This window comes from Pelobates fuscus, chromosome 12 (genome assembly GCF_036172605.1).
Source record: "Pelobates fuscus isolate aPelFus1 chromosome 12, aPelFus1.pri, whole genome shotgun sequence".
Lineage (NCBI taxonomy): Eukaryota > Metazoa > Chordata > Amphibia > Anura > Pelobatidae > Pelobates > Pelobates fuscus.
In genome coordinates, this window is record NC_086328.1 from 45,885,443 (window position 1) to 46,171,540 (window position 286,098).

At 42.4% G+C, this 286,098-nt stretch overlaps 2 protein-coding genes across 2 annotated transcripts; one reads left to right on the top strand and one right to left on the bottom strand.

Moving 5' to 3' along the window:
- Positions 1 to 1,578: 1,578 nt before the first annotated feature.
- On the top strand, positions 1,579 to 30,558 carry BRD7 (bromodomain containing 7). Its single transcript, XM_063437628.1, has 16 exons — positions 1,579 to 1,828; positions 3,806 to 4,011; positions 5,025 to 5,151; positions 10,059 to 10,113; positions 11,053 to 11,197; positions 11,653 to 11,763; positions 12,744 to 12,925; positions 13,214 to 13,343; positions 15,449 to 15,524; positions 19,845 to 19,946; positions 21,266 to 21,401; positions 26,405 to 26,516; positions 26,766 to 26,886; positions 27,769 to 27,912; positions 28,823 to 28,963; positions 30,417 to 30,558. Exons 1-16 carry the CDS (start codon positions 1,654 to 1,656, stop codon positions 30,476 to 30,478), a joined length of 2,025 nt encoding a protein of 674 aa, XP_063293698.1. The 5' UTR covers positions 1,579 to 1,653; the 3' UTR covers positions 30,479 to 30,558.
- A 3,121-nt stretch (positions 30,559 to 33,679) lies between these two features.
- On the bottom strand, positions 33,680 to 169,259 carry ADCY7 (adenylate cyclase 7). The gene is made up of 25 exons (XM_063437271.1): positions 168,765 to 169,259; positions 137,512 to 137,706; positions 117,342 to 117,497; positions 101,795 to 101,944; positions 100,542 to 100,687; positions 99,948 to 100,059; positions 92,246 to 92,373; positions 90,277 to 90,435; positions 86,058 to 86,190; positions 78,270 to 78,458; positions 66,936 to 66,979; positions 65,859 to 65,939; positions 65,262 to 65,334; positions 61,614 to 61,711; positions 59,433 to 59,517; positions 55,773 to 55,904; positions 55,580 to 55,651; positions 55,233 to 55,399; positions 54,048 to 54,135; positions 52,342 to 52,500; positions 45,184 to 45,330; positions 44,989 to 45,096; positions 41,440 to 41,554; positions 38,003 to 38,127; positions 33,680 to 34,067 (listed from the first exon to the last, which is right to left on the bottom strand). The coding sequence occupies exons 1-25, from the start codon at positions 168,990 to 168,992 to the stop codon at positions 33,921 to 33,923; spliced, it is 3,237 nt and encodes a 1,078-aa protein (XP_063293341.1). The 5' UTR covers positions 168,993 to 169,259; the 3' UTR covers positions 33,680 to 33,920.
- Between the last annotated feature and the right edge of the window lie 116,839 nt (positions 169,260 to 286,098).

The window sequence follows — 286,098 nt, forward strand, 5'->3', positions numbered from 1 at the left end:
TCCAACAAAGGGTGTACCCCACCTCCACAATGTATATTACCTCCATAGGAGTAACTGTCATGTTTCCTCCAAAGCACCTACTTTAACTCCACAAATATTACTAACATGTCCCCCCAATGTGTTCATATCAACCCCACTCGAGTCGCTCACATGTCCGATAGGCAGTATCCTTTTAACTCCACATGAGTTGCCCACCTGTGCTATCAGATTGCCAAAGTTAACATTGCAAGTGTACCTGACATGCTTCACTACTACTTTACGGTTAAGTTACACTTAACCTTCCACGAGCAGCCAAGTTATGCCCCCACGCAGGTGGCCAGTGTGCCATACCACATAGACCCTCATAGGTCCACTTCAGCCACGGTTGTGTCGGACCGACTAGAGACCCATGGGCCCCCACGTGCTATTGGCGCGCTGTATTACTAAGCCCACTAGAGCAACCAGCACGGCTATCCTATCGTGATAATCCCAAACCCTTGAGAGCCATTGGTATGATACACTGCACGATATACCCCACACCCGAGGGAACCGACGAGATAATGTACCAACCCGCTAATTGTGAGTTCCCATAGATTCCCAGGTGACTATAGCAGGTTTTATACCCCAAACGCAGCTGAGCGGCTAACATATCGTGCACTCACTGGAGCTTAAGGCTCTTCCCCTTATCTCACCGTGGCCCACACGGGTGATGCTAGAGCGATGAAATAAGACTGACCTATGTATATAGTTGACCTAAGCTAGGTTACATTTTTATCTCCCTGTATTGATTGATTATACGTTACCACAAAACCAGTGGAGATTCCCTCCACAACAAAAATGAAGACTTTTAAAAAGAAAAAATAAACTGACGGTAACTAAATATAGGGAAAAACCGCGAAAAGTAACTTGTAACTAACTGTCTGCTTAGCCAGGTACAGGGCTTATTTCTAGCCAAGACGACTTGCAATAACCTCCTTAACGCTAGAAGTACCCCTCTTAAATTGCAAAATTTCAGCAAGTCGGCTATGCCAGCAAACTCAAAGGTGTACACCCCTGCTACAGACTCATAGACATGTCATTATCCTTAGAATTGTGGGGCTGATGTTATATGTTTGTATTATCATTTTGTTTTCTTCATTTATCTTTTCTCTCTCAATAACGTTTTTACTCAAAGTTAGGCCTACTTAATATAAAAATGTGCAGTTTCACTTAATACCATCTCTCTGTTAACCAAGAATGGCTGGTAATTGCTGTTGTGGCATTACTGGCGTGTATGTACCAATCTACCTGCACTCAAAAATAAAGAATAAAAAAAATAAAAAATCCAGGCACGCCAAAATGGCCTATAAAAAAAAAAAGGTATATTAGGGGAGAAAAGGGGGACAGAGGAATCTAAGGCCAAAATACGGGCTGACCCTCCTTAATAGGGAGACATGCCATCTGTCTAAGCTGCAAAACAATCGGATTTTAGAGAATCCCCCCCCCCCCCCGAAATGCCAAAATAAATACATTACTACTTTACATGAACCACAAGAGGCACTGCAGAGACTGCGCTGCAATGTGCTCCTCCGACCACCAGGGGGCTCTGCAGCGCTGGCTTCACTGAACATACAAACACACACACACACATAAACAGCCCGGCCTGGACGTTGCATCCTAAAAGAAAGCCCACACATGTCCGCCGCCGGGTTACCGCACCAGCAGAGGAAGGCACCGGCGCGGAAACGTGACGTCAGCACCGGGGCAGCGAGCAAACGACAGCTGAAAGGCCAGAGCGCCGACATGGGGAAAAAACACAAGAAGCACAAAGGGGACAAACACGGATATGAGGGGAAGGGGGAGGTACGAGGTGAGCGGGCTGCATGCTTTATATATCACCATTTAAACTACATCGGGATTAGAGAGCCTCCTCCGCCAGGCCCATTAACCCATTCATGGCCAGTGCCATTCCTGCCACATTGACACACTGGACGTTAATGTGTTAATGAATTGAAGTAACAATGGCTTATTGTTTAAAGGGACACTATGATCACCAGAACAACTACAGCTTAATGCAGTTGTTATGGTGCTTACTGCCTGTCCCTGCAGTTTATTTATTTATTATTATTATGTAAACACTGCATTGGGTGCACTTCATTGTCTTTTGAGGAACTCAGTTTTAGATTTCAGGGATAGACAACCTTCGGCACGACAGATGTTGTGGACTACATCCTCTATAATGCTCCTACACCCGTAATGCTCCTACACCCGTAATGCTGGCAAAGCATCATGGGAGTTGTCGTTTGAAACAACTGGAGTGCTGAAGGTTGCCTATGCCTGTATAAATTTCATCCATGTGATTTAAAGCGGTCATGGTGTTTGGAGTTTGTATGTTTTGCATTACACCAAGAAAATCCTTGAGAGTACTGGCTAATGTTGAATCTGTACATATTTGGCATTGGTTGTCAGCACTCATTGCATGCTGGCAACGACGACTAATGGCTACACTGCCCCATCCCTCTCTGAGCTGGTCAATCCTCCCCTGATAGATCTCTAAATATAAATACTCGGGACAGTCAACCGGTGATATGCTGTGTGGCACCTGGGGATGCATTGTAAGTCTTAGGCCATTTGCATACTGTTTAACATTTAAAGGGACCCTCCACTACCCAAATATTGAAGATATTTGCCATACAAACAGAAACCCGAGACCACTAGCAAGTGGGCCAGGCAGCACAAAATGATCGGTAATGTACTAGACACAACGTTAGACTGCAAGATGTCACAGACCTGCAACCTACTTGAAGTTGAAATACCAACTGTGTACTGTCACGTGATGTGTCTTCTTTTTTCCTTTCTGTAAACCAAAAATCCTTTTAAAATAAAGAATACAAATTTGTATTCCTAACACTTTAGTGTTAACCTACCTATTTAAGTGTCCGTGAGGGTTTAGATGGTAATTTATACTTAACTTTATTCCCTCACTACACTAGTTTGTTGGCTGCATGCCCCACCTCCCTGGCTAAGATCATCAAGATTGATGACCTCAGCCAATCCAATGCTTTCCCATAGGCAAGCGTTGTGAGACTAGTGCAGATGTGCAAGAAAACGTAGTACTGGGCCAATCAAACAGACTGATTCGCTTATTCAGTGTTGGCACCTTTATTTTAGTGGCTGTGAGTAAGACCGCAACTAGTGATGTGTTTAACACTGCAATCAAAACATTGATACAACTAAACGGCAGCTTTATAAAACTAAATTGTCACTGCACCCAGACCACATAATTGAGATGAAGTTGTCTGGTTGCCTCTAGTGGTCCACTAAAAATGCCAATTTCTGTTGAAACATTTTTGTAAAATGGTGGGAAAAAATGAATACCGTCTTCACACTTAAAGTACTTAAGCAATCTGAAGTGTTTTGTGTGTGTGTGTGTGTGTGTGCGCTCTTGATGCTACAGCAATCTTTAGTCACTGTAGTTATAAGCCAGTCAGAGTGGAGTCAACGCCCAGGAACTTGTTGCATCATAACAGAGGAAGGGTATATGTTATGGTGTTTGGAGTGTCCCTTTTACAATTTTGTTGTTTTTTTTTTTTACGTAATTTACAGCCTGTAAATATTAAAATAGATAAAATATTATCATGATTTTATGAATAAAATGGTTGTGTGTGTGTGTGTGAGGCTTGGTCAGCAACTTAACTATAATTATTTACATTTCAAAAAAGAAACCTCACATAGCTTTCTTTCCCATTTCTTAGCCCTATGTACATTTTCTTTCTTCTTCATTCATAGTTTTATGTCTGAGACTATATGTCGATCTAACCAAAAATGATAAATTCAATGCTTTCAGACTATGTGGAAAAACCCTTAAAACTGGTTCTAAAAGTGGGCACTGGAGAGGTAAAGGAACTATCCACAGCTTGTGCTACTACTCTGCCTCAAAGTTTCCATGATGAGAAATCTGATCATGATAAACACAAGCATAAAGACAAGAAAAAGAAAAAAAAGAAAGGAGAGAAAGTTGAATCTCAAAATGAGGAAAAGAAGAAGAAAAAGGTACTGTTGATGTATTATGTTATTGAAAAGTATGGTTTACCTTGGGTGGAATACATCAATATATTTCTGCATATTTTTAAAGGGACACTTTAAGCACCTTAACCAATAATCTGTCAGCCTGTTCAAAGGAACGCTATAACGTTAGCAATACAGGTTTGTATTCCTAACGCACTAGTCCCTATTTAGATAAGAGTCCCAACCAACTGAAACAAAAAAGTAACACACATACATTGTACAGGACAATAGCCATCACCATATGAAAAAACATGTAAATAGTTAGCTACTGCATTTCGAGGTATTCGTTTTCTTGATCATAAAATATTTTTAACATTCTCATCAAAGCCACCAATAGTTTTTTAAAGTGCTTTCCTTGCACAATAGTTTGGTGACTTATTCAAATTAAACTATTAATGTAAACCTATCATAACAGCTTTACTTTAAGTGATCACATCCTTATGTAGTACATTTTGCCTTAGTGAGAAATTGAGAAATTGTGTACTTGATTTTGTCTAAACATTTACCTCCTCTTCTGCAGTGACAGTGCCGCCACCATAGAGGGTCTGTGAATGTTAAACTAATGTAACACACCCCTTGCTCCTGGCTACTTCCTTTTTACGTGATTGGGGAATGTTCTAAGCAGAGCCAATCAGGCTGCACCAACCCCTGATGCTAACATGTTGGCTTTAGTGCCTCCCCTCTTCTACCATACAGCTGTCATGCAAGATCTGTGTGTATTATATTGTAGCACTCACTCTCTGCTCCTGTCTACCTAACACCCCCTTCTTACACAATAAGCTCTGCTGGGGAACTACTCAAAACTGGCTCTCCCCCCCCCTCCTCCATGATACTGACCTCAGTTATTAGCACATTAGTGTCGTAACTTTAGACATAGATGGCTATTGATTTATAGGGACAAGACTAAATCCTCAGTGATTTTATTACAGATTGTGTATATATATATATTATGATACTGCTAACGCAGTGTTTAATATTTTTATATTTTTTGTCTCTAGGATGAGAAGAAGAAAAAAGATAAAAAGCATGGAAGTGCTGCTGATAAAGATCATAAGAACCACTCTCCCCTGACACCAGATCTACCAGCAGTATGTGTTCCAGAAAACTCTCTGTTAAAACCAGAAGGTAAAGCTATGCCAGAAGGAAAGATATTTGAATGGCTTTGCCAGCCTAGAGCTTCCCATTTTGGTCTGTGAAGTCTGAATTTTTAGGTCAGGCCCTAGCCGCAGTTCCAATAATTAAAACATTTGAGTGGAATTGCTAAGTACGTTAACAGCCTTAGAGCTCTCTCACAGGGAAGGTGAAGACTCAAACAGCATGTGCCTATGCAGTATAGATTTGTACACGCACAGGGGGAAATTACGTTTCCTTCTCTGACATCTGGGGCAAAATCAGTCACATGATTATGTAGATAGACCGTACCAGCATACACTAGGCAAGCAGTTTCCACCTCCGATTACCTTAATTATGCAAACATAATAAACAGCCTTTTCTATAATTATTTTAATTATTATTATTATTGTAGTCCCAACAAATAATCTGCAATGTTTTGACTCCTTCAAGTGTCCTTCAGGCTTTGGTGAGACCACACTAGCCAAATGTTAAATTATACAGTTTACATGTTTACTTGAGAAATAGTGGTATCAGAAACCCATAGTGTATTTAGAGCTAATCAACTTCATGGAGCATACAAGGCATTAACACCTTCACCAGAAAAAAAAGAAATTGTAAAGAAAGTTAACACAATCCAATAAATAACCCATGTCTATTTGTGTGATTAAGTGCAGTAAGTTAAGATGATGTATTGCATCCCTACCCCTTTAATAGGATTGTATAATTACAACCATCATTGCGACACTACCTAGTTGGTCTCATTCAAAATTCAAGTTTGTTTTTTTTGTGGGGTGGGAGGAGTTTGCATAATTTTTTTTTTAATGTATTTAGGGGTGTGTTTGTGTGTTTTTTTTTTTTTGTTTTTTTTTTGTTTGTTTTTTATACACAATTTATCCTTAACCATTATTGCTTAGTATATTTTTTGCTGGTTATACAATCTTTAGTTTAAAATGATGGTTATACTGGATATTGTTTAGTCCTATTAGGATGCAATTATGTAATGATTCCCCTGCACTCACTGCACTTCATCATAGTTACATAGCTGAAAAGAGACTTGCGTCAATCAAGTTAAGCCTTCCTCACATTTGGTTTTTGCTGTTGATCCAAAAGATCATACATATAGTGCCTTTGCTTTGAACTCGATAACGGAAATATTCTAGTTGTCCTTCCCTTAATGACCTATGACAGAATATTTGTTTCCCTGCTGGTAACTGGATACCTCAGATATCATTAGATAACTGGGACTTCCCTTTATCAGCCGGGCCCCAGATGCTTTGTTTGCTGCATTCATAGTGAGCTCTGCAAACTGTCATTTGTATGGGGTTTTAAATTTCTATTGCTACAATGGACACACCAGGGAGTCCAAGGTATCAATAGACTCTTGGGGCTCTGCTCTGTATTTTTTAGTAAGCCCCAGAATTTTAATGAGCTATATGCTGTTCTGAGAACACTGCAGCTGAGAAATCAAGTTTAACCTCTGTGGTTCTTTGAGTGTAACTGGTGTTTTGGGAGACCCCCTGGATTGTCTCACTCCATGCCCCAATACTATTTTGATCAGTGCCAGGCTTTTCTAGTTGCCCAGCACCGATCACAATACATTGAAATTGCTATTTTGAGTATAACACATTTGCTTGTAATACTGAAAATAGCCAGTAGATGGCAGCAATATGTCACTCTGTTTTATCTTAGAATTTGCTAATAAAAGTGTGATATTATCAGAGGACACCCCTTTGGTTTAATATTGGATTATGCTTAGGATTAGGCTTGGGCTTCAGAATAGGGTTCTGGTTAGGAGCCAACATCAGCAGATTGACCACTACATATTTTACTGCTCTATTCACTGAGAAGATTTCCACGATCAGGTAAGAGATCTCTAATCTCTCTCCTACCCCGGCCAATACTTCCCCCAACCCCACTCCCTCCTTTTTGTCTATGCTCACTCGCAACTGCTACACCAGAAGAGGTTTCTGCCACGGTCCTCCCACCTCAACACCTGTTCCTTCGATCCTATTCCCTCATATCTTTTTCACACTCTTCCTTCTCCTGTTCTGCTTTTTACTAAAATATGTCAGAGGACAGGGAGAGATTGAATGAGCTCAAACATACAACCATAATCCCGGTTGTTAAAAAAAAAAAAAATTGACCCGAAATCCCATCCAACTACCACTCTATCTCACTACCACCATCCAAGATCCTTGAGAGAGTTGTGTATGCAAGATTGAATGACTGCCGATGATTTATTGCTGCTAAATCCAGTTTCTTCTCCAAAATCCTATTATTTTCTCCTAATAAACCTTGAGTTTTCTGCTGCTTCCCACACTGTTAATCACCAACCACTTTCCTTATCCTTCATAATCTCGGTCGGAGACCCTACTTTCTCTGCAAATCAGTGTTTTGTCAGTGTTCCCCATTGTTCTGTCCTTGGTCCCTTACTGTTTTAAATCTACACTGCCTCCCTTAGTAAACTCATCCGCTTCTTTGGCTTCTAATATCACTTCTATCTATGCAGGCAACACACAAATCTTTTCTGTCTTTATCTCACCGTCTCTCTTGATTTGTGTCTCTGACAACCTTTCTGCTATTTCTAACTGGATGGCTGCTAACTTCCTTAATGTAGTGGTTCTTCCATCTATAGCAAGCCTTAACGCTGTAAAAGCTGAGTTTTCAGAGAAAAGTCTGTTTCCATTTCTGCCTAGTAACAACTCTAGTGGCAGTCACTCTGACGGCCACCAGAGGTGCTTCCAAATTCAGTGCTGCACTGTGTGCACCACCTATTTTCAACCTCCCCATTCTTTGCATGGGGATGTGAACACTCCCCATAGTGATGCACTGGGTAAGGATCATGAGGATGGTATTGGATAAGGAAATGCTGATTGTATGCGCAATACCCTCCCAATGCTTTCCTATGAGAAAGCATTGTATTCGCTGATCATCAAGATGGATGATCTCAGCCATGGAGGCAGGGTGTTCTTTGATGCAAACCTCTCCTTCACCTTTCATGCCCAGTCATTTTCCAAATCCTGCTATTTCCATTACAAAACATCCAATTAGTACATGGACAACCAGGGACTGTATAATCTGAGTAATTAAACCTATTTTATGCTAGTTTCTCTGTTACATGCACCACTATTTAACGCCAAATGCGGCTAAGGTGCTGGTCCATGCCATTATCCTCTCTCACATTGACTACTGCAATCTGCTTCTCAGTGGTCTTATACTTTCCCAGCTTGCCCTGTTAGTCTATATTGAATGTGGCGAGGCTCACTATCCTGTCCACCCATGCCTCCCCCTCTGTCAGTCCCAGCACTGGCTTCCTATAAGATATAGGGCTTAATTTCAAATTCTGGTACTTGTTTACACATCTCTACATATCTTGGCTCCTACCTACCTATCCCACCCACGGCCCCTAAGCTCTGCTGAAGATCTGTGTCAATCCTTTGTTCATACTCACACCTGACACCCACTTTCAAGACTTCTCTAGGGCTGAACCGTGCCTATTGAACTCCCTTCCCTGCTCTCACCAAATCTCTGTTCCTTTGAAAAATAATTGAAAATTCACTTCTTTAGAAAAGCATATCAATTAGACTGGTAATAATAATAGCATTCCCTACCTACCCTTTGGTAACCCACCTTGCTTCCTCTCCTGCATTTGTGTCATCCCAAAAAAACTGCCTTCATTCTAAACTATTCTATCAATATCCTCTTCCCGCACATGAAATATATCTTACCCTTTGTTTAACTTTCCCCCACTCCCTCTAGAATATAAGCTTATTTCAGCAGGGCCTTCTGTTCCTGTGCATCCAACTCATCTTGCTACAGATACTTGTCTGTTAGTCCACCCATTGTACAGAACTGCAGAATTTGTTGGCACTTTGTAAATACTAATGATTGTGCTTACAATTGGGATTTGAATTTGGTTTAGAATTAGGGTTTGGTTTAGGGATACAATTAAAAGGACACTATAGTCACCAAGGTGCTTCCAAGTTCAGTGCCACACTATGTGCAGCATATACGTTTAACGTCTCCACGCTTTGCATGAAGACGCTGAACGCTCCCCATAGAGATTCATTGGATGTAGCCGAGCACAGTTTAGTGATTTCTTCTTTTTTATTAAAGTATTGCATATCAAGTTTACAAAATAAACTGCTAAATTGCATCTTGCATGCAAAAATAAAATAATACCATAAACGTTGCTGCTAAAAAGACTGTGTATAATAATGCTTAAAATGTACCATATTACATACCCCTTTTCACAAATGATATGAATTTATGGGGTGATTTGAACTGTAAAACTGCTACAATACGGGTCCATCAAATAGATCTATAAAAATTGTATTTCTAAAAACTAAAATAATCAGATCTCTTACATGGCACTGTAACTATGTAGTCTATCAATTTACTGAAATGTTGCTAAGCAGTTAATTTCCAGTGTATCTTTATGAGCCATAATAAAATCAATAAGCGATACCTCCCAATCAGTAAATATGTAAAGGAGATTTAACAATGACAGAAAAGGAAGCATTTTTTTTTATAATCGGAGACAAAATGGTGGAGGCTTATAGTTGCACAGATTTTTAAATCTTTGCAAACTAATCTGTTTAAAGGAAGTATGTACTAAAGGAGACAAGGGAATTACTTGCACCATAACTTATTACACAATGAGCATAAGTTGTTATGGTGCATGTTCATTTCATCATGGTACGTTTCTCATATTTGCAAATGTTTAGCCTTCACATATAGCAGAAGTCTGTTTTTCGCAAAATTATGCCTTACTGAGCCGCCATTCTTTTGTGGGTGCTGTGATTTAAACAAAATATTTTTTTTGTTTAGATGGGACCTAATTAGCCTGTCAAACCAATGCTACAAAGTAGATGTTATAGTATTTGTAACTAGGCATTTATGTTCTTATATTTTCATAGAAGAACAGACTCCACTTCAAGAAGCATTGAATCAGTTAGTGAGGCAGCTCCAGAGGTAAGTGCAACAAAATTAAAGAGCATTGCTTGTCAGTGGTGTGCAGGAATCACTGTTATTTAGGAGTTGCTAAACAAAGGATTAGACAGAAGTTGTAAATATAATGATGCCCATGAGCTGTTGTTGTCCATTAGAAGTCAGGACATATTCTCGTGACAGTTATTACTGCAATTTTCGGTTGGTTTTTTTTTGGTTTTTTTTTTATTCTACTCCTAAATGGCAGATAATTGAACAATGAGACTGCAAGGGCATGATCTACACACCAAGACCACTTCATTAAGCTAAAGTTGTGTTGGTGCTCAGTGTCCCTGTAATTAATTACATGTATTTAACAAAAAAAAAGTACAAAAGACATGGTACCATTATTAGCAATTTGTAACAGTGAAACTTGCATAAAAGAGGTTTGTTTTCTCAAAGTGCATGGTCCCAGCTTGTCCTTGTTCTAGTGCAGTGTTCTCCAAACTCTTGCCCTCTAGATGCTACTGGATTACAAGTCCCATGATTCTTTGAAATGAAATACCCAGAGAATTGTGGGCGTTGTAGTTCAGCAACATCTGTCGGGCACGAGTTTGGAGAACGCTGCTTTAGTGGGATGTAATGACAGCAGTATACTCTACCCAGCTTGCCTCTGACATTTGAGAGCACATATTTTATAATTTTTGCTAAAGATTTATTTTTCATAAATGCTGTAAGGATGAGTTTAGATTAGTGATCTATCATTCATTGCCTGTTAATAATGTGAAGCCCTGTTTCAGTTTGCGTAGTTTTCAGTACTATCTCACATATTACATTGAACCCAATATCTCTTTTCTGGATAACCACCACACCTGCAGGAACTCTACTTTACACTACTGTGTAAATGCTGCACTATAGGTCTGCAGATGAGGTAAAGCCAGCATTTTACTAGTGATTTTGTTGTTTGTTGTTTTATATTTACAGAAAGGATTCCAGTGCCTTCTTTTCCTTCCCTGTCACAGACTTTATTGCTCCTGGTTATTCCATGATTATTAAAAATCCAATGGATTTCAGCACGATGAAAGAGAAGATAAGGAATAATGAATATGAATCAATAGAAGAACTAAAGGTAATAAGAGCATCCTCCCACACTCTTCATGGTACTAGATGATGTTGGGAAGACTAAAGCAGAGTGATGCCTTCACATCTAGAGGTGACATTGTATTTAGGCTTGCACACTTTAAATCTTTCACTAATCAAATGGTTTATTTAAAACAAATGCTTGGAAATAAACAGATAAATCAGGCTGATGAAAGGTTATACTGATAAAGATAGGAGCTACCATCTGCCACATTGAACTGTTCGTTTATAAAGGAAACTCTTGCACCATGCAACCCTTACTTCTATCTGATTCACAATCGGAACTAAACATACTTAGCCACTATAAAACAAGACCTTGTGCACACAAACCTAACTGCCCAATGTTGAGTTTAGTGGTGCAAATCTATTATTAACCATTGCAACTTTATTTATAGTGCTCAGAATTCTAACTCACTGTGATTTTTTTTTTATCCCCTAATGTAGGAGAACTTCAAGCTAATATGTCACAATGCTATGATTTATAACAAGCCTGGTACAATTTATCACAAGGCTGCCAAGAAGCTTCTAAACTCCGGCATGAAAATTCTCAGCCAGGTAAAATAACTTAAATCCTTCTGTTTTCAGTAGCTAGCCATGTAAAAGCACAAATGCAGGCACTATTTCAAGAGTATAAATCAGGATAGAGTTGTATGAATGAAACATAAATGTAGATTGCTGTGTAAAGTGCTCTAGGTGGAAGTCTTACAATACGAAAAAAAAAATTGATATGCATACTCAGTTTATTTTCACCATGCACAATAAAATATTTTCCATGCATTCTCTTACACTCGGGAGATGTACAGCAAGGAAATGCATTCTATAAGAGCAAATAACTAAAATGTTCTCATATAACTTGTAGGGAGATTTATCGAAAGGTTGCAGAATAATGTGTCTGTGTTTTTTTGTTTTTTTTAAACTCCATGTTGAATTTTCAATTCTGAAAATATATATATTTTTTTTTTTAACCTTGTGTCTTTTATACACATGGTTATTCACCAAAGTGAGAATTTCATGAACTCAAGGTAAATTAAAGGTGACTAAAAGGTCAAATTATAGCTGAGAATGTTTTCTGCGTGGCCTTTCATTTTGAAATTCACTTTGAATCTCCAACAATTCTCACTTTTATTTTGCATTGCTTTTAAAAAAAAAAATAGATATATATATATATATATATATATATATATATATATCTTTCTCTACCTATCAGGGTTATTTACTATACATGTATTAATCTTTACTTTTCTGGTGTACTTACACCATTTTTATTTTGGCATAGAAAGCCCGGCAGGTAATGTGCACTTTTTTGCACAGTATTCTCAGTGGTATATAATTGTGGAATTGAAAATGACAGGATAGACAAATGGAAGGGCTTTTTCAGATCCTGTTTATAGCACTTTGATATAGGGTTTAACATCCCAAAAGTGCACTTTTCAGAACACTTTGATAAATCTCCCTAATTTTTTCACTATGTGTTTCACCCAGCTGGACCAATATTGTGTTTTTTTTCAGTAGTGTTTACTTTGTGTTCACTTCAGGAAAGAATTCAGAGTCTTAAACAGAGCATTGAATTCATGGCTGATCTTCACTGCGATGGCAAGGATAAAGAAAAAGGTGATGCACAAGGTAATGGGGATAGGACAGAAGATCAAATGAAAGACGAATCGATGGATACATCTGATGTTACAGCTTTCAAAAGCCCAATCAAGGACTTAAAACGGTACCTACACACTAAAATTTCAATTCCAAGCTTCAAGTACGGAGATATTTTACAGCAAAGTATCTATATTTAGAATACATTTTTTTGGGAAGTCCATAATTAAAGTTATGGGAATGCTTAAACATCAAAAGCAGAATAACAATTTATTTTCCCCTATTAATCCTTGTAATCCAGAGTTTATGTGAGTTAGTAACTCAAACAATCTAGGCATTTCTGTGTTTTTGGGTTGTTTCCTCCCCCCCCTCCGTAATCTACATTACTATGTAACTATGTACCTACTATTTACAGAAAAGATAAAGACCAGCTGGATGATAAACAAAAACTTACAGAAGCTGCAGCAGAAAAGGAACAGGAACTGATTGAGCAGATAATTAAGGAATCACTGGGCAAGTTAACAAAGAGAGTCATAAACAGCCAGGTAATACCCAGACACTTGTATGTAAATATCTATTTTAATTTCAGAAAGAAAAAGTTCCAGATTTAAAGGGACACTCCACTGCCCAAATACAAATTAAAAAAAAATCAGTTTAGTCGATATACCCCAAATGGAAACTTGCATGCATTTAATTATGCTTTTTTTTTTTATTATATATATTTTTTTTTTTTTTTTTACTGGAGGCATATCTAAAAATAGTTTGCAAACGCTACAGTTCTTTTGTATGCTGCATGTGCAAGCTCTTCCCTTCTAACCCCGCCCAGACTTTCTGTGGCTGTCCAATCACAGACATCCCAATGCAGCTCAATGAGAAGTCTTGCAAGGCAGGTGCTCTTAGCAATTGCTGCCTTTTGAGTTCAGTGCAAATAAGCTAACCAAACCTGGAAGTAACAGGACTTGTCGTCTGCTTCAAATCCAGGTGGGATGTAACCAAGTAAATTTATAAATGTCTATTTCTCTGTACTTTTTGCAAAATGAAAAAAAGACGACACACTCTTCACTCAAAGCTTTTCAGCAATCTAAAGTGTTTAAGGGGTCTAGAGTTATATATATGATATTTATGGTGACAGCATAAAATAATTTTCAATTAGAAACTCACAAATACAGTAGTACAGCAACTACACAAAGATATTGAAAATCAATACATGTACTAGACATTAAAAATGAGATTTGGGGACTCAATTCCATTGATTGAGGACCTATTCCTCAATAGTTGGGCTTGGAAATTTCAAAAGCTATCAATAAATGTTTGTTTGCTTGTTCAACTGTTTAACCGCTGGCGACCCTAGCATTAGCCAGCGGGCATATAGCTAAACCTCAAAGTACTCTGTGCAATTAAAAGCGCTTATAATATAATCAATGGAACGATCTATTATATAGCAGCTACATGCTAGTACCCTAACACTTAGCACACTTACATGCAAAAAACAAAAAGGAGGTAAATGGTGATATAAACAGTGGAGCACTGAATTTATATGACTTTCCCTTAAACAATAATGGAGCAACTAGCTCTTAACAGGGTATACTAGAGAAGAGAAAGATCTGTACAATAGGATAAGGATAAAGTGTAATGTATGCAATGACTTGGAGCAGAGCTGTATACCAGCATGTTCTGTATACACACCAATTACTCTGCTTTGTGTTAGCAAAGTATATGTGGCAAAACCCCTAAAGGTGACATTCCAGCTTGGCATATGGAGGCTGAACAGTAAGCAGACCTTGCATTGAATACAGTAGAAGCCCTGGTATTGCCATAATTTACCAATGCTGATGTGATTTAAGTCTATCCTCGTTGGGCTCTGCTTCATGTCAGTGCATTCATTACCCATCACACTTTATCCTTTTATTTTGGACTATGTACACTATTGTACATATCTTTCTCTTATCTAGTATACCCTGTTAAGATCTGTATTGCTCACTTATTGTTTAAGGTTAAGTCATTTAAATTTAGCGCTCCACTGGGTTTGTACAAATATGGGGCAAATTTTGACCCCCATAGGATTTATTAGCATCTCCATGCCACACTCGTCATGGCACAAGTGTAGGCATCTCGATTCACTGCTTGAACAATATTTCATATAAAGCATATATTTTAATAAAATACTGAAGTGACAAATCCAATTAAAGGTTGGAATTGGTATAACTATTACAAAATTATGAAAAATATCTTACATTGATTCACAATAAAATAAGATAATCTCACAGCCTTCTTCCTGATACCCAATATATACTAATGTTGTTTGTTTGTTTGTTTTTTCCTCTCAAATAGGAAACAGACATTTTGAAATTGGTCACAATATATCTGCCTACCACATCTGTTGTTAGATGTTTTTTGTTTTAATTGCTTAACATTAACATTTCCCTAATCTTACTTCTACCCTAAGCCTATTGCGTTATTCTTTCCTGTGCAGATGTCCGGCCATGATGAATTCAGTGGAAATTATATCTGACATTTGCTTGGTTAGTTTGCCAAAGATAAGTCCCCACTGACTTTAATAATATAATGAAATATCAAATGATAGAAAACCACAGTGAATAGATTCTCGTGTGTAAGATGTGCCTTTAAAAAAAACCTTTATTTCTTGCAGGTAGAATTTGATAGAAGGAAGCCTGATGGGACTACAACACTTGCTTTGCTTAATCCTGTGGATGCATTTATTGGAGGTATGCAATATCTGTACTGCATATAAAGCTTTCCTTATGTTAATGGGTTTAAATATGTGAATGATAAGAAAGATGTAATATAAACATCTTTAGAAATGCATAGATTAACCCCTTAAGGACCGGACTTTTTTTGCGATGTTGTACATTTGCGACCAGGCATCTTTTTGACACTTTTGTGGTGTTTGTGTTTAGCTGTAATTTTCCGCTCTCTCATTTACTGTTCCCATACAAATTATATATTGTTTTTTTTCAGGACAAAAGGGGCTTTCTTTACATACCATTATTTATATAATCTCATGTAATTTAATTTTTAAAAAATGAAAAAATATGATGAAAAATTGCAAAAAATACATGTTTTTTGACTTTTATGTAAAAAATCTTTTACTCCTCTACAAAAGCGAATGAAAAAAACTGCTAAATAGATTCAAAATGTTGTCCTGAGTTTAAAAATACCCAGTGTTTACATGCTTTTTGCAAATTTTTTTGCATGTTATAGGGCTATAGGTACAAGTAGGATATTGCGGTTTCAAAACCTATATTTTTAAAATGTATCAATAGTGACCTTGTAACACTATTATCTGTCATAAATCGCTAAATAACACCCCACATGTACATATTTTTTTTTAAAGTAGACAACCCAGGGTATTCAATATGGGGTATGTCCAGACTTTTTTAGTAGCCACTTAGTCGCAAACACTGGCCAAAGTTAGCGTTCATATTTGTTTGTGTGTGAAAAAAGTAAAAAACTAAATTGAACGCTAATTTTGGCCAGTGTTTGTGACTAAGTGGTTATTAAAAAAGACTGGACATACCCCATTTGCAATACCTTGGGTTGTCTACTTTTGCAAATGGTATGCCATCATGGGGGTAATTCTCATTCCTGGGCTACCATACGCTCTCAAAGGCAACGTAACCAACCTGGCCATTTTCAATGTAAAAATATGACCCATATATTTGACCCTGTAACTTTCAAAAACGCTATAAAACCTGTACATGGGGGGTACTGTTATACTCGGGAGACTTTGCTGAACACAAATATTAGTGTTTCAAAACTGGAAAATGTATCACAACAATTATATCATCAGTAAAAGTGCTGTTTGTGTGTGAAAAATGCAAAAAAAAGTCACTTTCACTGACAATATCATCGCTGTGATATGTTTTACTGTTTTGAATCACTAATATTTGTGTTCAGCGAAGTCTCCCGAGTAAAACAATACCCCCCATGTACAGGTTTTAGGGTGTCGTAGAACTTACAGGGTAAAATACAGTGATAGCAAATTAAATTCTCTGGACTTTCGGCCTGGGTTGGCAGGCAGGTCCCTTAAATTACAATCAATAAAATAACTTAATTATGTAAAAATATTACATAAATACGCACGTAGAATTTAAATATATATGCATATTTATATATTTGAAGTCTACGTGTATATTTATATAATTATTTATGTAATTTTGTATATGGACATATGAATAGTTCGTATTCTTTTTATTTATTTATATATACATAGATATATATATACAATTTCATTCTAAGTGTATTTTGATATAAATATATATATTAATATCAAAATACAGTTAGAATAAAATTTCGTATAGGTATATAATTTTTTTTTAAATTTTTATTATTTTTAATTTTTTTAGTTTAATTTAAATTACTTATTTGTAGTTTATAATAATATATATACAATATATATAGTTATTATATATATTATATATATACACGTGTGTAATTTAATTATAAGTGTATTTTTATATTAATATATGTACATATTAATATAAATACACTTAGTATGACATTATATATATATATGATATTTAGACGTATATTTTATATATATATATATATATATATATATATAATACGTCTATATATCACATATATATTTATTAACTTTAAACTTTATTTTTTTTATGATTTTACACTAAGCAGGGAGACTGCCTCTCAGCACAGACAGTCCCCCTGCAGGCAGAGACTAGGACACCTATTGTGACCATGTGGTCGCCCTGTTGGGCGATCACATGGCCACAGGGGTCCTAATCCGCCATGGGGAGACTGTCTGGGCTGCAGGCAGTCTCCCCACACCGGGAGCACCGCCGGGGGAACGACGGCGATCGGGTAAGTACATTGAACCGTCCTCGGTCCTTAAGGGGTTAAATATATCTTCTTGTGCATTTTGTAAATTTTTAAATGTAAATATAAGTCTAAAACTTTGGGTGTATGTCTCAGTGGACAGGATTTCCCGTTCTCAGAAGTGAAAATGAAAACACTATTCTAACCAAGGGCTAACAACCATTCTAAAAAAAAAAATCATATTAAAAGAATGGGCCATTTAAAGTTTGACAATATAAATAATTTCATCATACTTACCCTGTATTGATGCTGGTATGGATATATCCAGGAAAATAAAATTACGGTAATACCAGCAATAGAGTAAGGGAGGGAATTAAACACAAAATAAATCCACAGAGACTCTGAAATGAAAATGCCAATATAATAATTTAATATAGAATTAAGAGGCTCATGACCAAATATTTCTCCCATATTAAGAATTTTGGGTACAGACATCCAAGGTACAATGTCTAATGAACATTTGCTGATGACCATGTAGCGTCTCTGAGGTGCTTTCTATAAGAGGGTTAGTTGCAGCTGCAAGGATAAAGACAAGGATCTCATGGAATGGGCTCTTAGATCAGAAGGAACTTGAATGTCTTGAGGATAAGCTTTGAATATAGCCAAGATAATTCACTGACTCAAAGTAGGTTTAGATGCATGGAGGCCCTTGTTTTGTCCTGAAAAATTAAAGAAAAGCTTTAATGACTGCCTCCATTTACCTGTCTTGGATAAATAGCAAGGCACGTGGTGACTGATTTTCACAGGAGTAGATAGTGATAAAAGGCTGGTAAGACAATCTCTTAATTTAGATGAAAGTTAAAGATGACCTTAGGCCTAAACTCTGGAACTGTGGGAAGAACAGTTTTATCAGGATATAAAACAGTAAAACATTCTTCTGCGGATAAGGCTTGAATCTCTAAAATTCACCAGGTAATAGCAACCAAAAAAAAAGACACTTGAGGGTCAGAAGAAGGTCATCCTGCAAGGGTTCAAAAGTGTTCATAAACCATGGGATCCACAGCCTACCTAAATCCAGTAGGGTTGATAAAGCAGAGACCTGAACATGAAGGGATCTTAAGCGGAGTCATCTGTCCACACCTCCTTGAAGAAATTCCATCTTGAACTCTGTAATAGAGACTTCTTTATTGGTTAGTCCAGTCTACAAAAGACATAGATATCCCTCTTGATTGCATCAGTGTATGTCTATTACTGCTTCTGAAAATCCCTTGGAAATCGGGGTCCTCTGCTCAGTCTCCATGCCATCATATGTAGTTTGGAAGATGACGGATGAGATTGTGGTCCTTGTGTTGGCAATTTCGGCATCCAGGGAATCTCCCGTGGAGTTTCCGTTACTAGAGACCTGAGGAGGGGGCAACAGGGTTTGCGAGTCCAATGCAGGATGACTAAGCTGTTTCAGCTTGAGCTTTTTCAGTGTATTCCAGATTAGCTGGAATGGAGGAAGCAAATAGGCCAGGTTGGAGGACCAAGGGTTGTACATAAATGGCCTAAGCGATGAAAAACAGCACTCAAAAAAGTGAACAGCACTAAACCATTATTTTACAATGTGCAGCAAATAATTATAAAAGTGATAAATTCAGCAGCAACAAATGGAGATTGTACAAACCAGCAGCAATCAACCCTGGCTTTGGGTGTGAAAGGCTGGAGCCTTTCACACCCAGAGCCAGGGTTGATTAGGCTCTGTGAAATGTGAGTGTAAACTCTCAATATTTTAAAATAAGTGTGCACAACTATAAACTTGATATCAGGCAATGTTCTGTGTTTACAAAAATACCTCTACCTCTACCCATAGGATACATGTTGATTTTTGTAGGTATCCTGCAACTAAGGATAAACATATCTCCCAGGGGCTTTTCCTAAATGGGGCTACATACAGGGAGCTCTATGGAAATGCTATATAAAAATTTAGCCAAGGCAATATAAAATAAATAGTAATTACCTCAAAAACATGTCCGTAGCCAAGAGGATAATAAAGACTGGAGCTATAGGAAAGGTTATGACCTATTTATAATTAATTTCCTGTCCTAAGTGGGCAGAGCTAACCCTGTAGTGATGCCATGGTTTAGCCAGTAATATATTTTTAATGCATTGAAAATCTATTGTAAAAAACAAAGTTAAAGAAGTTAACTTTCAAAGTGTGGTGCACCGCACAGTATATTTAATATCTAAAACTCTCTTTTTTTCATTAGATTCTGGACAAGGCTCTCTTGCATCCACAGCAGGTCGTCTGCAATCAGGAGTTAATTCACTGCAAGGATTCAAAGAAGATAAGCGTAACAAGGTAACTCCAGGTAAATTAGATATTCCGAAATGGTGCAAAATAATGAATATGTCTTCTCTATTTCAGGTAAAATGGTGTAATGATTGTTTTGAATTTTTATTTTTTACAAATGTCTGTTATGAATTAAATGTATATGTTGTAATCATACTATACTCAAAGTTAAAAGCTATTAAAGGGACACTCCAGACCCATAGAGCACTTCCTTACGGATGTGCGTTATGTGTGAAGAGTCCTCTTTTTTTTTTTTTTTTTACAAAAAGTACAGATTTTAGTAAAAAATGGCATTTATCATATAGCATTTTTACCCCCACTGAGTGTAAATCAATCAGTCCTGATACTTCCTGGTTGTTTAGCTCAGTAGAGCTAAAATCAAGAGACAAGCAATTACTCAGAGCACCTGGCTTGCAAAGACTTCTTATTAAGCTGCATTGGGAAGTCTTTGATTGGACAGCCACAGAAAGTCTGGGAAGGTTTATCTATTAAAACGTTCGTTTAACCATTGTTTAGTCCACTGTCCAAAAAAAAACCAGGATTAAACAATGGTTTCTTTGGCTAGTTCTTAATGCAATAGCCGGCTTGGTCATCTGGCACCATCAGGTTGGAAATAATAATTTTTACTAGTTGCCACATAAGTGATTAGCCTGTTTGTAACATTATGTGAACAACTCATTTCAGCAGAAATGGAAGGTGTGTGCAAGGTAGTTTTTACTGCAGTTTGTGCATTGTATTATAGAATGACATTGTGATCCTCAGGCCTATATGTTCTGTAATTATAGTGCTGGCTCTCGGTAGCCCATCATAAGCCACCGGAGTCTGGCGTAGATCTTTAAATACTTGTACATTTCATGGAACCTACTTAACTGCAGCTTGGGATAGGATTTAGAGGGAGAACAAAAACATGTTGCCTCTGATGCCTATTTAATTAGTCATCCATGTGAAAGTTATACTCGCTGTCAGTTTAAAAGTCTCATATGTAGGCCTAAACAATGAGCACTAGTTGAATTTGTATTGCATTTAGTGTAACAATACAGGAGGGTTTTCCACTCTATATTTCCTGTTTGTCTGAATATGCTTCAGCTGCAAGTACTTTGTAACCTTGGGGTTGATACTAAATCCTGCATCTTCTAAACTAGCTAGAATTGACAAAATTAGTGTCCAGAAAGTCAGTTCGGGCAGAGTCTGGTAGCATAAGTAACCCACCTCAAGGTATCTCTAAAGACCAATGCATTTATATACTATATTTAAGTAAATATGTACAGACTTTTGTAGACTGCTTCATTTTTTTTGTCACAGTTATGATTTTACTGAGAAAGATGTTTTCTTCCTTAGTCTTATACTTGAATTATGGACCATTTTCCTCCTATGCACCATGTTATGATTCAACGTTTGCAAACATAAGCAAGGACGATTCGGATTTAATCTACTCTACATACGGAGAAGAGTCGAGTCTTCAAGGTTCTTGCAGGTAGAGTGATAACACCTTATTGTGGATGATTAAATAAAATAAACCTTCTAAACCATGTAACCTTTTGATAGAAAATTTACTATCCAGAGTAAAGGGCAGTGTATGAAATTGCTATTAAAGGACCACTATAGGCACCCAGACCACTTCAGCTTAATTAAGTGGTCTGGGTGCCAGGTCCAGCTAGGATTAACCCTTTCTTCTCTTAACATAGCAGTTTCAGAGAAACTGCTATGTTTACCTTTGGGTTAATCCAGCCTCTAGTGGCTGTCTCATTGACAGGCGCTTCCACGCTTCTCATTGTGATTTTCACAGTGAGAAGACACCAACGTCCATAGGAAAGCATTGAGAATGAACCCCAAGGTTCATAAGACTGGCTGAATGCGCGCGCGGCTCCTGCCGCGCATGCACATTCAGCCGATGACGGCGAGGAGGAGGAGAGTTCCCCGCCCGGCGCTGGAAAAAGAGGTAAATTGAACCCCTTTCCTCCCCCTGGAGCCTGGCGGGAGGGGGGCCCTGAGGTTGGGGGCACCCTCAGGGCACTATAGTGCCAGGAAAACAAGTGTTTTCCTGGCACTATAGTGGTCCTTTAATTTATTTAGACTTCTTATGTGAATATAGATGTTGTTGCTAATTACTGTTGGGCCAAAGCTGGTATTACTGAGATTACAGAAGGACTGTGACTCAACAATTCAATAAGCGTTTTAACTGAAGCATCGATCATATCAAGTAAACTGCTTATGGGTGGCACTGTTCTGAATTATCCTAGTATTCTAGCAATGTAAGAGATTAAAAAAAAAAAAAGTGTCAACTAATTCTTTCACAAATAATAAGAGTAGCAATCAGTATCTTTTTATGGCGTATGATGCAGACATACAAATATAGTCTGAATCTGCCATGGGAAAGGTGTGCCGTTCCACCTTTGTGCTATTGTTAAAAGGTCATCTTGACCCAGTGAAAGGAAACCGCATGGCGTTGCCCAAAGAATTATGTAGTGCAGGGAGTTTACTTTGTATTGTTTACTTATCAAAAAAGCTGTCTGATTTGTTTAGTTTTAAAAGTTATTGTATTTTGACTGAGCTGGTGGCGTGTCATGTGTACTCTCTATTTAGATATTCTATTTTCAATAAGTTAATCATTTTTAACACAGTAAGTGTATAATTACAGGGTTATTCACTTGTCCAGATGGACAGAATCCAATGAAATTAGAGTATTCTGACTGGAATGTCAATTCTCATATCTACCAAATGTGCCACATAGAAATGTAAAAAGAAAAAAAAGCCCAGTAGGTGCTCATAGTAAGAAGAAAATAAACATGTTTCTGATTTCTCCTACTACGCCTGGGCAGTAGCAATGACCATGATACATCAGTCCCAATACATACAATAAAAACCAAAGAAAAGAGTTAACTGCACACTATGCTAAATAAACATAGAAACATAAACATAGAATGTGACGGCAGATGAGAACCATTCGGCCCATCTAGTCTGCCCAGTTTTCTAAATACTTTCATTAGTCCCTGGCCTTATCTTATAGTTAGGATAGCCTTATGCCTATCCCACGCATGCTTAAACTCCTTCACTGTGTTAACCTCTACCACTTCAGCTGGAAGGCTATTCCATGCATCCACTTCCCTCTCAGTAAAGTAATACTTCCTGATATTATTTTTAAACCTTTGTCCCTCTAATTTAAGACTGTCCTCTTGTTGTGGTAGTTTTTCTTCTTTTAACCCCTTAAGGACACATGACGTGTGAGACATGTCATGATTCCCTTTTATTCCAGAAGTTTGGTCCTTAAGGGGTTAAATATAGTCTCCTCCTTTACTGTGTTGATTCCCTTTATGTATTTAAATGTTTCTATCATATCCCCCCCATCTCGTCTTTCCTCCAAGCTATACATGTTAAGATCCTTTACCTTTCCTGGTAAGTTTTATCCTGCAATCCATGAACCAGTTTAGTAGCCCTTCATTGAACTCTCTCTAAGGTATCAATATCCTTCTGAAGATACGGTCTCCAGTACTGTGTACAATACTCCAAGTGAGGTCTCACCAGTGTTCTGTACAATGGCATGAGCACTTCCCTCTTTCTACTGCTAATACCTCTCCCTATACAACCAAGCATTCTGCTAGCATTTCCTGCTGCTCTATTACATTGTCTGCCTACCTTTAAGTCATCAGAAATAATCACCCCTAAATCCCTTTCCTCAGATGTTGAGGTTAGGATTCTATCAAATATTCTGTACTCTGCCCTTGGGTTTTTTAAATCCCTTATTTACATTTAAATAACTGGAGTTTTTTTGTTTTGTTTTAATTCTCTATTTTTGGTGCACAGGTAAATACACAAGTATATGCCTTGCCTTGACAGCAAAGGCAAGAGCAGTCATATCAACGTAATATAACAAGAGCATTGTATTTGGAAAGCGGTACGTTTACGTGAATATATCCATGAACAAGATATCTTAACTAGCAATACGCATATTACGCATTTATGTATATCAAGGGTGCAGCCCCAGAGGAAGAAGGGAGACTGTACAAATCAGCTTTTCTAACAGAGTACAACTAACATCTTCTAGGTCTAGTATTGACACTATATGTGAGGCCAGTAGAGAGTGTATATAGGCAGGGTATTATATACTAGGTGTCTATTATTGAACCAGCTATGTAGGAGGTAGCAGCGTATGAGCGAGTTGCTCTGTGATTCATGAGCGTAAAACCTACGAGTAATACTTGAGTAGCCAACACAATAAATCTACAAAATTGTATGTAGCAAGGATTGTGAATGTGTGGGTATCTTTGGCTCTCCGAGGGAGTAAGCACCCCTGACCAAGGGGGTTTCTGGGGTGGGGGGGAGGTTGCGCACCACATGGTGGCGTGCCTAGTGTGTATGTGAGACTAGACCTAGACTGCACCCAAAGCCAAGACCTTAAAATTGGTGGTAAAAACAACAAATAATATTGGATGTATAATTCAGAAACAGAACAAAAACACAAGATAGGGGATTCTGTGTGACAGCTTTGTCTTCTCCAGTGTCAGTCAGGTGACCGGTGGAGTCTGTGGTGAGAGCAGGTCCTGGATCCCATACATGTAGGTTATGTGGAGGTGGCAGGTATTGGGTCACGAGGCAAAGAGTGGAGAGTAGTGTAGGTGCCTTGGTTCCATACGTGAGTTTGTGGACAGTTCCATTGTGCGTGATGAGGAGGGTTCTCGGTGTTGCCGATCTATAGGCCACCTCTGCAAAACATAGTCGATTAGTAAGTGTATTTTGTGATTTTCGCCACTGAAGTGTGGCCTTGGTCAAATATTGGTAGAAGGACAGTTGCATGTTTTCAAATGACAGTGGGGGTCTTACTCATCACCGCTGCCATGATGTGGCCCTTGTCTTAATATGTGAAGCATCAGGTGATGATATCTTCAGTAATTGGGACGGGTTATTGTTGGGAGGTGAAATAGTTCAGCAATAGTGAACTTTTTGGCCAAAGCCAGTAGTAAAAGAGTAGTCTTCTTATGTAGTGTTTGTAATTCCTCCATAGTGATCGCGGGTGGTACCCCACAGATTTTAAGATGACTGCGGCGGTACCGGTCTTCCTGTGCGTCCATTTGCAGTGATATAGTCTGCTGGATAGCCTGCTGTCAGAGCTTTGTTTTTTTCATATTGGCCATTTCATCACGTATTTTCCCTATATCCGCCTGTGTGGCCTTCGCCCTCTGTGATTTGCTGCATGTCTGTTTTTAGGGAAGCCACATCTGCAGTTAGGAGCCTGGGGATTTCCAATAAAGTGTTCTGCATGTTTTGTAAGTTCACTTTGTAGCAGTGGCTGTACCCTCAGAGGTGTCTCTGGACAGGGTCTGCGTGCTTTCCTGTGGTGCTTGATTGTGAGTAAGGGCCTGGCTTGGTAAGCTTTGGGTGGCTGGCACTTTCCTCTGAAGCAAAGTTCCAGTGTCCCGTTGGTAAGCTGTTGTAATGGGCTGTGGTCTCTGAGAACGGCACCCCATTGTTTTTTTTGGTTTCGGAGGACTGCAGTGCGGCTATTTGGAGCATCGGGGGATCCGTTCAGGCCTGTCCTGCCAAAAAGTTCCTCGAGGTTACGGGGTGCCGATTAGGTAGTAGGCCCCAGTTCTTCGTTTCGGCTTCTGGGTGTATAAAAATGTCCTCTAGTGATGCAGTGGGAGTTCCCTAGACTGTGCCCAGTGTTTAGGGGGCTGGATGGTGCAGGTGAGTTGCAGGATTACAACCGATTCCACTGAGCTTTGGAGCAACCAGAAATGGTGTCAAGACCGTCTCGCTGTCAGGGTCCATCTGCTCATAACTGGAGATTTTTAGTATCACTCCAATGGCCATTAAAGTATAAGCTCATCTGCCATGTTAAGGCAAAACCTCTTAGTTGAGTCTGGATTGCCATGGGAAAAAAAGTTAATCTCTAGTTTAAGGCAGAATGGAGCATATTTATGTGAATTGCAGTGGGGAGTGGATTGGCCAGATCCTGTGACATTGTGATAGCTTGAAGCTAGGTAATCTGTGCTGTTTTTTTTTTTTTTTGTTTGTTTAATGTTCTTTATATAAACACTTACATCTGCTCTCCTGTGCATCTCAGTAAACAACTGTTGTGGGGGAACAAAGAAATTACCCTTCCAGAGAAGTGAAAGTGCTGCTTTTACATTTTTTCTTTTCTGTTAAGGTGGCTGTAACTTTGCTAGTCCACAAGGCATTGTAGCTATTATATGCACATCCCTGCTAGTCAACTCTTGCACGTACTCTTCACCCAGTTCTCTTAGATTGAAGGATTATCTTTCAATTAATTATCCAATGTTCATATTTCTAGGCAACAGTGATCTTTTTATACAGCTCTAACAGTGTTGTGGCTTACAAAGTGCAACAAGGGAAATTGGTTCTACTTTTTTCAAATCTCTACTGGTCAAAATGTAATTTTCATCTGTAATCTCCATATTCTTACAGTATTTGATTTTTCATTATCATATATGATGTATAATCTGTTTTTTATGTTTATAGCATCCAGGCGTTCTTGGAGAATACACTGGATCGACCATATGGGATGGCCGAGTCTATCCTTGACGCCTTTACAAATGGAGAATATTCAAGAGTGCAGAGAGATCAGGACATGGTAAGTAAAGCTCACTGCTTTAATCACCTCTAAATGCAGGTTGGAATGGATTTACTTGTAAGAATAGGAGAGTATGTGTAACATTGTACCCAATATGTTATTTACTGAACTGGGAATCAGTAATACACTGAGAATGAAATAGCAAATTGTGGGACAAAATATACCAATTGAAATTGTATCCAACTTTAGGTTGCAGATTTCAGGTTAAAATAGGTTACTGAATAATTAACTATTTATTTATCATCCTAGGTGACAGCAGCCACCAGGGATTGTCCAGCTGTGACGGATTGTAGCAGTGCCTCTGACCAGTTTGCCTATTTAAAATCTGTATTTGGACCAGGTTTTTTTGAGGACCACTTTGATTCAGTGGGTAAGGAAGCTGCTTTTTTGCGAAGGGGGCGGAATATGTTGGCACTGTATTAAGGATTGTAAGTGTAAGGGCATCTTTGTTCCACAGATATTGATTATTGGGATAGACAATATTAAATGTGTGCAGGGGGGGTTCTTGCCTTTTCTTGCACACTCTTTTTTGGGTCTATTCACAACCTAGTTTAAATTTTCAAACAAAGATAGCTGAACTGAACTTTTGTCCAATTCAGAACAAATCACTATATTATAATCAGTTATTTTCCAAAGTTAGAATTCAGACTGAATTTCAAATTGAAGGTCATAGTCGCTGATATGAAAGCATAGCTGACTTGGAGAATTTTTCCATTTTGGCTATTTTGACCTTGAATGTAAAGTTTACATTGACTACCAATTTAGAAATATTTACAAAAAAATGAAAATTTACACAATGTGGTCTCAATAGGGTTGTCAAATTACAGAATGCAGTTCAACCACAGGGTGTGAGGGATCTGGAGTTTAAACAACCCAGAACTACATTGTGCTTTTCCTTTTTTTTTTTTTTCTTACTAATTTGCTTTTTAGAAAGATTTGGTGCATTACAGATCATGGTGAAGTATTTAGTAGATGCTGGTCCAACCACCTTATAGTATACTTTTAACCAATTAATGTAGGTCATAGATCTTACCAGATATCACAGTGATTATTCTAACAATCATTGCATTACAATTTTATTCTGTACACCTGGATTTATTTTCAATGTAGTATTCAGTTTTATATTTTTATTCTTTAAGCTAATTCTATTATTTAGTTGTTGTTTTTTGTAACTTAATTTCTATGTCAATATGTCAGTCTGTAATTGTACTGTCCTGTGTTTTCATGACTGACTTTACATATTCCTTTGTAGAAGCAAAATCTTTCCAGAAGAAGCTTGATGAAACCACTAAGCTCATTTGGGAGCTGCAGGAAGTTCAGAATGAACGATTGAGCAGTAAACCTCCCCAGAACATGATCTGTCTTCTTGCCCCATCTTCCAAGGAAACACAGCTAGGTATGTTGCCCAGTGTTTTAACAAGGCTTGTGCACAAATGTGTTGTTTTTTTTTCTAAAGCTGTCAAATTCAGTCCATCTGGGATTTACCTGTGGAGTCTTAAGATTTCACAGGTATATTCCAGACCAAACAATTTAATGCCTCAAGCCTGTCAAATCATTATCTATACTGATATCTAAGTGTTTGTGTATCACAATATTAAGCTGAGCAAAAAGACAGGATACCGCCGCTCCTCCATATAATACATTGCCCAGGGTAAAAAAAAAATTATTAATTGCCCCTGGAGCAGCAATGTTCCTCCTCAAGGTGTCTTTTACACGAATATATGTCAGTGGTTTATTTACCTCTGAGCAAGCAAATGAAAATGTGTCTTAAGTTTAGTACCACTGCTGTAAAATCTACAAATATCTGAAATATAACGTAGACCAGGTGTCCGAATTTTCACTCTCCTTTGGTCAGTAGAAATTAATCACTGGGAGAGTATGCCATGGACTCTCCAGGCTTGCACTGGCAAGTAACTAATAAGGCCTGGCTAGGAACGTAGGATTTGAAATGTCATGGCATGATGTAGACATGTATCCTGTGCTTATTACATATAGATTATAATATAGGGTAAAATCAAAGCGGCTGTCATAGTATTTTCCTTTTCCTCTTTGTATCTTAATGAATACACTTTGCCACTTGCCTTTGTTTACAATATTTTTCTTGCTTGTGCCGGATCTCATTACATTGACGTCTCCATTTTCTTCTCCTCTGCCTGTGAAATGTGCAGTTTGTCTTTCTGCTGTATTATTTTGACTGATGGATTGATAAACCCTACATTTTCCTATGTATTGTTAAAAAGTAAAGTGAATTTTAAAACTGAAATAGAGCAGCTTTAAGACTTACTTACCTTTTCTTTCTGTTAAAGCTGAAAGTGTAAATGAGAATTTGAGACAACTAGCACGGCAAGTGCAACCTGGAGATATTGTCAGTATTGCAGGTATCCGGAAAGCTATGGGTATTTCTGACATTTTGCTGAGAACAGAAGAGGCAGTGGTGGATTTAACAGGTATGTTTCTCCTTCCCAATATTCTCAGACATCTATGGTTTAAAATAGAGCTGTCCTCAAAATGTTTACAGCTTATTTCATTGAATTTATGCAAATACATATTTTTTTATTTCCTTTGCAATACAGAACAGTTTTCTGAATCCACACACATTTGATCTTTCTCCTACAACGCTCTTGTTTTACACACCCATACAAGCTACAATGGTGCACAATATTGTTTTGAGAAGGCTAAAGTTTGTCTCAGGAGAAAGGACACATCAAGCACATATGTTAGAAAACCAATGTCCTTTAAAAAAATCACAATAAAGATGCTTATTGGGACACTTTAGTCATCAAAACAACTTTAGCTTAATGAAGCAGTTTTGGTGTATAGATCGTGTGGCTACAGTCTCACTGCTTAGGTCTCTGCCATTTAGGTGTTAAATCACTTTGTTTATTCAGGTTTAGTCACACATTCCTGCATGCATCCCTGTGACTTACATAGCCTTCCTAAACACTTCATATTAAGAGTCATCTAATGCTTACACTTCTTTTATTGCAAATATGTTTAAATTTCAAGTTTTGTTTTTTATCTCCTGCTCTGTTAATAACTTGCTAGACCCTACATGAGCCTCCTGTGTATAATTAAAGCTCAATTTACAGAACAGGAGATGAAAACTTTTAAAGTAAGTTACATCATATTGAAAATTAAACATGTTCATTTTCATGCAGGCTGTCACACTCAGGGGAGGTGTGGCTAGGGCTACATAAACCGAAATTAAAATGATTTAAGGGAATAATAAATAGCACTAAATTAAGCAGTGATACTTCAGATCAGAGGCGTGACTAGAAACCACAGGGCCCTGGTTTAAAAATTGCCCTGGGGCACTCTTCCCCCCCCCCCCCCCTCCGACACACACCTATACAGACAGACAGATATATACAGATACATATACAAAATTAGTCACCTTCCTGTTTCCTACCTTTTAGGAAGTGTGACTTCCCTGTGGTGGCTCAGGCTGATGGGAGTCAGAATTCCCACTCTGACTCCCTCCTCTCCTTGATCCCAGTGGTTGCTGGGAGGAGTGACCAGTCACTTCCTCCCAGCGTCTGATGTCACCACAGGGGTCGCAGCTGCGACTGGGCCCGTCATTCCAGGGGACCCAGCCACCCTCGGACCCCTGCGACCGAATGTCCGCCGCCATGCGTTGTGGCCGCACTGAATAAGCCCATGCTGTTGGGGCCACCAGATGGCAATGAATTTCCAGGGGGCCAGGTCAGCGCAGCGGCCCTAGCGACCGTGGTAGTTTCACCACTGCTTCAGATTAATGGTCTATACACAAAAGCAGCTTTATTAAGCTAAAGTTTTGGTGACTATAGTGTCCCTTTAATTGATCCTTACATTGCAAGTTTCCCTATATATAAAAGCTAATATTACCACAATATATTCATATTTAATAATTCTCTTCTCTAGACAAACCTACCACTGAAGCCTTTACCGAAAATGGAACAGAATGTCAGCCAGTTGGAACGTAAATCCACTTAATGTTTTGTAAATTAATGTAAACCAAATGTTTTAATGCTATTAAACCTGAATCTTGTGTTTTTTCACAAAACTGACGTGTGGGGATGTTTTTTTTTTATTTTACTCTTACAACCCCACTGGTAATTTTTCAGGTATTGAGAATAGGTCTCATGTATAGTTTTGCACATTTCCTTATATTACAACAAGTGGTTTTATTTCGGTCACATTAAAGAACACTCCATGAGCACATTAATTAGAAACCAATATGAAAGCAATCTTTGGATATATAAGAATTTATTAGTAAAAATTAAAGTAGGAGGGAAGGAAAAGTAACTCCTAAAATGTGTGAAGGGGATGCATTTACACAAACATTTGCAATTAACTTCCTTTGCAATACAGAACAGTGGGGACAAATACATGAGTGTTTCAACTACAGTACACCACAAAGAAATGAAGGAACACTGCAGGCACCATAAGCTGTGCCCAAACCATACTACCACCAGTTTGTCATATTATGGGATGGCATTCCTGGCACTATAGCAGTGCACTCACTGCTTGCAGTATTCTTTTGAAGACTTGACTATCCCTTCAACATGATTTAGAATGTTCTTAGTTCACATAGATGCATTTGCACAATGCATTGCATGTCATTTTCCTGGGGTGTGTTTGAAAGGCAACTAGCGAGGGTAAATATATCCTCATTTCTTTTCAGCAGTTTAGTTGCAAATAAGTCCTACACTTTGTATACATTTCTAAAAGATGAACGGATCTCTTAACATAAAATGCGAGCATACAAAAGCAGGGTCTCTCCTTTGCTCGAATATAATTTTACAGGTAAATCGCAGAAAATTGAATGCTGTCTACCATAACAAATTCTCCATGGAATGCACACATTGAAAGCTAGTTACAACTTAAAAAAAAAAAAAAGGATATTTATCGCTTGTAACCTCAATGTAGCTTTTAAGCACTGAGTAGAAAGCATCTGCCTTGAGGTCACATGATAAAGTTGCAACATTGTAATTCCAGTTAAACACTTCCAGTGCAGCCAAATACATATTAAACACAATTAAGTCTGACAGGGCAATTTAAGCATCAACACTAGAAAAAAAAAAGTGCTGTTACATAATGTAAACACTCCTGCAGCTTTGCAGAGAATTGGCTGCTAAATTGTTGTGAACATGCAGATGAGGTATTGTGAAGCTGTTGGTGCTCGCACATAGCTAAAAGAAAAGGTAGAAGAAAATAAAGAGCTTAACAAACTTACACATTACGTTTTGCTATAAGCAAAAACTTACATTTGAAGTACTGGGCAGTGCAAACATATGGCAGTAAATCATTGCATAGCAATGCATTGCCCCTAATTGTGAGAGTAAATTGAAGTTCACACTACACTTTAAGACCACATGTTGGCTCTACCTGAATCTGTTAATTATATATTTCAATCCAAGGCAAAATAAATATTATTAAAAGTGATGGTTGACTTTTGGTACTGCAAGCTATTGTGGATATTTCCCACAATGCCCTGCTGCAATTCTTCAGTAGAACTACCAAAGTTGACCCACCACATGTTACAGATGTTTTAATGAATTTGTGACAACCCATCTTACAGGAAAAAAGCTTTAACCCACAGTTAACTAAATAAGAGTCCCTCTATAAAAACAATGCCATTTCAATTAAATTACACAGTAATTATTGGTAAAATCACAGCATAGTTTGTGAATGAGGAACATTTAAAGAGATTAAGCACTTCCATATTCTGATATTATATAAATATTTCTCAAACATCTCTAAAATTAAAAGATACAAAAAATATTTTGTGATCCAGAACATTTCCTACAATCAAAGCAGACTCTCTGTGGGGAAGATGCACTGAAACAAGTGCATTAAAAGCTTTTTAAAAATACATAAAGTTAAACAAATATTTCCCTTTACATTTTTACACGTTGCAGACTTTATACAAGCTACATTCTGTATTATAGTTCTACAAAAAGTGGCCCAGTACCCAGAAACCTAAAGGACAGGGCATAATTATTTAAACATGGATTGATTGACCACAGGCTAAAGTCGGTTCTGTTCAGAACAGTTTGAAATAAACGTGTATACAAAAAACACTGTAAAGCAAAGTACACTGTAACACTGCAGGAAAAGCAGTTTGTTTACCCACTGTCACACTCCTTGGATTCATCTAATTTCAGTGCATTGATGTTTCACAACCATACCATCAATACAGCAGAATGTACCTTTCCTGGTTAAATAATTTATTATTAAACATAAAAACACAATCCTGTACATGTTCTACAGCAGCAAATTCCTTTACATTTGTCACAATTCAAATGGCAGGTAAAGCTACACAGCCCATAAATGATGGTTTTCATATGCTGCAAGTAATTAAGGAAAACTTAATTAAATCGTTAAAATGTGTTATATTTATGAATGTGAAAGCAATACATTTATAATGTTGCAGTGGCCAATAGTGGACCTGACAAAGCAGCATTGTCACAGTCTGGGGACTTTGCATTATTTGCAAAGACCCCCACAAATGACAGCTGCTGGGGGCGCAGGCAAACGTGAGTTTAAGTTACCTGAAGCGGCCCATCACGGGCACCATCTTCTTCCAGCCGGTCCTCTTCTGCTCCTGGAACGTCAGTGCCATGAGCCAACTTAATTGCTGTACTCATGCATGTGAGAAAGTTCAGGTCTATGGAGGTTACCGCAGGATCCTCCATAGAGAGGGCCAATTCCCTGCAGCCACCACTGGTGACGTCTGGGATTGACACTCCAACACTGGACAAAGCTACCGCCATCTAGAATTGGCAGGCATAGGAAATATACTGAGGCAAAGCAGTCCCTACTTTGTCTCAGTATATCTCGACTGGGTTGGATTGTCAGTGAAATTCAAACACAGTCCATGTGAGTATTTCATAAAGACTATCTTTATGAAATACTAATTTTTCAGGGGAGGGCGACAGTGCTTCTTTAATTGGAATGTGGGAATGTAGTCTACAGACATTAGCCATGACAAAAAAAGGATCACAGTACTAGACAATAACTCAGTATATCTTGGTGTCCATTGGCTGCTTCAAAAGTCACACTTTTGCTAAGCAAGGCACATTTTTAACAAGTATAAATGATCGCATTCTTTCACTTGTGGTTATGGAACGGTGGATGTGGCCATGAAGGTGCAATCCTGAATAATTTCTTTCTTTCAAAAGTTTGTTTTTGTTTTTTAAATGTAGAGCTTGAAACACTGCCTGGTATTTACTTCTTCACAACTAAACTTAATTTCTTTCAGAAATACTGTCTTCTTGGCGTAAGACAGAGAGGTCACCTTTGTAAACCAGTCCTATGTATCCTGTACAGGATTCTCCACCAAATAAATACTATTTGCCAGTGGCATCGGAAATGGTCCAATTCGATTTCTTCATGTAAAATTAGGCAGCAGATAAAACCAGGTTAATTCATGCCAGTGGTCTGGGATTTGGCCATGTCTGTACATACAAAATATGTCCTGAGTTCTCCCTTTCCTTTGACATTGATAAGTCCTCTGCATTCACAGGCATACCCCAAGCCTTCTAAGATGCGGCATGTTTCTTCTGTTGTCTGCAAAAAAAAAAAAGTTTTGATTAATCATGGTCTGAATACACACAAGTTAAATAACTTTTTTCCTCAGTAAGAAGGAACCTATTAACAAGAGATATGCAAATGAGTGCTGCAGTGACATTGTTATTGGAGGACTCAAGACAAGGTGCTACAGCAAGTAAAGAAGCACCAGTGCTATCTTAACAACATTATGGGCCCCCGGGCAAAGCAGTGCATTGGGGCCCTGCCTATACACAACTCACAGGAATAAAATGTTTAATTAAAATTACGGTAAGCTTATATTTATTAATATCCCCAACAAATGCAATACATACATACAGACTGCTAAATACACGCACACAGACAAACTGCTAATTACACACTGTGACAATCCACTTCGCCACTGGTTTTTGGAGGGGCCTGTTTTCCAGCCTCCTACCCCGGAACCATGGGCCCTGTGTTAACCCATGTTCAAAAGTAATGTTTCTGCCCCTTGGACTTTTAACTGGAACAGATTCAAACATTAAATTGTCCAGCTGTGTTTTGTGGTCGAGTGTATGGAACTGTTTTGGGCATGAGACCATGTGAACGGTGGGGCAAAAATAAGACCTCCAGGAAATTCCTGAACCGATCTGGGTGATTTTTGGATATGTTGTTCACCCAGATCTGGGCTATCGTGGGGATATGTTGTATTTTGGGGGTTTGTAAAAATGTATGTTTTTTTCTGTTTAGAGTTAATTAAGTTAGCCCATTGTCTTTGTTAATTGTATCACAGGCAGAGGGAAGGGAGTATCGGACATTGTTGTATTGTTCTGATTGGTTTGTGTGCTTTGTGTCATCAGGTCCAGGGGCTGTGCCTCTGGCCTGAGGAATTGTGTATATAAGCAAACCTGTACCAATAAAGCCTCCGACTTTTTCTACCCTTCATGAAGTTTCAGGTCATGTTTGGGGGTTGGAGAACGACCTACACTCTGGGGATTGCTATAATCACTATACTCCCCAGAGTATAATCACTAAGCCTCTTGTAAGAGCTTGTTCCTGTTTCTGCTCTCTGGATTAAGAGAGGTCTACGTACTGGAAGCTGGATCCTGGTCTTGGTCCAGAGTGGGGGGGATGACGGCGAGACCCCAACCAAGCTGCAGCGGTTGTGGTGTCTAGTGGAGTGCTTCGTGCCTCGGAAAGTACTAGGAGCATCCGTCAACGGAGGTACCCAGTCGGGGTGCCAGGCGATCCGTTACACATGCAGTCCGCTGGATACACACACATACTGTATTGAGGAGTGCTGTGTGTGTATGTTGCAGAGTTTGAGGAGTGGAGGTAGCAAATGTATTTTTTTTAAAAAATAATTTTATACATTAATAAAGTCTTCAACCCCCCTCACTCCCCTATCTTTGGTGAAGGAGGGGGGACACACTGACAACCCTGGTGGTCCAGTGGTGGCAAGTTCTATGTAGCCTGCAGCTTGTCTGGCTATAGGCTCCCCTGTCCTCCTGCGTGCAGAATGCTGTGTGGAGCATTGCCATGGTAACACGCGGCAACGCTCCATGGAGCCTGCTCGTGGGAGGAGCGATCTGCTTCCCAGATCCCTCCCCCTGCCTCCGGGTCCTCCCACCCTCTTTCCCCGATCCAAGGGCTTCTGGCCGGTGAGGGAGATATCTGATCTCCTCATCGGCCCAAAAGGGCCCACGGCCATAAAACAGGGCCGGCAAAGAATCTCCCCTGTTGGCCGGGCCCGTTGGGCAGTACAGTGGGGCCTCCGTTCAACTGCCCAGTGTGCCCATGGGGAAAGATTGCCCTAATTCACCCATGAGTAAGGAGCTATGACTGGTCCATGCTTTATGGATATAGTAATGAACTCAAGGCACACCAAGGTTTGCACATAAAAGTTTATTCATTCAGTGAAGAAATACATCAAGTAACTTTGCCAGAAAAAAAGTGCATAGAGTAGTGCATACCAAATCAATAGTACCACACTAGTAATAAACTGCTAATTACATACACCCATAAAAAAGGTATACTGACCAAGGAGAAAGCAGGAGAAAGGAAAACCCAGACGTTTCAGCTCTTAGGCCTTCCTTTGGGGGAGAAGTGTATGTAATTAGCACTTTATTACTATTGTGGTACTGGTACTATTGATTTGGTATGCACTTTTTTCTGTCAAAGTTACTTGATGTATTTCTTCAATGCATGAATAAACGTTTTTTTTTTATGTGCAAACCTTGGTGTGCCTTGGGTTCATTACTAGATCTGTTGTATATGCATATCCGGTATGGGAACAGATTTTTTCCTTAAAGAGCACCCAGTATTTTTGTTGTATCACATTATTTCTCGCCCACTTTCAGTTGAGCTTTTCTTATAATTATATATTCGAATATGGTCCATGGTTTATGCCTAAATAAAATTTTACGGTATAAATATCTTTCAATGTAATCTTACAGCAATTTCTCTCAAATGGTTTTTGTAAACATTCTCACAGGAATTATTAAATCTTGGGAGGCAGTCAGTCTTGGTATACTAATCATCTCTTTATTAAAATATTTGTGCTTGAGGCTGCTGATGATGATGATTCCTATTTCTAATTGCTAATTGAAATGTTATATACTGTTGTTATTATGGGATACTCCTCACCCATAAAGCACTACAGCTGAAGAACGTTATGGGTGTGTCGTGGTCCTTTAAGCATCCTTTTCTCTTGGATTGTAAACTTCTAAGCTCCTAATCAAGTGATATGTTTAAACTATTTTCTTATTAACTCCATTAGGACTTTCCATGCCTCCCTACACAGATTGGGCTTTAAGTACTTTGGGACGACAAACGCCCTGCAGCTTTGGTATGAGCCGGGTTAAATCCCTGCTCACACCAGGAAGCTCCAGGTACCAATTAATACTTAGGGCTCTACTCTGTCAACCAGAGCCATTGTTAATGGCCCTAGACTTTTTGATGACCTGCTTGCCGTGCTGAAAGTCAGTTCTGCAAGCAACTGTTTAAATAGGCATTAAAATGCCTATAAAGAGAGTATGGTTAAACGCCTGCTTGCACCAGGAGACCCAGGTATGGAATGGATACACGGGGTTCCACTCTGTCTGCTGGGGAACCATTTTTAGAGGCCCCAAACTGACTAATGAGCTCTAAGACGTGCTGGAAGTCTGGTTCTGTGCTGCAGACTGCTTAAAAGAGATAAGCCCCCCACCACCAGGATCTAAAGCAGTCTCTTTTATTATTTTAAATTAAATATTTAACATTTATTCCATGTTATCTTATGTTAGGTATACAAATAGAATATAAAATTAAAGCCCTCACTGTCCTTTATGTGCACCATACATATATATTGTTGTGTTTTTTCCATTAAAATACAGTGAAAAAACTCTAGGATTTGTTTTGCTTCCGAAGTTGGAGAATTACCTCCACCCATAAGGGGTTAAACTACTCAATTTTATTACACTGTAATAGTATAGAAGAATGAAGTTGAAATGTGTTTATTCTGAACTCTGCAGGACCAATCGAAAAATTATTTAAAAGATACTTTGAATGAAGACTTACATCTAGTTCCTTTCCATTTGAAGCACATTATAGTACAGAAGAAAAACACTTATCGTTCCTGTATGTTTTCTTGTAATTGTCCTATTTATAGTTAAATCCCCCCTCTCATAATATTGTAAAGCGCTGCGGAATCTGTTGGCGCTATATAAATGGCGATAATAATAAGAGGATGTAATGGTACCATTGCCACACAAGTAGCAGGTCCTTTGTCTGAATATGATCAAATAAACTATCAGGTTAGGGCCACTACACGCTAGAATGGTTTGACATTACAGAGAGCAAAAACGGTGTACAAGTCTTTCACTACTGGAGATATGGGTCTGACAAGAGAGAACAACCAACTTAAATGTTATTTAAAAAAGCACCACCACCCAGTTCCAGCAGGAATGGAATACATATTTTGGTTGTCAAGTTACCTGAATCTTTCCAAGCTCCCCGGTGGTTTCCATGCGGCTAGCAACATTCACTGTATTTCCCCATATATCATATTGAGGCTTCTTTGCTCCAATTACTCCAGCTATGACTGGTCCATGGTTTATGCCTAAACAATATTTGGAGGTATAAATATCTTCCAGTGTAATATTACAGCAGTTTCTCAATTAAACATTGTCAGAGTTAATACATGCAAATAGAGAACAGACTGGCACAATGATGCTAAGAAAATAAACACCTCCTCTCCAAGACCACGCTCCTAAGAATACATAAATATTATGCAATAATAGATATAAATATAATAGCATGCATACAGTCATGTGGAAAATCCTAGTAAACACACATTGCCCAAAAGAAGCAGCTGTTGCTGCTTCGGAGAACAAATGTCCTTGATGTATTCTTATATCACTGCTTAGTTGAAATGCCTAAAAAGCGCAAAACAGAAACAAAGAGGGCTTCTATGGTGAAGTAAGTTTATTTGGCGTTAAAAGCAAAATACAAATGTAATACATAGAGAGTAAATAATAAAGTAAAAATAAAAGCTTGGGGAAATATAAAAATACAAACTACAAATAATGGGTTAAGTGCAAGAAAATCCCCTCTGGTCCAATACCTCCCTCCCCATGTAGTATATTCACAAGATAATGTGAGTCAAGCACGGAGATCCTGTGTACTGCAAAGATAAACACTGAATGCTTGCGGTCTCGTGCGGATCCTAGATGGCAAAAAAAGGATCACCGGGGAAGTGATGTTTAAAAGTAAGTTCCGGTGGGGCGTGGCTTGGAGGTCGGAGAAGATGGCAGCCTAATCCGTGAGCTCCCCGCAGGCTCAGCAAAACACCTCACCGACGGCACAGCCTAAAGCTTAAAATGGGGAAAACTCACCGCACATCATGTGCCCAGCGGCCACCCCGAAAGGCAACCCAAACCCCTCCGTGAAGCACTTTCTGGTGCCACAGGCGGACCTGGATCAAAAGGCCTCGAGTGACTCCACGGCCTCAGGCCTTTCCCGCCCGCGATCACCGCAGGGGGAACTGACACATGAGATCTCCCCCACATTCACACCAGAGCTGATCTCACTGCTACAGCAACTACCCGCAAAGGCAGACCTGAAAACGGCGAACGCCGAACTCCGCAATTCCATAACCTCTGAACTACATGCACTGCGTGAAGAGATCCAAGGCCTCAGCCAGAAAGTGGCCCAGCTAGAAGCAGACAGCGACCACATGGCTGCAGCTCAGACGGCGAACACAGACAGACTGCAAACACACAACAAGGTACTGCAGCAAATTGCATTACACATAGAGGATTTAGACAACAGGGGAAGGAGACAAAATATACGCTTAAGAGGGGTGCCTGAGGAGCTGGACAAGAGAACACCAATACAGGGAGTGCAGAATTATTAGGCAAGTTGTATTTTTGAGGATTAATTTTATTATTGAACAACAACCATGTTCTCAATGAACCCAAAAAACTCATTAATATCAAAGCTGAATATTTTTGGAAGTAGTTTTTAGTTTGTTTTTAGTTTTAGCTATTTTAGGGGGATATGTGTGTGTTTAGGTGACTACAGGGAGTGCAGAATTATTAGGCAAATGAGTATTTTGACCACATCATCCTCTTTATGCATGTTGTCTTACTCCAAGCTGTATAGGCTCGAAAGCCTACTACCAATTAAGCATATTAGGTGATGTGCATCTCTGTAATGAGAAGGGGTGTGGTCTAATGACATCAACACCCTATATCAGGTGTGCATAATTATTAGGCAACTTCCTTTCCTTTGGCAAAATGGGTCAAAAGAAGGACTTGACAGGCTCAGAAAAGTCAAAAATAGTGAAATATCTTGCAGAGGGATGCAGCACTCTTAAAATTGCAAAGCTTCTGAAGCGTGATCATCGAACAATCAAGCGTTTCATTCAAAATAGTCAACAGGGTCGCAAGAAGCGTGTGGAAAAACCAAGGCGCAAAATAACTGCCCATGAACTGAGAAAAGTCAAGCGTGCAGCTGCCAAGATGCCACTTGCCACCAGTTTGGCCATATTTCAGAGCTGCAACATCACTGGAGTGCCCAAAAGCACAAGGTGTGCAATACTCGGAGACATGGCCAAGGTAAGAGAGGCTGAAAGACGACCACCACTGAACAAGACACACAAGCTGAAACGTCAAGACTGGGCCAAGAAATATCTCAAGACTGATTTTTCTAAGGTTTTATGGACTGATGAAATGAGAGTGAGTCTTGATGGGCCAGATGGATGGGCCTGTGGCTGGATTGGTAAAGGGCAGAGAGCTCCAGTCCGACTCAGACGCCAGCAAGGTGGAGGTGGAGTACTGGTTTGGGCTGGTATCATCAAAGATGAGCTTGTGGGGCCTTTTCGGGTTGAGGATGGAGTCAAGCTCAACTCCCAGTCCTACTGCCAGTTTCTGGAAGACACCTTCTTCAAGCAGTGGTACAGGAAGAAGTCTGCATCCTTCAAGAAAAACATGATTTTCATGCAGGACAATGCTCCATCACACGCGTCCAAGTACTCCACAGCGTGGCTGGCAAGAAAGGGTATAAAAGAAGAAAATCTAATGACATGGCCTCCTTGTTCACCTGATCTGAACCCCATTGAGAACCTGTGGTCCATCATCAAATGTGAGATTTACAAGGAGGGAAAACAGTACACCTCTCTGAACAGTGTCTGGGAGGCTGTGGTTGCTTCTGCACGCAATGTTGATGGTGAACAGATCAAAACACTGACAGAATCCATGGATGGCAGGCTTTTGAGTGTCCTTGCAAAGAAAGGTGGCTATATTGGTCACTGATTTGTTTTTGTTTTGTTTTTGAATGTCAGAAATGTATATTTGTGAATGTTGAGATGTTTTTGAGGATTAATTTTATTATTGAACAACAACCATGTTCTCAATGAACCCAAAAAACTCATTAATATCAAAGCTGAATATTTTTGGAAGTAGTTTTTAGTTTGTTTTTAGTTTTAGCTATTTTAGGGGGATATCTCTCCATATCTCAATGCCAAAGATTTGCTCTGAATAAGCCTAGTAGTGAGATCTGCTTGTTTACTAATCTACCATGGAAGAAATCCTTACTTTCATCTGTCCAGAAGAGAGTAATTTATTTGTTACAAGTATCACTTTAGGATTTTTGATATGGGAGGTTAAGAGAGTTAAAAAAAAAAAATGTGAAAAAAAAGGCTTTAGTAAACTGATTACTGGAAGGGGGTTGGGAAACAGATAAAAGTTGTAGAAATCTTATCGTGAAATATACAACATAAAGAATAGGGAAGGTTAATTATTAGAAGTAAGCAGTAAGCCTAGCTTTGGGTTCAAAAACAAAGGGAACACAAACAGTGTGACTTCAAAAAGTCTATAAAAACTTTGGGTTCTCCCTATCACAGAAAATAAATAAATATTTGACTACTTACCAACACGCAGTCGAAAGTTATTAAAGGAATGTCTGTTTATGCCATCAAGTTTCAACATTAAGGCCATGGCATATTCTACAATTATTCCTATCTGAGCATTTTGCCTTTCCTGGTCCTACAAGGGGAAAAAAAGTAAAAGTAAGGTGATTCATAAATCTGTAAAATCTAATATGTCTGTCCAACCGTAATTCACCTCTTTCATATTAAATGCACCCACACTTATTATATATCATTTTATTCAGGGGAAACAGGGCTTTCGTTTAACATCAAATATTTAGCTATGAAACATAATTTAATATGAAAAAAATAAAAAAATGGGAGAAGATAAGAATTTTTTTAATTGTTTTAGTTCTACGTGACATTCTAACTGTGAATGTCAAAATACTGTTTGCTTTTACTGCAATACAATACACATATTTGTATTCAGCGATGTCTCACGTATAAAACAGTACCCCCTATGTACAGGTTTTATGGTGTTTTGGGAAGTTACAGGGTCAAATATAGCGTTACATATTTCAGTTTTTTCACATTGAAATTCGCCAGATTGGTTACGTTGCCTTTGAGACCATATGGTAGCCCAGGAATAAGAATTAACCCCATGATGGCATACCATTTGCAAAAAGTAGACAACCCAAGGTATTGCAAATGGAGTATGTCCAGTCTTTTTTAGTAGCCACTTGGTCACAAACACTGGCCAAAGTTAGTGTTAATATTTGAAAATGCAAAAAACTAATATTAGTGTTTCAAAACAGTAAAACGTATCACAACAATTATATCGTCAGTGTAAGTGCCATTTGTGTGTGAAAAATGCAAAATATGTCACTGTCACTGACGATATCGTCGTTGTAATATATTTTACTGTTTTGAAACACTAATATTCGTGTTCAGCGAAGTCTTCCGAGTAAAACAGTACCCCCCATTTACAGGTTTTATGGTGTCTTGGAAAGTTACAGGGTTAAATATAGTGCTAGAAAATTTAATTCCCTGAACTTTCGGCCTGGGTTGTCAGGCAGGTCCTGCAAATTGTAATTAATAAAATTACCTAATTATGTAAAATTATTACATAAATATATACGTCGAATTATTGTGTGTATATATATATATATATATATATATATATATATGTGTGTGTATATATATGTATATATTTTTTTTTATTATTTTTATTTATATATAGGTATATATATAGTGATATATACGTATATACTTATGTATATAGATATATTATTTCGTTCTACATGTATTTTGATATCAATATATATATTAATTTTAAAATCCAGTTAGAACGAAATTACGCATGTTTATATATTTTTTATCTATTTTTTATTATTTTTTTAATTTTATTTTTTAACATATTTATATATTTATTTTTTATTATATATATATATATATATATATAATGAAAATTATATATATATATTTAATCAATATCATTGTACATGTATTTTGATATTAATATATATATATATATATATATAATTATGTATATATTAATATTAAAATACACGTAGACAGTGTATGTATATTTATGTGTATATGTGTATATGTGTATATGTGTATATATATATACTTAGATCATATATATAATAAATATATATATGATCTAAGTATATATAATCTTATTTTTACACTGTTTTAACTTATTTTATTTTATTTACAGGCAGCAGGGGGAGTACCTGTCATTACAGGCACTCCCCCTGCTGGCATTCCCCCTATGCCGTCCATGTGATCGCGGGGTCCTCGCAAGGACCTCACGATCACATGGCCCTGGGGGGCCGAAGAGGACAGAGGGGGACTCCCTGGGCTCCCAGGTAAGTCCCCCATACCGCGATCGCCGGCGTGGGATCGCCGGCGACCGGGTAAGTACAAAAGATTGCAGGATGTTCTATGCCGTCCTGTGGCGTTTAGAGCCACCAAAATAAGGACGGCATAGAACGTCCTGCGGTCTTAAGGGGTTAAACTAATAACACACAAAGAATGAAATGTTGCCATGTTTTTATTGAACACACCATGTAAACATTCACAGTGCAGGTGGAAAAAGTATGTGAACCCCTAGACTAATGAGATCTCCAAGAGCTAATTGGAGTGAGATGTCAGCCAACTGGAGTCCAATCAATGAGATGAGATTGGAGGTGTTGGTTACAGCTGCCCTGCCCTATAAAAAACACACACCAGTTCTGGGTTTCCTTTTCACAAGAAGCACTGCCTGATGTGAATGATGCCTCGCACAAAAGAGCTCTCAGAAGACCTACGATTAAGAATTGTTGACTTGCATAAAGCTGGAAAGGGTTATAAAAGTATCTCCAAAAGCCTTGCTGTTCATCAGTCCACGTTAAGACAAATTGTCTATACATGGAGAAAGTTCAGCACTGCTGCTACTCTCCCTAGGAGTGGCCGTCCTGTAAAGATGACTGCAAGAGCACAGCGCAGACTGCTCAATGAGGTGAAGAAGAATCCTAGAGTGTCACCTAAAGACTTACAAAAGTCACTGGCAAATGCTAACATCCCTGTTAGCGAATCTACAATACGTAAAACACTAAACAAGAATGGATTTCATGGGAGGATACCACAGAGGAAGCCACTGCTGTCCAAACAAAACATTGCTGCACGTTTAAAGTTTGCACAAGAGCACCTGGATATTCCACAGTAGTACTGGCAAAATATTCTGTGGACAGATGAAACCAAAGTTGAGTTGTTTGGAAGAAACATACAACACTATGTGTGGCGAAAAAGAGGCACAGCACAGCACACCAACATCAAAACCTCATCCCAACTGTGAAGTATGGTGGTGGGGGCATCATGGTTTGGGGCTGCTTTGCTGCGTCAGGGCCTGGACAGATTGCTATCATCGAAGGAAAAATGAATTCCCAAGTTTATCAAGACATTTTGCAGGAGAACTTAAGGTCATCTGTCTACCAGCTGAAGCTCAACAGAAGACGGGTGTTGCAACAGGAAAATGACCCAAAGCATAGAAGTAAATCAACAGCAGAATGGCTTAAAAAAAGAAAATACGCCTTCTGAAGTGGCCTAGTCAGAGTCCTGACCTCAACCCGATTGAGATGCTGTGGCATGACCTCAAGAAAGCGATTCACACCAGACATCCCAATAATATTGCTGAACTGAAACAGTTCTGTAAAGAGGAATGGTCAAGAATTACTCCTGACCATTGTGCACGTGTGATCTGCAACTACAGGAAACGTTTGGTTCACATACTTTTTCCACCTGCACTGTGAATGTTTACATGGTGTGTTCAATAAAAACATGGCAACATTTCATTCTTTGTGTGTTATTAGTTTAAGCAGACTGTGATTGTCTATTGTTGTGACTTAGATGATGATCAGATCACATTTTATGACCAATTTGGGCAGAAATCCATATCATTCCAAAGGGTTCACATACTTTTTCTTGCAACTGTATATCAATATATGGGGTTAACTGATAGAATGATAGTAAAAGTGGTTTTAGCTCCCTGCTAGTAACATGAATATTTGCAATAAACATAATAGATCATACCAGCCCTGAAAGAGGGATACGAAATTAAACAAGTACCTGATTATTTTCTTGTTCTGGGGTCGCGGTGAGGCCAGCTGCTGCCATGTAAGTGCTTCCTATGGTCTTAATCTTCTCAACGCCGCTAAATTTGGGTTTCATTAATAGCTGTTACAAAGAAGATTGATAAAATGAGTCCTTATATGAAATGATGTGCGGTGAAACATGGTATATCTAGGGCAGCGCAAGAGATACCTCGTCAAAATCGGCTATTATCTCATTCAGGAGTCGCAGACACTCAAGGCCTTCCTTGTTGACATCACATTCTGTGTAAAAAACTTTAAACTCCGGCACTGAGGCAAACATGACACAGACACAGTTATATGACTGATGGTATAAGTCCTGGCAAAAAGATGAGACATACAATTATGAAAAATTGGTCATGTTTGTAATAAGCTGGTGGCGAATGACAACAGAAATAATAACTGATGAGAATAGATGTGAATGCCATGTCACTGGACACATTGACAAGTTATGAACGTGGCTTTTATTCTAGTAAGCCTGCCATCTATTGTCCGCAGTGTTATAATTTATATTCTAACCATATATTTAAACGATTAAACTTGGAAATTATATATTTAAAATATATCTGGAACATACCCCTTTTTTTTCTGAAATTGTTATGCAAAACTAATGTTAAAAGTACTCCTATCATGCCTAACACTAATCTGCTATAAACAAATACACTGCTCAAAAAAATAAAGGGAACACTAAAATAACACATCCTAGATCTGAATTAATAAAATATTCTTATGAAATGCTTTGTTCTTTATATAGTTGAATGTGCTGACAACAAACTCACACAAAAAAAAATTGAAATAAAATTTTTCAACCCATGGAGGTCCCACTCAAAATTAAAGTGGAAAAACACACTACAGGTTAATCCAACTTTGATGTAATGTCCTTAAAACAAGTCAAAATGAGGCTCAGTAGTGTGTGTGGCCTCCACATGCCTGTATGACCTCCCTACAACGCCTATGCATGCTCCTGATGAGGTGGTAGATGGTCTCCTGAGGGATCTCCTCCCAGACCTGGACTAAAGCATCTGCCAACTCCTGGACAGTCTGTAGTGCAACGTGACGTTGGTTGGATTCAGGTCTGGGGAATGGGTGGGCCAGTCCATATATCAATGCCTTCGTCTTGCAGGAACTGCTGACACACTCCAGCCACATGAGGTCTAGCATTGTCTTGCATTAGGAGTAACACAGTGCCAACCGCACCAGCATATGGTCTCACAAGGGGTCTGAGAATCTCATCTCGGTACCTAATGGCAGTCAGGCTACCTCTGGCGAGCACATGGAGGGCTGTGCGGCCCCCCAAAGAAATGCCACCCCACACCATTACTGACCCACTGCCAAACCGGTCATGCTGGAGGATGTTGCAGGCAGCAGAACGTTCTCCACGGCGTCTCCAGACTCTGTCACGTCTGTCACATGTGCTCAGTGTGAACCTGCTTTCATCTGTGAAGAGCACAGGGAGCCAGTGGCGAATTTGCCAATCTTGGTGTTCTCTGGCAAATGCCAAACGTCCTGCACGGTGTTGGGCTGTAAGCCCGAATACCACCCTCATGGAGTCTGTTTCTGACCGTTTGAGCAGACACATGCAAATTTGTGGTCTGCTGGAGGTCATTTTGCAGGGCTCTGGCAGTGCTCCTCCTGTTCCTCCTTTCACAAAGGCGGAGATAGCGGTCCTGCTGCGTGGTTGTTGCCCTCCTTCACGTCTCCTCATGTACTGGCCTGTCTCCTGGTAGCGCCTCCATGCTCTGGACACTACGCTGACAGACACAGCAAACCTTCTTGCCACAGCTCGCATTGATGTGCCATCCTGGATGAGCTGCACTACCTGAGCCACTTGTGTGGGTTGTAGACTCCGTTTAATGCTACCACTAGAGTGAAAGCACCGCCAGCATTCAAAAGTGACCCAGTGGCGGATCCAGAGCCTGATCTCGGGAGGGGCACTTGTAGATTATTTAAAAAAAATAATCCTAGCACAATAACCACTACAGCTCAGTGTAGTAGTTATGGTGCCAGTAGTGCCAGGATCCCACCCCAGAGTAAGTAGTCATACCGTTTAAGAACAGTTTGACAACTTACCTGGGGTCTGCTGGGATATAGGGCATAGGAGAAGTGGTGTGTGTTAGGGGTGAAGTGTGTGTGAAAGGTGCAGTGTGTGTGAGCGGTGAAGTGAGTGTGAGTGCGTAAGGGTGGCAGTGTGTGTGTTAGGGGGCAGTGTGTGTATGGGGGCACTGTATGTCTGTGTGGGGCAGTGTGTGTATGGGGGGCACTGTGTGTATGTGTTTGGGGCAATGTGTGTATGGGGGGGCAGCAGTGTGTGTAGGGCACTGTGTGTGTATAGGTGTGCAGTGTGTGCGGGGCAGTGTGTGTATGGGGACAGTGTAGTATGGGGACAGTGTTGTATGGGGACAGTGTTGTATGGGGACAGTGTTGTATGGGGACAGTGTTGTATGGGGACAGTGTTGTATGGGGACAGTGTTGTATGGGGACAGTGTTGTATGGGGACAGTGTTGTATGGGGACAGTGTTGTATGGGGACAGTGTTGTATGGGGACAGTGTTTGGGGGCAGTGTGTGTATGGGGGGCAGTGTGTGTATGGGGGGCAGTGTGTGTATGGGGGGCAGTGTTTGTATGGGGGGCAGTGTTTGTATGTGGGGGCAGTGTTTGTATGTGGGGGCAGTGTTTGTATGTGGGGGCAGTGTTTGTATGTGGGGGCAGTGTGTGTAGTGTTTGTATGTGGGGCAGTGTTTGTGGGTCAGTGTGTGTATGGGGTCAGTGTGTGTATGGGGACAGTGTTTATATGGGGACAGTGTTTATATGGGGACAGTGTTTATATGGGGACAGTGTTTATATGGGGACAGTGTTTATATGGGGACAGTGTGTACATGGGGACAGTGTGTACATGGGGACAGTGTGTACATGGGGACAGTGTTTATATGGGGACAGTGTTTATATGGGGACAGTGTGTACATGGGGACAGTGTGTACATGGGGACAGTGTGTACATGGGGACAGTGTGTACATGGGGACAGTGTGTATATGGGGACAGTGTGTGTATGGGGGCAGTGTTTGTGTGTACGGGGGCAGTGTTTGTGTGTACGGGGGCAGTGTTTGTGTGTACGGGGGCAGTGTTTGTGTGTACGGGGTCAGTGTTTGTGTGTATGGGGCAGTGTTTGTGTGTGTGGGGTCAGTGTGTGTAAGGGGTCAGTGTGTGTGTGGGGTCAGTGTGTGTATGGGGTCAGTGTGTGTGTGGGGTCAGTGTGTGTATGGGGTCAGTGTGTGTAGTGTGTGTGTGTATGGGGTCAGTGTGTGTAGTGTGTGTGTGTATGGGGTCAGTGTGTGTAGTGTGTGTGTGTATGGGGTCAGTGTGTGTAGTGTGTGTGTGTATGGGGTCAGTGTGTGTAGTGTGTGTGTGTATGGGGTCAGTGTGTGTAGTGTGTGTGTGTATGGGGTCAGTGTGTGTAGTGTGTGTATGGGGTCAGTGTGTGTATGGGGTCAGTGTGTGTATGGGGTCAGTGTGTGTAGTGTGTGTATGGGGTCAGTGTGTGTAGTGTGTGTATGGGGTCAGTGTGTGTAGTGTGTGTATGGGGTCAGTGTGTGTAGTGTGTGTATGGGGTCAGTGTGTGTAGTGTGTGTATGGGGTCAGTGTGTGTAGTGTGTGTATGGGGTCAGTGTGTGTAGTGTGTGTATGGGGTCAGTGTGTGTATGGGATCAGTGTGTGTAGTGTGTGTATGGGGTCAGTGTGTGTAGTGTGTGTATGGGGTCAGTGTGTGTATGGGGTCAGTGTGTGTATGGGGTCAGTGTGTGTAGTGTGTGTATGGGGTCAGTGTGTGTAGTGTGTGTATGGGGTCAGTGTGTGTAGTGTGTGTATGGGGTCAGTGTGTGTATGGGGTCAGTGTGTGTATGGGGTCAGTGTGTGTATGGGGTCAGTGTGTGTATGGGGTCAGTGTGTGTAGTGTGTGTATGGGGTCAGTGTGTGTAGTGTGTGTATGGGGTCAGTGTGTGTAGTGTGTGTATGGGGTCAGTGTGTGTAGTGTGTGTATGGGGTCAGTGTGTGTAGTGTGTGTATGGGGTCAGTGTGTGTAGTGTGTGTATGGGGTCAGTGTGTGTATGGGGTCAGTGTGTGTATGGGGTCAGTGTGTGTATGGGGTCAGTGTGTGTATGGGGTCAGTGTGTGTATGGGGTCAGTGTGTGTATGGGGTCAGTGTGTGTATGGGGTCAGTGTGTGTATGGGGTCAGTGTGTGTATGGGGTCAGTGTGTATGGGGTCAGTGTGTGTAGTGTGCGTATGGGGTCAGTGTGTGTATGGGGTCAGTGTGTGTATGGGGTCAGTGTGTGCAGTGTGTGTATGGGGTCAGTGTGTGTATGGGGTCAGTGTGTGTAGTGTGTGTATGGGGTCAGTGTGTGCAGTGTGTGTATGGGGTCAGTGTGTGCAGTGTGTGTATGGGGTCAGTGTGTGTAGTGTGTGTATGGGGTCAGTGTGTGTATGGGGGCAGTGTGTGTAGTGTGTGTATGGGGTCAGTGTGTGTATGGGGGCAGTGTGTGTATGGGGGGAAGGGGAGGAGGGAAGGGAGGCTTTTTCATAAAAAAAAAAAAAAAAAATGTATTTAATAAAATATATTTATGTCCCCCCTCCCTTCTTACCTTTATTGAGGAGGAGGGGGGATATTTATGGATCCCTGGTGGTCCCAGTGGGGAATCCCTGGTGGTCCAGTGGTTCCAGTGAACTCTAGCCCGCGCTCCATGGCTAGAGTTCACTCTCGCGAGATTTGGAGCGTTGCCGTGGTAACCGCGGCAACGCTCCAAATCTCGCGAGAGGAGGACCCGGAGGAGCTGCTGGTAACAGCTCCCGGGTCCTCTCTCCCTCCCCTGCCGGTCGGCTGTCAGTAATGTGCCTGCGGACCGGGGAGGGAGATCACTGATCTCCCTCCCCGGTCCGCAGGCACATTGCAGGGCTGGCGCTTGGGCAATGCCAGCCCTGCACTAGCCGGCAGGGGAGAATCTCGGGGGGGGGCAATTGCCCCGTTGCCGCCGCCAGGCCGGTGTTTGGTCCAGCCCCCGTCCAGCCTTCTTGACGATCTCAGCCAATCCACTGCTTTTCCTATAGGAATGCATTGGATTGGCTGAGATCATCAATTCTGATGAGGTCATGTCAAGGAGGCAGATCGGGGTGGGCCAGCGCTGACAGAACCACGTGGCGCTGAAAATAAGGTGGTTTTAACACTTCAAGGTCAGGAATACAAGTTAGTATTCCCGACCCTATAATGTTCCTTTAATGTACATGCATACAATATCTGGATCCAGCACTGTCTGTTTCTGTGCAATAATGGAGTCCACACACTCATCCCAGAGTCTAACCATCACAGAATGCTTTCTAAGTTCTTATGAAGATAATGAGCAACTTGCAAAATGTATCGATGGATAATGCAGCTCTTATTTGTGTGTAGCACTTAGGTATCTAAGTTGGAAAAATCCCTGAGTTCATCAAGCACAATCACTTGCAGACATACTTCTGTCTTCAAGTACTATGTGTTCTATACTAATCCCCATATAACTAGATGTAAAACATATTAGTCATGTAAGCCATCTGTTTAAGATGAGTGAGACTTTATTGTAAATTAAGGTGGGGCAGACTTGTGAAGTTCTGTTGCTGGAGATGAGCCATAAAGGAAGGCACAAATATTGGCAATCATTTATATAGAAAATGAAGGTAAAAAAAAATATATATATATATATATACACACACACACAAACACACTGTATATATAGAGAGAGAAACACACATAAACACACAGAAAAAAAAATACATTCCACATTAAATGTGAAAAGCTGCATTATATTTTATTTGGCCAATCTAGGATATTTACAATCATTTCTGTCTTTTTATCAGTTTGTGGCAGACTAAAATAAGAATATCTTGTATCTGTTGTTCTTTCTCTGATGTTTATTGTGCTGCTATAAGCCCATGGTATGGATCCCAATGCATTGCATGGTGTCTATGTACATTTTCCTTTAAAGGGACACTATAGTCACCAGAACAACAGCTTATTGAATTTGTTCTGGTGAGTAGAATCACTATCTTTAGGCTTTTTGCTGTAAACACTGTCTTTTCACTGGCCATTCCTCAGATGGCTGTTAGAGATCCTTCCTGGGTCATGGCTGCCTAAAATGCATCCAGACATTCAGTATCTCCTCCCTCTGCATGCAGACACTGAACTTTCCTCATAGAGATTCATTGATTCAATGCATCTCTATGAGGAGATGCTGATTGGCCAGGGCGGTGTTTGAATCATGCTGGCTCTGCCCCTGATCTGCCTCCTTGTCAGTCTCAGCCAATCCTATGGGGAAGCATTGTGATTGGATCAAGCTACCACTTCTGATGATGTCAGCAGACTGCTTGTTTTTCTGAAACAAACATCATGCAGAGTTACAGCTTCAGGATTGAATACAGTAAGATTTTGCTATATTTATGAAGGCATGAGGGGCCCAGGTGACTGAGAAAACCAGACTCTAAAAGAAATGGTGGAGCAAGAGAAGATTGGAAATCTAAATGAGGGATAGAGTCTAAAAGTAAAAAGGAACACAAAAGCAGAGGGAGTTTTAAAGCGAGAACGTGAAAGAACCAAATAAAGTAAAGGGAGGTCAAACACAAAAGGTGAGGACTATTAAAAACAAATAAGGTCAAGATTGTAATAAAAATAGAGGGTTGCAGGGTAAATGCTAGAAAGATGGTCTTTAGTTTGCACTAGTCTTCACAGTTTCTGATGCGGGCCCTGCTTTTGTCTATTATTATTCTAAATATAACCTTATGGCCAGGTGCAAGTTGTCTGACATCACCACACTGATGAAGTCACACTCATACAACTCTCTGGAATACATTTCACAGAACCAGACAGTGAATAATGACTCCAGGTGTATCTCTCTAAAAGTGTGGACAATGTGTAGACAGAGGGCAAACATATGTGAGATTTCACACAAACGCCATAATGAAAGAGAAACATTCTAAAAAAAAAAAAAAAAAAAAGAACAAATTACAGTAACTAATGCTTGTAACACAAGTTGGATTATAATGGTTATTTTGACAAATCTTAATGCAATCACACAAAATAACAACCTTTTTTCATTTCGTAAAAACACAACTCATTGAATAATTTGAACCTTTCGTATGATGTGATAGAAGGTAAAAAAAAAAAAAGTAAAGATACAGAAATGGAAATTTAGAGAGATGACATTCTTGAGGACAGAGAAGGACCCTACTGATCATGTTAACAATACTCTGCAGGTAAATTAAATTATAGATATTAGAGAGCTGGGGAAGCAACATCCTATTCAGATACCACACCTCATTCATCTTGTTGTCACCAATGAAATATGCAGCCACGTGGGCCGGGAGAACATTCTCTAGAAGAAGACGATTCAGATTTTCCATTGTTTCAATTTCCTCGTCTTCTTCCCTGAATTTCTTCTTCCACAAACAGTCCAACCTGGAGTAATAGTCTACCTGGAATCGGTGGAGAACATAAACCAGATTAGCCTATTATATGTCACTACATCTAATTAACTTATTTTATAGAATTATCCTTGATTACTGTAACACAGAATTTGAAATACAATATTTAAAGGATAAATATAGATAGATAGACAGACAGACAGATAAGCATATTATTTCTTTTATAGTTCTGCAATGTCCTTTCTTAAAAATGATGCCCAAAATTGCACTGAATATTAGAAATTATATTTGCATTACACAAACAATACCACATTCAGAGTATAACAGCACCATACTGGCAGGCCTACATTGCACACTCTTGTCTAGTGTGCTCTCTCCTCTCTAGTCCTTTTCTTTTAATGTAACTCCTAACTCAACTCCATTTAATGTACGCAAGATGCTATTTGTTCATTGTAAATGTGAAGGGTTTCTAAAGAATAGCTTGTTACATACCCTCATGGTCCTTAGCAGGCTTATAAAATTCACACATCTTTCAAGACTAAAGTAACCATATGAAATTTAATAAAAATGACAACCACACCATAGATAAACAGTTTTCATAACAACAAACAAACTGATCTTTTGTCAGTTTAAGAAAATTAAGACAAATAAAGGGAAAAAATAAGCATCAAAACAACTTAAGCTTAATGAAGCAGTTGTGGTGTATAGATCATGCTCCTGCAGTCTAGCTGCTCAATTCTGTGCCATTTAGTTGTTGAATTACTTTTGGTTCTGTTCATGCAGCCCTAGCCACACATCCCCTAACTGTAACTTATACAGCCTCCAAAATAGTTTCTGATCATCTGATCATACAGAACAGTGAGTTTATTTTAGAAGTTCCTATTTCTTGTCCAGTTAAGTGACCTTTTATCACACACCAGGCTCCTGTAGGCTTCAGTCGTCAATTAAAGCAGGAGATTTTTTTGAACGTTAAATTTAAAGTTGTTCGCTTTTGGCCAATATCATATATTTTTAACACCATATGTTCATAAAGAGACCATCAAGGCAGCTTACAATACAAAGAGATAAATAGAAAGGCAGAAAATGCATACTTTGTAAATGAGAGCATCATATTCCAGACTATGGAAAATGAATATATATATGTATATATATAGGATATGTTATGAGTAATTGAGTTAGTAAGAAATTGTGATCTAGTGTTGCATGGGAAAATTACTTTCTTCTGAGCTAATAGAAAACGGTTCTAGCGTGACATTTAAATATTCCACAAAAAAAAAATCTTAAAATTATGGTATCCCCAGGGAGGAACCATTCAAATCCATTATAGAGACATAAGAAGGCTTCAGACTAGTAAAAAAAAAATCATTTGATTAGAAAGTAATATTCATGTTTTCAAGATTCTAGAGTTGACAAATAAATGATTCACTTTCCAAAACACAGATTTGTCAAAGGAGACATATACAATTGGATAGATCTTGATTTCCATATTCCTCATCTATGTACAAATCCTAGCTTTTCCACCACAGAGAAGCAGAGGTAAGGTAAAATCAAGAACACAAAAATCTGTTCCAGTTTAAAAAGGGGTCTGTTTCACTTACCTGCCTTGCCAGTAAAACCAATGTTAAAAAGAAGAGGGACAAATAAAAACAGGACATTGTCTGTAGATCTTTCAAGATTCCAGGTAAACTGAAATTAGACAAATTACATTTAATTAAATTATAGGAATTATTTACTGGAAACCAGTGTATTGATGAAATGTCAAAATGTAAATATAATATACAAATATGTTTAAAGCCTATTAAACTGGACTGATTCTGCTCATATCACATTACATAAAGTAGCCAGATTGTAACTGGGACACAAATAGTTGTAAATATTATAGTAGTATGGACAGCGGACATATCTCACAATTTCCACTCAGTTTGCAGGTTCTCTTTGGTGAGTCTGTTGTGGTCATATCTGTAGTACCTAATTTCATCTTGATGTGTTTAAGCATGCAAGGTAAGATTATACTTGAGAAATACCAATTTAAACAATCGATTCAGCTCTAAATGAACACTCCGCTGGGGAATTTAAATTGTTTAATAAATCACTATTTAGTAGATATATACCCTGAATGAAAACATGCATACATTAATGCATGTTGGCATCAGGGTTATATCTAAAGAAAGCTTGTTAAAGCTGCAGTTTTTCTAACTGGTGCATTTGCAAGCCCTCCCCTTTATTCCCCAGCACAGACTTTCAGTAATTTGTTAGCTTCCATTATTTCACGCTGTTTTTAATTCAGGATTTGTTGTCTCCTGCTCTGTTAATTGCCTGCTGGAGCCTACAACAGTCTCCTGTGTGTGTGATTAAAGTTCAATGAGCAGAGCAGGAGATAAGAACTTCTAAAAGCAACACAATGTGCTTTAAAAATTACACCTTTCTTTCATACAGGCTGCGTGAGTCACAATCAGGCGAGGTGTGGCTAGAGCTGTATAAACAGAGCGACAGAAAAGCAGAGAATTTAGCAGTCAGACTGCACAGCCATCAGGTATATGCACCAAAACCACTTCATTAAGCTAAATAGGTTTTGGTGCTTAGAGAATTCCTTTAACTTCAAAGGAAATTATAGTCAAAACGTTAACCCAAGGAAAACTTCCCCAGCACTAGATCAAATGCTGCCGAAGCTGGGAAGCTAACAATGCATTTAGTAATCAGTGAATGAACACTACTCCACAGTTTTAAAAGACTCCGGGGACATTATCTGATAAATGGTTGAACATAGTCTATGTGCATCATACCTGCCGTTTACATTTAAATTGCTCTTGAACAGGCTGGGATGTGTGTGAAAGATGATGATGTTGTAGACGATGAAAGCAACCGACAGGAGGATTATCTTTAGCTCAAAGCTCATCCGCAGGAACACAGAGCAAGCGATGAATGCCAAGATACAGCAGTAAATGTAATACTACAATGGAGGAAAAAGGAAACAACCAAAGTTTGAAACTAAATCTCATGTTCACACGCAGCAGAACCAACACCTTTTAAAATACTAAAATATAAAAAACATCTATAACTACAAGTAGTTAGTGACTGCTAATCTCCATAGCAAACCCCGGTTTACAGAATATTTGACCGTGATACTTACTGGGATACTCTGACACCCAGAGTCTGTATTCAGAAGGGTGTCATTACAGTTTAGGATTGTCTGATCAAGAGGCTGTAAAAAAAAGAATAAAAAACGAGAAGGGTAAATTAGGGCAAAAGTGACTGGTCACACAGGCTCCATGTAGCGAGAGAGGACTTTAGAATTAATTTAGATTAATAAATATATTACTCACCAGATTGATTATGGCAATTACCAACAGGACTCCTATAGTTAGCGTAGCGAGTGGGACTCTCAGCAAAGGATATGTCTCAACTTTCTCCATCACTGAACACAGAGCGCGTGAGATGGATGTATCACACAAATGCTGTCAGAAAAAAACATCATGCATTAGCCTGTATTCAGCAAACAGAAAAATGTTCTACATATATGAACAGTGGAGTTGTACACAAAGCTACTGGAGTGGACCATATATATATTTTTATTATATTATATTATAAATGAGAAAATATGGAATCCACTAGGATCCATCAGGGATACAGATCACCTAGCAGTATCCACTAGATCCTCTTTCAGAGAGTGAATTAGAATTATTGTGTGTTGTGAAATGTGAATTATAGAAGTTAGGAAAGGTGCAGTTATTGCCCCCATTTTAACATGAGCTAGCAACAGAGACCGTTCTTATGATTTTTGGATTTCTTTATTGCAAACGTGATGACACATACAGCATCCTAAAGCCTATATAGTTAAAAAAAAATTTTTTTTTTAAATAGCCCCTCCGAGATGTCAATTGGCAGCCAGAATGCTTATCCCCAGCTGCCTGACCTCTGTTATGTCTTGGTTCTCTGCTCCCCAATCTGTGGCTCTACCAGTTGGTGCACATTGCCAGTTCACTAAATAATGAGCCAGGCTAGGGGTAAACCCAGTATGGGATAAGAGTATTTTCCTGGTTTGGAGCGTTTCCTTGCAGATACAATAAACAGTTTAACAACTGAAACTTTAAAAGGTGAATAACAATTTTCATATTTTTTTCACTGACAGATAATGATGCAACAGTGGTTTGAGAAAATCCAGCAGTTACCAATACATATGTGAGTTTAAACAATGACTAATCTAGGTACTTAGTCATACAAGATAAATTGTTGGGTGAAAGGAACACTGCAAATTCTCTGTCATAAACGAACAGTTTTGCTGTGCAGGCTGCAGCCATAGGTTCTAAAAGAAGCTGGCACTTTGTGACCACTGATCTTTCAACATGATGTTGTGACAGAGCTCCTGTACTACAACCGAGTACTTCCGCCCAATCCACTTACTAGCCATTCGGGATGGGAGCCTGGGACGCATCAACCCCAGTAGCCATGACTTGACCGAGGTCTCTCTGGAGCTTTTCAACTGGACTAGGCTGTAGTTTTCCTTCCAGGCAGGTATCGTCCCCTGTGCCCATTCCGAGTCTTCGGACCTGTTGGCTGGCTGCAAGATCCCTCTAGCCCACGGATAAATCAAGAGAGCTAGGTCTGCAAGGCGCAAGTCTCTTTGTAAAGGCAATAAATATTGCATTGCAGGCAGAGGGGACAATACCCGCCTGGAAGAAGGACTGTAGCGGAATAGGCAGAGGGGACGATACCTGCCTGGAAGGAGAGCTGCAGTCCGGTTGGGTGGAAAAGCTCCACAGAGACACCAGTTAAGTCATGGCTAGGAAGGGGATTGGGATAGAATCTCTGCCAAAGTACAGTTGCTGCGTCATATTGATTATCCCAGAATAGGTTCCAGTCTTCAAATGGGGACAGGATAATTATCACCAGTCAAAAGTCCTTCTCATAAACTCCACTGATGGTTGAACTGGCCCTGGAACAAAGAATCAACCCTCCTACCCTGCTGCAACAATGTCTAGGACCCAACTGCAAAAGTCGGTCACTATATTCTAGATTTCTCCCCCAATCAATAAGCACAGAAAGGGTGCTAAATTAGCTTAAAATATGCAAAAATCCTGCTAATGTTAAGAAGCTCACTAGCTCTGCATGTGGCCTGCATTAAGCTCAAGCCTCATTCCCCAGTAACTTAGTATTCGCACTGAAGGCTTAGACCTTTAAGTGTTGTTGAAATAAAATTTACCACTTTGCTTATATACCACATTTCTTGCTCTTCTCACCATTTCCAAGTCGCTGGCTTTTTTTTTTTTTATCATGTTAATGTGTCTATGCATCTCATGGGAAGCACAAACAATGACACAATTACACAGTTACATATTCAGAAAGTATAGTAAACATTAGTTGTAGTTTATTACTATGGCCAAGAACAGATGCACATATTTTCATACAGTGTGATAAATTGATTTTTGGACAGTTATTTTCACTTTGACCTAACGTTTTATCGTACCTCTGAACTGTCCTGTACTCCTGCTATGCTAAGCTAACACGACCGCTCTGCACATCAATTTTAGATATACATAAATATCTCTGCAAAACTCACCAACCCAGCTGCTTTCACAGAAAAAAAAAACATTTGTTATATAATAATTATTGCCTTTGCTACAAATGAGCACTGATATGACTGCGTGTGTAAAAAAAATACAATTTAGAAGCATTTCTTTAGTTTCACAGAAATCGAAAAAAATAACAAAGCATTAGTCATTTTATTTGTTATAACTGCCTATTTCAAAACGTGTGGTCCTCTTATTTAGGAACGCTTAGATTACTAAAGGTATTAAAACAAAACCAGAAATTGTTTTACCAGACATTTTTAAAAGCTATCCAGATGCAGTAACACTGTGTCCTTGTATGACCTGCCTTTGGTGCGTTACACCTTCCTGCTTAACAATCATTTATTTCATCCTGTGGAATCATTTCACATTTTTCACTTGAAAAAGCTCCAAAAGTAGGAGCAAAATGCAGTTGCATGTGAGGTCAGCACAACAAAGTAAAAGCGGACATTATCACAGTCTAAGGGCACCAGATTCCAAGGGGGCATTCTCATTGTGCAAGATGAATGGTAAAAAGGGACTGTGCTGTGCATGTTTTGGTATTTTAGTTCGTAGAAGCACAATGACTATTTCAGTAATTTGAAGTGGTTATTGTGCTTGGAGTCTGTATGTACAGTGTTTTACTATAGAAAGCTGCACATACACAAATATTTCCCTTCTCTGCAAGAGGTGTAACTCCAGAGAATGACTAGATCTCTGTGTTCTGGTTGAAGTGACACTAAGTTAGTTCTGGGTTTAAAATATCTACTTCGTAAATACATTGCCTTATTTTTGAGGCAAAAAGGTGGTTACTTGTTGACATTATTTGTATATGTCGACCCAGAATCCCTTGCAGTAGTAATAACACTGCAAATGTGAAATTTGTGTGGTAAAAAAAAAAACCTAGCTCAACAAGCAGGAAGTACATCTAGTGGCTGTCTGACATGCCACTAGAGCTAGTCTTAGTCCTGCAATGTAATTATTGCAGTTTCGTAAAAATTAGCTGAAGTGGTCTGGATGCCTATAGTGTCCCTTTAATTCAAAGTGAGTTTCAAACTAAAGGTCAAAATAGTCATACTGGAAAAATGTCAGCTATGCTTCCAGTCTGTTTTTATTTCAATTCACCCTGAATTCTCACTATAATCCTGTGTATATATATATATATATATATATATATATATATATATATATATATATATATATATATATATATATATATATATATATATATAAAAATATAAATATATATACACACACTCTGTGTTGTGGCGTAAATACATACAGTCTTGCGTTAACCATAATGATGTGGCCCCGACCACTAATGGTCTGGTGTTCTGCATGCCCCCCCCACAATCTTCACATACATGCTTGGTGTGCCACTATATGGTATTGTGTTTTGTTTTTTTAGATTTATATATTTTTCCGCTCTGTACTTACCACACACTTATCTGCATAGCACATGAGAACAATAAAGAACATCAGCAATGAAACCACTCCAAAAGAGACGCCCAATTTTAAGCTCCTGAAAACGGGATTAAAGGAAAATGCCTGGATGAGACAGGATTAAACAATAAATGCCAGAGTGTGTTAAAGGGACACTACCACCAAAAAGTTAAAATATATTTTTTATTTTAACATTAAAACAATTCTAATCTGTAAAACATTTTATCACTTTATATTTACTTTTTTTGGAATATTTGTATGTAGTATGTTTCCATCTCTTCACTACAGTACATGTTTGCACCACCCTTGATAGTGTTGTTCAACTTCGAGTCAACTAAAAGAGGTGTGGCCAATTTCCAATTAGCATAGAGCAGAGGTGCTTAAAAGGTAGCTCCCCAGATGTTGTAGAACTAAAACTTCCATGATGCTTTGCATGTCTTTAGAATGACAAAGCATCATGGAAGCTGTTGTTTTTACAACATCTTTGGATCTACATTTTGGGCATCCCTGGCGTAGAGGTTGAGTAGGGCCACTCTTCAGTAATATTCATTACAGCTATATTAGCTACAATGGGTAGCTTTTCATATCTCGTATTGATGCTGCAAAATCTGCCTGTTGCTTTAACTCTAGACAACAGAAAACAGAGCTTCACAACAGAAATTCACAGATTGCTTGCATATCACGGTTAATGGTCTATAAAGTTCAAAATGAAAATGCTGGTAGTGTCACTTTAACCCCTTAAGGACCAAACTTCTGGAATAAAAGGGAATCATGACGTGTCAGACACGTCATGTGTCCTTAAGGGGTTAAAGTGACAATAACAACCAAATATTCAAAAATGTCCTATTCTATATATACCAAGTTATCTTTTTATGCAAAAAGTATGCCATGATAGAGTTTAAGAGCAATTAGTTGCTTCTATCTTGTCCCAAAAGGCAACATGAGCCCTGTAAATCAATCTGTAAAACTTGGAAATTTAAAATCTTATTTGTTCCAAAAATGACTCAAAAATCTGGTAAAGTTCTACATGGGGCATATTGCTGGACTGAGGGGCAGCATATTAAAGGACCACTATAGGCACCGAGACCACTTCAGCTCAATGAAGTGGTCTGGGTGCCAGGTCCATCTAGGGTTAACCCTTTCTTCTATAAACATAGAAGTTTCAGAGAAACTGCTATGTTTACCTATGGGTTAATCCAGCCTCTAGTGGCTGTCTCATTGACAGCCACTAGAGGCGCTTCCGCGCTTCTCACTGTGATTTTCACAGCAAGAAGACGCCGGAATCTATAGGAAAGCATTGAGAATGCTTTCCTATGGACTGGCTGAATGCGCGCGCGAATCTTGCCGCGCATGCGCATTCAGCCGATGACGGAAGAAGAGGGAGGGAGCCCGGTGGGGGGAAAAAGGTAAGGGATTAACCCCTTCCTCCCCCCTCAGCACCACGGGTGTGGGACCCTGAGGGTGAGGGCACCCTCAGGGCACTATAGTGCTAGGAAAACGAGTATGTTTTCCTGGCACTATAGTGGTCCTTTAATGTGAGTTTTTAACAGTAGTGGGACACACAATCTGTAATTTCCCATAAAGCTATATTTGGCAGAGGTTGGTGATAAGATTGGCAAATGACAAGTCAGTGAAGAGCCTACTATCTACAAATATATACTTTCGTTTTAGAAACTGCTATTAAAATGATAGTCTCAACAGACCGAATTTAGTTTTAATATCATATTTCACTCCATGCAATATGTATCCTATAAAATCATATAAATATTGTTAAAATGCTAAATATTTTTAGAATTTCAATTATCAGGACTAATAAGGGAATCCATTTTGAGTTGTTATTTTTAGTTGCACATGTTGTGCACAAATTATATGCAAACCTATGAAAAAAATGTGTTACAGTTTTAACATTTTTAAAATATTTTAATGATGCTTAATGTTGTGCTATGCATAAGTATGTGGTATCAAATGACAGCCCTATCTGTCCCATAAACCCTAAACAATTCTATATTGTATGTATAAATTCACTTTTAGCGAAAGTGTTAAATCAAAAATGAACACAAACCAAAAGTGCCAAACAAAAAGCCTCGGTCCTAAGCACATGGAACAACAGAAAAGCTTCAGTCACAAGGGTATAATAACCATTTGTGGTGTGTACAGTGGAGTCCAGCAACTGACCTGGGCATCACCAGAATTTGGATCAGAAATATACAAAGGAAGACCAGAGCTGCACACAGGAAGTAGTTGCGGATCTTTGGAATTCTGATCGTGCGGTACTGTAAAACAAAGTTTTGATTATAAAAATACAGCTTCATAGTGGGAAAAGAGGAGAATAGGATCCAAGAAAATTGGACACAATAATTATAAATGTGATATATTACTGACCCATACACATACAGCGTTCCTGAACTGTATTATTCCGGGTTCCAATGTAATTTGCTTTCATAGCACTATTGGCATTTGATATTGTAACAGTTATTACGACACCAAAACATTCACAGATATCCCAGATACACATTGTACAGCAATGGCTATGCTTCAAAATAATTCAAAAGGAAAATACAATATGTTATCATACAATTCTTACTGTATAATTATTTTTTCAAAGCCTCACGGAAAACTTACAGGATTAAAATATTACCTTTAGATTGATAAACTACCATTTGTAGATTTTATTTGTACCATATCTTATTTGGTCTGTTTTTGGCTAATTAAGACATTTCTTTCATCTCCCCCAGACATTAATAGTACTTATCTGTTTTTAACCTGCTTTCTTTAACCATTGTCTCCATCAATTCCAGCATTCTCAGCCCACAGCCTATTTCCAATCTTTCATATTATCATTTCCATTTTACCCCAATTCTACCACGTTTTCTCCTCCTCCACCTGTATCATCATCTCCTTTCTACCTCTCCTCTAGCTATGTCTTCTTACTTTTTTCTCCACTTTATTTCAGTCCACCTTTTTCCCCATAGGAGCCCTGTCACATGGGGCCCAGGAGGTGGCCATCTGGCCACCTTAGGGCACCCCCCGATGCTGTCCTTCAATTTGGCAAAGCAAGCACTTACTTACCTTGATGGTGCTGGGAATATGTCTTAATTCTGGCCCGGGCATACTAAACTGCGCAGTGGTGGTGTGTGAAGCTACCCCACACTGGACCCCAGGGAGGTAAGGAGGCTGAATTTGCCTCAAAAAAATAAAATTGTGTGAGTCTGTGAGTGTGTCTGTCAGTGAGTGAGTATGTGTGTCACTGAGTGTGTGTGTGTGTCTGTCAGTGACGGAGTATGTGTCTGACAGTGAGTGTGTGTGTGTGCTTGTCTGTCAGTGTGTGTGCTCGTCTGTGCTAGTCTTATAAATTAATTTCACCAAATGCATTAAATACATAATTTATCACAGCGATAAATTATGTATTCAATGTACAATGTATGTATTGGGCAGGATATGGATATAGATGCATGTCTTAGGCAGTATGTGTGTATGGATGCATGTATTAGACAGTATGTGTGTTTATGGATGCATGCTTATGGATGTATGTGTGTATGGATGTACACATGAAGTAGTATGTGTGTATTAGGCAGACCTAGCTGAAAACTATATGGCAAAACTTCGGCCAAAATAGCTGATCTGAAGAATTCAGTTTGGCTATTTTTGCTTAAACTTTGCAATTTGGTTTTCAACGCACTGCAATTCAGAGTTTAGTGAATAAACCTCTGTGAGATTGTAGTTGCATTCATGAGAGGGCGGCAAAATTGATCTTTGCCTAGGGCAGCAGAAATCCTTGCACCGGCCCTGCTGACAGCCAGGAAGGTGTAACACGTTTTTGTTTTTTTATATATAACAAGTGACAATTTTTATTGGAATTTATTATAAATTGAGAACTATTGTAAAATGAAAACAGCTGAAGTGCTGGAGTGACTGTTTGGAGTCTTTATAGTGACCCTTTAACGAAAATTCACAAGGAACCAGGGCTGGCGCGTCCATAAGGCGGCACAGGCGGCCGCCTTAGGGCGCACCGGCTCTGGGGGCGCAAAATTCCAGGGACCGGCAGGAGGGAAGTGCTCCCTCCTGCCTGGTCACCTCCTGGATCCCCGGAGCGGCGCTGAAGTTCATTAGGAGGCGGCGAGGGAGCTCTATGATCTCTCTGACCGGCTCCCTTGCGCGCCTTTTGCTGATGCCGCGGGAGCCGGAATATGACGTCATATTCCGGCTCCCGCGGCATCAGAAAACAGCCTGTGAGGGAGCCGGTCAGAGAGATCAGAGAGCTCCCTCGCCGCCTCCTAATGAACTTCAGCCGCACGCCTCCCAGCAGCCCCACTGGACCACCAATGAAAGACCCACGCCAGCACTCCAGGTAGGGAGGCTGGGTGGGAAATTTAAATTTAATTTAGATAATTAATTACTGTGTGTGTATGTGTGTGTGTGTATGTGAGTGTGAGTGTGTATGTCAGTGTGTGTGTGTCTGTCAGTGTGTGTGTGTTCGAGTATGTGTCTGTGAGTTTGTGTGTGTATGTCAGTGTGTGTGAGTGAGTGTGTCTGTCAGTGAGTGTGTGAGTGAGTGTGTCTGTCAGTGAGTGTGTGTGTGTGTGTGTCTGTCAGTGAGTGTGTGTGTGTCTGTCAGTGAGTGTGTGTGTGTGTGTCTGTCAGTGAGTGTGTGTGTGTCTGTCAGTGAGTGTGTGTGTGTCTGTCAGTGAGTGTGTGTGTGTCTGTCAGTGAGTGTGTGTGTGTCTGTCAGTGAGTGTGTGTGTGTCTGTCAGTGAGTGTGTGTGTGTGTCTGTCAGTGTGTGTGTGTGTGTGTCTGTCAGTGTGTGTGTGCATGTGAGTATGTGTGTCTGTCAGTGTGTGTGTGTTCGAGTATGTGTCTGTGAGTTTGTGTGTGTGTGTGTGTGTGTGTGTGAGTATGTATTTTTCTGTAAGCCTGTCTGTATGTATGTATCTGTATGACGGTATGCCTCTGTATGTATGTATGTGTCTGTATGTCTTGTACGTATGTTTCTGTATGTCTCTGTATGCATGTATGTAACTGGATGTATGTTTGTCTCTGAATGTCTGTATATATGTCTCTGTATGCATGTATGTAACTGTATGCCTTTATGTCTCTGTATGTACGTATGTGTGTGTCTCTGTATGCCTGTATGTCTTTGTATGCATGTTTCTGTATGACGGTATGCCTCTGTATATGTCTGTATGACGGTATGCCTCTGTATGTATGTATGTGTCTGCATGCCTGTATGTCTCTGTATGTATGTTTCTTTATGCCTGTATGTCTGTATGTATGTGCCTGAATGTCTTTGTATGTATGTTTCTGTATGCCTGTCTGTATGTATGTGTCTGTATGACGGTATGCCTCTGTATGCATGTATGTCTTTATATGCCTGCATGTCTCTGTATGCATGTATATCTCTGCTTGTATGTCTCTGACTGTATGTGTCTGTATGTCTCTGTATGATTATTTCTGTCTTTGTATGACAGTGTACCTGTATGACTTTGACTGTGTGACTGAAAAATGATGCCTGTGTGCCTGTGGCTTGGGAGGAAAGACACACAGGTGAAGATGCATTTTTTTTTTTTTAATGAGGGTTGGGGGCGCCAAAATGCATCTTCGCCTGTGTAACTAAAAATCCTAGCACCGGCCCTGCAAGGAACAAAGGGATTCTAGAAGTATTCTTGGGAGTCACATAAACAGATGCATGTGCATGACCGATTGGAACTGGCCCTGAGATGTATAAGAATATTTTGAAGTTAGTTTGTGGAAATATACAAAATTAGTAATGAGCATTGCTTTCATGTTAGGTCTTTTGTCATGAGATAGTTTGGTGTATTTTCTACCTCTTTTTCCAATCCATCAGCAGTAAAAAAGAGCAGGAACACATAAAAGTCATCAGATTTCCCAAACCACGGTCTAAACAGTGAAAAAAAGGAAAAGATAATGTTACTACAAAACCTCACTATACCCAGTAACATTAAAATACTATAATATATATTAAACCATAACTCAAAAAATTATAAATTGAAATGTGGAGAGGTGTTTAAGCTTTTATTTTATTATTGAGAAAGCATATCTGGGGTTTTGCTGACCTTTCCTCACCGTTACATAAAACACAGTTAATGTAATTTCAGTCATTCAGAACAACATCCATGTTGTATATGCACAAATAATATTGTATGCATGATTGCTGCACTATCATCAAACTGTAATGTGACTTTAAGAGTCATTGCACTAACAGTCATTAAACACAATGTGGTTTGAGCTTGAGAGAGAGAGAGAGGATCTGGGCACCAACCAAGTTTTTCTATGTAAATTAACCCTTTTTTTTTTTTTTTTTTTTTTTTTTAAAGGCAAACAAGTGGATAGGACTCTACAGTCAACACTCAGGGAAACAAAGTTGCATTGAATTGGCAAATGATGAAGTTACTCAAACTCACTTGGCAGAACTGAGCCCATCAATGGTGTCCATCATTCGCTCATGAAGTTCTTCTTCTTGATTCTTTTTCTGAGAGCTATTCCTGTTGACAGAATGTTGGCATGTTACTAAAGATACCAGACAGTCAAAATTAATCATATAAAAGCAGGGGGGGGAGGGGAATCTGTCTTCTGCAACTAAACATGCATGCCTTTCTAAAATGCGCTTTATTGTATATCTATGTAGATATACATATAGTTTTATATCTCATTTTAAAGTAGCACCATTGTCTAGTCAGATTACGACTTATAGTATTATCTAGAGATGTAATTGCCAACCCAGTTCTCCAAGCACACCGACAGGCCAGAATGTCGCCATTTCTCCAATACTCTTCCAATCAGGGTACTGACAAATCCTGGCCTGTTTCCCTTGAGGAGAGTTCCCTTGACAAGAATTGGTCTAGAGCGGTGGTTCCCAAAGCAGTTCTCATGTCCCCTCTACCAGTCCAGGATTTATGGATTACCAAAGCCTCTTATTTTTGACAAGCTCTCTCATAGTTCTTTGTGAGAGACTCTGTTCATTGGCTGTATACTTTTGCATTGTGAGTGCATACACAATGTGCCCGTGATGTACAGATCCCCACTACCTTTTATTGATAACACTATGAAAGAACTTGTGCTCCAGCTGAACATATTTGCAGCCACAACTAGTTTCCATAAAAAGTGATTAATTGCACCTTTTATTGAGAATTAATCAAACTACTGCGGAGTTCTGATTGAGGAATTTTGCATAGGTTTGTGGAATGTGTCAAATATACTCAGCTCTCCATCTGAGAATAATAAGAGGTCCAGAATTGACTGCAAAGTACCAGGTCTCTTCATTTTTGGGATTGGCATAAATTACAGGAGCCTCAAAGGTCTTGTTTGCTTTAAAAATGTGTGTCAAGCCTGAATTGTCCCTTTAATAGACGTTACCATTACCCAGCTCAATAGTTTACATTTTAATCAACCTAAGATGGACTAAAGCTTACTCTGCAAAGAGACGTATAAATAGCGCAAGCTATAAATCAAAATGTTTTGATGATCGGTTTCCCACTTACCGGTCTGTGTTAGCTAGACGTCCGACACCCTGGAGTGGTATTTCCTGGAAAACACAGAGAATATTAAAAGTATAGATTTAATTTTATGATGTGTAAAAATGTAAAATGCAATTATTTCCAAAAATGGCCATCTATGTGTACGTTACTGTAATACCTTTGAATGTAAATTAAATGTAACAAGCTTTTCAGATTAGTTCATTAGAATGACACAGTACACAGAAATATGTTTTTTGAAACAAGCATTCCTCTTCTTACGCTACTGTTCACAGAAGACTTGTTTGCACGGTCTCATTAACGACGAAAAATGACACTTTAGTTTTAGGGGTGTGAGTGGGGACGTGGTCAGGAGTTCTGAGAATTTTTTCTGTGGCTCCCTAATAATAATTCATGCACCTAAAATGTAATTTGGTACAAAAGCAATTTATCTTATTTACAGAGATATCTTATAACTGTAAGCCTGAATATAATGTTGGGGGTATGAGACTGTGGATGGGATCAGTATATGTAAATAGTACGAGTTCCCTCTGTAAAGACACAACTGAGCAAAGATTTGGGTGTGATAACCGACCATAGGGCCAGCTATGTCTATCCAGAATTACTTTACATTCTTTTTGGCTTCTATTTGTATCGTTTAACAGAGAAAAAGAAAGTAATCCACCAATAATATTCTGTAAAAAAACTTTGTGCATTTTTGCAAATATTTTCCATAAGAATGAGAGAGGGTTTTGTACACTTTCTGCTAGGGAAAATAGAAATCTAATCCAAAACTACAAGGCTGCCAAACACAAGCCGTCGGTCCTCAGCGCTTTATGAAATCCCACAAGAAGGAAGAAATCTGTACAAGTTGCAGAAAAGAGAACATATAATTCTGTTACCTCTCAAGATATAGCTGCTGGCAAGCCAGGTGACTTCTTATTCCAAAGCAAGTGCCAGCGCTACCTAATGACAAATCCAGTCTGCTGCTAACACTCATCCCAGGAGGAAAGACCACACAAATCATTTAGACCTAGTCTACATTCTTCCTATAGCTGCTTAAACAGGTTGTGTAAAAAAAAGTTAATAGGAGAAAAGAGATATACACTCTATGGCAGGGACCCAAATATCCACTATGCACTGAGTGCGCCATGGATCCCACGGCACTTGGTGTTATACGAAAGCATCAGATTATTGCAACAGGAGCTGCATAGAGATCACATAAAGGTTCCTCTCTACATTGAGTAAAAAAGTCAAGTAGTTACAGCAAAATTAAAGGGACACCGCAGACCCCTAAATCACTTTAGCTTGTTGAAATGCTTTATCTGTGAATAGTGTGCCCTATATTCTCATTTTACAAAAAGTGCAGATTTCAATAGAAATTGGCACTTGTATAAATTAATCTTGTAACACACCATGGATTTCAAGGAAGCAACAAGTCCTGCTGTTCCTGGTTGTTTAGCTTAGTGGAGCTAAACTCAAGAGATCGTCAGCTGCCCACAGCACCTGCCTTGCAATGACTCCTTCTCCGGCCCAGGCTTCCTGTGGCTGTCTAATCACGGACTTCCCAATGCAGCTCATTAAGAAAAGGGAGGGCTTGAAAAAGCAGGAGACAAGAGAACTGTAGCTTTTGCAAACTGTTTTTAGATATTCCCCCAAATGAAAAGGAATAGCCGGCTTATGCAGTGCCTGACTGAACTATCAAGCATTCCCCCTCATGCCTGTATAAAAGTTAGTAGAAGTTATTAAATAAAAAATACTTAGATCATATATGAATGTATATATATATGATCTAAATACTTTTATATACACATACATTATCATTAATAAAAGTGTATTTTAATATTATTATATATATATATATATTAATATTACAATACACTTAGAATGATGTTAATATCTATATCTAAAAGCAAATCTACAAATAAACTGAAAAAATGAAAAAAATTAATAAAAAAATAAAAATAAATTTATAAAAAATTATATACCAGTTTTAATTTGTTCTAACTGTATTTGATATTAATATACATATATATTAAATTTGAAATTTAACAATCTAAGGGTCCTGCCCAACAACCCAGGCAGAAAGTCCAGAGAATTTGGCTCGCAAGACCTATATTTAACCCTGTAACTTTCCAGGACACCATAAAACCTGTACATGGGGGGTACTGTTATACTCGGGAGACTTCGCTGAACACAAATATTAGTGTTTAAAAACAGTAAAACATTTTTAAATCAATTTTTTTTTTTTTTTTTTACACACTACTCTTAGGGTTTTCACCTGGGTGGTATTTTAGGCTGCCTGGAAGGGGCCGATATTGCAGTCATACTGGCAATACAAATGCTGGTATTTTTCTCAGTATAAAGAGAAATTACAATGCAATACCAGCACTGGTCAGTGTGTTGAGAGAGGCAGGGATAGGAAGTTTCAGCATATCCCTCTCTATTCACTGATCCACAGGGGAGCAGCTACAGAGAGTCCATACAGCAACTCGCAGCCTGCAGAGACAGCCTACCGATCAGGGAAGTGAGGGATGGAGGGAAAAGGCTGCAAGGAGATATATGAGGGACACTGAGACACTAAGGGACATTCAGAGGCATTAGAACACAGACACTTGAGAACACTGGGAGATATGGGGACACTGAGACACTAAGTGACATTGAGTGACATTGGGAGACATTATGACACAGACACTTGGGACACTGAGACATGAGGGACACAGTGTCTCCATGTCTCCCAGCCAGTGTCCCTAGTGTCTCAGTGTCCCCATGTCTTCAAGCGTCCCCTAGTCTCCCAGTGTCCCTAGTGTCTCACTGTCCTCATGTGTTCCTGGTGTCTCAGTGTCCCCATGTCTCCTAGTGTCTCTATGTCCCCATGTCTCTCAGTTCCCTCAAGTGTCTCAATGTCCCCAAGCCAGTGTCCCTAGTGTCTGCCTCCCTGGTGTCTGTGTCCTCATGTCTTCAAGGGTCCCATATTTTCTTAGTGTCCCCTAGTGTCCCCTAGTCTCAATGTCCCCATTTATCTGTGTCCCCAGGACTCTCAATGTCCCCTGTCTCAGTGTCCCAATGCCTCACAGTGTACCAATCTCTCTCAGTGTTCCTAGTGTCCTAGTGTCATTGGGACCCTGGGAGACATGGGGACATAGACACTAGGGGACACAGAGACATGGGAATACTGGGGGACACTGGGAGACATGTGGACATAGGTGACATGGAGACACAAGAGCACACTGGGAGACATGGGGTATTGAGACATTGTCATACATAGGGTCCCTGCGAGACCTGGGGCACGACACTGGGACATGGGGACACTGGGAGATAGGGGACACTTGGAGACATGGGGCACTGTGATACATAGAGTCACTGTGAGACTAGGAGAAACTGGGCAACATGGGGACACTGGGAGACTAGGGGACACTGATACATATGGACACTGAGACAGTGGGAGACTTGAGACACTGGGGGCAATCCATCTATACAGCAGAATCAAACTAAGTAGTTTTTTTTGGTGATTTTACAGCATTTTCTCTTATGTCACTCCTTGTGATTTACATCAATAGATTATGCACATTAGTAAGGCCGGTATGTTTTTCCAAGAAAGGTGGCAACCCTAACTACTTTTCACATACGCTTGTTGAAGTATTGAAACTTAAGAGGGATGTATGGGAACAAAACTTGTGTGGACTGGCTGACAATGAAATTAGTTAAGGTATTGCTGACTTTGGTCTCTCTTACACTGTGGCATGTTCCCATCCTTCTAAACTCACTACATACACCTTTCTCTGTCCCAGACTATATATCAGGAGCTTCTGCCTGCTAGTAAGAAGGTAAGAAGACAAGTGGACCAGCGAGTGCTAGGGGACAGCCCTTAGAAAGCGTTGAGCGAGTGCATCATTAGACTCATTTATGCCAATTTTAGGGTGCTGTCTGCATAGTATGCCCTTAGTTGGCTAGCTTGCATGATTGGCAGGCAGCCTGACATGCATTCATGCCAGGCTGGCCTTTCAATTCTTTGGGCAGACATTCCCCCTTTTTGGGCATGTTCGCCCCTTTTGGCAGGTCACGTGATTCGCATCAGTGGCACACCATTTTACCCCGCCCATTGACTTGCTGCTTCACTGGACACTGCTGCTAGGGGTTATGGATTTACTTGAAAGATGAAAACATAAATTCGAGTGAGATTAGCCTAGGGCAGTGATGGCGAACCTTTTTGAGCCCGAGTGCCCAAACCGCAATACATGCCAACTTTTTTTTCCTTAAAGTGCCAACACGGCAATTGCTTGTGTGTGTGGGGGGGTGCGTGTGTGTGTGTGTGGGGGGGGGGTGCGTGCGTGTGTGTGTGTGGGGGGGGGGTGCGTGTGTGGGGGGGGGTGCGTGTGTGGGGGGTGTGCTTGTGTGTGGGGGGGTGTGCTTGTGTGTGGGTGTGCGTGCGTGTGGGGGGGTGCGTGTGGGGGGGTGCGTGTGGGGGGGTGCGTGTTGTATGTGTAAATGAGGGGTGCTGTGTGTGTGTATGAGGGGTGCTGTGTGTGTGTGTGTGGGGGGGGGGCTACTGTGTGTGTGGGGGGGTGCTGTGTGTGTGGTGGGTGCTGTGTGTGTGAGGGGGTAGCTGTGTGTGTGGGGGGGTGCAGTGTGTGTGTGGGGGGGTGCAGTGTGTGTGTGGGGGGGTGCAGTGTGTGTGTGGGGGGTGCAGTGTGTGTGTGGGGGGGTGCAGTGTGTGTGTGGGGGGGTGCAGTGTGTGTGTGTGTGGGGGGTGGTGCTGTGTGTGTGTGGGGTGATGCTGTGTGTGTGTGTGGGGGTGCTGTGCGTGTGTGGGGGGGTGCTGGGTGTGTGTGTGGGGGGGTGCTGGGTGTGTGTGTGGGGGGGTGCTGGGTGTGAGTGGGGGGGTGCTGGGTGTGTGTTTGGGGGGGTGCTGTGTGTGTGTGTGTGTCTTTGTGTGGGACGGGTGCTGTGCTGTGTGTGAGAGGGGTGCTGTGCTGTGGGGGGTACTGTGTGGGGGATAGGGATACTGTGTGTGGGGGGTAGGGGTGCTTTGGGGGGTAGGGGTGCTGTGTGGGGGGGTAGGGATGCTGTGTGTGGGTAGGGGTATTGTGTGTGGGGGTAGGGGTGCTGTGTGTGGGGGGGTAGGGGTGCTGTGTGTGGGGGGGTAGGGGTACTGTGTGGGGGGGTAGGGGTACTGTGTGTGGGGGGGTAGGGGTACTGCTGGGGGGTAGGGGTGCTTCAGGGGGGTAGGAGTGCTGCTGGGGGGGTAGGGTGCTGCTGGGGGGTGGGGTGGTGCTGTGTAGGGGTGGTGCTGTGGTGGGTAGGGGTGGTGCTGGGGGGGTAGGGTGCTGCTGGGGGGTGGGGTGGTGGTGGGTAGGGGTGGTGCTGGGGGGGTAGGGTGCTGTGGTGGGTAGGGGTGGTGCTGTGGTGGGTAGGGGTGGTGCTGGGGGGGTAGGGTGCTGTGGTGGGTATGGGTGGTGCTGTGGTGGGTAGGGGTGGTGCTGGGGGGGTGGGGTGGTGCTGTGGTGGGTAGGGTGCTGTGGTGGGTAGGGGTGGTGCTGGGGGGGTAGGGTGCTGCTGGGGGGGTGGGGTGGTGCTGTGGGGGGTAGGGGTGGTGCTGTGAGGGGTAGGGTGCTGTGGTGGGTAGGGGTGGTGCTGGGTGGGTGGGGTGCTGCTGGGGGGGTAAGGGTACTTCTGGGGGGGTAGGGGTGGTGTGTTAGTATCCCACCCCCCTCTTACCTTCAATGAAGTGTTGGGGGGGGGACACAGCCATCCCTGGTGGTCCGGTGGTGGTAAGTACTGCAGGGGGGAGGGATCTGTGTAACAGCTCCCCCTGTCCTCCCACGCGATGCTGTGTGGAGCGTTGCCATGGTAACGCTCGGCAACGCTCCACACAGCATCGCGCGGGAGGACAGGGGAGCTGCTACACAGATCCCTCCTCCTGCCTCCCGACCCGGAAGCAGAATAGGCGCCTGCCGTTTCGGGCAGGCAGGCGCCTATTCTGCAGTGATGGCGGACCTGTGGCCGCGTGCCCACAGAGAGGGCTCGGCGTGCCACCTGTGGCACGCGTGCCATAGGTTCGCCATCACTGGCCTAGGGTATGTGTTTTCTTATAGCTGCTGTTTTCTTTCCTTCCAGCTCCATCTCCATCAGATACATGACGCTTGTGAATGTTTTAGTGTTTTTGGTCAATAAGATTCTGTAATTAGGCCCATCATAATTGTCAGCACCAGGCCCACTAAGCTCTTAATCTGGCCCTGGGTACGTCCAGTCTTTTTTAGTAGCCACTTAGTCAAACACTGGCCAAAAGCATGATGATGCTTTCTCTCATAGAAAAGGAGTGGATTCAAACGCCACATATGCGCCTTATGGCCCCGTTCTAGGAGAAGTCAAATGATGACTTCACCAAAGACAGAGTAGTTGCAGCAAGGAATCTGTCTCAGTGCTGATTTACAGGTAAGTTTAACTGCAATTTTTAACCTTTTATAGCAAGGGAGGGATGAATACAGTAATCTAACTGATAAAAGGAGAACATTAAAATGTTCCATTAAGCAGCGTTCTCGAGGGGCGGAGCTTGTCTGCCAAGCAAAGCAGACGTGCCTGCTAAGAGCTCCTGAGCCTGAAGCCAAGATTTGGGTGTTAATGCCCGACCACCCAAGCGTACCAGCTGTGGACAGCGATAGTCCCAACCAGAAGGCGATGCTGCATCGGGGGATACCCGATATGAGACCCTCCGTGGCTGAATCGACCACATCGCGGCCTGCGGCCTACACGGGTGGGAGCCGAGGAGAGGCGGCCGCTCTCCCGGTTCTCTGGCTGAAGAGGGAGCACTCTCACATTGCCCCCCCCCCCCCTCTGGACCGGTGGGGGATATCCCGGTCCCTGCCGAGCTGGACGACCGCAGCCCTGGACAAAGCAAAGGTAGCGGTGACACCCTCGTGCAGAAGTGGAGCGGCGACACCCAAGATGGCGGATGCGCCTAACTCCACAACACGCGGCATACAAACACTTGAAGCTAACCTAGATGAGCTGTTCACCAGGTTCTGGGCGAAGCTGGCGTCCAGAGAGCAACTGGCCGGCACAAACGTTCCTGCAAGGCGGCTGACACTCACCCGCACAGAGCCGGCGCCACCGCGAGCTCCAGCGACACACGAGGTGAGCCACAACCGGCAGACACGTGGAGCATACAGGCCGAAGCGACAGCAACCGCAGACAGCAGCGGCGAACCACAAACCCAACCCGGCGAACTCTAATCATCGTCCAAAGCACCCACAGACGACGCTGAGGAAGATAACAGAGAGAAAGCTGCACGCCGCTTCAACTCTGCAGATCACTCCTGCAAATATGCCCACAGTAATATCCAGCCATAATAGCGGACGCAGAGTGGTTACTATCGGCGGCTCCCCTAAGAGGCACCGACGGCGGGGCCGGCCACACAAGCGGCGACGGAGTGCCCGCTCCCCACCCAGCATTCACCCCCACTTCCAGCCACTACAACACCGGACGGGAGCTGGAGCAATCTACCCATCAGGGAAGGGCCGTTCCCCCCACTACGCAAACCTCTACCACCAAATGCCGGACGCCTGGCTCCTATACGCATGCATGGCATTGATACCACAGGAGATAGCGGTGCACCGGGGCTACAGTGTGAACCCAGAAGGGATCGGATGAGAATGGCCATGGGACTTGAGCATGACAGGCATATCACTGGACTTTCTCCATTATGCCTCCAAACGCACAAACTGTTCCCTGACTGCCGGCTAAGCATACAAGCACCATACCGGGACGTTAGTGTTGCCCCGCAAGGCATCGGCTGACGCAGCACCACTTGGGTCCCTGAGGACTCTCTTTGTTGTTTAGCCTGATAAATCTAGTAATTTGCATTCCCGCTACATTTTTTACGGTTCCCCTGTTCTGCTTTAGTTTAGTTTATTTTCTAAGCTATTTCACCTAGAGCACTATACAGATATAGCATTAGACAACCGTATCACATAACGAGCAGCCAAACTGCAGGTGACCTATATTTTTACAAGTTGATATCTTCTTTAGCCTGACCATAATCACTTAAGAATGTGCAGCAACTACACTTTTAAGCCGTCAGTTTTCTCATTAAGCATGTTTAATTTTTTATGAAAGCCCTCACTGTATAGCCAAGATGAAGATTACTTATGTTTTTTTCTGCTGTGGCCTTACACACTACTTATTTACTATGTGCCTAAGTTTTGCATAGCCTAAATGTTACTCTTCTATAGCCTATTAGCCTTGAATTTATGACATGTTATCGTTTTAACCTATGTGATGGTTTTGCTTATGGTTTTTCACACTAATATCCTTACAGCTTAGGCCTCACCTATTGTTCACTAACTATGTGCATAAGCCTTGTATACCCTCTTACAGTCTAACAGAATAACACACATACTAAAGCAAGAGATAACCCGTCACACACATACTAAAGCGAGAGATAACCTGTCACACACATACTAAAGCGAGAGATAACCTGTCACACACATACTAAAGCGAGAGATAACCTGTCACACACATACTAAAGCGAGAGATAACCTGTCACACACATACTAAAGCGAGAGATAACCTGTCACACACATACTAAAGCGAGAGATAACCTGTCACACACATACTAAAGCGAGAGATCACCTGTCACACACATACTAAAGCGAGAGATCACCTGTCACACACATACTAAAGCGAGAGATCACCTGTCACACACATGCTAAAGCGAGAGATCACCTGTCACACACATGCTAAAGCGAGAGATCACCTGTCACACACATACTAAAGCGAGAGATCACCTGTCACACACATACTAAAGCGAGAGATCACCTGTCACACACATACTAAAGCGAGAGATCACCTGTCACACATATACTAAAGCGAGAGATCACCTGTCACACACATACTAAAGCGAGAGATCACCTGTCACACACATACTAAAGCGAGAGATCACCTGTCACACATATACTAAAGCGAGAGATCACCTGTCACACACATACTAAAGCGAGAGATAACCTATTACTACACTGATAAGATGACTTATAGCATGTTTATTGCAACGATCTAACCTAACTATACTCACAAGCTATGTTTATAGTCAATTGTTTAAGCCTGATAAAAACATAAAAATTGTGCTTATTACTCGTGTGCCCCACATGTTTTACGTGGGATAAGCCAGAGGACTGCTTTTGGGGCACCTCTAGCCAGCCTGTATTACATATATGCACGTCAAAAATAAAGATTTACAAAAAAAAATGTTCCATTAAGTAAAGTTACTATGAAATTCCTGCAGTAAGAGGTAATTTAATAGTGGGAAGTTCGTGCCCTGATTGTAGCGCACGCACATCTAATGATTCCCTCGGGCTACTTTTTTTGAGGACAGTTCCCTTGTGTCCCCAAAAACATGAAACCATGTAACAAAGTCAGCGACAGACCCTAAAATCAGGACTGTCCTGCTTAAAATGGAAATGTTGGTAATAAAGTATTTACTTATTCTTAGATAGCTCACATTGGACTTGCTTTATTGCTAGAATGTGCAGACAAAATATCCCTTTTTGTAATAGTGGAAAATTAAAATAATTAAAACATTTTTACTGGAAAGTATATCATGTTAACTAACTGAAAATTTCACTACATGATTTGGGCTCTCGGGATATCCCTTTCCTTTTTTGTTTTTTCACATACTCCACTTAGTACTTTTCTTTATGAAAGTTAATTTTATTTGTGGCCGTTGTCCTAATCATGTAAGTATCATAATTTGGCTACCTAATTTAGCCATGTGGTCTGTGGTGTGCCCTGACCACCGTATAGGTAAGCCTAAAGAGGGCCACCCAAAATAATTAATTGTAAGAAAGTAAAAAAAGAAAAGTTAGCAGCATGAAAATGTAACAAACGTATAGATGTTATCCTTTATGGTTTTTATGAATAAAGGTGGATATGGTAGGAACAAATTAAAAGCATTGTGTTGATGGGGGATATATAGACCCTGACCACTCCAAGAATACAGGATAACGAATGTTAGTCTTCTCACTTCTATTGTTCATACTGTTATACATACCTACTGCTTTAAGATATGTACAATTTTGCCTCCCATATAATGTTTTCCTTTCTTCTTTTGTTTTATGCATTACCTGAATGTTTCAGACCGAGGATGGGGAGCCTCTCTTTCAGGTTTATTGATTTTGCCTGGGACATTTAAATTTGATGCATTGATACTGTTGACTATCCTGATGAAAGTCCAGATTTGTGGACTGAAACGTCGATGGTTTAATAAAGTATTTGAGGATTTAAGAGCAAAACTTGTGAGTGCACTCCCTTGTGAATTATAAGGTACTCAAAATATGATCCCATCAGCATTTATTACATTTGACATGTTTATGGATTTTGAAATACAAGAAGAGTAAAGGATAATGACAGACAATGATATTCACAAATATATCAAATGCCAAGCATAGCCACTCTCTGTATATTATTCCTAGAAGACTATATCCCTTGACAGTACCAAGAATAAGCCATGGTATGATTTATAACAGATAATTAATTGTGCATTCATAACAACCACTTCTTTATTTTGCCTCTCCCTTACAAAAGGTCTATACAATATTTAGCTGATAACTATGTTTCTGTTCTATTTTCTATTAATAATTATTCATTTGGCAATATACAAAACAATCTGTTAATTAAAAAATAAGTTGACTGCCAGAGAAAGCAGTAATACAATATAATAGAACTGTTATAATTTATTTTATTGGAGGGGGAAACTATTATGTAAAAGAGAAAAGAAAAGTGATGTGACAATAATAATTGGTTAAAGAAGTGGTCATATAAAATAACCTGGCTATGGTAGATACAAAAAGGCCAAAATTGGGTCGCAAACCATATGAAAGTATGTCGGCAAAATCATATAGTTTTTACACAAATTAAAGTCACATCATATTAAACTTTTTTAAACTATTGTCATATTTGAGCAACAGTGAGTGTTGCTGCTGACACCTTACATTTTTTTAAACTACAATTTCCATGATGCTTTCCATTCTAAAGCATTCTAAAGGCATGCAAAGCATCGTGGGAGTTGTAGTTCTACAACTTCTGAGGATCTACCTTCTGGGCACCCCTGTTATAGATTGTATTCAAGAGTGGTGTTAATGGGAATCTGCACTCCAAGTCTTTAAAAAAATTTTTTTAGACAGCTATTTAACAGAACATCAAGTAAAGCAAGAATGCACAAGGGTAGTTATCCCTTGGATTCTGTACATCTATATCTATTTGTATATTGGGTTTCATAACTTTCAATACTGTGTAACAAAAAGTAGACATTGTGCATTTCAGCAGACAAATTAACGAATACACAAATCCATTATACTGCACTCTTACCGGCTTTGGTTTTCCGTTTGGGACCAACATCTCAGAACTTGTGTTCTCGCTATGGTCAAAGTGGGAGAAGGGTCTAGCTGCACCCCAAGACTCAAGATAGCGAGTCATCCTTACAGATGGTCTGACCTTTAGACCATCGTTCACTCTCGGTCTGGAGATGTGATTGTTTTGACTGCGACGTTCCATGGACTAAAAAAAAAAATACAGAAGCAAAGAAAGAAAAATTTAAGTTACGGTGAACTGTGCAATGCTTGGCAAAGACTGAGATAACATCTTACTCAATGCTATTAACATCCAATATATATGGCGTCCTGTCCGTGTAACTTCAAACCCATCTGTTGATGACCTACAACTCCAAGAGTTCCTTAAACGCAACAGCTGGCCAGGAGCAGTGCTTGAGATGCCTACTCAACAATGTGAAAATGTGTCAAAACAGCAATTACTACATTTACAATAATATTTGTAAAATGCTAAGCTATCATAATGCTCACTGTGATACAAAGTATATAACAGGATACAAAAGGAAATTATAGACACAAGAATCTAACAAACAAGTATAGAAGACAAGGATGTTGGACCTCAGAGTGACTAGGTTTAACTAAATATCTCCAAGACAAATGGAATACTCGCCAAAGGCAGAACGTAGATTAAATGAAAGATAAGAACAGAATGACAAACTGGACGATCAGAGTAAATAGAAACAAATTGGGTTACACATAAATAACAGAAAATGACAAATTATTTCACTACAAGGACACAGCTGAAATGACGAGTACCCATGTGCGTCATAATCGCGCTTTTCTGTAGGATATTCGTTTGCATGCATAGACCTTAAATTCACACTAAACAGGTTCAGAGAGGCAGTATCTAGTGGCAGGTGGCATTTTACGGCCATGGGAAAACAACACAAGAAACTACAATGATTGCTTGGAGCATAGCAATGACAGCTTCAGCTGACACAGGTGGAGCAGATAGCATGACAATATTGCATATATAATACACCTGTGACATCTCCAACTATATCAAATATCTACACCTAAGACAACAGGAAATATCAGGCGTGGCTCCATAGTGCAGTGTTCAACTGTGTTAGAATGCAGCAGTATGGTCCAGATTAAATTTTAGTTTTGAAATTGTGTTAAAGGACCACTCTAGGCACCCAGACCACTTCAGCTTAATGAAGTGGTCTGGGTGCCAGGTCCTTCTAGGGTTAACCCATTTTTTCAGAAACATAGCAGTTTCAGAGAAACTGCTATGTTTATGAATGGGTTAAGCCTTCCCCCTATGTCCTCTAGTGGCTGTCTCATTGACAGCCGCTAGAGGCGCTTGCGTGCTTCTCACTGTGATTTTCACAGTGAGAGCACGCCAGCGTCCATAGGAAAGCATTGTGAATGCTTTCCTATGTGACCGGCTGAATGCGCGCGCAGCTCTTGCCGCGCATGCGCATTCAGCCGACGGGGAGGAGAAGAGGAGGATCGGAGGAGGAGAGCAGGAGGAGATCTCTCCGCCCAGCGCTGGAAAAAGGTAAGTTTTTACCCCTTTCCCCTTTCCAGAGCCGGGCTGGAGGGGGTCCCTGAGGGTGGGGGCACCCTCAGGGCACTCTAGTGCCAGGAAAACGAGTATGCTTTCCTGGCACTAGAGTGGTCCTTTAAATATGGAATGGGTAGCATATGTGAAATAACTTTTTTACATCAGAAAGAAGTTTTTTTTTTTTTTTTTTTACAAAGTTCAAGGGTTAATGGCTTTTAACAAAGTAGAAAAATGTAATATAAATTTGACAGCAAAAATGGGAAACGCTAAAAATGAAATATATGCTGAAAAATTGGAATTTAACTATGGGAACTTGGTAACTATACATCAGTGAACACAACTCCAATCTCAAACACGGACCATAAATAGAGGAATTTCAGAAGAATACACCAGAGAAATTGTTTTGTTTATTATTTGACATATTATCTGTGGAAATAATCTGGTTATCACATGTGCTAAGCAACATAGGAGTTCAGTTGATCTATAGCAGGGATTCCCAAGTTCAACCCAGTCCTCAAGTATCTCCTACCAGTCCTGGATTCAGGAATTATCTTGTTGTGTTTCATGTGGTTTTTTTTTTCTTTCTAAAAACACCTAAGACACAACTGGGTAATCCCTAAATCCTGGATTGGTAGGGGGTACTTGAGGACTGGGTTGGGAACCACCGATCTATAGGAATGAAGGAACTTTATTTGACTTTGCAATGTAGCATGTGTAGCGTTTTTAAACAAAGTGGGTAATTATGTTGAAGATTTCTGATATGGTAAGGGAAAAAGTGTTGGACTTTTGTATTTACATGGTTTAACTTTTTTCTGCATTTAAGGTGATTTTGCTTTAGGCTAGTTCTTCACAATTTAAGGGCCTATTTTATGTGTCTCTGGAAAAACTGATGCAGCTCCAACTTCCAACATCTTTGTGGGTTTTTAATGGCTGAAATGGAATAGACTGTATTTCATTTTAAATGTCTCCAGAAGCCTGAGATCCCAACATTTTTCATTAATACATATTTCAGTTATATTTATTCGTTATGTCGTAAAAAAATATATTTTATTGTTTTAAAAAAAAAAAAAAAAAATAGGGTTAAGTTTAGGATTTCTTTACTATTAGGACCGCACTGGAACATACATACAAGTCTGCTCAAGATTGATGGGAATAATATATCCTACTACAAAAATAATGTCTCAAAAACCCAAGCAATATCTATTGATCTACCCCTACCACTACAAAAAGCACTGTAAACTACACATAAATTCAAGTGGCGCACTACATCCATCTCTTATCTGGGGATAAAATTCACAAAACCATCTCATCTCCTGCCAAAAGGGAACCACCTCCCCTTGATACATAAACTTAACCAAATGATGGACAGGTGGAGTTGAATGGAAGTGTTGTGGTTAGGGCATATAAACTCCATTAAAATGATTATCCTCCCTCACATACTCTATCTCTTCAGAACACTATGCATACTGTTAACGAAAAAAGTAATAAAACAACTACAAACAACAATAAATGCTCACATCTGGAAAAGGAAGCCACCACGAATCGTGCACCGCCTATTATGGCTACCCAGCAACAAGAGAGACCTGGGCATCCCAGATGTGTGTAGTTATTATTTTGCAACAATATTATTCCAGGTTTTGCGTCTCATAACCAGACATGACAGTCCTACATGGCTACCACTTGGAAATGCCTGCATAGGGTCGCAGCATATCGCACACCTTCTTTGGTCCAGCACAACACCTACAATAACACAAATGAACAAGGTGCTCCTCAACACTATGTTTATGCAGACATCATGGAAAAGATGGGTACATAAACTCATCGCACCTACTTCATTACTAGCGTTAGCGTCAATTCTCACATTGATGTCCTTGTCTCGAGACCTCCCAATACACACATGGAAAGAAAGAAGCATAGACAGAGTTAATGACATATGCGATAGTCTCGGCATCAAAGCATTTCCAACCTTAGCGACAGAATTCCAACTAGAACCCAAAGAGTTGTTTACGTATTTAAGGACTAAAAATATAATTCAGTCTAAACACATAGCACACATAAAACAAACTTAACTTCCTTTCTTTGCCATGGTACTGCATAAAACCATTCGGCCAGGTGAGACCATTGTCCTTATGCTAGAATTCCATTGCTGGACACAAAGACATGAACATGCTAGCATGGAAAAGACGGTTGGAAACAACATTTCCCATGGAGCTGTGGCAGATGGCAATGGCACAAACCATCATCTAAAAGCTTGTCACATTGGGAGGCATACACAAAAGTACTAATGAGATGCGGATTGAAGTTGGTACTATGAAACATATCTTTTGGGAGTGTACAACATGAACACGGTTCTGGAAAATTATAGACGAGATTGTGAAAGAGGTATGCAATACAACTATTGCGTTCTGCCCAACATATGATCCCTAAGATACACGAAAACCCCAATAAAACAGTAATTCTAAACCTACTCACAGTAACCAAATCCTGCATAGCATTCCACTGGAAAAGTGTACGAGTTCCCTCTAAGAGTGAAGTTTTAAATAAACTGGAACTTGCATATCAATATGAAAAAATGGCTTGCAAAGTGATCGGCACCAAGGGCAAACACACAAAACTCTGGAGTAGTTAAAAAGCTATCAGGGAAACTCTACTGAACTCTTTGTGATGCAGATACACAAACAAAAAAAATGGTTGATGCAGAATGCATAGGTGAACAAAAAGGCATTCGATGATGGTAGTTATGCATTGGGAACAGTGAAGTGGGTGCATGCAGGCCCTGCCCAGATACGCACATTAATTACTGAAACCCAATTCCTGGAACAAGCCTCATAAAATGGAATAACGTTTATCCCTCCAAACGTAAACATTTTCCTTTGTCATAGTCTTTATAATTTTCCTTCCCCTCCTGAGCTTTGCTCAGCTCTTCTCATCTATCTCCCCTTATAAGGATACATGCATGACAAATTAATGGTTCGTATAGGTAGCTCCAAGTTGATTTCTATAGTGGTACCCAGAATCAGTTGATACCTGTGAACTCTGCCTACGTTGCTTATGTTGCAGTGAGGCGTGATGTTATAAACCTCGCAGAGTGACGTAATTTTAAACCAAGGTTGTGCAGGATAGCCAGTCATTAGCGGGATACATGTATGTGTGTTAAATGTTACATTTGTTACTATTGTTAACATTGTTAAAATACCGGTTATACAGTACGAGCCATGCCACTAAACTGTGAAATGTCATGTATCCATGTAAAACCTTTCAATAAAAACGATATATTGAAAATAAAAATAAATAAATAAAAAGATTGATGGGAATTGCATTCCCTAGTGGCTGTGTTATTTTCAGCATTTGTCCTGAATGGTATCCTGAGAGAGAAGCAGAAGATAGAGAGTCATTATTCTTCTAGCATATTATTAATGGGAAATTGGCCAAATTAATGGCAGAAGCTGTAAACAGCAGCTTATGCCCAGGGATAAAACTCACACTAATCTCTGGCAGGTCTGGGCATGTTGAAATAATGAAGAGATTTCACCTACTGCAGAGGAAATCATAATTTACAGTAGAAACAATAAAAAAAGGTTAAATTATCTGTCTAAATAAATACAAATTTTAAATAACTTTTGGATGTTTTGTTTCTAGAAAAGAAAAGAAAAAATAATAATATTCATGGATATTATGCTAATATGTAGGGTAATCTCTTGTTGATCCAAGAAGATATCTGGCTGCTAATTTGGAGTCAAGAAGGATTTTTTCCCCAATTTGGGGCAACATTGGAGTTTTTCGCCTTCTTTTTGATCAATCAACATGTGAAAGGCTGAATTGATAGACCAGCGTCTTTTTTGCCTAGCTTACTATGTAACTAATGGGAAAATATATATTAGGAATTTGCACAGTTTGGCTGGTGGTGAGTCCTTCCATATAACGTAATTCGAATACAAGTGTTCATGAGAGGCTTATCCTCACTGGGCCAGAGAGTTGGCAATAGTACTCTATCCACTCGGTCTTTGTGCGGGAAAGTCCATTTACATCTTATTTTATTTATTTATGAACGTGTTTTACATTGTTGCACAAGTCTGTCCTCCTTTTTTTAATTCATGTGTGTTTAAGAATTGAGTTTCTATGTATATTAGCAATGGTTTAAATCAATCATGTCAAACTCAAAGGCTAGCAAGGGCCAAATAAACAAGGTTTAAGTTAAAGTGGGCCACAAAAAACAAACAAATGTAAATTTTCACCCGCCCTACCAAACTCCAGCCCCCCCTCGTCTACTAAATCCCAGCCCCCCTCATCTACTAAATACCAGCCCCCCATCTAATAAATGCTAGCCCCCCTCATCTACTATATCCCAGTCCCCCGTTTACTAAACCCCTGCCCCTGTTAAAAAATATTTTCAAAAACAGCCAACAAGCAGTGTCCGGAGTCCGGCTTCTGGCATACCCCCAATGGCCCCATCCGCACCTTAAAAAAGCGGATCCTCCGGTTACTCCTTGAAACCCTCACACACACTCACTGAGACACACTCACTGACAGACATACACACACACACTGACAGACACACAGAATCACTCCGACACACACATACACTCACAGACACACACACACACACAAACACACAAACACACACACTCACTGACAGACACACAGGCTCCCTCACAGACACACACACACAGCCATACACCTATACACACAGACAGCCATACACACACACAGCCGTACACACACACACAGCCAGACACATACACCGCCATACACCTATATACACACAGCCATACATACAGACAGCCTTATACATACACAGCCATACACCTATACACACAGACAGCCATACCACACAGCCATACACCTATACACACAGACAGACATACACAGCCATATACCTATACACACAGCAGGGAGAACTTACACTCAGCGCTCCCTTGCTGGGCCACAGAAATATTAGTTGTGGGCTGCATGCGGCCCATGGGCCGCGAGTTTGACATGGCTGGTTTAAATGCATGTTTTTTTTTAACACTGTATGTGGACATTTTATAGGTTTTTAAAACTCTTTAGCATTTTACGTGCTATACACTTTGAACAGATTGTTTTCACACATCAATGCTTTTTTTATTATAAAAATGTAATATAAAAATTCCTTATTGATCCATATTTTGCACAGATTGCTGTTGCGCTGCATTATAAGAGGGGTGGAGAGACTGTGGCCAGCAGCAGGGAGTCTGGCAGTCTTGGCAACATGACAGTCTGTCGAATTGGGGAGTCACGTCATCGCCGTGTGAGCGGTGCGTCATAAGAGGGGTGGAGAGACAGTCGCCAGCGTAAGGGAGTCTGGCAGTCTTGGCAAGATGGCAGTCTGTCGAACTGGGGAGTCATGTCATTGGTGGACTGCCAAAGTAAGCATAGAGCTGCTTACATCACCAGATCCACTATACATTTCAATAATTTTGCACATGTGCGAGAGTACAGTACTGATGAGGGCTCCTGAAAAATGAAGCACCAGGAGCTGAAGAACAAAGATGGTGGCGCCCATGTGGGACAGCTTCAGATAAGTATAGTTAATTAAGCTTAGTTCACTGCACTCTGGGCCCTCGCATACCAAGCAGCCATGTCACCATCGGCAGACTTTGCAAAACATGCAGTGTAGAATTATTAATTTGTGATTGAATAAAGATCATTTTATATGAAGTGATATTTCTGGCATGCATCTTCATAGTAGTGACCACTAGATGGATTAGATTATATTCCCCACTAGAATAATTTATATGTTTTAGTATCAATATATGTTAACGGAGAGAGTTCGTATTGACAATGAATAAAGTAGATCAATAATCAAGTACATCAAGAAGAATAACAATATTGAAGAAACCATGACGTAAAATGTACCTGTAACAATAACAGAGCACTGAAGAAAGTCACAGATCATGTATATTATCAAACATCCCTGCAATGAGAAGTACGTAGAATTTATGCAAATTATACAATGTCCCCTAAAATGCCAAATCAACCTCTGTAAAACCACTCTGATCATGCTATTGGTCCGTGCACATGACCAAGGTGATGCTGAGCTGAGAAACGTGAGACCTGCATGCCAAACTATTCAAACTACCACCACAACTACCATAAACTGCCAATCATAGGAACCCCCAACATCAAAAGGAGTGACCATAGAGTAAGAGCCCTAATGATCATTTGGAGCAGAGGACCACTTTGCATGGTTTTGGAACTAGACTTGCAAGATACATGTCTACTGTAAATACCACTCACCTTTGGATCAATGATCAGGTAAGTCTTGATGTTCATTTCTTTAAGATAGGGATCTCTTTCCTCACCATGTCCTTCTTCTACTTTATATGCTCCATTCAGATGTTTTAATGTTGCTTCTGTGATGTGTACACGACTAAAGAGGGAAAGGGGTATTCGTTATACAACACAATTTTACAAAGGACGTTATGTAGATACACAGAGGGTATTTATAAGAAGTTTTGTGTTCTAAAACGTGGTATTAAGATGTAAATTATGAAGTCACCAATGCAATGTGTCTGCTGTTTTCCATTATGATTGCCCCCCTTTTAGTATTTTAGAACATTTTACAGAGCACAATATTTTTATATATAAACCCCACAATTCTAAAGCATATACAAGCGTAAAATAATTGCAAATAGGGGTTCTGGAGAAATCAATGTTTGTTTATAGCATAATTCTGCCTCTGCTGGCCTACCTTCTTCCCACAGTGCATCCTGCGGTCATCTCTTCTACAGGTAAAAACTCTTCCACCTAATCTACAAGAAAATATGACTTTGCAGGCCAGGAAACCTTCTTCCATTGTTCCATGGTCCAGTTATGATGCTTATGTCCCTATTGAATGCACTTTCAGTGGTGGACACTGAACGTTCAGTGGCTACGCATCCCCATACGCAGCAAACTGTGAAGCACTCTGTACTGTGACACCTTACGATCATGGCCAGCATTATGTTTTTCAGCAATCTGAGCTACTGTAGTTCTTTTGTGGCACTCACAATGCATATCAATGAGCCTTGGGCGCCCATGACCCTGAGTTCATCGGTTGTCCTTCTTTACCCAATTTTTTGTTAATTACTAGCCAGGGCATACCAGGAACATCCCAGAAGACTTGCCATTTTGGAGATGCACGGACCCAGTCATTTAGCCATCACTATTTGTACCTTGTCAAAGTCATTCAGAACCCTTGACAATTTTCCTGCTTCTTACACATGAAATTTAAGAATGGACTGTTCACTTGCTGCCTAATGTATCCCACCCCTTGACAGTTGCCATTGTACCAAAAAAAAAAAAAAACCTTTCAGTGATTTTAATGTTATGGCTCATCAGTGTATGGTAAATAGCATCATGCAGCCCCTGCTAATTTTTCATCTACACATTCACAATGTGACCATGTTCATATCAATTTCAAAGATGTTTTAATAAGTGGATATTCACGTAAACTAAAGTCAATGTCATGTCAAAGGGATAATGCTGGGGTCCTCAAACTCTGGCCCCCCAGATGTTGCTGAACTACAACTCCCATGATTCTCTGGCTATCTATGTAATTCAAAGAATAATGGCAGTTGTAGTTCAGCAACATCTGGGGGGCCAGAGTTTGAGGACCCCTGGGATAATGTTTTAACTTAAATTTACAAATATAACAGCACAAAGACCTTAAATAATAATAAAATATAATTTTATAGGAAAGGTCATTAAAATTCCAAGGATGTGGGTCATAATAGTGTCTCATCATGGATACATAGGTCCTAAGAATGATGACAGAAATGTGTAATAAAGGTATTAAATAATGTTAGAAAGTAAGAAAAATTTAAGAGAAATATACATCTGGCATACATATAATTTCATAGTTCCAATCAAGAACAATGGATAGAAGACAACTGCAAATAGACTATAAAAGGCAACAATCATTGAATCAGCATGCACAAAACACATAGGTTAGGAGGTATGTAAACAGAACAAATCACTGTCTAGCATGACTAATCAGCAACTCAGAACCTAGTTTGTTGGTTCTAAACATGCATTGTTTTTTTATAGCAATCCAAACAAAGATTAGTATGTTAACCATTCTTCAATTGAAATGTAATTTCATCTGTATAAAAAAAAAAATAATAATTTACATTTAAATAAATGTAGCTAAGCTTGGCGGGGGCTGACTGCCATGGAGGGAAGACGTGCCTAACTGAAGCTCCTGACTAAGCTGCGAAAAAAAAGCTAAAAAGGCACCTCCAAACCTCATGAAACGGCACACACTGACCTTTAGCGACGACCTGGTATTTAGTCCACACGGTGAACCAGTGATGCGGACCGTGAATGGACAACAGGCAACAGGCTTTACCCGCGGAGGCATGCGGCCGGGAGCACAATGGCGGGGAGCGGCGGCCGAGTTCCCAGTCAGAGCGGCCCGAGAGCTGAGCGCCACACGCGAGTACCCCGCAACCCCCCTATGGACCGGTGGGGGTGATGCCGGTCCACTACTGGGAGTCCTCCCAGCCATGGCAGGCACAAAGAAACCCATCGGAGGGCCAAGAGACTCGCCAAAGATGGCGGCGACCACGCGGCTTGTCAGCAGCCAGGTGGAACAACAAGCCCCTGTGTCCAGCTTGGAGCAAATATTCATACATTTCTGGCGGAAGCTGGAATGCAGACTGCAACAGGGAATCCAGCAGCCATCAAACTTAAGCTCCCCACCATGCCATTCACCGCCCGACCCACAGCGAAAATTAGCACACCCGAAGAGACCCAAAACGGCAAGAAGGCGGCAGAGAAACAGGCAGGCCATGCAGGGTAAAGAAGAGAAGAACACCGCAGAACCTAAACACCCTAAAGCCAGCAACGCTATCAGGAGAAGAAGCTCTACTTAGGTTGCGGACCATACACAGTGCCCCTCCCAAGCCTAGGAATAAGCAGCAGCAAGAACCCGCAATGAAGGACCCAGCTTGGAGGGCACGCAAACAGCAAAGGCCTCTGAAACCTTCTGCAGCACGGAGGTGGGCACCAACCAAGAGCAAATCGCAGCCCTGCATCGAGCCCAACAAAACAAGGAGAGCCTTGATTCGGGACACTGAAACGCATGGCCCCTTACTGGTCCCTCAAAACCTGGCACACACCGGCAGCAACAGGGAAAATGCTATGCTGAAGCGAGGCATAGGGTAAATAGTGGCTATGGAACGGCAGCAACAGAGAGCCCTGCTGACTATACTTCACCTGCAAACTGACTCTCTTAATAAACTAACACAACCAGCAGTTAACATGTCTCAAACAACTCACCCACGAACTCACTGCAATGTTTTGCCTGCAGCTAAGTCTGACCCACAAAGTTGGTAACCTAATGCTATTGTATACCCCTCATTCTGTGTCTCTCCTCTGACTTGTCTCACCTGTCAGGCTCACCTTGATTTTTCTTTTCTTATAGCGAGAATCTAAGCAGATATAAATATAGCATAAGCATAAATGTTGGAACCTCACAGAAAAGCAATGCCATGTATTTAAATTAAAAATGTGAGACGAGTATCATATACACAGTAAGCGCTCCGCGGTTTTGTTTCTTGCCTCTCCAGTAACCTGGTGCCTGCGCCATGATCTGACCCTCTTTGTTACCACTCGTATGCCAAAGTACACAGCCGGGCTCCCACCATGTCTCTCATACAGACGCGAAAGTTTAAGCATTCACCACACAGCAATACCCTGCAGCATCGTAACTATAAACCTTACCTTTTATAGATTAGCCTCATAGTAGCACCTCATAAGTTATGTTCAGCCTGTTATTATTGAAAGTGTTAATATTGAAATTGTGCCTGTACCTCAAGCAATGCAAAACTAGCATGTTACATTAGCACTATCAGCACAACCTTTCCATACTGCATCACTCTAATTGCATGTTACACCTGTAACTTAGTCATAATGTGTATGGCTGCCTCAAATGGATATTAATCTTACTATAAAATGTGCCAACTCAGCGAAATGAAACACGGCAATTGCTTTAAATGTTCAAACTTTCATGTAACATGTTTCATTGTGGATTATGCAAGTTCCTGCTTATGTTATTGTGACAAAGCAGGACGATCTATTAAATTGTGGACAATAAAAATAAAGAATTTAAAAAAAAATGTAGCTGAATGTAATTGTAATTGGATTTTTTCATACTAGAGTAGCTCAAGAGAGGATCTCCACATTGCAAGCCCTAATCTTATTCTGAAAGTGGTTTTCCTGCATTTTAATATTTCATGTCCAACAACTTAAGTTCCTTAAATGGCGTTCATGGGATTTTGTATACTAGCTTGCCCTGCACATTAGCATGTCCTTTCATGATTTTCCAAAGAAGCAAAAATGTGAAATCAGAGTAGGAAGAGTTTGTGTTCTGAATTTGGGCATTTTCAGAACAACTGAAAGACTAGATAGCTGTTGTAATGTAAGAAATGGGTTTAAAGAAAGACCTGCGAGGAACAGATGAAAAAGATCATACCCTGGAACTCCTGCAGATTCCATGCGATTGGCCAAAGAGACATCGTGTGACCACACATCGAACTGCCACTTTCTTAATCCGATGACACCGCAGAGTACGTGTCCAGAATGTACTCCCACCCTCATGTTAATATCAGCGCCAGTAGCTTCTCTTACTTTCCTGTAAAAATGTAATTTATCACTCAGTAGGGTAGGGACACACATTCGGCACGGTGGTAAAATGTGTTGGCTTTTTATCTTTCAGAACATTTTATTGCAACTGGTGCAGACCCAAAATCTAACAACTATTGTGTGCGGAATAAAAGCACTCTGTGTACCAGTTTAAATTTTCTGAAGGTCCTTTAAATATTTTAATTTACGGTCACTTCACTGCAATCAAACAAGGGGAACACTCATGTACGTAAAATCAGATTTAAGCCTTTCATAATACAGAATTTAATTTGATTTTTTTTATTTACGATTTATAATTTTCTGACTAGCACAGGCTAACTTTTATTTATACAAGGATTGTGATTTTCCATTAAGTCTCATGGGAGGTCATTTGGTGTTGGCAGGATGATCATAGCAGTCCTAAACTCTTTCCCCAGTGGCTCTCTTCCTAGGTACATTTGATCCCATAGAGAAGAGATGCAGAAGGGATGCGTAATATGACCTTTAGGCATCTTCTAAATCTACAGATAATTATTGTATTCACTGTAAAAAAACCTCACCAGGCAAACGTAACAGTTTTAGCATATCGTGACGCTTCATTGAAATCATCTTAATTGGCTTATTTTTTTCCCATAAACACATTTTCACAATATGCTAATGTGTCCGGCGTGAAAGAAATTGTAAACACAAAGCTTTGGATCGGAATTTAAGATACGGCTGTATACCTGTTTCTTCTCTACACTATGCACAATATAGGGGAAGAGCTGGGTTACTGTTACATAGTGAAACCTTGCTCACAGTCTGACTCCTGTTGAGGCACACTATCAAAAATTATAAAAGGTGGTCTGAGCAATACATTATGAACAAAGTTAAATACTTTGTTATTATTAATGTGCAATAAAGTAGAGTGTGACTTAACATGTAATGATAATCACTGACATCATTGAGGTAAAACAAAGTTACTCGAGTGAGCTTCAGTAAAAAAAAAAAAAATGACCACAAAACAGTGGTATTGTGTGCATAAAAAGTTTGCGTAGAGTGAGATCTCATGTCTGTTGTAGAAAAGAGACACAGAGTTGCATAGAGTGCCTTTCTGGCTGTATGTTTCTGGCTAAGTAGATTTAGAGTGCAAGTATAGAAGGTCGCTTAGATCTTAAAAGCCTTTAACCCCTTAAGGACCAAACTTCTGGATTAAAAGGAAATCATGACGTGTCACACATGTCATGTGTCCTTAAGGGGTTAAAGAGACACTATGGCAATGGAAATACAAACAAGTATTCAAAATGCTATAGTCTCAATAGATCTTTTTAGGTCCCCTTGTGCGCACCTGTGAGGTTTGAAAGGTTTTACTTACCCATTCAGTCCTTGCCGCACCAGTCTGCGTTGTGCCGCTCTACCTCTTTGGCTGAGAACATAGGGAGGCTAGTGCGCTTGAGCAGCACAAAGCAACCCTGCGACAATCAAATGGTATTTAGGAGAATCATTTGACCACATTACCAAGTTTCACTTGGTTGTAGAAGTGGAAGCCCTCTAGTGGCTGTCTGGTAGAAATGTAAATATTGCAATATCTACAAAACTGCAATAATTACCTTTCAGGGTTAAAACTGCAATAATTACCTTTCAGGGTTAAAACTGCAATAATTACCTTTCAGGGTTAAAACTACAAGGCCACGGAAGCAAGACCACTTCATTAAGACTGCCATTTTTAGTTAAATCTTTATTACCAATTATTATAAATTCTATATAATCAAAGGATTATCTTTACTTGCCTTTCACAATGTTTGTATTCAGAATTGATTTAAAGCCTGCAATATACTTACTTTATTGCATTACACATATCAAGCCCCATCTTCACACAATTCTTGGCATTGTTGGGTAAAGACACAGGGAGACCAGATACACAGTAATAGCAGTCTCCCAAAATTTTTATCCTCATGCATTCATTTTCCTGCATGATACAATATAAAACTTCACGTTAGATGTTTAAAAAAAACCAAAAAAAAACACAGCTTTAAATGAATACGCCACATGTCTGTACAGATTATATCAGTGATCTGGCCTAACACTGCAGTTTATAGGTTGAATGACTATAAATACTAGACTTGTGCATATATTGAAGTAGACTTCACAGGAAAATCCCAGATGGACCAATTTGTTCAGGTGTTAAAAAGTAATTTGCTTTTTTTGGGGGGGTGAGGGGAGGATGGCCGAATTCAATCCATGTAATGTTTTGATTTAACAGAAATTTGGTGCCAAAAAAAACATTCAGGGAAGCAATACTGGTAGCCACAAAGAAAGATGTGTGGCCAATTGGATCTTAGCTAGCAGATTATTATGGACATTTGCAAGCGTTAGGGATTCAGAATATTCTGTCAATCTTTGTTTTTATTGAGGCGTATGATGGTTCAGTACAGAAAGTAAAGTAATGGGTTAATGCATGTAAAACATACAGTTTGCATAAGTGATGTACACAATAGTTGCATGTATTCCCAAGAATAGCGGCCTCTTTTTTTTTTTTTATATTTTAACAGTAGAGTTGTCATTACAGGTTAAACAAACTAAGCAATTAAAACAATGAAGGTGTGCTGAACGAAGTTGAATGTGACCTCGTTTGTAGAACAGTAGCACTATAACTAGCAGCAACACTACCAGAAGTATCATTATTACAGGCTAAGCAAGCTAGACAATGACGGTTCAGTTAACTGAGTGGAATGTGACCTCGCTGGTAGGACAGTAATATTATTGCTAGTGGTGTCGTCACCATTAGTATCATTATTACAGACTAAAGCAAGCTAATCAAGCTAAACAATAAGGGTCCGTTTAATTAAGTTGAATGCGATCTCGTTTGTATAACATTAGTATTATTACTAACAGCATCATTACCAGACTTTGAGCTATGCGGAGGCTAAAGATTAAGTGGCTAGGAGGCAGAGAAGGAAAAATAGGGGGAGCATGCAGACATTATATACTGTGTATGATTTGCTGGGCACATGCTTAGATGTGAGGTGGTTAACATCACCCCTTAGGCCCTTATAGCTGCACCTAGAGGACAGTAGTAGGGCTGAAGCGTTAAGACAGGAACATTTTATATTGTACAGGCTAACCCTTGCTGAATCCTGCCTATCACAAGGGGTCATGAGAGGGACAACAGAATCAGCAAAATGAAGGTTTCGCCGTTTAGTGTGGGCTGAAGTATATTCACACTGAACTAATCACAATTAGAAAATTTATGCAGAAGTCCCAATATACACAGTAATTGCTTAGGTTAATTATGTCCCGCTTGGTGCTGCATGTTGCCCAGTGTAACATGCCCGCTACGTCCCGGTGAGCATAGGTCCTGCTAGCTGCGCCCCGTGGTGTGTGTGGTTAGTCAACCATGCTGATCAAAGTAGCTTAGATAGATGTTTCGACCGGCTGTTTCAAAGATTTTGGCCCAAGTCCAGGTTAAGCACTTGTAAGTCCGCGTGGTAGTAGCTAGCGTGTCCGTTACTTATCCCCTGCCCGTCTGTACACTCAACCGGGCCTGCTGTTGCGTCTCAAGGTGGATATTGCTAGTCTTCAAGTTTCCCCAGTGTTGTGGTGGCGCTGCGTCCGTGGGCCACCAGCCTTCAGCCTGAGGCCTTTGTAGGCGCTCGTGCCCTTGATCCCTTCAGCAGGATCGAGGGCCCTGGGTTCCGATCCCATTCTTCCCCCAGGGTGTATGGCAGGCTTCAGAGGGGTTCCTCTGTGTGAGCACCCAGCCCAGAAGAAGGGCGAGCGGTCTCGTGGGCGGTGTCGTCCTCGTGAGTAGTGCAGCGTGCAGGGTCTTCGGTGCTTTGTGCCTGGAGTGTCTCCGGGCTTGAGTCCTTCGTTACAGTGTGGGCCGTCATATGTGTGCCGCTTTGTGTTCCATGCCAGGTGGAATCTGTAAACAGCCTTAGACTCCGCAGGTCGGACCCAGCACACGTGGCCTCCGCCATCTTGGCTCTGGGTTTGCATGGTGGTCCAGTAATGCCTCCAAGTGTAGGCTTGGAACTAGGACCGGGATAACCCCCCCGGTCCGGAGGGGGGGGGAACAGGACCGGGCCCGCCGTTGTGCCTTGTGCATGACGGGCTCCGTGGGGCAGGATAGTGAAGCGGCGGCCGTCCGCTCCACTCACCGCCAGGCCGGATCCCGCTGGTTGCTGCAGGTAATCCTCCTCCGGGGGACTTGAGCTCCGGGAGCAAGCCTTTCCCCGGCTCCGGTAGCCCCTCTTCATTGCAGGTCGCAGTGCTTGGTCGTCTGGGTCCGAGAAAGCCACAGTTTATAGCGTGGATGGGGCATGTTAAGCAGGAGCTGCTCTCCCCTGCGACCGCTCGGCTCGGCGGCCCGGCCCCGCCCCCCCGGGATTCAGAATATTCCCTGTAAGTGAAAACACTTGCTCACTTGGGACACTGGTCTGTGGAGATGACAATAGCTGCTGGGCAACCACACACAAAGAAGGCAACACACTCTTCTTCTCATCTCCGTAGTGATGACGTGCATCCACTGACCTACAGCATCAGCCAGCTGCTCCTTAAATACTAGCACAAAGGAACGGTACAGTGATGAGACAACATATTAGCTTCAACCCTTAGCCTTGTGGAGGAGGAAAATGCAGGTGGATTTGCATCTACGGCAGTGGAAGTGGTTGCAACACTACACTAGCATTTTGTTGACTAATGTTAATGGGAAGGGAGGTGATAATAATATGATCACTGGTTTAGCTACTTCTGGCACTGGTAGGAGATGATGCAATTGTACTGCAGATAGAAATATACTTAGATAAAGTACTAAGTGCAATCCTCTCTGGATTCTGCTCCTGTAATTCCTTTATATCATGGTCATTTTCTTCCTGGAACAGACTTAAACAAAATCTGGAGTAATGGGGAAAGAATGATATCATCATCACTAGATTCTTCCCCACCACCACCAAGACCAGACATTGGTTGAAACTACTCAGGGACTCTGTTCCACCTCTTCCATAAATAGTGGCTCTGATAACAATGACAAAGTCTCTGCTGAGCTCTCCCTTAGTTGCTTCTTTGAGGGGGCTACAAGAAATTGAGGTACAGAGGCAACGGCAACAAGTCCACTGGTTTCATTGATCCCTTGTTTCAAGCACCATAAAACACAGAAGCTAAACCTAGTCTCACACCAGGCTACCTACCCCATAGGATTATTCACTAAAGTGAGAATCGTCAGGAGTTCAAAGTTTCAGGTGAAAACAGCCAAAGTGAAAACAGAATGGATTTAAAGAAATGTTTCTAATTCGGCTGTACTGGTCTAACTTTTAAAATTCACTTTTAATTCACAGTGAATCTTTGGAAATGCTCACTTCAGTGAATAACCCTCACAATGTCACGGCTGGTCTGTCTCACTAAATAACTCCTCATCCTTGTGTTTCCCTCTACTGGTCAGTTGTTATATGATCTACGAACAGGCTGTCCCTTACCTCTTCATTGGACAGAAGATACAGCCAACATGAATGATTGAGCAGAGCTCTTATCTATCATGGGTAAACTAAGCTGCTTATTTGACCCCATAAAAAAGCCTCTTTTCCATTCCATTCCCCTTTTTTTCTTGTGCCAGGAACAGCACTCCAAATCATGAATTCCACAAGTTAGTTTCCTAGAGATGGCATGTGGCAGTTAGGAATCTAATCTAAATTTCAGATTTTTTTTGGCACGATTGCAGTTCGTCCCGAAACGAATCCGAGTCCAATGCAATATTATAACCTGCAGAACAGCATAATGCTCAAGGAACACAAAATTAGATAGATTTACTACCTTTTTAACGAATTGTTAAAATTATGCCTAAAAAACAAAAAACACCTCCAAATCTTTTGCATACAGCTTCTACTTTTGACTCTGTGTAGAATATCGGGAAAACTGTTCTTTTCCCACAACCCCATGCTGAGCAGAGGTTGTAGAAAATGTACTGGCTATTTTATTGAGGAGTCTCACCACTTCCTGGTAATTGGAAGAACATCTTATATTTTCCTTATGGTCACCTGATTGGCAAGTCCTATCAGGAGGAGATATACAGTGAGGGATATACAGTGCAAATCAACTTTTTTGACATGCCTTTTTCTGGATTTTTGTTTTGTTTGTTATTCTCTCTCTCACTGTTAAAATACAAATGCCATTAAAACTATATAGACTGATCATTTCTTTGTCAGTGGACAAACATTCAAAATAAGCAGGGGATCAAATACTTTTTTCCCTCACTGTAACACCAGTCACCTCAAGGACTGTCAACTCATTAGTAGGCATGTATTTTATTCCCCTTGCTCTGTTTTAGCCTGGTAAAGTTTTTACTTTAAAGGGACACTATAGTCACCAAAACAACTTTAGCTTATTGAAGCAGTTTTGGTGTATAGAACATGCCCCTGCAGTGTCACTGCTCAATTCTCTGCCATTTAGGAGTTTACACTTCCTTCATTGCAAATTCTATTTAATTTAAAATGTATTAGCCCCTGCACTGTTGATCACTTGCTAGACCCCACAGAAGCCTCCTGTGTATGATTAAAGTTCACTTTAGAGATCAGGCAATAAGCACTTTAAAAGTAAGTTACATCTAATTGAAAGTGAAACCATTTTTTTTTTCATGCATGGTGTCCGAGTCACAGTCAGTAGAGGTGTGACTAGGGCTTCGTGGACAGAGACAAAAGGGATTTAACTCCTAAATTGCAGAGATTTGAGACTACAGGATCATGATCTATACACCAAAACTGCTTCCTTAAGCCAAAGTTGTTTTGGTGACTATAGTTTCCAGCACTCTGTAGACTCTAGTTTAGAATGGTTGACTTCTTACATAGGGAGGGGGGGCATGCTAGGGCACTCCTGGCATCATAACCACTACAGTGAACTGCGGTTATAACGGTACTTGAAGTGTTCGTTTAAGCCAGGGGTAGTCAACCTTGTCCCTACCGCCCACTAGTGGGCGGTTTGGGATTTCAGGTGGGCGGTGGTGGGTTCTGCAGAAAACGCCCAGTGGGCCTCAATGGCCATGGGCTAAGGCAGTCAGGAGAGATCCTTTCACCTTCCCTGCCTGCCCATCAAAGATCTCCCTCACCAGCCTGCTGGCATATAGTTCCAGCAGAGGGAGGGTCCTCCCACGAGCAGGCTGGTCGGAGCATTGCTGTGTTATTATGGCAACGCTCCAGTACAGTGCTGTGCTCACAGGAGGACAGGAGAGTCAGCCAAAAGTCGGTCTTGCAGCATTATGCACCCCTCTCCCCCTGGTAAAAGGCAAGAAGAAATGAGGGGGAAACACTAAGATAGATTTTCTCATCTCACCCACATACAACACAACACAACACACACACACACACACACACACAAAAGTAGAATAGAAAATAGGAAAAAAGGGAAAACTAAATAGATGCACATTTTTAAAAAAAAACCTCCTTTCTTAAAAAAATAAAATCGCACTTGCGCTATAAAATTAGTTCCTGTGCCACTGGTGGGTGGTAAGGAAATTTTACCAGCAATAAAGATACAAAAGAGGGCGGTAGGTGTAAAGGTTGACAACCCCTGCTTTAAGCAGTAAATGAATTCTCAAACATCGAACAGAAAGTAAAAATAAAATATTGAATTTTCTACACAGCGGCAATAGCCCTTAAAGGGGAAGTCATAAATAGAATATCTTCTTAGGTTTTAATACATTTCTTACACAGAAAGAGGAGAAATATATTCCACAGGGTTTGGGATAGGCCCCTTAGCTTCATTGAAAGATCATCTTAATGCTGCAAGATGCAAAGACAGTCTAGAAAATTGGGTGCGTCACACTCTGTGGCAACAGTTTGGAGAAGGACCTTTCCTGCTACAGCATGACTGTGTCCATGTGTGGTCCATTAAGACATGCTGTGTAGTAACTTAAATAACCCTCACAAAGCCCTGACCTTAACCAGGGCTGGCGCTGCCATAAGGCGGCACAGGCTGCGCCTAAGGGTGCGCCAGCCCGGGGGCGCAAATGTCTGGCTTCCAGGACCTGTACAGGGTGCGTGAGGGAGTTGTACAGGAAGAAAGCGGATGTAGAGCAGAGCTCCTTCAGAAGAGCACAGCGCCAGTCCACTGGACCACAGTTCTCCAGACGGTAGGGAGACTGGGTGGAGTGTGTTTTTTCTAAGCCCCACTCCCCTCAATATCCCCCAATGCTCCCTAACTAAAATACTGCCCCATGTTACTGTCCCTATCTGCCCACAATACTGCCCCTGCCCCATGTTACTGTCCCTATCTGCCAACAATACTGCCCCTGTCCCATAATACATTCCCTATTCCTCCACAATACTGCCCCTGCCCCATAATACAGTCCCTATCCCCCACAATACTGCCCCCTGCCCCATAATACTGTCCCTTTCTCCCCCACAATGCTCCCTAACCATCCAAAATACTGCCCCTGCCCCAATACTGTCTCTATCCCCCCACAATACTGTCCACCCCCCACCACAGCCCCAGTCTCCCACAATACTGCCTCTACCCCCCCACTAAGCCCCAATCCCCCACAATACTGTTCCCATCTCCTTACTAATGCCCCAATCCCCCGAAATACTGCCCCTATGCAACCACACTAAAGAATCAATCCGCCACAATACAGCCCCTGTGCCCATCAGAATAAAGCCCCAATCCCCCACTAAAGCCACTACCCCGCACAATACTGCGTCTATTCCCCAAAACTACCCCTATTTCCCCCCCCCCGCTAAACCCCCTGTCCCACACAATACTGCCCCTATCCCCCCCACTAAAGCCCTTTTGTACAGTGCTTCAGAATTTGTTGGCGCTATATAAATAATAATAATAAAGTCTGTATCCCACACAATTCTGCTCTATCCCCCACAGTAAAGCAAAGTAACATAGAAAGGGGCTGGTGGGAAAGTAAGAGAACCAACGGCGTGTAAGACACACCAAAGAGGGTGATATAATACACTAAAGGGGCTGTAACACACACACACAAAGGAGCAAAAGGGGTAAGACATTCAAGAATTCATGAAACACTAAAGGGGGGTAAGGAATTCAAAAGAGGGGTTTACGAGGCACACAGATGAAGATACTTTTTCTGGCTGGGAGGGGTGCGGCAAAATGCATCTTTGCCTGTGTAGTCAAAAATCCTTGCTCCGGCCCTGACCTTAACCTAACCTTTGGGAAGAATTGGAACACCGATTGTGAGCCAGACCTTGTACATAAAAATTGTAATTTCTTAAAATCAGGTTACAGCTCAATGTCAAGGTCCACATGGGAGCACATTAACTGGCTGACATCTACGTGGCCATGTGAGCGCTAGATGAGAGGATGCACAAGTTTAAAAAAACTGCAATCAGGAAGGCCAAACAACACACACTTTAGGGGTGACATAGAATGCATAGCTCAGACAATTTGCTTCTAGCTCAAAAATTCCTGATTCAAAAAGGTGAAGAGAGGATGTGGGTCCCAAATACAGTATTTTAGATTGTTCAGTTGCAAACTGGACACCCGTGCCATACTGCACACAAAGATAAATCTGTGCACAAACTGCCGAATTACCTTTGCTATCTGGTCAAACTTCCCAAAGAGTTCATTTAACATCACCACTAATTCCTTGGGAGAGCAGTCACTGGCAAGCCTTGTAAATCCCACAATATCTGCATACAGAATGCTAAAAGACAGAAAGAGAAAAACAAAAACATTAGACATATATAAACGTAACTACAGTGGTTTTCAAAGCACATTACCTCACTGGAACAAAATTTGGAAATGCTAAAATCCTGGACGGTTGGTGTGCCTCGAGTATTGTGTTGAGTTCCACTGTTGTAGATTGTTACTGAATGCTAATGCAACCCTGAAAAACAGTTCATTCTACATACATAGTCTGTAGAAGCCTTGCATTATTAAAGGAAGGGGCAAGAAGTGAGCCTTTAGTCTGTTCAACTGTTTTATCTACATAAGCTTCTCTAAAGAACGTGCAATCTGATACAGGCTGGTCAACTAATGATGCGCTGTATAAACAAACACAGTGACATTCTCGTACATTCATCATATCTAGCTAAGGAAAGAATAATCAATTTGACATTTTTAAGGCTCAAAGGTTAGTAACTGATTAATTACCAGTTGATCTCCTCTTTACACTGGCTCACCCACCTGACATTTTGGTGTCGTTTCACATACAAGCTGTGAAAGTTCTTGTCCGGCTGCCGATTGTCATAGTTTTCCTTCAGCCGGTCTTGAATAGCTAGTTTCATCTCCATCGAAATATAGACTGGGAGCACAGATAACAGCAGACTCTCCTGAGGTTGATAGAAAAATGTTTATATTAGGCAAAGCATAATTATCGAAGATAGAGTAAGATTTCCTATGGGGGGGGGGGGGGGGAAGGGAGAAGAGAGACAACTAGCATAAACTATTTTGTATGGCCTGTTGTGATCATTCATAACAATACTTGTTGGATTTTCATAATACAGCACAGAGTTTTAAGCACAATATTTTGCTAATCAAAACTTGCGGGAAGTTGCATCTTACCTCCAATACAAGCCAGAACAGCCCTGACTTCCCCTAAATTCTATAGGGTATCAGGCTTGTAAGTTGACATGGCAGCGAAGGGAATTCATAAGGACACTATAGGCACCCAGATCACTTCAGCTCATTGAAGTGGTCTGGGTGCAGTGTCCCTGTTGCACTTAGTGCTGTAATGTAAAACAGGTAAACATTGCACCACCAAGTCTGCCTCTATTGGCTGTCTACCAGACAGTAACTGGAGGCGCTTCCTGGATCATAACTGACTTTTGGTCCAGTAACTGGCACTGGAAGTCCACAAGCTCTGCATGCGGATATCCAGCGTCAGCTATTTCCCCACAGGAAAGCATTAATTCAATGCTTTTTTATGGGGAGATCTAAGGCGTGTGCGGCTAGGAGGCAGAGTCACGACCCAGCGCCGAGGGACATCTGCACGGGAGTCAGGTAAGTACATAAAGGGTTTTTAACCCATTATTCATGTGGATGGAGGGGCATGAGGGACGGGGAAGGCTGAGTGAGCTACAGTGCCAGCAATACAACTTTGTATTCATGGCACTTATAGTATCCCATTACAACATTGAGCATTATGGGAGTGTGTTAACCTTGCAGTCAATAAACCATTTGGGTTCAAACATGTTTCAGGCTTTAAGTAAAAATCTAACTTAAGTGTAGTCTAATAAACAGAAACATCATCATTTACATCTTCAAAGAGTAATGCCTACTATGAGACTGCCTTAAACTATATTATTTCACGACAGCTTTTGAGATCCAAGGTACCTTGGAACTCACTAAAATCCATCTACTAAATATATATCCACTATCCACCCTGTAGAATAATACTCCTTTTAATAGAAAGGTAAAAATCCATACAGCACTCAGACCTGCTGCCTCTTTTTTAGCTCCAATTTCATTTTGGTCCGGATACATTTCACTGTGTAACTGTACAAATCACGCGAAGCGTCCTGCATGTGATATTTGTGAAAAGCGCCCATGAGATTCCCACAAAGGAAGATAATGGCATTTGCGATGAGCTATGAAAGATAAAAAAAAGATATTTAACACTAACAATGTAACACGATCATTTTCAGAAAGTGAATTATAACGAAGTTAACAATGTGTGTTGCTGATGTAGATTACTAGTTTTTTTTGTTTGTTTTTTTAAACAGTTTTTGACTTGTATTAATAAAGGGATGCATGCATTTAACTATGCATTAAATCTGAAAATAGCTTGCAAAAATTGAAGATCTGAGCCTATGAAAGCCCTACACTTGTAACCCAGCTCATACTTACTGTGGCTGTCCAATCACAGACTTCCTAATATAACTTAATGAGAAGCTTAGCAAGGCAGGTGCTCTTGGCAATTGCTGCCTCTTGAGTTTGGCTCATTGGTGGATCCAGGCAATTGCCCCCCCATCCACCCCCCCCCCGAGAAAATAGTGAGGCCGAGGCTCTCCAAGCACCAGCCCTGCTGATTGCCTTCACGGACCAGAGATCAGTGATCTCCCTCCCTGGCCCACACAGGCACATTACTGGCAGCCGGCAGGGGAGGGAGTGAGAGAGAGAACCCAGGGAAGCTCTTACCTGCAGCTCTGCCGGGTTCTCTTCTCGCGATCACGGAGCATTGCTGCGGTTACCATGGCAACGCTCGTTCTCGCGATAGTGAACTCCACCCTGAGCTGCAGGTTAGAGTTCACTCCCCCACTAGAACCACCAGGGACTGGAAGAAAGCAATGTCTCCCCCTCTCTCAACAAAGGTAAGAAGGGAGGGGGGACATTAACTATATTTATTTAGCTATTATTTAATAATTTTAAAAAATATATATCTTTAATCTGCCCCCCTATCCCCTCACACACTGCACCACACACAGCCCCCCCTTACATACACAGCCCCCCCTTACATACACACACACAGCACCACTCACACACAAACACACAAACACACTGCTCCCAATATACAAATTGCTACCCCATACATACACTGCACCGCTCTAACACACGCACTACCCCTCCATACACATACTGCAACCCTCACATACACACACACACTACAGCCACTATCCCAGCAGACCCTGGGTAAGTTATCAAACGTTTTTTTGTTTTTTTTAAACGGTTTGACTACTTACTCTGGGAGGGCACCACAGCAAATCCTTGCACCAAAACCACTAAAGAGAGCTGTAGTGGTTATTGTGCCTGGATTGTTTCTTAAAATTATCTGCCAGTGCCCCTCCCGAGATTAGCTTCTGGATCCGCCACTGGTTTGGCTCCACTGAGCAAAACGACCAGGAACTAACAGGACTAGTTGCCTGATTGACAGTGGTGTAACAAGCTTAATTATTAAGTGCCTATTTCTATTGAAGTCTGCACTTTTTGTAAAAAAAAAAAAAAAAAAAGGATGCATAAAGCACTTCGGCAAGCTCAAGTGCTTTAGTGGTGTGGAGTGTCCCTTTATTTCTATGATCTATTAACAAAATACTTTAGAAGGATTAAGACAAATAATACAATTGTGATTATGGGCTATGTACACATTACATAAAGTGACATTTATTAACGTGATCTTTGCACTGTTCAAGCCTGCACACAAAAGGCTCTTGATCACAGATATAAATCACTCTTATTGCTTCCTACGTTTCCTTGATCAAGGTAAGGAGAAGATAGCAGTACTGCTAAACGTCAGCACAGTTATAAAGTTTAAAACATGATGACAAAGTTATTGCAAATAACAAGGGCTCATATTATGCATATATTAATTACATGTGCAATGGTAACCCCAATAGGAAAAAAAATGTAGTCTCCAAATATACTTTTCATGTGAACCTTCCTCCAACCAAAAAAAAAATATTGGAAAACCTGTTAACTAGAGGAAGATTTGATAATGCGCACAAAATTGTAAACCCTTACTAAAACATTGCTGGGTGTGTTTACTTTAGCAGTGATAACCTCCATAGAATTTCTGCTTAAAGGGACACTATAGTCACCTGAACAACTTTAGCTTAATGAAGCGGTTTTGGTGTAATTAAGATTTTCTTAACCCCTGCTATGTTAATAGCTTGCTAGACCCTGCAAAAGCCTCCTGTATGTGATTAAAGTTCAATTTAGAGATTGAGATACAATTATTTAAGGTAAATTACATCTGATTGAAAGTTAAACCAGTTTTTTTTTTATCATGCAGGCTCTGTCAATTATAGCCAGGGGAGGTGTGGCTAGGGCTGCATAAACAGAAACAAAGTGATTTAACTCCTAAATGACAGTGAATTGAGCAGTGAAATTGCAGGGGAATGATCTATACACTAAAACTGCTTTATTTAGCTAAAGTAATTTAGGTGACTATAGTGTTCCTTTAATATATAAGCGGTCACATATATTTTTTTTCTAACATAGACAGTGAAAAATTAACAGTTATTAAAATCGCCACAATTATCATGACTCTGCAGTGAGGCTGAGTGAGTTCACCAGAAGAGAATTAGGCTGTAGGGGGAACATGGCCTTGGCGTGGGATCATGGGTACGTTTTTTTTTTTTTTCTTCTATATTTGGTAACTTAGTTTTTCTTAAACAGGCGCGGGGAAACCATGCCTGCGAAGGCTACTCTGACCAAAAACAGTAGTTTATTAAAACATTGGTATTTGGTTGGAGTACCCATTGAAGAACTGAAAAAAATACAATAGTCGGATGGTATTAGAATTAGATGAACGGAGTATGTTTGTCTGTTACTACATTGTTGCAGACAATCATACCACGTGTCTAAATGACTAATGCAGAAGTCTGTTTTTTTGCAACTGTATATCACTTCATCAAGTGACCACCTATAAAATCAGCACTTAATTACTAATAACGTCTGCAAGCTTGAAATTCATTTCACTCTTGTTACATTCCACACACTGAGGGTCTGAAAAAACAAATGCAAAACAGCATTAAAAGCTTAGAGAGACAAACCACTTAAAAGAGCTATGGACGTTCCGTTTCAACTCCTAATATTCTCATTTATAAATTATTTCGGTCCAATATTTATGTAAAAATGAAAGTTTCCCTTTAAGGGACACTTAAAGCACCAAAAGCACTTCAATTAATGAAGTAATATGAGGTCATGGATACAGCCCTGCAGCCGTGCAAATGAAAACATTCAGGGTTATTCAAAGTGGATTTCAAATTGAAGGTCAAAAAATCCCAAATGGAAAAATTCTCTAAATTAGCAATGCTTTCAGATTGGCTACTCTGTTCTTAAATTTGAAATTCACCTTGAATTCACTTTATATGCTCAGTGCTTTAGTAAATAACCCTGATTGCCTTTTACGAGAAATGGCACTGTTTATATGTTGAACACTCAACTAATCTAGAGGCAGTCTCTCAACTACTCTAGAGGCAGTCTCTCAACTACTCTAGAGGCAGTCTCTCAACTACTCTAGAGGCAGTCTCTCAACTACTCTAGAGGCAGTCTCTCAACTACTCTAGAGGCAGTCTCTCAACTACTCTAGAGGCAGTCTCTCAACTACTCTAGAGGCAGTCTCTCAACTACTCTAGAGGCAGTCTCTCAACTACTCTAGAGGCAGTCTCTCAACTACTCTAGTGGCAGTCTCTCAACTACTCTAGTGGCAGTCTCTCAACTACTCTAGTGGCAGTCTCTCAACTACTCTAGTGGCAGTCTCTCAACTACTCTAGTGGCAGTCTCTCAACTACTCTAGTGGCAGTCTCTCAACTACTCTAGTGGCAGTCTCTCAACTACTCTAGTGGCAGTCTCTCAACTACTCTAGTGGCAGTCTCTCAACTACTCTAGTGGCAGTCTAGGGGATTCAGACTGAATTAGATTTAATTGCTGAATCGATTTCATGTCCGGCTAATTCTGGAAGTTGAGTGTGAATCCTATGCTTCTCTACCAGAAAACTTTGATACAATGTTTTGAAATACTGGATTGGTCAATCACCGCAATTGATGTACATGCACCAAAAAAAAAAGTTTATTATGCCAATACAATGCTTCTCACAGAGAAGCACAGGACCCAGTTTACATCATCATGTTCTGCATGATTAAACCACATGTGAAAACCTTGACAGTCACTAAACGTATTTTCTCTGACTAAAGTAAACATTGCAGTGTTGCAGAAATGGCACCATTTCACCTTGCCAGAAAAAAAAAAAAAAGAGACAGCATATAAGCACCAGAGTCACAACATTAAGATGTAGTGTTTTTGGTGCTTGGTGTCTTTAAACTGTTAATGTGCCCATTTGTTGTATTATGCATGAGTGAGGAGGGTACAGTCAATTTCACCATCCTTCTACATTAAAATCGAGAAAAGGTGACACGAGTTCATCAGAAAAGCAACACACTGAGAATGTCTCCAAAATGTTTTTTAAATATATCCCAGATGGGACCCGGTACTGCCATCCTGTGGTTTTTTTTTTCTTCCACAAGAGAAAGTGCCCAAAAAACTACAGTGAGGCTGTAGAATTACAGTTGATCAAGAATATTTCCACTCAGGTAACCGTATTTTCATAGCACTCCGTGGATGGGCAACCCTCGGTGGGAGCCTTCAGAGTTACTTTTCAACTTGTTTTTTTGGGGCATGCCTGCCACTCCATTTTTTTCTTTGGATTCAAACTTCCTGGTGGATTTGATGGTTTGACACAGTGAGCTAAGTATGGAGATACAGACAATGTTTGACAGAGGAAGATCATCATTATTGTCATGAATACAGTGCAACGTACACCACCCAGCCCAAACCAATGTGCCTGGCTGTGGGATAGGTATAGGCTATCCTAGACTTAGGATAAGGCCAGGGACTAATTAAAAGTATTTAGAAAATTGGGAAGACTAGATGGGCCAAATGGTTCTTATCTGCCGTCTCATTCTATGTTTCTATGTTCCTATGTTTGTGTATGGCCATGATGACGTTCAGAAGGGATTTCCCTCTTTAAAATTTTAATTTCAATTTCCTGCATTATAAAGAATATAAACACGTCATCCTAATTTAACTCAGTCAAATCTTCATCACCATTTAATTCAAGGTTTTAACATGTGCTAGGTGTAACTGTGGAAAGACAATGATCTCACTGCCCCACCAGCTACATGTCTCCAGTACAGGATATGAGCTAATTTAGAAACATTTTGGGGGCCTGAATCACAGACTCAGTTAAGGAGTAGCTTATCACACAGGCTGCCTAAAGGGGATTGTAAAACAATGTATTGCTGTTCTTTCCAGATACCAATAGGTTAATATTTCGGAATTTGTGGGAATCGTGAAAATAAAGTTGCTAGGAAACAACGAACATGCATTTCTACCATTATAAAGTCAAGCCTTGCCTCATCTAATGTTTACATTTCCTTTATTGAAAATTACGCTTATTTTAGAATTTTTATATCTCCTGCTCTGTTAAGAGCTTGCTTGACACTGCGGGAAACCCCTGTATAGAATTAAAGTTCAATTTACAGAGCAGGAGATAAAAACATTTCAAATTAGCTACGTCTGATTGTATATAAAACCATTTTGCTTTCATGCAGGCTGTGTCAGTCACAGCTAAGGGAGGTGTGGCTAGAATTCCATAAACTGAATGAAAAGTGATTTAACTCCTAAATGGCAGAGAATTGAGCAGTATGACTGCAGGGGCATGATCTATACACTAAAACCATGTCATAAAGCTAAAGTCGTTTTGGTGACTATAGTGTCCTTCCAAGGTAGGGGAAGAGGGGCTTGGGGGACATTCCTGTGTTGTGTGTTAAATTGGGGAGGGGAGGCAGTGTATTCATTTGAAGGAGGGAGGGGGTAGTGTATTAATTTGAGGGAGTGAGGGGGCACTGTATTAATTTGGGGGAGGAAGGGGGCCAGTGTATTAAATTGGGAGAGGGGAGGGGAAGTGTATTAAATTGGGAGAGGGAAGGGGAAGTGTAATAAATTGGGAGAGGGAAGGGGAAGTGTATTAAATTGGGAGAGGGAAGGGGAAGTGTATTCAATTGGGAGAGGGAAGGGGAAGCGTATTCAATTGGGAGAGGGAAGGGGAAGTGTATTAAATTGGGAGAGGGAAGGGGAAGTGTATTAAATTGGAGAGGGAAGGGGAAGTGTATTAAATTGGGAGAGGGAAGGGGAAGTGTATTAAATTGGGAGAGGGAAGGGGAAGTGTATTGAATTAGGGGGTGGGGGCAGTGTATTAAATTAGAGTTGTGGCAGTGGGGGCACAACTCAATTAGAGTGGAGGAAAGAGTATCAGATTAAGGGGCAGTGTATGTGATTTGGTGGAGGGGCAGTGTATTAGAGTGGAGGAAGGGGGGAGTGTATTGGATTTGGGGTCAATACATTGGATTTGTGGGTAGTGTATAGGAATGTGGGGATGGGCAATATATTAAATTGTGGGGGCAGTGTATTAAATTAGAGTGGTGGGAGTGGGGACAGTATTTAATTAGAGTGGAGGAAAGAGGGGCAGTGTATTAGATTGGGTGGAGGGGGCAGTGTATTGGATTTGGGGTCAATACATTGGATTTGTCGGCAGTGTATTGGAATGCGGGGCGGGGCAGTGTTTTAGATTGGATCTGCATGGAGGTGCGGATTGGCCGTGTAGCTTTTTGTCACACATGTACAACAGCCTCCCAATTTTGATGATCTTAACCAAAGTGAAGAACACACTTATAGGACTTCAAAATAAACAAGATAATGTAATTTGCTTTATTACAGCTTTGCAACAGCATACATTCACCATTTCAGTCCCATTACCAAACTTTTCTTAATATGTCAAGGTAGTTGGACTGAACCATTGGTTATATGCAAATAAACGTCTCCTTAAAATAAATTCGCTCTTTTGTTTACTTTGAAGCCCTACGAGGACGTCCTGTGTCAGTTAGGCAACTTTTTTATATACTGTACTTTTAGAAATAAACCTACGTTTCTATGAAAACTGAATTTTTTGTTTTTTTGCAGCCCACATAAACTAAAACCTTGTTTATTTGACCTGTGTTAGCCTTTGAGTTTGACATGCTTGCCATAAACGGTCATTGCTCAACTGTTCCACTTGCTAACAAAGGGATGGCCATGCTCCTGCAGATATCTTAACCACATTTCCCATGATGTATAGGCAACCCATATGCTTTATTTTCACTATCGCTAAAGCTGTCTGAGAATCAAATGGGAAACATATGACAAACCGTAGTGGTAGAAATTATTCTGAAATAACAGTCGCAGGAGCTGTTTTTGGAAATATTTGCCAATAAAATTTTCTGTACAAGCATTAGAACAACCTTCTAAATGCCATTAAACGATATTAACTCAACAGAAAAACAACTAAAAGGGATGTGAAAAAGATACCAGAAATATTTTTGTGGCGCCTAGATTTTCAAATAGGCAAGCTCAGCAGTAATACTCGCACATTGGCCGACATGACGCAACTCAAAATAACGAATATGACTTATGCCTCACTAAAGCTCTGTTGATAGAACATGTGGTATATGAACACTAATGTCTTGTGTGTACAAATGTACTTTGTTTTTTTGTTTGTTTTGGGGGATAAGCTAAATGCTCACATAATACAGCGCACATTATACATCATGCCTTCTTCGCTATGACATTACACTCCCTATCATTCCTTTTCCTCCTCCCATCATCCCACTTTTTCTAGATATTGAACCAACTTACTCCATGCCCCCTGATGACATCTCTATATCCCCATTTCTACTTTAGTTTAATTTATCCATCACATTGACATTTCCTTCTGGTCTCATTCTCTACCTATTCATGCCATTTTCCCATCCCATTCTCCACATAAATCTCACTTTAACCTCATGTTTTCATAACTTCAGTTTTCTATTCCCATTCTATATCCACCTATTCAATCTCCCACTTATTCTATTTTCCTTCTTCTGTAACTTCTCTTCCTCATTGCCTCTACTCTTCCCTTTTCAACCCTTCATTTCCACCCCAACCCCCTGTGGTTCCAAAACGTAATATCTTGAGTCAGGGGCTGGTGATACGGATGTAGGCCATCAGGAGAAGAGCTTCTCCAAGCAACCTACAGCTAAACAAAACATATGTACTCAATATGTTTTTCATAGTGTTGACTGCCCTATCAGCATCATCTATAGGGTCTGCACTAAGAAGCGGTGACATGCCATGTTTACTGAGGGTCAGGGCCAGATTAACATAGGGGCTGATGGAGCTACAGCTCCAGGCCCATTGATTTAAATAAAACAAGAAAATGTTTTTTTTTTTTGTTTTTTGTTTTTTTAACTACAACTCTTCACGTGCTCTTGGTTAAGTATGGAAACTTCAGAGGGATGTAGGGGAACAAAACTAGTGTGGACTGGCTGACAATTACATTCGTTCAGGTAAAGCAAATGCTCTTGCTGCTTCAGTCTCTCTAACACTGTGGCATGTGCCCTTTCTTCTACACTCACACTTTATCTGTCCCAGACTGTATAACAGGAGCTTCTGCCTGTTAGTAAGAAGCTTAGGAGAGGAATGGACCAGCGAGTGCACGGGGACAGTCCTTAGAAAGCATTGAGCTAGCGCATCATTAGATGCATTTATGCCAAGCTCAGGGTGCTGTCTGCACAGCATGCCCTTGGTTGTTCATCCTGCATGATTGGCACTGGCAGGCAGCCTGACGTACATTCACAACAGACTGACTGCCCATCTAATTCTCTGTGCAGACATGCTTGTCCCTTTGGGCAGTTCTGGTTACATGATTCACATCAATGGCCCACACTCTTATCCCATCCACCGATATCCTGCTTCACTGGACACTGCTGTTAGAGGGTATGGATTTACATGAAAGAGAGATTTACATAGGGTATGTGTTTTCTGATAGCTGTATCCTGTAAGTTTCCCTCCAGCACCACCTCCACCATATACATGATGCTTGGGAGGTAGAACTATTTCAGTGTTTTCTGACAATAAAATTCGGTAATTAGGCCCATCATAATTGTCAGCACCAAGCCGAAAGGGCTCTTAATACGGCCCTGCTGAGGGTACCTGTCACTAGTTGCTGCTCATGGCATTAACCTAGAAAGCATAGCTTGTGGATGTAAGATCCCATCCCTTCCATTTCTGCAGGAGGCCACCTTCACTAGGAGAATACCATGTGCAGAAATCTGTGACAAGTAGCACAAATAGATATGCTTGTCACTGCTTGTTTGTCAAACACCCAAACCAATGATAAATATATCTTTATAGCCTATACATGGAGCCAAACCGATGATATACAAATGGCAGGTGTAATGCTGATGTAATCGGTCTGTATTTGAAGGGGTGGCCAGGGCTTTATAAACTGGAACAACACCCTTACCCCCATCATGCTCCAGATTTGTGATTAGTGCAAACCTCTGCACTTCAAATGAGGGCTTCCGACCTGCACCTCTGATGCGTTTTCGAAGCTCAGGTTTGCATTTATAAGAACTTCTCACACTGCTTTAAGTCAGATTCTAGTTAGTAGATGTGGTGGATACCACTAACCCACTAAGAAACTACTCAACAAAGACTAGATCACTCCCATTGGCTCCATATGTCCTCTCCCCTCCAAGAGTGCTGCAAGCACCGCTCTCTCTGCCCAAACCCCGACGTATACCGAGCTGTAGTACTATAAAACTGTTCAGCTGGACTTATCCACCAACCGTCCCTAACGGTTTTTCATATGATTTTGTTTTGTTTTTTTACTGTATTCAGCTCTCTGTATCTGGGAGATAATTAAATCATCTCTCACTAAAACAATTATCTCCCAGACGCAGACGCACCTGTGTGGGATCTGTATGTACTGAATGGAGACAGCATGCTTGGTGTCTGTGCATAAAAGGCTGCATTCGGCAAAATAAAATCGGATATACTCCCAGAACTACTAGTCGTCTAGTTACTGGGGGAACAGAGCTAAATTCAGTGAAAGTTCCATTTCTGGCTGACGGGAGACCAGTCGGGTTACCTGGGTTCCGCTACAGTAGAGATACAACAGTTTATCCTGAGTGTGGGGCCCTAAGTAGGAGGTTCAGCCCGACGTGGAGCCTCTGTGCTACTGTGATTTTTCATGGTGGGTTCCCACACTGTTTCACAGATTTTGGTAAAGTGCGCAGAAAGGGTTGGCTGTTTGTGGGGCTTAACAGCATAGTTCAAAGAGGGGTTAATATGCTGGTGCGCATTTCAGTATTATAATTGGAAGAATGACTGTTACGCATCACCTACATATCTCAAGTTGGATTTTGAGAAGCAATTTTTGGGCAGAGAAACTAGAGGCATCATGTTTCCACAACAATCCCAGAGTTACCATCTTGACATTCATATGAGCACAGACGAGCATCATGTGTCATCATGGAGTGAGTCAGAGAGGAGTATGTGTTAAAATAATTTCCTTCTTTTTTTATGGGCAATATTCAACCTTTAGTTGGACAATGATAAGTATAAGTGTAAGCTATTATCTACCACTACCATCAGGTGGGTCTCAGATCATTTTGGAATGTAATTAACAATGACATACTTCTATCATCTTCATTAAGTCTTTGGCCAGGAAGTAACAAATGATGATATACTTATATGAACTTCACTGAGTCTTTGTCCAAGACGTTAAGGTCAGCCACATTTTGCTGGTCCTATTCCTCGAGTCATGGCATCAGTACTCTTATGGGCCTATGTCCAGGTTATTTACTTTTGACACTTGATTTGGGCAAGCAGAGAGGTCTCATGTGGTGGATGACGAGAAAAGTATTTCTTTACCACTATCCCCTGGTCAAGTGTCAGATACCATGTCTCAGAGCATAGACAGTGCTTACATTAATAGAATTATGTAAGAGGGATTCTGTTCCCAGCCTTAGTCCAGAAGGTTAAACTGTAGAAGTTGTTAAAATCAGACCCTCCTGCTACATTACAAATTCAGAGTTTGCTTCAAAATTTTATGGACACTTAATAATATTAAAATATTGGAAATATTGGATGTTAGAGCCACTTATTCCTGCTGCAGTGTTGCAGGACAAGCACGTTTTATTTCCAGGTAACATCGTTCTAAGGATTAACTCAAATTCTCCTATAATAACTCTGACCAATTTTTTTCCAGACCGCTTAGGAAAGGAGTTACTGAAAGGCAAGGATGTTAAACTGGTATCATAGTTTTTATCCTCGAATGATATAGTGGAAAATAAATCATCTTCTTGTGGTGAGGTATCAGTGGTCATGAAAGTAAAAGATCATCATTTGTTCAGTACATTCACATAGGCTGGAAGAATTAGATGTTTATTGGTTTAAGATTGTTTACCTAGGACACATGTATGGTGGTTTTGTTTTTTTATGACTACCATAGGTCTTTTTCAGCCAGGGAAGCAGCAGCTTTTGCAAGGTTTAGACAACAGATTGGAGTATTTTGTATACAGAGCTTTTTTTGGTAGGCATTTTCCTGATCTTAAGATTCTAGCTTGCTCTATGTGTCAGAGTCTACAGCTCATTCTGGTGTAAAACAGAAATCCAAAACACTAAAGACACCTCATAAAACATTTCTGTTTCTAGCCTAGCAAATTAACCAATTAAAAAATATCAATTGACAAATTAGGCTGAGCTTTTTTTCCCCCCTTGTTAAAGCAACACTATAGTCACCAGAACAACTATAGCTTAAAGTAGTTATTCTGGTGAGTATAATAATTTCCTTCAGGCATTTTAATGCAAACACAATGTGTACATATCCCCTAGGGATACCTCCAAGTGGCCACTCCTCAGATGGCCACAGGAGGTGCTTCCTGGAGCAGTGCTGCACAGTAGGCAGCACTGTCGTTCAGCGTCTCCACGCACTGCATGGGGACGCTGAATTTCCCTCATAGAGATGCACTGATTCAATGCATCTCTTTGAGGAGGTGCTGATTGGCCCCGCCCCCTTGCCGATTTGAGTGAATTTCCCATGGGAAAGCATTGGATTGGCTAAAAATCGGAAATTCTGATTATGTCACCAATAGGGCGGGGTCAGTGCCGGCGTTGGAAATAAGGTGAGATTTCATTGCTTTTAAGGGGGCTAAGTGGGGGGGCATGTTTGTGTTCCTGACCCTATAGTGTTCCTTTAAGGCACAAATTTGCAACACATTCAACAATAACGGATGTGCACATAATCAATGTTTATTTCAGGTCTGTGCCAACTGTCATAGGGCTCATCCACATATATATCCAATAAAAAAAAATCAATACATTTATGACTAGCAAAGGTTAATTTGTATGCCTTGCCTGAATTGCAGACTAATTAACCTTTTCAGAATATTGTAACTTTCTTGTTGAAAGGCTTGTCGGAAGGTTTTTACCTTTCGTTCCGTCAGACGCTGGAATGTTCTAATCTGTTATCTGCTGTTACTGTAGATATGCTAAATCAGAAGGAAGTTGAGAACGTTTTTTTTGCTGGGTCTATGTTCTTCATGGAGGGTAAATACCATCAATGTTGTGTATGGTAAATTCTCATTAAAATGTTGTCTAATTTAGGACTTGTCAGCACCAATTTTTCCACATCTAGCCTCAACTCACTCATTCCTCCTGGAGGGTTCCCACTCAAATATAGAACTACAGATGCAGCCTTCCAGCAAATTGTTTTAGCCAGTAAAAAAAGCATTCCTTTCCAGATATTACAGACACTTTCAAAATACCTCCAATTCATGCATCACTCTGGCATCAACATGGCATCAAGCGGAAGGGCAAATACTATTTTGCAACTCACCCAACATCTGGCTCCAAGAGCAGTTCTCACTTATTTGACTTACTGGCAGAGGCTCTTTGTTGGATTTTGCTGAATCACTTCAGGTGTTTTATGGTTCTACACTATTTTGATGATTTCTTTTTAAACTATTTATGTCTATTGAACCACCCAAATTGGTACCTAAGGGTTTGTCACATATTTTCTCTCTTTCTAACACTCTAGATATTCCGGATGCACCTCAAAGACTGAAGGCCATTGCACTTTGCTGTGTTCTCTGCTCATTAACCTGGACACGCTGGTCATACAAGCTAGTCTTCTACAAGAGAAACTTGAGAGAATTTGACATTCTATCCTCAAGTTCTCCAAAGCAATACATGCACTAGGCTAGAGCTACACTTTTTGTTGGCTTGCTTTCACAATGAGAATCATGCTGCAACTACAATACTTTTCTTGGGGTCTGGCTCTCACAGTCTCATTCAGTTAGATCAAGTGGCCTGGACAGATATGCAAATGTGGCAGGAATTTTTGAATAACTGGAATGACACCTCTATTCCTAAACCAGCTTTATTTTTGGCCCTATGTAGGTCCCACCTCAACCAGTGGTCTCGGCACACCTCAGACTGTACATTATACACTTTGCATTTTAGGCCAATCCCACAAGTTTAAGGCCAATTTACTGTGCCTGTTTTGTGGTTAGGGCCAAGGCTTTGGCTCCGTTGAACTCCATATTTGTGATCCCCACCCAATTCGCGCACTTCTATAGTCCTATTAATTATCTACCCTTAAACAAGTTGTCATACCTCAGACTGTACACTATACCAAGCCCACAAACATAGAATACATACAACGTATATATTTGACAATGAGTATAACAAACTGCCATTTATATAGACTTGTGTTTCAGTTGTAAGAGGATTTTTGGTGATTATTTAATTTAACCCCAAACCTCCCACGTATTCCACTTTTTTCTTTAGTCCCGCTAAAAGATAGCCCACATGGAATGCTTTCATGTTGCTTATATCAAATGTATACTCCTGTGCTAGATCAGTTTTTGCACTGCACAGCAAACCTTGCTGAATATAAATGGTAGCAACTGTAGTATGGCTGCTATTGGTTTATTGAGCTCTGTAATTCCAATAATCTTTTGCAATGATTTAAGGAGTTTATGGTGTAAGATCAGTCTAATAAACCGGAATAAGAGGCCCCCTAATTAATGTATCTCATCCTGTGTGCTGCAGAGGTCTCTCTAAGCAGTGCATAGAAGGACAGTTTAACCCCTTAAGGACCAAACTTCTGGAATAAAAGGGAATCATGACATGTCACACATGTCATGTGTCTTAAGGGGTTAAAGTAAAGTAATGTTCTTTTATTTTTAATGCATTATCTGTATAACCCTTTGAAAAATACAGGTTCATTTTTTATTTTATTTGTTTTACATAGACTAAGCCTTTAAAATAGTCTAGTATGATTTTGTACCAAAACCATGCTAGATTTCCAGACTCTGTGCTGCGAGGATTAGGATAACTGCAAAGCAACAGTTTCAAAAAAATGAAATTAACAGATGTAACACTGTAATAAATATGATATTAAAGGGACACTATAGTCACCTGACCAACTTTAGCTTAATGAAGCAGTTTTGGTGTATAGAACATGCTCCTGCAGCCTCACTGCTCAATCCTCTGCCATTTAGGAGTTAAATCCCTTTGTTTATGAACCCTAGTCAAACCTCTATACATGTGACTTGCACAGCCTTCTAAAAACACTTCCTGTAAAGAGAGCACGATTTAGGCTATCTTTATTGCAAGTTCTGTTTAATTAAGATGTTCTTATCCCCTGCTGTGTTAATAGCTTGCTAGACCCTGCAAGAGCCTCCTGGATGTGATTAAAGTTCAATTTAGAGATTGAGATACAATCATAGCCAGGGGAGGTGTGGCTAGGGCTGCATAAACATAAAGTGATTTAACTCCTAAATGACAGTGAATTGAGCAGTGAAATTGCAGGGGAATGATCTATACACTAAAACTGCTTTATTTAGCTAAAGTAATTTAGGTGACTATAGTGTTCCTTTAATGCAATGTTTTTAAATCGAGGTAGAATCATCGGAAAGGGTTGGCAGCAATGGGAGAACAAACCAAAATGCAGCTGGTTATCTTGATTGTGTGAAAACTGGCACTGGACCAACATAGGACACAAAAGTATTCAGGATTATAATAAATCTAGGTATGTAATTATCCATGATTCAAAACAATAGCAATTCAAATTTAACAAGCAGGCATATGAATCTATCCCTACACAGAGCAGTATTTTGGGAATTAATTGGTTTTGTGCTCTTGCAGATCCTTATGATGTTGTGTCCTTAAAGGACCACTATAGTGCCAGGAAAACAAACTCGTTTTCCTGGCACTATAGTATTATTAGGTCCCACCTCCCCCACCCTCATGGCACCCCCCGCCCAGGCTATAGAATGAGGAAGGGGTTAAACACTTACCTTTCTCCAGCACCGGGCTCCCTCGTGCACGCAGTCAGTCCATAGGAAAGCATTCTCAATGCTTTGTTATGGACGCAAGCGTCTTCTCACTGTGAAAATCACAGTGAGAAGCGCCTCTAGCGGCTGTTAATGAGACAGCCACTAGAGGCTGGTTTAACCCATATGTAAACATAGCAGTTTCTCTGAAACTGCTATGTTTACAGCAGGCAGGGTTAACCCTAGTCCCTACCACATCAATGATATCCATGACAAAAAAAAAAAAGTTAAAATGAGATGTGTTTGCTAATAAATGAAATTAAATGAAAAAATAAATCAATAATATTACCTGAAAGGCAAAGGAATCGGGACGTTCACCGGACAACAGAATACTAATGACAATGATGTGGGATGTTCCGCACACAATACTGACAATCAGACATGCTCGCATTCCCAAGGGAAGTGTGGTGTACACAGAGAAAGTAATGAACAGGAAGAAGGGCACCTTAAAAAAAATACAAAAATAAAGTGATAGCATGTTACAACACAGTTATGGAAAGATGGAGTTGTACTGCTTGATAAAGTTAACTTTGAATGCACAGGATTATCATTTGCAAAGAAACATTAGCACTATACATTACAATGTCACGTTTATATTATGCAATCCTGCTAATTACAAACAAACAAACTGTAAAAAAGAAAAAAGTTAGCATCGCTATCTTAAGCCAGATCAGTAAAATTTTATTAAAATATTGTACGAATCATTAATTAAAATGCATAAAATGTTAATGGGCATAACATACTGTATTGCCAGTTCCTGCTCAAGAGCTTCAGTTCGCTCTCCTGAGCCATGTCCTGCAGTGGATACCTGGCGCGTTGTCTGAGAGCATCAGTGGACTGCTCTCTGCAAATAAGCAAAGCCCTGCACTTTTGGACATAGCTCAGTGAAAAGAGCTCAAGTTCTCACTAAGCAGTAGTTAAGGTGGGGGTGGAGAGAGCCAACTACAGGTATCCAAATGTAAACACATGAGAAGTCTCTTTGCACCATAATCACTACATTAATCAATGTTTTTGGTGCTTAGAGTGTCCTAATAGTTTTTGCCCATTTTCAGTGTTTTCATTTATTCGGTTTGTTTTTGCTTCAGTGCACTTGCTTGGGGTCTCATATGCTTTGAATTATTATTATTGCCATTTATATAGCGCCAACAGATTCCGTAGCGCTTTACAATATTATGAGAGGGGGATGTAACTATAAATAGGACAATTACAAGAAAACTTACAGGAACAATAGGTTGAAGAGGATCCTGCACAAACGAGCTTACAGTCTATAGGAGGTTGGGTATAAGACACGTTAGGAACACATTGTCCTTTATAATAAGGACTAATAGCGACTATTACAATCAGACATTTAGAGGGATTTGACATATTTCCTGATTACAGCAGATATCAATGGATCTATAAAGATTTACTTCAGCTATAATATTTATTTTATATATACACAGACACATGTGCATAGACATATACGCATATGCGGAATGAAAACGATCACACATAATGCTCAAATAACGGTTAGTACGCACCATCCCAACCAAAATCGACTTTTATGTGAAACACACATTGTTGATTGCTGTTAGAAATGCCCTTTAAGAATAATAATCTGTAAATCTATAAAGAAAGTATTGCTCATAGGAAACTGTCCAGGCCAGCAAGAAAATATTTAAGCACAATCAAAATGTGGATGTTGCTATCTTGCTTTCCTGCAAGCTGAAACCCAGCTGCTGTGTGTAATATTTAGCCATTCTGGAAAGACCCTGGAGAGAGTTCATACAGAGTGACACAGAACACTGCCGTTCTACCCCTTACCATCCGGCTAATTACCAGTCGATCCATGGGAATGGGGGCTGTGCCAGTCACTTGTTATTCTGATACCTATTAAATGTCTTACTGAGCCTGCAGGGAGTGACAGACCTTTGGCAAGTAACAACGGCTTTATGCAGTCTCAAACTAAACAATAGTCTGCTCCCACTACCAAAAAAACATTTGAAAAGGGATTTAACAGTGATGACTTGCTTGGCACGGTAGATGTTTGTGAACTATGTGTGCGGAGACTCAGCCAGTCTGAAGAAATAGGTTTTCAAATATTTTTAGGGGACACTGTAGGCATCCAGACCACTTCAGCCCGTTGAAGTGGTCTGGGTGCCAACTCCCACTACCCTTAGCCCTGAAAGTGTAATTATTGCAGTTTAAAAAAAAACAAAAAACAGACAGCCACTAGAGGGACTTCCGTGTTCTTAGACGACTAAACGATGCTGGATGTTCCTCATGCTATGCATGAGAACCTCCAGCATCGTCGGAATCCCCATAGGAAAGCATGCGCCTTAGGTCTCTCTCGCCGGCTGACGCTGGATTCAGGTAAGTAACTTAAGGGGTTTAAACCCCTTCAGCGCCATGGGAGGGGGGCGCAAGGGAGCAGGGCACTCTAGGATTCTACAGAGAATCCCTTTAAGCTTGTGGCAAATGTGATATTTTGGGGAAGATTCAAAAACAAGGACAGTAAGTAAGAAATGAGAGCCCTAACTTATTATTAACTAAGATGATATTAAAAACTGTCTTATATGAAATTTACAGTAAAAAAAAGAGAGCCCAACAAGATCCCTAAAGGTAACTGTGGTAGTCAACTCCCATTTAAGGTGTGGGGAAAAAAAAGAGCCACAGACCCCCAACAGAGTATAACTTGACAAGGTCACTTGTCAAAATTATAGGGTTCAAAAGGCAGGAAGTGGAACAGTTACAGGTGACCTTGTGGTGGTTATCCATCAGCCTATGGCAAGATCCGGAGCTGAGGGACAACCTTCCTCTACTTTCTTCCATTTTCTTTTGGGAAATATTGTCCCTATGTGATTGGAACTCTGTAGGAGAAGATCATTCGGCCAACTGTACCTGTCTGTAATGTGCGATGAGCAACAATGTTATTGATTAAAGTGAGATATGTAAGGAATACAAAGTAGATTTCAAATTTAAAGGGATACTACAGGCAGCGCATTAGAGCTCCCCATAGGAAAGCATTTAAAATGCTTTTCAATGCTTTCATATGGGGAAATGAGCGATCCTGGAGGTCTTCACACAGTGCTAGGGACGTCCAGCGATGCTCTAGCACAGTGCTTCCTTTGCTAGGGACATGGAAGTGCCCTCTAGTGGCTGTCTTATAAAAAACTGCAATAATTGCACTTGCAGGGTTAAGTAGTGGGAGTTGGCACCCAGATCACTCCAATGGGCAGAAGTGGTCTGGGTGCCTGGAGTGTCCATTTAAATCAGTGGGTTTTTTTTAATTTTCAAAAAGTTGGACAAACAAAGTGACATATCTTGTGCATCAAGGTAACAGTACCATACAGCAATTTAAGTGATAGTATATAGTATGGAGTGACATCAAACTTGTCTATCGAAATTATGTAAACTTTCCAAGATTACATGTACAAGAAACAATGAACATAGCCCATAGGCAATAAATTACAAAAAAGAAACATACCAAGCATAACTAACAATTGTTATCTAGAATGCGGGATTATTATGAATTAGTGGTATTCAGAAGATACATGTGTCAAGAGGGAGAGAGTGCCCAACTTGGTAATGTCTCCTGCCTGTATGGAAGCAACCCAGAGCTGCCATGTCTGTCGGTATTTATGTGTCATTGAGAAGTGTACCTAAATGATTCTAATCGACTTTACTTTCTGTACCCATCCCAGAGGATGCATCCTTCCAGAAGAGAGTGATTAGTTGGTTTGCGGCTGTTTGTAGATGCTTCATTCATGAAGCCTTAAATTGGGGAGGAGAAGGGAATCTGGAAATAGGAAGAAGGTGATTGAAAAGATTAGTGGATTATCAAGTAGATATCACTCGACAGAAGGGCACGGTCACCACATATGAGACAGGGTGCCCTTAGACTTGAGACATCACCAGCATTAAGAAGAGCGGGGAAGGGGGGGGGGGGAGAAACCTGGGTGTGGGTGTTATGCCTCTTTGTTAATCTTTTGTAATTGCTTTCTTGGGTGGCAATATTTTGGGAGGACTTATGGGCACACAGGAAGATTTTCCTCCAATCTGAGGTTGCCAAGGATAAATGGAGTTCTAGTGACCATCCGGTTGTAAATTTAGGAAGTGGATCACCCCTAGACAGCTGCAGTAGATCATTAATGGGACACTATAGTCACCAAAATAACTTTAGTTTAATGAAGCAGTTTTAGTGTATAGATCATGCCCCTGCAGTCCCATTGCTCAATTCTCTGCCATTTAGGAGTTAAATCACTTTGTTTATGCAGCTCTGGCCACACTCATTGCATGTGACTTGCACAGCCTTCATAAACACTTCCTGTAAAGAGTCATCTAATCTTTACACTTCCTTTATTGCAAATCCTGCTTAGTTTAGATTGTCTTTTCTCCTGTTCTGTTAATAGCTTGCTAGACTGTGCAGTAGCCTCTTGTATGTAATTTAAGTTCAATTTACAGAGCAGGAGATAACTTTTAAAGTAAGTTACATCTGATTGAAAATGAAACCATTTTGCTTTCATGCAGGCTGTGCCAGTCACAGCCAGGGGAGGTGTGACTAAGCTGCATAACCAGAAACAAAAGTTAATAATATCTCTCCCCTTTTTACTATACAATAATGCTTTGGAAAAAAAAAAAAAAAAGAGGGGGGGATGTTAACCCCATGCTGGACTGTATCTTGATCACTGACCCCAATAATCTTTTTATTTTACGTGTATACTGGCTTATCATAGCAGTTAGGAGCTTACAGATTTTTCCTGCATTAAATTGTATGGGGTCACAGATGGTTGCTGCAGTTTACAGACTGCTGTGAGAAGCTCCTTCTGTTTGACATCCCATATGAAATTGGTAATAAAAGCAGGAGTTCTTCTCACTACACTAGGCCCTATTGTATAAGATGGTACAGCTGCATCCTCTGTGTACCCTACCCAGTCCGGACACCTGAGCAGGCAAATTATCTCTTGTGACTCACAACACCTGTTTCATTATGATGGATTTTGCATAGTATCTATGGAAAGGATGTACGACCCTATGTATACACTACTGTAATATTAATATCCAATGTAACAAACATCTATTCACTTTTCTCACCCTCTGTACTTGATGCCCACTGTCAGCTGAACACAAATGGGTTACTAATTTGACAAAACTAACATATGCTAGATTATATGTACATGATGGGTTATCTGAGATATTTCAAATTTGGTCCTGGGATCAGAATCCAGAAAATGTGTTGGTTCACTTAAAGGGTCACTCCACTGTCCAAAATATGGTGTTCTGGGCAACTGCCTGCATCTTGATTTTAGCTCCACTGAGCTATTCAAACCAGGAAGTCACATGACGGATTATCTAATTGACAGCCAATGGGGTGTAACAAGGATTATCTAAAAAAAAATCAAAGTGCCAATTTCTACTGAAATTTTCAGCAAGCGAAGTGCTTTAGGTATCTGTAGGGTCCCTATGATGTAAAAGGTTGCCAAACAAAGTCATGTTTCTTTTCACAATGTGTTTAATAATTTATTTTGATAATTCCTTGGTGTCATGCTATATCACTTATTATCAATTTATTCTACAGCATTTATTAACCTACGGCACTTATTAACCATCCTAATGAAGACCAGGAAGTAGTCCAGGATACAGCCTAGCTTCAGCTACTCCATGTAGTTAGTTAGCTATTTATCAAAATACCTGGGAAGCTACACATTAATCCCAGTTTCTCCCTACTAAAATTGTAATGTTTAGAGTAATCCCAAATGATCCAAAGTGGTGCTGAGCATGTATGTACGTAGTGGGGAATCGCGATGCAGCCTAGAACAAAATCTAACCCCATTAACCCCCCAGTAACGACAGACCACTTAGTATGGATGAAACAGGCCACAGCATTTATTATCCCAACTAAATTACTGCATAACACATCCATAACTTTATTTATTAAATCTCTTCTTTTCTGTAACCAAAACGTTAGACATAAATAAGCATAAATTAACATATATACATATATAACTCCACCCATAGTGTTATACAGTGACCCAACCGTCCTTGCCAATAAAAACATGGAGTGGTTCCTAATCACCACTCCCTCTCACCTCCCCCCTCGTCATAAAAAATCCTTCCAATGCCTGCCATCAGCCGACCTTATCCACGCTCGATGGGCACGAGACCTCAGGCAACCTAAGGTTTAACCTTTGGAGCAGGGGAGGTTTGAGACCTTAAAAACTTGTTCATCTCATTCCATATACTTAAACGTAACCTCAAACTCAATTGGCAAGGACATACCCCCGGCTAGCTGTGACGAAATATACTAATAGGGTGGGTGGGAGGGAAGCTGTTTGCTGGCCCGAATCCCAAGTGGCACTGAGGTAAGACTGTCTTACACAGAACATAATCACACCCACAGACTCATTCCAACCAATCCCATGCATCTATCCCCACACTCCTACATGTGCCCTTGTCCGCTTAGCTGCGCTATCTCCCCAGGGCCTTTCTAATGGGAATCTCAAGTACTAAGTTAAATCAAGTAACCTCAATGGCATCCATATATGGCATCATGATCTCACAGGTTGAGCAGTTCAGCAGCAATCCCAAATTCAATTCCTGTAGTTAATTAATTCCTGTAGTTGATAAAGGCATTCCTATCCTCTAGCTGGAACGTGGCTGAAACTATCCCCTACAGGAGAACAGTTTTAAAAAATATTAAATCAGGAGTCGAAGTGAATTTAGTGTAAAACTATGACATAAATCCACAAGTTGGGACCAGTTTAATACATTAAATTCGCTTCACTGTGAATCCTAATGTACACAAATAAAAATGTAAAATCCATGTTATTCTTATTCTGGATCTGATTATACACAGCACATGTGTAAGGTTCAATCTTACACAGCATTTTACTGCATTTCATTTTTGCTGACATGACACAAGCTACTGCGTAATCAGCAATATCTTTTGTTGCATAACTAGAGTTCATGCAACTTCAAGTGCAAAAGTTACATAGCCCAGCAGGGGGAAAACATTTCTTGCATAAATCAAAGATTGACGAGTGAGATTTAGATCCATGTATACATTCAGTAAAACTAAACTTGTTAAATATTGGAATTTTGCTATACACCATGGCCACATGACAAGGGTCAAGGAGACACGCCATTGAAGTGGTTACATTGCCTGGCGTCCCCTAATGCTGTCAATCCATTCAGTGTTAAACCAATTTTAATGTAGCCTGGCCCCTGAGAGTACTAGCCAACACTGCATTGTGTGGGGGAGATTGGCAGAGAGTGTCAGCCGTCTCCTCTCAAACTGTCACAGTCGCCCATTGCCGGTTTGCATTGGCATGGGTAAAAAAGTGTGTAATCTATCTGAAATACATCTAATGGGGGATGGGCTTTGGGCAACCAAGAACCCTCAATTCATTGCTAAACCGTTAAAAAATGGCACTTCGCACCAAATGGATGAGTAGCACCAGGGGATTCCAGACACTATAACCACTTTGGTGCAATTAAATGGTTATAGTGCCTAAGTAGAAACCTGGGAAACCTTCTCAATGGTATCTCCATATAATTTTAACTGATATTTGGTTGGAGAAGGGTTAAATAATAAATGGTGGGTATTCCCTATTAACCAAAGGTTACATGCTCAATGGCACCCAATAGACTATATTAAACAAGAAAGAACGGTTTGTGAATAGTGACAAAGCATTCCCAAAAAATTTTGATTTGTTTGCTACAGTCAAAGCTCGACTTTAAGGATTTACATGTTTACACTATGATCAGACTGTTGTAATTTAAATGTTTAATATTTGTATGATATGATTTATCAGAGATGTAGAGACAGTGGCGGATCTACCACAGTCGCAGCTGTAACTGGGCCAGTCACTCCAGGGGGCCGTCCGCCCTGTGGACCCCTGCGACCAGGTACCCATTGCCATGTGTTTTGGCCCCGGCCCGCGCAGTATAACCGCTGGGGCCACATGTTCAGGGGCCCGTCGGGCGGCCCCTGCTGTTATGGCCACCCGATGGCAATGAACAAGGGGCCCGGGTAGTGCTGCGCTTTAACAGCACGACTGGGCCCCCTCTGATGATGCTAGACGCTGGGAGGATGTCACCCAGAAACCACCAGGAGCCAAGCGGGAGGAGGGAGTCAGAGTGGGAACTCTGGACCCCAGGAAAGTCACCCTCCTGCACCTAAAAGGTAGGAAGCCGGAAGGTGACAAACATTTTGCATGTGTGTTTGTGTGTGTGTGTATGTCTGTCTGTATGTGTGTCTGTCTGTGTCTGTCTGTGTGTATATGTGTCTGTATGGATCTCTGTGTAGGTGTGTGTATCTGTATTTATGTCTGTATGTGTCTACATGTCTGTGTGTATGTATGGGTCTGTGTGTGTGTGTGTGTGTGTCTACATTATTATTATTTTATTATTTATATAGCCCCATCAGATTCCGTAGTGCTGTACAATGGGTGGATTAACAGACATGTAATTGTAACCAGACAACTGGACGTACAGGAACAGAGCTTGCATTCTAGAGGGAGTGGGGTATAGTGACACAAAGGGTAAAAGTAGGGGTACGAAGTAGGTTGTTAGAAAAGTATTAATTGAGGGCTTAGTGGGTCATTTTTGACAGTTGCAGGAGAGGAGTCATGGAGGGTGGGGGATGAAAACCTGCTAATAGTTTAATTGATATGCTTTCTTGAAGAAGTGAGTTTTCAATGATTTTTTGAATGAGTGGAGACTGGGTGAAATTTTTACGGAGAAGGGAAGGGAGTTCCACTGAAGAGGTGCAGCCCTGGAAAAGTCTTGGAGGCGAGCGTTAGAGGTGGGAGTACGGACAGAGGATATACGTAGGTGTTTGGCAGAGCGTAGGGGCCTCGACAGGACATACTTGTGTATTAGGGAGGATAGGTAGGTTGGAGCAGCATTATATAGGGACTTGTAAGCAAGCACCAGAATTTTAAATTGAGCCCTATAACTAACTAAAAGCCAATGCAGGGACTGACAGCGAGGAATCCAGACTGAAGGGGGTCAAGCAGAGAGTTGGTTTCGAGAAAGTCAGTCAGTCTGGTGTAGACAACTCTCTCGAGGATCTTGCAAATGGCAGTAGCAAGATAGGGCGGTAGTTGCATGGGGAGTTAGGGTCAAGGCTGGGCTTTTTCAGAATTGGGGTTACAGTTGCATGTTTGAAGGGTGAGGGAAATGTGCCAGAGGAAAGGGAGAGATTGAAAATTTTAGTGAGGGGAAGAGCAAGAGAGGGAGACATAGTGCAGATGAGATGTGAAGGAATAGGATTGAGGGAATAGGTGGTGGGGCGGGATTACCGGAGCAGAGCAGAAACCTCTTCTGCTGTAGCAGGTGTGAATGAGTGTAGAGGGGTGGATGGTGTGGAGTTGGGTGATTTAATGGTAGGGGAAGGAGAGAAATTAGCGATCTCTTCTCTGTGTATCTGTGTGTATGTGTCTGCATGTGTATCTGTTTGTCAGCAAATGTGGGGGGGCGGGGATGTGGGGGGCGAAGACATATGGGGTGGGGCTTGATGTTTGGGGGGGGGGGGCCCAGGGCAATTTTCACACCGGGGCCCCCGTGCTTTCTAGTTACGCCTCTGTGTAGAGGTCATCATATCGTAAGCTGTAGGGAGACTTGCGCAACATCACCATCTAAAGCAGGGGTGGGTATCATATGGCATAAATTCCGTTCATGGTTAGTGGGCTGCCATAGCATGGCACACAAGGACACCATATGCAAATAGATCCTCTGAGGAAACCCCTAGCAGGTCGAGAGTGAAATTCTCCAAGATCAAGAGCGAGTCTGCACCCTGCAACCCCAGTGGATACACAAAGAAATATATGAGATGTACTATAGCGCAAACCTAGAAGTCAAAACGTGCTATCACCAAGAGTGTACCTCATTCACTCAACATAAATAACAATGAAAAACAAATTAACTAATGAGACTTAAAAAAGAAACTAAAAGAGCTAAACTAAAAGAGAAAGAGCTAAAAAAAATGGGATAGCACACAGTATAGAGGATACAAGGTCATAAGATACAACCTGTCTAACGAGACGTAATCTCAGGCAGATCTAAATGACAATAAATAATATATAGTGAAGTACGTATAGAAAGCAAAATCTACATCCAGGAGGTAGAGAACTTACAAGAGGTATTGATTATCTGCGCTTATCCCCCCTTAGGGGTATCTGAATGTAGAAAAGGAATTCTCCTCAGATTGGAATCCTCAAAAGGATAGAAAAAAAATATACATAGAGTAGTACTGTTAAAAAATATACAAATGTATTACACTGATTGCACTTACATTCAGGTCGCAATCAGCAGGCATATCTCCACTACCAAGTATAACAAGATGGTAATAGCGTCTATGCTGCAGATGGAAATAATGGCTGATAACAACTAAGTGCTAAAAAAAAATAACAATAATAATACAATCATAAAATAAAATGGAGATAAAAGTCCATCCATGCTTAATCCAACGCGTTTCGTCGATAACCGACTTCCAAAGTGATTTCTTTATATATCCTTTGACACAGATGTTCCTCGTTCATCAAATTTTCCCGCGGGGTGAAAACACTTCCGGGTTCGAACATAAGCTACTCTTCATTGGACGGATCAAAAACGTAATATAACACATGGACGTCTACACCAGCTTCCGCGTTCCAGTGGATACACACCACTGTATCCCTCCTTCGCAATCCAGCACATCTGAGTGATAACAAATATTGCTGTGCGTTACCATGGCAATGCTCTGACTCACTGAGAAGCACCAGAAGGAGCAGAGGAAAAGGTAAATTAGGCTCCATCCACCAGAGGTGCAGACTACAGGCTCCACACACTGGATCACCGGGGTGAACAAAAAACAAAACCTTTTAACACAACACCACTGCAAACATCCAATATATCTTCACCACCTCAAATATTCCACACTACTACCAACCCACACAAACACACAACCCCACAAGCAGGCCTTTTCACAATTTCATAGAACATCCCTCTGCACACAATACAATAAACAACCCATGTACACATACATTTATTGTAATAGTTCTTTTATACAACAGACTGTCTACACATAACACACAGTACCAAAAAGTAGCCACTTCACCAATACTTAAACAAGCAGAATTCCACAAACACCTAAAAAGCAACCATACATAAATGGAATCAGCATGTACTTTTTATTAAAAATTATACAAAGCAGTTGTTTAGTGACAAGTCGAAGCTCAACAGAATATTTAAGAAGCCTTTTTGAACACTGCAGTTATGAGTGATATCTTCGTTTCCCACCATTTTCCTCCCATGAGAATCTACTCTATATACATGAAGATATTTTAAAGAGCAACAGCTGGATTTAATATGTTATGCAAAAGCTGGAGGAAATCCAAGATACTTCTGGTAGGTCACTTCATATTTTGTATTTGATTTAATTACGTTTAATTACAAATGTAATGTATAAAGTGATTAACACTATTGTTTTTCCTTATGGATCTGGTGCTGTTTACACGTCCAAGGCTGACTAAATCAAAAGGAAATAACTAGTAGCTACTCTCAGCAACCTAAACCTACTCCCATAAAGAGACTTGTGGCAGCTCTGTGCGGTTAAGAGTTTAATAATGGTGTGTGGGCTTTACACAACATGTCCTGCTTTTCAAAACATATTCTGGTGAAACATGACATATAACATATATATATATAATGGTGAGTCTGAAAGGTTTAAAATACATTTTAACCACATAGTAATAAACAAAGGGATAGCCTGTCCTTTAGTCCTATCCTGGCCCCATCAGGATAACCTGTGTAGATGTTGGATATCCTCTTGATTCAGATACCTAAGCCACTAACGTGTGACCATGAGAGAGCCAAGAGTCTGGACACCTTGTTTAAAAATAGCCCACTCCCTAGAAGGCGGTCATCCAATGGACGAAAGTATATAACAAAAAGATTTTAAAATAAGTCAAATAGAATGTATGTAGCCTCCTACACACTAATAAATGTTCATGAAAAAGTATTCCTTATTTTTTGAAGCTTCAATTGGTGGTACCATCTGGTAATATGGAGATGCTGGAAAACTGCACACTTATTACTTATTATATTTTTTCAGCCCTCACAATTAAAATGTTCCTGCTTTGATATTAACTTCCCAATAAGTTTAAAAGTTGAGTGCAGCACAATACCACTGACCTCAAAGTTTGCGTAGGTATTCATTCAGCATAGTTGGAAATTTAATATTCCCACTGCAAGGAAAAAGGAGTGAAACTGTTTATGTTACAAAATGTGTGATGTCAACTGATAATTCTTCCCCTGCCCACAATATATTGACCAAAATATCCAGAAACATTTGATGATAAATAAGGCACCATAGAAGGCAGATTGTGAAAAATCTTTTCACACAAATTTTCTATTCCTCAGGTACACACAATAAAGTAGAAAAATCCAGGTCAGATTGATATAGGTCAGACAACTATGTGGCCCTGCTTTCCCATTCCCTTGGCCACCACAGTTTTTCCATATACACACTGAAATCAGAAAGCCGATGCAGTCATTTAGACGAATAGGGGAACCCACCAACTAAAGGAGACATAAAGGCCTTGATTGTCAGGCAATGGTGGTTCCACCAGCTTCAACTGTAGCCTCTCTCTGAACTCATTCAGAACTGGGTCACTCAGATCTTGTAATGTTACTTCCAAAGTCACCTTAATTAGGTTAGAAATATCTTGTTTATGCCCTTTTAAAATGGCTTGTTTACAAGTGGACAGCGGTATATTTGTGCATAGATAAAACATTTAATAAACTAAAACTCGATTACAAAAATAACAAGGCATTTATATACAGTAGTTGGAGATGTACAAAATTTAATATCAGACTAAATCTAATTTAAATCAGACAAAAACCAGGCATGATGAGCACAATCACAAAATAAAATAATATATCTTCCCTAAGACAGCCTCGAATTGGTGGACTTTAATTGTTATAGTTTGTACAACCTAAAATAAAAGGTTTGCCATTTGCTTGCCAATTACTTTGATATGATGGGCTCCATTGATCTACTTAAATAATATTTGTTCAACTCGTGTTGTCTTCTGCAACAAAGATCTCACCAAACATCAGGGCTCACAAAGGCTTGATGAATATAGACAGGCGGCAATCAAAACGCACAGGGGGTGACAATAATAATGTCCCTCTTACTATTACGATGCATTTCTGACCCTAGTCTTCTATTTAGCAATATGCCAAACAATGTGATTACAATTCATTGCTCAACAAGTTATTTTGTGTTGTATGTTATGCATCCTACATCTGCTCATACTGTTAAACCTAACAATGACACACACTTTCCCCAGATGATGTCACTGCTCCAATGTACATTCATCCACACTCATCAACATTTCAAACGGACAAACTGAGACAGAGATTAGTGTAGACATATGCACATAATATCTCACATTCACTCAACACACAATGATCTGCATTCTCGATACATTGGATTTGGGGTAAATGTCAAAGGTGCTCATATAAACTGATGTCAAATATAGCTACAGTCATATAGATGCTAAAAGCAAAGATAAAACACTTGCACATTAATTTATACACATATTCTCTTTTATTCAATTGCATGTTTTTAAATCAAAGCTATAGTTTATAATGCAGACATTTCCATAGACCTACATAGTCTCATTGTCACCATATAGGATTAAAGAACACAAATCACACACACCTCATCAGCTCTTACAATTTCAAGTGCTGCTTGAGAAGACCAGAAAAATGGACAGAGTAAAATAGAGAACCTTCCTTTTTCACTGCTGCATTCTGGAATCTATTTAACCACTCCAAAAAGAACACATTCTGAAACATTACGTATATTGGTTGGAATGTGATATTGGGTACGCTTAATACTCGAATTACAGTATTTAATATGGAAATTGCTAATTTGCTTTGTTTTATCTAATAGAATAATTTACAGGTGTAATTAGAAAGTATATGTAGTGTCCTCTTTCATAAAATATCAGCAGTTCAGTATCTAAAAATCTGTTGACTAATTGTAGAAAAAACAAATCCCAAATCATCTTACACTTTGGACAACTAAATAACTTGGGCAGGGGGAGAGAACCAAAATTTCCAGTGCCGTCTTTACGCATGGGCACAGTGGGCAGTTGCGGGTAGCCCCACAAGTACAGGGGCCTCACTGCATTGCACATGTGCCAAGGCCGACAGGGGAGATCTTTTTTTCTCCCTTGGAGGCCCCACCATCTGCCTTCCTGGCCGAAGGGGAGATCAAAGATCTCCCTCACCAGCCTCCGGCACTTCAAGCAGGAGGACCTGGGAGGCAGATAATTCCTACCACGAGTAGGCTGTGTGGAGCATTGTCACGCCATACTATGGCAACGCTCCCACACAGCTCACAAGAAGAGTAAAGTCAGTCTGCAGCCAGAGGAGCTGCAGGCTGAAGTAAATGCAGCACCACTGGACCACCAGGGATAGCAGTGCCCCCACTAGCCAAAGGTAGAAAGGGAGGGGGGACATAAAGCTTTTTTCCTTAAACAATAAAAAAATATATAAACACTTTGCTCCCCTTCAAACACACACTGCACCCTTCAAACACACTGCTTTGTGTATATGTATTCAGCAGTCTGTGTGTGTGTGTACTTAGCAGTCTGGCCGTGTGTGTGTGTACTCAGCAATCTGTACAATCTGTGTGTGTACTCAGCAGTCTCTGTGTGCATGTATCCAGCAAGCTGTGTGTATGTGTGTTTGTTTTAAGCAGTCTGTGAATGTATCCAGCAGTCTGTGTGTATGTATTGCATTTCTTGGAGGTACCAATAAATATAAGTTTATCGATAATTTAGATTTTATTCCTGTAGGTAGGGCCCCAGTGCACAGTTTTGCCTGGGGGCCTATAATGTTGTTAAGGGTTTCCCTGGACTGCCTAAGGAAGAGAAAGACATGACCAATGGGGGATGGATAAAAGGGGATACATATGTAGCAAGAGGCGAGCTTTATATATGGGAGACTGGGGGTGGGCCCTGGCCACTCAGAAGGAAGGAGGATAACTAGCAGGAGCCTTTACGTTAAATTTCCTACACCTTCTGAGAGTGGTAGCCCCCCCCCCCCAAAAAAAATAAATAAAAAAAAATAAAAAAAGCACACAAACGAATGAGCATATTAATCAGCAAAGACATTCCTTACTCACCTTTTCCAGTTGCACAGCATCCCTGGCTATGGCGGCAGTTTCGAGGGAGGCACTGAGGGACATGCTGCAGGCGTACCTGGCGGCGAATGCCTCCGGGTCGTTGGTGGAAGTGATGGGCGGCCTGCAGGGGACCAGCGACAGTGAAGCGGTGGTGGAGCCTGGACAGATGCATGATGGCGGTAGGAGGCCTAGGCAATCCAGGTCTCCTACGTGCCTTTCCCCCAGTCCAGTGCGGCGGAGCGGCGGCAGAAGGAGAGGGACCGGTGCCGACGGAGCAGGCGGATCGGCTGGAGGTGTCCCCTTACCTACCCGGGCTTCAGGTGGGCGGCTGTGGCCTGAGATGGAGGACGGTCGGCGGGATCAAGATGGCGGCGGAAGAACAGCATGCTCTAGGAGTCCAACTTCTCTACGGTGAGACAAAAACGGACATCACAGCGCGCCAGCTGCGTGGGAAGATGGACGTCAGTGGAGGCGACGCGGGGCGCGTACGTGACGTCAGTGCCCGATGGCCAGTCCGGGCCTGCTACAAAGCGACGGGTGATGTGACATAAATGCAGTAAATACGGGCATATTAATGGACGTTAGGTAAGGCTTGGAGTACATTTTATTTGGACACATGGTTTTTGCATGTGCCCTAAAACATTTTAAACAGATATGCAATAATCTACAACCGCTATAATTACAAGACCCAACATTTCAATTATTACATATCTGGGACTTGCCCAGAAACTTGATTGGGCATCCCAGTTTGTCTCTTGACAATTTCTCTGGAACACCAGAGGAACTAGCTCCTTGCGTGGAGGCATGTTCGTCCGCTGTGTTGGGATAGAAAGTTGTTGTATGGGCTGTAGAGGAGCAGTATGTACAAGCCGGTGTTCTTAGACCTGCAAAGTGTCTGCAAAATATGGGTATCAATCCTTCACCAGTTGGATCTTGTTCCATACTGGGAGAAGGCTCCAGACACTTTTGCAGAAAAAGACCTATGGTAATCATAAAAGGCCGAACCACCATATTTGTTGCCCAGGTCTACCAGCTTGTGCATATAAAGATCAAACTCCTCTCTTCTATTGGGATAGACCGCACAGATGACATCCCGGTAAATACCAAAGGCCAGTACAAACTCAGGGATAGTGAGTTTTCTGTTTAGACGGGCGTCCCTAGATCTGACAACAACAGACACATCATTATAAGCGTAAGTCTTATTTTCCACAATATCCTGGGAGGCAATCAGCAGGGAAGCCAGGTTGACGTCTTTACCTTCCAGGATATCTTTTTTAATGTGCTCAGGGATCATATGAGCAGGGCTAACTTCCTGGTCATCCAGGGTGATGGCTGGAGTAACTAATAGCAAGTCGGCTGGTGCTTGTGAAGCAGCAGCGGGTGGCCCTGCTAGAGTAAGGTGCCGTGGTGACCGACTCAAGTTTCTCCAGCCTGGAGTTGATCTTGCTCATGGACGCCATGAGTGAAGACAACATGGAATGTATGTCTCCTGGGTTGGACTGGCTAGGTCCTTCCCCGGCATCCATGTTGTTTGTTGAAGTGAGTAGCAGTTTGAAAAGTTCTGCTTTCCTTGCTGTAGCGGGGTAGGGGATTTGCCGTCTCCTCAATTCCGTAGTTATACGAGGGATCGTCCAGGATCTGATCGATGCTGGACTAGCTACCTCTCCTCCTTGTGTGGGAGTGATAGCTCTAGCCGGAGTGCTAGGCAGGGAGAAATCCTCTACCCCTTCCTGAGACATACTAGAAACAAAACAATTAATTAGTGTATGAAAACCACCAAATCGTACTGGCAGGCTAGCTAAGCCGGATGGCGAAACATTACACTTGTTTGGTGACAGGTGAGAACCTACTAATTGCCATTGGCGCGAGGGGATTTGAGGCCACCCGTCGTAGTGGCAGGAGTTTTAGGCCTCTCGGTGACTGTAAGACAGAAAAACAGGGGAAGGAAGTGACAGGTGAGGCCCTCTCTATGCAACATGCGAGACGGCTAGCTACCGTGTGGCCCAATGGGTGTTTGCCTCTGAAACGTTGAGGCGGGGTGTTGGCCTCGCGGGACCACTAACTGATGGCAACTGCCAAGAAGGGGTAAATACCTATTGGGAAGCCTATGACCCTATTGCCAGTACTCTAACCTAGGGGGGAGAAATGAAATGTATGGCAGAATACCATATGAGCAGGTGTACGTACCTGGTAGTATAAAAATCTCACAGGAAAAACCGTGTGGTGAAAATATATTTAAACCTGGACAGCCTGAAACGGGTAAAAGAGAGTAGTATAATGAGTGTGGACTGTGGGAAAGAAGTAGACTGTGTAGCCTGTACCAGCAATGTTTTTTTAAGGCTTGCTGGCATATTACTTGTAAATGAAATTTAGTGATATACCATGGGAATATAAATGTGTTACCAAGGCGAAGTGATGCCGTGGCTTTAATACATAATTCTGTCTAAAACAGTGGGGAATGTATGATGGATGTCAAGTAAATAAGAGGAAAGGGTGAGGGAGGCCGTGGCCTATGTATAAACAGCATATATGTGTTATATAATAACAAGTGTGGCAGGGAAAACATAATGCTTTAAAATGATGTAAAGTTATATATATATATATATATATATATATATATATGTATATTACTTTACTGTAAAAGACGTATGATTGGTTGGATCAGTACGTGTGAAAAGGAAAACTGTATCCTTATGTATGTGTCATAGTTTAAAAACACAGAAATGAGGCCTGTAATGTAGGCTGAACCAACTTGAATGAAATGGATAAGTATGGAAGACCCCTGAAAGCGTGGGAGTCAAAATGATCCATACAGATATGTTAGCTGGTTTTATGAACATTGGTAGAATACTGATACCTTTAACCCCTTAAGGATACATGACATGTGTGACATGTCATGATTCCCTTTTATTCCAGAAGTTTCGTCCTTAAGGGGTTAAACAGTAATGAAAATAATCTTGTATTTAATCAAGCAAAATCGTTAACCGAATGGTATATACATGAAATGATGAAATGTAATTCACAAAAGGATTTATGCGTAATACATAGCAAGAAAACCGAAACCCAATGTGAAAGGAAACAGAAGCTGGGACGAATAGTTTAAACGTATGAATTTTATCCGAACAGCAAGCGTGTTTAAGCATATCATGAATTAAGTGCCGAACGGCAAAAACAACCGAAATGATAACTTGTTTCACTGTAGCAAGGGAACAGTTATATGCGAAATGATCACTTAACTAATATATATGATTTAGCCGAATAACCGTACGAAATGAAGCCGCGAATGGCTTGTTCAATTGCGGCATAACAGGGAAAAACCGTAAAGCGAGGACCCGTGCTGTACCGTGCGCCGTGGGAACCGATCCTGGCGTGACAGGTAGGTCTAACTTATGGTTTAGGAGTCCCTGGGACGCGATCTACGACGAAGACCGGGGTCAGAAGAAGCTGGACGGATGGAAAGGCCTGCAACAGGATTCCTGGACACAGCTTGCCGCGGAAAACTCGTGGATACAGAAAACCAAGATGGTGTCTGAGAGAACCCGGAAGTGGATCCTCATTCAACGCTGACCTCGAACGGTAAGGAGCAAGGTAAGGGGTGTGCCTTAAGTAGGCTAGGAGTGAATACCAGCACCTCCCACAAATCCAGGCCAAATTTCCTTAATACACATACATATATATCTATCTATATCTCTCTATCTCTATCTCTATCTCTATCTCTATATATATATATATATATATATATATATATATATATATATATAAACAAACATTGAGCTACCTATGTGATCCATACACATACTAATACATCATATTTAATCTAACGTTGTCTGCAGATTCAGTAAACAAACACCAATAAACAGAAAAACACATTTCAGTTTTATTATCATAAATCATTTTTAAATCTTTTATAGAAATATTTTGATCCTGTAAAGAATATCCTATTGCAGGTTTTAAATGGTGTGCTATAACCTGAACCTATAACATTTCTGCTAAACGTTCCTTCCACTTTGCCATCATGACGTCCACCTCAGTTCATCTTCATAACGGAAGTAAAGGGTCATAGTCTGTTATAAATTAGGCTCCTAGCTAAAGCATGCTTTGAAATCCGGAATATTTAATGATAGGGCCAGACAAAAAAAAGACAAAGCGTAAGGAGAATAAAAATGTATTTAATGCATTATGAATGCATTAGAGGTTGAGATATAGGACTGAAATGATATTTAGTAGGCTAAAAGGACAAAAAAAAAAACCTAGTCTTTTTATATGGGGAGAGGATTGATGGACCAGTGTAAATACTTTTACAATTTTTATTGTATGCAAACTGTGGGTTGTTTATCTGCATATATTCTTATTTTATTTGTTTTCCTCCAATCTGTGCGGACTAGGTGACTCGATGCATTATAGGGCCGGTACAAAAGTAATATACATACCAATTCTTTATTGTTTTGTTTTTTTTGTTGTTATTTGAGGGCAATACGGCTGTCATATGCACAGATGACCAGTTTCAGGTAAATGTATTAAAATTAAACTATAGTGCCGGGAAAAACAAAGTTGTTTAATTGGCACTATAGCTTCCTACATTGTCTCAACCCCCCCCCCCCCTGCCCCCACAACACCCCCTCACCTATGGTGCTGAAGTAGTTAAAAAGCGGTCGTAATCCAGCAGGGGGGACTTTTAATGTGCAGGAAGGTATTGTATAATGCTTTCCTATAGGGTTTTGGATGATGCTGGATGTCCTCATGCGCAGTGTGAGGACGTCCACCATCAGTTAGTTGACCAAAAGTCGTCTAACCACCCAGAAGACCCTCTAGTGGCTGTCTGGTAGACAGCTACTAGAGGTGGATTTAACCCTCCAAGGACCCTGAACACTGCACTCAGAACACTTCAATGACCTGAAGTGGTCTGGGTGCCTATAGTGTCCCTTTAAATACTAATGGCTATAGTCTACTCTATAACAGATTATATAATGTAGGACAAACTATTTTATTTGCACATATTTATAAAACACATTTCCAGCAGTTAACACACATATTAATGTGTTTTATTGTTGTGGAGCTCATGCATATACCCATGCACAAAGAAAACGTTTTCAACTTATAGGTAAAGAGTACAACAGGTTAGAAGTGGTGAATTACAAAGTGGTATTGTGTGTGGATTCTAAAGGGAGATATGTGGGAGTCACTGTAAATGCAGAAGTCACCTCTATGCCGATCAGTATTCAAGAGCACAACCAGTAATTACCAACATGCAGTACAAACTGCGAGAAAAAAATATTACATTAAAAATATGAATTACCTGATCCCATGGTTGAATGCCTTTGTCACAAATTAGGACATATCCAATGGCAAGGAGGCATGCATAAATCACCAGTGAAAATACTTGTAGCCATTTCTGTACGAAATATTCGGTGTATACCAGCACGAAGAGAACGCAGAATATCCCCAATGCCAAAAACACAATGATTAATAATGCAAGATGTTGTGAAGGCACCTGTGGAACACAAAATGAGAACATAGTCAGTACCTCCGTGCAGGCACATGTGAAGGGTCAAACCGGTCAGGAAATGGAAAAGCAGTAGCAGTGTCAATGTTTTGAATTATCACATTATGGAAGGGATAAGAGTCCTTATTCCTAAACTTATGATTAAGAGTCAACTTTAAAATAAAACAAGTCAAAAGTCAGAAATCACCAAAATACATGTAGAACACAGAATGGCAATAAGACAAGATTAATTTAACATGTAATAGACTTATGGGTGTACCTTTGACAAGGGTTACCATACCTTTCCATCTAAACAGAAAGATGGTGCACATTGAATATTTTACATAAAATACAACATGGGCCTAACAAAACGTGGTTTTCCTCTTTGACTTCATACCTTGGTAATAATGCTATTGGGATATTACGATTAGAATTGTACAATAAGCTTCCCTCCATATCTGTGCTGGGGCCCTATTGCTCTATTCTGTTAACAACATGCAAGACAGGCCACTAATAAAAAAAAAGCCACGGTTTTGAACTGGATTTTTAAAAAATATATATTGTAAAAAGTGTTAATTCAACCATTTTGGCACAAGTAAGTAGCTAACTAAAAGTTAGGTATAGTTTGTGCTTATAGCTTTTTAAAAAGCATATTTTCTCTTTAGTTTTTAAGGCATATCCTTTGCCAGTCAAGGCCGGGTAAAGTATATAGATTAGTTATCTCTCATAGTGGCGTACACATGATGCACACATGTGCAAGACACTACTAGAGAAAATTAGGAGTGCACTTGTATATGTATGGAACGTCTCTGTTAGACGCCCGAGTGCTCGTGTGGATTGCCATTGGGGCAATAAAGCTCCTGAAAAGCTTTAGTGCAGTTGAGGTAAAGTTTAAGGTTGTGTGATTTTATTTTTTATTACCTACCTTTGATGCTCTATACACCACAGAAAATACTAAGATATTTATTATTTTAAAGAGAACAGAACACTAAGATGGTTCAGACACACACAAGACATTTTTTTACACTTAATTCATAGAAAGGGGAGCTTAATAGTGTCCCTATAGAACTTGTATCCAAATATTAGAATCTCACACTGCGATGTGACAGGAATTAATCATCAATAAAATGGAGGGCACTCAAACACAAGCACATAAGACCTATAGGAAAAACAGGTGCTCACTAAGAATACTCTTTTCTTCTTGGCTAGAAAAATACATAAAGCAAAAAATACCACATAGTAGCACATTGTAAAAAAGATTAATACACTATTTAATAATAAAAAAAAGAATCAAAAATTAAAAAAAAACACCAGATAAATACAATCAATTTATTTTTATTTTTTTTAATAAAGAGGTAATTACAGTACCTATCAGTTTAACAATGTACAACGACAAAGAAGACCGTGTACATAATAAAAATACAGAGGCAAAAAAACAGGATCACATACCAGAAACAATGCACATACAATGGTACAATGTTATGAGAGAGGGTCCTGTTGCCAAAAGACAATAGCAGCCCCCCCAAAGTTTCTGCAAAAATGCCTTTCTCAAGGGAGGGTCTTCTCTGTAAAAACGAGAATGCCATTAAATCCTCCATAAGAAATAGCATTGTTTAAAGACTGGTATGGTTTCCACTTGTCCATCCATTTGAGAAAAAAGAAAATAGAGCAGAGTATCCAGGATACCCCAGGAACCAGGAAAGGCACAATGATCTTCTATGCACTTTTGGATCCTTTTGTGATGGAAAAGTCAACTAAAACCAATTGATGACCTCCTGAGTAGAAATTAACAAGCTTTTAACTTGTGTCCATTTCTCACGTGTTTATCTAAGAAAACAAGCATGACAGAATCATGTCATTTATGCAAGTATTATATGAATTCTGTGTACAGAGACTCAAAAATAAACAAAATGTATTCCACTAATAAAATGGGGGGGCTCCCTGCTTCACAAAAATATAGCAAGCAGTCTCTTATACCCAATTCTATGTCTATACACTTATAGCACTTATACAATTTAGTTTTTACCCATCTTTTCTTTTGGTCTTACTAAAGAATTCTGCAGATTGGCACCAACGTAGCTTTGATGTTTTCAGCATAACAGAGACTGGGTTTATGCCACCCGAAGGCAGGTACTGCCAATGATCTTTCTTTTTACGTGGCAGAGTTTGACTTCCAATCTATAATTTTCTATGGCAGACACACTATATGACTTAAATAACTTTGTCCAGTTTACATCTGTGATTAGAAAACTGCAAGAACCTTATTAACCTTTGCTTACAAGATAGCAGAATTTGGGGAATCCAAATTCCTGAAGGTGAGAATCTGCCAAAATCCCACAGCGTTATCAGTTGCATACTACAGACATTATAAGATGTGTTCGTAAATACCACAGTGGGAAACAAACTGACAAGTGATGTAATTGGCTAATATTAACAGCAACCAATAAAAATTTTATCTTTTTTTGACTATACTGTATTTAATTATTCATATTTTTTCGGACCACTAACAGAAACCAGAGCCCGAACGCAGAGTACAAGCTATACTGTTGAAGTACGAAGTGATTTATGTGTTAAACTTCTACCTGGCACTAATATATAGTGAAACCGCATCAGATATTTCCTAGATTTCATCCTGAAGAGTATTTAATCAGTTTAAGTGTCTTTCATAAATAAGGAGTGCTAAAAACGATGTAAATATACGTATATGTAGAGATAGGGAGAACAATACTCCATTGTTGTAGTCTTTTAAATTCACCAAAGGTGTATTGCCTTTACGCCATCCCCCCCAATAGCAGCCCTGGTTGGAATTATAAAACAAACGATGCTGAAGCATCCAGCTTCACCCATTTATGGATCTTTTGGGTCAAAAGCAAAAAATAAATGAGAAGAAGGCTGAACTTGATGACCACATGTCTCTTTTCAGCCTATGTAACTATGTATTATATAAGGTTTAGCACTCAATATTCATACCTTCATTCCAACCGCACTAAAATTCCAAATATATATGCTATAATCCAATTTTTATCTAAAGGAATAAAAACATATCTACATGCTACCATGTGCAACTGACTCATTTCTTTTATTTTCTTTTGGTGGGTTTCCTTAACCCCTTAAGGACCAAACTTCTGGAATAAAAGGGAATCATGACGTGTCACACACGTCATGTGTCCTTAAGGGGTTAAAGGACCACTATAGGCACCCAGACCACTTCAGCTTAATGAAGTGGTCTGGGTGCCAGGTCCATCTAGGATTAACCCTTTCTGCTGTAAACATAGCAGTTTCAGAGAAACTGCTATGTTTACTTTAGGATTAATCCAGACTCTAGTGGCTGTCTCATTGACAGCCGCTTGAGGTGCTTCTGCGCTTCTCACTGTGATTTTCACAGTGAGAAGGCACCAGCGCTCATAGAAAAGCATTGAGAATGCTTTCCTATAGACTGGCTGAATGCACGCGCGGCTCGTTTCGCGCATGCGCATTCAGTCGATGACAGGAAAGGAGGAGGAGATTCCCCAGTGCCGAGAGAGCTCAGCACTGGAAAAAAGGTAAGAGATTAACCCCTTCCTCACCCTAGTGCCCGGCAGCAGGGGGGCCCCGAGGGTGAGGTGGGACCCTGTAGAGCCAGGAAAACGTGTATGTTTTCCTGGCACTATAGTGGTCCTTTAACTATCAGTTTCTACAAACATGCAGCCTTATTAAATCACAAACATATGAAATGTGCACATAGTATAAAACCAAAACATGTCCTATTATAGTGTAGTTATATTGAATGAATGACCAATACAAAAGAGAATTAAAAAAAAAAATTAACATAAGGGATAATATCAGAATTCCAATAATGTGGGATAGTAGATGCGGCTGCAATTATTAGGTGACCAAGCATTTTCTTAGAATTGGATATGCTGTCGGGGAATTTTTTTTTTTTTTTTTTTTAATAAACAAATCGCAGGTGAAAGAGTTTCAATATTGTCTGTAATGGTATTACGATTAATTTATGCATAGAATCCCAGAAATATATCATTTTAGGGAAATTACAAAAGATATAATTGGTATGTTAGTGAACCTATCTGTCCACAGCCTTTCAATCATAGGTTTATTTGGGATAGTTTTAGTTTATATAGTCTAGCAGGTGTGAAATATCATCAATTAGATTATTTTAAAATGGTATATATATGAACCTGAAAATAGTTTCTTACCTTTTCTTTGCAGGAGGGTGGCTGGGGCTGATGGGAGTCGGCGTGGCTCTCCCTCTTCAAGGCTTTCACGCTGACTCTCCTACCGTGCGGAATGCGTTGCAGCTGCAATTCATCAGCATGCGGGCCCCGGTGCTGCTGCACCGGCGGCAGTTCTGCTGCAACACGTGGGGCCCAGACGGCCGGGCCCACCATGCCCGTGCCAACCATAATGGTTGTCACCCCCCGATGATGGCCCTGCACTGCATTTTCAGAGACAAACAATTTTCAGCTTTCGAACGATTCAAGATTGGGGCCTTGCAGAACAACGATCTCCAACAAGGGGTCTTCGTCCTCTACATCACCTACCTCTAAAGTCTCACCAGATTGCCGTAGGGTGAGTGCGCCCACTTAACTACCCTAAGGCAACCACATGGTACATTTGGCGAGGTTGTAGTTTGGGGCTAAATGTCACACATTGTTCAGGACTGACTTACCTCTGAAGACCGGTGAGGTAACGGATCTCCAGAGATGGAGAATCTCTCTTATAACCAATTGGCTATTGTATATATTCTGCTAAATACCAAAAGGTCCTGTTGGGGGCTGGCGAGAGCCGCGGCGTCAGAGCATTGCCACGGATTACCGTGGCAACGCTCCGCACGGCACTGGGAGCTGAACGGAACGCAGGAGAAGGGAGCTGACAGGAGCTGCAGGAAAGTTAAGTTACAGCTCGCTGCCAGCCCCTCTCCTACACAGCCAATGCCACTGGACCACCAGGGAATAATATAGCCCCCATGTATCAAGCAGGGAGGGGGGGGGGGGGACAAAATATATATATATAAAAATGTAAAAAATATTAAAATAAAATAAAAATGTTAATAATATTAAAACAAATAAAAATATTAAATATATTTTTTTAAATTAATATTAAAATAATCATTAAAAAAATTATAAAAATGCCCACCCCCCACCAAGGTTACACACACTGCATTCATACACACACACACACACTGCATTATATAAACACACACACTGCATTCATTATATACACAAAATATATTAATATTCAATTAATGTAATCTAATTTTATTTAGAAACTTACCAGTAGCTGCTGCATTTCCCACCCTAGTCTTATACTCGAGTCAATATGTTTTCCCAGTTTTTTGGGGTAAAATTAGGGGTCTCGACTTGATGGAAAGAGCACTAACAAATTGGAAAAGTTAGGTTTTTGATTGATTGTTTTATTTAGAAAACCAGTACCAGACACAAACATTTCTCAAGCACCCACTAGTAGTGTAAGGCCCTCATGTAAGGGGTACCACCATTCACCCCTTGCATTAACCTCACTCAGGGAAGGAGGGACTAAACCATATATAAATGGGAACCATTCCTTTCTAAAAATATATTTTGCTAAATCTGCTCATTTTTTTCTTATCATTTCTATTTCATGCATTATGTAATGTAACAATTGTATGATCAACTTGAAAATATCTAGGTAACAGCAACATAGGGTTACACCACTTTTTTACTACTACAATAGTTCTTCAAAGCGATCTCTGTCTAAAAGGACAAATCAATACGAAGGGATTATATACCCAGAGGGACCACAGTTAAACAAAGGATACAAACAATAGCCAAAAGTCAATTAACAAATAACTTGGCCAGCACAAGGATTAAACACAACTCAGAAACGCAGACTAGCCTTTCAGGCAAAATCTCTAACAATACCATTTTCAGAAGAGGAGGTCATGCAAACACTTCGATCACTACCAAAACACAAAGCTCTAAAACTAAAAAAAAAAAAAACATCTCTTGGTTCCGCACCTAACCTCCGTATTTAACCAAATTAAAAGACCTAGGACATATTCCGAAGTAATTGTTCGCACATATTGTAACCCTGCTCTTTATCCTCATTAATATTTATTCTAGCCTTAGAATACTTAATCCCGCATTACAAAAGGGAAACGGACATCCAAGACTACCAGACTAAAGTGGGAGAGAGGATGAAAAAAAAAAATAACACAGGGAAGACACAAGCATTACACATACCCTTGAATACAGTACAAACACTGAAAAAACCTATAACATTGACTAGAGAGAAACATACATATCTCACTTAAGGGTCAACCTAACCAAATCCTTGCATGCACTAATCAAGGAAAGTCACTCTAAACTTCTGTCCAAAACTGACCAAACTTTCACAAAATGGATAAAACTACTACTTATTTCGGTTGCAACAAATACACATCACCACAATTATGATATTACCAATCATTCTTTATCTCTTCCATAGGTTTCCCATGGCACTTCCCAGTACGTGATTGAAGAAATTCCAAATGTTGACCAATTGTCACATTCAGAAACGTAACCTTCTCCCCCCCACCGGGTGTCATAAGAACAATATGGTTGCCGGTTGCTTTAGGGGTTCAAGACATAAGATCTTACTATAAAGTTATGGTCTCTCAACATGCACATACAAACAAACCCCTATATAGATGAAAATAGAAAATGAAAACATTGCTCAATTATCTATTCAAGTGCTGATGATGACACCATAATGGAAATTCACGTCCACCAACCACATGTTGACTTGCACCAGGTTTTCCCTGAGAAAATGGAATCAGTCCTTAATCAAACTATGTAATCCATATCATGCCTTATAAAACAGCTCTGTTGAAATCCCTACAGTTGTACACTAAAAATGTTAACATGGGTAACTGACATACTACAGGCTGATGGAGATAAGGCAACTATTAGATGCAAGATGAATAAAACCCTTCACAGATCTGGGGGTAGAATTCTCACTCCTTTCAAAATGTACCTTTCACTAATTTTGTTGGGGGTTTAAATGCTGGAGCAAACCGTTATCACTATGTTAACATTTCATTGCACAGATTAATAAGCCCCCTAAACTACCACACATGCTTCAGTGGGGAAAAACTCAAGAAAGCTACAAACAGTCTTATACATTGGCAAATAAACCATTGATGAGATGGTTTTATAGTGCCTCAAGTTTAGCTCACATTTTCTCCTCAACATTCCTGAGCGTGCTGAAGATGTCAAAGAGGAGGGCTCTAGGTTACATATATTTTGGGGATGTCCATCCTTACAGACTTTTTGGAACCAAATACATACTATGATAAGTCAGGTAACCTCAGTAAGAATAAACTTTCTCCAGAACTCTGTTTGCTGGATAGGTTTCCCCTGCAAATAAGGGAATCTGTCAAATTCACCAATACATATCTTGACCGCGACAAAAATTAGTTTAGCGGCGTCGTGAAAATCTACATCTCAAACAGTAACCAATAGGCTACATCAAACTAGCAGGTATGAAGCCATGGAAAACATTATTTGAAGAAGTTTGGAAGCCTTGGGTAGATACATATACATTATTTTGAAATAAAGCTATCAATGCTGACATAGTTTAGACTATAATGTAAAGGTATATTGTGCAATACAAACAACAAAATAAACAGGGGAGCTCTTATTTCATAAACACCAGTGAATGTGATGTGCATTAGAGGTAATACCTTTTTAGTATATAGAAATCTTGAATTGCAAGTATGGTATATAACTTTAAAAAAATAAAATAAACACTTAAAAACATTTTAAAAATTAAAAATAAAGATTTTTTTTTTTTTTAAATAGCAAAAGCTGGTGGGGTGCTGCCCCAATTTCCCCTACAGACTTGTCTCGGTTTCTGTAAAGCTGAATGTGGCCGAACTCCACAGGGTACCCCATTTTGCAAAGGATGCATAGGGGAGAATTACTCGCTTATAATAGATCCCAGTAATGACCAAAACTCATTAAAACATGAAAACTCTACCTACAATAAAGGTAAGGAAAGTGCTAAAAAAAAGTTACCAACTCACAATGAAAACAGATCTGTAAACAAGCAGAATACAGTCATTAGGTTTTAAATGACTACATTTTATAACCCTTCCACATCCCAATACCCTCCAAAAAAAAAAAAAAAAAAAGTACAACCACAAGTTGTACTTGAGTGGCTTTTTCAACTTATTAAAACACTTTCTTCTCTATGGTTTGATTTTGGCATAATAAAACTATCTGACTCATAGATTCCAAAAGCTCAACACTTCCTCTGTCTGTCATGCTAAGCACAGTGTTACATAATGGGTCTCCAAAACCGGTATACGAATATTTACCTAAGAGCATTTAAGATGTGGATAACTTCTCAGTCACAAGTGAGTCGTTGGTATAATTCGCTGCAGTTACATGGTCTACAACATATATTTGCAATGTTGCTAATTTACAAAGATAATAATAAGAAAAGGTAAATTTCTCTGTTAAATGAACACTAAGCACTAGTGATGTCACGAACACAAAATTTTCGGTGCGCGAACGGCGAACGGGAACTTCCGCAAACGTTCGCGAACAGGCGAACCGCGATTGACTCCAATGGGCAGGCGGATTTTAAAACCCACAGGGACTATTTCTGGCCACAAAAGTGATGGAAAAGTTGTTTCAAGGGGACTAACACCTGGACTGTGGCATGCCGGAGGGGGATCCATGGCAAAATTCCCATGGAAAATTACACAGTTGATGCAGAGTCTGGTTTTAATCCATAAAGGGCACAAATCACCTAACATTCCTAAATCACAATGGATATGGATTGACACCTGACATATGACATATTGACACCTTGACATATGGATTGACACCTGTCCTCAGAGCCCCTGTACACACTGACACAGAGCAGAATAGGGACTGTTCCCCCTACATAGGGTCACTTGGCAGATATGGATTGACACCTATCCTAATGATCCCTGATACACAGTGACACAGAGCAGAATAGGGACTGTTCCTCCTACATAGGGTCACTTGGCAGATATGGATTGACACCTATCCTAATGATCCCTGATACACACTGACACAGAGCAGAATAGGGACTGTTCCCCCTACATAGGGTCACTTGGCAGATATGGATTGACAAATCCCTGACAAACAGCTACCACATGCAAGGAAGGCAGCAGGGGCGCAAATGACCCACTCCCGACACGGGAAGGTGCCACCAGATAGGAGTGGTGTGTTAAGTAGTACTATTCCCTGTTATGTGCCTTTTTTTTGGTTTGGTTTTTGAAGCCACAGTGCAGCACCAGAGGGCCGAAAAATGTACACATGCCTGAAAAATTAGGTATTGTTGGCCATAAAAATTGATGTTTGTTTCCCAGGCAGAAAGTGCCCTAAAACATTGTGGCTTGAACCCTAGTTGGTGGCGGATAAGTCACGCAAGTCAACCGGCATTCAGAGCTAAAATACAGCAGCGTGTGGACCATTTTTAGCCCAAGGCAGCTCATCTTATCAGGCATTTTTTAGTCGAATGTATCGACCAGTGTCAGTCCCTTCGGGATCCATCCCTCATTCATCTTAATAAAGGTGAGGTAATCTAGACTTTTTTGACCTAGGCGACTTCTCTTCTCAGTGACAATACCTTCTGCTGCACTGAAGGTCCTTTCTGACAGGACACTTGAAGCGGGGCAGGCCAGAAGTTCTATCGCAAATTGGGATAGCTCAGGCCACAGGTCAAGCCTGCACACCCAGTAGTCAAGGGGTTCATCACTCCTCAGAGTGTTGATATCTGCAGTTAAGGCGAGGTAGTCTGCTACCTGTCGGTCGAGTCGTTCTCGGAGGGTGGATCCCGAAGGGCTGTGGCGATGCGTAGGACTTAAAAAGGTCCGCATGTCCTCCATCAACAACACGTCTTTAAAGCATCCTGTCCTTGCCGGCGTGGTCGTGGGAGGAGGAGGATGACTTCCACCTCTTCCCCTGTTAGATTCCCGTTGTGCTGTGACATCACCCTTATACGCTGTGTAAAGCATACTTTTTAATTTATTTTGCAAATGCTGCATCCTTTCCGAATTGTTGTAATTCGGTAACATTTCCGCCACTTTCTGCTTATACCGGGGGTCTAGTAGCGTGGACACCCAGTACAGGTCGTTCTCCTTCAGCCTTTTTATACGAGGGTCCCTCAACAGGCACGACATCATGAAAGACCCCATTTGCACAAGGTTGGATGCCGAGCTACTCATTTCCCGTTCCTCCTCCTCAGTGATGTCAATGAAGGTATGTTCTTCCCCCCCAGCCACGTACAACACCACGGGTACCAGATAGGTGACAACGAGCACCCTGGGATGCCTGTTGTGGTTGGTCTTCCTCCTCCTCCTCAAAGCCACATTCCTCCTCTGACTCCTCTTCCTCACAATCCTCTTCCAGCGTTCCGCAGGTCCAGCAAGCGATGCTGATAAGGCTGTTTCTGGTGGTGATGGTGACCACAACTCTTCCTCTTCCTCTTCACGCTCATCTACGGCCTAATCCAGCACTCTTCGCAGGGCACGCTCCAGGAAGAAAACAAATGGTATCATGTCGCTGATGGTGCCTTCGGTGCGACTGACTAGGTTTGTCACCTCCTCAAAAGGACGCATGAGCCTACAGGCATTGCGCATGAGCGTCCAGTAACGTGGCAAAAAAATTCCTAGCTCCCCAGAGGCTGTCCTAGCACCCCGGTCATACAAATATTCATTAACAGCTTTTTCTTGTTGGAGCAAATCAAGCGCCTCACAGGCATGTTGTTTCGCCGCTGGATATCGGCAAAGTGCGCCATGGCCGTGTAGGAACGCCTGAAATGGCCACACACCTTCCTGGCCTGCTTCAGGACGTCCTGTAAGCCTGTGTACTTATGCACAAAGCGTTGTACGATCAGATTACACACATGTGCCATGCACAGCACATGTGTCAACCTGCCCAAATCCAATGCCGCCAACAAATTTTTTCCGTTGTCACAAACCACTTTGCCGATATCCAGTTGCTGCGGAGTCGGTCACTTTTCCACCTGTCGAACCGCGCATGTGTTCGCCCGCGGTGGCGAACGCGAACACGCTATGTTCGCCAAGAACTATTTGCCAGCGAACAGTTCGGTACATCACTACTAAGCACCATAACTATTATGTAGTGGTTATGGTTCCATGAGTGCCCTGCACTCCGTCCCCAATGTAAGTAGTCAAACCATTTTATAGAATGGGTTGACTCCTTAGCTGAGACTCTCTTCCCTACTGTTTTTGGAGAGTCTTAAAGGGACACTATAGACACCCAGTTTACTTCAGCTCACTGTTCCCCCTTAGTCCTGCAATGTATGTTTACATTGCAGTACCAAAACTACAGAATTAGGGGGGTTAATTTGACAAGGTGAGTGTGGCAGAGCGAGGACAGGTGCGAATGTGACAGGATTAGGAGTGGTTAATGTGAGTGTGGATATGTGAAGGGGCTGAACGTTTGGGGGGGATGACAGTGTGTGAGTGGTGACAATATGTGGGGAGGCGGAAAGTGTGTGAGAGTATTGAGACACTACATTGTGGGGGATGACTGTCGTGTGAGGCAGGGTGACAGTGCGTGGGGAAGGGTGACAGTTGGTGTGGGGGGGGTGACCCTGTGAGGGACGGGGGTGACCTTGTGAGGGAGTAGGGTGATGGTGTATGAGGGGGTAATACTGTGAGTAAGGGAGATTGTGTGTAAGAGGGTGTGATGAAGTGGGGTGATACTATGAGGGCTGGGGGTAATACTGTGGGGTGGGATACTGGGAGGGAGGGGGTGTAATACTGTGGGGTGGGATACTGGGAGGGAGGGGGTGTAATACTGTGAGGGGGGAATACAGTGACAGAGGGGCTAAGAGTGGAGGGGATAATGGTAGGGAGAGAGTAATACTTTGAAGGGTGGATACTGAGAGGGAGTGGGTTATGGTGTGAGGGAGGGTGGTAATACTGTGAGGGGGGAATTCTGTGGGGGGATACTAGGAGGGAGGGTGGTAATACTGTGAGGGGGGAATTCTGTGGGGGGGATACTAGGAGGGAGGGGGTGATGGTGTGAGGGTGGGTGGATGATACTGTGAGGGAGGGGGTAATACTGTGGGGGGGATTCTGCAGGGTGGAAATATTGTGGGGGTGGGATACTGGGAGGGAATTGGTGATAATGTAAGGGGGGATACTAGGAGGGAGAGTGGTGATAGTGTGAGGTTGGGGGTGATAGTGGGAGGGTGGGGAACATTGGGAGGGAGGTGATAGTGTGAATGAGTGGAAAATTGGGTGCGAGGGGTGATAGGGAGGGGGGACACTGGGAGGGCGGGGGTGATACTGTGAGGAGGGCTACTGTGAGGTGATAGTGGGAGGGAGGGTAACACTGAGAGGGAGAGGGGTGATAGTGTGAAAGAGAGGGGATACTGGGAGGGAGGGGGTGAAGGTGTTAGGGAGGGTGGGGGAACTGGGAAGGAGGGGTTGATACTGTGAGGGGGGATCCTGTGAGGTGATAGTGTGAAAAAGGGGGGTAATGGGAGGGAGGGGGTTGAAAGTCTGAGGTTGGGGGGATACTGGGAGGGAGGGGGAAATAGTGGGAGGGAGAAGGGTGACAGAGTGAAAGAGGGGAATAGTGGAAGGGGGTGAAGGTGTGAGAGAGGGGGGATACTGGGAAGGATGGGGTGATGGTGTGGAAGGGGGGGTCCTGGGAGGGAGAGGTAATAGTATAAAAGAGGGGGGATACTGGGAGGGGTAAAGGTGTGAGAGAGGCAGTGCCGGCGCCACCATTAGGCGTACTAGGCATTCGCCTAGGGCGCCAGCCTTCTGGGGGCGCCGATCGGGATGTTTCCTGGTGTGCTCCCTCTGTCTGGGGCATCAGCCCTTGGCAAGCGGCTCTTGAGCCACCCCCCAGTGCCGGGCCAATCCTCAAGGCGCCCGAAGGTGTGGGCGCCGAGAGGAACCCTTTCACAGGGGGCCCAGGAGGTGGCCATCTGGCCACCTCAGGGCGACCCGAAGCTGTATTAGGTAAGGCACAGCAGGCACCTACTTACCTTGATAGCAGGTGCCTGCTCTGCCAAAAAATCCCAGTGACTGGAGAAGAGAGGGACGGAGCAGGTAGGCTTTTCTTGAAGCCTCTCACTCCTCCCTCGCGCGCCCTCTGTGATACCGGGAGCCGGAATATGACGTAATTCCGGCCCCGGCAGGGGAGGGCTGGCAGCCTTAGGCCTGGGGGGCAAATCCAGTCAAGTGGCCCATTGCACCAAGAGGAGAGTAAAAACACCTTTCCCATGTGATTGAAAGTGTGTGTGTGGGGGGGGGGGGGGGGGGGGGGAGCCGTCACCTAAACAGACAATCAATTACAGGCACACACACTTGCTGATTTGGCACCCACTAAAAAACACACACTCACTGACAGGCACACGCACACACTCACTGACAGGCACACAGACACACACAGAAAGATACATTGTTACAGGCATACTGACTCACACAGACAGACATACTGACATACACAGGCATACTGGCTGACACAGACAAATTGGCACACACACAGAGACATACTTGCACACAGACATACTGACACACACACAGAGATACATACTGTTACTCACACAGAAAGACACACTGTTACAGGCATACTGGTACTCACACAGACAGACATACTGACACACACACACACAGGCATACTGGCTGACACACACAGACAAACTGGCACACACACAGAGACATACTTGCACACACATAGACAGACATACTGACATACACACAGACAGACATACTGGCACACACATAGACAGACATACTGATGCGCACACACACAGACAATGATGCGCACACACACAGACATAATGATGCGCACACACACAGACATACTGACGCGCACACACACACTGACATACTGACATACTGACACACACAGACATACTGACACACACAGACATACTCATACACACACACTCAAACTTTACACTTTTAAAACCAGTGGACAGGGGCTGAGTAAGGGGACAGGGCTGTAGTGGGGGACAGGGGGTGGTAGTGGAGGGTATAAGCTGTAATTGGGGGTTTAGGAAATGTACGGGGGATAGGGGCTGAAGCAAGTTGATGGCTACAATTTGGGAAAGGAGCTGTGGTGTGGGTAATATGGGTTGCAATTGGGGGAGAGGAGCTGTAGTGGAGATGTTATGGGGCTGTGGTGGGGGGCATGGGGCTGAGGAAGGGGGCAGGAGCTGAGAGGGGGGAAAGGAGCAGGGAAAGGGTGGGACAGGGGCTGACCAAGGGGACAGGGTCTGAGGTAGGGGACATGGGCTGACTTAGGGGACAGGGGCTGAGGAGGGGGGACAGGGGCTGAGGTAGGGGACAGGGGCTGAGGTAGGGGACAGGGGCTGAGGAGGGGGACAGGGGCTGAGGAGGGGGGACAGGGGCTGAGGAGGGGGGACAGGGGCTGAAGTAGGGGACAGGGGCTGAGGTAGGAGCTGACTAAGGGGACAGGGGCTGACGAAGGGGAGGTGGGGACAGGGGCTGAGGTGGGGACAGGGGCTGACTAAGGCTGAGGTGGGGGCAGGGGCTGAGGTGGGGACAGGGGCTGAGGTGGGGACAGGGGCTGAGGAGGGGACAGGGGCTGAGGAGGGGACAGGGGCTGAGGAGGGGACAGGGGCTGAGGAGGGGACAGGGGCTGAGGAGGGGACAGGGGCTGAGGAGGGGACAGGGGCTGAGGTGGGGACAGGGGCTGAGGAGGGGACAGGGGCTGAGGTGGGGACAGGGGCTGAGGAGGGGACAGGGGCTGAGGTGGGGACAGGGGCTGAGGAGGGGACAGGGGCTGAGGAGGGGACATGGGCTGAGGAGGGGACAGGGGCTGAGGAGGGGACAGGGGCTGAGGAGGGGACAGGGGCTGAGGAGGGGACAGGGGCTGAGGTGGGGACAGGGGCTGAGGAGGGGACAGGGGCTGAGGAGGGGACAGGGGCTGAGGAGGGGACAGGGGCTGAGGAGGGGACAGGGGCTGAGGAGGGGACAGGGGCTGAGGAGGGGACATGGGCTGAGGAGAGGGCAGGGCTGAGGAGGGGGCAGGGCTGAGGAGGGGGAAGGGCTGAGGAGGGGTGGCAGGGGCTGACTAAGGGGACAGGGGCTGAGGAGGGTTGACAGGGGCTGAGGAGGGGTGACCGTATGTGTGTCAGTATTTCTCAGTGTATGAGGAGAGGGCAGGGCTGGGGAGGGGGGACAGGGGCTGACTAAGGGGACAGGGCTGAGGAGGGGGGACAGGGGCTGAGGTAGGGGACAGGGGCTGAGGTAGGCGCTGACTTTGGGGACAGGGGCTGACGAAGGGGAGGTGGGGTCAGGGGCTGAGGTGGGGACAGGGGCTGACTAAGGCTGAGGTGGGGACAGGGGCTGAGGTGGGGACAGGGGCTGAGGTGGGGACAGGGGCTGAGGAGGGGACAGGGGCTGAGGAGGGGACAGGGGCTGAGGAGGGGACAGGGGCTGAGGAGGGGACAGGGGCTGAGGAGGGGACAGGGGCTGAGGAGGGGACAGGGGCTGAGGAGGGGACAGGGGCTGAGGAGGGGACAGGGGCTGAGGTGGGGACAGGGGCTGAGGAGGGGACAGGGGCTGAGGAGGGGACATGGGCTGAGGAGAGGGCAGGGCTGAGGAGGGGGCAGGGCTGAGGAGGGGGCAGGGCTGAGGAGGGGGGCAGGGGCTGACTAAGGGGACAGGGGCTGAGGAGGGGTGACAGGGGCTGAGGAGGGGTGACAGTATGTGTGTCAGTATTTCTCAGTGTATGAGGAGGGGGCAGGGCTGGGGAGGGGGGGACAGGGGCTGAGGAGGGGAATAAAAAATAACACTAAAGTGTATTTCCCCCGTCCCTGAGTCTTACCTTAGGCCAGGGAGGGGTGGACAGCAGCCAACAGGAGCAGCAACCAGCAGCAGCAGCCAGTGAAGTCGGCCTTTCCTGATGATGTCAGGAGGAGGGGCCGTGACTTCCTCTGCTCTTCTCCCAGACTCCCCAGCGGTCCTGTGAGAAGAGCAGTGGAAGTCACGCCCCCTCCTCCTGACATCATCAGGAGAGGCCGGCCGACTCCACTGGCTGCAGACTGCAGGAAGAGTGAGGTAAGTTGAAAAATCTGAGTCCTCAGCCAGAGGCAGGGGATTCAGATTTTTCCTTTTTTTGCTGGGTGTGGGCGGCCCTGGGTTTAGGGTGGCCTGGGGGGCAATTGCCTCCCTGCCCCCCTTCCCAGCCCGCCCCTGGGCCCCGGCATACTAAACAGTGGGCGGGAGGATTGAGGAGCTGCCCCACACTGGACCCCAAGGAGGTGAGTGTCTGCCTGTGTGTGTGTTTGTCAGTGAGTGAGTATGTATGTCAGTGAGTGTGTGTGTGTGTGTCTGTCAGTGAATTATTATTATTATTATTATTATTATGATATTTATAGAGCGCCGTCAAATTCCGCAGCGCTTTACAATGGGTGGACGAACAGACATGTAGTTGTAACCAAACAAGTTGGACACACAGGAACAGAGGGGTTGAGGGCCCTGCTCAATGAGCTTACATGTTAGAGGGAGTGGGGTAAAATGACACAAAAGGTAAGGATAGTATTAGACTAGTGACGGTTGCAGAAGAGGAATCAGTTGGGAGCTATTAACAGTTTAATTGATATGCTTTTATGAAGAAGTGGGTTTTTAATGATTTTTTGAAGGAGTGGAGACTGGGTGAGCATCTAATGGAGGAGGGAAGCGAGTTCCACAGGAACGGTGCAGCCCTCGAGAAATGTTGAAGGCGAGCATCAGAGGTGGGAGTACGGACAGAAGATAGACGTAAGTCTTCAGCAGATCGTAAGGGCCTAGACGGGACATACTTGTGTATAAGGGAGGATAGATAGGTGGGAGCAGCATTATGTAGAGATTTGAAAGCAAGAACCAGAATTTTAAATTGAGTTCTATATTTTATAGGAAGCCAATGTAGGGGCTGACAGAAGGGTGAGGCATGGGAGGTGCGGGCGGACAGGAAGATGAGCCTCGCCTCCGCATTCATTATTGACTGTAACGGCGCAAGTTGGGAGCACGTAAGACCACTGAGAAGCGGATTACAGTAGTCAAGGCAAGAAAAGACAGTAGAATGGACCAACACCTTAGTCGCATCTGGCGTTAAGTAGGGGCGGATGCACGCAATGGTCTGAGTCAAAGAGAACACCTAGGCAGCGAGCCTGCGTGGTGGAGCTGATGGTAGCACCGTTAACTTGGAGGGAGACAGACACAGGAGTAACAACACTTGAGGGAGGAAAGACCAGAATTTCAGTTTTGGTCAAGTTTAGTTTAAGGAAGTGGGCAGCCATCCAGTCAGAAACAGCAGAGAGGCAGTCAAAGACACTAGTCAAGAGGGACAGGGAGAGATCAGGAGAGGACAGGTAGATTTGCGTGTCATCTGCATAGAAATGATATTGGAAGCCAAAAGGTGAATCAGTATGTCTATCAGTAAGTGTCTGTGTGTGTATGTGTCAGTGAGTGAGTGCGTCTGCCAGTGTGTGTGTGTATGTGTCAGTGAGTGAGTGCGTCTGCCAGTGTGTGTGTGTATATGTGTCAGTGAGTGAGTGCGTCTGCCAGTGTGTGTGTGTGCGTCTGCCAGTGTGTGCGTCTGCCAGTGTGTGCATCTGCCAGTGTGTGCGTCTGCCAGTGTGTGCGTCTGCCAGTGTGTGCGTCTGCCAGTGAGTGAGTGACATGAGGGGGTGGCAAAATGGATCTTTGCCTAGGGCGGCAGAAATCCTTGCACCGGCCCTGGAGGGAGGGGGTGATGGTGTGGAAGCGGGAGTACTGGGAGGGAGGGTGGTGATAGTGTTAAGGAGGGGGGATAGTGTGTGGAGGGGGGGGGGGTTGGTGTGGATTCTAGTGGACTAGATGAAATTATGTACAAACTGCAACATGTCCAAATTTGGGCCAATCAGATGATCGTACAAATTCCCTACGAACTGAAATGTAGCTGATTTTCGAACCAAACGACGTGCACAATGGATGAGCATGAATTTATTTGCAATTCAGAATTCTACCTGTGGTGTCAAAAAATAGATTGATGGGACAAAAAGATGACTGACGGCTAGCAGACAGTCATTAAATGTTTTTTTTTTTTGCTCAAGAGAAGTAATAAAATGTTAAAAAATACATATATGAATATAGATTTACATATATATACACAATATATATATATATTTATATTTATTTTTTGGCCCTCATTTTTCCCCTCGGTTTACTTTTTCTCCCCAAATGAAGGGAAAATGTGCCTGTGTACTGTAAAATATATACATAATATTTATATTATTATTATATATATATATTTTGTAATACACCGATTGATCCATTTTCAACCCTTTTTTTTTTCCCCATCTCATTTTTTTTCTCAAAATCTTTTTTCTCAACTTTTTTTTGTTACTTTTCAGGCAAATTGGTCCGGCCAAAACTATTTTTTTTACATTGTGCACAACTCTACAATCTTACACCAGGCACAGAAACGTTGGCAAGAAAAGGCGCATGGCAGCCCTTTGAAAGGAAGTGGTTTTGGTCTGGAAAGCAATATGTGAATTCAAGCAGAATAAACAATCCCATCATTACAACAAGTGTGCCACTTCATCCATGTCATATTTGTCAAGAACTATATTTTCAAGACTTCAGAGTGGGAAAAATATTCCTCATATTTTCTAAAATTTTGTTGAGTTGTAACAGGAAACCCATGTCTGCTTCTCTACCTGTGGAAGTCAAATAATTAATGCTACACAATGTGAAATGTCTCACTGGACTATAAATCCCTTGGCATTTGCTAGTCTTTGGCGTAGTAACTGAAAATGGCTGTCTGCTATCATTTTAAAGGTGACCATGGAGACAGAGAGGAATTCAAATTCTGGATTATAACATTTGTAAAAGCTTTGATCCACTTTTGAAAACTATATAGACTTAAAATGACGAAATAGGAAATTGTTCTGTAAAAACAACACGTTTGCAAGTAATGAATAGATGTTGATGAAAGATGAACGAGTAACAAGCTGTTAAATGAGTGGTTGGTTCTACAGGCACCCGCAGTGTTAAGGATAAGAGGATATATTTGTAACCTTTTGACTCTCGTTAACGCTACGCCCTGACTTTTCTTTCTTTTTTGGGGGTGGGGGTGTTGAAGGGAGGTTGAAAAAGTAATTAATTTTAAGTAAAAAAGTATTTGCAGTAGGGCTGTCAAACACTTTTGGATTTGCAGTACTTCTGTTGGAGGATGTTGTCTTATTACTAGCATTTGTGGCATTATTAATTTGGAAAAGGTTGCTTTTTGAGGTAATTGGTAATGGGGTTGTATTTAGGAGCAATATTTTGACCCAGTGCGATAGAAACAAATGTCTGTTACTATACACGGTATAGCATGTATGTTGGGAAAAATGTTTCAAACATGTTCTGTTTGTCTGTTAAGTCAAATAACCACAGCTGTTAACTATGGGTTCTAACCAATACTTTGTGATATTAACGTTCAATGGCTGCAGAGTTTGACCTAATAATTGTCCAGTTTATACATGAGGCTGCACAACGTTTGTCACAAAATGTAGTTGTCTGATCTAGATGGTCGCTTTGTAACAAATTGTTGACCGCCTATGTAAAAATAGTGTAAGCCACAATAAGTCAGATTCATTAATATTTTTGGAAAATAAAAGTATATATTTACATATACACACGCTAGCTGCACTTACCTGAACATGTATATGTTATAAGAGTGCTGCTGTTTTTTTTTGTTCCTTTTTTTAACACCTAAGGCAAAAATTATGTGGGTTTAGTTACAGATTATGATCATACATTGCATAAGCCTGCCACAACGCCAAAGTACCCAAGTTGTTATGCAATGTATGATAATATGCTGCTACTAAATCCCCATTATTTTTATTAAAAAAATAACACATTCTGTGACCTTTGAAACTGCAGTTTAGTGAATGAGTGAGTGCGCTGGATCTTGTATATTGTATGTGTGTGTATATTATTTATTTATAAAATATTTTACCAGGAAAGATACATTGAGATTTCTCTTGTTTTCAAGTATGTCCTGGGTCCACAAATCATTGCATTGTTACAGTTAGTGTACAATAAAATACAAAAACAATATTAATATACAATATATACAAAATGTGACATAGAACAGGTAGGAAATATATAATCAACCATGACAGGTGCATTCTGTTTTGAGGTATGTAGAGAGGAACCTCTTAAAGGACTTTAGGCTTGGGGAAGATTTGAAAGTGTGCAAGAGGTCATTCCATAATTACGGTGCTCTGTAGGAAAAGGAAAATAAAGTGCTGGTACTGGATCGGAGGTTATAGGAGGTGGGAACAGCATCGGAGAGCATTCTGCTGAGGTAGGGAGGGAGCTTTCCAATAAAGCTCTAAAACACAAGGCTGAAAAGATGAAGGGTGCGTCTGGATTCCAGTGACAGTCAGTTTAGTTCTTTTAGCATGTCACAATGGTGGGTCCTGTAATTACATTGTAGCACAAATCGGCAGTTATACAATGTATTGAGTTTATTAAGGTGGGTTTGCGGTGCAGGTGCATATACTACATCTCCATAATCAATAATTGGCATCAGCATTTGCTGTACAATCTTTTCCTTTACTGTAGGGCTTAGCCAGGATTTGTTTCTGTACAGGGCACCTAGTTTTGGATAAAGATTAGTTTTTCTATGTGGAGGCCAAAAGATAGATTGTGGTCTAACAACAAACCCAAGTATTTGAAAGAGTGGACTGCAGTCAGTGTGCTATTTAAATTAGTTTTGATGGTTAGGTGGGAATTGTGTAATTTGGGTACTGTTCCAAAGTTCTTTGGGATAGTTTTGTCAGTGTTTAGGAAGAGTTTGTTTTTTGCGATCCAATTTTCTGCCTCTGTAAACTGGTCTTGGAGCACAGCCTCAAGTTGCGGTAGATTGGATTTGCCTGGATAGATTACAGTGTCATCTGCGTACATGTGTACATTTGAGGATTTTCAGACATTAGGTACATCACTTATAAATAATTTGAATAGTAGGGGGCAAAGAATGAAACCTTGGGGAACCCCACACATTACTGGCAGAGGAAGGGAGTTGCTGTCAGAAATGGACACATATTGTGAGCGATCTGATACATATGATTGAAACCAAGTTAGCGGACAATCGCCAATACCTGAGTTTTTGAGTTTGTGCAGTATAATGTTGTGGTCCACTGTGTCAAAATTTGCAAAATCAAGGAAAATAGCTCCAGTTAGGTCTCCCTGTTCCATGCCAGTTTGGATGTCATTGCAAACTTTTAAGAGGGCAGTTGTAGTGGAGTGATTCGGGAGAAAACCCCATTGATCAGGGGTCAGATAATTAGATTGTTGGTAATACTCACATAGTTGCGTATGGATACATTTTTTTACAATACTGGGAGCAATGATATTGGGCGATAGTTAGAAACCAAAGTAGTGTCACCACTTTCATGGATAGGCACTACTCTTGCACTCTTCCAAAGTTTGGGTATGTATCCAGACACCAAGGATTTGTTAATTAGGGTTGTGACAGGTTTAGCACTGAGCTTCAACAGGATTAATGGGATTTGATCAGGTCCAAACTGTTTTTTCATTTTTAGATTACCGTATATACTCGAGTATAACCAGAGTTTCCAGCACATTTTTTTGTGCTGAAAAACCCCAACTCGGCTTATACTCGAGTCAATGTCTGTATTATGGCAATTTACATTGCCATAATACAGACTGGGGGCTGTGTAGGAAGCACTTACCTCTCCTGCAGCTCCTGTCAGCTCCCTTCTCCTCCGCGCCGGTCCGGTCAGCTCCTCTGTCAGCTCCCAGTGTAAGTCTTGCGAGAGCCGCACTATGACCCCGCGGCTCTTGCGAGACTTACAGTGTGAGCTGACAGAGGTGCTGACCGGACCGGCGCGGAGGAGGAGAGAGCTGACAGGAGCTGCAGGAGAGGTAAGCGCTCTCTGACAGCCCCCTCCACTGAACTGCCAATGCCACTGGACCACCAGGGAGTGAGAGCCCCCCTCCCTGCCATGTATCAAGCAGGGAGGGGGGGGCAAAAAAAAAAATAATAAAAATATAAATAATAATAATAATAAAAAAATAAAAAAATAATAATTTAGCACAAAAAAATTATTAAAATAATAATAAAAATTCCCACCCCCTGCCAAGGCTCTGCAACACACACACACACACACTGCACTCATACACACACAGCACTCATACACACACTGTAAATAAATATTCAATTAATATAATGTTTTTAGGATCTAATTTTATTTAGAAATGTACCAGTAGCTGCTGCATTTCCCACCCTAGTCTTATACTCGAGCCAATAAGTTTTCCCAGTTTTTTGGGGTAAAATTAGAGGCCTTGGCTTATATTCAGGTCAGCTTATACTCAAATATATACGGTATTAAGGTGTTTTTTAATGACACTAAGAGGTACAGGTCTAAAAATGAACTTGTCTATATTGGGTCTTTGCAAATTTAGTGGGTCCTGATCCACATTTGTAGTTTCAGGATTGTGTTATTTATTAGCTTGGCAATCAGGGCAATGGAGCATCTGACAAAATAATTGTTAAAGGCATTTGCTACATCTAAGGGAAATTGCAGGGTTTGGTTATCCACTTTGACAGTGGAGGGTTGGGAGTGGATTGGGGGAGTTTGTAACTTATTTATGACTTTACAAAAGTTTCTAGGGTTTGACAGGTTATTGTTCAGATTTTCACAGAAATATTGGCATTGGCCAATTTTGTTTGTTTTGTGCATATTTTTCGCCATGTCTATATGCACAGTGATCATTCATAGAGCCAGTGCGCTTGAACTTTGACCACAATGAATCCCGAAACTGGTACATTTGGATGAGATTAGCTGTGATCCAGTTCATATGTGCTCCTTTTACTCTCTCACCTTACACAGCGTGGCATGCAAATTCCAAACTTGTAGGATTTTAGACTGAAAGAATTCAACTAAATATATTATATTTATGTAAAAAGATATTCTAGGTCTGCATTTTTTTTTTATTTTTGCTACTTTGGCCTAAGTAATTCTCGATTTATTAAAGAAAATCTGTTTTTGTAGGAGGCTGTAGATGTATACATGCAACTAGTTACAAATTGGCTAAACTTTGCCGGCGAAGAACATTTCCCATGTAAATGTAGTTTTCAAAAATGTACTATGTCAAAGTTCGTCATTACTGAGCTAGAATGAGCATGTTGTCTCTTAATTCACAAACACCGTAAAAAAAAAAAATAGTAAACCACGCAATAGTAAGAAGTCAAAGCATTTTAGAACAGTTTGACTTCTTACCCAGAGACTGGTGAGCCGCCCTCCCTGCCTCCACTACATCCTTTGGGTTTAGCTCATTGGCTGAAAATTATCAGCTGACTCTCTCAGCCAATGAGGTGGCCGGGCGCTTTCGGCTCTCAAAAAATAGTGGAGGAAGGGAGCATGTCGGTGAACCTCAGTTAAGAAGTCAGGCCGTTGTAAAATGGTTTGAACCCATACAATTGTGGTACCAAGGCACTCATGGCAGCATAACCACTAAGGCGCGCTATAGTGGTTATAGAGTTTAGCGTGTTCCTTTAATGTAATATTGATTTCAATAGCAGGCTGTAGCCAGTTTTTGTATCCAACATAGCCCCTTACGTATGCATTTTTCGAAATCTTTTCTCGAAAAATAAGGGATGTTTTAAGCCTAATTTCAGCAGTTTAAAAAGAGCAACCGTGTGTTATAATTGCAAAACTGCCAGAGTGTAAACGGTAATATTACTTATACAAGTCAATTTGTTCACGACAGGATAGCCATGGGAAGTATGTGCGTGTTTACTTAGCAGGAAAAATTTGAGTGGTGTATGATGATTAAGTTTGAAACTGCGTTTTGCACAGAAGTAGAAAGTGAATAGAATAATGTAAAGGCCGACCACATTACTATTTGTTCAGAGGTGTCTACAAAAGAAAAAAAAAGGCACACTTCAGAACTGTAGTCAGTAAAATGTAGACAGCAGTTTTTATTTCAACACACACAGGAAGCCTGTGTTTTTCCAAAATTTATATATTGAAACCAATAGATGTACTATGCACATTTGAGTGAGAAAAAAATAAATGTTACGATAACAACTTACAAACTACATAGGTGGCAGTCTCCGTTCCATACATTGCCATCCAAAGCTCCGTGGAATATACAGTTGCAGTAGAAGAGGGTAAAATTATAACCATAATCTTGGAAATCGGAAACATGTTAAATAACTATTTTGCTATGGCACTTGTTCTTTCTCGCCTACTATATTAATGGAAACATGGACTGAAAGATATATATCCGGTATTAAAGGGACTCTGTAGGCACTATAACTGCTCCATCTTATTGTAGTGGTTTTAGGATCTAAAAGTTCCCTGGTGCTGTCCTTTCTTTCAGTGTTAAAACAAGCCCGTCAAATGTAACAAGCCCGTCTAATGTAAAAGCCTTAAAGGAACACTATAGGGTCAGGAACACAAACGTGTATTCCTGACCATATAGTGTTTAACTATTTAGGTGACCGGTTCCCCACCCTTTATCCCCCTTCAACAGGTATTCCCTGAAAAGGCAATGTTTACATTAAAAATCCTGCAGGGACATGCTATACTCACCAAAACAACTACATTAAGCTGTCCCTGTGCCCTTTAAGTAGCAATGGATGACTGTAATTGGCTGACAGCGTCAGCTGACTCCTTTGGGTCTATCACTACACCCATTGTTGGTATGAATAGGTAAGACTAGAAGGAAGTGTGTAATCTCTACCTTAGACATACCATCAGTGAGGACGGGGCTGTGGGAGGCCAGGAACCCTTCTTTAGTGTTAAACTCCTTGAAAATGGTTTAACACTGAATGGAGGGACAGCACCAGAGGACTCCAGGCACTATAACCAATAGGGTTAGATGAAATATTTATAGTGCCTACAGTGTCCCTTTAATAAGGTTTGTGGAGGTTGCCACAGTGAGAAACAAAACCACTCTACATCCAGCCCTATTTCTGGAATCACACAATGGGCAAATGTCATCAGTGGTGCATGGTGGAGCAGAACCAGATACATTTATAGCAGAGAAGGTTCCCATCTATCTGATCTCTCAAAGCAAATCACACTGAAACCTGAGGGTAGGGTAAAATGTCTGATTATACAAACAAATAGGATCCCACAAATGGACCTGCGGACCTTCTTGTGATTTAAGATTAAAAGCTAGATTTGATTGGACTCTGAAAAAGTGTGAAAATATTTATATAGTTACCAAATTTTTTTTAGCAAGGTGAGGCTATTTAAATGTTATGATGGTAATATATTTTCTGCTGCTAGTTATAGAGTAGATTATTCAGCAGGAGCGTCACAACAGAACAGAAAGAAATATTAGTGAAGAACACTGCTCATGTGTAAAATGGCCTATTGAACTGAAAATTATAGACTATGACAGCCAAAAGGGGAAGATACCACACTGCATGGCTATGTGGGCCTAAACTTTCAAAAATCCCATTTAAAATTTACTCATACAGTTCAGGCTACAACCATCTGTGTATGTTTACATTGCGAAGACCGTCATTATTAGACTTGTGCATTGGTTTTTGGATGAACGCAAATTCGTCTGAAGTTTGGGCAATTCTTTCATTCCTAAGAATCTAATTAAGCATGAATGAATAGACTTTATAATGAAATAAACGAAAAACAAATTGCCTGTTTGGCTGCAGCTTCTCTACTCGCAATTAGTATCTTTAAAAATAGAAACCGCTTGCTGAAACAGCTTGCTTCCTTCCCCCAACACTATGGTCTCTGGCATTGAAGGGGGGTACTATTTTACATCCAATGCATCCCTCACCCAATGCTGTGGGCGAGGGAATAACATTAACATTTTTGCATGGCTAGATTTTGAGACCTGCAGTTTGACATATTTTGCTCACTTCTTATGTCAACAGCCCATCTCAGAATCTTAATTTTGGCATCTCACCTGTGGCACTGGATGAGAGTAGGTATGAGTGGAGGTGTAAAATCGTACCCTCAACCCCAAAAGGTCAGGGGATTGAGGAAAAGAAGCAGCAAGGAGCAATGAGTGGAAGGTTAAAGGAACACTATAGGGTCAGGAACACAAACATGTATTCCTGACCCTATAGTGTTAAAAACACAATCTAGCTCCCTCTGGAACCCCTGGCTCCACTTTGCCTCCCTAAATATAGAATCTTACTTGCATTCAGGTCTGCTGCTGGCTTTGCCTCTGACATCCCTGCATGCCTGACATCATCAGAAGTGATTCTGTGAGCCAATCACAATGCTTTTCCATAGGATTGGCTGATGCTATCAAGGAGGCAGATCAGGGGCAGAGCCAGCACAAGTCAAACAAAGCCCTGGCCAAATCGGCATCTCCTCATAGAGTCAATGCATCTCTATGAAGAAAGTTCAGTGTCTGCATGCAGAAGGTGGAGACACTGTCCCAGGAAGCACCTCTAGTAGCCATCTGAGGAGTGGACAGTGGAGGTATCCCTAGGCTGTAATGTAAACGCTGCATTTTCTCTGAAAAGACAGTGTTTACTGCAAAAAGTCTGAAGGGAATGATTCTACGCTCCAGAACAAATACAATAAGATGTAGTTGTTCTGGTGACTATAGTGTCCCTTTAAAAATAAAAATCGGTTTGTTTGGATTGCATTTGGAATGGAATTATGCAAATAAACTGAGACAGACAGAACCAAAGCATTAACTAATTTCAGTTTGTCAGAATTAGTTTATATTATTCGGATGAACTAATTAGGAAGAACCAAATTCTCACTGTGCACAATTCTAGTCATTAATTGGTTTAAAAAAAAAAAAAAGAAAATGCAAGGGAGATAAGCGTTTCTCTCATTATTACTTGTTGACTGGTAAACTGTCCGTGCAGAACAAAAAATACAGATTTATAAGGAGAAAGAAACATCACCAAACTCTCAATCTGTACTAAATCGCAACTAAAAAAGAAATGTCACAAGATACATAAATATTAGTATACAGCAATCCAAATAGTGTAATCTGTACAAACCAATATTCATTGAAACTAAAAACAATACAACATTGTCAAGTCTCTTTGAATAGAGAACACAAAATAATAATCCAATTAAGAAGAGAACACGTTCTATTGTGTTATCGGGTTCAGAGAACTGTTTGGTTGTAAACACTGTAACACAATCTGAGTTTTTCTCAGACACATTTAGTTACAACACGTATTTTCTGGAAGATAGACGGACAGACAAAAATCTTTTTCTTAAAAAAAGAAGCTATATATTATAGGATAGATAACGTTTACAGATGACAATAATATTCTAGCAAAATCACTAACATGACTCTGCCAAAATTCAGAAATTAATTTCAGCGTAACTTCAGTATGAATAAAGTTTAGAGGGGAATTCCATGCTGGTGCTGATCATTACTTTTACTGCATTAAAACAAACATTTAGCATATAATAATAAGTGTGCTGCAGTGATCTTTGCTCAGTCTATGTATCGGCTGATAACAACCTGACATTCGTTTATCCTGGGGTTTTTTTTGTCTATTTTTTTTTAAATCTGCATCAAAAATTTGCAATTTGGGGGGGCACAGCTCCAGCTCAGGCACCATATTTCACAGCTCCGTGACCAAACTCACTAATTTGACAACAACTGCAATTTTATCGTCTGAAAACCACCTAAGAGTGTTTGCCTCAAGTGGGCGAACTCCTGCAGACCACGCTCATGCTCTTCCAATTCGGATCGCCCACCGCGCCATCCAGTAAGATCTGGAGGCTTAGGCCTGGAAGCTTGAAGGCCACACATACCATCGCCGAGCTCCTTGCGGACTGGCGCAACTACTATCCTCACTACCTGAACGTCCCCAAAACTGCAACTATGGGTCAGAAGACTCAGAAACTACACATGGCACGACCTCAAGAGGAGAGGGATATTGGGGCACTTCTCAAATGCACGAGGTCCAGACCGGCGGAGCACTCAGTTCATTCTGCCAACAGGGAGGCCTCTGATGATGAAGAGAGCATGATGGAGTTCACGCCTGAACGCATTCAACCATCTACTTTGGCTGCAACAAGTGAGACTGACAACAGCAACTAAACAGGACATCTCAGACCTATATGACAGAATCAGACTGTTATTTGATGCTGATATTGCCCTGGTGAAAACTAAGGTCCAAACAATCACAGAAGCATCCAGGCCATCGAGGAATATGTGAATGAGGTCAAGCAAGCCCTGGCAGCCCTGGGAGACACTGTTCAACAAATGCAAACCTCACACTCCTTCCTTTACTTTTAATTCATTCTTAATTCTCATTTTATTGAAGAACCTTGCTAGACTTTACCTCAGAAACTTCATAGTAGCTATAAAGGAGTTGCTAAGGTATGCCCCCCAAAGCACCATATTGTACAAAGATCTATGCTTGTATGGCAAATGGAAGCAATGTGATATTTCATATTGCTGTAGTTATGAGTAATACAAAACAAAGAGATTGTGAGATCTTAAGCAGCAAGCAGCACACATGCACAACTATACGATTATTCCTAGCATTATATAGCACAAATATATTTTGCAGCTCTTTACAATTCTAGAATGGAGATTTCGGAAAAAAAATAACTGACTTACACAAATTCAAGAGAATAAGGCACTGCTTACAATAGCTTATAAAAAATGAATTACAGTAATATAACCACAATACATATTAATTTTAGCCACCTTTGTGTTAACCAACTTTCCTGACCCAGGATAATGGTTTCCTTGGGGTCTAGCGGTAATGGGCTAAAGTAACCAAAACTTTAACTCTTTCGCTGACTTTTTTTTTAGAGAATGGAGAAGATGTGATATGACATCACAGCTTCCCAACACTGCCTTGCGCAAGCTGAATATTGTGCAGTAAGGTGCTCCCTCTGTGGCACGTCTGTAGTCTGGTCGGCTTAGTGGAGATGTTTGAAGGCATAGCGTTAACGGAACAATTCAAGCACCGCATCGACTACAGCGTTATGTAGTGGATATAGAACTGGAAATGCCTTGGTGACCACTAAATAGAAAAAGTCAAACAGTTTGACTTCTTACCTGAGATCTGCCAGGTGCAGAAAGACAGCAGGAAGTTTATGCTTAGGAGCTTCTGTTAGCTGCCCCGAGCTAAACCCTGTTCTGAGCTTAACCTCAACCCACATTCCAAAAAAAGGTTTGACTATTTATACTGGGGGAGTTACCAGGGCACTCCTGACACCATAACCACTACTGTGCTGTCATGGTTATGGTGCTTGGAGGTGTCTTAAGTTAATGCGGAAAACCACCAGAAAATGTATTTCAGTTGAATTTTCACAGTGAAGTTCTCATGCGTTCAGTCAACTGTGACCATATTGCTATGACTAATTTTGGAGCAAAAACCAAGAAAGTTATGGTGGTGAAAAAATTGATTGAAAACCCCTTCCACCTGAGGTCAGTGGATATTAAATAAATTGTTAAACAAATCTGAACACACCAGTGAAGCCATAAGACTTGCTTTTCCCAAAGAAATCTCAAATTTGCAGCAATGTTACTAACCCAAGGGATTCTGGGTGGGCATATGCAAATTACTACCCAAAGGGATTCTGGGTGGGCATATGCAGTATTAAAGAATCCCCTTTTTGCCTCGTTATTCCATTTTAAACATGGATTCCTTCAGGTTTATGTTTGCTGAATACTACACCTTTGAAACACAATTCAGGAAGAGATGCAAAACCAGTGAACCACTCATGGACAGCTGTTTTAAAGCAACTCATCAGCTCTCTAATTTTGTAGTTAAAAATCAACATCATTGTAGCAGCAAGAGGCTGTCAACTGCTGGATTCCCTGCCTGCTCCACTTTTCTGTGCAGGTTTTGTTGGTAAAAAGGTTGTGCATGCCTTGAAAAGTACCCAGTGATTTCTAAATATTCTAAGTTTCATGTGGAACAAACATTATTAGTGTTTTTGACATGTTATGGGCTGATAAAATACATGCATTAAAATATTTTTCGTCGCTTTCAGTTAAAAAACATGAAACAAAACACACACACATATAAATGACAAACAGAGTTAATGAATTAAAAATACCAAATTCTATACTTGAAAACTAGGATAGAACATTTTAAGAAAAATAAACAATAGGCAAACCAAGAACAGTGGTTATGCGTCATCATACCATACAAACACAAGCCCAATTTACCGGAAATCTAAAACACAATAATTCTGAGAAAGTCCCATTATTTGGCATAGTTAATCCATCACACCGTAGCAGGACAGCAGAACCCTGGCACTTGACGTCAAGTCACAAAAAGATAGCAGCCATCCTTCAAATTACAGAGACCTAATGAGACGTCCCAGCACTTACTGCCACTTGCACGAACGCCCCTGTGTGTCCTTTGTAAAGCTACAACTAGAAAGCAGAACCCTTATCTACTTTCTCTAGCTCTGTTTTGTCTGTGTTGTCAAATACCTTGTTGGTTGATCTACGGTCATTTCATTATGGTACAAAAAGACCATCTAAATAGCCGCCAACTAAGTTATTGTGTTACAAAAACTGGCACAGCAAAATTGATCTTAAATACTGTAAGGCTCTTATTTCACTCCTTGTGTGCCAAAGTAAAATGCGATATGCACAACTCTTGAAATCCAGCTATTCTTATTAAAGCACTTTCGAATTAGGAAGGATATCACGTACAAGTATATTATAATCTTAGCAAGCATTTCACATTTAATTTTTTGGGTTGACAAGCTAGACTTTCAAAGCACATTTTATTTGTTTGTTTGCGTGGAGTTTACTCACTAAACAGCGCATTAAGTAAATTAAGAACTGAATGTCAAGATTTAGACAAAACATTTAATTTTAAAAAAAAGTTAAAAATAAAAAACAAATCTACGGATTTTTCGGAATTTTAATACCTTACGATACTTTTGGTTTTCGTTTCTAGTAAAATCAGTGATACATGTACTGGAACTGATGTTTTGTGAACTTTTTGTGACCAATGAGCATACAAGTAGTAAATTAACAAACAAAATCCCAATCTGCTAGGTAGTAGGTACCGAAACAGTTAATTCTACTTTTCCATAGGTCCGAACAATGCAAGGATAATCAAAGAAGTCTGACTTACTTGGCCTGTTGCGAAGAAGAGCGCGATGAGAGTCACACAAGCTGATCCCACTACAAAAAGTAAAATGAGTAGAAGTGGGTAGTGTTGGCTAATGCACTGGTACTTTTCGTAAAGTGAATGCGTAATAACCCAGTCCTCACTGTCGTTAATAAAATACTTCCTCTTGGATGGCATTTTAATCCAGTCTGGTTTCTCCCCCTTCCTGCTTTCCCAGATTTCACAGTACATAGGACAGATCCAAGCTTGTTGTATCCCCTAGCTGGTGTGGCTAGTCTGTCTGATTCACATTGCAAGCCTGCATCCGCTGTGAGAAGTCTGCAGCTGGGGTAAGGTAAGGAGCCCAGGTCCCTCCTCCCAAAAACATGTGCAGCTTATCTAAGGCTGCTAGCAAGCATTGCTGTGCCTGGGTGATAGCCTGTCAGATGGAACAGAAGGATAGCTATTTTTCCAGACAGCATCTCACAGTGGGACCTTCGGTGACTCCTTTTTGTTCTGATAGAGCTGCGAAGAAGCAGAAAAAAAAGACAGATTTAGACAAACGTTTTACAATTGCCAGCTCCCCCCCCCTTCTCATCCCAAAATGCAAATTAAGTAGAGCAGAGTAACAAGCACAAAGTCTGATCGTAATTCTTGCATTCTCTGCTTTTAATGTCATTTAAAAAGTGTCCAGAAACCTTTCTTTTCCTAGAAGTCCGGTTAATTCACCTAGGTTTCAGTATTAAAGGTCTCTAAATTTAAAGAACGACTCGATGAACCTTTGAAATTGCTCTGAAGAACTTACAATCTACTGTAATATTGTTAAGGAGCTGTAATATCCTGGAAAAGTTACAAGATATTTCAACTTAGGATGCTTCCCCAAAGAGGTGTATGTGTCAGAAAGGTCTTAGAATGCCTACAGATCGGAATAAGGAAATAATGAGACAAAGGGAAGGGGAGGTATACACAGTTATAGGTGCAGCATGAGAACGAGGGATAGATGTTACAAAATCATGGTGACTAATTTTTGAAGTCATAAAAATGAGGTAACATGTTATATCTGTTAAACAAATGTTAAATGTACATCATCACCTAAACATGTTTAGCAAGTTTTTTGTTTTTTTTTCTATTTAGAATTCGTCAAAGGTTTTTGTTAGGTTGTTTTTTTAATCCCATGCAGCGCAAGTCAGGTGAGAGAGAGTGTTATGTAAACCCACACATTTTACCATCCACCTGTCCAGCACATCTACTAGATCAGGGGTGCTCAAAAAGGTAGATCCCTGTATGTTTTAAAACTACAGCATCTATGATGCTTTGTCATTCTAAAGCTTATTAAAACATGCAAAACATCATGGTAGTTTTAGTTCTACAACATCTGGGGATCTACCTTTTGGATACCCCTGTACTAGATGAACAAAGATCTCTGTAAGCACAATTCATTTGTGAAGACATACATATTATTTTTAGTATTCTGGGGGTCTGGAAACACACTGCATTAAAATCACTGGTGGAAAAAATACTTAGGACTGACCTTCACAAAAAACCCTACAGGAACTTTTTCTGCTAACTATGTTAGGGTGTGGGGGGATTGTCGTCAACTAATGAAGAAATGGGGCACCCTGTTTCTGACCTGGACCGAGAGAGTAGCAACCTATCAGGGTACCTGAGGTCTCTACCTCCGAGAGAGGTAGAGACTTAGTCGTTCATCCATCCGGACGGCCTGTTTTCCCTCTTCCTCGCGGTCCATCCTGTCATGCAAAGCCGGCCGCGAGGGAGTGACTCCCTTTTATAGCATGACGCCTGGAAGTGACGTCAGGACGTCAAACCGGAACGACCTGTCACTCAATTAGTTCAGGACCAATCAGGACTCATCGGAGGTGTGTCTACTTATCTGAACAGGGTATTTAACAGTGCTTCTTTCATTAGCTCATTGCCCTGTCGTGGTTCTAGCTTGTTCTAGTCACTCAGTGCTCGTGTTTTCTAGTTATCCCTTTTGGTTTTGACCCGGCTTGTTTGCTCTACTTTGCTTATCTCTGTTACCCTTGATTCGGCTTGTCTCTCGCCTACCTGTCTTCTGTTACCCTCGACCTCGGCTTGCCTTTGACCATTCTCTACTGTACTACTTACGTTAGTCCGGCCATTCTAAGGTCCAGTATACGTATCTGGCTACTGTTTGTACTCTGCGTGTTGGATCCCTGTCCCGATCCTGACACAACCATCAATATGTCCATACTCCCTAGGCTTCAATACTGGTTTCGCAACTTACCGATTCAGGTACCCGTGTCCTACCTCCGAGAAACACAAAAATATATCAACAGATTTGTGGGGGGGGGGGGGCCCAAAGGGCCCGGGTACAGGGAACATTGCTACGAGCACCGGTGAGACAGGGCGGCCTCGCCTTACCGGACATCAAGACATACTACCAAGCAGCGATATTAGCAGCAATCCTTCCCCACTTTACAAACAGTAACAGGGTGCAGATGGAAATACAAGCTATATGCCCTTTGACATACCCACCATACTGTGGCTTCCTAAAAGGTTTAGGCCAGAGGTTCCACAGATGCCAACGCAGTTGAAAATAGCAGTAAAAGCTTGGGATAAGCTTGCCATAAACTAGCAACCCATACCCCCCTATCACCAGCCACCCCCGCTCAACACTATCACATACTGTATCCCAACCTTTAATGCCAAGCCATGAATAACCAACGGGGTCACACACCTACACCAAATGCTCACGCATAACAAAACTAAAAGCTTTTCCAGCCCTGCAAGAAGAATACCATATACCGGTGGCCTCCCAATTCTCCCACATGAAATTAAGCTCGTTCATACATAAACACACATAAAAGAGTTCCACCCCAGACGAAAGCTCCCTCGGTATGATGAAATGGGAACAGACGACCACTAAGGGTTCATGGGCACCAGCATTTAAGCCACTATCTGGTGTTATCAGCTTCACTGACCCACACAACACTTTGCAGATTCCAACCCAGCCAAACACTGGGCAAAAGACCTACAGTGCCACATAAGTAAAGACCGCTGGGAACGTGCTATAGTAGCAACCAAAAAACTAATCAAGTCAGAAACCCTACTGGAGCAATATAGGAAGACTATATATAGGTGGTACAATGTGTCAAAACGTTCCTGTATTTTAAGTGCATTGATTCACACTAAACCTTTCAAATAGAAGTCTTAGATCAAACGAAACGGTTGACCAGTCCCTTTACCAAACAGACTTAATTGTTCTGCTGAGAGTTTTGAGACATATCCAAATCACAGCGACTTAAGTGGGGAATCTGACTAATTATTCAGATACTGCTCACTTACCGACCGGGTTCCATTCTTACGACCCGGTCGTAAAACAAATTGGTCGGTAAGTGAGGATGCGTGGAGGTCTATGTTCGGGGAAATTTCCCCGGACATAGATAAGCACAGCAGAGCAGGGAATCCCTCAAATCTATGTTCGGGGAATGTTAGATTAGAGGGATTCCCTGATCTGGTGCAATTGTCTATGTTCAGGGAAATTTACCCGAACGTAGACATAGGCACCAGAGCAGGGAATCCCTCATCCCTCTAATCTATGTTCGTGTAAAATTCCCCGAACATAGACCAGCTCTCTAACTTGGGGAATCCCTTGAATCCCCACGCTAGAGAGCTGGTCGTAAGTGCGAGCCATCATAAAACAGGTAGGTTGTAAAGTGAGGACCACCTGTATGCTATTGTACTATATATATATATATATATATATATATATATATTATATATATATATATATATATATAAAAAGTTTAAAGGGGGCGGTCACTTCCCAGGTTTTTTAATAATTGTGTTTACTTATTCCCTTTATTCAACAAATACATGTGAAAAAAAAAAATGAAAAGGAAGAAATCAACAACTCTTTATCCAGCAACTGGGTGCCACCATTCTAACTCCCTATCAACAACATTATAGCTCTGCTACACCTGATCATTTTAGGTTTGTTTGTTTTTGCAGGTTATCAGAGGACCAGTTCTCAGCCTAGTTCTGCCTCAGTAGCTTAAAAAGGCCTACAAATGCATATTCTAATTAAGCAATGCATATAGCACCACAGTCAAGTACTTAGAGGTCTTAGAGTTAAAGATAAAGGAATTTATGCAAAACACATTTACATAGTAAACAGCATTCCAGAGTTGCTATTGTATAAAATCGGACCTCTTTACTGCTTTATAAGTCATTTTCCAATGTATTAGATTGCACTTCAAGTTAACCAGACAATAAAATACCAAGGTAACAGTAAAAACAACCTTTTAAAGATACTTTTGAAGTTTTCTCTGAACTAAATCGACTTTTGCTTTCTGGGCCCCAGTGGTTCTATTATACAAAGGGAGATGCATAGTTACCTACACAAAAGGTTCTTTCAAGGCCTTTGCAGAGGTTTCCTGTAGTACGCAGAGAAAAGAAAAAAATATATAGGGCAACAAATCCATATTGTTTTGCAAAACAAGACGCAACAGGTTTCCTATGTTTTATGAGAAAATCCATGAAAGAGTATTTAGGCAGTAAAATAATTGTAAGGCCTAGTTATACAAAATGTATTGTCCATGTAGGGGCAGGACTTGATTGGTGTTGTACCTGTAATTGCCAAAAAAAAAAAACAGACTACAAGGAAGACAGAAGAGGGGCACATGGGGAAGAAATGAGTAGTAGACCCCAAGAAAGATGGGGGAGGTGACTAAGACACTGGATTGAGTGATTACAATGAATTGTTTAGTTTGGGTTAGTTCAATTCAGTGTTAATTTTGTTGACTAACAATTGTAGTCAAATTTTAGTCAACTAACATTTTTGAGATTTATTCGACTAAAACACGACTCAAACTAAAATGGCTTTTTAGACAAAAGACTATGACTACAACTAAATTGAAATTTGCCGCCAAAATTAACACTGCACAGAGGAGTTGTGGAAGGGGCAAAAGAGACAGACCAGGGTTTGGAAGAAAGACACCTAGAGGAGCTGGGGACACACAATAAAAAACACAAAGGGGCTGGGGAAGGGGAAGAGAGACAGATAGAGACTTTAACTAAACCGATTACATTTTAGTCGTGTCAACTAAAATCCACTGGAGATATAGTTGAATAAAAATAAAACAATTAGATGACTAAATGTGACTAAAACTAAAATGGCTTTTTAGTCAAAAGACTATGACTAAAACTAAATAAAAATTTGCCACCAAAATTAACACTGGTTCAGTTTGAGTTTGAAGATAAAGATCATCATCATGACTATAAAAAAAATGTGATGAATGCGTCTAAATTATTGTATATGTCTGTCTTCCCATTTTTACAGCAATCACACATTTTCTATTACTCTTAATACCACAAATCAGCACAGACTGCTCAAAATGTCATCTTTTATGATCAGTTTTATGTTCCACACAAAGGTTAAGGCAGTGTGTTTAGAGTTTAAGTACACATTAGTACAGGGGAAACAAATCAGATAAAATAAAGTTTTAGGAAAATGAGCATGGGTTGAGAAAAACAGGGAAGTGCTTTTTCTTTAAATAACGAGAAAAAAAAACACAGGGATGGCTGGTTTGGGAAGCTGAGGAAAGGGAGGGTGCACAGACTGCTTGGAGCAGTGTGTGTAGACAAACCACAGAATTAAACAAAGAAGTCCAACAATCTCTTTTTCTAAGCAGCTTTCCCTTCTTCCATGGTAACCAGCTAGTTCATTTCACAAAAGACTGGTGTGCACTGGCTCTTAACCCCTTATCGTCCAAAATGTCTGGCAGAAACAAAAACCAATGCCTAGTAAAATTGAACTGAGGCACAATAATTCCTGTGCTTCCAGAGACCAATAAACTATCACCACTCACTGGAAAAAGGAAAACAATTTGTTTTAAAGGAAACCATCAATTACCATGATTTTTAATATTATGTTTACTTATTCCTCATTTTCAAAGCGGCTCTGTCACGGTCTAGGATTTTCGCATAATTTGCAAAGACCCCCAATGGTGACATCACCACTGGGTGTCCAGTGGCTGGGTGGGGGGACAGGAAAGGGTGAGACTAACCTGAAACTTTCCCCCCATAAAGAAAGACTCCCCCCTCCCGGCGCGCTCTTAGAGTGAGGCGGGACACGGACCGCTTCTTGCGGTCACTGCCCGCCCTTCTGTTGCAGCCGTCGGATGAGCCGTGCGCGGCTCGTGCAGCAGCAGGACCGCGCGCGGCTTGAACAGAGGACCCGGGCCGGCCCCTGGAAAGGGTAAGTACTTCTGCAGTACCTCCCCCCGCCCCCCCCGAGGGCGGGGAGGGCCAGGTCTGGCAGGAAAACGAGAATGGAAAGAACGCACAAGGCGAGGAGCGTGAACAGCGTCAGCGGAAATCCAACTGTGCTCCTCAGGCCCATAGCCCTTCCAATGCACCAGGTACTGAAGTCAACCTCTAAGGAAACGAGAGTCAAGAACAGCCGACACTTCGAACTCCTCATGACCCTCCACAGAGACAGGAAGGGGAGGAGGAGTATGTCGGGTATAGCGGTTGCGTACGTAAGGCTTCAACAATGAAGTGTGAAAGACATTAGGAATACGCAGATTCTTAGGAAGACCCAGTAGCGTTATTCCGAGCAAACTCAGCCCAAGGAAGAAGGTCAGACCAATTGTTCTGATGGTGGGATACGAAACAACGAAGGTACTGCTCCAGAGATTGATTGGCACGTTCAGCAGCTCCATTAGACTGGGGTGGTATGCGGAAGAAAATGAGAGAGTAATACCCATTTCCGAACAAAAGGCTTTCCAGAACCTGGAAATAAATGGGCTACCCCTATCGGACACAATAGATACGGGAATGCCATGCAACCAAAACACCTCTCTAGCGAAGATAAGTGCCAGTTCCTTAGACGTGGGCAGCTTGCAAAGAGACACAAAGTGAGCCCTCTTGGAAAACCGATCTACTATCATTAGGATAACTGTGTTACCATTTGAAGGGGGTAATTCAACAATAAAATCCATGGACAGGTTAGACCAAGGTCTCTCGGGAACAGGTAACGGATGCAACAGCCCACAAGGAACTCTACGAGAAGATTTCATACAGGCACAAGTAGTACAAGCAACTATATAGTCGGTGACATCCTTGCGTAAGGAATCCCATCAAAAATACTGAGAAACAGCTGACAACGTTTTGGAAATACCAGGATGTCCAGCAGTCTTAGTGTCATGATACAACGACAGAATATCCCGTCTCTAGGGAACATCAACGAATAGTTTATCGGTAGGCCTCTCACTAGGTGCCATGCTTTGTTTTGCTTGTATGGCCTGCAAGAGGGACGAGGAAATAGACAAAATAGTAGTAGCTATTATCCTGTCTGGGGGAATGACCGGAGTAACATCAATCTCCTGTTTGTCAGCAGTGTCGAACTGTCTGGACAGAGCGTCTGCTTTAGTGTTGCGATCACCTGGCCTATAGGTGATAATATAATTGAAATGAGACAAAAACAGTGACCACCTAGCCTGCCTATAAGACAATTTTTTAGCCTCACTAAGGTAGGATAGGTTCTTGTGATCCGTAAATATGAGGATGGGATCCTTAGTTCCTTCTAACAAATGTCTCCATTCTTTAAGTGCTAAAATAACAGCAAGGAGTTCGCGATTACCCACATCATAATTCTTTTCTGCTTTGGACATTTGTTTGGAAAAGAAGCCACAAGGATGGCTTTTCAGGCGACTCTCTTTGGCATAAGACAGCACCTACCCCGATATCGGAAGCATCAACTTCAAGAATATAGGGCAGTGAGGGGACAGGATGCTGTAAAATAGGTGCAGAGGCGAACGTAGTCTTAAGGAATTCAAAAGCCTGAAGGGCCTCGGGAGACCAGACACGAGTATTGCCATCCTTTTTTGTCATACGGGTGATAGGCGCTACAATAGAGGAAAAACCTTTAATAAAGAGTCTATAATAGTTAGAGAAACCAAGAAAACACTGAATGGCTTTCAAACCTTGTGGTAGAGGGCATTCTATGACAGCAGAAAGCTTCTGGGGATCCATACGAAAACCCTTAGCGGAAATCAAATACCCCAAAAACTGGACTTCGGATTGGTCAAATAGACATTTTTCCAGTTTCCAATAAAGACCATTAGCAAGAAGGGTCTTCAGAACTGTTGTAACATGTCTGTGATGAGTGTGTAAATCTGTAGAATATATTAATATGTCATCCAAGTACACAATTACAAATGTGTGAATAAAGTCTCTTACGACGTCATTAATAAATTCTTGAAATACTGCTGGGGCATTACATAGACCAAATGGCATAACAGTATACTCGTAATGGCCAGATCTAGTGTTGAATGCCGTCTTCCATTCGTGGTCTTTCTTAATACGTATTAAACTGTATGCACCTCTAAGATCCAATTTAGTGAATACAGTAGCATGTTTGAGCCTGTCAAATAATTCCGTAATTAAAGGTATAGGGTATGCATTTTTGATGGTGATTTTATTTAGACCTCTATAATCGATACACGGTCTTAAATCACCTTCTTTCTTCGATACAAAGAAGAACCCCACTCCAGCCGGAGACAAGGATCTCCTAATAAACTCCTTTTCTAGGGATTCCTTAATATACTACTCCATGACACGGTTTTCTTGAACAGATAAAGGGTGCACCCTGCCCTTTGGAGGTATAGTGCCAGGCAATAAATCGATAGCACAATCGTAGGGTCTGTGAGGCGGTAATTTGTCAGCCTCCCTTTTATCGAAGACAGTCTTGAGAAATAAGTACTGAGGGGGTAGAACAGTAGACATAGGAGGAGTAGGAGGAACATTAATAGAATTCAAAAGGGTGACTTCAATAGTACAAGACTCGTGGCAGGCTTCGCTCCATGATTTTATTTGCCCTGACTCCCAGTCGAAAATGGGATTGTGAGCATGTAACCATGGGTACCCCAACACGAGGTGTGAAGAGGGAGAGGTGATGACCTGGAACCGAATGGTTTCAAAGTGTAAAACCACTGTATACATGTGTCCCCATGTCTCTGCGTCTCCCAGTGTCCCCATGTCTCTGCGTCTCCCAGTGTCCCCATGTCTCTGCGTCTCCCAGTGTCCCCATGTCTCTGCGTCTCCCAGTGTCCCCATGTCTCTGCGTCTCCCAGTGTCCCCATGTCTCTGCGTCTCCCAGTGTCCCCATGTCTCTGCGTCTCCCAGTGTCCCCATGTCTCTGCGTCTCCCAGTGTCCCCATGTCTCTGCGTCTCCCAGTGTCCCCATGTCTCTGCGTCTCCCAGTGTCCCCATGTCTCCCAGGATCTCCCAGTGTCCCCATGTCGCCCAGGATCCCCCAGTGTCCCCATGTCGCCCAGGATCCCCCAGTGCCCCGATGTCGCCCAGGATCCCCCAGTGTCCCCATGTCGCCCAGGATCCCCCAGTGTCCCCATGTCGCCCAGGATCCCCCAGTGTCCCCATGTCGCCCAGGATCCCCCAGTGTCCCCATGTCGCCCAGGATCCCCCAGTGTCCCCATGTCGCCCAGGATCCCCCAGTGTCCCCATGTCACCCAGGATCCCCCAGTGTCCCCATGTCGCCCAGGATCCCCCAGTGTCCCCATGTCGCCCAGGATCCCCCAGTGTCCCCATGTCGCCCAGGATCCCCCAGTGTCCCCATGTCGCCCAGGATCCCCCAGTGTCCCCATGTCTCCCAGGATCCCCCAGTGTCCCCATGTCTCCCAGGATCCCCCAGTGTCCCCATGTCTCCCAGGATCCCCCAGTGTCCCCATGTCTCCCAGGATCCCCCAGTGTCCCCATGTCTCCCAGGATCCCCCAGTGTCCCCATGTCTCCCAGGATCCCCCAGTGTCCCCATGTCTCCCAGGATCCCCCAGTGTCCCAGGATCCCCCAGTGTCCCCATGTCTCCCAGGATCCCCCAGTGTCCCCATGTCTCCCAGGATCCCCCAGTGTCCCCATGTCTCCCAGGATCCCCATGTCTCTGTCTCCCAGTGTCCCCAAGTGTCTCAGTGTCTCCATGTCTGTCTCTCCCAGGATACCACAGTGTCCCTATGTCTGTGTGCCCTAGTTTCCCCATGTCTCCCAGTATCCCCATGTTTCTGTCTACCATGATTCCTTAGTGTCCCTTTGTCTCTGTGTGCCCCAGTGTCCCCATGTCTCCCCAATGATCCCCATATCTCCCCTAGGATCCCCATGTCTCTGTGTGCCCCAGTGTCCCCATGTCTATGTGTCTCTGATCCCCTCTGTGCCCCCTGTGTTACCGGTTACAAACTGCCCTTCCAGTTGTCTCCCCCCATCCCTCACTTACCTGAGCTGCTGGATGGACTCTCTGTGCAGAGCTGCTCTCCCGCGGACCAGTGAGTAGAGCAGGGAGAGAGATGCTGTAACTTCCTATCCCTGTCTCTCTCTCTACACACACACACCTACTGGCTGACGCTGGTATTGCATCTAAACTCAGCTTATACGGAGAAAAATACTGGCATTTGTATTGCTGGTATAACTGCAATACCGGCACCAGCCAGGCGGCCCCAAATACCGGCTGTGCCGGTAAAATACTGCCATGCTGCACCAATCAACATCTCATAAAGATGCAATAAATTATTGCAGCTCTAAGAGGGGTGTTCAGCACATCTATGCAGAGCGTGGAGACAATGACCCAAGAAGCACCTCCAGTGTCTGCCTGACTGAAAAGGCAGTGTTTACAGCAAAAAGCCTGCGAGGACACACTATACTCACCAGAACAAGTAGATTAAGCTGTAGTTGTTCTGGTGACCATAGTGTCCCTTTAATAAAAAATAAAATAAAATGAGTATGCAGATGGTCAAAATAATTAAAGGGACACAATAGTCACCAGAGCAACTACAGCAGGGATAAGCAACCTTAGGCACTCCAGATGTTGTGGACTACATCCCCCATAATGCTCTTATACCCATAATGCCAGGGCCGGCGCTACCATTAAGGCGGACTAGGCAGCCGCCTAGGGCGCCCCTTGGGAAGGGGCGCCGCCAGGAGCGCCGGCCCCCCTAATGCTGCAGCCACCCGAGCGCTCTGTAGAGAGCCTCAGGCTGCTGCAGCTTCGCCCGGGCTGGTGCGTCCATGAGGGCGCACCGCCCGGGCGCAGCATGAGGAGAGGGGCTGACAGGAGGGTAGCGCTCAGCGCTCCCTCCTGTCACTCCCTCTCTGTAGCGTGGCCGAGCCCTGTATGATCCGCCGGTACAGGGAGCATTTGTCTCCTGTACCCGGACGGACTAACAGGAAGTGCACACTGAGTGTTCACTTCCTTTTAGTCCGGCCGGGTACAGGAAACAAAAGCTCCCTGTACCCGCGGACAGTACAGAGCTCGGCCACGCTACAACATAGGTAGGGGAGGGTGGGGGGAATAAAGGGAGAGGGGGGGAGAGGGGGAGAAATAAATGGAGAGGGAGGGAGGGGGGAGAAATAAATGGAGAGGGTGGGAGGGGGGAGAAATAAATGGAGAGGGAGGGGGGGAGAAATAAATGGAGAGGGAGGGGGGAGAAATAAATGTAGAGGGAGGGGGGGGAGAAATAAATGGAGAGGGAGGGGGGGGAGAAATAAATGGAGAGGGAGGGGGAGGAGAAATAAATGGAGAGGGAGGGGGAGGAGAAATAAATGGAGAGAGAGGGGGGAGGAGAAATAAATGGAGAGGGAGGGGGGAGAAATAAATGGACGGGGGGGGGAGAAATAAATGGACAGGGAGGGGGGGGAATAAATGGACAGGGAGGGGGGGGAATAAATGGACAGGGAGGGGGGAATAAATGGACAGGGAGGGGGGGAATAAATGGACAGGGAGGTTGGGGGGGAATAAATGGACAGGGAGGGGGGGAATAAGTGGACAGGGAGGGCGGATAAATGGACAGGGAGGGTGGGGGAAATAAATTGACAAGGTGGGGGGAAGTAATTGACAGGGAGTGGAATTGACGGGGTTAGGAGGGGGAATGAGAGTGGGGAGGGGAGAAGAGAGTGACAAGGGAGGGGGGAGAAGAAAGGGACACGCAGGGGAGAAGAGAGTGACAAGGGAGGGGGGAGAAGAGAGGGACAAGAGGGGGGAAAAGAGAGGGACAAGAGGGGGGAAAGAGAGGGACAAGAGGGGGGAGAAGAGAGGGAGAAGAGGGGGGAGAAGAGAGGGACAAGAGGGGGGAGAAGAGAGGGACAAGAGGGGGGAGAAGAGAGGGACAAGAGGGGGGAGAAGAGAGGGACAAGAGGGGGGAGAAGAGAGGGACAAGAGGGGGGAGAAGAGAGGGACAAGAGGGGGGAGAAGAGAGGGACAAGAGGGGGGAGAAGAGAGGGACAAGAGGGGGGAGAAGAGAGGGACAAGAGGGGGGAGAAGAGAGGGACAAGAGGGGGGAGAAGAGAGGGACAAGAGGGGGGAGAAGAGAGGGACAAGGGGGGAGAAGAGAGGGACAAGGGGGGGAGAGAAGAGAGGGACAAGGGGGGAGAGAAGAGAGGGACAAAGGGGGGAGAGAAGAGAGGGACAAAGGGGGGGAGAGAAGAGAGGGACAAGGGGGGGAGAGAAGAGAGTGACGAGGGAGGGAGAGGGGTAGAAGAGAGTGACGAGGGAGGGAGAGGGGGAGATTGACATCCATCACACACACACACAATGCACCCCTTGCACACAGAAAAACACACAATCCATTACACACACACAAGCAATTCAACCCTTACATACAATGCATCCCTTACACACACAGAAACACACAATGCATTCCTTACACACACTCAATGCACCCCTTACACACACTCAATGCACCCCTTACAGACGCACACACTGCATCCCGTACATACACAGAAACACACATTGCAGCCCTTACACATACAAACACAGATTCACACAATGCATTCCTTACACACAAATCAGGACATCCCTTACTCCTGTGAACAAACTATTTGGTGGAACATGAAGGTGGACCCTGGGGCCCAGACCATGAGCTGTGTAGAGGGCCTTTAAAAAAATGGAGCTGCTTTCCGTTCTCCCAGAACACAAACAGCCTCCAGAGAGCCTGTTCTACACCAGACGAGTGGAGCCAGACTGCAGCTAGAGCCCATCACCATCCTCATCTGATTGTAAGTAGGCAATCTAGTATATTATTCGTGGCACTAATCTCTAATTTACCTCACATTAAAGAAACACTATAGTCCCCAGAACCACTACAGCTTAATGTAGTGGTTCTGGTGTCTATAGCCTGTCCCTGCAGGCCTTTTAATGTAAACACGGCGGCACTGCAGCACTTGCGTTAGTTAACATGGGGCATTGTGATGTCATATGGGGGGGGGGGACGGCAAACTTTACTTTTGCCTAGGGCGGCAAAAATCCTTGAACCGGCCCTGCATAATGCTGGCAAAGCATCATGGGAGGTGTGGTGCAAAACATCTGGAGTGCCAAAGGTTGCCTATGCCTGAACTACAGCTTATTGAATTTGTTCTGGTCAAAATAATTAAAGGGACACTATAGTCACCAGAACAACTACAACGTATTGAATTTGTTCTGGTTAGTATAATCATTACCTTCAGGCTTTTTGCTGTAAACACTGTATTTTCAGAGAAAATGCAGTGTTTACATTACAGCCTAGTGATAACTTCACTGGCCACTTCTCGGATAGCTGCTCGAGGTTCTTCCTGGGTTATGGCTGCCAAAAATGCATCCAAACATTCAGTATCTCCTCCCTGTGCATGCATACACTGAACTTTCCTCATAGAGATGCATTGATTCAATTCATCTCTATGAGGAGATGCTGATGGGCCAGGGTTGTGTTTGAATTCTGCTGGCTCTGCCCCTGATCTGCCTCCTTGTCAGTCTCAGCCAATCCTATGGGGAAGCATTGTGATTAGATCAGGCTACCACTTCTGCTGATGTCAGCAAGTCTAAAGGAAACAGGGACATTGCATGCATCTGCAGACTTGAATACAAGTAAGATTTTACCATTTTAGGGAGACATGAGGGGGCCAGGGTGGCTAGATGGTGGTTTTAACCCTATAGGGTCAGGAATACAGGTTTGTGTTCCTGACCCTATAGTACTCCTTTAAAAAAATCTATGGGTGATTTTCAATGTGTTCTTTGCATGGATGTGACAGTTCCCCTTTGACATCCTTAATTTATCTAACACACAGATAAAAGACATGTTTATAAAGGACAAAATTGAAACCATTTTTAATGTAGGGACATTTCTGTTGATCTCTATACACTGTGCACCTCTTCAGCACTTTTGCTCCAGAATGGACTCTGTTTTGCTTTTATAAATATGATCTTTTGCTTTTTGCTTGGTGGAATTTTTAAACTTGCTTTTTCGTGTATCTCATATGATCACATCAAACCACAACAAACTGACACATGATGCCACGGACTAGACTACATTACCGCTGAAAATACTAAATGTAAATGAAGAAACAGGTTTCTAAATATTGGATTTGATGAAGAGATCAAAGTCACTTTCCACCCAATTTAAAATTAACAAATGTATACTTAAACTGAAAGCTAAAGGATGTCAGAACTACATTAAAAGAGAGGAACATAATGTTTTTACACGCCCAGCATATGCGAAGGATTGGTAAGAGCATATAATCGGACGGACACCTTGAAGTCTTATCAATAACATGCCAAGACTGACGTGTTTTGTTAATGTAAAGTCAGTGCTGCAAACATTTTCACCATCAGTTGACATGTAATTAAAGGCACATACACACAAATGTCAAGTAGCTCTCATGTACACACAAAGTTTTATCCTCTTTAATCCCAACTACTTTCACATTCAAGGCACCTGGAAATTATTAAGGGATATCAATCCTTAAAGTAAGAGAATATAATTGGTTTAAATTAAATAGAAAAAAAAAGTCAGGATTGAAAACAACACCTGAAAAAAAAATAAGCTTAACCTTAAATTAATATCATATTAACCTCATATAATAGATTGTTGGATTTTTAAATATGGTTAAGGATGAGAGTAATTAAACATTGCAGGCCCGATTTACCAGTAGAGACCACCAAAGACTGTACAAATGTAGGGAAAGGTATATTTTTTGTGTCTTGGCATTGTTCTCATTTTGAAAATGTAAAGAAGCTTATATACACAGGGATTTGGGGATTTTGTGGAAGGAATTAACCAAATGTTAATATCCCATATCTAGTTTGAAAAAGAAAATGTGAAAAAAAAATTTACAATGCAAAAATAAGTCCAATTGCTTGGACTAAATGAGGAAGTGTTTACTTCATTCTTGCACCTTAATCTGAGAGAGAATGAGAGGATACAGTCTGTGGCGACTCTACCAATGCATAACAACATGGGACACAATGTTATCAAACTCATCACAAGTCTCTGATCAGCATTTATAAACAGAAGCAAAAAATAAAACAAAAAAGATAGAAAAAAATACTCAAATTGTACTAATGCTTTCTTGCCATGGTTAAAGAAATCATCTTATAGGATTGTTCCTCAAAAATAGTACTTTTTCCACGGGGCGGAAAATTTCCACTTGTCCACCCCGATGAAGGTGAGTGGATATTAAATCAGGGTAAGCAAGCTGCAGGGTAAAAGACAAGTGGCGACAATACTGTAACGTTACTTACTGTAACGTTACCGCGTGCCGACAGGGGTCCTCCGATCGAGCCACACATGGCTCAAGCACTCTTGCCTCCAGGCGAGCCGCGTGCGCCAGTCTGATCGGGTGCGCGGCCTGTACGGTATTGGGAATGCGAGCACGTTTTAAAGGGCCCACGTAATTCTGGTGCCCCCATTCACACACATTTTGGGGCGCAGGCATGACGTGGACCAATCAGATTAAAAATAAAAGTATTTAAACTTACCTGGCCCTAGATTCTGTGCCCTATTGTGGTTTCTGTTCCCAGTACCCTTTAGCACATCCCTTGTTAGCATTGTTTTCTAGTATTGACATTTGCTTTGTTTCCTGACTTTGAGTTTCTCTTTAACCCTTGCCTGTCTTGTTTGTCCTTCTGATTATTACGGTGTACCGGACTATGGCTAGTACTCGTTTTCGCTGTCTCTCCATTACCCTGACCTCAGCTCGGATTTCGACTTTACTCTGTCTAATGTTAAGTCCGGCCACTCCAAGGCCCAGTAAGACGTTTGGATTTTATTAGTCTGTTCCTTGCAATCCTAAACTCTGCGTGTTAGGGTTATACCCCGTGACAAATACTTTCAGAAGGTGAGCATTAATGGGTAGAGGAAAGGCCATATTAAATGGGTGGGTAGAAACAGGGGCACGTAGAAAGCAAGCATGGATGGGTGGGGGAAAAATAACATAGAAAGGAAAGATTCTCCTGCTCAGATATTCTGCCCCAATAGACAATTTAATTTTAATTGAAAACATTCAAACACCCTTCATATGATGTAGAGATCTACATGTAGGTTTCAAGCAGACAGGAAATAACGAATAAACCCCCTCCACTTTTCTGGCTCTCAACATATGAACTTGTACACTTTAAATAAAAAAAATCTAAACTAGAAGGCATTTATTTGTAAAACTGGATCATTAATTCTTCATTTACAGCCAAAAACACGGGTGGCTTTTAAAAGAGCTGAAGGTATAAGCCATTGTTCCATCAGATAACTATCCCACATCCAGCTGTGCGGTCCCAAATTGGAACCAGCATCCTGATGTCCTGGATTTTGTCTTTAATGTCCTGCTCTGTAAACCCCTGTGCTATAACTTGAGAAGGACTCTGGGCATGCCAAAGCTCACTCAGCAGCACTCAGCTTATGAATAGAGCTGGCAGGCTGGCTAAATTCTTTACACGTCAAGTCTGGTTGGAAGAACTGCCAGGAAACATGGTCCTTGCCAAACAGTTCCACCTGTCCAAAACTAATAAATGGTGGATTATGATTAGTAATAAATTCACCTGGTATGGTGTCAAGAGAGCTATAAAAATATGGCCAACAAGCCCATGGCTGTGGTTTGTAATTCTCTCTAGTACCCTGTGGTGATCATGGCAGTCAAATGTTAAAACACAAGGACAATGCAGACAGGGAGGTCTCCAGTGAGAAACCATTAAGACTTCTATTTAAGCCCATTGTTCATTAGGTCCTACATGAAGGATTACATACAACTCCAGGACCTGTGGACCCTAACGCAGAGCTAAATATTTATAATACAGTTTTATAATAGGTGGATGCTTATCTCTTTACATAGACATTCTACTGAGCAAGTGGATACAAATTAACATTCACACTTTCTCAACACTTGTCATATGCAGATTTCAGAACCCCAAAATTGTCTAACATAGCCAGGCAGAAGAGAGCACTCAAATTGTCCCCAGACTCTCACCTCTGGTCATGTCCCCCTCTTCTGTGGACCCAACTTGCGCCTGGGATCCCATATTTGTGTAATTTTATTAATTTGAGATGAAGTAAACACTGACTTTAGCTCATATGTGTGTGATAACTTAATTCTGTGAGGTGGGCTTCAGTCTGGCATACCATAATTTTCCGTGTTCTGCCTATGAAGCATTTTGCCGCTAGTGAGGTAGGTCTAGCCATAATTATGCAGCTGGGTCAAAAGTTACGTCATGCAACTCTAATCTGCCAAGAAGGGTGGCTAAAGATCTCCAAAACTGTTGGACTATTGGGAAATCCCACAATATATGTACCATATAACCCCTCTGTCTACATACATATATCAGTTCGCAATGCATTTCAAGGCATTTGTCATCTTCATCCAGTTCGATATTGAAGTATTCAGTGAAAGTAGCAGATAGACAGTGGAGGTTCGTGAAAACTGACCTCCCTGTCCATCCACTGCTGCACCAAGCAGACACTCCAGTGGTGTCTTGGGGCCTAACCCCTATTAGATAGAACAAGTTAGAATGACGCTCCAGCTGTTCGGATACAAGACTCAGGTGAGTGTAAAACTGAAAATAGTCGCTAAAGTAGATATAGTTGGTTAGTTATTTACAAATTTACAAGAAGTGTAAAAATGCATATCGAACCCCATATGAAACCAATGTGTAGTGGTCAAGAGAATAATCAAAAGCCAAATGGTTAAACCTCCCTTTTCTCAGAATTTGAGTGCTTCCTATTGCTGAGATTTCAGACTTTAAAGGGACACTATAGTCACCTGAACAACTTGTCACCTGAACATGCTTAATGAAGCTGTTTTGGTGTATAGAACATGCCCCTGCAGCCTCACTGCTCCATCCTCTGCCATTTAGGAGTTAAATCCCTTTGTTTATAAACCCTAGTCACACCTCCCTGCATGTGACTTGAACAGCCATCCATAAACACTTCCTGTAAAGAGAGCCCTATTTAGGCTTTCTTTATCGCAAGTTCTGTTTAATTAAGATTTTCTTATCCCCTGCTATGTTAATAGCTTGCTAGACCCTGCAAGAGCCTCCTGTATGGGATTAAAGTTCAATTTAGAGATTGAGATACAATTATTTAAGGTAAATTACATCTGTTTGAAAGTGAAACCAGTTTTTGTTCATGCAGGCTCTGTCAAACATAGCCTGGGGAGGTGTGGCTAGGGCTGCATAAACAGAAAATTTACAAAGTGATTTAACTCCTAAATGACAGTGAATTGAGCAGTGAAATTGCAGGGGAATGATCTATACACTAAAACTGCTTTATTTATCTAAAGTAATTTAGGTGACTATAGTGTTCATTTAATGAGCTGGTCTATATCTGGAATAGGAACATGGTACACTTTCATGAGTAAAAAAAGTCTAGGAATTGTAAATCTAAATAAATTCCGTATAGGTCGCTATAAGGGAATAAACTCTGGTATGAAAAATACAGTTCAGTACTTGGTCTGTAGTGAACTCTTAATGCATCGTAGAGGAACAGAGTAATAACAGCATGTGCGTTTAAAGTATCAAAGTCACCCACTGAACGTTTGCTGATGTAAAGTTGCAAAATTGGTGCGATGTCAAAGTAAAATAGACTTAAACAGCTTGGTGAGAAAGAGCTATGGTCTTGCCTGTATGAGAATGTAATTTAATCTCAGAGCGTCTTAAATGCTTAATTCTAAACTAGTCCCTATTCCCACATATTGGCAAGTGGGTTCTCAGGGCAATAAAACCTCCACTAAGAGTTTCTTGAAGTATCACTGGGACATAAATGAAAGTGTTTTTGTCTATCTCAGGACTCAACAAGAACCTATAACTTAAAAGAAAGGGCTTTGGGATTTAGTGGCACAGAGTAAGGATTGGTTCAAATCCTCTTTACTTGGAGAGTTGATTCTTATATTTTCTGCACATGTTTAGTAGCCACATTTTTAATTTGTAAATATATAAAGACCTGTTTAGGTTGTAGCCTATACATCTTGTGACGATCAGTGAAAGAAAGAAGTGCCCCATTTCTCAGCAATTGGCGTGTATACACTATGCCCTGAGAAATCCAAGGCAAGATTAATTGCCAAGGTGAGCGTGCTTAAAGCGATGCTAGAGGTGCTAATGGTTTGAATTTTGTGGGATCTCCCAATTTAGAAAAAAAAAATCCCATATTTTTGCAGACAAGCTCGTAGTTGGGAGCAGATCGTGGATAGTTGTGCGAGATTTACGTGGGGTCCACAAATATGTCAGTAGACACATTATGAGGACCTGATTCTGGTCCATGTCCACCAAAGGCTGGTTAACATGGCTGGTGAATACAAGACTACCAGCCTAGGATTGCAACTCTGTAGAACGAGTAAATGGGTGGTACCCCCATACCTCCCTCCTCACCCGGCCTCTACAAAAAATATTCTCTACAAAAAAGATGCTGCAATGTGAGCCCTTTTCCATTCCCATATATAGGCATTAAACAGTGGCTGTATAATGTAAAAGCGCCCATAAACGTAATCTATGCCATTTCAGACAATTTAATAAATTGCCTTATCTATACTATTGCTATATCTAAACTAAAATGATTTAAGCACCATTTATAGCAAATGCATGTCATTTTCTAAGCTATGCAAACTCCTGACTACATAATAAATCATTTTTTAAAAAATAAATACATAAGTAAATATGAAAAAAAAGACTTGCAAAAACTACAATTAGCCTCTCTTTTATGTATGTACTTTATGAACATGTCACATATCGCTTTACTAGAATTAATTGTATTTTTACTTATTGTCTAATGATTAACAGTTTCAGGAAGCGAAGGTTGGACTTTACGGTATTAGCAACTTGTATCCAGGATCTGAACAACCAGAAAATTGCATTTACTTTAACAATGTAATAATAACTAATAACCTTGGAACAGGAATACAGATAAAATAAAGTAAAAATTGGAACACAGCTGCCCTTTGCTAATTGTTTTAACACAGACTTTGTGAGCAGGAAGTTATATAAGGAGCCAATCGAATGCATTATATTTATATGTAATAGGGAAACATTAAAAATACATTTTAGTTAGCGATGGCTTTCTTCAGAGGTTTTGAAATGGGAACGGTCAATTCACTGCACTTTGCACCATTGGATAGAGATTGAAGATCGCCTATACTTTTTCCATGAGATGCTGTGCTTTTTTGTAAAATGTATATTAAAAATTTAGCAAATTATTTCACAATTCATTTAGGCAGGGCAAATATTGTTAATGAAGAGGAGAAATAGAAACATTGTTTAAAAAGGGTTACTTTAGCCCTTAAACATTCTTTACTTTAAAACAGTGGTAGTCAACCTTTTTCTAACTACCGCCCACTAATGCATCTTTTGGTTAAAAAAATTTCCTTACCGCCCACCAGTTTTCACGCAAGTGCAGAATATTTTTTTCGAAAGGAGGGTGTTTTAAAAAATAAATAAATAAATAAATGTACGTTCATTTATCTTTTTATTTCCAATTAATGCCTGTTTATAATGTTTTTAACTTTATAACGTTTAATGAGAAAACAATAAAGTAAATTGAAATTACCTTTACTAGTGATTAATGAGATCCTTGAGGTTGATGCTGCGAGACTAAATATTTGATATCTGGTTCGATTTTCGTAAGGAACAAACGAAGGTCTCCTCTTTCGGTGATATTCAGACGACTTCTCTGTTTGCGCATAATAGGATTTCTCATCTGTGCGTCATCTCCCCTCTTCTCCCTCCTCAATTCCCCTCCCCACCTTTCCCCCCCCCCTTTTTTTTTAACCTTCCTTATAGCAATGCCCAGTAGGAAGGCTGAGCTAGGTATCCCACTATAACAGACTGGCACACAGGGCCGCCATCAGGGCATGACAACCGTCTGCACCGGGGCCCACATGCTTATGGGGCCCATCAGGTGGCCCAAGCATTTAGGCATATGGGGCCCATCAGGTGGCCCTATTATCTTCAGGGGCCCGGCCAGCGCTGTAATAGCACGTCCGGTCACTTCCTCCCAGTTTACTCCGCGCGGGAAGGAGGAGGAGAGAAAGGCCGCGAGCAGAGGCAGCCGACTCACATCATCCCCAGCCACCCTCCTGCGACGAAATGGTAAGGTATGTGTGTATGCCAGTGTGTATGTATGCCAGTGTATGTGTGTGTATGTGTATGCCAGTGTATGTATGTATGCCAGTGTATGTGTATGCCAGTGTATGTGTGTATGCCTACGTATGTATGCCTGTGTGTGTATGTCAGTGTATGCCAGTGTTTGTGTGCCAGTGTGTGTATGCCATTGTGTGTATGCCAGTGTTTGTGCACTGTGTGTATGCCTGTTTCAGTATTTGTATCTGTTAGTGTGTGTGTATTCCTGTGGGCAAGATTTGGAGGCGGGCCCTGTGGGCGGGCTTGAAGGGGGGCCCAGACCTTGAGCTGTGTTAGGGGCCCCAACATTTCTGATGGCGGCCCTGCTGGCACACATACATACATACAGACACACAAGACACACATGCAGACAGACACACAAGACATAAATACAAAGACACACACACACACATACAGACAGACACAAGAAACATATACATACACACATATATACAGACAGACACACACGACATACATACAAAGACACATACACACAGACAGACACAAGAAACATACATACAAAGACAAGACACACACATACACACACACGACACATACAGACAGACACACACAAGACATACATACAAAAACAAGACACATATATACAGACACACACAAGACACATACATAAGACACACATACAGACACACATTATATTTAAGTCACCCTCCTGTTTCCTACCTTTAAGGTGCAGGAGGGTGACTTTCCCTGGGGTCCAGTGGTGGCTCAGGTGGATGGGAGTCAGAGTTCCCACTCTGACTCCCTCCTCCTCCTTCCTCCCGCGCGGCTCTCAGTTTTAGCTGGGAGGAGTGACCGGGGAATCGCTTCCTCCCAGCAGAGATGATGTCATCACAGGGGGCCCGGTCGCGCTGTTAAAGCGCCCAGTGCTGACCGGGCCCCCTCACAATCCACATCCATCGGGTGGCCCTGACAGCATGGGCCACCCGATGGACCCCTCCATATGCGGCCCCGGCGGATTGCCGCCCGGGCCGGGGCCGCAAGTGGTGATGGCGGTACCCGGTCGCAGGGGTACCGCCGGCTCGCACCCGCCCGCTCACCCAATCTATAAAAATTTTTGAAAATCCCTACCGCCCACCTGGAATCCCGAAACGCCCACTAGTGGGCGGTAGGGACCAGGTTGACGACCCATGCTTTAAAATGTCCTTCTGGGCAATATTCATTAGGTCAATAACAGGCCTATTAACCTGCAAAAGAAGATCAAAATTTATCTGGAATAAGTTCCAGGTAAAGCTTCCCTTGCAAGATTCCATGCTCCATACAACTTCACCATTGCCCTCTTATGGTCCAATCAAATGTTTCTCATTGAGAAGCATTTGATTGAACGGTTTCAGAGACTCATCGCACATGCAAGTACTCTGAGCTGGGTAGAGGAAGGTGCAGGTGGACAGATGGAGATTTTTCTTTTTTATGTAATAACTTTTACTAGAGAGGCAGGGAGCGAAGGAGGGCACACTATTTTTTTCCCTGCATGTACGCTGCCTACAAGGAGAAGCTCATTCCGTCCGTTGTCAGCGCGTTGACTACAGATGTCATTTTTGCACAGAATTGACATCGGGCAGCACGAAACAGAGTCCTGGGCAGTCTAAGACATATGTGCCGGGGATGAAACTAGTCTCCGGCATAGAAGTGCAGGTTACTTAAGCTGAAACGCTGCGCAGATTTCTACCACCATGACCACTTCTAAAAGCAGAAGTGGTCATGGTGGTTGGGGTAACCCTTTAATGTCTTCTCTGTATGCTTTCTCAATGCCGATTGCCAGGTGGGAAGGACATAGCTAATGTAATAAATATTGTAAAAATGTGTGAATTTCTACATTTAAACTTACCTCCTAATTCTGGTGTCCAGAGAAGTGGGAAGCCAGTGTGAGGGCAGAACGGGGTCAGAACGGGGACATATGCCTATCAACCATTTAAGCCAGTCCACTGAGACCAGACCCTGCAAGGAACACTGTGTCAGTGCTCTCTACTGGGTTCTGGTGCCTTGAACATACCACAAGCACATCTTATGATGCACTCACGCATCAAAACTTGTGTTGAGGCAGAGGAAGATATTGATGGCTTCCTCCAAGATTTTGAGAGACAGCGTACTCTGCACAATGTGAGCCCAGTAGATTAGGTCCCACTTTTGGCAGACAAATTATCTGGTCGAGTGGCCGAGGCATACTGGCTGGTTCCAGACAGTCGAAGGGCTGCAGTGCCCCCTGGACCGCGGTATGTACGCCAGTACTCCTGGAGCAGTTCTACAATGGGCTGGCACCAGAGATCCAAGAGTGGGTATGGGGTTGTAACCTCGCTACCCTCACTGAAGCAGGATGGTGGGCAGAGGAGTATCAGGATGGCCGCCATCATCAGTGACCCCAACTCAGACTGTCTCCCCAATTTCAACCCCAAATAGGAATACAATGCTAGCGATTCGGGGCATATGAAGCATAAATGCACCCAAGGCAGAGACAAAGCCCAGTGGATTTGGTCTGGGCCACCCCCAACCACACGAGCAGGGGCCAACTGCTATCATGCTGAAGCAGCCCACGTTGTTTCGGCTACCCTGTGGTGTTTGTTTTTGTAATATTTTTTTTTATATAGTTTTTCATATAAATGCTTGTTCAAGAAGTAACAATGAAACAGAAATATTAATACAGAAGAAGATGTGGAGCTAAATGCCCGCTAACACGGGCTAGGCCCATATCATCAGCACTCCGTAAGGTAAGAAGTCGGGTATTATATGACCTCTCATGAGGTTATGGCTATTATAGGTAGCTTGCAACATAAAGAACATATTAATGAACATATAGATGAACATAAATGGATAAATAAACAGAAGAACTCAAACTGTGTTCAAGTACTGTGTTCCCTAGCAAGTTCAAGTCCCAGGTGTTGGGGTCAAACTATTAGCAGGGACAAAGGGTACAATGCGAGATGGATCCCAAGGATGAGTGCTCTGCTGTCCACCAGGGTCTGATGGAGGTGCCGGTAGACCTAAGGCCTGGAGGAGGGCCAGTGATCCAGTTAGTGTGGATGCCACAAGGGACCTTGATGACATCCACGGGGTTGGAGGGAGAGAAGTATTCTTGAAACAGGGGACTGTTGTACAGGGAGTCCAAAAGGATAGTGGCTGGGTCGGTACCGATCCCCTCTAAGCAGTTAGTCATTCCCCAGAAATACAGGCAAGAGATGCTGCGGGTAGCACATGACATCCCGCACCAGGGCGGGCTTATGTGTGAATGAGAGACCTTATACTGTGGGTTTGTGTATAACAGTGAATAAAAGTTGTTGTACTCCCATAACTATTTGTCGTCTAGTTTCTTTGGGGGGGGGAAAGAGCTATTCACTGAAGAGCGCCTTTTCCAGCTTCAAGGCACACTAGGTCAGGTATTGGTGCTACACTACACTATGCAAGGTGAGACTCAGGGTGCAGTGCATATTGGCACCTGCCTTGGCTTGCTTCTGCATAAACCTGCAGGGGTTTTAGGAGATGTAGTTTATCCTTCAACCACAGTTCCACACATCAAACAGAATGAATGGAACTATTCTCGAAGCTGATATAAGCCATACCACAACTGCAATGAGTTTACGCACAGACAGATTCTCAGATTTTGTATGCAGAGAACTTCCTAATATCCTGCAACAAGAGGACCATGACAAAATTCAAAGATAAAAATTAGGAGGTCACACTGTCATTTACATAGACACATGCAGTTAGAAAGGCACCCCTAATACCGATACACATACCCCCACATGAACTAACCAACATCAAGGACCAATTCCCATTATGCATCCGCCCAACGGCCATCGATTACCTAGGCATAAAGCTCACAGCCGACATCTCCACCATGTATCAAACTAACTACACACCCATACTCAAGCGGGCCCACGCAGACTTGCTGACATGGGCCCCACTAGGGATCTCGTGGCTGGGCCGAGTTGCCTCAATCAAAATGAACCTCCTACCACGGTTGCTGTACATCTTCCAGACACTACCCATAGCAGTTAGAATAGCAGACATAAAATCTTTACAGAAAGCGGTCAATAATTTCATATGGAACCACCGAAGGCCCAGAGTAAGGCGTGAAACACTGTACGTCCCTAAGCGATCAGGCGGCCTAGGATTACCCAACTTTATGCATTACCTATACGCTGCCCACCTATCCCAAATCCAAATGTGGCATCTCCCGCCCATGGAGAAAAGATGGGTGGACATTGAACACTCAATCTTTGGTCATGACCACCCCTCCCAATACATGTGGACCCCCAGACAGCACCGACCATTGCCCCCCCCAACCGCACCCACCATCACACACTCACTCGACCTCTGGGACAAGGTACACCTGAAATACGATCTCTCCTCGGAACTCTCTCCAATGACCCCGATCCTTAGGAATAAACTCTTCCCCCCGGGACTCACAGCCCAACACTTCGCCCAATTCGAGAGGAGAGGAATAGCCAGACTTAGCCACCTATACACGGACAACCAGCCCATCACCTACGAGAACCTACCCGAACCCACCACACTCACCACGTTTGACTACTTCCGCTTCATCCAACTCCGCAGCCTGGCAGCAACACCTTACATCCAACAAGCAGGCAAATCCCAACCCACCAAGTTCGAACGGGACTGCACCACAGCCCCGGCCAGAAAGGGACAAATTTCCGACATATTCCTCTCAATAGCAACCCACACAACCCATATCACCCTCCCATACATCAGGGCATGGGAGACAGACCTAGGCGCACCAGCTGACACAGGAGTCTGGGCCGACATTTGGGAAGCCACCGCATCGCTAACGATATGTGTAACATTCAAAGAACAGGCATATAAAATGCTATTCCGCTGGTACCTCACCCCCCAGAGGCTGGCAAGCATGCACAGACTACCCACAAACCAGTGCTGGAAGCAATGTGGAGAAACAGGCACTTTCCTCCATTGCTGGTGGACGTGCCCAAAACTCCAACCCCTCTGGCACTCCGTAGGTGCAATCCTCACCAGAGTACTGAATAACCATGCCCCTTAGACCCATGGACCATGCTTTTATCCAAACCAATGGACACATTCACAAGAGCCGAAAACAAATTGATAGCAAGAGTGGCCCTTGCCACACGTAGAGCAATTGGCGAAGTATGGTCCACAACCACAACACCCAACCAACAAACAATACTTAGGAAAATCCAAGATCACATGGACATGGACAGGCTCACCGCCCAAATCCACGAAAACACCAAACAGTTCCACAAAACATGGGACCCCTGGCTCATGGCCGACACATCTTTACCCTGGTAAGACAACACATACCATATACCACAAAATAACACCAGCAGAACATGAACCACGACCCTCACCTAATCACTAACCCACCAATGCTACCTGAGACACACACCGAGGTGTACCCACCCCCCACCCACCCTTCCCACCCCCACCCACCCCCTCCACCCCCTCCCCGGGGGGGCCGTGGGACCCTGCAAACGAACACTTACTCTCCACCGACGACCTGACCCCACCGGGCCGACGACCCCCCCCAACAACCCAGACGAGGACAACCCACCCACACCCTGACAGGTGTACCCACCAGTCGCACCCCTCCTGTAATCACAGGACCACTCACGACGCAACTACCACACCTACACAGACGCGATACCCACCCCACGAGACGACAACCACTTTTTATCCCAAAGACGATCCTGACAGGAAGACTGAAAAGGCCATACACGGCCAAAACAACTCGGAAAGAAGCTAATTCAGCAACGAAATTAAGATCTTGTAATAAATGTACGCTGATCCGACACTTGCTGTTACAACGCTTGGACCCTACAACCTCCCCCCCCTTTTTGTTTTTTGTTCCCTTTTACCCTGTACCCCTGCCCTCGAACACCCAATTCTACAAATAAGGAATCTTAAACAAAAACAGGGCATCAGTTTCCCTTCATTTCCTATTCTTGTTCCCCCCCCTAACCCTTAGATCCGGAGCAGCAACGAATATTACATACAGAGTATAAATGCACTAACAATCATCCAACAATGTAACCAAAGATAGACAGCACCTAACCTGTTTCTTATGTATGACTGTCTTTTACATGGTATATAAGCACTGCGATCTTTGTAATTATAATTATAACCTTATTCCCTTATTTTCTTCTGTACCCCTACCCCAATGACTCTGAAAACAATTCAAAATCTGACAAAATAAAGAATTAAAAAAAAAAAAAAAAAAGAAAGGCACCCAAGCTGAGCACAGACGAGTAGAAAAATACATTGTAAGTTACCTGCATGTCTAGAAAAAAAGAAGAAAAAAGTGCTACACCCAGTATTGCCTCTTAAGATAATGAATAATGAATTCCTATTCCAAACACTGATGGCCTGTTAAATAAGTTGTCAGGTCTGTATGAACTTCTAGGATCATAACTAACTCTTTAAACAAACATGTCTTTAACCCCTTAAGGACTAAACCTCTGGAATAAAAGGGAATTATGACATCTCACACATGTCATGTGTCCTTAAGGGGTTAAGTGTATTCTGATACTGTTCCCATGTACAATATAAAGCTAATTTTTGTTTTAGTTCCTGTATATTAAAAATGTTAAAGAAATCACTTGCCTACCCTTCCTGCACCGACAGTCATCTTAATGCTCACTATTTTGCAACGGTCTTGCTTTTCCAAAAAGAAAAAAAAATCGCCTGACAGATAATTCAACAAGAAGATCAAATTGTTCAAAACAGTGACTGCAGGATGAGAGAACGGACATCTGACTGAAGGTGCATAAAAGATGGCGGTCAGAAATGGGGATTGTGAAAGGTACTTGTCACAAACGGTGTCCCTAAAAGGCTACTGTCGCAAACGGTATCCCCCAAAAGACTATATTATCCCTGTTAACCCCGTTGTTCCAGCCCAGTTGCTTGCCTGCCCTATCTGCCCCTACAAGAGCTATAATCCCTGTCCTTCTCCGGTGCTACCTAAGAGGAGATATCCACCGGAGAGAAATGCGAACTAGCAAGCCCTGTGAAGCGAGGAGTCGGTTTCAAAGCCACAAGGAGTCAAGGAGTTTGTGCACCCTCTGCCACCCACGAGATGGCCATTACATGGGTAGAATGTGCCTTTATATTTGAAGATTCCCCTGAGAGCAAACAGGTTATCTATTATTACCTTGGTTCACCACTACTACCAGAATTTGTCTTCTACCCAGTGTGTATATAATGTACTGCCATTCACAGTTTCGTGGGATCCTCCTTAGACCATGTTATACTCTCGCACATGATAGTACAGCATTGACGTGACTTCCTGTCATATGAAGAACCAGAAGCTGAAGAGGATCCACCAGATGGACATGGCAGCTGCCATAAGGGACAGAATCAGGCAAGCTAAGCATACCTTCCCCTGCACCCCTGGATCACTGCACACCAACCAGCAATGTTACAATAGGAGGTCTTTGCAAATTATGCGAAAACTCCAGAAGGTGACAGAGCAGCTTTAATGCTGTCAGAGAATAGCCAGGAAAATAAATGTACTGTTAGTATTATTAAATTTTCCTACATTTTGTCTGATGCAAAGTGATAGTACAAGATGACCATGAAAGATAAGATGGTAATAGAATAGCTACAAGCCCTTCTGTTAAGTGCCAAGTGATATATTATGGAAGGTATTGCTTATTATTAGGTCTCAATATATCTTAAACCAATCACCACAAAAGTATTTTTTAATTAACCTAAAGATCATTTCTGTAATAGCAGATTACCTAAAAAAAGCAGTATGGCCAAAAATGGCAATCATTGTTATTTCTTTTGTTTATCGACCTACAGCTTAGTTTCAGAATATGCCATTAGTATTTGATATACTGGCCGTTAAAGCACAGTTTATTCCACTGGACAGATTAAAAAAAACAATCTTAGAGGATAATACAGTCTGGCAGCAAACAGTTCAACGCTGTTGTTCTGTAATAGTTAACAATCATGCTCTTGAAAGGTGTGATGTGCTGCAGATTTATTATTTATGTTTGCCAATTCTTAGTGAAAAAAAAAATCAATAATCTGCTGACACGTAAAACTATAAAATTCAGATAGGTTTATGTCGGAGGCTCGGATGCATAAGTGCAAACATGCAGCATTTCTGGCACCAACACTTGCTCTCTGACGTCATCCTCAGTTCTCTCATTATTAAGAGCAAGAGATGAGACCCAGGGAGGGCTGTCAATTTTTGGCCTGGTGGGCAAGTACAATTGCCTTTTTTTTTGTCCTCAAAATTTGCTGACTCACTATTGACAGTCCTAGTTCCTAGTAGGGTTGCCAACATTCTTTGAAAAAAATACCAGCCATGCTAATTGGCATCGTTAATTATATCTGTGACATCACATGACATATAAACTACAATTACATTTTGATGTATAGATACAGACACAGACTGCTGAATGCACACACACACACACAGACTGCTGAATATACACACACACACACCTGCTGAATACACATAGACACAGACTGCTTACACATACACACACACAAAAATAAATTTAGTTTACCTAAAATTGAGACTCAGATTAGAAGTTGCTGCTTGCACTTTCTCACTGTTTCCGCTCCCATGCGGATTCTATGGAGAGGACAGGGACATGTTGTGACTTCCTATCCCTGCCTTTCTCCACACACAACAACCAGTCTAGCGTGACCCGAGAACACTACACATCCTGGTGGCTGGTGCCCGTATTGCAGAATATTTTCCTTTGAGAAAGATACCAGCATTTGTATACAGTAGTTGATATTTTTGCAATACCGGCACTGGCCACATCGTCTCAAATACCGGCCAGGTGGCAACCCGAGTTACTAGTGAGGCATGCAAGATATGAATTTGATAAATTACGTTTTTTGGATTTGCAAGGGGTCCCATCATATATACCCGCAACCTTTATTAGCACAACCTGTGCAGCACTACTAAGTATTAAAGGGACACTCCACTGCCCAAACACAAAATAAATAGAAATCACTGTTCAATAGTGGGGACACTAGGGAACTGTCCTTGGACAGCACAGCGCAAGCGCATCATCTGACATGCCCATGTTGTGTAGCGGGTACTAGGACCATGCAGGGAGCACATGCTCTCTGCATGACACGGATATCAGGGACTGGCCAGTAGGCCAACAGCCTGGCATGTTTGAGGTCAAGCTGTCACAGTTCTTTAATGACCGGACCCGCCCACTCTCCACACAGACCAACCCATTTAGGTTTTACTGTCCAATCAGCTCAGGGAGTACTTGCAAGGCAGGTTTTCTGGGTAATTGCTGCCTTTTGGAGTTTATCTCCATTTGGCAAAACAGCCAGGAAGTAACAGAACCTGTTGTGTGATTGATAGCCAGTGTGGTGTAGCCAGATTTATTTAGAATAGTGGCAATTTCTATTGAAATCTGCACTTTTTGTAAAATGAAGAAAAAAAATTAGGATGAACACAAAAAGTATTTTAAAAAGCAAAAGTGCTTTATGGTAATCGAAGCTTCAAGCAGCACTGTCATGCCGAACTTACCTTTCTTTAATCAATTCCTCTTCTCTCCCTCTCTCAGGATCGGTTATTCATTTCTTCCGGTCTGCTCTAGTTTTCTTTAAAACATAAGACAAAGTAGGGACTACTTGCCTTATGGAGGTTTACTACGCCTGACCATCTATGACCAGCAGAGGAGCAAAGTGTGCTTCATTTCCGGTGGTCAGAGAAATTTTCCCATAATGCTTAGCTTTACTCCCTGTTCCCGCAATGCTTCCTGTCAGTATTGCTGAACATCCTGTCACAGAACGCCGGCAAAACTGTTGTATTGCATCCTAACATAATGTGGCTGCTTACTGTTAATAAAAACAAAACACATTATCATCCCCCCTCCCGAGCCCCCACCCGTGCAGCGCAAGTGGGCGCTACTAAACTGAAGCGGCGGGTGGGGGCCCTAAATAATAATAGGGGGGGGCAATGTCCTCCCCCCAAGCCCCCACCCCTGAGCGGCGGGTGGGAGCCCTAAAATAAAATCCCCCCCCCCTCCAAGGTGTCTAGGGGTCCCCAAGCCCCTAGTTATCCCCCCACCCAACTAAATAACTATCCCCTCATAGTATAACAAATAAATACCTACCTCCCTCATCCTAAAAATAGTGAGGGGGGAATAAAATAACTAATCTGTAAAGAAAAATAAAACTTACTATTTGATGTCTTTTTTTCTAAAATCTTGATTTTCAGCCCCAAAAAAGGCCAAATAAAAAACCATCATACCTGTCGAACTTAAAATAAAAGAAAAAACCCGAGCACAAAAAAAAACGAAAAAGAAAAAAGCAGACGCTAAAAAAATTAATCCAATCTTCACTCGGCGAGGGCACGGCACAGACTAAGCTCCGCAGGGCGGGAAAAGGCTTATAAAGCCTTGCCCCGCCCTGCAATTAGGCTAAGAACACTCTGATTGATTGGCTTAAACCAACCAGAGTGCTCTTTGTCATTTTACACAGCGTGGAAAAATTCCAAAGAACTTTCCCACGCTGTGTAAAATGACTCAACACTCTGATTGGTTGGCTTGGAATCCAACCAATCAGAGTGCTCTGTGTCATTGTCACCCAGAATATAGATCGGGCAGAAAATTTAAATTAAATAAATAGGTAATATGGGGGCTTAGGGGCATTTGGGGGTGACTAAGGGGTCAGTTAGATGTAGTGAAGTCGGGAGGGGAAGTAAAAAAACCAAAAAACAGTCCTGTGTAAAAGTTTGGTATGTCAATTCCTTTTTGATTTGTATTTCACAGTTCCTGTGTGGATTTTTAGGAATCCCAGTGACAGAGTCTTTGGACCTGAAAGCTGGTTGCAGGATCCCTCTAGTCCTTGGATATATCAAAAGAGCTAGGCCTGAGAGCCGCCATTGCCTTTGTAAAGGCATTCACTATAAACACTGTAAGCAGAGCGGCAGCGGAATATGCATAGGGGACCATACCTGCCTGCAAGAAGGGCTGCAGCGGAATAGGCAGAGGGGATGACACCTGCCTGGAAGGAGAGCTGCTGCCTTGTCGGGTGCAAAAGTTCCAGAAGGATCCCAGTCAAGCTGCGGCGATTGAGGCAGAAACGTTCCAGGATCTCTGCAAGCGGCTAGGAAGGGGACTTGGTGAAGGTACCCTGCCAGGGTACAGGGAGCTCCGTCACATACCATTTCTTAATGTGATTTAACCCCTTAAGGACCAAACTTCTGGAATAAAAGGGAATCATGACATGTCACACATGTCATGTGTCCTTAAGGGGTTAAGTCAATTTTTTTTAAAGATTTTATAAATAATTCATTATACATTGAGATTTTGTTTTACAGGTGGTTTGTGGTGTTATATTATATAGACTCAATATTATCAGGTCAGGATTTTAAAACCATGTGTTTAATGTGCACACACATACCTGTATAAATAAATTCCTAGATTTTGCATATACATACATACACACACACGCTACTGAATTATGTGAACTCTGAAGTTACAGATTGGTAAATGAGTGAGTACGCTGGATCATATAAAAAAAAAATTCCCCACAATAAAAGTTTCACATTTATGCAACTTTTACATTTCATATTTGGGGGAGGCTGCTATACCCTTCTTTCTTTATATATCCCTCTTGGCTACCTAGGCATGGTCAGAGCGGGATATAAACAATAAATGAGTTCAGGCTATCAGCAATTGCTGCCTTGGTCGGGGCTCAATCTTAATTTTGGTGCCAGTAGCTGTATGTAGGGGTGAAGATATAAGGTCATGTGCCCACTGTTTGCGGTTTCACTGTTAGTCATTGCTCTTGGCACCAGACTCAAAAAGTCCTGGCAAAGATTGTCACAAATCAACTTTTTTAAAAGTGCCATTCACCCCACCAGAGAGTATGTATTCCTTCCAATATCGGACAACCATTAGTTGAAAGACTAACCCTTGCACGTAATTGGGAGTAACCCATGGTGGGTTGGCACACCCCCTCAAATTTTCTCCACATCCAACCAAGTCTGTATGTGAAGATGTCAATTGTATTTTCTAAGAATTCAATAATATGGTTAGAGAAATGTCTCAGTGACCAAAACAGTGTTGCTTATAGACACACAAAGTACACCACTACAATGCACTGTGAAGGTTATGATGTCAGGAATGTCATAGTGGAACCCAATGAAAAAACTTCAAACTATTTGCCAGCAGTAGGACAAGTACACAGTTTGACTACTTACATGGTGGGGGGAGGGTCTTCCTGGCACAATAGCAAATATAACATGCTACATGGGTTATTTATGGTGTTGTGAGTTTCCCATTAATACATACACAGAGAATTAAGGAATGTTTTTCAAAGTGCTATAATAGAAACAAAAACGTCGGTGCAATAGAAAAGCCGCTACTCTTATTCTAAGCCTGTTTATCAGAGAAACATTTATTTTGACACATGTTGTCTAGTCTACTAACACAGGGACACAAATAAATAAGGGATAAAGTCACATCTTTGTGATCATGATATGATCGCTGTCTGAATCAATTGGATTTTATTTACAAATCTATGTTTAGGTGTTAGATGAAGTGTTTTTAATTATTTCAACATGTTCTTGAATTCATCATGGAATAAGGCTTCATTTTCAATAAACAAACGTTTAATGAATACAATTTGCAGTAAGGAAACACAATTGCATTAAATGTGCATTCTTTTAATTGGTAATCCTGGTTAACTTCTAACTAATCCCTACGTCTAAACTTTTGACAAACTCTTAGCAGCCAAGACACTACACAAAACAAATTATAAGTGGCAAGTGTGAACATGATGTAATTACAACAGAGTGAGGTATAGTAACCACAGAGAAGCAGACAGTGTCGGGTACAAGAAAGAGTGAGATCTGTAATTAAAGTCTCTGAGACAAGCGAGTAATAAACCAGCTTGGTGGTATGGGTGTTCTAAATCTGCAGTAAAATCTCAATTAAGGATCAAAACACAATGGAAATTTCAAAATATATAATAACCAAAGTAAATATAAAATCAAAGCTTAACAACCAGAAATATATCCTGCCCCTCAAAGAATCCACAATGGTGGTTTTGTCCTTACTGGTTAGATGACCGGAAAGTTAAGAAAAATAACACACAAACAAAAGATAAACTTACTTTTAAGGGTGGAAAACAATGAGGAAACGAAAGGAAATAAAAAAAATCCTCCTTTGATTTTACTGATCCAGGAACCAGTACTATGTTTGATTAATTCACTGCAACAATAGGTTATTATTGGGGAGCAAGGTAGTCCATGCCAGCGGTTTTCAACCTGGGTGCCATTCCAACCTACTGCCGCTCAAGCCTCCTCAAAAATTTGTCATGAACATATTGACTTGAGGGAGGTAATAAACTGAATTCAATCCAAATGTGTTTTTAATACGTGTCAGCAGTAAACTATGATTGGCATAAGGCAGTTGAAATGAATACGTCAATTTAGCATCAATATGCAAAACTCCCTATTGAATACGAATACAAAAAAAAACAAGTATATTTGTATTCACTTTTTGTATCACACAGCAATGTTACAATGCTGCCGCCCATCCCATGTGTTCCTTATTAAGGGTTAATAAGTATGTAGGGGTGGATATAAAAAAATACCCCTCTCTGTCTCACTAGAGATATCTTTGCCAGAAGCTCAAGGAGGCAAGATGAAAGGTTAGTGTAGAACCCACCTGAGAGGTCTGCCTTGACATGGCAGGCAGGCATTCCCTCCAATGGCTATTGGAGTAACTTCATAACCTCCATATGTTTAAGAACAATACATAGGGATTTGGGAGAGAGCGCAGGTAACTTTTTTCCATTGGTTTTTACTGTATGTATTGGGGCTGATGTGCACTATGGTCGTTGCTGCCGCCCAGGAGTGATGGGAGTTTGAGCGCAGGACTTTTTTGTTATGGATTTGCCTTAACATCTATAGTTTTAGAACTTCTGTGATCATTATTTAAGCATAACACAAAGTCAAAGGCTTTTGATTTGGTGTCTTATCTAGCTTTTGAAAGGCTGTGTGACAGGCATCCTAGTCAACTAGGACTGGTACATGTCACCCAGCCTCCACTTACCTCCCAAAATGACTACATTCATGTTATTTATCCCTCCATCCCGTGCCTCCCAGCCTTGCGCCCCTTACCCGTGGACTTGGAGCACTCGCAGGCCAGCCAGGAACCTGCTGAAACACAGTGTGCATGACCAGGAGCAACCCGCAAATCTGCTCAGATCTTAATCCTTGGGAGTTGCTACGGTTTGGTAAAACTTTGACGATGGCGCTCTTGGCTCCAGAAACACCTAGCAGGGCACTTTCTTGGAGTGATGACAAGGGGGTGGCGAGGCATTAAATGATACCATTGACCTGAAGGAGCTCCATTTACCAACTGAAAGCACCATCATTTTAAGTAATCGTGATTTCTACCCAGCACTGTGGAATTCTGAGCCTGATCGGAGGATGGCCGCGGCCTCTTGAGAACTTAACTTTCCATCTAACAGCAGATAGTCACCTCCAAACCAAGCAGTTTTTAGGCAGATTGGGTGCTCAGGGGATGGCACTATTGTGGGCATGTGGGCAAGGAACCTCCAAGTTTTATATGTTCATCTGATGCCAAAGTGACTGGCAGCTAATTAAATTATTAGTTCAGGTACAGACACCATGGTGCCTAGTTTTCACAATTCTATTGTTCCCTCCTGGGGACCTCATGTTGAGGCCCCAGCTATAAAACTGTCACCTGTGTGACAATAAATCAGTTCTTATTCACCCTTCACCAAGTCGCAGCTAGTGTTTGGGTGAGTCAGCGATATGACAGTGGCAAGGAGCTTGAATGACTCTGGGATATAACAAGGAAAAGAGGACAACCCAACTACTCGTGAGTATACGGCCACAGGCTGCAACCCAGGGTTCGCCGACTAGCAAACCGTTATGAAACTACAATGTTCCTTCCAGTTCAGTAAGACAAAACGTGGGTAGAAAACATGGTTTTACAAAAAAACAAAAAGACATGGTTTTACAAAAAAACACATGGTTTTACAAAAAAAAATATATATAAGGGTTTTTCTTCACAGACTTAAGGAAGTGGTTTTGAAGCAAGTTAGAACAAGCTTAATAGTTAATGGTTTCATTTTAAAAGATATCAGTGAGGCCAAATTATCATATTTTTATTATATTCAGAGTTGAAAAGTGTTCATAGATGATGGAAGGCAAGAATGTATTGTATTTTTTGTTTTCAAACTGTGGCTAGTGAATTCTTTATTATTTCAAGCAGGGCTTGACATGCAATGTGGCAAGGCCATGCATTAAATTCACTGAGTGAAGGATAATGTTTCCATTTCTTCAGTACGATATTCCTCATCATGCCCTCCATACGTAATCAGGGCTGAATTTACGTGTCAGGTGCCTGTAGGCACAGATGTTTTTGGTGCCCCTGCTCCCTCTACACAAAAATGTATGCTGCTGTGTAAAAGCATGCAGAGCTGAACAGTGGGGCCTCTAGACTTTGTAAGGCCTTAGATGAAACTCAAAGATGAGGACCCCTCTAACACCATTAGTGAAAATAAAATAGGGGTTGCATTGCTTGTGTATAAGGAGCTGTAGTTATATTGAAAGGCGGGCAACGCTAGATACAGAGATCTTGTCTCTGTATTCAGCGTTCAGAGGCTTGCAGTGTCGTGGCTCCCTGCCGCTGCATTGTGAGCTCTATGATGGAGATTATAGCATACTTTGCAATAAACAAATTTAATTTGCAATTATGCTAATTGTTTATACACAATTGCGCGATATGGTTGCATAGCCTGGTAGTTGTGTATACATAAGTGGTGGTGTGAAGGGGTTATTGGAAACAAACATGAACATTTTTATTTGGCAAAATAGCTTTTAAAAATCATTTACAAGATTTAAAAAAAAAAAACCCACACAGTCTCAGACATTTTCCCAATATATTCTATAATCCTTTCACATATTTTTGATCCTATATGTGTTGCCCCATGTATTGCATGTGTGGGTATACACACATACAGAATATATATATATATATATATATATATATATATATATATATACACACACATATATACACATATACACATATATATATATACACACATACACACACACACACACACACACACTGTGCCACTTTACCTTTGCATTGCCAATACCATACTACCCTCACATTGCAGTAGACACAAACACACTAATCAATGCATACTCCGATAGACACACATGCATACACACACACAAATACACTGAGGCACAGAGACACACACATTGACAAATACAGACATACAGTCACAATGCGTATCTGGCTGTTTGTACTTCAGAGTGTGTTTGGCATTGTCTAGCTGTGTATGTGCCCGAGAGGGTTTGTCTGAGCATCCTTGTGTGTAAATGTACGTCTCTGTGAGCATGTGTATGTTTGTGTCTGGAACCTGCGTCTGTGTGTGGGGTAGCTGCCTAAAGCCTTTTGTGCATTGTGTTTATGGCGAAGCTATGTTTCATGACTATGTATGATGAATGTTTTCAGCTGTGACGTTTATAGAATGAGTAACAGGGTAACTGGCAGGGTGACTTTGACAGGCAAGTGGAGGTAAGTGTGAAAAGATTAGGGGGCTAATGTGACAGAGTGTGTCATGGTTGAGGGGGATGAGTGTGACGGTATTGGAGAGATTAATGTGAAAGGGTGACTGTGACAGTTGAGAGATGTATCACAGGGTTGGGGTGAATGTGGCATGGTTGGAGGAGGGAGTGTGACAGAACAAGGGGGGGGGGAGATTAGAAGGCCCTACATATTGTCTTTGGCATGATCACTAGGCATCTCTGTACCCCTGCTATTACACAGCCATGGCAAAATGTCTACATATGACTGCCTTAAAGCTTATAACATAACATTTATAATCACCATTACACTGCATCTACAAAGAACAAATACTATAAGCAATTTGGTGGCCAAATGCATATCACTCAAAATATTATTTATTGCTTAAGACTGCAGCCATGGTTTCAAAATCAAACAAGAAATGTACCGAAGACATCTTTTTGTGCATTAAATCAATATCTTTTCCACTTACCACTCCTGCGCAGATTGTTCTAAAAATAGTCCTTTGTTGGGTAACATGAATTGGTTATTATATGTCCTCACTGTTTGCATTGTGCCATTACTAAAGAATTAATCTGTGCTTCCTTTATTTGGGCAAGATGACGTGACTGAATACAACAGAGTGGGTCGGGTGGAGAATGATAAGAGGGTGTCCATGATAAATGCCTTGAACACAGCACACCTTGTAAACATGATCCTCTTGCAGTGTTCCTGAACAGCAGTATGAATCACACACAAAGAGATGCAGCAATCACTGGCAAATGACTCTTTCCTAATCTGACACACACAAAGGTTAAAAGCTAAACTTAAAGAAACATTCAAAGTACCATAGCCACATACAAACCAACAGTGATGTCCCATAAAGCAAACTGCAGGTAATTGGGGTAAAAGCGGGCAGTGATGAAAATCATGTCACTTGCTCCAACCAAACTGTACAAACCCACACGGAAAGCAAGTAAGTTCCGCCTGGCATCAGTGCATGCCAGGCTACCTGCCAATCACTCTGGCTGGCCACTTAGAGAGCAATGTGTAGCAAGGCTCAACCTCTTCCCCAGCAAAACACTCAGACACCGCACAGCACAGTCTCCCTCAACCACATTCAGCCTCCCCACCAAAATGTACCCTGCACAATCCTTAACCAGCACACGGCCTTCCCCACACATTTAGCATCTACACACACACACACTTCAGACTCTACTACATGAGAGGATCATAGGCGTACTCTCTAATTAGGTGATTTAGGCCAAGGTCTCATTGCCACCTAACTGGAAACCAGGGTCTGTAGCATGGGGCAGGCAGCAGAGGGCTGCCCACGATTAGGAAGTGCAAGGAAAGACAGCAGCCAGCCTCTCCTCGCACTGCTGCACCTTCGGAGGAAGGAAGGGAAGCATTAGCATAGGTACTGAGCAATCGATAAAATTGCAGACAGTCCCCAAGTGTAACGAGTGCTTACCTTTCCCCGCCGGTCGCGCGTAGCGCGGCGTCCTCCTCCCATACTTCCGGGAGGCGGCTCAGTCCTTCTGACGCCAGCCGCTCGGAACACGCCCACCTTTGACTACTTACATGGTGCGACGACGTCAGAATGAAAGTGCCACCAAAATTCAAACGTGGCCACGCTCCCGGACTTTTTGGGGGCGTGGTTTCAAAATTAAAGTCAAAGAACCCACACTATAAAAGGGCTATCGTGACACTTGTCAGATGCTCTAGTGTGGTTCTTGTTTAAAGTCCCCTAGTGCTATTTATTTCTGCTTGTCCTCTTGGTATTTGACCCTTGGCTATCTCTCCGACTATTCTGTTTTCTGGTTTCCCGTTACTTGGCTTGGATAATCGTGTGCCCGTCTTCCGTAATCCCTTGACCTCTGGTTATTCCTTTAACTATTCTCAGATGCTAGTCCGGCCATTCTAAGGTCCGGTAACCGTCTTCCTGTGGGTTTCACGCTGTGTGAAGGGGTCACTGTCGGGACACCAAGGATTAGGGGTCACCTACAAGCATTTTTGAAAGCCTGAGCAATGGAGAGTAGGAAATGGAGATATGTGGAGAGTGTGAGACCGAGGCATAAAGGGGAGACTGAGGCATAAAGGGGAGACTGAGGCATCAAGGGGAGACCAAGGCATCAAGGGGAGACCGGGAGAAGGAAACATAGGTGGGAGCGGGGCATGTAGGGGGGAGATGGAAATATACTGGGAGGAAAAAAAAAATCTGTTTTATTCTTCTCAAAAGAGGCCATGCGGGAAGACAAAAACATCCTATTATCGCTTGCATTTATTTTCCATTATCGGAGGGGACTCAAGTTCAGGTTTTGCCTGAGGCCTTGAAAAGTCTAGAGTTGCCTCTGGATAGGATGATGTGATTTGTCTTTGAAATCTCAACTCTTTTTTTGGGAAGGGAAGGGGAACAAAGTGACACATAATGTGTGTGTGTGGGGGGGGGGGGGGCAAAGCTGGGCTGGGGGAAAAAATAGACACAAAGTGGCCGGAGAAGTGAAAGAGGCACACAGAGTCTGGAGTTAGAAAGAGACACACAGAGGAGATTTGGAAGCGGTGAAGAGACCTAGAGGCTGGAGAAGGGTAAAAAGAAACACACAGGGGCTGGGATGAAGTAAAAGATACACAAGGGGAGCTAAAAGAGAATTACAAGGGTGGCTGTGAGAGCCAAAAACTAGACAATTGGACACAAGATACAATAAACGATTTTTTTTTGATTTTTTTTTAAATAAATAAAAAAAAATTAAAAGGAAGGAATAAGAAACACAAGAGAAGATGCATTTTTTGTGTGTTTTTTTGGGGGGGGTGGGGTGCATTTTCACATGTGGCTCCTGCTCTCCCTGTAACTCAGTTCTTCAGCACGGGAGTTTATGGCGAAGAGCTAATTGACAGGTGAGAGAAAGACCTCTTATTAAATAGATCCTTCCAATATACGCATTTTGCTAGCAAACTTGCTAACACAATGTACAGATAGATGTAATTGATGTGATCCTGACAGTAATACACACATAAATATTAATGTGTGTATAAGTAACACATAAATTATGCCTATAATATTTACACAAATATTAATACACATTTATATAATACACACATAAATGTCATTAATATATATATATTTGTGTGTAACGGAACCGCTGGCACCCCGACCGGGTACCCTCCGCTGACGGATGCTCCTAGTGCTTTCCGAGGTCTCCAAGCACTCCACCAGACACCATAACCACTGTAGACTCCCACGAACCGCCGCAGCTTGGTTGGGGTCTCGCCACGCTACCCACTCTGGACCCAAGACCAGGGTCTAGCTTCCAGTAGATGGACCTCTCCGAATTCCAGAGAGCAGGCACAGGAACAACTCTTAGCAGAGCTCAGCGATAATACCCTGGGGAGTATAGTGATTATAGCAATCCCCAGAGTGTAGTTCTCCAATCCCCCAAACATGAGCCGAAACTTCATGAAGGTACAAGATGATCTGAGGTGCTAGCACACCCAGTCTGCTTTTATTTCCATCTTACACATAAAAGACCGCCCACAGGGGCGGGGTAAAACAGTCAATAGCATAACGGTTACAACCCACAAGTTCCCTCCCCTCAGATAACCAGTTAACATAATTATTACAGCCAGGGAAAATACAGTTTTTATACATGTGCTATAACTTTAAAACCGTACATCCAATCTTCCCAATTCAGCCAAATCCCCCCAGTGGATCAAAAGTTAGCTGGAGGTCCCTTTATGACCGACCGCAAGCACATTTTCCTGCCCAAAACAGTTCCATAGATTTGGGCTGTGCGGCCGGTCAATTTCATGCAAAAAAACGACTAAGTCCCATTTCGAACGGGACTTAGTCTCTGCAGCTGCAAGTTCAGTATGGAAGAAGGTAAGGGTCAGCGGTGTTCGGTAAAATGTGTAGCCGATTTTAGTTCCACAGAATCTTTAGCATACACCGCTGACCGCATTCGACTGAACAAAGATGGCCGCCGCCACGTGCAATTAACCTGCAGTAACCTCACAGCCTGGGAGGTAAATTGCCTGCACACTTTGTCACAATATGTATATGTAATGAGCAGATATTGGCCCAATCTTGTTGCTAGGTGCATACTCCAGCACAATAACATATTCAAAGTAAAGAGTGCACCCACAGGACTTTAAAATAAACAAGATCACATTTTTTACAGCTGTGCAACCGCATACATTCACCATTTTAGTCTTCTTACTAAAATGTCCTTAATATGTCAAGGTAGTTGGACTGAAACATTGGTTATATGCAAATGTACGTCTGCTTAAAATAAAGGTGCTCTTTTGTTTATTTTGAAGCCCTATATGCGTTCTTTCGTTGGAGTAATAGTTTTCAATTTTATTTTTTTTTCACCCTCTATATCAGCACACTGTGCTGGCACGACGCATTATTGGCCTGGTATAGAATTTTTTCTAGGGCTGCTTTTAGTTCCCATTCCGGCCCTGGTGCCATCTGTCTACTCATTTAGACAAAAAAAAAAAACACCACCACAACTTAATGCCTGCAATGTCATGTTAAACTATTTCAGATTTTCCATTAATTGTTTTGTGTATATCTCAATCAAGTATAACATAAAAAAAAAAAAAAAAAAAAAAGGGATGATGCAGGATTAAGAGAGGGATTAACATTTGCTCTGAATTTGCTACACAAACGCAAAAACAATTCCTTTTCAGCTCTAAAATGGCAATTATAATTTTACTTGCATCAAGTTGTTACCAAGAATAATAACAATTTGGTTCTTTAAAGTCAGCAGATGTTTATATGTAAACAAAAAGGAGGAATACTGCACACTTATTAGAATCCTGGTGCAGACAGACCTGGGGTTGGCTACCCCTTCTGTAGTGTGTGTTAAACAAAATTGTGGTCCAGGCACTCAAGGATTAGTTGGACAGCAGGTTTGTTGGACAAAGTGCAACGTTTCGATCCCACGAGGGATCTTTCTCAAACAGATTTTTGTAAACATACTATATAGAAAAATGTAATATTAACGTAGAACTTAAAGATCATGAGCACGAAATGGACAGGACAGCGGCACCATCAGTTACACGTCACATTTTCTAGTTAATATTGCCTGTAGACCAGTCAATCAAGTAATGTTATTACATCAGGAATAGATAGATTCATTTTAACATGCTGGTTAATTTACTGTATAGAATAAGAGAGTCACAAAGCATGTGACTTTAAATTCATATTTATATAAATATAGTGCATAAACAATTACAAAATGGTTTAATTGTATGCATTCAGAACTAGAACCAAAAATATATCCAGTTTTTAACAAAGACTGTCTCCAGAGACGCTTCCCAATTTCAACACAAAAATATGAAGCATTTTGTTCTAGGCACAACTTCCCTATCTCTTCTTAACACTTCTTGTCTAGTACTGAAAGGCCCCACAGTACCGATTGATTCACTGTACGTTATACATATATGTAATCTTGTTTTGTATTTTACACATGATCAGGATTAGTAGTTGGTAGTTATCACCAGGATTTAAATCTTTCATGTACAAGAGTGTTGGTCAATACGTTACTTTATTATTATTTTTTTTATATACATCCTTTGCCACTCTGGGACTTGAAAAGGTTAAACATGTGAGGGCCTTGGGACCCAAAGGGGAGGAAGGAAAGAGGCGCACAATGGGGCCTCAGGCGCCCAGTGGGGCCGAGGAGGGGAGGAGGCGCACAATGGGGCCGGAAGGAGGTGCACAATGGGTCCGGGGTAGGGTGAAGGCGCACAATAGGGCCGGGGTAGGGTGGAAGCGCACAAAGGGGCTGGAGTAGGGTGAAGGCGCACAATGAGGCCGGGGTAGGGTGAAGGCGCACAATGAGGCCGGGGTAAGGTGAAGGCGCACAATGAGGCCGGGGTAAGGTGAAGGCGCACAATGAGGCCGGGGTAAGGTGAAGGCGCACAATGAGGCCGGGGTAAGGTGAAGGCGCACAATGAGGCCGGGGTAAGGTGAAGGCGCACAATGAGGCCGGGGTAAGGTGAAGGCGCACAATGAGGCCGGGGTAAGGTGAAGGCGCACAATGAGGCCGGGGTAAGGTGAAGGCGCACAAAGGGGCTGGGGTAAGGTGAAGGCGCACAAAGGGGCTGGAGTAAGGTGGAGGCGCACAAAGGGGCAGGAGAGGGGGAGAGGGGAGGGAGAAGAGGCGCACAAAGGGATAAAGTGTACAAAAAATTGTGTTCTTTTTGTTACTGCAATTTACCAGATTTGTTGCATAGTCAACATATTACTATAGAGAAGTTGCTAAAAGCAATCTACCTGCCTACATTAAAAAAATATACTATAGTCAAGAATTTGCAATCTCTCTTTAAACAAACTTAATATTTCATATAACAAAATAAAACATTAATAACTTAAAATTGAACTCACGGCTAGATAATATCAGATAAAATAAAACAGACGTGGACAATGTAATGCGTTTTACACACTAAAATAGATCACTGAGAAATTAAAGAAAAAAAATATCCTCTAGAAAACATGATTATACCTTAATGAACCACCAAGTTAAGTCACTTAATTTGTCAACACATTAGTGGAACACTCACTGAAAAAAAATGTCATTTATCAGCACCTCTACTAGAGCAACGTATGGTCAAATAACAGTACAACAACCAAACACGCACTGTAATAGCAGCAAAACACTTTTCCAACTGCAAAGTGACTCACAAGATTAATCGGTCTAGTTTTGAGAAACCCTAAGCAGTCCCATCATCTCCTTTTCGGAGTTTGACCACCCATTATAGGATTGAATATATAGCTTCACTCTAAAGTGGTACTTTTTTGGGGGTCTTGTAATGAATTTATTATAAAATGGTCTAATATTCATAGGCATAGATATATATTATTGATATTTGCAGCTTACGAATGCTGAGATATAAGCGTATGTAGAAAGTGGAGATGTTAAGATTAAAAAAAAATAGTTCTACTATAAATTTTACGAATGTACATACAGGAGAAACCGTTTGACAAGTCAGTACGCAATCTACTCACCTGCATGTAAACAGTCCAACTTTAATTCTGCTTGCAATCTGATGTTAACACACAAAAAACTACTTTCCTCCCTTGGCAATAAAAAACAACAAAAAAACAAAACTGCAGAATCTGTTTATCAGTTTCATCTACTTAATTTGCAGAACTTCCTCTGTACACCCTGTATTACACAACCACAAAACAAACTGCTCAATTTCCTCCTACACTCTGCCTAATATCACCAGAAATACTCACAAATTTGGGTGTAACGTAGAACGCTGTGAATTAGAGGTTTGAAACCACTATGAACAGGATATGGATAGATTCTCAACTGGTTATCAAAACACACACACACATTTATTGCTTGACTTTGAAACCGTTACAGTTGTGCTTGTTTTATTGCCTTTTCCCCCTCATTGAGTCACACTGTATTGAGGTGTTGAAATGGTAACATTTTCATACCATTATCACAGGACTAAATGCAGATTCAGAATTTATCACATTCCGAATAGTGATGTCCCGAACTGTTCGCTGGCGAATAGTTCCTGGCGAACATCGCTTGTTCGCGTTCGCCACGGACGGCGAACACATGCGCTGTTCGGTCCGCCCCTTATTCATCATCGAGTAAACTTTGACCCTGGCCTGTACCTCACAGTCAGCAGACACATTCCAGCCATTCAGCAGCAGACCCTCCCAGACCCTCCCACCTCCTGGACAGCATCCATTTTACATTCATTGTGAAGCTGCATTCTTAGTGAGAGTAGGGACAGTGTAGCTGCTGCTGATTTGATAGGGAAATTGATAGCTAGGCTAGTTTATTCAGTGTCCACTCCGGTCCTGAAGGACTCATCTGATCTCTGCTGTAAGGACAGCACCCCAAAAAGCCCTTTTTAGGGCTAGAACATCAGTCTGCTTTTTTTTTTTCCTGTGTAATGTAATTGCAGTTGCCTGCCTGCCAGCAAGCCTGTGTGTCAGGCTCACAGCATATACTGTGCCCACTTGCCCAGTGCCACCACTCACTCGTGTCACAATAGATTGCATTTCAACAAAAAAAAAAACCTTTTTGGACTGTAATATAATAGCAGTCAGTTTCCTTCACGAGTGTGCGTTTCAGGGCCTGCCAGGGCCCAGTGTCACACCAGTGCCACTCATATCTGTTGTCACAGTAGCTTGCACGCATAGTACCACTAATCGAAAAAAAAAATGACAGGCAGAGGCAGGCCACCCTGCAAGGGCCGTCGTGGTCATGATTCTGTGATTCCCTTTGGCCCTAGAATAATGCCCAGTGTTCAGAGGCCACGTACCCTGAACTTGAAAAGTTTGAGGACATAGTTGACTGGCTAACACAGGACACCCAATCTTCTACAGCTTCCGCTCGGAACCTCGATGCACCATCCTCCAGCTTAGCTTCGGGCACTTCTCAAGTTACCACTCGCCTGCCTGCCGCCACCACCAACACTAGCACCACAGCCGCTTCACTTGGTATGTCAGAGGAGTTATTTACACATCAGTTGGAAGAAATGAGTGATGCGCAACCATTATTGCCAGAGGATGTAGATAACAGGGATATGTCTCAGTCAGGCAGCATTACACACGTACAGTGTGATGATGATGTTGTACCCACTGCTGCTTCCTTTGCTGAGTTGTCAGATACAAGTGAAGCGGTTGATGATGACGATGCGTCCGTGGATGTCACGTGGGTGCCCACTAGAAGAGAAGAAGAACAGGGGGAAAGTTCAGATTGGGAGACAGAGAGGAGGAGGAGGAGACGAGTTGGAAGCAGGGGGAGGTCGTCGCAAGGAGCTAGTGGCACAGTCAGACAGCATGCATCGGCACCCGGGGTCAGCCAGACAGCACGCCAATCAACACATGCTGTTACCACCACCAGAATGCCGTCATTGCAGAGCTCAGCAGTGTGGCATTTTTTTTGTGTGTCTGCCTCTGACAACAGCGATGCCATTTGCAACCTGTGCCAAAAGAAACTGAGTCGTGGGAAGTCCAACACCCACCTAGGTACAACTGCTTTGCGAAGGCACATGATCGCACATCACAAACGCCTATGGGATCAACACATGAGTACAAGCAGCACACAAACTCAAAGCCGCCATCCTCCTCCTGGTCCAGCATCTTCAGCCACGTTAACCAATGCTGTCCTCCTTGCCCCCTCACAACCATCCGCCCCTCCGTCTCTCGCCTTGAGAAGTTCCTGCTCATCTGCCCACAGTCAGGTGTCTGTCAAGGACATGTTTGAGCGTAAGAAGCCAATGTCACAAAGTCACCCCCTTGCCCGGCGTCTGACAGCTGGCTTGACTAAACTCTTAGCCCGCCAGCTTTTACCATACAAGCTGGTGGAGTCTGAGGCGTTCAAAAAATTTGTAGCTATTGGGACACCGCAGTGGAAGGTACCCGGCTGAAATTTCTTTGCACAAAAGGCAATCCCCAACCTGTACTCGATTGTGCAAAAGGAAGTAAAGGCATGTCTGGCACACAGTGTTGGGGCAAGGGTCCATCTGACCACTGATACCTGGTCTGCAAAGCATGGTCAGGGCAGGTATATCACCTACACTGCACATTGGGTAAACCTGCTGACGGCTGCCAAGCATGGAATGCATGGCTCTGCAGAGGAGTTGGTGACACCGCCACAACTTGCAGGCAGGCCTGCTGCCACCTCCTCTACTCCTCCTACTCCATCCTCTTCCATAACCTCCTCGGCTGAGTCCTCTTCTGCTGCTGCGTCTTGCTCCACATCAACGGCACCCCCCCAGCTCCCCAGGTACTGTTCCACATCCCAGATACGGCAGTGTCACGCCGTCTTGGGATTGACTTGCCTGAAATCAGAGAGTCACACCGGACCAGCACTCCTGTCCGCCCTGAACGCACAGGTGGATCAGTGGCTGACTCCGCACCAACTGAAGATCGGCAAAGTGGTTTGTGACAACGGAAGAAATTTGTTGGCGGCATTGCATTTGGGCAAGTTGACACATGTGCCGTGCATGGCACATGTGTGTAATCTTATCGTACAACGCTTTGTGCATAAGTACCCAGGCTTACAGGACATCCTTAAGCAGGCCAGGAAGGTGTGTGGCCATTTCAGGCGTTTCTACATGGCCATGGCGCACTTTTCGATATCCAGTGGCGAAACATGCCAGTGAGGCGCTTGATTTGCGACAGCCCGACACGTTGGAATTCAACACTCCTAATGTTCGACCGCCTGCTCCAACAAGAAAAAGCCGTTAACGAGTATTTGTACGACCGGGGTGCTAGGACAGCCTCTGCGGAGCTGGGAATTTTTATGCCATGTTACTGGACGCTCATGCGCAATGCCTGTAGGCTCATGCGTCCTTTTGAGGAGGGGACAAACCTAGTCAGTCGCACCGAAGGCACCATCAGCGACATACCATTTGTTTTCTTCCTGGAGCGTGCCCTGCGAAGAGTGCTGGATCAGGCCGTAGATGAGCGTGAAGAGGAAGAGTTGTGGTCACCATCACCACCAGAAACAGCCTTATCAGCATCGCTTGCTGGACCTGCGGCAACGCTGGAAGAGGATTGTGAGGAAGAGGTGTAAGAGGAGGAATGTGGCTTTGAGGAGGAGGAGGAAGACCAACCACAACAGGCATCCCAGGGTGCTTGTTGTCACCTATCTGGTACCCGTGGTGTTGTACGTGGCTGGGGGGAATCACTGAGGACGAGGAATGGGACATGAGTAGCTCGGCATCCAACCTTGTGCAAATGGGGTCTTTCATGCTGTCGTGCCTGTTGAGGGACCTTCGTATAAAAAGGCTGAAGGAGAACGACCTGTACTGGGTGTCCACGCTACTAGACCCCCGGTATAAGCAGAAAGTGCCTGAAATGTTACTGAATTACGGCAAGTCGGAAAGGATGCAGCAGTTTCAAAATCAATTAAAAAGTATGCTTTACACAGCGTATAAGGGTGATGTCACAGCACAACGGGAATCTAAAAGGGGAAGAGGTGAAAGTAATCCTCCTCCTCCCACTACCACGCCGGCAAGGACAGGACGCTTTACAGACGTGTTGTTGATGGAGGACATGCAGAGCTTTTTAAGTCCTACGCATCGCCACAGCCCTTCGGGGTCCACCCTCAGAGAGCGACTCGACCGACAGGTAGCAGACTACCTCGCCTTAACTGCAGATATCGACACTCTGAGGAGCGATGAACCCCTTGACTACTGGGTGTGCAGGCTTGACCTGTGGCCTGAGCTATCCCAATTTGTGATAGAACTTCTGGCCTGCCCCGCTTCAAGTGTCCTGTCAGAAAGGACCTTCAGTGCAGCAGGAGGTATTGTCACTGAGAAGAGAAGTCGCCTAGGTCAAAAAAGTCTAGATTACCTCACCTTTATTAAGATGAATGAGGGATGGATCCCGAAGGGACTGACAGTGGGCGATACATTCGACTAAAAAAGGCCTGATGAGGGGGACTACTTAACACACCACTCCTATCTGGTGGCACATTAGATTGCACGCGCAGTGCCCCAAATTTGAAGTAGGAGGACCGACCAAGCACCCCAAATTTGAAGTAGGAGGACCGACCAAGCAACTTTTCCATCTCCCGCTTCCTAAAATCGATGCCTTATATACACGTCCCCTGATAGGGGACGTAACAGGGATTAAACTGATAGGAATAGTACTACTTAACACACCTTATAATAACGCAGAGAGGGGCAACGCAGAGAGAGGAGTCTGAAGAAGAGGAGTCAGAGGAGGAAGGTGGCTTTGAGGAGGTGGAAGACCAAACAGCAGGCGTCCCAGGGGGCTTGTTGTCACCTTTCAGGGACCCTTGGTGTTGTACGTGTCAGGGTGGAGGAAGAGACCTTCAATGACATCAGTGAGGACAAGGAACGGGACATGGCTAGCTTGGTATCCAACCTTGTGCAAATGGGGAGTTTGCGGTTGTGCAAATGGACTGTTTGCGGTGCGTTAAACGGGCAGTTTGGTCTGTCACTGTGAAGCGGGCGTAACCCTTACACTACCTGATCGATACAACATCATACCTGATGTTTTAAAGCAGGTTATTCCAAACAATTTAGGAATGTTAGGTGATTTATGCCCTTTATGGATTAAAACCAGACTCTGCATCAACTATGTAATTTTCCATAGGAGTTTTGCCATGGATTTGTCAGGATCGGGTCAGGGATCCAACACGCAAAGTAAAAACAGGTACAGGATACGTATACCGGACCTTAGAATGGCCGGACTAACGTACAGAGAGTATAGAGAATGGTCAGAGACAAGCCGAGGTCGAGGGAACGAGAGGACAGGTAAGCGAGTAACAAGCCGGGTCAAGGATAACAGAGGTAAACAGAGTAAGACAAACAAGCCGGGTCGTAACCAAAAGGATAACTGAAAAACACCAGAGCACTGTGTGACTAGACAGGCTAGAACCACGACAGGGCAATGAGCAACAGAGCGAAGTATGTTTAAATACCCTGGCTAGAGAGGATAGACACGCCTCCGACGAGTCCTGATTCGTCTCCAACGGATTGAGTGACAGGTCGTTCCGGATTGGCGTCATGACGTCGGTCTCCGGGCACCATGCTACATAAGGAAGTAACTCCCTCGCGGCCGGCGTCTATGTGAACGGATCGACCGCGAGGAACAGGAGAAACATGGCGTCCGGACGGATAAACGTCTAAGTCTCTACCTCTCTCGGAGGTAGAGACCTCAGGTACCCTGACAGGATTCCCCTCCGGCATGCCACAGTCCAGGTGTTAGTCCCCTTGAAACAACTTTTCCATCACTATTGTGGCCAGAAAGAGTCCCTGTGGGTTTTAAAATTCGCCTGCCCATTGAAGTCTATGGCAGTTCGCCTGGTTGCGAACATTTGAGCGAAAATTTTATGTTCGCGACATCACTAATTCTGAACATTTCATGAAGTTTAAACTGCTCTCCATCACCAATAATCAACTTGTATGTATACAGGTATGCTGATATCTTTGTGCCTTTTAAAAAAAAAAAAGTATTATATAGATATTTACATTTCATGTGAAACTCTAAATGTATTCTGTTTACTTAAATGGCCACTTCACCCCATCATTTTATCTCAATTAAGTTGCTATGGGGGCTGAAGTCCAGAAATGCCTTTTTCCTTGGTCTCCCCCCTATATTTTTTAGTAATACATTGGAATAAGTTAATACAGTAGTAGTCATCATAAAACAGATTTCCATGGGGATCGCCATATGTTTGGTGAATTACATAAAAATAATGATCTTCCAAACCAGTGGTAGTCAACCTGGTCCTTACCGCCCACTGGTGGGCGGTTCTAGCTTTCATGGTGGGTTTTATCTGCAACCCTCTGTTCTCTGACACAACCACATGCTCCGCACAGGTGCGCACCTCCCTCCAGCCATCAAGAGAGACCTCACAAAAACGCCCAACACGCATTGCGTGAACGCCTCTGTTTTCTAAATCTCTCTCGATGGCTAAAAGGAAGTGTGGTCGCAGCTGCACTCATTATTGGGACAGGTGGGGGCGTGATGATGAGGAAGAAATAATTACTATGAGTAAGTTTGTAATACTTGTTGCTTGCCACAAGGGAATTCTACTAAGTAGATAATATACAAAAAGTTTCAGTTTCTAGAAATTTGGATTTTGTGATCAGGATTCTCAGTATGGTTACAGGGAAATCTACTATAATTTTGGGTATGAGTGTATGGGCAAATTAGATAATCCCTTATGCTGCAATTATAAATTATCTTCAGACCCAACGAGCAATTATAAATCTCATCCACTCCATCCAAAATAAATTAAGCTAGGTATTAACAAGCACAAACATGCCTATTACAGATAAAACATGGGAAAGAAGTATTTATGACCACAACATACAGTGAAGCACTAATAAAAGCATGTTTTAGCATTGTTTTCATATTATGCTTTTAAAATTGTTTTGTAACGTACTAAATGGTATTGCAATATGAGAGGTGATTGTCTGCACTTTACTTTTTTTTTATTAAGTTTTGATGCATACCTTGAATGCAGAGGATGTCTACATTTTGGACCTTATAGTTACATAGTTACATAGCTGAAAAGAGACTTGCGTACATCAAGTTCAGCCTTGCTCACATTTGTTTTTTGCTCTTGGTCCAAACAGACCGGTCTTCCTGGCGCGTGGCGCTTGCCTCGCATGTGCTTCTCATCCACAATTCTTTCCTATGACAAGCTTTGGATGATAAGACATAAAGGAAGATGAGTCAGTGTCATGTTGCAGGAGACAGATATGGCAGCTGCAGGGACTGGACCTTGGTGCTAGACAGGGTCAGTGCGACCACTAGACAGGTGATGAACAGGGCTAGCACCCCCTTCTGTCGGTCACAACGCTCATCCTCCTGTTGGTCACACCATGTAATGTAGCAGAGTCACAAACCGTGAGTAGAGGATCTAGTGCATCATCTACCTGGTCTGATAGGATGTGCTCACTGAGAGCACCGGACAGCTTCCTGTCAGACCGGTTAGAGAAAGCAGAAGCTAAGCTGGCATAGGGGGAAAGTCAACAAAGGTGCATACAGAGGACAAGAGACACAAAGAGGGGCCTGGGGGGGAGAGGAAGGACACACAGAGGGGGGAGGGAGAGGAAAGACACACAGAGGGGCCTGTGGGGGGGAGGGAGAGGAAAGACACACAGAGGGGCCTGTGGGGGAGGGAGAGGAAAGACACACAGAGTGGCCTGTGGGGGGGAGGGAGAGGAAAGACACACAGATGGGCCTGTGGGGGGGAGGGAGAGGAAAGACACACAGATGGGCCTGTGGGGGGGAGGGAGAGGAAAGACACACAGATGGGACTGTGGGGGGGAGAGACACTCAGGAGGGCTGGGAGGGGAGAGAGAGAGGGGGAGAGACACTCAGGAGGGCTGGGAGGGGAGAGAGAGAGGGGGAGAGACACTCAGGAGGGCTGGGAGGGGAGAGAGAGAGAGAGAGAGACACACTCAGGGGGGCTGGGGGAGAGAGAGAGAGAGAGACACACTCAGGGGGGCTGGGGGAGAGAGAGAGAGAGAGAGAGAGAGAGACACACTCAGGGGGGCTGGGGGAGAGAGAGAGAGACACACTCAGGGGGGCTGGGGGAGAGAGAGAGAGAGAGACACACTCGGGGGGGCTGGGGGAGAGAGAGAGAGAGAGACACACTCGGGGGGGCTGGGGGAGAGAGAGAGAGAGAGACGCACTCGGGGGGGCTGGGGGAGAGAGAGAGAGAGAGACACACTCAGGGGGGCTGGGGGAGAGAGAGAGAGAGAGACACTCAGGGGGGCTGGGGGAGAGAGAGAGAGAGAGACACACTCGGGGGGGCTGGGGGAGAGAGAGAGAGAGAGAGAGAGACACTCAGGGGGGCTGGGGGAGAGAGAGAGAGAGAGACGCACTCGGGGGGGCTGGGGGAGAGAGAGAGAGAGAGACGCACTCGGGGGGGCTGGGGGAGAGAGAGAGAGAGAGACGCACTCGGGGGGGCTGGGGGAGAGAGAGAGAGAGAGACGCACTCGGGGGGGCTGGGGGAGAGAGAGAGAGAGAGACGCACTCGGGGGGGCTGGGGGAGAGAGAGAGAGAGAGACGCACTCGGGGGGGCTGCGGGGAGAGAGAAGCACTCGGGGGGGCTGCGGGGAGAGAGACAAGCACTCGGGGGGGCTGCGGGGAGAGAGACAAGCACTCGGGGGGGCTGCGGGGAGAGAGACAAGCACTCGGGGGGGCTGCGGGGAGAGAGACAAGCACTCGGGGGGGCTGCGGGGAGAGAGACAAGCACTCGGGGGGGCTGCGGGGAGAGACAAGCACTCGGGGGGGCTGCGGGGAGAGACAAGCACTCGGGGGGGCTGCGGGGAGAGACAAGCACTCGGGGGGGCTGCGGGGAGAGACAAGCACTCGGGGGGGCTGCGGGGAGAGACAAGCACTCGGGGGGGCTGCGGGGAGAGACAAGCACTCGGGGGGGCTGCGGGGAGAGACAAGCACTCGGGGGGGCTGCGGGGAGAGACAAGCACTCGGGGGGGCTGCGGGGAGAGACAAGCACTCGGGGGGGCTGCGGGGAGAGACAAGCACTCGGGGGGGCTGCGGGGAGAGACAAGCACTCGGGGGGGCTGCGGGGAGAGACAAGCACTCGGGGGGGCTGCGGGGAGAGACAAGCACTCGGGGGGGCTGCGGGGAGAGACAAGCACTCGGGGGGGCTGCGGGGAGAGACAAGCACTCGGGGGGGCTGCGGGGAGAGACAAGCACTCGGGGGGGCTGCGGGGAGAGACAAGCACTCGGGGGGGCTGCGGGGAGAGACAAGCACTCGGGGGGGCTGCGGGGAGAGACAAGCACTCGGGGGGGCTGCGGGGAGAGACAAGCACTCGGGGGGGCTGCGGGGAGAGACAAGCACTCGGGGGGGCTGCGGGGAGAGACAAGCACTCGGGGGGGCTGCGGGGAGAGACAAGCACTCGGGGGGGCTGCGGGGAGAGACAAGCACTCGGGGGGGCTGCGGGGAGAGACAAGCACTCGGGGGGGCTGCGGGGAGAGACAAGCACTCGGGGGGGCTGCGGGGAGAGACAAGCACTCGGGGGGGCTGCGGGGAGAGACAAGCACTCGGGGGGGCTGCGGGGAGAGACAAGCACTCGGGGGGGCTGCGGGGAGAGACAAGCACTCGGGGGGGCTGCGGGGAGAGACAAGCACTCGGGGGGGCTGCGGGGAGAGACAAGCACTCGGGGGGGCTGCGGGGAGAGACAAGCACTCGGGGGGGCTGCGGGGAGAGACAAGCACTCGGGGGGGCTGCGGGGAGAGACAAGCACTCGGGGGGGCTGCGGGGAGAGACAAGCACTCGGGGGGGCTGCGGGGAGAGACAAGCACTCGGGGGGGCTGCGGGGAGAGACAAGCACTCGGGGGGGCTGCGGGGAGAGACAAGCACTCGGGGGGGCTGCGGGGAGAGACAAGCACTCGGGGGGGCTGCGGGGAGAGACAAGCACTCGGGGGGGCTGCGGGGAGAGACAAGCACTCGGGGGGGCTGCGGGGAGAGACAAGCACTCGGGGGGGCTGCGGGGAGAGACAAGCACTCGGGGGGGCTGCGGGGAGAGACAAGCACTCGGGGGGGCTGCGGGGAGAGACAAGCACTCGGGGGGGCTGCGGGGAGAGACAAGCACTCGGGGGGGCTGCGGGGAGAGACAAGCACTCGGGGGGGCTGCGGGGAGAGACAAGCACTCGGGGGGGCTGCGGGGAGAGACAAGCACTCGGGGGGGCTGCGGGGAGAGACAAGCACTCGGGGGGGCTGCGGGGAGAGACAAGCACTCGGGGGGGCTGCGGGGAGAGACAAGCACTCGGGGGGGCTGCGGGGAGAGACAAGCACTCGGGGGGGCTGCGGGGAGAGACAAGCACTCGGGGGGGCTGCGGGGAGAGACAAGCACTCGGGGGGGCTGCGGGGAGAGACAAGCACTCGGGGGGGCTGCGGGGAGAGACAAGCACTCGGGGGGGCTGCGGGGAGAGACAAGCACTCGGGGGGGCTGCGGGGAGAGACAAGCACTCGGGGGGGCTGCGGGGAGAGACAAGCACTCGGGGGGGCTGCGGGGAGAGACAAGCACTCGGGGGGGCTGCGGGGAGAGACAAGCACTCGGGGGGGCTGCGGGGAGAGACAAGCACTCGGGGGGGCTGCGGGGAGAGACAAGCACTCGGGGGGGCTGCGGGGAGAGACAAGCACTCGGGGGGGCTGCGGGGAGAGACAAGCACTCGGGGGGGCTGCGGGGAGAGACAAGCACTCGGGGGGGCTGCGGGGAGAGACAAGCACTCGGGGGGGCTGCGGGGAGAGACAAGCACTCGGGGGGGCTGCGGGGAGAGACAAGCACTCGGGGGGGCTGCGGGGAGAGACAAGCACTCGGGGGGGCTGCGGGGAGAGACAAGCACTCGGGGGGGCTGCGGGGAGAGACAAGCACTCGGGGGGGCTGCGGGGAGAGACAAGCACTCGGGGGGGCTGCGGGGAGAGACAAGCACTCGGGGGGGCTGCGGGGAGAGACAAGCACTCGGGGGGGCTGCGGGGAGAGACAAGCACTCGGGGGGGCTGCGGGGAGAGACAAGCACTCGGGGGGGGCTGCGGGGAGAGACAAGCACTCGGGGGGGGCTGCGGGGAGAGACAAGCACTCGGGGGGGGCTGCGGGGAGAGACAAGCACTCGGGGGGGGCTGCGGGGAGAGACAAGCACTCGGGGGGGCTGCGGGGAGAGACAAGCACTCGGGGGGGGCTTCGGGGAGAGACAAGCACTCGGGGGGGGCTTCGGGGAGAGACAAGCACTCGGGGGGGCTTCGGGGAGAGACAAGCACTCGGGGGGGCTGCGGGGAGAGACAAGCACTCGGGGGGGGCTGCGGGGAGAGACAAGCACTCGGGGGGGGCTGCGGGGAGAGACAAGCACTCGGGGGGGCTGCGGGGAGAGACAGACACTCGGGGGGGGCTGCGGGGAGAGAGAGACACTCGGGGGGGCTGCGGGGAGAGAGAGACACTCGGGGGGGCTGCGGGGAGAGAGAGACACTCAGGGGGGCTGGGGGGGAGAGAGACACTCAGGGGGGCTGCGGGGAGAGAGTGTCACTCACAGGGGCTGGGGGGAGAGAGTGACACTCACAGGGGCTGGGGGGGGAGAGAGTGACACTCACAGGGGCTGGGGGGGAGAGAGTGACACTCACAGGGGCTGGGGGGGGAGAGAGTGACACTCACAGGGGCTGGGGGGGGAGAGAGTGACACTCACAGGGGCTGGGGGGGAGAGAGTGACACTCACAGGGGCTGGGGGGGAGAGAGTGACACTCACAGGGGCTGGGGGGAGAGAGTGACACTCACAGGGGCTGGGGGGGAGAGAGTGACACTCACAGGGGCTGGGGGGGAGAGAGTGACACTCACAGGGGCTGGGGGGGAGAGAGTGACACTCACAGGGGCTGGGGGGGAGAGAGTGACACTCACAGGGGCTGGGGGGGAGAGAGTGACACTCACAGGGGCTGGGGGGGAGAGAGTGACACTCACAGGGGCTGGGGGGGAGAGAGTGACACTCACAGGGGCTGGGGGGGAGAGAGTGACACTCACAGGGGCTGGGGGGGAGAGAGTGACACTCACAGGGGCTGGGGGAGAGAGTGACACTCACAGGGGCTGGGGGGAGAGAGTGACACTCACAGGGGCTGGGGGGGAGAGAGTGACACTCACAGGGGCTGGGGGGGAGAGAGTGACACTCACAGGGGCTGGGGGGAGAGAGTGACACTCACAGGGGCTGGGGGGGAGAGAGTGACACTCACAGGGGCTGGGGGGGAGAGAGTGACACTCACAGGGGCTGGGGGGGAGAGAGTGACACTCACAGGGGCTGGGGGGGAGAGAGTGACACTCACAGGGGCTGGGGGGAGAGAGTGACACTCACAGGGGCTGGGGGGGAGAGAGTGACACTCACAGGGGCTGGGGGGGAGAGAGTGACACTCACAGGGGCTGGGGGGGAGAGAGTGACACTCACAGGGGCTGGGGGGAGAGAGTGACACTCACAGGGGCTGGGGGGAGAGAGTGGCACTCACAGGGGCTGGGGGGAGAGAGTGAAACTCACAGGGGCTGGGGGGAGAGAGTGACACTCACAGGGGCTGGGGGGGAGAGAGTGACACTCACAGGGGCTGGGGGGGAGAGAGTGACACTCACAGGGGCTGGGGGGGAGAGAGTGACACTCACAGGGGCTGGGGGGAGAGAGTGACACTCACAGGGGCTGGGGGGAGAGAGTGACACTCACAGGGGCTGGGGGGAGAGAGTGACACTCACAGGGGCTGGGGGGAGAGAGTGACACTCACAGGGGCTGGGGGGAGAGAGTGACACTCACAGGGGCTGGGGGGAGAGAGTGACACTCACAGGGGCTGGGGGGAGAGAGTGACACTCACAGGGGCTGGGGGGAGAGAGTGACACTCACAGGGGCTGGGGGGAGAGAGTGACACTCACAGGGGCTGGGGGCAGAGAGTGACACTCACAGGGGCTGGGGGGGAGAGAGTGACACTCACAGGGGCTGGGGCAGAGAGTGACACTCACAGGGGCTGGGGGCAGAGAGTGACACTCACAGGGGCTGGGGGGGAGAGAGTGACACTCACAGGGGCTGGGGGGAGAGAGTGACACTCACAGGGGCTGGGGGGAGAGAGTGACACTCACAGGGGCTGGGGGGAGAGAGTGACACTCACAGGGGCTGGGGGGAGAGAGTGACACTCACAGGGGCTGGGGGGAGAGAGTGACACTCACAGGGGCTGGGGGGAGAGAGTGACACTCACAGGGGCTGGGGGGAGAGAGTGACACTCACAGGGGCTGGGGGGAGAGAGTGACACTCACAGGGGCTGGGGGGAGAGAGTGACACTCACAGGGGCTGGGGGGAGAGAGTGACACTCACAGGGGCTGGGGGGAGAGAGTGACACTCACAGGGGCTGGGGGGAGAGAGTGACACTCACAGGGGCTGGGGGGAGAGAGTGACACTCACAGGGGCTGGGGGAGAGAGTGACACTCACAGGGGCTGGGGGGAGAGAGTGACACTCACAGGGGCTGGGGGCAGAGAGTGACACTCACAGGGGCTGGGGGCAGAGAGTGACACTCACAGGGGCTGGGGGCAGAGAGTGACACTCACAGGGGCTGGGGGGGAGAGAGTGACACTCACAGGGGCTGGGGGGGAGAGAGTGACACTCACAGGGGCTGGGGGGAGAGAGTGACACTCACAGGGGCTGGGGGGGAGAGAGTGACACTCACAGGGGCTGGGGGGGAGAGAGTGACACTCACAGGGGCTGGGGGGAGAGAGTGACACTCACAGGGGCTGGGGGGAGAGAGTGACACTCACAGGGGCTGGGGGGAGAGAGTGACACTCACAGGGGCTGGGGGGAGAGAGTGACACTCACAGGGGCTGGGGGGAGAGAGTGACACTCACAGGGGCTGGGGGGAGAGAGTGACACTCACAGGGGCTGGGGGGAGAGAGTGACACTCACAGGGGCTGGGGGGAGAGAGTGACACTCACAGGGGCTGGGGGGAGAGAGTGACACTCACAGGGGCTGGGGGGAGAGAGTGACACTCACAGGGGCTGGGGGGGAGAGAGTGACACTCACAGGGGCTGGTGGGGAGAGAGTGACACTCACAGGGGCTGGGGGGAGAGAGTGACACTCACAGGGGCTGGGGGGAGAGAGTGACACTCACAGGGGCGGGGGGGAGAGTGTGACACTAAAAGGGGCTGGGGGGGAGAGAGTGACACTCACTGGGGCTGGGGGGAGAGAGTGACACTCACAGGGGCTGGAGGGGGGGGGAGGGGGCAGAGACAGATACTCAGAGGGGCTGGGGAAGGAGATAAAAAAGCCACACAAGTTCCTTCACTCCTCCGCTAGTCCAGACAGTTCCAGATGTGCTTAGTAGTGTTATAGCTCTCTTTATCCAGATGTAACCAGTCGGATTGGGTACAAGAAGTGAGTTTATTCAGCCAACTGTACTCATATTTATACCCAAACCCCCAGCATGGGGTCTCTATTCATAAACACTTAAGCCCGCCCAGGTGTCCCTGTGTCTGGGAGATAATTGAGTTGATACTCAGTAAATTAATTATCCCCTGGATACAGAGAGAGCCATACAGAAAACAAGTTACCCCCACGTAATCCATCATTTGAAAAGTCTGATCTGAGCGCTTATTCTGTGAAAATAGCAGATCCGAGCTTTATTGTCCAAATGCCATCACCTCAAAGATGTCCGAAAAGAGTTCCACGTAGTCAGAGCCTTGCGTCTGTGAATTGACAGTGTTACTATCCTGGCGTAAAAGTGGAGTGCCCTGGTGGTGAAAGGGAGTGATTGTGGGGCTTGAGTGTTAGATGCTTCCATTCAAAAAGTACAGTCTTGGGGGATTGGGAAAGGGGCAAAAACACAGTTGCAAAATGAGCAATGGGTTGAGAGGGGCCGAGCCAGAGTTCCAGGGCGGACCTAAATTACCCTGCTGATGGTGTCAAGACCGGCTCCCGAATTATGTTTCTTGGGTAGTGAACAAATGGCAGTGAGGTGAGGAAGTACAGGGGAATCCACGGAACAAATAAATTTGGTAGGAGAAGTCATGGCATCCGTGACACCTAGGGTGGAAAACAGTCGCGCACCGGCCCTGCACTCACCTATGCAGACTGACACACACACACACACACACACACTAACCCATGCAGACTGACACACACACACTAAAGGTCTGCAGGTGGTGGCCCAGGCTAATCAGCTGAAAGGCATCAAAAAGATTTATCATGCATTGCTGAATCCAAAAAAACAAACAAAACAAAAACAGGTAACACACATTGAAGCTTCAATCAGTGAACAATAAAATTCAGTGTTCATTTAATCAATTAAAATTCAACCATAGGCACATCTAAGAGGGACAGCAGGTCAGATGCATTTTGTGTCCATATAATGTACTTTATCAGAGACACCGTCTGTTGAAAAATTGCTCTCTACAGGCACAAAATGCATCTGGCTCAATTTACTTGATCAAAGAAAAAGCGTAATTCTATTGTTCCCCATTCAAGGTTTCCATGTGGCTTTCCTGTCTTTTGGATCCGGCAACACATGCAATTTCTCTTTGGGTATTACAATACCCAAATATTTACACTTATTGTTATAATAAAAGGCAGACTGACAGACAATCACACTTGTTGCTCTACCAGATATATGCAAACACGGACATAATAAATATCTGATAAATCTTTCTCAAATCCCAGATAAACAGTTGTGCTCTTTGTGTTCTGTTCCCTGTTTGCAAAGCAAATATTTTGCCTGACATTTGTCAAACATACAGATGGGCAACTCATATTCTGGGACTCTTAAGACATTGACAAACAAGCAAGTTAGAAATAGATCTTTAGAACATTTGATAATATACAGTGAATAAAGTCACAAGGGAAGGTTTATTTCATCACTGATATTTCCATGTTTTCTTTATCTGTTTGTGTCTACACGTAATCATTTGTACTTTGCATAGCAGCTGCCGGTAGTAGTAGTTTGGTCAAAGAGAACTTTGACCATTTGCTCTAACCAAAAGCTCCTATCTTTTTCAAATGACATTCAACTAATTTGTATGTATAAACCTATAAATACATATATTTGGCACTGTTGGTTTAGAAATCACTAAATATATCTGGACACTTAAGAAGGTGTGGAAACGGACTTCTGATGTGCAGATATGCAGTGTGGCAAATACACTTATTTGGGTCTATGCCAAAGCAGCCAGCACGTATGTTGGCACGTATGTTAGAACACCCTAAATGAATGGCATGTATGATCTGTTTATATTAATGCTACTTATGAGTAGGATGACAACCGAATCCATCAAACTAGAGTTTTAACTACTTTGGATGAAGGCACTCCCCAGTAACAAGATTGGCATATATATGTGAACCTTAGAACCTTAGTGAACAAAATGGAGGGCTCACAGCAATGCATTTCCAACCTCTTCAACATTGATCAATCGCAGAAAAGTCAGCAATTCATTGGGAATAAAAGATACTCTATAAAGGTATACATTTTACAACCTACCATTTAATGTCTTTTAGCCAAGATGGGATTCATTTTTTTCAAATTAAAACCCATTTCTGGCAGCCCTAAGGGCCAACAAACAATGTAACCAACTGATCTCTTCTTTGATTCACGTTAATTATAAATTAGAATTAATGAGCATGATCACCAAGTAACTTCTCCACTGACTTGCAATGTACAAGGCCGGAGCTCAAGGTCTTCATTTACTTCAAAAGTAAATAACGGAGCATGGGTTTTTTTTTTAAAAAAAAAAGAAAAAAAAAAAAAGAAAGAAAGGGGTTCTAACTAAAAGCAGAACTATGTCGATTGGGGGGACAGCTGTCCCATTACCTCCATTTTGTTGCGGTGTCTTGCTTCTAGGTAAACTAGAGATAAGGACTTGTAGAGAACAGTACAGGTCAGTCATGTGTGTGCGCGCGACATAATGTTAAAAAAATATTAATAAAAGTGTGAAAAGAGAAAAAAAAAAAAAAAAAACACAATGTCAACAGATTAACCTAAGGTGTAGTAATAGAAATAGATCCCTACCCATCTTGAATTTTTGGTCACAGTTCCGTTTACACTCACTGGGATTTGTAATTGCTATTTTATTGTTCCAAGACAAACAAGTTCAGATCCTACCATTTACAATTATCCCCCTCGTAAATCTAGGCTATAAACTCTGCTTTCACTTGGTATTTAAACAAACAGATTAGATTTTTGCAAGTTTTTTTTCCCAATTCTATTTTAAATAACTGCAAAGAACAAAAAAATAAACAAAACCAAGTATTTTAAACTTCTACTTTAAAGGGTTTAGAACTAAATAGAGGAACCACATTTGCCATTAGATAATAAGATGAGAAAATAAAAACAAATTGTACTCTTGCTACGCAACATTTATTACAATTTGCACTGAAAAATAGCATTGATATGGAGCCAAGAATGGTGGAGGTTATTAAACCTAGATGACTTTTTCTTGAAAAATAAGACCTTCAGATTGTACTTTTTTTTAATACTTTATAAAAATTCTGCTTGAATTTTTAGTTTATGAACAAGAAACAAACTTATTACAAAATGCCACAAAATGGTAAACATAGATTAGAAATGCACAATGTTAATAGAACATACAGAATTGGTTGCATGGCCGAGAAGATAATGATGGTGTCTAGACCGGCTCCCGAATTAGGTTTCTGACAATGGTAGTTATAAGTATGTTAAAGCAAAAATACATATGTTCTTCTTCATCTACAAGAAGACTCAGCTATAAAGTATAATAAGTACAAAGCTTAATGGTGATAAGAAGATTGAGAAAGTGTATACGACAATTTAACTGGTTAAACAATAAAGAAAATAAGAAAGGAAACAAAAAAAAAGTAAAAAAAAAAAAGTAAAAAAGAACTATAATAAACCCATGATACCAGAGCATCAAATTGTATTATTTGCCGATTATGGCTATTTTCTGATGGTAAATTGCAAGTTATGAATTAAATTAAATTCACACTATGAAATGTGATTATGTGACAATGTAAAACCTGTGCAGGAAAGCTCCCCCCAGTGGACTTTAGCAGTTTTGTTACCAGAAGGATATGCAGAATTAAGATTAACATCGCTTAGTTTTTTTCTGCTTGTTTTTTGCATTAAATCTTAAGATATGAAGGTATGAACTTGTAGTAGATTGCCACCTAGAAGACGTTTATTAATCAGCAGTGCCTTTAACACCAATATGTGGATCATCATATATCAGATTGCAGCAAACTAGCAAGTTACATTTGAATGTCAACATGAACTTGAAAATTTAAATACACAATATAAAGGAAAACAAATGTTTAATAGACAGATAGCGGGAAAAAAAACAAAAACAAAACACAGGAGAGGTTTAAGTGGAAAACATCCAGCCGGCTGACTGGCAAAGGAACACCAGAATGTGCAGCACTGTCTGGGCTCAGCTGTGGAATTTATACAATGGAAAAAATAATACTGAAATGGAGCGCTCTCTTTTCATATCAATATCATGCACAATATCCAAAACCTTTCTATAGATACGTTCTCTTTCTATATAACCTCCAAATTGCATATCACTCGAGTTCCAAAGGGTATATATCCTGTATCTAGATCTAGACCAGTAATGCCTCCACTTAAAGGGACACTGTCATAGGCGTGCACAGCCTGTTGCATTAGGGTGTGCACCCTAAAGCACAAACACACACGCCGCGTGTATATGTATTTTTATATACACACACACACATATATATATATATATATATATATATATATATATATATATATATATATATATATATATATATATATATATATATATATATATATATATACATACACACACACACACACAAATACAAGTATACGTAGGTGCAGTGTATGTATGATTGTGAGCTGAGCTGTGCAGTGTGTGTGATTGTGAGCGGTGCAGCGTGTAAGGGGTGCAGTGTGTGTGATTGCGAGGGGTACAGTGTGGTGTAATTGTGAAGGGTGCAGTGTGTGTGATTGTGAGGGGTACAGTGTATGTAATTGTAAGGGGTACAGTTTGTGTAATTGTGAGGGATTCAGTGTGTGTGGGGTACAGTGTGTATGATTGTGAGGGGTGCACTGTGTGGGCGACAGGGGTTAGGAGGGTGGAGGGGCAGCAACAGGGGTTGGGGGGGTAGAGGGACAGGAGGTGAGGGGGTGGAGGGGCAGTGACAGGAGGTAGCGGGGGTAGACGGTTAGTGACAGGGGTTAGGGGGTAGTAACAGGGGTTAGGGGTGGTAGAGGGGTAGTGACGGGTTAGGGGAATAGAGGGGTAATGACAGGGGTTGGGGTAGAGGGGCAGTGACAGGGGGTGGGGGAGTGGATGGGCAGTAACAGGAGTTAAGGGGGTTGGAGAGGCAGTGACATGGGTTAGGGGGGTAAAGGGGCAGTGACAGGGGTTAGGGGGGTAGTGACAGGGGTTAGGGGGGTAGTGACAGGGGTTAGGGGGTTAGAGGGGTAGTGACAGGGGTTAGGGGGTAAGAGGGGTAGTGACAGGGGTTAGGGGGTAAGAGGGGTAGTGACAGGGGTTAGGGGGTAAGGGGGGTAGGGACAGGGGTTAAGGGGGGTAGTGACAGGGGTTAGAGGGGGTAGTGACAGGGGTTAGGGGGGTAGTGACAGGGGTTAGGGGGATAGTGACAGGGGTTAGGGGGATAGTGACAGGGGTTAGGGGGATAGTGACAGGGGTTAGGGGGATAGTGACAGGGGTTAGGGGGTAGTGACAGGGGTTAGGGGGGTAGTGACAGGGGTTAGAGGGGTAGTGACAGGGGTTAGAGGGGTAGTGACAGGGGTTAGAGGGTAGTGACAGGGGTTAGAGGGTAGTGACAGGGGTTAGGGGGTTAGAGGGGTAGTGACAGGGGTTAGGGGGGTAGTGACAGGGGTTAGGGGGGTAGAGGGGTAGTGACAGGGGTTGGGGGGTAGTGACAGGGGTTGGGGGGTAGTGACAGGGGTTAGAGGGGTAGTGGCAGGGGTTAGGGGGTAGTGACAGGGGTTAGGGGGTTAGAGGGGTAGTGACAGGGGTTAGGGGGTTAGAGGGGTAGTGACAGGGGTTAGGGGGTTAGAGGGGTAGTGACAGGGGTTAGGGGGGTAGAGGGGTAGTGACAGGGGTTAGAGGGGTAGTGAAAGGGGTTAGAGGGGTAGTGACAGGGGTTAAGGGGGTAGTGACAGGGGTTGGGGGGTAGTGACAGGGGTTGGGGGGTAGTGACAGGGGTTAGAGGGGTAGTGGCAGGGGTTAGAGGGGTAGGGACAGGGGTTAGGGGGGTGGGGGGCAGTAAGTGACAGGGGTTAGGGGGTTAGAGGGCTAGGGACAGGGGTTAGGGGGGGTATGGGTGCAGAGGCAGGTTGGGGGGGCAGTGAGTGACAGGGGGCAGAGGGGGGTTTAAATACCGCCCTGGTGGTCCAGTGGGCGCCCTCTCTCTTCAGTCTGCAGCTCCGCCGGGAGTGAGCTGCAGACCACATGGTGAGTCTCGCGATCTCCAGGCAGAGCGTTGCCGTGGCAACGCTCTGACAGGCTGGAGATCGCGAGATACTTCAGTCTGCAGCTCACTCTTGGCGGAGCTGCAGACTGAGGATCAGGGCAGACAGACAGGAGGGGCCTCTCACCCGGCGGCATTGTGTGCACGCCGCCGGCCCCCTCCTGTGTCGGGTCCTCGGTCATAGACCGAGGACCCGACATGTTAGTCTGCCCAAAGGTAGTGCAGCACGGAGGTGTGATTAGGGTGTGCCCAGGCACACCCGGCACACCCCGTGCGCACGCCTATGGACACTGTAGTCACCAAAAACAACATTAGCTTAATGAAGCAGTTTTGGTGTATAGATCCTGCCGCTGCAGTCTCACTGCTGTATTATCTGCCATTTAGGAGTTAAATCACCTTTGTTTATGCAAGCCTAGTCACATCTCCCTGCATGTGACCTACACAGCCTTCCTAAAAACTTCCTGTAAAGTGAGATCTAACGTTTACGCTTCCTTTATTGCAAATTCTCTTTCATTTAGAATTTCTTTCTTCAGCTCTGTTAATGGCTTTCTAGACCCTGCAGGAGCCTCCTGTATGCAATTAAAGTTCAACTTGCAGAGCAGGAGATAAACTTTTTAAATTAAGTAACATCTGATTGAAAATGAAACCATTTTGTTTTCATGCAGGCTGTGTCAGTCAAGGCCAGTAGAGGTGTGACTAGGGTTACATAAACAGAAACAAAAGTGATTTCACTCCTTAAATGGCAGTGAAACATCAGAGGCATGATCTATACACCAAAACGGCTTCATTAAGCTAAAACTTATTTTGGTTACTATAGTGACCCTTTAACCCTGCAATGTAAAACATTGCACTTTAAGAGAAACGGCCATGTTTACATTGCAGGGTTAAGACTGCCTCTAGTGGCTGTCTGCTAGTTTAACTCCATGAAATTACGCTGGATTTCCTCACGCTTTTCCCGAGAAGGTCCAGCATGTTGATTTAATGCTTTCCTACGGGCAAGGCCTGAGGGCACGGCTTTGCATTACGTTTCTGGATCACGCTGACGTCAGCGGGGGAAGAGCCTGACCCAGCACCAAGGGACATCAGAACTGTTTAAAGGTTGGGTTTTTTTTTTTTTTTTAAACCTTTACAGGATCAATAAAGTACTTCTGGTGGTTATTTGATTATTAGTTTACAAGACACTGTTAGGAATAGAGCTTTGTATCAGAGGGACGCTATATTGTGTTCCTTTAACTAGATACATCTTTAGTGACAGCTTCCTGGCACCAAAACTACTACAATAAAAAGTAAACTTTTAGTGCTTGTGGGTCACAGATTAATAATTGGAAATCTAGGGGAATTTCAAACTTCTGCATTTATTTTACAAACAACCAGTGTTTTAGTCTGAGATAGGTGTCCACATATCAAAGTTCAAGAGAGCAGAGGCAGTTCTAGGTTTTCTGAGACGTTGGACAAAGCCTAACTTAGAGACTCTATAATGATGTGAGTGGTGCCTGTTTGTGGATTGTGTATAAGATGCGTCCTTATTTAGCAGGGACAGTTCCTATTTTGGGTCCAAACCCCTCTGTTCCTCTTTTGTATGAGCTCAGTATTCTTGGTGTTTCTGAATCTATACCGGAGCTCCGCAGCAATAATACTCCCAGTAATGTTTCTTTGAATTACAACAGTTGTGTTTATAAACCAGTCTTTTGTAAATAAGATACATTGTTCTTGTTCTAAAGTACATTTTAATTTTGATTATTAAGTCAACAAATTTTTTTTTCAGAACTGCCCCAAACTGGTCAAAACATCACTAAAATTAAAGTCTCATTTTGTCTACAGTTACTCCTCACTTACCGACCGGGTTCCGTTCTTGCGACCCGGTCGTTAAACGAATTGTTCAGTAAGTGAGGATGCACTAGAGAGCATGCACACCAGTGCATGTCTATGTTCGGGGAGATTTCCTTAAACATAGACAAGCGCAGCAGAAAAGGGAAGCCCTCAAATCTATGTTCGGGGGAACGTTCCCCGAATATAGACTAGATGGATTCCCTGCTCTGGTGCGTTTTTCCTTTTTTTGTTTTTTGTTTTTAATTCTTTGTTTGTCATCTTGACAGGAATAGTGAGTAAACATCATCTTTTCGGCTTATGCAAAAGCCCAATAACATGCCCCCCCAGGTGTATAAAGGTGCATGAAAGAAATCAGTGCACGATATACACTTCTCACTTTTTAGACAATTTTCACATTCCGTCAAGGGTTTTTCATATTAATCCGCTATTTCTAGTTTAAACTAAATATTACACATCACAGAGCAATCCACCTACTTGTAACATACCATAAATTGCCCTTAAGAATCGTTCTGGTAGGCCATTTTTAACAGTTTCCATTTTCCTTTTTTGCTTTACGCAAATCTATGCGTGCCTCGAGAGACATTCAGAGGCTCAAGTAGCCTTAACAGGCTCATCATGTGGCATTTCCTGTTACATTTACAGTGTTGTTCGCCCTGGTGTGTCTTTATATGCTCAGGGACATTTCCCCAGACAGAGATTAGAGGGATTCCCTGCTCTGGTGCGCTTGTCTATGTTCGGGGAAATTAACCTAAACGTAGACATATGCACCAGAGCAAGGAATCCCTCTAATCTATGTTCGGTGAAAATGCCCGGAACATAGGCCAGCTCTCTAACGTGGGGAATCTCTTGCATCCGCGCGCTAGAGAGCTTGTCTATAGTGTGAGCCATCATAAAACAAGTACTGTATATACTCGAGTAAGTCGAGTTTTTCTGCACTTTTTTGTGCTCAAAAACCTCAACTCGACTTCTACTCGAGTCAATGTCTGTATTATGGCAACTTACATTGCCATAATACAGACAAGGGGCTGTTGGGGGCGTTTACTTACCTTTCCTGCAGCTCCTGTCAGCTCCCTCCTCCTCCGCGCCGGTCCGGTCGGCTCCCTTCTCCTCCAGTGTAAGCGGCCGCGAGACTTACAGTGTGAGCTGACAGGGGAGCTGACTGGACCGGCGCGGAGGAGAAGGGAGCTGCAGGAAAGGTAAGTTACAGCTCTCTGCCAGCCCCCCTCCTACACAGCCCATCCACTGGACCACCAGGGAGTGAGAGCCCCCCTCCCTGGCCAGCTAACAAGCAGGGAGAGGGGCCAAAAAAAAAAATCAATATGTAAATAATAATAAAAAAAAATAATATTTAAAAATAATAAAAAAAAATATTACTAATATAACAAAAAAAATAATCTTAAAATAACAATACAAAAATAATAATTAAAATGCCCACCCCAAACCACGGCTCTGCATCACATACACAAACACACACTGCATCACACACACACACTCACACTGCACTCACCCACACACACACACTGCACTCACTCACACACACTGTAAATAAATATTCAATCAATATCATTTTTTGGGGATATAATTTTATTTAGAAATTTACCGGTAGCTGCATTTCCCACCCTAGTCTTATACTCAAGTCAATAAGACTTCCCAGGTTTTTGGGTAAAATTAGGGGTCTCGACTTATATTCGGGTCGACTTATGCTCGAGTATATACGGTAAGTCGTAAAGTGAGGACCATCTGTAATTGAAATGTTGGGAGGTATGATGCTGGCTGTGTTGTGTGTGTGATGTATGTATGTATGTGCCTACCATTTATTCATCCATTTATGACCACAGCCTCATTTTAATCTTCTCCCCCAATCACGTTACCCATACAATTATGATATCACATAAATCAGCCCGTGGGCACCTCTAGACCTCATCACACATAATCCCACCAACCTTGTACAATGTTCCCTTATGGGGGTTATATTCAGGCGTCGTTGTGTGAATGTGGTCGGGGTGTATTGTGTGTGGGGGAGGAAATAGGGGCTGTGGTGTGTTATGGGTGCAGTATGTGTGTGTGAGAGGAAGCAGGGTCTATAGTGTATGTATAGGTAAAATGCAGCTGTAATGATGTGTGGTGTAAGGGGAAGAATAATGGGCTTTAGTCTGTGAGTGTAGGGTGTGGCTGTGGTCTGTGAGAGCTGGGGTAAAATAGGGTCTGTAGAGTGTTTGTAAAAATAAAATAGGGGCTGTAGTTGTGTGTGAGGGACATAAGATGTAGTGTGTGGGGAAAAATAGGAGCTGCATTGTAGGATTATGGACTTTAGTGGGGCTAAGCTGTGAGCTAGACATTAAAATAAGAATTAAAAAAATTAAGCTTATTGCTCCTTCCTCTTACTTATTTTGGGCTCAGTTTACCACTGGTCTGTACCTTCAGGAGGTATAGACCATGTACAGAGCTGGCTTAGGCTGGCATGAATCAGACCATTGCCATTGCTCTGATTCACTCCAGGGAGCAATGCACTTAGTGTACACCTCCTCGTGTAGACCGCATGCTATCAACTCATATGCGCTGCTGGGTGTAAAAAGACCCAGGTTCTTGGACTCCTCAGAGCATGGAGAGAGGCCTTAGGTAGTTGCATAAGTGGCTTAACGCTGGTACTGCCTGTGTTCAACAGGTTGGGAATTTTTTATAGAAATTAAATGGTGTATAGGTATTTTGAGTGTAATGTTGATGACATTACTACCAAATGTGGAAATAAATGCCAGAGAGACTGCATGTTTTCAATCAGAGTTTACATAAGGTGCTAAGTACTTAAAGGATCACTATAGAGTCAGAAACACAAACATGTATTCCTGACCCTATAGTGTTTAACCCACCATTTAGGTGGCTTGCCCCCCTTAGTCCCGCTATAAAAGTTTAAAACTCACCTTATGTCCAGCGCCGCGTTGGTCCACTGGTGCTGGTTCCGCCCCCTTTGTGACATCCTCAAACTGGCCAAGTTTTAGCTAATCCAATGCTTTCCCATGGGGAAAGCATTAGATTGGCAAAAAAAAAAAAAAAAATCGGCAACCAGGACCTCCTCATAGAGATGCATTGAATCAATGCCTCTCTATGAGGAAAATTCAGCGTCCCCATGCAGAGCGTGGGGACGCATTAACGGCAGGGTTGCTTACTGTGCAGCCCTGAGCCAAGAAGCCCCTCCAGTGGCCATCTAAGGAGTGGCCACTTGGAGGTGTCCCTAAGGGCAATGTAAACACTGCCTTTTCTCTGAAAAGGTAATATTTACATGAAAATGCCTGAAGGGAGCCATTATACTCACCAGAACAACCACATTAAGCTGTAGTTGTTCTGGTGACTAAAGTGTCCATTTAAAGAAACACAATATGGTCAGGAACACAAACCTGTATTCCTGAACCTATAGTGTTAAAAGCACTTGTCTGCCACTGATGTGCATCAATGCATCCCTACGAGGAAAGGCCAGTATCTCCATGCAGAGGATGAAGACACTGAATGTCAATGCTGCACACTGTTCAGCACTGCCTCAGGAAGCACCTCTTGCAGTCATCTGAGGAGTGGCCACTGAAAAAACAGTGTTTGCAGCAAAAAGCCTGCAGGACGGACTGTACTCACCACTACAATAAGCTGCAGTTGTTTAAGGGGACACTCCTTATAGAGCACTTTAGCGTGCTGAAAATATTTACGTGTGAAGAGTCTGTGCTATTTTTTAATTCTATAAAAAGGTGCATATTTCAAATGAAATTGACAGGTTTATAAATGCAACTGGCTACATCCCCTGTCTTTTCAAGCAGACAACAGCTCCTGTTACTTCCTGGTTTGGTTAGCTCCGTGGAGCTAAACTCAAGAGTGAACAATTGCTCAAAGCACCTGCCTTGTAAAGACTTCTCAATGAGCTGCATTAGGAAGCCTGTGATTGGTCACATTAAGTCTAGGCAGGCTAAGAAGAGAAGGGCTTGCAAAGGCAGCAGGCAAGAGACCTGCAGTTTTTGCAAGCTGTTTTTAGCTTGCCATTCTAAAGGCATTCCAAAGGCATGCAAATCATGGGACTTGTAGTTCTTGTGAATCTACCTTTTTGGCATCCCCGCTTTTAAGGGAACAGGGACACTGCACCCAGATCACTTCAATGAAATGAAGTGTTCTGGGTGCCTATAGTGTCCCTTTAATCTTTTCTATATCTGTGACTTTAATCTACATCTGCTGCAACAAGCTTCTTAATTTCCCTTTATATTATCATTTAGTAAGGGGAGGAGTTGAAAAAACAGAATAATGAAAAGACTGGCTGAATAGAATGGAGCTATAACTGCATGTTTAGATAATCTTGGGCGATTAAAAGATAGAAAGAAGAGATTGCTTCATTCTACCATTAGCGACAAAATTATGGTAAATCTAGTGCTAGTGAGTCTTGTTAGGGGGTGACCTAATGATTAAAGAGCTGAAAGTGGGATCCTTGAAACATTGTTTTGCACTTTGTCATGCTTCTAGATGGGAACTGGCGACAACTGGATGAGAATGATGATTGTGCTGCACCCCCTTTTTATTACATTGGTAGCATGGCCAGTGGGAATTTTTGTTGAAGCCCTGCTTATCTCCATTAGGCTAGAATCAGGTTCTCCAAATTCTGGCCCTCCAGATGTTGCTAAACTAAACTACAAATCGCAAGATTCTTTGAATTAAATAGATAGCCATAGAATCATGGCAGTTGTAGCTCAGCAACATCTGATGGGCCAGAGTTTGAAGAACCCTAGTCTAGATTGTGGCTAGTGGTTGAGTGAGACAGTAGTTAATTGGAGGTTTGTGGAATGTGCACAGGGCTGTCATCACTGGGTGACCATCATGATAGCTGTCACGGGCCCGGCGGTCCTGGGGGGCCCGAACTGCTTTGGCAGTCCCGGGCCCCACTTTCCCTTTCTGCACATATATAGCGATGATCGAGAGATAGAGATAGAGATATATAGCTGTGGGCCCCCTATACTTGCAGAGGGGGCCCAGCAGACTGCATCTGTATGTTACAGCTCTTTGCTCGCTCTAACTCCCGCGAGACCCGCTGCCGTCAGAGCCTTGCCATGGGTTACCACGCTCGCGGGGAGTTAGAGAGAGCAGAGAGCTGTAACATACAGATGCAGTCTGCTGGGTAACCTCTGCAAGTATAGGGAGCCGGGGGCCCCACCATGCCACCGGACCACCAGGGAATGGAATCTCCCCCCTCCCTCAACCAGGTAAGAAGCAGGGAGGGGGGGGTTAACATTTATTACATTTAATGTGGGGGGGGGGGGGGAAATGCTCCATTTGCACAACATGCATACACTAGTAAAACACACGCACTCTGCATTAACTATACACACAGTATCCAGTACACAAAATCCTGCATTCACTGTACACACACTACATCCACCACACATTCAAACACTCTGCATTCAGTATACACAGACTCTGTGTCTAATACACACACTACATCCACTACAGACACTGCATCCACTAGGCACAAACACTACATCCACTACACCACTGTATACACACACACACACACACTACATCCACTACACAAACACACACTCTGCATTCACTGCAAAAACAGTATCTAATACACACAAACAGTACATCCATTACACACATTCTAATTCACTTCCACTATACATACCACATTCAGTCCTGCATCATTGTCAGCGGACTAGGTAGGAGTCCTGTGGGCGGGCCGGGGGGGCCCCAAAAATTCTGATGGCAGCCCTGAATGTGCCCATTATTATTGCATTTACTACACATAATAAACTTTCGCAAATCTCACATGCATGCATAAATCTATAGATTTACATATTCAGCATGTATATTTTGCGAGTGTGTGATTGTTTGCAAGAGTGTGTGAGAGTAATTGGAGAGCAGAGTAGAAAAAAGGGGACATGGAAATTATAAGGAATGGTGGTTATGGAAGAGGGAATAGAGGGATAGGGACATGGGAATGAGAGGAAGAACAGCAATTATACCAGGAATGAGGGGTGCTTGGAGTGGCTTGCATAGTGTCCGTAACTACCAACAACACACCCACCTATAATACCTTGAACCAGGACTGTGCCAAGGCAACAAATGGGCAGTACAGCACCCTCCTGCCAGAGAAGACCTTCAGCCGAGTAGTTTCAAATCACCCTGAACACAACACACAAATATCCAAATAGGTATAAGTGGTCTAGAGGTTTGGAAATCCAGGTGCGTATAGTTCTAAATTTTGGTCAGTAGATATATGCTAGTGTAGTGGTAGGCAACCTTTTAGTCGTACCGTGCCAGAACAAGATTTTGAAGTCTCTTAGCGTGCCGATCCTTTTTTTTTTTTTTTTATGTTGGTGTGCATGTTTTAGCATTCGGTTTGTGTTATTTGTGGGGGAAGCAGTTTTTTTGTAGCATTGTATTTATGAGTATGTGGACTATTATATTGTATATGTTCATGAGTAGTTTGTGGTATTGTGTATGATACCTATGAACGTGGGCTGTGTATGTGAGGCTGCTTGTGGGGTTGTGTGCATGTATGTATTGACAATGGCAGTGACTGTACTGTGGTTATTTATGCTACATTAGTTACACAATTCATCTCCACTGTCATACCTACCAATGCTCCCTATTTAGATGGGACAGTCCTTATTTTGGAGACATATCCCTCTTTTCTATCCTGATGTCACTCTTTTTTTTTTTATAAACTCCTTATTTTGATGTGTCTGATTGTATAACAGAGCTCCATAGCAATAACACTCCCAATAATGGGTCTTTAAACTACAGTGAATATGCTTAGAAAATCAATCTGTTTAAATAAGACACATCGCTCTTGTTCTAAATTTAATTTTAGTTGCATAGTTATTAAGTCACCTAAAATGTATAAGAGCAGTCCCCACAACTTCAAATACAGCTAAAAAGGTAATTTGTCCATTTGTTGTAAGGTATGCATTCTCAGAGTCTGGATCACCCCTTTAATTAGCCCTACTCTCTACTTGGCAGCCCGTGAAGTTATTTCAGCTCATGCATTATAGGATCATAGTATCCTTTATCCTAACTGGATTTACTGCCTATGTATTCAAAACTAATTTAGTCACTTACCTGACTACAGTCAGATATCCCTCTTTGTTGGGTCAGCGCTCCTCCCCCGTCATCCAGTAGTGGATAATGCGTATGTGCAGCAAGCGCCTTACGCCCTCCCCATAGGAAAGCATTGCTTCAATGCTTTCCTATGGCGATTTTAATGATGCTGGATGTCCTCATGCAGAGCAAGGATGTCGGATTGACAGCCACTAGATGCAGTTTTAGTTATGCAATGTAATTATTGCAGTTTATCAAAAACTTAAGTGGGACTGGGACACTGCACTCAGACCACCTCAATGAGATAACGCGGTCTGGGTGCCATAGTGTCCCTTTAAATACACCCTTTTTTGATAGGTGCATGAAGTCAGGAGTACACAGAAAAGATGTACACCTCTCAGAGAAGAGGTATCCTCTTAGCTTGTTATGGCTATAGGTCATCCTTTAGATTGTGAGCTCACGGGCAGGGTCCCATACCTGTTGTATCGGTCTGTTCTTATTGTATTGGTCTTTTTCCCAATTGTAAAGCGCTGCGGAATTTGTTGATGCTTTAAAAATGGCAGTAATAAATAAATGTATAGGTAAAAGTGTATTTTATTATTTGCCGTTTCGTTCAGGTGTGACATAAGCAAAATAACAAACTCATATAGTATTTGTCTTATCTAGAATGTGGGGGTAAAAAGGTGTGTTTTAGCGTATTTTATTATTTGGAGTTAGTTATTTTGCTTATTGTGCCACTTAATCACACACGAACGAAACAGCAAATAATAAAATACACTTTTACCGATTAATGTTGTTGTAATAAGAGCAAAAATCTGTATTGTATAACTTTTTTAAATTACTGTTTTAAAGAAAAGTTTAGATTGTACTTTTCTCTAGGTGCACGCTGTGATTTAGAACTGCATATATAAAAAAAATATTCAAGAGATAAAAAGTGAGGTGGCATTCAGATTAATGCTATAGAACATCTTCTATAACAATATCAGGGAAATGTGACCCATGCTCATCAACCAATTGTTCCTGTAATATTTTCTATTGTTAAATGTCTCCCTTAATATTGTAAAGCGCTGAATATGTTGATGCTATATAAATGATAATAATAATACGTGGGAGAAAACCCATACAATTTGTTTTTACTCCCTCCTTAGTATCCACAATTCGCCTTCTCTTCTATTGACTCAATATAATACAATAAATTGTATATAAGCCTTGTAAAGCTTACTATTAAATGTAGTTAAAAGAAAAGAAAAAAATAATAAAAAAAAAAAAAAGCAACAACTGTGATTTAGATGACTAAACGCATTATTACTATTTTCCCCATTTTTGTTACCGCAAGGCAAACAAAAGAATCTGCTTCTTGCCTTTCTAATGACATCTTATCAGTCTAGATTATTTACCTGGTGCAGATTAAGCCTTTAATATAAACATAAAACACTGAGAAGCTAATAGAGAACTGGGTAATGGAACATCACCACTAAATATTTGACATCATAGATTTATGACAGTGATTTTTTTTTTTTTTTGCCTTCCTTATTTATTATGAGAAGAGAAATAAAAAATAAAAAATAAATTAAAAATTAAAATGATACTTACTTGCAGCAGTTAAATCCAAATGTTCCTTTGGAAGGTCTGTTCCCTTGATGGTCTTCTGGTTTATTCCAATGAGGTTGCTTTAATGGTGTTGGTCCAAGAGTAATGCTTCAAATCCTTGTATTGCCCCTTTAAGCTTCTAGGACCTGTGTGCCACTGAAAGTTTGTATCTGAAGGTGTTCTTCAGTCAATGCCCCAGGCTGTGAAAGGCAGGTGTACTTCTTGCAGGTTCTGTGATCCCACTGACTATGGGCTGGCCAGGTGAGAGGCACGTGTGAAAGGGGTGTGTCACATCTGTGTGTACACCCAGTGCTATGTGTGTATGAAAAAGGGATCATGTGTCATAGCACTAATAAGTTTGTGATAAACAAGTGATCTAGTCAAATGTAGATAAATTATTCCACCAAACAGATTACAGTATTTTTGCTTTTTTAGGGTTTCTTTAAGGTGATAGAGTCAAGCATTCTAAAATCCCCAAAATGTAACTAATTGCTTAAGCTAAAGTTCTAAATAGTGCAGGCTAACGTTAATTAAAACAAACAAACAAACAAAAACTTTAGTGACAGGATTTTATGATCAGCTTCCTTGACTACCTGTGTAAAAATGCAAACATTGACAGGTTAAAGTCTCCTAATAATTAATATGGCTTTAGATTTTAGACAACCACACCCTATAGCCCCATTATGTCCCCTGCTTCTTACACAGCTTTTTGTTTTCATAACGGCTTCCTCTTTGTTAAAACTTTTTTTTTTTTAAATTAATGTTTCAAATTTACCTCATGATTTTCCCTTTTCTAAAATATCAATGGCTTATTTACTGAACTTGAAATTGCAAAATTCAGGCTAAACTCGTCAAGCTGTGATAACAGAGTGGGAGATTATTCTCTGAGTTTTGAAATTCAGTTTTTAATTTACTGCATGTTTAGTAAAACACACTGGCATGTTCACTGAACCATTAAAAGGGACACTATAGTCACCCAGACCACTTCAGCTCAATAAAGTGGTCTGGGTGCCAGGTCCCTCAGGTTTTAACCCTTCACATGTAAACATAGCAGTTTCAGAGAAACTGCTATGTTTACATAACATGGTTAATGCAACCTCTAGTGGCTGTCTTCCTGACAGCCCAGAGGCGCTTCTGCGACATTGGATGCGAAACCCGCATCCAACGTGCAGAACGTCCATAGGAAAGCATTGAGAAATGCTTTCCTATGGACTGTTTGAACGCGCGCGTGGCCCTTGCTGCGCATTTGCATTCCGCTCCACTCAGGAGCTGACGGCGGGGAGGAGAGGTCACCAGCGCCGAGGAAACCCAGCGCTGGATTAAGGTTAGCTGCTGAAGGGATTTTAACCCCTTCAGCCCAGTGGGAGGGGGACCCTGAGGGTGAGGGTCCCCCAAGGATGATATCTTGTCAGGAAAAACGAGTTTGTTTTCCTGACACTATAGTGATCCTTTAATTATTTAGAATTCATCAGAGAACTGCAAATTTGAAGGTCAAAATTGCTTAGATAACGTTGAGAAATTTCCAAATTTGGCTAGTTTGGGGTATAACGTGGAAATCCTTGGGGCATTCCCAACAAATCAAGTTTTACTGGTTTTTTTTCTAACTGGACATTTTAGACCCCTAAGGCACTTTAGCTTGCCTAAATTCTTTATGCATGAAAAGTGTGTCCTTTTTTCTTGCCATTTTAGAAAACATGCAGATTTCAATACAAATTGACACTTATCAATTAACCAATTAACCTTGTTACTCCTCCCTCCTGCTTTCAATCAGACAACCCTGTACTGTTAGCTCCTGCTTTTCTTTCTAGCTAACAAAACTTAAAGGAACACTATAGTCACGTAAATTACTTTAGCTAAATAAAGCAGTTTTAGTGTGTAGATCATTCCCCTGCAATTTCACTGCTCAATTCACTGTCATTTAGGAGTTAAATCACTTTGTTTCTGTTTATGCAGCCCTAGCCACACCTCCCCTGGCTATGATTGACAGAGCCTGCATGAAAAAAAACTGGTTTCACTTTCAAACAGATGTAATTTACCTTAAATAATTGTATCTCAATCTCTAAATTGAACTTTAATCACATACAGGAGGCTCTTGCAGGGTCTAGCAAGCTATTAACATAGCAGGGGATAAGAAAATCTTAATTAAACAGAACTTGCGATAAAGAAAGCCTAAATAGGGCTCTCTTTACAGGAAGTGTTTATGGAAGGCTGTGCAAGTCACATGCAGGGAGGAGTGACTAGGGTTCATAAACAAAGGGATTTAACTCCTAAATGGCAGAGGATTGAGCAGTGAGGCTGCAGGGGCATGTTCTATACACCGAAACTGCTTCATTAAGCTGAAGTTGTTCAGGTGACTATAGTGTCCCTTTAAGAGGCAGCATTTGCCAAGAGCAAAGACTTCTCATTGAACTGCATTGGGAAGTCTGTGATTGGACTGCCATAGAAAGTCTAAACTGTAGACAAAATGGGGGAGCTTGTAAAGGTAGTAGACAGGAGAACTGCCGCTTTTGCAAACTGTTTTTATATATATATATGTGCCCCAAATTTTAAAAATGCATTATTAAATTCATGCATGTTTTTATTTAGGGTAAATTTACCTAACCATGATTTAAAAAAAGAATTTTTTTTTGCCAGTAACGTGTCTCTTTAAACCTTGAATTGGAGCAAATTTAAATCCAGATTGCAAAATTGTTGGCTAAAATAGCCACGTTGTGACTATAACAGAGTTGGCAAATGTTTACACATTTGCCACATTTGCCTAAATGTTGCCATTCATATTTTAAATCCCTAAAATTAGAAGTGTACTGAACAAACCTAAACCCTCTATTGAATAACTTATTCTTGTTTAGCCAAAATTATGCAAATCCCTAGTAAATTCTCTGCGATTCCCAATTAAAGGAACATTCCATTGACTGTTTTACCTACTTAGTAGATAAATGTATTTTTTTTAGAAAAAAAAAATGTGTTGATATATGGAAAAAAGGCTTGCCTTTAACAGCCCTTCCCTTTATCCCATACGCAGGCTTCCAATCCGCGGTCTCTACTCTCTAGCTTAGCACACCTGTTAAAATTGGAACTTGTATAAACTATCCAAAAAAATATTTAATTACAGACTCAAAACACATGAAGAAAGCACTTAAGCAAACTGAAATGCTTAATGTGTCTGGAGTTTTCCTTTAAGTAAATATCTGTCAATTGTGCAAAATCTTACTTTTTTCACAAAATGCTTCCTGTTGCTCCACATCCCTTCCATTAAATAAACCTTGCTAGCTTGTAACCCATGCTTCCATGTAGCACCATCACAAAGTAACATGGTAAACTAAAATAAGAGTCTGCAAAAATTAGGCTGAGATAGCCCACCTTGAGTTGTAACAGTTTCCCACTCTATCGTGGCCTAAATGCGTCACTCTACTCCAATTCACAATTTGGTGAAATACCCTCTTCATATTTGTTTCCTTAGCTCCCCCTGATTACTGTGTTTTTACAATTCCCCCATTTTGGACTATATCAAAATCCATAATATCCTGCTTCCACCAGATAGGAAGCATTCCTCATAAAGTTAATCAGTAGCTGTTCTACCCACCCATGATTATGCTAGATCTTTGTCCTATAAGACTATAAAGAAAAACTATTTACTGCTACAAGATGCTCTGTAGACGCCGAGCAGGCTGTGTACAAAGTACACAAGAAAGATATGTCAATTGTGTGTTTCCATAAGGAACACGGAGTCAGGGCTCTCGGTGAACTTAAGTGTTTTAAAGGGGCAGAAATACATTTAGAAAACACATACTGGAAATGCAGTCTACAAACATAAGCAAGGTTATCCATTGCTGTTATAGGCACATAACCTGGAACTGTCCCAAACTCTGTATCCTCTGTTATTCACTAAATTCCTAACTGTTATTAAATCCAAAATCAAGGATAAAGAAACACTCCAACACTATAACAGCTATAGAACACTGTAGGGATAGGCAACCTTCAGCACTCCAGATGTTGTGGACTACATCATCCATAATGCTCCTATAACCATAATGCTGGCAAAGCATTATGGGATGTGTAGTCCAAAACATCTGGAGTGCCGAAGGTTGCCTATGCCTGCTGTAGACGTATAATTCCAGGAGTGCTCTAGCACCTTTAAGTGTAAGGAATCAAACTATATTAGAACAATTTAACTTCTGACATGGGGTCTGTGGTGCAGTATCTGGGTCCGTAGCGGAGAGTGATCAACGGACGCACTCAGCTAATGAGCTAGCCCTTCACTCCTGGACTTCTCAAATGTGCTAATGTGGTTAGTGTTCCTTTAAAATAGTCAAGCTGTAACTAGTTGAGTTGGAAATTGTTTCCCCAGAACAGCTATTTCTGCCATTTGGATTTAACTTGCTACATTTCTGAGCTTAGTGACTAACCCTGTAAGACCATCACAATTTTCGGGATGTAACTCATCTGGGTTGATTATTCAGTATCTGTGTAACAAAGAGAAATAGGGTATACGAGCTAGCTATTGTGACAGGCTTCATCGGAGTGCCAGTGCAGTAAATTGTTAACGTACAGTATTTGAAACTCAGTGACTTAAAGTAGGTCTTTGAACTTTGCTATTTTTGCCTCCTGAAATCTACCTTCAGAAAGTATGCAAACAGTGTGTGGGTGTGAAGATTTCAAAAGAGAGAAAAAAAAAAAAGGAAATGTATTTAATAATAAAAAAAAAAAAAAAAAGTGTTTATCTTCAAGAATCTGACTTTTCAGGTAATTTCGGTTGGGTTCAAGATTACTGCTTGAAACCTTCATATGTGGGGAAATAGAAGTGGATACTTAAAGGAACACCCCAGACAACAAAACTACTTAATTGGAATTAAGGTGTTATTGTTACGAAGAAGTCCCCACTAGCCTCAGGTGGTTAAACCATTAACGAACTGTTAAATCCAGCTGATGTTTGTGGGCAGAGCAATTGGGTGCCAGATTCAACACTTTTCAATATTTTCCTTAACAGTTTTCTCCTTGAGGTAAGCCAGCAGCCGATCTCATCACACCATTCTGAAGTTGTTATGGTACCCAGAGTATTCCTTTAAATCAATATGAAAAAGGCCCACTGAGCACAGATGGACGTATCCTGAGAGGCCTCTTGCTCAGGATTGTCAACTAACACCATTTTTCAGCTCATTAAACAGTTGAAGGTCGAGGAGCCACAAGTCGGCGCCTAGATTGCTAAAGCACTTAATGGCTAAGGTAGACAGCAGGAGGAATTCTGGCATAATTCAAACACATACAATGCTGTAACTGGTGGATTCTTTTACACAGAATAGTCACATGATAGTTTTCACAAAGATAAGGTCATTATTAAAAAGGACCAATTTCTCGAAAGAGCTGAGATTTTATAAGGACCTTTCCTTACCTGATTTCCCTGTTAAATGTTGGACCTGTCTTCGGCCCTTGTTTTGTTATCTCATCTGGTTAACATGCACATTGTGATCAACTTATGTTGCATAGTCAACACTGCTATTGTATAATCACATGCATTTAAATAGTATTGCTTCTCTTTGTTAAATTACATTTTTAATGAATTTATTTTTTTTTAATCAAAGAAAAAAAAAAATAGAAAATAAAAAGTGCCTATTACCCATGACATGTACACCGTTGTGTGGTTTCAGAGACCAGAGTTTGTCTTTCCTAGACAATTTTGAAGGACACAAGTAATTTTTTCCCCCCTTCAACTATGTGGACATGATGACCATCCACACTCTTTCCTGTAGTTGTCCAGCATCTCCTCATAGAGATTAATTGAATCAATGAATCTCTATGAGGAAAGTTCAGTGTCTGCATGCAGAGGGAGGAGACACAGTGCTGCCCTGTGCTCTGCTGACAGCAGATCTGAGTGGATGGAGGCATGTCATGCCTCCATCCACTCGGAAGTCCCTCTGGTTCACTCTGAGTGACTGCAAATGGAGGTGTTCCTAGCTTTCAATGTAAACACTGTATTTTCTCAGAAAATACAGTGTTTACATGAGAGGCTGCAGGGAGCTATAGTTCTCACCTGAACAACCTCATTAAGCTGAAGTTGTTCAGGTGACTAAGGGTCCCTTTAAGTCTACATCTTCCCTTTTCCACCTTCCTCCTCTTCTTTCTTCATTTATCTTCTTTCTTCATATTCATCCCTCTTTATTTTACCTACTTATGAAACACGATCAAAAATACCTGAACTGAAAGCATAGCAGACTTCAAGATTTATTTCCAAATATGCTATTTTGAATTCAAAAAAATGTTTTATATTTTTTTTTTTAAAGATACCTATAGTCTTTTTTTTTTTTCTCTCTCATGCTCTTTTAAAAGTTTTGTTAGAGAATGTATAGATTGGGAAAGAACTATTTAAAAATAAGCTTTTCTCCCAACTCTCAGTCAACGCCAAGGCATTTACTGATTAGAGAGAGCAGAAAACAAAATCTCCATCTGATCTCGCAAGCATAACAACCACAGTGCATGCGCTGCGGTTGCTATGGAAGCTTCTATTTGCAGTTAGGGAGTATAAGAATGGAGTCATATCACTCCCTTCCGAAGCCGTCACTGAGGAGGTTTGCCTTACTTGGGGATGCCCACGCAGGGCAAATTTAAAGAAGGTTGGAGGTGGAGTGGAGGACAGTCCTGAGGTGGGTGTTATATGAAGAGTAAGACCCACGATGCTGGAACAGGGGAAAGGTGAGTAAATGTCTTTATTTTACATTGAAAACATCATGTATTTTTGTGATATGATGCATATGGAACGATTTAAGGTAAGTTTTTATTTTCACATTACAACTACAATTTAACCCCTTAAGGACTGAGCCAAATGTACACGTTGTGAACAAAACAAAATGTAAACAAAACCTGGCATTTGCGCTATATGTCTGTCCAACCGTAATTCACCTCTTTCATATTAAATGCACCCCCCCTTATTATATATAATTTTATTCATGGGAAACAGGGCTTTCATTTAATATCAAATATTTAGCTATGAAACATAATTTAATATGAAAAAAAATGGAAGAAAATAAGAAAGTTTGTTATTTTTTTAGTTCTACGTGACATTTTAACTGTCAATGTCATAATACTGTTTGCTTTTACTGCAATAAAATACACATATTGGTATTCAGCAAAGTCTCACGTGTAAAACAGTACCCCCTATGTACTGGTTTTATGGTGTTTTGGGAAGTTACAGGGTCAAATATAGCACGTTACATTTGAAATTGAAATTCGCCAGATTGGTTACATTGCCTGTGGGACTGTATAGTAGCCCAGGAATTAAATTTACACCCATAATGGCATATCATTTGCAATAGTAGACAACCAAAGGTATTGCAAATGGGGTATGTCCAGTCTTTTTTAGTAGCCATTTGGTCACAAACACTGGCCAAAGTTAGCGTTAGTATTTGTGTGTGAAAAATTAAAAAAAACGCCAATTTTGGCCAGTGTTTGTGACTAAGTGGCTACTAAAAAAGACTGGACATACCACATTTGCAATACCTTGGGTTGTCTACGATTGCAAATGGTATGCCATCATAGGGGTAATTTTCACTCTTGGGCTACCATAGGGTCTCAAAGGCAACGTAACCAATCTGGCGAATTTTAATGTGAAAAAAATGAGGAATGAGGGGGGCGGGGTTTCCGGCAGAACAGAGAGGACGCGTGTGGCTGATGCAGGCATGTAGACGCTGCATGTAGCTATCCACCCATATCGGCAAACAAGCCAGCAAAGCTATGAGATGCCCGGTATTTTTTCAAGCCTTACAAACTAGCAGCAGCCAGTCTGAGCTATCGGAGGTGTTTAGTGTGTTCAGTGTAACGGAGTCTTATAAGCTGCCTGGACTTCTGCTCGAGCTCGAGCCACAGCCTGACAGCCTGATTACTCAAGGTAACGGAGTAGACATAGAGCTATCCCAGAATCACCTTGAGGAGGGTAATGGAGAGGGGAGCAGGAGCAGGAGACTGTTATATAGCAGTGCTTCACTAAAGGCAAAGTTAAGTCTAAGCACCCAAAGTAAGGCGATAATCAAAGCAAGCAGTAACATTTTTATTTATCTTTGTCTTAAAATGCTTTAATGGGATACCAATCGATCTAAAATGGCCCAAAGGTGAAATAAGTGATTCAGAGTGAAACAAAGTATATAAAATGAACTAAAGCGGCACAGAGTGAAAAGAAACGATACAAGGTGATACAGAGTGATTCAAAGAGAGGCAAAGAGACCCAGAGCATACAAGTGACACAAACTGATCTAAAGAGATACAAAGTATTTCAAATTGCCTCTAAGCAAACTCAAAGAGTTTTAAAGCAACAGGAAGGATTTAAGAGCTCTAAAGTGTTATATATTAGGCTGCGAGTGCTTTAAATGGTTAATAAGTTTAAATGGTTTCTGAACGCTGCAAGGCATTGCAAAGTATTGTAAATTGCTTCAAATTGTTTTAAGTCTTTGGGAAAGATCTAAAGTAAATAAATAAGTGAATAAAAAGGTGATCCAAATTGCAGATGAAGCAATGATAAAGTGATATAAAGGAGACAGAGCAACATAAAATTATTTTCGAAAAACCAAAGCGCTCTGAGGTGTTGTGAAGAGATTGAGGAGAGGAAAAGAGTGAACAGTGAATTAAACTTACTAGATTAAAACGACATATTATATTGAAGCAGTACAAGACATCAAGAACAAGAAAGAGGAAAGAGGAAAGAGAAAGAAGGGAAAGGAAGAGAAAAGAAAGGCAAATATATTTTTCCCCCTTTTTAGCACCTCAACACAACAGTTTTTCAGCACTACCTACATGGACACTAGATGGCACCGCCGAAGGCACAGAGACAACACGAGTTCTTTAAAACAAATAAGAAAGACAGAGGAAGAACAGAGCGGGGTGCTGGAGGGAGTGCGAGATCTCCCTCCTATCACTCTGAAGCAGGCTCTGATACAGATTCTACACAAATCTTAGGAGAAAATGCAGAAGATCGCTCTCTGTCAGAAAAAAAAGATTGGCAGACATGCTCTCCACCCTGAGAACATCATTACAGCTAGATTTTAGAAAAATATCGGAAGAAATACGCAAGGAAGTCCATGAGTTGGGTACAAGGACATCTGCCCTGGGAGAAAAAATGGATGAGCTCTGCGAGAACAACAACAAAATGAGGGGAAAACTTAACAAAATGGAAGAGGACTATCAAAAACTCCAGGGAAAAATGGCGGATATAGAGGATAGGTCTAGACGCAATAATGTCCGTGTTAGGGGTGTGCCCAAAACAATCCAGGGGCCAGATATACCACCTTATTTAGTTGTGCTGTTCAAGGCAATAGCTCCCACTCACTACAGAAGACTTGCGGTTTGATAGATCACATAGTGCCAAAGCCTAAAATTTTAACTACTGAGGTTCCCAGAGATATTGTGGTGAGGCTACATTACTTCAGTACAAAAGAGATGATCTTATCCACCCAGAGAAGGGCTACAACAATGCCGTCAGCATACGCGCATATTTCACTGTTTGCGGACTTATCTGCTATGACTATAGCAAGAAGAAGAGATTTTCAACGAGTTACTAAATATTTAAGAGATAACGTGAATTATAGATGGGGATTCCCAACTAAATTGCTGATTTGGAGAAACGGATCGATGGCGAAGATAGAGGCTCCCTGAAGAAGGATTACAAATACTACATAAATGGGGTCTAATAGGAACTCCATCAGAAAAGGTAGAAAGTTCACATGTGAGAGAAATGCTACCAGAATGGACGGCAGTACGCAAGGGAAAATAGCTGGTCATATAATGCAAAGAATAGAAGTGGAGACAGCTTATTCATTTGTGGTTGAACTGAAAAATATATAAAGGATTGAACTGACATTGAGGCAAAACAGTCTTGATGAAAAATTGTTTACAATGTAAAATGGTGGCAAGGGAAGGCATTAGATGGTCGGATGATAAAAAGGAGGATAGGAGTTAGAGAGACTCCATTGTATTATACTTAATGATTTACTCTTTCAAAGCTGGGGGGGGGGGGGGAGGGGGGGAGGGAGGGGTGTTGGAGAGGAGGGGATATGTGTATATATATATATATATATATGTGAGTATATATTATTATTTTATTTATTTTTTGTGTGTTTTTCCTCTCTTGGTCTTCATCCTCTTCCTCCTTCCCTCTACCTCCCCTGATTCCTCTGATTGTTCAGATTCCTCTGATTCCATCCCAAGGAGAGGAGGAGAAGGGAATTTAAAGGAAAGGAAAAATTATAATTTTTTTTGTAACTATGCTACAGTTTTAAACCAGGCAGTGGTATATAAATATATAAGCAGGATATGGCTTGTCACCCGCAATTTCATTTTCAATCACCCCCTCAATTTGGTGGCAATACCCTAAGGGGGTTAATTAACCACCGGTGTTTTATGTTGCAGGGCAGACCTGCAAGATTAAGACGATTTATCTAATTTTTTTTTTTTTTTTAAATATATAGATTTTTGTTGTTGTTTTGTTTCAGGTACCTATGAGCATATGAGACTTTTCTATATCAGTTATTTCTTCATTATTTATGCAAACAAGATTAAAACTAAACTACGGGATTTCTCATGGCTAAAGAGAGTAAATATAAAGATTATAGAGCACTATAGAGTTGGGAATGAGGTCAAATAGTGTTATAATATGGCTCACTACTTTAATATCCTAACATTCAATGTGAATGGCCTTAATACGCCCCATAAAAGGAGATTGTTGTTCCAGCAACTGCATAAATCACAGGCGGTGGTTGCGTGTTTGCAGGAAACACACTTTAGTGCTCAGAGACCCCCAGTTCTTACCTCGCCTAGATATCCGCTTAGTTATCATGCATATGCCCAAAATAAAACAAAGGGAGTGAGTACACTGTTTCATGTAGACTGGCCATTTAAATGTGATAGAGAATATAAAGATAAGGAAGGCAGATCACTTATTTTGGTGGGTTCCTTAGGTGAGGAAAAAGTAACAATAGCAAACATATATACACCAAATAGTAATCAAATAAGCTTTTTACAGAAAGCGATAAAACACATTGAGAAATATAAACAAGGCAAATTATATATGTGCAGTGACTATAACTGCACGTTGGATCCAGAGTTTGATGTTTCAGGAGATGAGACACCAACCACGAGAAAGGCTGCTTTAAGTGCCAGATTAGCAAAATTAATGATAATTTACAGTCTATATGATACTTGGAGGGCTAAATACCCTCAATTTAGAGATTATACCTTTTTTTCAGCGGTACATTTAAATTACTCAAGGATAGGTATGTGTTTGACAGATGTATCTACACTCTAATCTCTAGTAAAGGTAACTATAGATCCAATAACATGGTCAGACCATGGCCCAGTATGTTCCACATTTGACACTGCATATCAGGAAAGGGGCAAGGGTTCATGGCGTTTGAACAAAGCATTATTCGATAATAAAATGGGAGAAATAGAGATTAGGAATACAATTAATCAGTTTTTCAAAGAAAACACTAATCATGATACATCTATAGAAGTTACATGGTTAGCTCATAAGGCCACAGTGAGGGGAATACTTATAAAACAAGGCGCAAGGGCAAAACGAAAATTTGGAGAGGAAAAGAAAAAACTCACAAACAAACTTTAAATAATTGTCTACGAAATAAACTTTTTAAACTTAAAAAACAACTAGAAAATGTAGAATTGAAGGTAACGGAACGTAATTTGAGAAAATCCAAATTTAAATATTATACACAGGGTAATAAAGTGGGCAAATTATTGGCGTCTCAAATTAAACAGAAGTTAACACAATCAAAATTTCCATACTTGGTAAACCCAAAAGGTGCAAAATTGATAGATCCAAATCACATTGTTAATGAGTTAGCATTATATTATGAATATTTATATAATTTAAGGGAAGATTCAAATACAACCCAACCCACATTAAATATGATCTCCACTTTTCTAAGAGATGTTGAACTACCCTGCGTGACTCGGGAAGAGGCGGAGATCTTGAACAAACCTTTTACAGAGGAGGAGGTCTGGGAAGCTATAAAAACAACTTGAAAACATAAAGCACCAGGCCCAGATGGGTTTTCTAATTATTATTATTTTAAATTTGCAAAGGAACTGATCCCAAATCTAACAATACTTTTTAACAGCATTTTAGATTCAGGTGAGGTACACCCGGAAATGCTGGAAGCTATTATAATAACACTACCAAAACCAGGAAAGCCACAGACGATAGCTGCGTCAATCTAAGACCTATATCTCCACTTAATGTAAACATAAAACTGTTTGCAAAAGTAATGGCACTAAGACTGAAACCACTACTGCCCAAATTGATAGGGGCAGAATAAGCAGGCTTTGTGCCAGGTAGAGGATAATACCCGTAGATTTATAGATGTACTGGAAATAATGAAAAGACAGAAAACTGAGGGATTATTGCTGGCACTTGATGCGGAAAAGGCGTTTGATCGCCTACATTGGCAATACATGGAGAAGGTGCTTGATAAATTTCAACTCCCAAACAAATTTAAACAAGGTATGCTTTCATTATATACAAACCCAACGGCTAGAGTTATCAATTCAGGTTTTGTGTCTCGTAAATTGCGCCTCTCTAATGGAACAAGACAGGACTGTCCCCTCTCTCCATTGATTTTTATTATGACCCTTGAACCCCTAGTATATAAGATAAATAAACAAGTCCAAATAACAGGGCTAAATACTCACATAGGACCTCAAAAAGTGGCCTTATTTGCGGACGATGTCCTGATAATACTAACAAACCCAGACAAAACAATAATGCCGCTGATGGATTTATTGAAGGAATATGGCACAGTGTCGTATTATAGAAATAATATTATTAAAACCCAAGCCTTACCTATTAATATGCAAGAGCCAACTATTCGAAAGCTGAAAGATGAATACCCATTCGAATGGAGAAATAAATCTATAAAATATCTTGGCATTCATCTTTCAGTTTCGAAACAGGAAATGATAAAAAACAACCATAGCAAATTACTAAGAGAAGTACAAGATACACTAAAACACTGGGACAAGAGCACCAGATAATGGGCGGGACGGATCAATTCTGTTAAAATGTGCATAGTACCACAGATTTTATTTCTTTTTAGATCCATACCAATAATGATCCCCAAATCAATTATAACAAATTTTCAGAAAACAATAAATGCTCATATTTGGAAACGCAAACCCCCAAGAATATCACTGATACAGTGATATACTGATACAATGAGCTGCAAAATGACAGAGGGTGGAATGGGAGTACCGCATATTCAAAAATATTATATAGCTTCCATATTGGCACAAACAGCAGCACTAATAGATACATCTAGTATACCCCTATAGCATATATTAGAACAGTCCATTGTCCCACAACATGAAATATTTGATCTCATTTGGACAACACATCGCGCTCATCTTAGAAACTATAATTTCCTATCCACAACACAAATAGCTCCGAGGTTGTGGAGTTACTGGGCCCCTAAACTTCTTGGGAAAGGCAATTATTTTTACTATGGAACTCTGCAAAGTTTAACTTTTTATACAAAAGATTTAAACATAACAACATGGAGAAAGAAAGGATTAACAAAAACCCAACATCTAATAGCAGGCTCAGCTATACATCAATTCCCAGATATACAAATTAAATACGATCTTCATAACAAGGAACTTTATACATATCTCAGAGTGAAACATATTTTAATGAAACCTCAAGTGAAGGAGGTGGAAAATTCTAGGGTGAATGATTTTGGGAGGCTATGTTTGGGGAGACGACCCCAAGATAAGCCTCTATCAATAAGCTACAGAGGAATATTAAATCTAGCAAAACCAGATAAACTGCCTTTTATTTTAAATTGGGAGAAGGAGCTAAGCAACGTGTGGGAGCCCTTTCAATGGTATAGGGCTATGAGATCAACTAAGGCTGCCACACAATATACAACACATAGAGGAAACATACAAAATGTGGCTACAGTGGTACATGACACCACAAAAATTGGCGCAAATATATCCAGAGAACGTGGGGACATGTTGGAGATGTGGGGAAATGGAAGGATCTATGACCCATATATTTTGGCAGTGTAAAAAAAATATTGATGTATGGAAACACATTCAACAATTATTTTTTAAAGTTACAAACACATTGATACCCCTGCAACCAGAAATATTCCTACTACACATGATGCCAGAGATAATATTGCCACAAGAAAAAGTGCTAATTATACACATTTTTAAGGCTACAAGAAATGCTATAGCCAATTCATGGAAAACAAAACAGGTGCCATCATTAAGTATAATAAGCCAAATCTATGAGGAGATGGCATATAGGCTAAAAGGCAAACAAGATATTTATGATAAAATTTGGGTGAGGTGGAAATGAAATGAGAGGAAATCAAAAGAAAATAAGGGGAAAGCAATAAGCAAAATAGCTTCATTAATACAGATGGCTAATAACATTTAGGTGGTACAAAACAAACGAAGGAAGAGGGAAGGGAAGGGAGACGAGGGAAAAAGAACGAGAACAGAAAAAAATAAAAAAGCGTTTGAGATTCAAGCAGCAGGAACAGATTGATATAGACGTTTGATATGAAATTCTATAAATGAAATTGGAAATGCAGACTCATAAAAGAAAGAATTACTATAATTAAATGTACTTTATTTTTATTTTATCTATATATGTTTGTTTTTTTATATCTTTCTTCTTTATAGAGAAGGAGGGATAAAAACGTAATTTAATACAAGAATCAGGATATGTATAAAGTATCTCAGAAGGGAAAAAAAAATGCCTAATGTAAAAAATAATTCAGTGATGTAAAGATATAAGAAAGTGTTACTGAAGCCGAAAATAAGTCAGAAGAGATTGTAAGATGTATAAAAGTAAAAGATGGTAATAGAATATCTTGCATTGTTAATGGTATCTTTCTCTTTCCGTATTTTATTTATTTATTTTATTTGTAAATTATTTTATTTATTTACTTTTTTCTCATTTTTTTTGTCTGTTGTGTTTTTTTTCTGTAATTTGAAAAAGTGAAATAAAGATTTAAACATGAAAAAAAATGTGAAAAAAATGAAACAAGCCTTATATTTGACGCTGTAACTTTTGAAAACACCATAAAACCTGTACATGAGGGGTACTGTTGTACTCGGGAGACTTCGCTGAACACATGTATTAGTGTTTCAAAAACAGTAAAATGTATCACAACAATTATATCGTCAGTGTAAGTGCTGTTTGTGCGTGAAAAATGCAAAACAAATTCACTTTTACTGGCAATATCATCGTTGTAATACATTTTACTGTTTTGAAACACTAATATTTGTGTTCAGCGTAGTCTCCCGAGTAAAACCGTACCCCCCATGTACAGGTTTTATGGTGTCTTGGAAAGTTACAGGGTTAAATATAGTGCTAGCAAATTAAATTCCCTTTACTTTCGGCATGGGTTGTCAGGCAGGTCCCGCTAATTGTAATTAATTAGGATACCTAATTATGTAAAAATATTACATAAATATATGTGTAGAATTAATAGATGTGTGTGTGTGTGTGTATATATATGTATGTGTGTGTGTGTATGTGTATATATATATATATATATATACACACACACATTTTTTTTTAAATATTTGTATATATAGTGATATATACGTATATATTTATGTATATAGATATTTCGTTCTACGTGTATTTTGATATATACATATATTAATATCACAATACAGTTAGAACGAAATAACACACATCTATATATTTAATTTTTTTTAATTTTATGTATTTACATATATTTTTTTTATTATATATAAATATATATAACAATAATTATATATATTTAATCAGTATCAGTCTACGTGTAATTTGATATTAATATATATAATTATATATATTAATAGTAAAATACACCTAGACAGTGTATGTGTGTAAAAAAAGAGAAGAAATCCACCTGTGCAGAGGGGTCCCAAGGAATTGGGATCCGTCCTGCTGATGGAGATACACCTAGTTGGACACTCCAGAGGTGTCCTGGGGCCTAACCCCTGTTAGAGATAAAGTAAATGTACTCAGAAAGTTGGGATATCCAACCACACTGAGTAGAAACTGGAATATAGATCAGATTAGTGATGTTGATAAATATTGTACCAATACACTGTATATTGATAGGGATTGGCTAGATGTGTGAATAGAAACACTATAGTGAAGTGCAATCCAGCCTTAAATGGCTTACCTCCAACGTATCCCAGTGACAAATGCTAACTCACTATGCTCCTAATTATCGACTAACTAGAGACTTTAATAAACTGTATATGGTCAAGTATAGTCGCTCTGAGCGTTGTGAGTTAGATCACTTGGGAGACTGGTCACTACTAAGACGCCTATTTGGGGTGTGCTGTGTGAAAAATGATGGCGTAATAAGGGCTTGTCACCTATAGGTGCACATCATATAACACAATAATCAGCCATACCCAAACTCCGGCTAAAAGGAACAAATAGCTGATTGGTTGCTAAATAAGTGTAGGTGAGGTATCTGTGAAAAGTGGGTAGTGTACCTTTAAATGATGGTACACTGGCTAGTCCACTAAACAGTTAACCTCTAGATAATATGCAACTGTCAGTATTCATTATGTTCCAAGCTGAACAATATCAGAATAAGTCAGTGTAAACTGTAAAATAGTGACCAGTGAGGAGGTACAGAGAAAAAGGAAAAGAAAGTTAAAAGTGACTCTATGTGCAGAACCATACTTAGGATGTTGGTTACCTGCACATAGTGATAGATAGCCCTAGTGAGAAAGAATAGGGAGAGCTTAGAGCCCGACGCGCGTTTCGGTGCTTTGTATGATGCACCTTCGTCAGGGGCTGACGGGAGACTGATTCCCAGTCTCCTTTTAAATGTGTATCGGTAACACCTTTAACTGTTTTGTCCTATCAGGGGCCAGAGCTTGGTGAATTATTCGGCGCCAGTTCCGTGTGTGTGTATTATTCAAATGAGCAAATATCTGCCAATCACGTCAGACCGAAGCTGACGTCATTTAAGGCTCCTGTTAACCCTTCGAGTGCCGTGGTTGATAGGCACAAACCATTACACTGAATGTTCGGCTCTGTATTCTTCACACTGTGTCGTGGGACATGTGAAGGGTATATCTAGAGTGTACATAAATACAAGTAAAAGTAGAAGTAAAGAGTATCGATTTTGTCTCAGCGTAAGGATGTGCCGACCAGTAGATCGTGCTGAGGGGGCAGAACCTGTCAGAAACAAATATATATATCGTTGGAGGAATGATGCCTCTTTGAGAAACGTTCATCTGTTCCCCAAATAACACAACTAGGTTTAGGACAGACATTGTCTGTCTTACATGCCAAACTCGAGATGAAAATGATTAGCTTACCCTGCAATTATCTCCGTTCATACCAGCCCTTTTATGTGTATTAGGTCTTACAAGTAATGTGAATCCATTTATATAAGGGTATTAGTAAGGTCATCGGAGAGACATATGATAATGTTAAATTACTTTATCATATGTGAATACCTAATCCTGGTGAGATCCGGATGAATCAACATATCTTATATCTGTGGGTCGGTCGGTATTGCCAGTATTACACTGCTATGTCCGAGGGGTGTTTCAACCTGGTTGTGATTACAGGGACACATAACTGTAGGTTATTAGTAAAAAACTAAGAAGGACATAAATCTAAGCCTGTTTGAGGTGTAAGGATGGATACATCTATCCTGTATATTCTGGTTAGAGCGATAACTTATTTATTAGTTGCACCAAGCTCTCCCGTCAGCCCCTGACGAAGGTGCATCATAGAAAGCACCGAAACGCGCGTCGGGCTCTAAGCTCTCCCTATTCTTTCTCACTAGGGCTATCTGTCACTATGTGCAGGTAACCAACATCCTAAGTATGGTTCTGCACAAAGAGTCACTCTAAACTTTATTTTCCTTTTTCTCTGTACCTCCTCACTGGTCACTATTTTACAGTTTACACTGACTTATTCTGATATTGTTCAGCTTGGAACATAATGAATACTGACAGTTGCATATTATCTACAGGTTAACTGTTTAGTGGACTAGCTAGTGTACCATAATTTAAAGGTACACTACCCACTTTTCACAGATACCTCCCCTACACTTATTTAGCAACCAATCAGCTATTTGTTCCTTTTAGCCGGAGTTTGGGTATGGCTGATTATTGTGTTATATGATGTGCACCTATAGGTGACAAGCCCTTATTACGCCATCATTTTTCACACAGCACACCCCAAATAGGCGTCTTAGTAGTGACCAGTCTCCCAAGTGACCTAACTCACAACGCTCAGAGCGACTATACTTGACCATATACAGTTTATTAAAGTCTCTAGTTAGTCGATAATTAGGAGCATAGTAAGTTAGCATTTGTCACTGGGATACGTTGGAGGTAAGCCATTTAAGGCTGGATTGCACTTCACTATAGTGTTTCTATTCACACATCTAGCCAATCCCTATCAATATACAGTGTATTGGTACAACATTTATCAATATCACTAATCTGATCTATATTCCAGTTTCTACTGTGTGGTTGGATATCCCAACTTTCTGAGTACATTTACTTTAGTGTATGTATGTGTATGTATATGTGTGTATATATATGATCTAAATATATATATATATTTTTTTTTATTTTTTTTACACTTATTTAATTTAATTTTATTGTATTTCCAGCCAGCAGGGGGACTGTCATTACAGTTAGACTTGTATGTGCAAGCACTCTGATTGGTTGGCTTACACTGAGAAGGAGGCTCCAATCCGGGAAAAGCTTTTAGAAATGCTCTCTCACGGTTTCAATTGTCTTTTTAAAAAAAAAATATTTTCAAGTGTTGTGTCACGTATAATGGATTTTAATTTGACCTTTTTGGGGGCAGAAGAATAAAAGAAATTAGACAAAATAAAAACTTTTGCTGGTAAATATATTTATATAACGGTATTACTTTAATGCCCTCTCCTTACTATTAGTGGGGAAAATAGGGTTAATTTAGGTTAAGTGGGAGTGGACCATGCCACTAATTGGGAGGGGTAGACAATGGCATGCTATAATTATTGGAGCAAACACTTGATCTCCCTGCATATTATCATTACAGCTCCCACCCACTGCACATTGGTGGTGGCTAAGGTGGGAAAATCAGGTATTCCCCATTATGTAAGTGGCCAGGGGTGGTGAGGGCATTATTATTTTATAGTCCCCTCCCTGAGACACCATCACCATGGAATGAGGCCGGTCTTTCAGAAATGACTGACGAGACGCTAGTTATTGACCTGCATAGGCTATTTATTTATTTACTTTTTAATGTGGGGACTGGCTAGCAAATCTGGTTAACCCTTGCACCACCAAATGTTATTTAGCTATTTGCCTGCACTGCCAGCAAGCAAATATATAAAATAAAATTAAAAAGTTGACTTTAATTTGTAGCATCTGGCAGGGCCGCCACCAAAAATTTTGGGGCCCCTAACTCAGCTCAGGGTCTGGGCCCCCTGGGGCCCGCCTCCAAATACCGCTCACTGGGTCCACACACAGACACAAACGCACACACTGATACATACTAACAGACACACATACTGAAACAGACATACACGCATACAGGCATACATACTGACACACACATACTGAGACATACACACAGGCATACATAGTGACAGACAGACACACATACATACAGACACCGACATACATACATACACACACACACACACATTCATACATACAGACACTGACATCCATACACACATACATTCATAATGGCATACAGACTGACATACATGCATATATACAGACATACTGACAGACATACATGCATACAGACATCCATACACACATACACACATACACACAGACCTACGTTCATAATAATATGCAGACATACATTCATACTGACATACAGACATACATATACACATATATAATGACATACAGACATACATATACACATACAGGCATACATGCATACAGACATACACAAACATACATAGACAGACATACATACGTAGACATACATGCATGCAGTCAGACAGACATAGACATACACACAGACATGCATCCAGACATACATACATACAGACATATACATACATACAGACAGACAGACATACATAGACATACACACAGACATACATACATACACACAGACATACATACATACACACAGACATACATACATACACACAGACATACGGACAGACATACATGCATGCAGACAGACATACATACACGTACATGCATCCAGACACACAGACATACATGCATACAGACAGAGACATACAGACAGACATGCATGCATCCAGACAGACACATACATACATAGACATACATGCATACAGACATGCAGACAGACATACATACACATACATGCATCCAGACACACAGACATACACGCATACAGACATAGACATACAGACAGACATGCATGCATCCAGACAGACATACATACATATACATGCATACAGACATACACATACAGACAGACATACATACATGCATACAGACAGACATACATTCAGACAGACATACATACACAGACATGCATACAGACATACACATACATGCATACAGACACACAGACATACATACACAAACATTCATACAGACACACAGACAGACATACACATACATGCATACAGACATACATACAGACAGACACACACATACATGCATACAGACATACATACAGACAGACACACATACACATACATGCATACAGACACACAGACATACAGACACACACACAGACATACATACACATACATGCATACAGACACACAGACATACATACACATACATGCATACAGACACACAGACAGACATACACATACATACATGCATACAGACAGACACAGACATACATACATACATGCACACACACAGCTCATTTTCCAGCCACCCTCCTGTCTCTTACCTTTTCTTTGCAGGAGGGTGGCTGGGGATGATGGGAGTCGGCGCTGCTCCCTCTTCATTGCTGGGCTCTCCCTCTTTACGGCTGGGCGGGCGCGCTCCTCCCGCGCGGAGTGAGCTGGGAGGAAGTGAGCACTTCCTCCCAGCAGCACTCGCGGCTGCTTTTTTTTTTTTTTTTTTTTTTAAAGGGGCCCGGTCGCGCTATACAACGGCCATAGCGCTGACCAGGCCCCTGAAGAAGGGGGCTCATCGGGTGGCCCTAAGTGTGTGGGCCACCCGATGGGCCCCACACGTGGGGCCCGGGCGGCCGGGCCCCCCAGGGCCGCCGGGCCCATGACAACTGTTATGGTTGTCATGCCCTGATGGCGGCCCTGGCATCTGGGAATGGATTTTAGCCGTCCCGAAGATGGACACTAGAGGTAGTTCCCATGGGCGTCCGCAGCGGGGCAAGGGGGGGCACTTGCGGCCCCCCCTGCATTTTTTCAGCTTCTTCTGCTAATTTTTGTGTGAGATTGAAAATACAGGTGGTGCAGTGTACGGAGAGAGACAGGGATAGGAAGCTGCATCTTATCCCTGCTTCTCTGACTGAATCCGCAGGGGAGCAACACATGCAGCCAGCAGAGACCGCCTACAGATCAGGTAAGTGAGGGATGGGGTGGAGGGGTTTAAAATAGCCTATAGATTAGGCAAGTGAGGCATGGGGGGGGGGGGGGGAGGGCGGCAGCCTATAGATTAGGCAAGTGAGGCATGGGGGGCAGCCTATAGATTAGGCAAGTGAGGCATGGGGGGCAGCCTATAGATTAGGCAAGTGAGGCATGGGGGGGGCAGCCTATAGATTAGGCAACTGAGGCATGGGGGGGCAGTTTATAGATTAGGCAACTGAGGCATGGGGGGGCAGTTTATAGATTAGGCAAGTGAGGCATGGGAGGGCAGCCTATTGATTAGGCAAGTGAGGCATGGGGGGCAGCCTATAGATTAGGCAAGTGAGGCATGGGGGGAGCAGTTTATAGATTAGGCAGGTGAGGCATGGGGGGGCACTTTATAGATTAGGCAAGTGAGGCATGGGGGGCAGTTTATAGATGAGGCAAGTGAGGCATGGGGGGAAGCCTATAGATGAGGCAAGTGAGGCATGGGGGGGCAGCCTATAGATGAGGCAAGTGAGGCATGGGGGGCAGCCTATAGAGGAGGCAAGTGAGGCATGGGGGGCAGCCTATAGATGAGGCAAGTAAGGCATGGGGGGCAGCCTATAGATGAGGCAAGTGAGGCATGGGGGGGCAGCCTATAAATGAGGCAAGTGAGGCATGGGGGGCATCCTATAGATGAGGCAAGTGAGGCATGGGGGTAGCCTATAGATGAGACAAGTGAGGCATGGGGGGCAGCCTATTGATTAGGCAAGTGAGGCATGGGGGGGCAGTTTATAGATGAGACAAGTGAGGCATGGGAGGGCAGCCTATTGATTAGGCAAGTGAGGCATGGGGGGCAGCCTATAGATTAGGCAAGTGAGGCATGGGGGGAGCAGTTTATAGATTAGGCAGGTGAGGCATGGGGGGGCACTTTATAGATTAGGCAAGTGAGGCATGGGGGGCAGTTTATAGATGAGGCAAGTGAGGCATGGGGGGCATCCTATAGATGAGGCAAGTGAGGCATGGGGGTAGCCTATAGATGAGACAAGTGAGGCATGGGGGGCAGCCTATTGATTAGGCAACTGAGGCATGGGGGGGCAGTTTATAGATTAGGCAAGTGAGGCATGGGAGGGCAGCCTATTGATTAGGCAAGTGAGGCATGGGGGGCAGCCTATAGATTAGGCAAGTGAGGCATGGGGGGAGCAGTTTATAGATTAGGCAGGTGAGGCATGGGGGGGCACTTTATAGATTAGGCAAGTGAGGCATGGGGGGCAGTTTATAGATGAGGCAAGTGAGGCATGGGGGGAAGCCTATAGATGAGGCAAGTGAGGCATGGGGGGGCAGCCTATAGATGAGGCAAGTGAGGCATGGGGGGCAGCCTATAGAGGAGGCAAGTGAGGCATGGGGGGCAGCCTATAGATGAGGCAAGTGAGGCATGGGGGGCAGCCTATAGATGAGGCAAGTGAGGCATGGGGGGGCAGCCTATAAATGAGGCAAGTGAGGCATGGGGGGCATCCTATAGATGAGGCAAGTGAGGCATGGGGGTAGCCTATAGATTAGACAAGTGAGGCATGGGGGGCAGCCTATAGATTAGGCAAGTGAGGCATGGGGGGGGCAGCCTATAGATTAGGCAACTGAGGCATGGGGGGGCAGTTTATAGATTAGGCAACTGAGGCATGGGGGGGCAGTTTATAGATTAGGCAAGTGAGGCATGGGAGGGCAGCCTATTGATTAGGCAAGTGAGGCATGGGGGGCAGCCTATAGATTAGGCAAGTGAGGCATGGGGGGAGCAGTTTATAGATTAGGCAGGTGAGGCATGGGGGGGCACTTTATAGATTAGGCAAGTGAGGCATGGGGGGCAGTTTATAGATGAGGCAAGTGAGGCATGGGGGGAAGCCTATAGATGAGGTAAGTGAGGCATGGGGGGGCAGCCTATAGATGAGGCAAGTGAGGCATGGGGGGCAGCCTATAGAGGAGGCAAGTGAGGCATGGGGGGCAGCCTATAGATGAGGCAAGTGAGGCATGGGGGGCAGCCTATAGATGAGGCAAGTGAGGCATGGGGGGGCAGCCTATAAATGAGGCAAGTGAGGCATGGGGGGCATCCTATAGATGAGGCAAGTGAGGCATGGGGGTAGCCTATAGATGAGACAAGTGAGGCATGGGGGGCAGCCTATTGATTAGGCAAGTGAGGCATGGGGGGGCAGTTTATAGATGAGACAAGTGAGGCATGGGAGGGCAGCCTATTGATTAGGCAAGTGAGGCATGGGGGGCAGCCTATAGATTAGGCAAGTGAGGCATGGGGGGAGCAGTTTATAGATTAGGCAGGTGAGGCATGGGGGGGCACTTTATAGATTAGGCAAGTGAGGCATGGGGGGCAGTTTATAGATGAGGCAAGTGAGGCATGGGGGGCATCCTATAGATGAGGCAAGTGAGGCATGGGGGTAGCCTATAGATGAGACAAGTGAGGCATGGGGGGCAGCCTATTGATTAGGCAACTGAGGCATGGGGGGGCAGTTTATAGATTAGGCAAGTGAGGCATGGGAGGGCAGCCTATTGATTAGGCAAGTGAGGCATGGGGGGCAGCCTATAGATTAGGCAAGTGAGGCATGGGGGGAGCAGTTTATAGATTAGGCAGGTGAGGCATGGGGGGGCACTTTATAGATTAGGCAAGTGAGGCATGGGGGGCAGTTTATAGATGAGGCAAGTGAGGCATGGGGGGAAGCCTATAGATGAGGCAAGTGAGGCATGGGGGGGCAGCCTATAGATGAGGCAAGTGAGGCATGGGGGGCAGCCTATAGAGGAGGCAAGTGAGGCATGGGGGGCAGCCTATAGATGAGGCAAGTGAGGCATGGGGGGCAGCCTATAGATGAGGCAAGTGAGGCATGGGGGGGCAGCCTATAAATGAGGCAAGTGAGGCATGGGGGGCATCCTATAGATGAGGCAAGTGAGGCATGGGGGTAGCCTATAGATTAGACAAGTGAGGCATGGGGGGCAGCCTATAGATTAGGCAAGTGAGGCATGGGGGGGCAGCCTATAGATGAGGCAAGTGAGGCATGGGGGGCAGCCTATAGATGAGACAAGTGAGGCATGGGGGGCAGCCTATAGATGAGACAAGTGAGGCATGGGGAGCAGCCTATAGATGAGGCAAGTGAGGCATGGGGGGGCAGTTTATAGATTAGGCAAGTGAGGCATGGGGGGCAGCCTATAGATGAGGCAAGTGAGGCATGGGGGCAGCCTATAGATGAGGCAAGTGAGGCATGGGGGGGCAGCCTATAGATGAGGTAAGTGAGGCATGGGGAGCAGCCTATAGATGAGGCAAGTGAGGCATGGGGGGGCAGTTTATAGATGAGGCAAGTGAGGCATGGGGGGCAGCCTATAGATGAGGCAAGTGAGGCATGGGGGCAGCCTATAGATGAGGCAAGTGAGGCATGGGGGGGCAGCCTATAGATGAGGTAAGTGAGGCATGGGGGGCAGCCTATAGATGAGGCAAGTGAGGCATGGAGCTTATAGAGAAGAAAGGGACAGCAAGGAGCACAAAGCTAAAGTAGGAGAAGGAGCAGAAAGGAATCAGAATGAGAAAGGAGCAGAAGGGCACAAAATAAGCAGAAAGGAGCAGAAAGGTAAAGGAGCAGAAGGAGCTAAATATAGAAGACCGTGTCAGACGAAAAAGAAGACTGTCAAATGAAGGAGAAGAAAAGGAGATTGGAGCAGGAAGGACAAATGAAGTGAACCCTCCACTTTATTCTGGACACCACATCATAAGGCTTTGGTACTACGGGAGAAGCTGTCAGGGCTACCTCACGGTTTGGTATACATGGGGGGCGACTTCAACGCGGTGCCGTGCCAAGCGGTAGACAGGAGCTCACGAGACAGTGTACCAAGGTCACAGGGACGGGGAGGACAAGACCGGCTTCTCAAAGAATTCATAGATGACACTGGGATGATAGACGTATGGCGAGCCCAACACCCGGCCGAAAAGGACTACTCTTATTATTCTGCTCCACACGGAACATACTCCCGGATAGATTTCTTCCTGACCAATGGGACGGGAATGTCTCGTGTAGTCAAGTCGCTAGTGGGCAATATATCGTGGTCCGACCACGCTGACGTATCCATCATCCTGGGAAACCTCTGCATGGCATCGCCGTGGACGTGGAGACTGAACGCGTCCCTGTTGCGTGAAACTGAAATCACTGAACAGATTAGGAAAGAGATTAAAGAATACTTTGATACAAATGACACCCCGGAAGTGAGTGCAGGCACGGTGTGGGCAGCACATAAGGTAGTAGTAAGGTGCACCCTGATTAAATTGGCCACCAGAAAGAAAAAACGGAAACATCTACAGCTGGAAAACCTATTGGGACGATTAAGATCCCTGGAGCAAAAGCACCAATCTGCACCTGGGGGTGATACCTACGAACAGCTAAGCATAGTGAGACGATCTATTCTGGACAACACAGTTAGGTCCATGACCTGGACGAGACGGACATACTTTGAAAACGCTAACAAGATGGACACCCTTCTGGCCTGAACGTTAAGGCCCAGGCAAAACCGGCCCCACATCACAGGTATCAAACATGATGGCACAACCAAATCCAAACCAAGCGAGATGCTGAGGTTTTTGAGGAATTTTATAAGCGGTTGTACAATCACACACCAGGTGACAATGCAAATGAGCTACAGGAGGAACAGCATATCCTCACTTACCTCGAGGGTCTAGGGATGAACAGGTTAAATGGAGAGGCGATAGCTAGCCTAGCCGCAGATATTACTGAAGATAAGGTGGAAAAAGCTATATCAAGCCTGAAAGGCAACAAAGCGCCGGGACCGGATGGGTTCGATGGATCATATTACAAATCCTTTAGAGAGGAGCGAACTCCACAACCAGTATGGCTGTTCGATGATCTGAGGCGGGGAGGAGGCCTAGATCCTGATATGACCCTAGCCACCATAATATTACTACCCAAACCGAACAAGGACCCTCTACAACCGGAGAACTTTAGACCCATATCGCTAATCAATCACGATCTAAAGATCTTAGTGAGGATACAAGCAGACAGGTTAAAGGAAGGAACAGATAAGCCCTTGGGCCGGTCGAAAAAGACTCCATGGGATATTGACAAACCTGTTCCATATTTCAATAAAATAAAAATACCCTCGATAGGAGGCAAGCCACAAATGGTCCAGGAATGGACGTTAGTTATACTGTTCGGTCTGTATTGTTCAAGCTGAGGTTTTTTTTTCTCACAAATTGTATCTCACTTGGCTTCTGCAAAAGTCCAACAGTTAATGTATACTTGCTTTGTCTGTCGAGTAAAAATAAAGAATATATAATTAAAAAAAAATAAGGCTTTGGTACTTGGGCCTGGCAGGGAAACTCTGGACCTTCTCATCTCCAAAGGTAAAAATAAAATCAGTATTGTGTTCACTTTTATTTACTGTCAGGAAGCACAGAGTGCCGCTGGGTAGGGGTGTTGCTGATTGGCTAGGGCGGTCAGCTGGCACTCTAAGCCAATCAATAGCTCCCCATTCATAAAAAAGTAAAAAAAAAAAAAAAAAAAAACTTTTATGAACCGGGAACTAGCGATTGGCTTAGAGCGTCAACTGTCAACTCTTGCCAATCAGCGGCACCCATGCCTGACGTCAATCTGCACTTCCAGACACTCAGTTTCAGATGACGAATACCACTGAGCGACCTGGAGCTGGAGGAAGCCTTTGGGGTTAACCCCTTAAAGGAAATAGAGCACCCATGGGGCTTCCTGGCATCATGGCATTTTAATTTAGATGAAGTTGTTATGGTGACCAGAATGTTCCTTTAATTTGCTTAAAGGAACACTATAGTGTCAGGTATACAAACATGTATTCACCCTGGCTTTATGTGATAATGACTATGCTCCTCCCCTTCATGATACTGTCAAAAAGGGGCCAAGCATAGATGTCATTACAATTATGTCCCCCCCCCTGGAAAAATTCCTGCGGACGCCCATGGTAGTCCCTGGGTGCAATACTGGTATTCAGTGTCTCCACGCTCTTCATGGAGATGCTAAACGTTCCCCATAGAGATCCCCCCCCATGATTTCCTATGGAAGCGGGGCCAGACTCAATTAGACCAGCACTAAATGTGGGGATAAAAAGTTGTTTTTTTCTAACGAGAAATAGGCCAGGAACCTAAAAGTTATTTTTACAACTATAGTGCCAAAGATACATGATTGTGCTCCTGACACTACAGTATTCCTTTAAGTTGATTCTGAAATTTAGGGATAAGGCATATCAAAGCACAAAGCTAGAAGATATATGTACAGTGTACACATATATCAAATATATATATATTTTTTAGTAACTGCTACAATGTGAGGGGAATATAAGTTTGATGTTGAGACAGAAGGCAAAGCTGTTGTATTTGCTAATGGCCTACCTATCTCTCTACATCACCCTGCAGGTCCAAGCATAAATAAGACCCCAAATAAAATTAACCTTTTTAGTATTCTACACCAGGAGCTTGAATACAAATACCACATTAAAGGTTGAAGGTTAATTGTTCTCATTACTAGATTAGCTATTAAACAAGGATTAAATAATAGAATATACGACTCTTTCATATAATGTAACCTTGTTCTGTGACAAACAGGACAATGAATAAATATTAGGTGACAAAGAAAAAGGAAAAAAAAAAAGGACTCCATAGGAGTCTTATGATGTATTGGCAATAATGAACATGCTTTAACCACTTCTGGACACTAATACAATACTAATACACGGATCCACAACTTTAGGCCTCAGTTTAATTGAGTTTTCAAATTAAAGATTTTTGGATAAACTAAATTATATTTGCAAAATATTAAAGTAATCCAAAATATGAACGTATTTAAAACGCTTATCAAAAATATTAAATAGAGGCCTCAGTTAGAAATGTGTAACATGCTGCTCCCTATTGGCCATTGATGGTACTGCATCATTTCTTTTTTTCCTCATTAGGCTGGAAACTTGTAGGTCCTTGGGTTTAATAAATAACACATTTTGTTTTAATGAGATTGTTGGTGGAAATTGTATTAGTAATTCTTACGGATCGCTTTCAGAACCATAGGCTTAGATTAGACTTTCAGGCTTGTTGTTGTAAGAAAATAACTGGTTTTCTAACAGATTAAGAATTTCATAAGTTACATGTTTATTTCATGATGCAACCCTAGGAATACATTCAAGCTACGGGAACTTGAGATAACCAAAGAGAGAAGATTTAAAAAAATAAAAAAAAGTTACTGGCACACTGTTCCAAATCCCTATGCCCATTTTAATACCTGTTGGTTTCTTAGGGTCACTCTAATAGCATTTTAAGTGTAAGCTCATCTGCCACAAAGAAAAAAAAAAGCTTAGATTTTTTTATTTATTTTTTTTTTGGGGGGGGGAGGGTTGGGAATAGGGCACAAGTACGTTTTCTTTGGCTTTTATTGTATGTATTGGAGCAGATGTATCCTTTAATCATTGTTGCCGCCTAGGAAAAGGGAGAGTTTGAGCGAAGTGCTTCGTTTTGTAGGTTTGTATTCTTATGGCTTGCACAGTCACCATAACACTAAACTGCATATTTAATAATTGCTGTAACTATTTGAGAGGAATCACTTTATTTCACAAGCATTCTACCTGATTTTATGGATGATGCCAACACTGGGTAGCTGTCAAGAAATATAGCAAAAAAAATGTTTTAATGTAGAGCATATGCAGATCAATGAACAAAAACAACCAGTTTTGATAAACCTGGCTTCCAGAGTCAAAGGAGATAGGCACTGGTCCAGCAAATATAGAGATATATAGAGATATTTCTCTATAGTGCCTAGGTTCCTCTATGGAAACTCACACTAATGGATTATCAGATGAGCTACTATTAAACTCTGCACAACCCCCATTAGTTGGTCAGCCTGCTAGTGTAGAGCTTTAAGAGCCACCCCCTCTTGAGTCACACATCTTGGAGTGTTCAGTTTTTCCTACCAAACAATGAAATATCAGGAGTTAAGTAAAATCTGCCACTGTGGTTTGTCTCCCTAAACCTATTCTGAAATTCATCCATTGTTCATCAAGAGAACCCCTGAGCAGAAGCATAGTTAGATAACATATAGAATGGCTATATGGAAGATAAAGAAAATGGGACTACTTGCTGAGATTAATGTCATCCCAAAGAAGTTCAGATATCGCTCCCCATAAAGCTAAATAGTGATGAATGTCTCTTCAGTTTCCATGTTATCATGCAGAAGCCAGATCTTTTTGAAATATGAGGTTATCCTAGATATGGCTAAGACATTGGGCTCCTTGCTTCATTATGACAAATCTGTTGGAATATTACAAGCCCGTCAGCATACTTAGACTATCCTGCTATGGGTAACTGAACGGGCACCTGGAATGGGTCAAAGGAGGCACCTGCAAGGTCATTCTAAAGACTCTAAAGAACTCCACAAAATCATTGCATTCAATGAAAACAGGCTGAAAAGGCTTGGAAAACCGCTAAAAGAAAGGCATATAAAGATTAAATTTTTTTGGACTTATTTGGGCGAATACGCCCCATTTTTAGGACTTATAATGGGACTGTGGTGAGACAATGAGCTGATCTGATGAAGCCGAACCCCTCGGCGAAACGCATCATTACGCTAGACGGCCGCTAAGCCCCACCTCCTGGAAGTGTTTGGAACCAGGAAGTCTTTTCGGCATACAGAGACTCTGTAAAGCCGGTGCCGAAGGAGAGACTGCATAGCACAGCACTTACCATAAGGAGGATAAAGTCAAAGAGGGACTTACCGGCCAGATATAGCGATTTTTAAAAGAATCAATAAAGGATTTCAACTTTACCACAGTTTCCAGTTTGCATCATTGCATGAGAAGCCATCCTAGTTTAGAGCAGACTTGATTGCTCTACCCTTACACATATTGGATTGCTGACAGAAGTTTTAAAGCAAATTCCATAATTGGGAAAGCCAAGTATTGGTTTTCTATTGCACACAATTGTTGCACTAAAAGATTTTTGCACATTTCGTATACTTAAATTTGTAAGTGTGTTGCACATTTGATGCACTTAATCACTTTATTTGTACAATATTGCACTTATTGTCTTCACTGTCTAAAAATCATTTTGGGTCTTAAAGGCACAGCGCACTTTATTTCTGTATTGTTTTAGTATAGGTGATTGAGCTTTTTCACTGTATATAGTGCTGCTTATTAGTAATTATTGTTGTTTTATAATTCAGCACCATAATAATACTTGTGTGTTATCATATAAAGATTACAGCAGTGTGTAGGGTTGGTGCTTATGCTTTCCTATGGGGTTTTGCTTGACACTGGAAGTCCTCATATAGCCTCTAGGAAGTATCATTGACACCCTCTAGAGGCACTTAACCCTGAATTGTAATTATTGCAGTTTATCAGAAAAACTTGGAAAGAATGAGTTTAAGATATAGATGATTGGGGGGCGGGGGCGGGCCGCCGACCTGAACGGTCGCAGGAAAGACCAGCTCCTGCACATCGCATAATAATAAGCCTGAAAACCAGGAATGTTGGCTACTTACCTGACCCACAACTGCGACCCTCGATGTATAAGGGCCACCGGAGCCGAGGAGAGGCTTACTCCTGGAGTTTAAGTCCCTCGGGGGAGAGATCTCTGCCGTACCAAGCGAGACTAGCCCGGCGGTGAGTGGAGTGGACGGCCGCCGCTCCACTATGCTGCCCTACGGGGCCCAACAGAGGAGCTGAATCACTGTGGGCCCGGTCCCGATCCCCCCCCCCCCCCCCCCTTTGGACCGGGGGGGTTATCCCGGTCCTCGCCCCGTATCGGCTCTCGGAGGCAACACTACACCACCACGTGAGCTCAAGGCCCAAAGCAAGATGGCCGCCAGACCTAGGCCCGCTCCTATGAAGGCCTGCTTACAGCCTACCCACGTGGCAGAACCGCTTGAGATCATGCAACTGTGTGCACACAACTCTGGACAAAGCTGCACAAGGGCGAACGAGACCCTGTCCATCAGTGCCAACTCACTGGAGGATTAAGCCCAGTCGCCTGCACCTGTGGCTTCCTACGTTAGACAGACAGGAGAGCTACCAGCCAGACGGCAACACACCACGGAATGCTGACTGCCCCAACATCTGCTATACCATCGAGGTACCCTCTCACTGGCACTTACCCCACAGAGCTTGCTAATTAGCACCAATATCCGGGACATAACTGCCCTTCAGAGGCACAGGCAGAGGGACACCTGGGAGGTCCAAGTGTGCTGCTCCATGCTCGCTACCACGCTGAAGTACCCTGCCTCCCCATACTCCTAAGCACCACTAATTGGACTCTCACGCCTATCACACGGAGCCCTGCGGGGTGGAACCCCTCTCCAGACAACAGTCATGTAACACGTATTATGCTACTACCTGCATTTGTTGTCTTTTCATGCAAAGTTCTGTTTAGCATAAACATTTTACTACAGCATATCATACTAAGCCTGCTTGTTATACAAAAAAAAAATTGTGCAACACTCTTGTCATATCCTGTAATGCTCCTACACCCTGTTATGTTTTATCTTAACCAATGGATATGTCTATGTAAGCTTCTGTGTCAATATCTGCACAACAAAAATAAAGAATAAAAAAAAAAAAGATATAGATGATTAAGAAATAACTCAAAAGAAGGAAATAAAAGCTATGAAAGAGAGGAAAGCTTCCTTATTAGATCATTAGGGGAGGATGTGGTGGACCTTATTAAGAGCTTTTGGGTGCCTTATCATGAAGATACAATTCAAGCTCTACTTCCTTCTTTTATGACTTAAGAATGAGCAAACCTGCTCGATGTCGTGTCTAACTTTAATCTGCAGGAGCCAACCTAGCAGACCTAGACTTTCTGGATCTAGAATGTAAATTAGCCCGACTGAAAAGACTACTAAAATAGTAACTGAGGGGACAATAGAGACCTTGTGCTGAGTGTTTCAGGAAATAAAGACATTATCTAGGATAATTTGTGCTAGCTGCAGGTAGAAAACTTGCATGTCTTCTAGGAGGGGTGTAATAAATAAAAAAAAAAATCCTCTCTCTCTGAAATCCTCATCACAGGGCATTAATCTGAGGGATTGTGGTTAAGGATAGAAGACATACAGCCGTTATGAAGTCAAGGGAAGGTCAGAAACGACATCACTTTGGAAACAAAAGTTATCCGGGCTAAGACAGACCTGTGATCTGTTGCGGTCTTTTTTAACAGATACTTTAACCATGAACTTGGTGTCCCGGCTTCAGAAACCTCTGCCTACTATCTTCCTTCAGTCAACCTAGCAGCCACACAGACAGGAAGTTTGTCATGCAGGCACTTTTACGCTAAGAGTGTAAGCTCTCAATTACTTTCAATGGGAGGCCAGTGATAAACTGACCACCCAGACATGTGTTTATTTAAGCCTGACCCCTCAAAGGATTGATAATATGCTCTATTTTCCAGGTTCATGTATTCTGAACTATTATTGGCATGTTGGATCAGCACCATACTCTGAATTGTACTAATATTTAAGGCTCTTGCTGTCCATTGTTCATGTGTGAGCGAGAGACCCACAGGCAAATGCCATTCTGAATTACAGGACGATGGCCACAGGCTGCTGATACTTAAAGTAATGGGCAACTCAGCCTTTTGAACAGAAATCTATTGTCACCCCTTGTTTTTCTCTCATGCATAAGTGCATGATTTAGCTGCCGTTGAAGGTCCTACACAAGAGAAATAAACTGCTCCCAAATTTGATGTGGATAGGAGTTTGGTAATCTATGAAGTAATTTAACAAAGGTGGATGTGGTAGAGTCAACACATTGGATAAGAAAGTTACTAGGAACATTGTGTTTATATTACAAATGACTTTTACCTGTACAATACATATCATATTGCCAGGGACCAAATACTCTGCATTATTGAGAACATCCAAGGACACATTACAAACAAGGAGAAGACATTTCCTGTGAATCTTGGAGGAAGGAGGTGAAAGGGAAGCTTTGCCCATTACTTTTCTAATAAGGCTGAGATGGGAGTGCAGGGAACGTTATGAGTTCAAACTTAGATCCCCTTAGAGCAGGGGTGCCGAAAAGGTAGATCCCCAGATCCTGTAGAACTACAACTCCTTTAATGCTTTGCATGCCTTTATAATGACAATGCATCCTGTACGTTGTAGTATAAAACATCTGGGGAATCTACATTTTGGGCACCCCTGCCTTGGATCGTATTGTAGGAGGGTTGATAACCACTCACATGCCAAGGTTCAGGTAGGACAGAATCCCTGCCCTTAGACTTCCTTGCCTGGGGTGGCCCTGCTGAGATTGGGAGGGAAGTAGCCACTGACCCCCATGCTGCAAATATACAGAGACCAAGTTATCTATAAATCAGCCTGGTTAAGAGGTACAACAGTACTCCTGGAATTAGGGATTGCTGTACTGGGAGGCGGAAAGGATAGGGGCCAGATCCAGAAGAATAGACAAGAGCTGCTAAAGATGGCCCATGACATACCCCTGTCTGGGCATTTGGGCAGCTGCACTAAGTACCGGTCCATAATTGAGGAATTGTTTCGCCGGTGGCCAAACACTTACTAGGATCCTTAGCCAAGCCTAGTAGCTCTGGTAAAAAATTACATCTTAACAGTTGTGTACTACATAACCTGGTAACCATAGGCGTTGATACTAACATTCACGCTAAAACCGTTGCGGAGGCCCTGATGCAAATCTTTTCCCAAATGAGGTTTCCTGGGAGATTGCTAGGGACCAAGGCAGCCAGTTCAACGCGGAGGTCACCCACCAACTCTGGAGATTCTGTGGCATTAATCCCATCCAGAGATCCCTTTATCACCCTTAGACAAATGGCCTCTGCAAACGATTCAATGGGACATTAAAGCAAATGCTCAGAACGTTCATGGCCACGGGCAAGAATTGGGAGCAATTCCGAACACACTTAATTTTCGCTTACAGTGAGGTGTTGCAAGTGGGTTCTCCCCATTCAATATACTCTTCAGGCAAGGGAAGCCCATAGATCTGATTATGTAACATTGGGAGCGAGAAGTCAGTCACGACAGTACCCAGATCAGACCCTAATCACTTACACTTCCAGAATAGTGGGTCGTCTGATCACTGGTACATGAGGGATCTACTCACTGGACAACACTTCTTAAAGCCAAGAGGTAATTCCATTAGAGATATATGAGCACCACTCCAATGTATTTGCTTTCGCCTTTGCCCCACCTCCCAAAGGATGGGAACATTGTGGTGTCAGGCACTGCTGTAAAAAGAGAAGGTCTGGATTGCAATTAGTGTTCCAAACGTGTTTAATAGAGTTAATCCACAGCCAACTAGTCAAGCTGTTCTTGCATATGGGTGTCCCTGTTCACAAAACCAGAAAAGGACCTTCCTCAAAATGGTGCCACACAGAACCCACTTGTCTAAAATATCTTAACATTAAGAGGACCCTTCACATGGAACAAATAGGCCTTCCTACAATCCCTTGAAAAACCCCAACCTTTATGACTCCTCACCAAGATTTACAGTAAGCACTAGGCATTCCTGTAGCAGTTTAATGGCATCTGCCATATATTCTTCCATCACTCTGCCAGATTATGAACAGTTTTTCATAACAGAATGCATTTCTACTGCTACACCGGTAGCATAATTTCCACTACTCCAGCTGAGTCTTGTCTACAGATGTCCAGCCATGGACACCCATTTCTTGAAGTGCCTGCCAAAGCCCTTGAGCTTAAATTGTTTTTGTTTTGTTTTTTGAAAGTTTGCAACTCTTGAGTGGGCAATTTATTTGTTTTGTGCTCCCTCTGAGGTCTACCACTTTGTGAATGGGAGATTCTTGCTTCGTCGTCACAACAACAACTATAAAAGTTGACAAAGGCAGATTTAGTAGAGTGGATAACGAATGTGTAAAAATGTGGCATTTCAACAGTACCACATTTAAGATCATTGATAGTACGACATACGGCTCTTGTGAAAAGCTTAATGTGCTGTTGCCATTTGGACAGCTGAAACCTACACTCAGTAATTAGGTGCATCAAACATACATCTGGTCACAGTGTATATTCAATATATAATTTTGAAAGCGGTTTCCACGCGGTCACCAGAATCTCACTTTATAAACCATCAGGTGCATACATCTTATTGGACTCCGTTTTGATATGGTTTATTCGGTTTAATTTTTTCAAATCTCTGCACCGGTTAAATCAAGACAAAGCCTGGCTCCCAAGCAATTTAAACTCAAAATTCTATAAATCTCACCCAGTCATTGGCAACCTATCATCCAAAGTGTCTGCAAGTTGGGTGTGACGTCAATATCTATTTAATGCAGGTTCGGTCTAACAGGGAATAGCATATTACAGCTGGCGGATTTACAGACCAAGGAAAAAAGCCTTGAATACACACATCTTTATGATCCACATAACCAATTTTCCCCTTCCCTGTGTCAATGCTTTGTGGTCACGGTCAGGTCTGCCAACCAAGCAGTCCACACTGGGATATTTTGACATACACCATGCCATGTACCTCACTATACCCTCAAAAAAAAGTAACAGTGCTTCTGGCGCATTCGAAGTTGAAACAAAGCAAGCATCCAGACCATGTTTCATGTGCTAATAAAATTCGATATTAACTACCTCCAAAAACCTCTGAAGCCATGTATACCCCAAAGGACTAGTGAAGGTTATACTAAAAATGTGAAGGTACTGACAGATGCACAAGTAACAGTCAGAGAAGCAGATTGTTTATTCTGTAAACTCCAAGTTTTAGTCAATATCCAAGTTAAACATTCATCACAACTTTGTAATTTCTTTTTGTGGTCTTGCACATCCAAGAAGCCACATGAGACGCCATTCATGGTCTTAGAGCAGCAGCTGACCGTGCCCAGCTCAATGACACTGCCAGAGCTGGAGCAACATGTCCAGCAGCAATGGCAGTAAACTCCATGTTTCTATCATTACATGCTTTAAATGTTGCACGTAGACTCCAGACACAATGACCACTTCAAATTACTAAAGTAGGCATGGTGCTCAGAGTAACCCTATAAGGGAAGAAGCTAAATTTTTACCAATGGAGGAGTTGGGGGATTGATCTAGGTTTCATTCCTTTTTGGATCTACTTGCTCTGCCCAACCAAGTAGGAAGATCAAACTACCTAGTTGCAGGTAGTCTAATCCAGTTGTTAAAGCGCCACTGTCTGGTGACGGATTTGCAAACACCCGACTGACATCGTCGCTGTGGGTCAGGTAAAAGGGAGATTTACAAAAGAACAGCATTGAGGTCTATGGAAAATCGTGGCACCCTTCATAGACAGAGCCAATTCCCTGCGGGGAGGAGTCTATGAAAGTCAGGCGGAGGAAACATACTGAGAGAGGGGGATGAGTGGGGTCACTTTAAGAAGTAGAATAGGAAAATAAATAAATAAAAAAAAACAAGCTGAAAAAAAATAAAATATATAAAGTCATGTTTAGTAAACTACACTTAATATATACCACCACTCTGCAACTGTCTGAAACTGTTTTGAGTTCTGTTCAGTTATGGGTTTACTTAAAGTAGATCATGCCAAACTAAGCTTATTGATTTTTTTGATTGGGAAACTAAAATAACAGATCAGGTTGGTGCAGTAGACATTGCTTAACTAGATATCAGTAAGGCTTTTGACAATGTTGCACATAGAAGGCTTATCAATAATTTGCTATCTTTAAGTTTGGATTCCAATATTGTTGAATGGGTAAGGCAGTGGCTGAGTGACAGGCAACAGAGGGTTGTAGTCAAGGGAGTATATTCGAAGCATGGGCTTGTCACCAGTGGGGTACCTCAGCTCTGTACTTGGACCCATTCTCTTCAATATTTTTATTAGTGATATTGCAGAAGGTCTTGATGGTAAGGTATGTAATTTTGCTGATACAAAGATATGTTAACAGGTTTGATGTTTCAGGAGGGATAAAGCGGCAAGTGATTTAGGTAAACTAGAAAAATGGTCAGAGTTGTGGCAACTGACATTTAATGTGGATAAGTGCAAGATAATGCATCTTGGACGTAAAAACCCAAGGGCAGAGTATAGACTATTTGATAGAGTCCTAACCTCAACATCTGAGGAAAGGGATTTAGGGGTGATTATTTCTGATGATTTAAAGGTAGGCAGACAATGTAATAGAGCAGCAGGAAATGCTAGCAGAATGCTTGGTTGTATAGGGAGAGGTATTAGTAGTAGAAAGAGGGAAGTGCTCATGCCATTGTACAGAACACTGGTGAGACCTCACTTGGAGTATGGTACGCAGTACTGGAGACCGTATCTCCAGAAGAATATTGATACTTTAGAGAGAGAGTTCAGAGAATGGCTACTAAACTGGTTCATGGATTGCAGGATAAAACTTACAAGAAAAGGTTAAAGGATCTTAACATGTATAAGCTTGGAGGAAAGACGAGACAGGGGGGATATGATAGAAACATTTAAATACATAAAGGAAATCAACACAGTAAAGGAGGAGACTATTTAAAATATCAGGAAGTATTACTTTACTAAGAGGGTAGTGGCTGCATGGAATAGCCTTCTAGCTGAAGTGGTAGAGGTTAACACAGTAAAGGAGTTTAAGCATGCGAGGGATGGGCATAAGGCTATCCTAACTATAACATAAGGCCAGGGACAATACTTAAAGTATTTTTAAAAATTGGGCAGACTAGATGGGCCGAATGGTTCTTATCTGCCATCACATTCTATGTTTCTATGTTATATTTTCATAATATTGTAGCGATGGCATTTAACAAGCAACTGTTACACACCTACAGGAGTTCTGACCCAGTATTTTTATTTTTTTTTATTAATTCTAGGCATTCTTGAGTTGTGCACTTCACATAATAAGCACCGTTTGTAGATCACCAGTATGCAAGGTATGGGTTTAAGTATAATTTTATTTTTTTTAAACATCAAATGTAGCCTGTGGCGAAACCAACCTCGCCACTATGAACTGGAGAAGCCTGGTTGCCCGCCTGCTGCCTTTGGACTATGGCCCTGGGAGATTGGGCCCTAACAGAGTGCATGTCACTCATTCTGGCCCTTTAAATACAGTGGGGTAATTCGGTACTTGACCTGTGAGTGGCGATACCCCCAGATAGCTATGCCATGGAGCCTATTCATATAATGAAAGACTATGGGAAAGACTTTAGCTCCATGGCAATTGAACTGTGTGAATAGGATCTGAGCGCTATTCGGTAGTTTTGTGCGCTCAGATCCCAGCTATCTGGGGATATGTGAAATGTCTGTGTGTTATGTGTAAAAGGTGACTATGTATTTTAAAGTGTTTTACTGTCTGTGTCCCCATGTGCATAATGGAGTCTTGTCTGTGTCCTGGGAGGTAATTGGATTACTTCTCCATTGTCTCCAGGAGAGAGGGCTCTGTAAAACCAGTCTGAGCCAGAAAGCCATGCTGGGTAGAAAGTATGTTTTAACTGCATGTGTAATTGAGTTTCCTCTCAGGATAAGGGGAGGGAATATGTGGGATGTAACTGATGTGATTGGTTGTTTTATACCTCTCTGTGGGCGGACCTGTATTTGCAACAACTGTAATAAAAACCAGGCTGGGTGTGCCAGCACCTCAGATTCTGCTTGACCCTCAAAACGAAGTGTCGTCTCGTTATTGGGGGAATTGGATTGTATGCTTTTCCTGTTCAGCTATTCCAGGGTTCGTGTGTTTCCAGTTCGGGAGGTGGAAGATTCGTACAGTTTGCAGTTCGGGAGATTGGTGCTTGCAGTAGCTGCTTGTCTATCTGGAAGGGGATTATCGCCTAAACGTTTATCCTCTTTTGGGCGAAACGGTCCGTTATATAGCCGTTTTCACATATTAAAAGCATCTAATTTTCTCTTGACATGGAATACCTCAAGATGGAGCCAAGATGCAAATAGGGTTTGCATTTGTTTTAGCAATAGAATGCATAGTTTCATATTTTGCCTGTATTAAAAGATTAAAACATAACTAAACCCAAGGTACACAAACACACACCAAGATATACATTAAATTAAAACATTTATTTTTCCTCCCATCCAAGAAAATGCCAAATTCCCCCCACCCCCCCCCAAAAAAATGATCAACTCAAAGCAAAATAAAATAATTGAGCAATATACATAGACAAATGTACGACAGTATTGGAGCAGTAAATTAAGTGGAAAAACATTTGTTTTGCCTGTAGTAACGAAAATAAAAACAAAAACACAAGAAAAACATTTGTTTATCCCCATTGCACCTCGAAACTAGAAGGGGGAGGGGAAAAAAACAAAAAACCTAAAAGCATTTATACATATTTTTAAATCAGTTTACCCCCATAATTTTAAGCTATTTGGGAAAACATTTTCCCCTGCTGAATTTATGAAAACCATAAAATATGAGGCAAACTGGAGATCCCAAAAAGAATCAAGATAAACTTCCCGCAAACACCACTGTTCAACAAACATGCCAGAAAAAGGATGGCAAACATGTTATTTAGATTTGCTTCTTATCCGAGAGGGTAGAAGGAAAAATGATAAAGTGCAGTGAGAATGGGGCAATTTAAAGAATGTTGCCTGACCAGTTCACATAAATACCACATTGCAGTATAAAATACTTTATAAAAATTATAACACATTTTCATTTTTAGAAACCTTTTGATACGTTTTATACTTAAAAGTTGTCAATTTTCTGGAAATCATCATGAATTCTTGCTTGGGGACTGCACACTACTATACATTTCCAAGTTGCTATCAATACCAGATTAAAATGAGTTTGCTTCCTGTGGATAAAAACACTCATCCCACAGATATTGCTGTAAAATGAATCTAAAAAGCAGGTGTACAAAACACAAACAACTTGTGCCATATTCTGCAAACAGTTGTGTCAGTCTTTAAAATAAGCACCTTTCCCCACTCTTGTTGCATAATTGTTCAGCATCCATGTTTTAACAGTGCACTGTGATTTGGTGACCCTCAATAAAATAAAATATATATATAAAAATAAATTGTCCAGTCATGACTCAAATTTAAGAGCAGCTCATCTAACAGGATAGGATGTCACGATTAAGTGAATTAGGCAATTTAATGGATGAGCAAGGCAGCATTGGTATCAGTGGGAGCTAGATGCTACTTTCTCTAGGCAGTCAGGACAAAGATTAGAGCATCAAAACTCACCACCACGCAAGCATATCCATATTTTGCTTCCTCCAATGCAAGATCTTGGTTAAATTTAAAACACTGACAGATCCAACAGATAATTGACAAAAGCAAAAACATAATTTCACCCATTATCCAGACCATAAGAATTTATGTCATACTGAATGTTTATAGTACTCTACAGAAAGAAAAAAAAAAAACTCATCATCAAGTATGCATGGTACCAAACTTGGGAGAAAAGGGTACATTGCCGTAGGTTTTCTCTAGGTAGTTACTAGAATTCAAACCTAAGGTTTTAGAAATTCAATTATACCATTATAAAAATTTCAAATAAACATTTTTCATGGTGCATGTTTCTTAAATTTTAGAGTGTACATTTTGGTAAACCAAAAATAGAATTTGCATTGATTATCCAAATAGGTATACACATTAGGTTGGGGTTAGCCCTAGAGGAGCTCTTAAGCTGGGAGACCATAGTGAGAGTTGTACATCCAAAATAACTGAAGAGTAACTAGCTTGCCATACCTTAGTGGCGCAGATATGACTTGTCATATACACAGTGTTTTGGACAAGCCTCAAGAATATATAAAGATTATTTCACCCTTCATTTTTTTCTGACAACTGCAGCCTGTGGTTATGTAAACCACTTCTAAAGGGCAGGAGACAAATGTATTTTCTCAATATGACTAGGTATATTGCCAACGGAGTCCAAAGTGTATCAACTACAAAACATTGAGATAAGGCAATCCCATCAACGTCACTAGTCTTAAACGGGAGGGGGTTATAGAAACCTAAACAACTGCCCACATGTTCTCTAACAATAGTCTGCCTACATTTAGTAATG

Bases quoted from the DNA above. Each gene is read 5' to 3' on its own strand.
- BRD7 (XM_063437628.1), top strand. From the start codon at position 1,654: ATGTCCGCCGCCGGGTTACCGCACCAGCAGAGGAAGGCACCGGCGCGG. The intron at 13,344-15,448 runs GTAATACCCAGA...TATTTCTTGCAG, and splicing joins AGAGAGTCATAAACAGCCAG to GTAGAATTTGATAGAAGGAA. The intron at 21,402-26,404 runs GTAGAGTGATAA...TTATGTTTATAG, and splicing joins AGTCTTCAAGGTTCTTGCAG to CATCCAGGCGTTCTTGGAGA.
- ADCY7 (XM_063437271.1), bottom strand. From the start codon at position 168,992: ATGTACTGTGAAATCTGGGAAAGCAGGAAGGGGGAGAAACCAGACTGG. The intron at 100,060-100,541 runs GTGGGTGAGCCA...TCTGTCTTTTAG, and splicing joins AAACGACACCAAAATGTCAG to CATTCTGTATGCAGATATTG. The intron at 92,374-99,947 runs GTAATTCGGCAG...TGTATCATGCAG, and splicing joins AGTTTGACCAGATAGCAAAG to GAAAATGAATGCATGAGGAT.